Here is a 220,883-nt window from a genome sequence, read left to right on the forward strand (position 1 = left end):
AGTGTTAAACACATTCCCATTTATTAATGAGTTACTACCATTTCTAATAAGGCTTAGCAGTACAGATAAATGTGAGCTCACTATTTGGCAAGCAACCGGTCACAGTTGCCCTGTTTATCTCATGTCTTATAAAAGCTTATTAATGATTTATAAAGTTTTCCCAACTTAATTAATAAATGAATTACAAACTATTCGAAAACCCTTTATAAGGGTAGTCTTATTGTAAAGTGGTACCTTAAAGGACACCTATCATGCTATATTTAAATGATATATTGTAGGGCCATACTTATATAAGGTATATTTATACGTTTCTGTTTTCAAAATACCAAACAGATCATGCATTTTAGCCATGCCTCATTTCGCTCTATTTGCTGTTCTCCAGCACTGTTTTTGCAGGGGGCTGATTCTGTGAGCTGCAGCTGACCATGCCCCCCTGCAGGAGAGGGGAGCCGTGCTCTGATCAAGTCAGAAGAGGGGGAGAAAAATAGATCTCCGTCCTCCGTGTTTTATTATATTATTATAGGCCTATAGAGTTGTTATTCATTTGTTTTAAAGCTCAATAAATAACAAAGAAGACCTTTGACCGGCACTTTTCTAATTTTGTCCGGAAGATTTCAACTTTAACGGACATCTTGACCGGCGAAAGAAAACATAACTGAAACTCTGCCGCACGGTCCCCTCGTTCCTTGGAAGAGGCGGAGAGGTGGGTGTTTGTCATCTGCTGGTGGACTAACCGGAGAGAATTACAGTGCTTGCCTCGACGGGGAGGGATTGCATTGAATTAAAGCAGCGGGAGCAAACGCTTGCCTCGGGGAGGGAGAAAAAAAAGCCACAGCGGAGAATAAACAGAAGGGTAACCATGGCAACCATGCGCGGGAAGTCTTCTTCGCTGCTTTTGTGGCAGACTACAGCGCCACTTACAGGCCTGGCATATGTACTACAGCGTCTCCAGCGCTTTCGAGCGGCAATAGCCGGCCGTGGCCCAACCCCACATTCCCCTGATAGGTGGAGAGTTGGCCCAATAGCCGTAGCGCCACTTTCCTGACGTCAGGACAGTGTTCAAATCTGGATCAGTTTTTATCAGATCCGTTGCAGCCCCTTTTTTAGAGATTTGGGTATGGAGGAAAATAGAGAGGGTTGTGTTTTCTGACACTTGGTGAGTTCCCTGGAACACCGGGGACACATATTCATGTATAAAAGACGTACAAAAGTGCATTTTGCATGATAGGTCCCCTTTAATTAATTCTGGAAATAAAAAGTGCGTTGTCAGCAGGAGTTTAAGATCCATAACTTGTAATGCTTCTCTAAATCTGTTGATCATATGATAAAATATTGAAATTAAGGCGAGACACTACAGGTGAATAGGGTAATTATTTTAACTTATAGACATCAGCTAGACATTTCTCCAGTTAATTACTTACATTAAGACAATTGTTTTTTGTATTACAAGTTTTCTGAAATAGCATGTTTAAATATGCAAATGAGCCATAATCTCATTAAATATGCGCATATTTTAATACATTTCAGGAACACAAATCTGAACATTGGATAAAGCCAGGTTCAAAATTCTTGTTTCATTTTGTAGTCATATTAGAATCTAAAGTTTTTACAGAAGGGGTTTTGGATATCTCTTTTTATCACTCCATAAATCAGAAAATACTGTCAACAGCCCTAAAATATCAATTTTCGCCATGTTTTCAGGTATACAATGTTATAGAATTCAGGCTATGAATGATATATGAACAAACCCTTCTGTAAAAACGTTCAGAATATTGATAGGAATATAAATGGACGAAGGTACGTTTTAACCGTTTGTTTTTTAGTTCTAATTGAAAAAAAACAAAAAACAGAAACAGGTCGTTTTTTTGTTTTTCAATTTTGCCCCAAAACGGAAAAACGGCAATTCAGCTCGTTTTTTTGTTTTTCTGTTCTTACTGTTAAAACAAGTATACCACTCAATGTTTCGTTTCCATAGGTGGGTGGGTCTCCAGTGCCTCCTTCCTTCTGATTGGCTAGTTTGCCCTATGCTTGCACTGTACTCTTCCAAATAAAGGTTCTAACTCTTTGCCTTTACACAGTGCAAAAATGACAAGCTTCTGCTATCTTTGATCTTTATGTGGATTCATTGATCATTGTACGCCTCCTATGTGGATGTCTTATTGTTTTGTCAAGCACTTTGTGACTTTGTCTGTGAAAAGCGCTTTATAAATAAACTTTACTTACTTACTTACTTACTTTGATGAGCGATAACATTATTTTTGGCCATACGTTTTTCATAAGACTGATGAAGTTGCAATCAGTTGTAGTTACAACTATCCCAAATAATATGAAATACTTTTACTGTGTACTTCTTGATACTCTCCTGTCAAAGTCCCCTCCATGGTACAACAATGCCTGTCTTGCTGCTACAGTATATGTGACGAGCAATAAAAAATACTTTTAAGTTCGAAGACTGATCATTTTGGACTCAGTAGTTAGACTACTAGCGCAAAGACTATAAAATACTTTTATTTTGTACTTTCAGAGAAATCCTTGTCCACCCTGAATACCCCATGCAGATGCTCCTGTTGTCTGTCAAACACAAGCAGAAACATTACTTTCCAAAAATGGAAAGTTATCTTGGTCCCGCTCCCCACGTGAAAAACAGGGTACGTTTAGTGCTGTTAATGTAATGAAAATGGCTAGTAGTGTTTTATTAAAATGGGTATTTAGATAGTCAACTAAGAAACATAGTACTTGAAACGTATACTTTTTGGTAACAATTTTGAATATGATCATTTTCTTGAGCTTTAAACTCCTGGGGTCAAAATGACCACCAAGGATAGAGGGTGTAAAGCAAATGTGAAGATAAAGGAGGGTTAAGAATACATTATATAGCAGTTTTTTGTTTTACAATATCCTAAAGTCTATTTTTAACACACTATTGAGTTGGCTTTTTCATTACATTTAAAATATAAATTGTACCTAAAATAATACTGAGTGAGCAGGGTATACATATTCACACCATATGCAATCATAGGATATTTTTAGTTCGAAAGATATTTGTCCAAATTGACTACAAATTAGTACAAATGCAAAACATAAAAAGAAAAAGCCCTACGGGTCCCTTTTAAAATATATATATATATATATTTTGTATAATGTTCTGGGCTGAGAGTGCCTTATTTTCAATTTGAAAGCAAATGGCAATTGTATTAATACAGCAGATGAAAATATTTGCAATTCTTCATGGGTGTCATTGGCTCTCTAGATAAAGGCAGTATCTGTTTGCTAACCTCAGATATTGATTTATTTAAATAAGTGACCTTTGAATACATATTGCAAACATAGCCTTAAAAAGGTGCAGGAAAAGGACTTCAAATATTACTTAAAGACTAGACTTTTTAATTCAGTCAAGAGAAGAGAAAAGAGAAGAAAGGAAAGAAAATTGTTATAAGGGGTGATGTAACATTAATGACAGACATAATATGGCTAGGGAAGCTGTGGCTGATTGTGCGTTGATCTTCGGTTCAGGGGGGACTGGTTCAATCTCCACTGCAGTCAACATGTCGTTGTGTCTCTGGGCTTCACCCCAAATAGCTCCTGTGAGGATTGTCCACAGTATTGAGTGTATGTAAGTCGCTTTAAGGTAAAAGCAACTAACAAGTGACATGTAGAGGTCAGTGGCACATTTTGTGATCATCGGGCATCACCCTTGTGTACAGCATCAGGACAATATCTCTATGGAGTCAGACACTGAAAGTGTGCTGGAGGCTGATGGGTTGACTGGGACTGATGGAAAGATGAGGCTGATGAGACTGAAGAATCTGCCAGGAACGAACTAGGGGCTGAGAAATAATCATATGTTAACCCTTTAATTGCCAGACCAAGAAGACAAATTATTTCTTTGCATTTTTTTATCAAATAGGACAAATAACCACAAACCATTTTTATTTTTTTTACTGACCACACAGTTTTGTTTTTATGAGCCTCTACCAACTGGTCGAGCTGGCCTTGGCAAAAGTGCATTTTCAACAATCATCATATAGTACAGTATTTGTATGCATTAAACTCAAATAAAACACAAACACATTTTTTCTTTTATGGAAGATGAGCAATATATACAACCAGATATATTCATAAAAAATAATAAATTATAATTGTAAAACAAAAAAGAAATGGAAAAAAGTAATGGAAAGTGTTTTTCATTATAAAAAGTTTGGCCTAACAACAAACAACTGGCCTAACAGCAAATGTCTATATCCTGTGTTGGCCTAACTTGCTCATGTGTGTGCAACTTTGGGCTGAATGCCATGCATGAAAGGTGCTATATAAATAATGATCACTCTTTCACTCTGAGACTCATAAGGCAGTACTAGATTTAGTAATATTACCATGAATCTAGCCATTTATTTAGCATATTTTATTGGAAAACATCTCTGAAACTTTGAAAAAGTCGTATTGCTAGTTTACAATATGAAGGCCAATTCGACCGGTTGGTTGAGCATATTTTCCAAAAAATAATTACACCCTTGTTACAAAAATGTTTTGTGCATCAAGTTATCTAATTATGTTCAGTCAGTGCTCTGACACTAAAATATGTCAAAATTGATATGGTTACCTTACAAAAGTTGACCAAAAAGAGTGATTTCTTCAGGAGTGATTTTTTGCATGCCAACTTTCTCAGTGGAAGCTAGCTGAAGGGCATTCTGTTCGAACCACAGTGACATCTAGAGGTTGTTTTGTGCATAACATGTCAACCAAACGGTAGAGCTGGCTGAATCAGATGGAGTTACACTTTTTTATTGTTTTTTCAACAAGATATCAAAACACAAAATGTGCTCTCCCAAATGGTGGCGCTGGCTGTTAACCTGTTTCACGCCTTCCCCCCGGTACCGGGCGGATAAACGCGTCATTTGCAGGAAACAACGTCTAAGGAATCTTAATATTGAATAAAACTATGAATGTGTTATATCCATGTAACGGGAAGAAACTCAGCTAACTGATCTTTTTAATTTTTTTTTTCAAAAAAACCCCACAATGCTAACACTCAGCCTCTGAATTAGCCTCGATCGAAAAAACGGGACCGACAAAGGCACATAAACTCACTCAGAACTCCCTTATTACTTATCCTAGATGCACAACCAAACACTATTTTTTGGTGTCCTGGAGACACTGAATCTAACGGTGCCCACCTCAACACTCAGTGATAAACATTCGCGACGCTATCAACGAAAGCGTACATCATCACATGTGGAGCCAAGAAGCTAAACATGTAAATATGGCTCACCTTGGTCAAAAGTGGTCTTCAATGGCATTAAAACGATAAAAAAACGATGCTGCAGTTAATCCATAGGTTCATCCTATGTGTCTGTGCCTTCTTTGAAATTATTTCTGATAATCCATAAGCAATACAACTGCGTTTTAGTTTCCAAACTCCAGAAGGAGACATTCCTCCAGTTTAGTTTCGCTTTCCACACGCGAAGCGGCAACATTTTTTCTTTATAATGTATGTGTATGTGAGTCTCCTCCTTCGATTCTATTGGCTCTAACGGTCACAAGGGTATGTCAACCAACCAGATCGAGCAAGGGGGGCCAGAGATAGGTCAAATCCACCCAAATGACCCCAGATGGCCCAGTTTTTGGCTAAATCTCTCTAAAAAGGTCAAATTTCACTTGTTTTGCATCAATCTTGATACAGGGTACTTATTATATGTTGTACTTTGGATTCCTAAAGCTTTTAGTCTACTAACCCATCATCCAAGGGTAGTTTTCACTATCTGTAAAAAATAATTTTTGGACGGACACTATAATTTACAGTTTTTTACTATGTAAAATCTGAATTTTCTTTAAAATAAAAAACATTTATATTGATTCTGACACTTCTACATCCAACTCACAGGTTTATCATTACTTTGAGAAAAGATTATTAATTTAACCCTTTTAGAAGGGAAGATATGGTCATTTGTTCTGGGAATGTCATTTTCGAGCCTGAGACCTGAAAAACAGGCTCAGAGTGGAACAGGTTAAAGGATAGCATCATCATAAGAGACCAACAAGAGTGACAGGGTGTGTCACTTTGCTGAAGGATAGACCAGCTATCCAGGATATTCTCTGAAGATTTCCCAAGGGGTAAAAGCTGCTGCTGGAGTACTGACTGGAAGTAGTGCTGATATCATGTCTACCATATCCTCTTAAAATACTCTGTCCAACAATATAAGTCGAATGACACATTTTTATTTAAGATGCATTCTTGTACTAAGGAGGGGAATTTGAAAAAGAATACCTGAAAAAGTACTTGTTGGTGTAGTTAAATTAGTATACTGAGTCAAACAGTATCACTCTCATTAAGAATTTATGGCAGAACATCATTTTATCTCTCATCAAAGATAGCAGAAAACATGCATTATTGTACTCAAGAGGGGAGTTTGACAGAGTACACAGTAAAAGTACTCTAAATAGTATTTATCAATCCTCAACCTCCAAGCTATTTTAATATAGATTTGAAGAAAAAAACCTCGATGCTGACTTGACCACGCAAACGGGAAATACGGCCAAATCAATTCAGCAGTGTCAGTAACATCAAACAGAGAGATACTCATACTTTATAAGATAGGGATTCATGGCTGACAGTGCAAGACAGACAGCCAGATAGACAGATCGCGAGACAGACAGACAGACAGACCGACAGACACGCACACACATACGCACACACACGGACAGACTGTCTTCTGTATGTTTTGCATGTAGCCATATATTCAATGTATATTCGTGCAAACACGCACTGCACTGTCTAGGCAAAGAGTATGAACCTTTATTTTGAAGAGTACAGCGCAAGCATAGGGCAAACTAGCCAATCAGAAGCAAGGAGGCACTGGAGACCCACCCACCTATAGAAACGAAACATTGAGTGGTATACTTGTTTTAACAGTAAAAAACGAAAAAACGAGTTGAATTTCCGGTTTTTCCCTTTTGGGGCAAAATTGAAAAACAAAAAAACGACCCGTTTTTGTTTTTGTTTCAATTGGAACTAAAAAAACAAACGGTTAAAACGTACCTTGGTCCTAAACCCTCCTGTTCTTTGGATGACAGCTTGCGCATCTACGCACTCCGTGAAGGTATTTCATGGTCAGGGTCATTTTGTTTTTTGTCTAACCTTGCTTCGTGCAAGTGACAATTGTTATACAGATACCGTACACTTGAAATGAGTGTAGTGTACCTCTGAAGCTCACTTATTTACATATCATAGTATATCTTCTTTGTTTAATTTGTAAAAACACAAAAGTGGTGTTTTCTGGATATTTATGTGCGGGACCCCACATTTTAAAGCACATTTGTTTTATCTCTACAGATTAAACAAATGGGATGTAACATTATTATTAATGAGCTTTAAGGCCCTGACACACCAAGCAGTCACCAGAGAACTCGCCGACGCCGACTGTTGCATCGCCGTGTTCTCCTGCGTCTTGGCCATGTGTCGCACTGGAACACACCGCAAAGACTTCAGCCGAGCACATACGAACTGCGCATGCGTGAGTGGCAATAACTCTCCTTACCAGCAGGCGGCGGTAGTGTGTATTCGTCATTCAAAAGAGGCAACAACCGGAAGACAGAGAAGAAGAACAGACTGCGTGATCTAAACAAACAACAAATAGCGTGTGCGTTCCATTTTCACTCTCGTCCATCGAAAACATGTTTCGTGCGGTACTGGAGCTATCAGCCATTGGAGTGTTGCTTGTGGAAGACATTCTCAAATAAGGCGTGTCACGGCCGACGGTGCGGGACACACCAAATTGAGTTTGGGCGACAGGGCACGCTTCGTCGTCCGACTAACGAAAACGGCCGATTTCGGCCTGGTGTGTCAGGGCCTTTAGAGGTTGGCAGATTTTGTTACATTCGGACAGAGCCATGCTAGCCGTTTCCCACTGTTCACATTCTTTATACTAAACTTATCTTAGCACCTGCTGATTGTTATATTCAACAGACAGATAGTAGACGAGTATCTATCTTCTTATCTACATATCTAGAAAATAGGTAAACATATTTCCCAAAATAATAAACTATACTTTTAAGGGAACATTGGGCTTTAGGTGAACTCCCCATAGATATGCAACGTTATGGATGGATCTCTTTGCATTAAGAAGGCCACAAGCTGAAAAGGTCTACAAAAACACCCCCTTTATAATTGTTTGGGAAACTCTCAGAAAAGGCCTGAAATAACATAGGCAATGGCACTTTGCACAGACCTGTTGGCGTGAACTTCAAAGAGTGATGATGTTTACATCCCCAATTGCATCCCTGTTGTTTAAGTGCTCACACCATGTCAACAGTCTCCTCATTCCATGGAGCTCCCGTATTTATAGACCACATTCAGCAGGTCCTCCCGTATTGTTGTTACTCTCTTATTTCCCGCCTGAGGATGGGATTAAATCTCTGAACTTCTACTGAACTACATCAATCCATCTTCACACATCAAAGAAATATGATACATGTCGAAGGCCGCCGCAACAAACTCATTTGTTCCGTTAAGTCAACTTCAAACAACACAGCAGCAAACCTGTGAAGCATTTTCAAATGGACTACCTGTTGCAACAAGGGCTTAGAGAAACGACATTAATTACAAGCAAAACTGTCAGCATGTTATGTAATTAAATAACCTGGAAAAAATGATTGATGTGGATTCCAATTTCAAACTGATGTGCAAAAATAAGCAAAAGACACAGATGACTTGAAGAGGTTTTAAAAATATCTTCTTGGATCATAGTGAGCAGCAGCATGTGTTATTGTTTGGGCTGAGGCTGCAGTCGGATCAAACCTCTTTATTGTATGTGTGTTGACAATAGAGGGGAATGTCAAATTCCAGGCCCCGACGTGAACAATCATCTTGGCACCGTGGTAAACAATGAAAGGCTGAGCTAGAGAGGGCGAAGATGGAGAATATAAAAAGACTTGACACAATGAGGCGAACCCAGAAGTTTATCACTTGGCAGCCGTCTTAAAACAACAGCCCTGATGCCAGCAGCTGGATGGCAGAGAGGCTCTGAACACTGGCTCATGCCCCTCCCCTCTAAACACACTGGGTCAGGTGTGTTTAGGGTCAGTGTCAGCCATGAAGATGCACGGGTCAGGATATTTTATGACAACTTGAGAGCCAATCTGCTCATGCATTGTTCAACAACCTGACCCCTTTACCGCCAACGTCATGCATTGTAGTAGCAGAATTGTCAGGAATAATGTCTGAAGAGACTGAGACAATTGAGTTAAAACAATGCGGAGAACAGAACGTTTGTAGATTCCTAATAACTAACTTGAAACCCCTCATATATTCAAGTAAGTTCAACAGTTACATGTAATGTCCTGGGTTGAACTTATTGACTAATTTGAAGATTATTTTGCCATGCAATTTACTGCACAGTTACCTATAGAAGTTTTAAAAACACTTGGCTTTTGTCAGGATTTGTTATGAAGCAGTTTAATTTAATTAATGGATCAGGAAAATTGCCTTATTGACTCAAGCCTTTAACACACAAAATGCTTTGTTGTTTCAAACCCATTTATTCTAAAGACATGTGTATGGCTTTGATATTTTACATGCATTAACAAATGACAAGTGAGTCATTTATCCCTGATGAAATGTATGTTTTTGAAGTCATTTACACACAAAGGGAAGGGCTCCATACACACCATCAATGTCTATCAACGTTGACCTTATGCGTCCTTCAGAAGGAGTGTTGATAGAGGCTGAGCGAGAAAAAAAGAGTGACAGAATGAGAGCTCCATCTCCAATTGCCTAGCAATGTAAGCAAACACAGTGATAAAGGAGAGCAAAACAAACAGGGACAAGTTTGTCTTTGAAATTATCTTTGAAAACCCAAAGCAGATTGATATCTGTATGTTAGCTCAGTGGAGTGTTTTCTCAAAAAGTGTAATGTTTGTTCTCGGCCCAATATATCAGCACTACTGTTGACAATGATAGCAGTCAGAGATGTGGGTCAAAATCCTTAAGCGGAAAGGGACATTCCTATCAGTGGCACATTATCATAGGACAAATATAATCTACACAATTTTATTCTGTATGAAATTGAACCTCAAGGAAATAAAACAAAGAGTCTGGAGTCATGTTAGCTGCTGTATGAGGCTACACTTAGACACAGTAGAGCTAACATGCTAACAATAAAAAATCCAACATTATGTTGAGCAGGTGAGATGTTAAGCATTTTTACACTGGATAGGACACTCTCCTTCAAGAAACACCTGGAGAACACCAAAGCCAGGGTCAACACCCGCAACAACATCCTGCGCAAACTAGTGAACGCCAAGTGGGGCGCCGATCCACCAACAATCCGTGCAACTGCCATGGCCCTGTGTTTCTCTACAGCAGAGTATGCCTGCTCAAGCTGGAGCCGATCACGTCACACCAAACTGGTCGACACAGCCTTGAATGACACCTGCCGCATCATCACGGGATGCGTTAAGACAACACCTGTCCCGTGCCTCTATGCGCTAGCCGGCATCTCTCCCCCGCACATCAGACGACTAGGTATCGCTCAAGATGAACGGAGAACACAGGAGACAGACATCAGACACCCCTTGCATGGCCACGTAGCACCCCCACGCAGGCTCCGATCCAGAGCCAGTTTTGTGCAGACAGTCCTGCCCCTCCAGACAACCAAACAAGCAGCAAGGACCAACATCTGGGAAGATGAATGGCAAAGAAATGACACACGAGCTCTTGAATGGCTGGACAGAGGAATCACACCAACGGAAAGCCTCGCTAGTGGCCACGACCTTGGCTGGACAACCTGGAAGTCACTTAATAGACTGCGTGTGGAACAGGGGAGGTGTAAAGCACTGATGAAAGTGTGGAACTACACCACAGAAGACATGTGCAGCTGTGGATCAGTGCAGACAATGTCCCACCTACTGGAATGTGCCGATGCCCCCCGGTGCAGTCCAGAAGACCTGGCAGAACCTACCCCATCAGCTGTGGCCTGTGCCCGATACTGGCAGAACGACATCTGAGATTGCTACGGACTCGAAGAAGAAGATCTTCGCTCTGCTCTGGTTGTATTTAGAGACAGCGGATATACAATTATTGTGTAACATCTTAGCAGCTGCGCTCATAAAATGAATATAGGGGAATGAATATAAACAACTTCCCTATATTTACAGAAGAGTGATTTTTCTGGAAGAAAGTAAAGATATCTGCCAGCTGTGATTGTTTTTTGCTCGTCACAAGAAATGTGCACTGCTATATTCCAAGGTTTTAACTTTTTTTTAATACTCAATTCATAACTAATGCAGACTGCGGACGATCCGGTTTGTTGCACTCACTTCGGATCGAGGAAGAAAAAAATAACAAACTAAATGGTTGTTTTGAAGAGAGGCTGAGGTAAGGGCTGTTATGGCCGTTAACAGCATGAATGTAACTCTCCTTTAAAGGAATACAAAGATTTCTGGAACTCCTGGCAAACAATATTAAGACCGGATCGGTAAGTGCACATGCAAGGGAATGCGTAGGCCTAACTGTGACCTGTGTCCAGGCCATAATTCAGGGTGCAGCCATAACACTCTGGTTTTGTCTTGAGAAATAACCACTTAAAAACTCATGCGTGTGAAAAAAGAGTTGTGTGTAAAACCCTTACCCTGCTCCACTGCAGGGGGCCTGCAACCCGACCCCACCAAAATTCCCCCTCTTTTTTTACTGTGTCTGACTAATCTATGTCATTCCTGTTTTTAACGATGTCTGCTCTCTTCTGTTCCCCTGGGGGGGGGGGGGGGGTCTTTGCTGCTAATATCCCTGCCTTTGCATTTATTCTCGCGGGAGGACAGGGATGTCCTATAAGATCCATATTACACCAAATGGAAATACAGGTTTTATTTGACTTAAGTAGTCCTGGCTAAAACTTCCACCAGCTTGAGGAAAATTCCGAGGATCACTAAAATCATATACATCGTCATGAATTTCCACTAAAATCAGAGTGCCAACAAAGTCATTATGATTCATACTCTGGGAACCATGAAAATATTGATATGATGATAATAATAATGATAGTCATCAAGATAATTCACTCTGAACAACAAATGTCCAACTCCTGGAGTTGCTAAAAGAGAAGCCATCCACGTAATGAATGTACATAGAAAATATATGTGAAACTCTAATAATAAATACAATAATTAAAAAAGTTGATGAAAAATGGTTGTCCTAAAATAATATTGCATCCCCACTCAAGAAAGTGGTCAAGATATTTCTCTCTGAACAACGACACTTGGAGTTGCTAAAGAGCAGCCATCCTCACTGGACCATGAGCATCTGTGAAAAATGTTGTGTCCATCCATTAGCCAGTCCATTAACATTGCCCCCCTAGAGCAACGCTGGCAGCATGACAAAAAAAACTGAAACTGTGACTCGTTAAAGTTAATTATGCTGTTTAAAGCTTTGAATGAGGTTAAACTGTAGTCCTACATAGCACAGCCTCAGGCCTTCTCCCGTCAGTCGCTGGTGTTCACAGGGTGAATGCTCCATCTGGAATGCTCTGAGACGAACACCTGTTAGCCGCCTCAACAAAAATGCAAATAATTACCTCAAGTGCCAAATAATGCATATTTCAACACACATTTATTATCTGCGTAGATCGAGTGTATATATTTGTTATGTGAAGTGTATATATTTGGCAGAGTTAATTTTGGACTCCAGAGTTCACACTGTGACCTGTTGTTGAAACTTGGTGTATAATTCTTCGCATTCTGAACATTCCCTCCAAATGTGCACATGAGCAATGGCTGACAGGGCCCCCCACTCTCTTTGATTTTGAAATACAGTGAAGATGCATGAAGTCAGGGAAGAGCAGAGATGCCAAGAACTGATTCTGCTTAGTCAGTCCTGATACCTGGACTTTATGAGACAGCATTGGCAAATACCAATCCTTCACCACAGTTTAATTTATAAACTGTATGCCTTACTGTGTGGAATAGACTGGGGTACATTTTTTTTACATTTAAAGCTAAATCAGGCATAACCTTAACATTAAAGGGGCCATATTATGCCTTTTTTCAGGTTCATATTAGTATTTAGTAGGGATGCTCCGATCGATCGTCCAATATTCACTCTCTGCAGATCGATCGGTGCTCTCTATAAATGCCGATCGGGAGAACCGATCACATGACGTAAAATACATGACACTTTTCTCTGTGCGCGGCAAGACAAGCTCGCCAAAATAGCTTCACCAGTCTGGCAGTATTTTAAGGTGTCCGAAAAAGACAATAAAATAGCGGTATGCAGCGTGTGTGAAGCAGAAATCCTGCAGCTCCACCCGCTGTGACGGACTGGTGAGCGGAGCAAAACACACACAGAGGCCCAATCCCAAACCACGCCCACACCCTACCCCTACACACTCCCACTCCGTGACGGAGTGAACTCCGTGGAGCGACACTCGCAGCTCAACGAGGCTCCCTCCTGTCAGATGGAGGGAGTAAATACAGCGGCAAGCTTTGGGAAAAACTCCCCTCTCTCCGGCAGGAACAGGAAATGCCGTAACTGTGTGTAACAACGGTTTCAAATCAGCATCTCTTAGACAAAAAATTAAAATTAATAACTCAAATAAAACTCCAAACATCTTTAATTGTGTTACTTTTTTGTAAAGCTCTTTTAGTTTTAAACCTGATTTTCATAAGCTTCTTAGTTTTTGCAACAGTCTGTAAATATACACAACTTTATAATAAAATGCACACATTTACCTTTTTCTAGACTAAACACAGGTATGATCCCAAGTTAAAAAAACATGAGGTTATCATGAGGTTGTTAACATCGCAATTTATCAGTGGATGTTTGCTGGAACTGTTTGTAAACAGTGTGTTTCCTGATGGACACACACAGGGATAACTGGTCTCAAGTTAGCACTGATGCAGACTCGCTGTTTGAGGGCTTGATAACCCACTCCCCCTCCACACTCGTTGGTTTGGAACAGCACTTAATGTGGCGGACCCTCCGCGCAAACGGAGGAGTAGTGTGTAGTAGGGGGTGGTTTGGAATCAGGGCCGGCCCTAGACTTTTGGGGGCCCTAAGCGAGCTTTGGCTTGGGGGCCCCCCTCACTCTAGCGCGTTCTCACTTCACACAACATGGAACCAACTTTTGTCTTATGATGTTAGCATAAGCACACATATTGTGTAAATAAGCATGTAAACACTGTGGACCTAACATCCTCTAGGGGGGTCCTCACCTCCTCTAGGGGGGTCCGGGGGCATGCTCCCCCGGGAAGATTTTTTTTTAAATATTGAAGTTAAAAGCATCAATCTGGTGCACTTTGAGAGCAAAATTAAGAGATCTATGGATACATCTCTCAACACCCATATCAAACAGAACTGTAAACAGATTTCTCTTTATGGATATTTTACAAATCACTCCCCTTTTAAACTGTATTCTTGTTTTGTCATATAGTATTTCATAACTGTTTTTCATTTATTCTCTCTGGTTGTCCATCTCATAATGTTCACATAGAAACTAGCTGTGAATAGGAATATCATTCAGAAGAATTATAATTTCATGCAAAAATCTGTCACAAAAAGAGGTTGCACATTTACATTCAGGTGTTGTTATGGCAACGTCAGTGGCCAAACAGCCACATTTACTGCTGCAAATACGTTCAAACATGCTGTCGACACGTAAAGCAGTGGCAACTATGCCACCATTTCAGCTGACTTTTTCTCAGAAATACTGTCACATAACATCCATATATTTCAGTGCTAGGTTGATGCTTAGCGAAGCTAACTATGAAACACTTTAACTGACAGGACTCAGGATCAACTGTGTACTGTAAGGTAGCTTCTAGCTTCATGTCGAACAGTAAGTCAACATTTCCCAGAGAGCTTTCTTTGAAATCACCAGGTAATGCTAAAAAACACAACATTTAGATTGTATGACAAAGTGTTTATTTAATAAATCTGGTTAGCTATAGCTACTTGCTAACGGTTTAGCTTACCCCCGCGATTCAAAGTAACGTCAACGTAGCTGTAATTTCTCCTGGCTCAAGTGCTGGCTCTGGGGTTGTTGTGTGAATCACCACTTGAGAATTGTCGTCTTTTTTAAGAACAAATGTTCTTATGTCCATCTTAAAAAACTCTGAGTCTGAGACTGACAGGGTGTTTCTCAATCGCGAGTACGCTTGCTTGGTAGCACATGTCTGCAGAGCATCTTGCTTCAGAAGCGAGTCAAGAAAACAAAGAGTGGAACAGGCTAGAAAGTGTGCAGGTGTGCATCACCACAGATTTTGGAAATTGGTCCGTGCGCAAAGCATTGTGGGGATTTTAAGACCGCGGAGTCTACTCATGTGCAGCCTCGATATTTCTCCAAACGGAGTACGCCGGGCTCGGTAGATTTCCAAGTATGCTGGAGATTGGAACAGTAATTCGGCGGCACTCGATGACGTAGTATGCTTGAAATAGTGGCTCTGCAGCAGCTTTACTCGCGATTGAGAAACACCCACAGTTTATTTTAAACATTGTCACAGCTCACAGGATAGGTACCTGTCAGCCAATAAGACAGATGTTTATTTCCATTCAACTCTCTGGTTGGTCTGGTGTCTTGCCTCTGTTGCATTCACTGAACACGGGAAATTACATTCCTGCCGTCCTCTCTAGTGTCATGATGAGGTTCAGGTAAAGCACGGTTAATGTATTATATGATTGACTCAATAATATAATACATGACTTTGAGAGTAGGCAATCTAGGCATATTAACAAAATTCATTAAACATACTTATCACGGCGACGGTGTACTGAGATAAAAAAAAAAAAAAAAAAATTATTTTTTTTTTGCAAGGGGGCCCTTATGGCGCGTTTCCACTACACGGCCTCGCTCGGCCCCGCTCGGTATGGCTGGGCCTCGTTAGGACTGGCTCACTTTATGGCGCATTTCCATTACAGTTTAGGAACTGGGGCAGTATCTATAGTAACGCAGTGTAGGCGGAGCCGTGACGTGATCTTCAGAGGACCCCAGAAAAACAACACAGCCGTTAGCTGTTAGCACTCAGAGCTCACAGCTCCTCATATATGTTCAGAAACTAGACAAAAGTTAAACAAGTACAAACCACAGACTGCCTGTGTCATGGTGAATACAGTCGCTGCTTTATTTATGTCTGTATAGGCCGTTGTTGTGAGTGTGGACGGTCGGAGCATATACTGCGTTAGCTTAGCCAATCTCCATTTAGAACACACGCATTTTAAAAGGTTTTTTCGCCTGCCGTCTGTCTGCAGACTTGACAAAGCATTAATTCATGGTTTTTACTAACCGGTATCAGTATGTTGTTACTTCGGCATCATTTTGAAACGTGTATTACAATTAAATCACGGTCAAATATGTCCATCTTGTTGTAGTTGTAGCCCCCTTGCCAGCGATGCTCTCTCTAGTTTAGCATACTCAGCCCGACTCAGCCTCGTTGTCTCTGGCCCTAGACCCGCGATTTTATGAGGCCAGAAAAACTGTGAATTAGGACCAGCCGGCCGGTACTAGGCCAAGTGGAAACGCAACCAAAGACGGGCCGCTGACGTCACAGCCCTCTTAAACCGTGCTCCGCGCTGTAGTGGAAACGCGCCATTAGTGGCTGCAGGGCCCTAAGCGGCCGCTTATGTCGCTTAATGGGTCGGGCCGGCTCTGTTTGGAATTGGGCCTAAGAGTTAGACCTAACATACTTAGCTACTTTATCTACCTCTGGAACAAGCTAAACTAGTTATAAATATATTTATTCTTCACTGTCGGGTCACTCATTACTGGATCAGCGAGCTGCATGAGATACTGACGGGCTGTCAGGAGAGAGAGAGATGGGGAGAGAGGAAAAGAGAGAGGGGGAGAGGGGAAAGAGAGCGCTTCCGCTCCTTTCTCCCGTGTTATTATCCAAAGTTAATGTAAACTTGAATAATGTACTTCATTTGAATGTAATAATTATGTTGGTTATTGTTTGTGGAAGCGCCAGTGAATGAGCCCCATTAACTGAGTTGTAAACATCACTTTAAATCGAAGATCCCCATAGGCCCCGCCCACTCAATCGGATCGGCGATCGGTATTGGCCGATACTGATTCCGGCGATCGGCCCCAAAATTGGAGATCGCAGCATCCCTAGTATTTAGTGTCTCTCCTGTGACACGTCTCCATGCTTTAATGTTTAAAAAGCTCTTAATCTTTCTCATACTGCCTGTGCTGCAGCACCTCTTTTCACCCTCTGTCTGAAACCAGAGCCCAGTCTGCTCTGGTTGGTTAGCTGGCCGGCTCTGTGTGATTGGTCAATTGCTTAGAGATGTCACGCCCCTTAGCCTATCAAATACAATGTGTTGGAGCGCTAGCCGATAGAAGTGATAGTGTTAGTGATGTCACTATGTTACAGAAGTTAAAGAAGTGTGGAGTGTGTGGGAGAGAAACTCCCTCTGGAGGGAACACAGGGATTTTACGCTTTGCAGACCATTTACATGCACTAAAACCTATTAAACCTATATATACACACTACAGGAAAGAGAAAACCTCAAAAAGCATAATAGGACCTCTTTAATATCCAATCATGCACCCCTTAGCAGAAGCATATACCTGCTGACTGATCCTGACATTGTTGTACGTCAGCCAAGCATTTTTTAAATATCTCAGGGATATTGGCTGTAATGCTTTTCAGTATTTGTTTTGATCCCGGCAGGTAGGGAGGGAGACACTGTGTTGGGTTGGACTGAGAGCGGGATTACAGCAGACAAAGTGCTGAGAGATACCTGCAGATTAATAAACCCTCTGAATTTGATTTGTCATCACATGTGGGCGTGAGAGGATGACACACTTCTCAACAACAGAGGAGAGTCACTCAAGTTGCCAGTGTTGACTTTCTCTTGCAAAGCTAGACTAACATTTTCCAAAACATCAACCGAGCGTCCCTGACAGGTTTCTCGCAGTGCTCAGTCACGCAGATGACTCCTGGTGACCCTTTCAGACAAATCCTGAGTTTGACTTGACCTGCCTCAGTAATGAATCCCCTCTGGTCGGGCTGCCTTTGCGAGATGCTCGCTCACAGCTGGGATTGTTGCTTGGAAAACAGGGCGTGTTGGAGGTAAAGTCGGGCGTTGGTCAGACGTCAGAACTCGAGGCAGCTCCTCCGCCCAGATGTTCCTGGCACATAGTGCTATTGTTCTGCTGCTGAGCTGGAGGATTCCTGTCGTGTCGAGGAGATTCCTCGCTGTGTAATGGGGTATTATGATAGCGCTCGCTCTATTCAATAGACTAATGACTTATGCCAAAAGCTAATGTCTCAGGGGAGTTCCATGCATAGAGCTGCATAGTTTAGAGGGTAAGTGCCATTGTGTTTGATCCCGGGCCGTCTGCATGCTGTTAACCTCTTCAGTGTGATGGAATATGAAGGCATGTCCTTTAGAGCAATGCCTCTGCAGAACTGGAAGATATATAAAGCCGTGACTGGCTTATGACGTGGATGCTTTTGAAGATATGAGAGAAAAAATCCCAGTCATAGAAGCAAACATGATAAAGGTGATCTGATAAGCTATGGAGTCAGCGTTGTGCATTTTCAATAGAAGTGTGGTAAAATAAAATGTTAGTGGTGGAGAGAATCAAAATACTTAGTACAGTAGCTACTATTTGTAGGTACTTGTCCTTTAATATTTCCATTAAATGCTACTCGACTAAGTTTGAGGGAGATATTGCACGTCTTTGTCCACTACATTTTTATTTATGATTAACCAATAATTTGTACCTGAAATGAATTTTCTGTTGTTTTAAGTCTATATCCTAGGCCATTTAGAGTACCTCAAAGTTTCAATTATTTCAACTTTTATCTCTTTTCCACTGACCTTACTATGGGCTCAGAACAGTCTCATAATACACACATGCACACAGAAGGATTCACACTTGTATTTCATGATCCGCAAAAGGATTCACACTTGTATTTCCGGATCCACACTTGTGTTTTTCAATGCACACACAAATGTGTTCCGTTTCATATACATGTAAATAAAATCCAAATACAGAAAAAAGTTTTACATATGTATTTTTGATCCTCACATATTTGTTTTCCGTTTAAAACCGCTGCACCTGCAAACACAAACCGCTTTCTGTGCATGGATCGCTCTGCATTCGTGTGTGGGTTTTTTGAGACTCCCCTGACGGTGACCCGATTCGTACTTGTAATTTTTTCTATCTATAGCCAATCAGATGTCTCCTCAATTCTAAGCCAATCACATGAGCGCGCCCCCACAAGGGTAGATTTCTTGCGTTCATGACGTAGCGCTTCATGTACGCATTTTGCGCTGTCCGGAGCTGACAGGTCCATGGAGCCTGCCTGCAGGCGCTAATCTCAGGACACCTCCACTCTCAGTACATTACCACTTTCCGATCAGGAAATGCACGCAAATACAAGCCTTTATATTATTAAGGTACAGTGCCACTTTCCGAACCATTAATGAATGCTTGTGTACACAAAAACGGCAGGCAAAACTGTTTTAAATGTGTGTTTCCTGTATGGCGATCAGCTGCTTTATTTATGTCTGTATGAAGTTGTTGTGAGTGTGGAGGGAGCAGCTACAGGTTAGCTTAGCCTAATCGATCAGTGCACTACGAAGCCAGTGCTAGACAGTGAACTGTCAACGGGGGGAGCCCCGCCGGTCATTATCGGCCGATATTCACTCTTAATAGTTTGATCGGTGCTCTCTATAAAGGCCGATCAGGAGAGCTGGATCTGATCGATATGGACATAAACGCGAGTGAAGTTTTAGCGAGCTGCATGAGAAACTGACGGGCTGTCAGGAGAGAGGGAGGGAGAGAGGAAAAGAGATGATCCTTACTCCCGTGTTATTATCCGGTCATAGTCCGGTAATTACCTAACGGAAACGCTGCTACACAATTCTTATTATTATTATTATTGAAACATGACCGGTAAGTTTCAAATTTGTCCGGTAAAATTAAATTCTGTCCGCGGAAACCCTGCTCCGGACTACGCAAAATGCGTATATGAAGTGACATGAACGCAAGAAATCTACCCTCGTGGGGGCGCGCTCATGTGATTGGCTTAGAATTGAGGAGACATCTGATTGGCTATAGATAGAAAAAATTACAAGTACGAATCGGGTGACCGTCAGGGGAGTCTCAAAAAACCCACACACGAATGCAGAGCAATCCATGCACAGAAAGCGGTTTGTGTTTGCAGGTTCAGGGGATTTAAACGGAAAACAAATATGTGAGGATCAAAAATACATATGTAAAACTTTTTTCTGTATTTGGATTTTATTTACATGTATATGAAACGGAACACATTTGTGTGTGCATTGAAAAACACAAGTGTGGATCCGGAAATACAAGTGTGAATCCTTTTGTGGATCATGAAATACAAGTGTGAATCCTTCTGTGTGCATGCGTGTATTATGAGACTGTTCTGAGCCCATACCTTACGACCAATCAGCCGACAGCTGTATGTAGCGGCGCAAGCTAGCAGGGGAACACAGAAACAGAACTAACTAGCTTTTTTCACCGCAAGGCTCTGCGCGCAAACTCATGGTGAGCAAAGAGCAAATTGCGTACTGTGTGAATGCAGCTTCACTCACTAATGGCTTCTGGTCTGAAACATGTTGCATGTCAAATTTTACATCTTGCATTAAATTCATAAGCCTCTGAAAGAGAGATATGTACGAACATATTGTAATTAAGCCACTTTTAAATTCGAAAAACATCACTTTTACTAGTCAGTGTTACTAGTTGTACATTAAGACGAATAACTGAGCTTGTTTCTTATCTCCAACACAGCGTTTCCTCTACGTCCCAGGAGAGTGCAGGTCTGCCTCCATTAACAGGAGGTGGTTCAGCGTGTTGTGCACTGTACCTGTCTCGTTGGATTGAGTCCAACTGAACACATTTCTTGCGTGTCATCCAACCCTTCTGTCTATTGTCATCTGACTGTCTCCTGCCTGTCGCCTGCAGCGGGCAAGTCTTTGGAATTGTTTTGCAAACAAAAGTAGGTCTTGCCTGGAAAATATGACATCAGTAATATTATGATTGCACTCTGCACGCAAGAGGACACAACGGGAGTTTCTTTCAATAAGCCTAAGGCGCAGAATTCACCATGGATTTGTTTGCTAAATGGGCTGGAAAGATAAGACTTTACAACCAATTTGCATTGAATTGTTCTCCGCTGACAGATCAAGCAGCCCATGATGAGTGATGGGAGAGAGTGAGGCGCGCCAATGTTGGAACCGAACCCAAGAACAACTTGTATTACATTTCATCATATTTACATTTGAGATATAGAGGCGACAAATCGGATTTATTGGTGCAACACATTCTTTAATCTGAAAAATGTGTGTGATGGTGGAACAAGTTAAGTCTTATTCTCTAATTCAGCACTTACTGGTTAAGTCTTATTTATGGATTGCATGATCCCTGGGTTTAAAAACTACTCCATCTTGGGCTGCTTAAAAACATATTTTCTTATCTTCAAAAAAGCATGAGCCTTAATTCATGCGATGTTTGGCATTTTTATGACACAGCGTTTTCTTTTTTGACGGCAGCAAAATTAGCTTGATGAGTGATTTACTGGAACGAAAGTAGATTTATGAGCTAAAGTAAAATTAGAAAGGAGGTTTGGTTTCATCTTGGGACCAAACAGATGCAAAGGCCTCTGGAGAGAGTGGTTAAAGGTGTTAAACGTTCAGCGGTTGTAAATGAAGGGCTTTATGTGCAATAATGTCCGAGACCAAGGCAAGACTACCTCATTTTGCTGAGTCACTTGTCAGCAAAACTAAGTAAAGCTGCAGTGTGAAGGTGGGAGATATCTAAAGGGTTGAAAATAAACAACGTTCTGGAAATCTAAGCTACTGAAAGAAGCTTTCCACTCTCAGCTGATTCAGAAATGGCAGTGTACTGTGTGCTCTGGTTTGGCACGGAGATGAAAGGGCAGCGTTAGCCGGGTTTTGTTGCTCTTTGCCTCGTCGTCTTCCATAACACGTTCTGTTTCTCACCCCTGAGTCTGTCTCCCCGTCATCAAAACTTTGTCTCACTCATTTATCTTTCACTTTTCCTTTTTGTGTTTTATTTACCAACTTAAAAACCTCCAACACTGAACACAGACTGCTTTTGTTACACTCTATGTTCACAGAAGATTTTGGCACTCAGTTCCCTGTTTTAGAGTAATTATCTTCTATTTAAGTCAGTGATCTATCATAGCTTCAAAGATCAAATCCATGCCACATAAAACACAAGACAGCATGTAAACAATAATGATGAAGGACTTGATCAAAAGTTTTTTTAAATAAGTATTTATTTTACAAAATTGTGTAAATTTGGCCAATATTTGGCACCTCGATGACAAAACATTTCACAGAAATGACAAACCGGAACATGTGACGTGCCAACATGGCAATCACATTGCAATGTGTAAAAAATAATAAATAAATAGAACATATGTATGTCGTGAAAAATATTTAAATTATGACATGTATAGAAATCCTAGATAACATGAGCATGAAAGACTCCCAGCAGCTACTGCACTTCACAGCTACAAAGACCTGGCAGGCAGGAGACGACCTGTTACGTAAAGGCACTAAATAGTTTCAGTCGGTGAAAAAATGTCAAGTCACATAATCCCTTCTATGTAGGCGTAATAACCTGTTATTGCAACTGTATAATGGCATTGTGGAGTATAATGAGCAGGACTGCTTTGGTCCATACACAGCAGTGATTCTGACTTAGTGTAACAGAGGGATTCATGTTAGATCCTTCCAGTTGAAATGCTATTTGATAAGGTTTTGAAGGAGTGACCGTGACAGCAACACGATCAATGAATATCATTGATTTATCCGTCCGCTTCTCTTCTTTCTCTTGAACTCCCTGTATTGTCTCTGACCTCGTTCGTCTGTCTGACGAAGTGCCACTGAGTAGAGAAATGTTCTCTGCTCTGGCACCACGAAGAGAACTGTCTTCGACCCTCTTTGGGCTCTTCATTGTCTTCCACTGGCTTTAGAGTTGGGAATCCTTTTTCCCCTCTGTAGGACAAGGTGCGGAGGAGGGTCTGTGGTGTTTAGGAGGCCCTGCTCTCTCCCTCCCAGGTTCTCCCCCTGTGGTGCTGTCTCACCCTCCACTTCTCCAGCAGCAGACGTGTTTTGAGGGCAGACCTGATGGCTAGAGGCGACACCCGTTTCTTATTGTTTCTTTTCCTCATCCTGTAAACAAAGACAGATAACAGTCAGACATCTGAACCATCGATCCCTCAGCTTATGGAAAAAGTCAACCTAGCAGGGTGGACTTGAGCTGTCACTCATATTTAAGCTGCTAAGTGTCACAATTTTATGAAGAATTATGAATGTGTCAGGAAGTGCAGACGGATGGCGCCGCAAACTTTGAGAGGTGAGTTTCAGACATGATGGCACATGCTGCTCAGAGTGTATCTCTGTATTACTCTCATGTTGAGATACAGAGCGCGGTGCATTAAATTCCACACAGTCTGAGACGTTAGGTGGAATTTATTGTTGTGCTTGTCAACCTGGGAATTCCTTGCTTGGGGGTTATTCTCAAAATTCCAAGTGATGACATCTCTCATGCAAAACATATGTACACTGCGATCGGTGGTGGAATGTAACCGTGTACATTTACTCAAGTACTGTACTTTATCAAATCACAATTTAGAAGTTTGTACTTTATACATCTAAAAGGCACACCTTTTTTACGCCACTGTATTTGATTTAAAGCTTTTTTTACTAGGTACTTATATACTTATAATTGTTATCAATAATCTAAATGTGCAAAAAGTTAATATGTTATTATATGTGAAGCTTTGCAGCAGTATTATGAAAATCAGTACACATTAACAGGCTGCAACTTTTAAGTTATAAACCGATTAATGCATCACTTGTTATAAGAAAATATGATTCTGAAATGGGGTCTTTTTTAAATTATGTGCTTTTTTGATGCTTGTTTTTTTAACTTTTACTTAAGACAATAAATGCAGTAGGCTACTTGTATTACTTGTAACAGACTTTTATTTAAGTAAAACATCTAAATGCTTCCTCTATTTACTGAGATATTTTTGCCACAATACCTCAGTGTTGCGTGTGGTGGTAGGCTAATTACCACTTGCACTTATTTAGCAAATACACTTTAGGTAGCCTATAGCCCAGGGGTGTCAAACTCAAGGCCCGGGGGCCAAATCCGGCCCGCGACTTCATTTTATGTGGCCCCACAAGAGCTTGTAAAGAATATAATATGTTTATTATACGGTTACATGCTACTTTACAGAAGCACGTTGCCCATAAACGACATGTCCCACAATGCATCTCAAATTTGAATATTTCTCAGAATTTGACTTTTTTTTCTCCAAATATGCCTTTTTTCTTAGAATTAGCCTTTTTCTCATAAATAGATTTTTTTTTCAAAATGTCACTTCTCTTTTTCAAAATGTCACAATCAATGTTTTTCCAGAAAGTGGCTTTTCTTTTAAAATCATATTGTGACATTCTTACTGAAGAGACTTGCAATTATTTGCTCTAGACTTCTGCTTTCAGACGTAGTTAATTATGAAGTTATATTAATTAATGATATAGTCTTAAAGTTACAACCGGCCCTTTGAGTGCAACCATAATGCTGATGTGGCCCGTGATGAAATTGAGTTTGACACCCCTGCTATAGCCTGTTGTCTTACCGTGTAATCCGCCCGGTGTCTGCCGCCAGCCGGGGCTCACACTGCGGCCCGACACAAGCATCGCGCTCTGCGGGGAGACTCTCCGTGAGGGAGGCTTCAGACCTGCAGGAGAGAGACCACATGTCATTTATTCATCCCGGACACTTTCCACACTTTACATTTAAGACACGGAGTGTTCGCAGTATTATTGTTGTTTCGGGAGCTGTGTTGAAAATAGATGACATAGCCTACCTGAGGAGGTTTTCCAGCCCGCAGAAGTTTCTACACGTGTCGTCGTTTTGATTGACGCACCTGCAGCGCAGGGGTCCGCTGCTGGTTGCTATGGATTCCGCGACCGCGCGCCTCTTCCTGGGACCGTTGTTGCCCAGTCCGTATGAAACCACGCGCCTGGAGGAAGAAGAAGGAATGAGAATTAATCAACTGAAATTAAAGTTCAAAACTATTCAGCTTAAAAGCGTTGTGTTTAGGGTTTAAGCTGTCAAAAATAATCCTTTCGCTTTCTAAATAAGTATTTAAAGCTATTAAAATATATAGGCCTATATGCTAACAGGGAAAGGGTGCACTTCATTTTTAGAGTTAGATTAAAACTCTTATAGCCTAATATGTTAATTGCACTCAAAGAAAGCCCGGAATAAACACATGCACAAACAGTATACACATGCATTACCAGTCCGCGCTTTCTAAGTGGTCCGATCGGGACTCGAACCGGCGACCCTTCAGTTTCCAAGCCAAGTTCCAAAAGACTGAAATATTGCTTTCTAAACTCGCCAATTGCTGCTCCTTTTACCGATAATAAAACGTCTGATTCTATGCTAATGCTGCTGGAGAAAGTATGGAATCCGTGAATGTAGACTTACTCAGGAGTGTTGACCCAGATGATGTCCAGGTGGCAGAAGTACACGCACTCGTTGTCCATGAAGGTGTCGCAGGAGCAGCGTTTGGTCCGCACATGGCGCCTCTGCGAGTCGGTGGAGGCGGAGGGTGTCTGTGCAGCTGGAGCTGATAGCACTGTAAGGAAATCAAAGTTATCAAAACACTGCGTACCAGATATTAAACTGACCTTATGTCAGGACGATTCATATAACAGAAACATTGCAGATGCGTTGGCTTTACTGTGCAGATATATAGTTTAACTGACATGATTTGAATCCAAATATTACTACAGTAGCCTATATGTATTAGTGTATATGCACAAATAGTTAAATGGAAAAGCACAAGACAAACAAACAACTAATTACGCAAAAATTACCTGCGCTGAAAGTCCAGGAGTGCATCATTGACAACACGGAAATCAAAATGTATACATCCATTTTTGTAGGCTTTTTTAAAACAAAAGTATTTATCAAAAATGAATAATCCTCCAGAAGGGGAAAAATATCCAGTGTATCTCCTTCGCAAAGTGTTTCTGTGCTCGTCCTCGGAGATTGACGCAGAGTTCTCAGTGTCTCAGTGTCAGTGCTGCTCCACCAGCGCAGCCACCTCACTTTATACTCCCAGTTGCCATACCCCCCTCCTCCCCCCCTGCAGCAGCCAGCAGGGCCGCTGTGTCCTTGACTCCTTTGGCTTGTTCCCAGACAAAGCTGTTTGTTAGCGGCCGGCTGATAAGCAGCAGTGTAGACCAAGCAGCGGGACTTTGAGATGCCTTGGATCCGACTGTGATGGGGGAGACGCCGGGTGATTCACCGCGACCTGTGCCTTCCTCTGGGGGAGTCTGAGTAGCAGTTACACCTCTGAGCAGCAGGGGGCAGGCAAGCAGCACGATCAATGCCACTGTTTGAATGGAGAGCACTGCTGTGGTATGAGCTGTGGAAGTTATATATTATAAAGGATAAGTGGAGGCTTATCCTTAGGCTAAATATTGTGTTACCTTAACCAAAATGTAAAAGTAGAACATATCCTATTACTCAAGTATAAATAATTAATATTTGTCTGAAAACTACTCAAGCAAACATTTGAAATGTAGATGAAGCCCTTTGATGAGCTGGACTGGACAGTTGGAATAAAGAAATCAAAGTTTATTTCGCATCCTTCTCTGTCTATAAGAATATGTTAGGGTAACATTTACATTGGCCTGTGTGACCAAGTGTGTGGAGGGGTGGCAGCAGTTGCTTGAGGTTGTAATATTTCGTACTCAGGTGAGAAAATAAGATGCAGAGTCCAGGTGAAGAGTTAACATCAGTACAATTACCAAGATAAAATGTGCCTATTGGGATATTTACACAGAAAATTGCTTGATTAGAGCTGCAATTATGAATGCTATTGTAATGGAAACACATGGACCCAACACAAACTCACACCATGGATGTGAAATAAGAACTGAACTCTGGACCCAAAGATGGCGCATATTCAGTCAAATGACAATTGCTTGCCTCTCACATACCATGGATGTATTATAGAGAGTTCTGGTTGAAGTGTTCGAGACAGAGGCCGGTTCACATGGAAGTTGGTAATTGGCCAAAAAACGTCAAGTATATAGTGGCAAGGTATAACAATGCACGGATCTTACAGTAATCTACCACATCCATATAGGGTGACCAGATGTCCCGCTTTGCGCGGGACTGCACAGCATTTTCACGACTTTTGGTGCGTCCCGCAAATTGAGACGATGTCCCGCATATTTCATTTTGATTGGCTAAAACGCTTTTCTAAAATCAGATTTATCCAATGGCTGTTGAGAAAGCAGGGAAGGCTATCATCACGGGGCTGTGTTTGCTGTCAATCAAACTGTAAGACAAGGCGGGTGCTGGTCAAGTGTTAACCAATGAGAGTAACTCACTCACACACACCCCCCCGCGGCCCCGCCAAACAACAACAATGAAAGTCAATAACGCAGGCGACGCAGCAGGTTATGGAAAATGGAGGAAACTGAAACTACAGCTAAGAAGAAAAGAAGATGCACATACAACAAAGACTGGGAAGACACTTACCCGTGGGCAGCGGCGGACTGGGACTACAAATCAGCCCGGGACTCCCATCGGGATTCGTCCCGAACGTCCCGATGGCCAGTCCGCCCCTGCCCGTGGGTGAAGCCAGTGCAGGGCGACCCTCAGAGAGTTTTTTTCAATCTTTGCAAGAGTAATTTTTCAATTTCACATGGCGGTGAATACGACGTCAAAAGACACCGAGAATGCGATTCTCACAAGAAACGTGTCGCTCAAAAAGAGACATCCCACTCTATGGAGACATTCCTTCTCAAACCAAAAAATGATGGCCACTCAGACAAGGTAACAGCAGCAGAAATAACCAGTGTTTACCATACAGTGCAACACTCCCAATCATACCGGTCAAATGACTGTGGTAATTTTTCCAGACTCTGAGATAGCAAAGAAAATGTCATGTGGTCGTACAAAAGCAGCGTCCATAATAACAGATGTGCTTGCCCCTGCCTCTGTGGAGAGTTGTTTGACAGAGTTAAAGACACCAGTGGTTCTAGGTGACAAAATAGCCCACACACCATTTTTTTCAGTGGCTTCAGATGCTTCAAATCATGGCACTATAAAACTCTTCCCACTGTCTCTGAGATATTGGACCCCAGAGTTGGGTTTGAAAAGCAAGATCCTTGATTTCTATGAGGATAGTGATGAGTCAGCTGCTACCATACACCGCCAGATTACAAGCAAGCTAGAAGAAAATGGCCTGCAACCTGACATGATTTCAGCATACACTGCCGACAATGCAAGTATAAATTACGGGAGAAACTATTCAGTTTTCCAGAAGCTAAAAGCAGACAACAGTGGCATCATTAAGGCTAACTGTATGGCCCACATAGTGCACAACAGTGCAAAGCATGCTGGAGACAGGTTGAACATTGACATTGAGCTAGTAGTGAACAAAACATTCAGTCACTTTTCCTCATCTGCAAAACGTACAGAAGAATTGAAAGCAGTGTTCACCTTTGTGAAAGAAGAATATCAGGTTGTGCGGAGACACGTACCCACAAGATGGTTGAGTCTGTGGCCTGCTGTCAAGAGGCTACATGACAGCTGGAGAGCTATCAAGAGCTACTTCTTGTCACTGGGAGAGGATAAGTGCCCAAATTCACTGTGGCAGCTGTTCAAAAACGATGAGGATGGTGATGGGAAACCCCTAGAGCTACAGGTGTACCTGTCCTTCCTCAATAATGTGCTGAAAATCTTCCACGATGTTGTGCTGCTATTGGAGAGAGAGGACGGGACCGTATGTGAGCTATATGACATGATGCTCACTCTCAAGACAAAGCTCCAACAACGACAGATTGATTCCTTCTTTGGAATGGAGACCAGTGCTATCCTCCAACAGTTTCCAGACCAAAAGGCAGCAGCAATCAAACATGATCTTTCCAAGTTCTACCCGGCTGCTCTCAACTACCTTGAGAAGTGGTATGACTTCACAGACAACATCTACCAGAAGAATGTTGCAAGCTTGGCACTGAAGAGCAAGTTTACATTCTCCCATCTCTGTGATGCAGTGGAGGTCCTACAGATAAGGGGGAAACTAGACATGGATGGTGTGACTTTGCCAGGCCAGCAGGACGTTGTGGAGAGAAGAGCTGCTGTTGTGGAGAAGTGGTCCACCTTGCTTCAAGGCACAAACACACCAAATCTGACTGCTGTGGCATCCTTTCTCTTAAGCATCCCCATCACTAATGCTTCGGTAGAGAGAGTGTTTTCCCTCATGACGGCAGCGTGGACTGACCGGCGGAACCGGTGCTCTGTGGAGCTTATCAAGTCTGAAATTCGTGTCAAGACCAACTTTGAATACAGTTGTAAGGAATTCTACACCTATGCACTCAAGGAGAAGGCCTTATTGGAAGCTGCACGCTCAAGCAAAAAGTACAAAGTCAAGAAGAGCATCTAAGGTAAGATAACCTTTGTTTAGAATATAGACTAAGAGTAGGATATTTTAGAATATAGTAGGATATTGTGGGCCAATGTGGTGTTAGATTTGAATACAGTGCTGCTATTCTTGTGTTTCTGTTTCACTGCCAGGTGCTTTCCATGGTGCTGGAAGTGCATAGCCATAGCCTGTGTGGGGGGGGCCCACCTGCTGTTGCTGTGACAAAACTGAAAGCTATTTTATTTTATGTATTATTATGTTTTTGTTCCCTCCTGGCCAGTTTTGATTTGTATTTGTGGTTTTATTTGATCTATTAATTTATGTTGTGCCTACTTTTACAGGTAATACACTAGTTGAATTAGGAAGATGCATTTCTAAACACTTGAAGTGAATAATGCCTGCTGCCTTGGTTAGCCTTAGTTTACTTTTCTTTATTAAGATACTAAATTGTTACTGCATTTTGACTTCACTTTCTGCTCTGTTGTTATATATTTGTTAAGTTTTTATCTGCATTGTTTATTGGATGCTGTTGAATAAACCAAATGAAACAGAATAGAAATTCATTTTCCGGGGTGGGGGGGGGGAAACATACTCCTTGTCCCACATTTGGTTTGTTGGGACCTGGTCACCCTACATCCATAGTGCCCATAAATCAAGCGCGCCCGAGACCTTTTGCTGCCCAATCTGACTTCCTGGTTATATATGCTAACATGAACATTCAATCATGCAGCGCTTCTAGACATTACACATGCTGCATCCTAGGAATTACATTTGTATGGCATCACATGACAGATCAGACTTTTGGCCACTGTCTCAAATTGGATATAAAGACTGCTGGTCGATGTGCCAATAACGGAAAAAGGCCGTTCAAGATTATATCCTGCATTCACATCTTAATTAGACATTCAGACTCTGGGAAGGTCGAGCTGTTGTCCTCCACTTGAAAGGTTGATGGTTCAATCCATGGCCCGCTAATGTCTTTGGGCAAAAAGAATGAACCCCCAATTATTAACCCCATGAGTATCAATGGTTATCGCTCCTGAATAACAGGCAACTTCTATCAGTAAATTCAACATTCATTCTTATCTATATCAGGAAGGTTTTTAATAAGAGGCTTGTTCTTTTACTGTTGATAACATTTTCTGATTGATTCCTTCCTTATTTAAGGGTTATGCAACAGTGTTCACTTTAATAAGTCAGCAAAATATAACAAGAATTTGAAACCTGGCTTTATCCAATGTCCAGATTTCTGTTAAGGAAATAAATGCAAAATATTAAAAAAAGCAATTGTTATGTTTTCTTTATACGTTTTATGGTTTTATCTATTAGTTAAAACACTATTTACTTGAAGTATCTCCCCTAATTTTTTTAAGATTATATTATATGTTCATATAACAAGAATAAATCCAGTGATATATTGCTGGCTTTGTTGAAAACAGTTTGCCTCAGGGGCAGGTAAGGATTTCATCATTTCAGTATTAATGGCTTACTATTCTTATAATGACACAAAGTATGAAAACACTCTTATGAAAGAGTCAGAACTAAAACCATTTCTATTTCTTCTCATGTGTGTGTGCAGTTGTAATCCGGTGCTGCCCTCTTGTGGACGTGTTATGCTATTACACACATGTCAAAGTCATGATCGACAAAAGGAAAAGGAAACATCTCTCATGTGTTTTGCTTGCAAATCCCTTTATGTTTTCATGTGATTTACAGTTATTTACATGAATCAATATATAAAACATGTTCCTCTCTTTCTGACCTCTCTCATTCCAGTCCCTGCGGTGAAGTGACTGACAGGCAGAATGACAGCGGGATGAACATTATTTTTCCTTCTGAGAGTAAACATTCAATCATGACAACAATAATAACCATCTAGCAAACTCTCATATGAATCAAACGGATTTAGAAGACACTGACAAACGATGCCTTCTTATTCTCACCCTGTATCTTAGAAATGACGTCACATGTATGTGAAGTCACACACAACGCTTAATGAAAGGGAGGGGGAAATATTTCTCAATCTTTTGGAAAAATTACCTTATTTTAAAAAGAAATCTGTTAACAATTTTTTTTTAAATCACCTAGCTGAGCTTTTGCAGGACTCAGGGTCTCCACCAGATTAATGATCTACAACTAGTGTCAGTCAAATCCCTGTTTAAATATGTTTTAAGCAAACAATATTCCTAGTTGTAGAGTCTCAATTGTGCACATTTACTGCTATTTTCAGTTTTATATAATTGCAAACTGAATATGTTTTGGTCTTGGACCCAATAAGAAATTTGACAAGGTCTATTTAGACTGTGTGACATTTTGTAGACCTAACTATTATCAAGACACAGATGAATTGATATTAAAAAACGTATTGTTGCATTAGTGTCATTTCTAGGAGACAGGGTTGCCTGCTGATAGGGAATCAGAAAAATGGGTCTGTTTGGAAGGCAGTGACAATCAATGTGTGTTTAGTATCCGTCCTCTCTCTACCTCCTCCCTCCCTTTCCTCCCCCCTCACTGCTCCCTCTCCTGCTGTCCATCTTTGTTGATGACGTTTTTGAAGAGTGTGAGCAGGGGCCTCTGGCTGCGCTCGTCCCAGCTCTTCATGAAGCCGCCGTAGCGCTTGACGGCCGGCGGGCCCCCCCAGCGGAAGTGCCTCATCTTGTAGGTGCCGTCTTTCTTCTCGTGGACGTCCCCGGGGACCAGCTCCTCGTCCTCTTCTGCCTCCTCCTGGGTCTTCCCACCCTCCTCTGCTGCCTCCATCATCCTGCTGGCCAGCTCCCTCCTCCTCATCTCCCCAGGGAAGAGCTCCGCTGACTCCTCCTCCACGCCGTTGGAGGTGTACACTTTGACCGGGCGGCGCTTCCGGCCAACAGGCTTCCCCCAGCGGAAGTGCTCCATGGAGTAGGAGCGCTTGGCCTGAGGGGATGAGGGGAAGGAGGTGGAGGATAAGAGGGATAGGGAAGCAAGGGACACAGGGTCTGACGGAGGAGGAGGAGGGTGGAGGAGGGAGTCGACGGGCACCTCGGCGCTGAGGTCGGAGCGACAGAGCTGGATACACTCCTGCAGGTGGAGAGGAGAGGAGAGTTTACTGTATCTTAAGAAAGGGCGATATGGCAACATCTTCCATCCGGATAAAGGTACCAGTGATGGAAAGTAACATTTACTCAAGTATTGTACTTTTTGGTACATATTTGTACTTCAATTGAGTATTTCCATGTAATGCTACTTTATACCTTATCTACTCCACTACTTTTCAGAGGTGAATATTGTACTTTTAAAAAACATTTATTTAACACTCACAGTTACTTTGTTCATAGAAAAAACACATGATATGCTGATTTAGTATAATGCACTACTGTACTACACGGTATCCTAATTTGGTAAACTTTCCAATCTACAATACTAAAATACATGTATAAAAACAGGATGAAATAGTAATATAATACTGTGAAAAATATTCTGCATAACAAGTACTTTTACTTCTTGTACTTAAAGTATATTTTGATGCTTACTTTATACTTTTACTTACATTTGAAATCACAACTTGTACTTGTAATGGAGTATTTTTAGACCATAGTATTTGTACTTTTACTCCAGTAATGGATCTGAGTACTTCTTCCAACACTGGTTATTTAATTATCTAAATAAAGATATATTGCACTACACAGACTGTATTTTGTGTGTGTGTGTGTGTGTGTGTGTGTGTGTGTGTGTGTGTGTGTGTGTGTGTGTGTGTGTGTGTGTGTGTGTGTGTGTGTGTGTGTGTGTGTTACCATGATGCTACTCTCAGAGTTGACCTCCTGACAGCTTGGATGTTCCCAGCACTGGCTGACAGCTCCTCTGGCCACGCCCACCAGCGCCACAGCCGCTAATAACCACGCAGGACACATTTTCCCTGCTAGCCAATCAGAGACAGCCACAAAATTTTGCAAACTCTTATCAATGCAGAAATTACAAAATAAAAACCTCACTTTTACAACGCATACAGTCAAATTAAAATCAACTTAATTTGCTTGGCTTTAGTTTGTAGTTACCAAGATAATGTCAATAAATAAATCATACATACAGTAACTAATATACCTACAAATACTTATATTGGTAATGAAAAAAATATATTTAACAACTTCATTTTAAAGCACTCCTTAAACAAAACATAAGAAAATGCCAGATTATAATAATATAGTAGTATTTTCTATATATACATTAATAAATAATATTTGCCTATGTATGGTAGCTTTCAGTGTCCTCCTTTTGTTCAGATGAGAAAATTAAACACATTTATTTGTCATGAAATATTTGCTTTTTCATAGCCATAAATGTTCTTTTATAATCACAAAAATGTATTTTTTTAAAGATTACAAATGACTTAGTTGTAATCATTTAAATGACAAATTAGAGAGCATTGTATGCATGTTGAGATAATACAATGATGAACATTTTTTTTTTTAAACTGTCAGATCGAAGATTAGATCCTCCAAAATCAAAATGATTTTTCCTGTTGAGTTATTGTTTTAAAAACATTCGATTAAGTTTGTGACTGGATTTGACATGTAAAGTAAATATAATTTGTACCTTTATTTCACATCCTATGCTCTTAATGGTAAGTGTATTTGAATATTATTTCTTCCTAATTGTTAAAATTAAAACCCAGAAAAAGCAGATAAAATGGGGTTAAAATGAATATTATTAGAAAATGAAGATACTCACCACGCTGTCTTCTCTCGCTGCTGATTGTCGTTCGTTGGGCAGAGACTTCTGTTGTTCCTTTACCTTTGTCTCTCCATCTGACCAGGAGACTTTATATCCTGTCAGCCAAGGACGCACGCACACACACACACACACACACACACACACACACACACACACACACACACACACACACACACACACACACACACACACACACACACACACACACACACACACACACACACACACACCACACACACACACACACACACACACACACACACACAAACTCTCACAGATGACGTTGTACTGAAATATTATACCTCCTGTTCCCCCGACCACACAACAACATCCTCATCCTCATCCTCATCATCATCATCAAGTAACTTAAAATGTATCTTTACCGATTTATTTCATTTTCATTTAAGGGTAAACTAATTTATTAAGGCAGACACTAAATATATTTGTGTCAATATTTTGTTTAGAAAATGATATCATGGTTAGCCAATTGATATATAAAAATGAAATCCCATTATTTAAAATAAAGGGTGAATTAATTTCAACATAGTAAAAAGTAAGAGTTCTTTTTCTTTTTGCATCAGGCTGAGTGACAGGTTTTAATGCTCTAAACACACTTTAAGTAAAGGCTTCCTTCCTCACATCTCTTCCCTATTGTTACCACACAGTTTATTTTCTACCTGTGACTCTCTATAGTTGAGGAATACGCTTCCTACGGTTCAACAATAGGAAATGTATACTGTATCTTTACGGATGGAAAGAAAGGCCACAGCAGAGATTTAATGTGCTTTGTGAGTATTTCACTGTCCGGGCACTTTGTTTTCTTTGATTTAGGTGGTATAGGCTGTGCTAACCATACATGTTAACAAAATAATATGACTCAAATGTGTGAACTGGTGTAACAGTTCCGTTAAACAAGAATGTGATTTGACAACAAGTCTGAATTGTATCATATATATATCTTGTTAGCTAATTAGCTAATTCCAGAAGAAGTTCGCATAATTAAATACGATATGCCTCAAACATTCAAAAGTCAACACATACGAGGTTATATCCAGACTGCAAAAAGAGGAACACAAATGGAGACAAGGCGTTCTCATTGCCATTCTCTACCGGTCAAACAGATGCACTCAGTCTTTTCCAGCTTCCCAGCCACCAGACTCCAACATCCAACCATTCCTGCCATTCTTGTCACTTGACATTACCGTTCACCTGCTTCTCCATTTCCCTCATTAGTGTCCCAGTATTTATACCATCCCCTGCTCCTGGACAGAATGTAACATCTGAAACTGTATTGAACTCTGTAAACCTCTGTCAACCCTTTCATCTTCAGCCTGAACCTGTACCTGATAGTCCATTCCCTGCAGCTGGACTCACCCCCATGGCAGATGTTGTACATGGTGAGGATTAAACCAATAAACATCAACATTCAAGCCTTATTATTGTGAGTATGCTAATGTTAGCATTGATCTTACAGCCTGACAGTGCGGCTAGCATAATAGCTTAAACGCATTAGTCTGTTTAAATTAAATCTTTATTTGGCAACGTTAAAAAAGAATCTTAGAAAAGTTTCACATGAGCCTCAAATGCAGAAACGCACAATATTACCAAGTGAATAACGATGTGAGAGAATTGCGTAGGTTTAGGCACCAACATTAATTTGGTAAGGCAAGAAAAACATTTAGGGTACGGTTTTGGTCAAAAAAACTCCTGATGTAACGACACAACGAGTGATGTCTCGTAACGTGACCACTTCGCATTACACAAGACAAGACACATCACACAAGGAAAAACAACTAGCTCACAAATGGGACACGAGCAGGTATCTCCTGGCTGAAAGTCATGTGCAAGTTTGACCCAACCATCAAAATGGACGTAATGGTTTGTTGGATTCCAACAATAAATCAAGTAACTACCAGTATCAATCTCTTGGGATATAGGTCTTTTGCTCTGCGATTTCTTCGTTGTACGTCAATGGCAACAATTTTGACATTTGACGCGTCTGGGATTGGCAGTTAACACATTCCTGATACATCTACACTGATGTTTCATAATGCAAATGTTGTTTATTTGTGTGCCAAACCCATCCTTCAACATGTCTTCAAACACCTAAACACTGTCGAGACTGCAGACTCCAAAGACATAATGGCACACAAAACACACCATGAAAATCTCCATCCAACATTCTACGTGTTAAATGTCAAACTACGCATCAGACAGATTAACACCAAACCGACATGTTGTCAGAGGGTGGAAGTGGGGCTTCAGACATGTGGGTGAGAGTGTACAGTTACACCCAGACTCACCTGCTGCAGCATCTTCCCTTTGTCCAGGGCCTCTGTGTGACGTGTGATCAATCTGAAGGGGATCAACTTGTTTAACGGACCACCGGGGAAAAGGTTGAACATCTTTTTATCAATGCTCTGTGTCCACGAGGAGCCTCTCTTTAAGTTTTTAATAAGGACCCACATTTAAAAAAAACAAAAACACCAGCAGTCTTCATTTGAAACCTTTCATACATTGTCAATAGAAGTGCTTGGCAATAAGTGGTACAGTGTCTAAAAACGACCCGTTCCAACCTTGGATCTGGTATAATAATTGTTGTGTGTGTGGAAACAAACCAACAATGAAAAAAGGTGATTTACCCTTTCCTTCCCCTTAACTAAGGGACACATACTTTTGTGTTCCTTCCACTTAAATGCTGAAATGTGCTTACTCTGCTTAACGTAACCAGCTTTATCCACCTTTACTTGCCAAATAAACTTTATTTTAGCCTTAAAAAACGTCATGGATGATTTGTAATAAATTTGTGAAAAGCTCTAAATAGTTTTTAAGCTAATGTTAGCTGGCGAACATTAGCTGGAGAACGTTAGCTGGAGAACGTTAGCTGGAGAACGCTAGCTGTCGAACGTTAGCTGGAGAACGCTAGCTGGTGAACGTTAGCTGGAGAACGTTAGCTGGAGAACGCTAGCTGTCGAACGTTAGCTGGAGAACGCTAGCTGGTGAACGTTAGCTGGCGAACGTTAGCTAACATATATTTATAAATGTCAACTCTCTGTGCTGACCCTTGCCTACCATTCTGGCAGTGACAGTTGGTTTGTAAGTTATTATGAAACAAAAACACTATTCACTACATCATTTCAGGCTATTGTCACTAATATAAAGGACCGCCTCCAACCATTTTATAACACATGGTTATTCTTTTGTCTGAATGCCCATATTCTAAATCCACTTTTGCCTCCCTGTCTTCAAGGTTCAGCCAGGTCTACTTAATATTACATACTCTTGCAACGAAATAGCATTGTCATTTAAGTTTCATGGTAAACTATTTTTCTGATGTATTCTATACTGTGTTTCTCATCATAGTCCGTAGAAATCTGTGTATAGAGAACATGTGGATGGATGGATGTGTCAAAAAAACATGGCACTTTCACCGAGGACAATTCCGTTCGTGTTCACTGTCAAACCAAAGGTCAGCCATTTTTTTATTTACGACTTTGATAACATAACAAACATACTTATATAAAGCCAAACCATTATCTTTTATCAAAAGAGAACTAAGTAGCTTTGTTATTCTGTTATTTCTTTTAATTAACAACATCAGTTACACAGCAAAATCTGCCAACTTAATCTGAGAGAAAACATGTTTCTTTAAATTGTATTTGAGAATGCAGTTTCATTGTATGGAATATCATTTTGTAAGAGACAGGGTTGGAAGGTTTAATCTCAACTAGCTACTATCTCTCCATTGTATATCCGTCAGGAAACCTTTGGTTAGGGCTAAGTAAGAAAATTAATGTATTTGTCTTTTTTTCAAGGTTATTCTGAAAAAATACTTGGACCATATATAAGTGCTCATACTTCCTTTGTTGTGCTAAATAAATGTGCAAACGTACACTTTTGGTACATAGCTAAAACTTGAGAAGAACTGAAATTTTGTTGGCTTGATATCAAGCCTCTTTTATAATCACGACATAGACTTAACTTTCTGTTGTTTTCTGTTTTTCTAATGGAACAAACAGAGCAGCTTCGAGGGGCAGGATGGTAAATATAAACCCATTAGATGACTTCCACGGCCTTGAACCTCCATTCAGCCCATTATGGACACACACTCTAGTATGTTGTTCAGAGAAGACACTAAGAGGTAATGGCACTATGGAATAAGAGTCAGACTAGCCGACCGATGACATTATCGACGCAGTTTGGGAACTGGAGGCACTTTATTCACCAACTCCTTCAACTCAATTCAGTCTGTCTTTCTGTCCTTTTGTCTACACTGAACAGAAATAATAGATGTTTCATATTAAGTTTATTCACCTTTAAAAATTAAAAACAGATACACAGTTTATTTTTCTCTTTGACCAGGCCAAGAGTTCTATTTCTGCAAACATAAGGTACTTTTTGATATCAATTACTATTTATTTGAAATGACATTTAGCAATATCACCGTTAAGTGGTTTGTTTTGGCCAACATCTTCATATACGAACACGTATGTGCCGAGTACTTCACAACATACAGTAAAATGCTTTACCTTAGTGCAGGGGTCTCAAACTCAAGGCCCGGGGGCCAAATCCGGCCCGCGACTTCATTTCATGTGGCCCCGCAAGAGCTTGCAAAGAATATAATACGTTTATTATACGGTTACATGCCACTTTACAGAAGCAGGTTGCCCATAAACTACCTGTCCCACAATGCATCGTGTTTTGTGACATGCGCACTGAAGAGACTTGCAATTATTTGCCCTGGACTTCTGCTTTCAGACGTAGTGTCGTATTGTCATACTGATATTCTGTACAAACTGTGAAGTCCACTGAGACAAATGTAACATTTGTGATATTGGGCTATATAAATAAACATTGATTGATTGATTGAGTTAATTACTAAGTTATTATCCTATCCGATAATAATCGAATTCAGAGGCAATAATGTAATATAATACATTATTTTATATATATAATATATATTTATATAGTTATACTGCTTCACATACTGCCTACAAGCAGTTTGCACAAGATACTGGGAAGAGTTACATTTGCTTTTATTATTGTTTTTTTGTTGTTCTTTGAGTTCAACCTTTATACGAATGTGGCCCGCGATGAAATTGAGTTTGACACCCCTCCCTTAGTGTCACTGTGACATATGCGCTTGTTTTTTTGGACTAATGTTTTGAAGCCTCAAGTTTGGCATACAATGAACGTTCATGTTACAGTTGTAAGGTGAACAACACCATAACTGGACAAAGGAAAAATTGGCTCATTTTCTCATAGACTTCTATACAATCTAAATGTGTTGTAACCAGTGAAGTCTGCTCCTACTGGCCATTAGAAAGGATGCAGGTGTTAGGCACTTAAGTTTGTTTTCACTTTTCAGTTCACTTTCACCTGGGTGAATATATAAAAAAAAGACTATTATAATACTACTATAAATAAATATATCTACAATGTTACTGTCGAAAAATAAATAGCTTGGCAGAAATGTTCAAAAGTTAAATGTAATTAACACTGCAGAGGATAATGGTTGATTCTTTACATACAGCAAGTAACTGTTAGGTTCATTTCCTGTTAAGCATAAGTGTTATATAACATTGCGTAAACCTTTTAATGATTCCATTTTATATTTTTGATAATAACAATTGGGACTCCTCATATGTAGACACATTTAAAATGTCCTACAGTATATCGTCATTTATATTCAACCCTTATGGTGCCTTCTTATGTTTGCTTATAACTACTATACATTTCTTTTATAAATCGTTTTAACAAATCAAACTTTATAATAATAATAATAATAATAATAATAATACTGCTAAATCTGGGAGGTTAGTTAAGTGCAGAGAGTGAATATTAGACTTCTTCTCATCAGGCCGACACCTAGAGTTGGAATATAATGTTGCTCTTTATCTGCTGGATGTGTAAAAAGGCAGCTATTAAAATATGCCACAGGTTCCGAAGAAGATAATGTGAGGCCCTATCATTTTGAGTTAGACAAGAGAGTGTGGATCTTCCAAAAGTGTGTCACCATGAATTGCCACATGTCCTTAACCTGAAATCCAGTCAGTGTTTCGGCTAAAGACTTGCGTTTTTTGAAACTTTAAAATCACACATTTGATATGTTTATCTGGATAAGCATAAATAAAGTCAAAATGAGTGAACACATGGACCTCAGCTTACTCTACACCAAAACATGTATTGCAATGTTTTGGAAAAAGGATCATAATCCGAGCATTGGTTATGACGGATGTTATCAGGCCTTCCATTAAAGAGAACATCTTACATATTCAGGGTCTTCAGAATATATGGAAGCCCTTTATTATTATTATGTTTAAGATTTGGATTGAACTGACGATCAAATGGATGACTAATCGTCGTATGCAGTTTCCGAGCTGGTATACTTGTTATATCCGTGTTTTGTTATACAGATGTAGCATGTTTTTTTTTGTTATTTTCTTAAAACTAAACATTCCTGATGAAAAATATTGTGAAAAAAAACCCAAACCCTTTTTTATTTGCTGTGTTATGTAAGCTACTGTAACTTGTAGTCACACCACTCTTATCCTGTTATATGCAATCTTTGACCTCCCACCGCCAATGGCTGCCATTCCCGAGGATTTTCAGGATATGATGTCACACCCAGTGAGAGCTAAACACACTGCTTTGCGATTGAGGTCAATTCAGCGCTGGGATCCTGGGACATGCTGAGTGACATAACATTTTTTTAAATTCATGCTATGGATCATATTTCATGTTTTGCCTCATTGGCTTCATTGACAGTTCTTACACTCACAGTCAACATGTCACGTTTAGGGTTACTGGCAAAAGATGCATTGCCATTGTGTTGTTATACAGTTGAAAGCAAGTACTGTTATGAAAACTTTCTTGAATGCGAGTGGCCTAATATTTGACAAGGACATAGATATTGTATGAATCTGCAAAACAAGCAAGATGTTCTATGAGAGTGTTTTCAATGTTGGCAATTAGTAAAATGTCAGAATATAGAAGTGGTGGAAAGTTACTAAGTACATTTACTTAAAGGTGGGGTAGGTAAGTTTGAGAAACCGGCTCGAGATACACTTGTTATATTCCATGGAATGCTCTTAACATCCCGATAGCAATGAATATCTTAAGTGCTTTGACAAAAAATCCATAAAAAATCATGTGTCAATCATTGTCATCTGTGGAAGCCGTGGTACTGTAAAAAGCACGACCAATCATCTGAGCCGGCCCGGCTAAAATAACTGGATGGCCTACCTGCCTGTCAGCTTTCCATCTGTGCACAAACTTATCTCGTGCCCTCATTGGTCATGTGCGCGTTCGTGTGTGTTGGAGGAGGGGCTCTGTAAGGAATTAGCAGATTTTCTCAGGCTGTGTATTTTCAAATTCTAGCGCACTCGAGCTGGTTTCTCCAAAATTACCTACCCCACCTTTAAGTACCATTTTTACTTTTTACTCCACTACTTTCTTTCCCACAAAATGTAGTTACTCGCTACTTTGCAGGTTTTGATTTTATAATACATAATATAAATCTATGAAGTATTATAGGTTAAACTACCCAGCAATATATCAAGTAATTTAAATAACCCCCACCAAGTGCAACATTGATATTAAAGCATTGATAATTATAATACATGTTATATTTTGTAATTCTGATGTGGGCCATACTGGAAAATGTGTACTTTTACTTGAGTACAGTTTTGATTGCAGGACTTATACTTGTAACAGAGTATTCCTACACTCTGGTACTTCTACTTTTATTTAAGTACAGGATCTGAGTACTTTTTCCACCTCTTGAATTCAGTAACAAATGTCAATCCCAAACTCTCGAAGTCCAAGGTAATGTCTCCACAATCCATATATTGAAGAGGCTGGAAACTCTATTTTCTGAAAAGTTGATGACCACAGAGGAAGCCTAGCATAGTTCTTCCCACAAGTTCCTATAGACGAAAAGTAAAAGCACCAGTATATCACTCGTTTTCTGGAGAATACCCAAAAAGCTGTTTCCATGCAGAATAAGATGAGAAAATCTATTAACGTGCATTAAATCGTAGTGGATATTTGGAGATGCAAAGGATATTCTGACCAAATTAAATTCATTTTCTCCTGCTCTACATTTAACTCATTGTAGATGTACAAAGAGAGTACTTTCTTGTGAGTTGTGTGTAATATGTCTTTTTGTGCACAACAAACAAACACAATTTACATTATATATATATATATATTTATTGGAACAGTTACAGGTTTTAATTGATGCATCTACAAGACCAAAATTCACAAACCTCCTTAAACGGACTACTGAAGGATCAGAGTAAATTCAGACAGGTTGTTTCCTCGGCAACCTGAAGGTGAAGACTACAAATCTTTCTTTACAGACGGAGTTCAGATGGCGATCAACCAGGAGTCCGTGCTGATGGTGGAGATGGCTTTCCACCCAGGAGGAGGATTTGGAGGGGGTTTATGAGCCTTGCGCCTTGGGGCGGGTGACGATCTGCCACCACAGAGGGGGGAGGTCTCCATCTATGCGGGCGGGGGGGGAGGGCTTCAGTCTTGGGGCCGCCGACTTCAGCCTCGAGCTGCAACTGGGTGATCTAGAACAGACAGGAGCAAAGAAAAGTTTATAAAGAGGTGAAAACCTTTGAATTATTTCAACGTTGACCTCAATTGTCGGTGACCTTTCGACGCATAACCAATCAGATAACAGCCGTTGGATAAAAGAGACTTGGATGATGCCACACGAGCTGTGTGAGAGTTTGTAAACTAATGTTTTGATATAGTTTTGGTGATTGTCAATCATGGCCCCCATTCATTTGTCTGTGCCAAATGAACAAGTTATCATTTTGGGGGTCACATTTTGGAAAAATAAGTGGGAAGTACTGAAATATTTATTTCACTTGTTGTCTGAAGGTGAGCTGAAATGTGCCTGGGGGATGGTTAACTGTGTGTGAGCAGCCCACCTCTTTGTCCCAGCTCTCCAGCCTCAGTTTCTTCCACTGCTCTCTCTTGGAGAAGTAGTCTGGGTACACAGCCTTCTCTGAGGGGTGCCAGTGTTCCAGAACCCACTCAGGGACCTACAGGGACAAAGCAGAGATCAACACTTTGATCATGTCACATCAGGATTGTCTGTTTTTTCCCCACTATACTTTCAATTTCCAATATTTGATACAACTCTTCCATACTAGCCAACAATTATTTTTGAGAATTCAAAAGATAAAGTTCACTCTCGATAGGTGAAGTCTTTTCAAAATCTGAATTTATAAGAATTGGAGATCTGTTTAAGGTAGATGTAGATACAATCCAGTTGCACTCCCCTTACATCTCCAGCAGAGGGCGGTAACATTGGACAGACACTTTCCCCACATCTTACAATCTTTTTGTTTTTTGTTTTACATTCTCAAATTATTATAAATAAACCTGTCCCAATGTAGGCAATAACTCTAGAGCTATACACACATTTTCTTAGTAATGTAAGAGAAATTATTGAACAAGATGTCCTGGTCGCATGCCTCACCCTGTAGCACTCGTATCTCTCGTAGGACGTCCCTCCGGGGGAGTCGGGGAAGATGTAGGGGCAGGGGTGCTGTTTTGTCCAGAACTCCTCCTCTCCTGTCTTCAGCAGCATGGTGGCCTTCACCATGTCCTTCTCTGCTATGTTGTCATCGAAGCGACCCCGTAGCACGCAGGCATGGAACCGGTAATCGTGTCTAAAACACAAAAACAACACACCAATACCATTTGAATATCGCAGTAAAAGCATCTCTCCCTTACACAAATAAAAACACAATGCATGTTTATTTCTTCCTCTCAAGAAATAACGGTCGAATGTTGTGTGATGGCAAATGCCGCGGCCGCAAGGCATTGTGGGGCAGCATTTTCTCCTCTCCTTTCGGTTAGGGAGGTCCAGTGGTTCCTAAGCTAAAGGAGGTTATAAAGGAAGTTTGAAACCTCCTTTCCTTTTAATTTAGAGAATTCGAACGGAACTTATCATGGCTGCCACTGAGGGACTTCCGGGTCATTTCACTCCATTAGGAAGGTTCCTACGCTAAATGGACTATTCGACCGCAACCGAGGTTTCTCCATAGGATTTTAGAAAATAGCTCGAAATAAGATCTGTGGGAAACGTACCACGTTTTGTTCAGCCGGATAACATCCACATGTCTACCCTACTTTTATAATTTTTTTATCATAAATCTATCGATTAGATTTATGATAGACGTTTGAAACTACAAGAAGATAAGGAGGACTTTTACAAAAAAGTAATAGAAATGTTTGTCCAGAAGGATAGGCAAATGGACTTCATCTTCAAGTCAAGGTAAGACCGCAATTTTATTGAAAATGGGATCTTAATCTTATAAGATCTTAAATCTTTAATCTTCTCTTAAAAGAGAACAATTCAATATTTAAATGATCAAATTACATTTTTTGGGTATCCTTTTGTTGAACTGTCTGTTTAAAATTAATCGACGCATCAGACAAAAAAAGCTTTTGAAAATAATATTATATTTTGGTTTAGGTCAAAATATAATATTTGTAAACCTGAAGAGTCAGTGCCAGTGCCTCACCAGCCATGAACCTCACTGCACGTCACTGCAGAAGCTTATATATAGACATCTAAGTTTTTTGTGCCCCACCACTTTTGTACATAAAAACGCCACTGAGTATGATAAAATAACATAACATTTATCAACAAGAGAACATTTGTAATTATCAAAAGATGTGCTACTACTATAATAAGGTTGCTTAATTAATTACTTTAAAATGATAAGATACAGAAGAGTCATGTATTTAGAACTGTCAAAATTCCTAACCTATAATATATTTGTATTGATATTAGGCCTGTGTATTATGATTTGTAGTTACAGCTATTTGTTTGACTGAGAGTCAAGCTATTAGGTTTCCTTTGCTAGCTCGACCCTTTTCAAAGTACAGATTAACAACTGCTCTTTGATCGGTTTAATGGTTTTAATAAACAGTCAAATGTCAGGGATATATTCTTGTTTTGATGCAGAGTGGGTTAGTTGGTGAATGGTGAATATATTTAGCAGGAGGACGGCCAGACGAGGAATGAGTGACCTGACTAGCAGTTAGCTTAGCTGTTAGCTTAGCAGCACAGCAAACAGACTCCCGGCGTCCTGTTTGTTACATTTTCCCCCACAGAGCTTCAACGAAGACAGCTCATCTTACCTGTTGTCGCTCCACGACTCAAGGTGTCTTAGGGATTTCTTGTAAAGCCGCAACACCTTTTGGGGGTGAGTAAGAAAGGCAGAGGCCATGTTTACCGTCCCCTGTCACCTTCCCAGATAGCGGCGCGGGGCATTGTGGGATTTCTTCTGTGGACTGTATGACCGTAAACTCGTGGGAAATGCGCAACAGTTCTTTTTATCTTGACACTTTCTTGCTCTGGAATAAATACAACTAATACCACAGTGTGGAAATACTCCGCTTCGAGTTAAAGTCCTTCTCTCAAAATCATGTTTATTTGATTTTATAAGCCTAACCCTTTTCCGTAAATTAACTAATATTGGCACCTGGAGTGCAAACTGCAACATTTCCTGTTGTAGAAATACAAAGATAATGTAGCATAAAATGAAAAAAAGGGGAATACCTTGTACTTGTACAGTACTTAAGCAAATCAATTAAATTAGATTGTATCACTGGTATCAAGAATTTGACATAAAGCTTACTATTTCAGAAATGTAACCCCTGTTACACTTATTACGGTATGTAGCATGGTGCTGAGAGAGCTGCTGAGAGCTGCATGTGTGCTTCTTTTCAGGAGGAGAGCTCTTACAACCATGGCTCAGCACAAATTCATTGGTGAGACACTTGTGTTTAATGAAAATATTAATACAACAGTGAGAAGGTCAATAACTGAGTGTCAGTGTGTGTAAGTGAATGGTGTAAGAAGACAAGCCTGCATGTGATAGTTAGCATGAATGCTAGTTTGAGTTAGCCCTGCTGAAAATGACAACACAGCACTCAAAGTTTGCAGCTGTGTGTGGACTTCAGATGGATTGTTTTAACTCCTGGTGACAGCTTATACTGCATTACTGATGCTATTACCTTAAGCAGTTATTATTACGTTGGTATTAAAGTAAAGAATACACCATTATGTCATTTACACCTTTTTATTTCCTTTCCCCTTTAATTCTCAAGTTTATTGTATGTTTCAATGTTGGAGGCTGGGACTTAAGATTTGCATTGCCCACAACTATTCTGTAGCTAATGTGCCTATGACAATAAGGTATTTGAATCTTAAATATTGAATCCAGATAGTGTCATGAAGGTTGATGTGGAACATTTAGATAGATAGATAGATCGTACTTTATTGATCCCAAATTGGGAAATTGTTTTTGTTACAGCAGCATAAAAGGCATTTTACAATAAAACAAAATATACAAGAATAGAAATAAAATAAAATAAAATATAAAATATACATGTCAAAATACAAAATAGAAAATATACATACAGATATTATATATATATATATATATATATATATACAAATATATATATATTCAAAATATATGGAATTATGGAGTATTAAATATGAAACAGATTATGTGTGAGTAAAATGTACAAGGTGGTTTTATTCCAAGAGAAACTATGGAGCAGAGAGTTCTCTTCCAGCCAGAGGTGATTTATTGTACAGTGTTATTGCAGTGGGCAGGAATGTTTTCCAGTATCTGTCCTTGAGACAAGGGAGCTGCAGCAGTCTGTTGGAGAAGGAGCTCCGTTGACTGTCCAGCTGCAGGTGGAGAGGATGGGTGGGGTTATCCATGATGGACAACAGCCTGTTCAGTGTCCTCCTCTCCACCACAGCTTCAAAGGGTTCCAGCTTGATGCCGATGACTGACCCAGCTTTCCTGATCAGTTTATTGATCCTGCTGGTGTCACCGGCTCTGATGCTGCCCCCCCAGCAGACCGCAGCAAAGAAGAGTGCACTAGCCACAACAGACTGATAGAAGATCTCCAGCATCTTGCTGCATACGTTGAAGGATCTCAGCTTCCTCAGAAAATAGAGTCGGCTCATCCCCTTCTTGTACACAGTGTCAGTGTTGATCCTCCAGTTCAGCCCATTGTCTAAGTGCACTCCCAGGTACTTGTAGACCTCCACAACTGCCACATCCTCTCCCAGAATGCACAGGGGCAGAGGAGGAGATGTCCTCTTCCTCCTGAAATCAATGACCATCTCTCTGGTCTTGGCCACATTCAAAAGCAGATGATTTCTTCCAGTCCACTCAACAAAATCACCCACCAGCGCTCTGTACTCCTCCTCCCGTCCATCCCTTATACACCCTACCACTGCAGAGTCATCCGAAGACTTCTGCAGGTGGCATGACTCTGAGTTGTATAGAAAGTCAGAGGTGTATAAGGTGAACAGGAAAGGAGACATTTTTTAGATTTTACCTCTGTTAGATTCAACCGCTTAACCGTGTCTCTCACTGTGGAATTTTAAGTACACTACCAATGACAATGAAGAAATGATAACAACAAAATTGACATTAAGAACCTTCCCTCTCCAGATATTGGTGTGAACCTGACAGATCCCATGTTCAGAGGACTCTACAGAGGGAAGCAGAAACATGACGGTGAGCAACTCATTCACTTTTCACCTGTGTGCTGTTGAGAGCAGAACATCTGAGACATGTTGTGATTTTTTTGACAGATGACTTCAATCAGATCATTGACAGAGCGGTCACAACCGGAGTCAAAAAGGTAAGCCATGTCATCAACACTTTAACATAACTATTACAGTTGTTGCAGCACAAGCAGCATTTCTTCAGGGATTAGAATGCTGGTCATCTTGTCTGTCCTCCTCTTTAGTCAAAACTAAAATATTTTGACAAATATTAAATCGATTGTCATATCTTTCACCAAACCTTGAATGCCTGCACTACATTTTAATAATTGTTGTGGTACACGGACAAGCCATTTTAAAATGATATTTTTGTCTCATCATTTCTGTAAAACCTGGTGCTTTGTTACAGTTTATGATCACAGGAGGAAACCTTGAAGACAGCAAGGAGGCCCTGAAACTAGCGGAGACCAGAGGTGATGATAACAATGATGAATGAGCAAAATCTGACTCTTCTTCTTTATCTCTTTATATTTAGCATTTTTCCTTTTTCATTGTTATTACAGATGAGTTCTGCTGCACGGTGGGCTGCCATCCCACCCGCTGCTCTGAGTTTGAGCAGAACGGAGAGTCGGAATACTTCTCAGGGCTGAGGGATCTGGCCTCACATAGAGGGAAGGTGGTGGCCATCGGAGAGTGTGGACTAGGTGTGAGCTGCTGACAGTGCTGCGTACAACACAGTAATGAAATGATTCACATTTCTATCCTCAATAAATTAGTTACTTATGGCTCCTTACTTTTCTATACTACTATGAGTGTCAACATGTTAATGGAATACATATTTTATATTTAATAATTCAATATTAAAGGTATAATATGTAAAATGAATGCATCAATATATCTAAACGCGACATATATCTTATCCAATATCCACAACCCAGATACATTTGTTAGTTAGTCCATTGTATCTGGTCGTGACGTGGCTGTCTACCAGAAGCTGTCATTAATGTACTTTTTATCCAGTTATAAGCCACATTTTTACATTTGAACTTGAGCAAAAACTATGTGAGCAACTCGGCTAGCAGCCTTTTCAATACGTCTGTGTTCTGCCAAACCGCATCCGAGTAACACTTTTTTTTTTTACGTGAAACTAATTTATTCAGTGTTTTTACCAGTTTTCTTGACTCTGAGAATAACTTCTGGTAAACACTTCCTGAATGATGAATAGTGAAGGATTTCTAAAAGGAGAAGGCTGACGGAAAGGACAAACTATGACGATCCCATGTTACTTCCCAATGCCACCAAATTCTGTCTTTCCATTGTTTTGATTAAGAAACCACTTTTGGCAAAACTTGACATATTATGCCTTACGGACCGTCCACACAGCAGCGTTAAAAAAATCTTGAAACGCTTCTGCCCATTCACTTTGAATGGGGTGACGTCACTTTCCCTCACTTTTCGCCGAACTGCATTGTGGGCAGGCGAGCGGAGATTTTCAGGATTTTCAGGATTCAAAGTTGAACAATGTTCAATTTTTGAGGCTGAGGTGGAAGCGTCAGCCAATCAAATCCCGTGTACGCAAATCTGACAGTTCAAGCTCTAGCCAATCAAACGGCGTGTATGCTGGGAGAGACATACCGCAGGTCATTTCCTCATATTCCAAAAAATGGAGGAGAAATTAGCGGTAGCGAATCAATCACCCGGTGCTTTATGACCAGACCTACCGGGATATAAACCGGAGGAGCCAGGCATGGAGGGAGGTGGCAGAGACAGTGGTAGGTTTTCGCCTGTTTTGGGGAGTTTATATCCAGTTTATTTTTTAAACGCTGCTGTGTAGACGGTCCGTTACGGACCGTCTACACAGCAGCGTTAAAAAAATCTTGGAGGTGGACGTATCTGAAGCTTGAGGATTTTTTGCGAGCAAGGCACGAACAACCAATCACATGAATCTCCCGCCCGCGACATACGAAGCAAAAAAGCCCGAAGTAAACTGGATATAAACTCCCCAAACAGGCGAAAATATACCACTGTCTCTGCCACCTCCCTCCATGCCTGGCTCCTCCGGTTTATATCCCGGTAGGTCTGGTCATAAAGCACCGGGTGATTGATTCGCTACCGCTAATTTCTCCTCCATTTTTTGGAATATGAGGAAATGACCTGCGGTATGTCTCTCCCAGCATACACGCCGTTTGATTGGCTAGAGCTTGAACTGTCAGATTTGCGTACACGGGATTTGATTGGCTGACGCTTCCACCTCAGCCTCAAAAGTTGAACATTGTTCAACTTTGAATCCTGAAAATCCTGAAAATCTCCGCTCGCCTGCCCACAATGCAGTTCGACGAAAAGTGAGGGAAAGTGACGTCACCCCATTCAAAGTGAATGGGCAGAAGCGTTTCAAGATTTTTTTAACGCTGCTGCTGGTCCGTTAGTGTCCCAAGTGTGGGAGTAAGATGTGTGGGTCGTATCAAAAAGTATTTATTTTTGTTTAGTTATATGTTGATACCCGATTGTCTTTTTTCCTTTTTCCAGATTTTGACAGGTTGGAGTTTTGCCCAAAAGAGACTCAACTAAAGTAAGGTTATTTTGTTTTATTTGCATATTAACTTTTACTGTTTGCATGTGCTTTGTAGGCCTTTAAAGTGTACTTTCTGGCAGTTGTGATGCCTCATCAATAGTTTTGGGTTTTGTCACTGAGAAGTTTAATCAGAAACTTGGAAATTAAGATTTCTCCTTCTAACATTTTCAAATTAATTCAAATGATTTTGGAGGTTTAAAATATATCCAGTGCTTCCTACAATTGCAGATGTTCTGATGGCTTCCAAGCATGGACAGAAAGGCTTGTTAAACTTAATGTTAGAAATGCACTTAATGATTATTTTCCTCAACATCTAGTCTATTCATTATTTGTTTCTTAATTGTTTGTCAAAAAAAGTATAAGGAACATGTCCACTGCAAATTCCCAGACCACAGAGACATCTTAACATGTGTTGTTTTGTCCGACCAGCAGAGAAAAACACATATAAAGGTGAAGCAATTAGATTGATATACAACTCAAAAGCAGCAAATCCTCACATCAAGGAAGCTGGGAACTCCATTAGTTGGCCTTTTAGTTTGATACATTATGAATCACTCATCAACATTTGTCTATTCATCTTTTGTTGATAAACTCCTTGATATTTCAACTGTTTTAGCACTAATTGGAAATAAATAAAGCATTGTTACTGTCCATACTCCACAATGATAACAATAAGTACAGCCCTGAAATAAAGCCCTAATGTGTCCCTCTCTTCTTGATGTGTAACAGATACTTTGAGAAGCAGTTTGAGCTGGCAGAGGAGAGCAGGCTGCCCATGTTCCTGCACTGCAGAAACTCCCACCAGGAGTTCATCGGTGGGTTTCTGCTCCAGGAGGTCTGCTGCATGAGAGGGACTCTTTACACAATCACCTTACCGTCCATTTGTCTTTGCTTTGACAGAAATCATGAAGAAGAATCGGGACAGATGTGTTGGAGGAGTGGTGAGGACACTGTTCTTTATTCTTATTAAGCTATCTTTTTGGGCAAGCGGGTCTTTATTGGAAATCTCAGGGGTGAAATGGGGAGACAGAGGGGAGGACGTTACTGGCAAGTCTCAGCCTGCTCGGGATTTGAACCAGCTTACTAGGCAGCAGTGACTGCATATGGGCCGCCAGCTCGAACTGCTGAGCTATCCGGCGGCCCAGAACATTTGTTTTATACTTGTTTATTGCTCTAGTATATACGCCACACTGTTCTCTACAGTTAGCTGTTTAGCTAAAGTACACAAGAAAGTATTGCACTAATAGATTTATAAACATAAAAATAACATTTTATATGTACGTTTTACATTTTTCAAGATGTGGTGGAGGCTGTCTTGAAATAGTTTTGATATGTATCACTCCTCAGTTTCCATTGTGCATTGCATTGTGGGATACTAGAAAAGTTAGAGTTTACAGGAAGAGATTCATTTAATCCACACATTTTAAATTACAGTAAAATGTATACTCCTGTAAAACTGTGTTACTATTTTAGAATGCGCAACGATACTAATTATCTTCATCATAAACCAGTTGCTTTAAAATGTTAAAACAAATGCAATAATCATGATAAATACAAATGCAGTCATCAAAATGAAATGAATAAGTTGTCAATTGGAATATGATGGTCCAGCTACCTGTAATCTCTCCTCTCAGGTCCACTCATTTGACGGGACTGCAGAGGACGCTGCTGCCCTCATTGACCTGGACCTCTACATTGGAATAAATGGATGGTGAGAGGAGTTTGTTTTCCGCTGAATCAGACAACCTTAACCTCATCTGGGCTCAGCTACACAGGTCTAACACACAGAATATCTGATGAGGGCCTATAAAGCAGACTATTGCCTTAAAGCTGGGAAATCTGCAGCTGCTTACATGTTATGGAGGAGAAATATGTAATTCAATCTTTAGTGAAGGGAGATGTTTTAATATGGAAGCATAACGCCTACAATATGCATTTTTGAGAGTTTTTTGTTAAACGTTTGTTAATGTAAAGTTTTAACTCTCATCAATCACATGGACAATACAGAGTTCTGATATTGAATATATGAAATATATAGCAAAACCTCTGTTTTAAACAGATCAAACACCATTTTATTATTTGAAGATACATATTAACAATAGTGCAACTTGAAATCTGTTTATTGTTTATTTTATTTTCAGTTCCTTGAAAACAGAGGCCAATATTGAAGCCATGAAGTCTATCCCCACTGAGAGACTCATGATAGAAACAGGTGAGATAAAGCGGGTTTATTGTGTCAAAGAAGGTATTTGAATCATATTCTTGAATCTTAAAATAAAGCTAAATACAGTAGCATAAAGCCACATGTTACTGTTAAATTCTCAAGTGAAATAGAACCAGTATTATTGTTGTTTTGCAACATCAGTTTTAAACATTTGAAATCCACCATGCTGTGTTTTTACTGCAGCATTATACAAAATAAACTAACATTCTAGATATGTAGTGTATCACATTGGTAATCAAACTATTCCATTCATTTATGCTTTGACACCGTCCTGCTCCCAGATGCTCCATGGTGCGGCGTAAAGAACACTCATGCAGGCTCCAAACACGTAAAAACTACATTTCCCACAAAGAAGAAATGGGAGGCAGGACACTGTCTGAAGGACAGGAATGAGCCCTGTCACATCATGTGAGTAATGTTGTGGTGAAGAAAGATTGACAATTCCTATAAAATAAATTGACCAGTTTGCAAGCGAGCAGAGATCTAACTAGCAATAACTGTAAATTGATGAGGTTTCACTATTTGTATTTTTCAGTCAAGTGCTGGAGGTGATGGCAGCAGCGAGGGAGGAGGACCCTCTGGAGCTGTCCAACACCATCTACAACAACACCATCAGAGTGTTCTTCAGCTCCAGCTGAGGATGGAGCAGGAGACACATTCAGGAGACGGACTACTGTTTGTGTGTGTGTGTGTGTGTGTGTGTGTGTGTGTGTGTGTGTGTGTGTGTGTGTGTGTGTGTGTGTGTGTGTGTGTGTGTGTGTGTGTGTGTGTGTGTGTGTGTGTGTGTGTGTGTGTGTGTGTGTGTGTGTGTGTGTGTGTGTGTGTGTGTGTGTGTGTGTGTGTGTGTGTGTGTGTGTGTGTGTGTGTGTGTGTGTGTGTGTGTGTGTGGTGTGTGTGTGTGTGTGTGTGTGTGGTGTGTGTGTGTGTGTGTGTGTGTGTGTGTGTGTGTGTGTGTGTGTGTGTGTGTGTGTGTGTGTGTGTGTGTGTGTGTGTGTGTGTGTGTGTGTGTGTGTGTGTGTGTGTGTGTGTGTGTGAGAATGGTTGATAAACTCTCCCTTTGCCAATTTTGAATTGTCAAATAGTTTCTGGTCTTATTCTAAAATAAAAAAGTGTTTTCCCTTAATGCGTTTACAATTGGTTATTTTTTCATGTTTCATGTACTTATTTTATTTATTTGTTTCCATTGTTGGCCATAAAGCACACCACGAGTATAAGGTCAGCCTCAATTTTCCTGTAATTAGAAGAACTATGCACAAAATGGGAATTATAAAGGGTTTTATAATTAAATAAATACAACTAAAATAACAGCATTGTAACAGATTAAATTGAACACGTTTTTAAAACAACAAATGCAACATTCATTTGTGTAGGACAAAGTCTTTTTTTGTTTTTATGTTATATTACAGATTTTCAAAAATGTAAACGATTGTTTTTAAAGCTACGTCAGCTGCCACACCCACTGACGCAGGAAGTTACGTCACGTTACGTCGGAACCAACAGCCTGGCAACTTCTGCGGTGTTCCCAAAGCAACCAAATTGTCATTCAAGAATGATCCTAATATTTTAAACGATAACTGACGAGACGGGATTGGGGCAGGAGTCTGAAGTGTAACTGTTGGAGCCATAACTCTCCTGATGAGAGCAGCCACACATTAAACAGAAGAAGAAGAAGCAGCAACAGGAGGTTTAGCTGGGAGGACATGGCGGACGTCAGCAGGTTACAAGCTATCGCCTAAACGCCAGGGAAAGCGAAACCGAAGACTAGAGGCGGCTGCAGGAGGACCTTCATTTAGTTTAATGTTACATGGATAGCCGGAGCTCCTCAGGACTGTTCGCCCTCCACTGAACCTGCATGGCGTCCACTCAAGTCCGGCTAGGCCAGCAGGCCTTAGCGGTACTTGATGTGGCTCTGCGAGTTCCCTGTATCTTTATTATCGACGCCATTTTTAACTCTTACTACGACCCAGGTTCGGGATGGGCCGGGGCGATGGGGAAGGTGTTGGTCAGAGTCATGGGTGAGTATTTGAAAGTCCAGAACAGGAGCCTCCATATAGTGTCAACAACAGCTAAGCTAACTGACAGCTAAGCTAACTCTTAGCCTGTCATCAGTGTGGAGCTATGTCAACTGTCACACCGACTAAAGCCGACTTAACCACCGGCTATAACATCAATAAAAGCCTGCCATTTCCCACAGGGTGCTAAAATAGTTAACCTCAAACGTAATTCAGTCTAAATTGATGCTCAATATTCGCTATAAGGTTAGCTAACCGCTAACTTCAGGTATTTGTAATCTCAGGTGTCGTGTCAAATTCTGTGTCGACGCCGGAATCCAGCGGTGGTCCTTCAAGTAGCCTAACTCTGGGGGACATTAGGAAGCCTAGCACCTGACTATAAAAAAACACTTTTTTATCCCTGTAACCTGAACTCTTATCTTATCAGAACCAGGGTCTGGACTCTGAAGTTGAGGTTCTTAACCTTGTTGGCAGCTGTTCCCCTACAGCCTGTCAGATAAACTACCCTTCCTCACTTATCAACACCGCCTGTCATGTTGCAAATATTATCTAAACTAATTTAAAACTGGGTGTTTTTTACACTCATGATTACACCAACGTGGATATTGCTGCAACTCATACGTTTGCCAATATGGTCAAGTATATGATGTTCTACAACTACTTATTGGAGTGGCAGAAAATTGACAATTATGTATCCATTAGTTTACTATGTACACCCAGTTGCCAATTTATAAGTTACCCTAGCTAAAACTAATCTGATCTTTTTAGGTTAGGTAGTTTTTGTGAACCAATAATCAATCGCTTTTAGTTGAATACTTCTCTGATTATCTGTTTAATTAAGCTTTTATAATAGTTTACCAATTACCTTTAGCTGAGCGTACTATTTCAAGTAGGTTCATGAAATATTTCTGAGCTTCTTAACAATCTTTCATATACCCCTGGTAAGGAATCAGTGCTGTATAGGACTTGGTGTAGGCACCTGGGATAATCAAATCAAATCAAGTTTTATTTATATAGCACATTTATAAACGATTTTTGGTCGACCCTACAGTAATAATAGCAAAATGATATTGCAAAAACCACTAGGGCTGCAACCAAAGATTATCTTTATTCCATTCCTGATTAATTGTTTAGTCCATAAAATAGTCAAAAAGGCCCATGACAGTTTCCAAAAGCCCAAGTTGACTTGCTTAAATGTCTTGTTTTGTCTGACTAACAGTACCAAACTCAAATATATTCAGTTATTTATCAGAGAGAACCAGCCTCTCTCTGTGGAGCAGAAAACACTGTTCCCAGACAAACACCTACCACGTTATATAACTGTCCATTTGTACAGTTAGAAGACCTTTGAACAGCGTAGGCTCCATGGAAGTCCTTTTGGTGTTAGCACTCAGGGTTTAGAGGGGGTAAATAAGGTTAAAGTCAACCAACAAGATCATCTTACCTCAACCCACAATCTTTTGATGTTTGTTACATGCACACAAACAAAGACTATCTAAACTAGACTTTGGGAAATAGCGATGAAATAAAAGAACAGTATTTCAATAAATTCCAATGAAGACATCCACAAATACCTCTGGTACAACAAAGTTCACGGCCCTGAGTCAATTTAGTCATTGAACTCTGAAAGCTGGTCCATGGTTAACTCTGTCTCTGTGCTCCTCAGACAGTTACAGGTTAATGTTGTAAGGGAACTAAGGTCAAAGTGGAACACAAGCAGTGGGATATAAGGACAGTGAAAGCCAGTAAACTGACCTAAAGATGAGAGCAAAGAGTACAAAACCATTGTTGTTCTATTGCTGCTACTCAGTTTTCAGATGACGTTAGTCTAGTTTTGCTGTGTTCAGTTTAATATCTTAGTTTGTATCTGCTGAGACCCCAACTGTTTTGTTACAGCTCAAAACGACTTTATGTAGAGGCCTTGAGGTACACAAGTAAATAGTAAAAGTGTATTCATTAGAAAACCAAAACAAGTTTAAACTCTGTATCTTGCGTCGTGAACAGAAAATAATTGTATCATTTGATATAACTTATTACTGCATTGCCAAGATACAAATAGAAATGCCAAGGACCGTCTGACCGGTTCCTCCCGTCCCCTTCAATAACTGCTGATTTATGTTAGAAAAAAAACATGTCATGACGGTCATGCAGGCAAAACAAACAGTATATAGTTGATGCTACACACTCTTATGTGTATTGTTGAAGGCATTCCTTTCACACTCAGGCTCATTCAATCCATTTATTTTTGTGTGCTTCCTTTTTTCATCTCAGGTCATTTTTCACAAGTGCACCTGGTATCCATGTTAAGGGTTTTGATGAATGTCTATGCCTCTTCAAAGGATGAAATCCCTGTGTTCCCTCCACAGGGACTTCACCTCAATAGTAGTCCTTTGTTTACTTCCGTAACATAGTGACATCACATCGCTGCTATTGGCCAGCGCTCTAACACATTGTAACTGATAGGCTAAGTGGCGGGACATCTCTACGCGGTTGACCAATCACAACAGAGCCGGCCAGCTAACCAATCAGAGCAGACTGGGCTCTGATGTCAGACAGAGGGTGAAAAGAGGTGCTGCAGCACAGGCAGTATGAGAAAAGAGCTTTCTGAACATTAAAGCATGGAGACATGTCACAGTAGAGACACTACATACAAATATGAACCTGAAAGTGAGCAGAATGGGGCAGAAATATCTTATGACTATTTGTCTCTGTGTTTGCTTCACTTTGCCCTGCTGCTTGTTGTATCTTTGACCTGATTATTGCACTGAAAGCCGATTGTTCTCCTGCTAATCTCATTTGTGTTTCTGGCACTCATGCCATTCTCTCTATAAGAACCATGTTTACATCCTTCCCCTGTTTTTGCAGACAGCTTTAGCACGTTTCATATCAAACATTACAAACTACAGTCAGCAGAAGTCTTCTGTTCATTTTCTATGTGTGACAGGAAATAGTTCCATCACGTCAATTTTTGCCTGATACTTCAGTTGGGAAATGTTTTGATATCTTACAGAGAATTATTATGTTTGAAGCATTATTCGCATTATCTTAAAAATAATATAGAATACCATGTGTAGGCTGGGATATATCTGCAGCACCACAATACTTCATTGAGATATTTTCATAAATGTTGCCTTTACCAACATTTGCTGTGATTTGTATGAATTGTGCAGCCCTAATCTTCGCCTCTCTGCTGTGTCTCAGGTATCCTCATCTCCAGCATGGTGCTGCTGCTCTCTCAGAAAGCCTTGTTCAAGTTCTACACCCTCTTCTTTGCTGTGCTCCTCGGCATGGCAGCGGTGCTCATCAACTACTACGCCACCTCTCACATAGACTTCTACAGCGCCTACTACAAAGCGGCTCTGGGCTTCAGACTGGTGCCTAGAAACGGGCCGACGTTGTGGCTGGGCATGGCTGCCATCCAGCTTGTTTTTGGAGTGGGCTACGTGGTCCTTCTCAACCTCCAGTCGGTGTTCGCTGCTCTGGTGGTGCTGGACATCATGATCCCTCTGTGGGGGCTGATGATCGAGCTGCCCGTGGACGTGCGGCAGCTGGTGGCCGTGTTCTCGGGCGTGGCGCTGGCGCTCAACACGGCCGTGTGCCTGGCCATGAGGCTGAAATGGTTTTACTACTCGTGCCGGTACGTCTACCTGCTGGTGCGCCACATGTACCGGATCTACGGGCTGCAGCTGCTGCTGGAGGACACCTGGAAGAGGATCAGATTCCCAGACGTGCTGCGGGTGTTCTGGCTGACCCGGGTCACTGCCCAGGCGCTGATCCTGGTCTACGTGGTGCGGGCCGTGAGGAGGGAGAGCGGAGACGCTACAGGCAGTTTCACAGATGGAGGCTCCGACTCACAGGTGAGACCAGAACCATTCAGTCTGCTTTAAAGCTCATATCTGCCGGTCTTAAAACACTCAATTAATTCTCCTAGAAAAGGTATTGTTGGCTATTTATGTTTTTGCTGTTGAAAATAAAGTAGGTTGTAAATATTTGATGTGTTTGCAAGCTGCTCTGGAAAGCGTTAAATGATCTATAAACTTAAAGTGTGATTTTGGCTACAAGCCCTCAGGATTTATACAATTAACTGAATGGAAATCCTTGTTATAAACAATTGGTAAGAACTGAGTTTGAATAAACCACCCTGGATGCATGTACTTAGACCTAGGGTGTTTAATCGTGGGAAGCTAGAGTATGATAGATTTTAAAATGCTCCAACTAAATCCCCAGTTTTCTATGAGAGTAGCTCGCAGCACTGCTGTAGCTCCAAAAGTGTCTAAGTCAAAAAGTCACTAAGTTGGCGACGCTGACAGACAATTGTTTCAGGTTTACATTCAAAACCACTCCCCCCGAAGTTATCATCTTGAACAGAAACATATCATAATGAATGTAAACAAGAAACTTGTCTATTTTTGAATGTAAACAACAAACGTGGCTATTTGTAGTACTCACAGCTGTCAAGCTAGCAGTTTGTGATAAACTGTGCTTTGGCAGAGTGTGTTCAGGTAGACAGGGGCGACTGGCTGCGAGGGAGTGCGTCGTCTTTCAACCAGAAGGTTGTGGGTTTGATCCCAGCCTGTGCAGTCAACATGTCCATGTGTCCTTGGGATTAATCAGTACTTCATCAGTTGCTCCCGACGGCATGGCCAACGGTGTTTGAATGTGTATGTTAGTTCCTAGAGCAAGGTGCACTGCTGTTTCTGAACGAGGTGTGAAGGGGTGAATGATGACTTGTAGTATGTAAAGCGCTTTGAGGGCTCGTAAAGACTGGATGAAGCGTTATATAAGTACAGTCCATTTACCATTTACACATGGGTCCAATCATTTCATTTGGCCCCAAAATGATAATGAAAATAAAAAAACAATAATAATTAGACAATTAAAAAAACATTTTATTCAACAAACAGGAATACAAACAAAACATACTTTTTGTTTTGTCTGAGAATTGGTTTATTAATTGCTGTCGATATGTAGAGAAATATATACACATTTTCCTTTTTTTGGAAAGACCAACTCTAGATTTAATGCATTACTATAAGCCGAGTGGCCCCTACTGTTTTTAAATCATTCTTTGACAATTATGACCGTAAATAACTTGTATTCATTTTTTATTTAAAAAGGCCATTAAACCCATTTTTTTAATTACACGAACACTGCAGTAACCCTGCTCTTATTGCAGATATGCAACATATGAAGGTCAAAATGTCTGTACTCTGCACCAAAATGTGTAAAGCCAAGCAAATGACTTTCCCCTGGGAGGATTACATCAAGATCATTCAGGGGTACTGCCTTCATGGAACCCCATATGATATCGTCGCCCACAAAAGCTTGCATAATCTGAATACAAAGAGTAAAGGGAGTTCTAGGTGACGCTGACATGCTTCCTTGTGTGACCTCTCTGTTGCCAGGGTTACCTGCTGAGCTGGGATGTGTTCTGGGATCTGACCAGTAACCTGATCATCTCCGGCTGTGACTCCACGCTCACCGTGCTGGGGATGAGCGCCGTCATCTCCTCTGTGGCACACTACCTCGGCCTCAGCATCCTGGCCTTCATAGGTACGGCTGAGTGTGTGTCGTTTACAAACGTTGACCATCTGATGTAACTACTGCTCATAAGAAAGATCCTGGAATGTAAATGTTGTCTCGTGTTGACCCTCAGGCTCGACGGAGGAGGAGGACAAGCGTTTAGGCTTCGTAGCTCCTGTTCTGTTCTTCATCCTCGCCCTGCAGACCGGCCTCAGCAGCCTGGACCCTGAGGAACGCCTGGTAGGGAAAATGAGTCAATCGTTTCAGTTGGTCGACAGTTGGTTTATTACGATTTGACTTTACTGATATTGTGGTTCACACGCAACATTGTATTTGTAGTCTTATTTAAATGTCCTATTGGCAAAACTAGGTTAACCTTTCTGAAGTGGGTGTGTCACAAATATGACACTTCGGTACCAAGTCGATGCCAACATTTTGAAAGTGCAACATTATTGGCTTTGCTACAGCACAGGGAAGCATAAGACAAAAAGAAAAGTAATCAAGCTACCCAAATGTTTCCATTTTCTCTGCCCGTTTGCATGTTTATATATAGTAGGGATGGGAACGATTAATCGAATATTCGAATATTCGAAATTATTCAGGTATTCGAATAATTATTCAGGTATTCGAATATGAGTTATGAATATTTTTATTAATTTTTTTTTTTTTGGGAGGGATGCCTAAGTTGATTACATATTATCAAATTGAATAATTCAATGTATACGACAGTGCCATAGCTAAATGTGTTAGGTGACGTCTAAAGGTGTGTTTTGCTCCACTCACCGGTCCCTCACAGCGGGCAGAGCTGCAGGTGCTGATCTCTCTCTCTCGCGCGTCCGGTACTTCACTCGCGTTTATGTCCAAATCCATCAGATCTAGCTAGTTCTAGCTAATGATATGCCTGCTGCCCCTCCCTACACGCAGATCACACAGACTCAAACCTCATCTTATGCCCAAATGCGGCGCAAATGCGCTACGCAGCCGTTGCGAGGTTCCGGCGCTAACAGTTCATGAGCGTGCTCCCCCGCCCCCTGTCAACACTCGCGACACATAAGTGACCAGCCTAAACAACAATAAGCACTGCTTGGCAACCGTGTGTGGCGGAAAAGTACATAGACATTTTGCCAGGAGAGATTTAGTTTTGCCGGTATTCAACATATTTTACCAGTCATAGTCCGGTAATTATTTACACTCTAAGAAGAGTCCTAACAGACATGGCTCAAAAAGGAGTAATGTGTGGAAATATTTCGACCAGGTTAGTGAGTGCGGTGTAGAGTGCAAACTATGCCAAATTAAACTTATATATATACATACTATACCTTGCTATACCCGCAACCTCCGTTCCAGCTGAGAGGGTCTTCCCTACAGCTGGCCTGATTGTGAATCGCCTCCGCACATGAAAGCTGTAGGCCTATAGCTGTCAAACTGTGATCACCAGTTCAATACATTTGACAAATTCGACTTGGTTTCTATACTTATTTGAACATGTATTTATTTATTTCCAAAAGTTATTGACATTTTTTTTTAGACATTTTCTTTTGACCCAATTTTTTTTTATAGGATATGTACATTTCGGTTAACCGGTTAACCGTTTTTTGGGGGGTCGAATATTCGAATATACATTTGCTTTCAAATTCCCATCCCTAATATATAGTTGGATGTGCACGGACAGGCATAACCCCCTGAACAAAACTCCAGGAACAAGTCTTTCACATCACTTTTGCCTCGGAATCACAGATGCTTCAAGCATAGATCTGGCTTTGCTGTAAAATCCTAAAAGACGCAGTGACCTCACTATGGATACGTCCTGGTACACCCTTTCTGCCCCCTGCTAGATAATAGCAGAGGGTTGGCATCGCACTCCTTGGTTAAATAACAGAGCAGCGCTAGGTTCTATTGACTTTGGTTATGGTGTGTTCAAGCTCTATAGAGTATAGAATGTGTATTGAGGGAGGGTATATACAAATGTTATCATGATATGTTTAAATACAGTGTTGTAAAATGTAGTTTTTGTTTCAGGAGCAGTATTAACAAGTGGGGAATTTCAAAGTGAACTTCCATCTGATTATGTGGAAATCATCCTGTGTGTGAAAGTAGTGAGGAAATCATTTAACATTTTCTATCAATGACGAGACCCTCTGGCTCTGATTTGCAGGTGCGCCTGAGTCGGAACATGTGCCTTCTGCTGACCGCCATCCTGCACTTCATCCACGGCATGACGGACCCCGTCCTGATGTCCCTCAGCGCCTCCCACGTCTCCTCGTTCCGCCGCCATTTCCCCGTCCTGCTGGTGTCCTCTGCGCTCTTCGCGCTCCCGGTGGTGCTCAGCTACGCCCTGTGGCACCACTACGCCCTCAACACCTGGCTGTTCGCCGTCACCGCCTTCTGCGTGGAGCTCTGCCTCAAGGTGAGTGGGAGAATCTGCTGCTACTTTTGTTTAAAAAGTGACACACAGATACCTACTATTAAGTCTCATCAGTCTGTGAGGTTCAGTGTGTGAAATGTAAGGTATCATGTGCAGCCAGCCAGTCATCATAGCGGAAGAAAACGATCAGGATGTGTAATGATTGCTTCACTGCATATCAGACGGCTTTTTGCATGGCTACTTGCTTAAAAAATAAATCTGTCGACAACACATTGATTTTAACATCATTTTATTCATTTAAAAGTCATTGTAGCACTGATTGAGGTTTTCTAAACACTGCCAGAGCCCATAATGTGTTCCAGCACTTTGTGGCTTTAAACCTCTTTCCTTTTCCTCTTATGTTTTTATTTTCTTTAAAGGACAATAGTAAGCTGTCTAACAATCTCAAATGTTATGCACCCTCAATATATAAAGATGAATATTCAAAAAGTATTCCACTGTGTTTGCTGATGGAGTATCAGACAGAAAACAAACATGTTTTGTTGACCACTGCTAAAGTTCAAACCAGCGGCTTCTTTCTGCGGATTGATATGACTGCACATAGTCCCTCAATCAGAGCGTCCTTCTTAGCAGTCTGCTATCAAAGAAAATGCAGACCTCTGAATGTCCAAATGTATCAGAATCCAGTATTCTAATAATAATCTGTGATAAAAGATTGAAGTTCACCCACTTCCTTTTCGTCTTTTCACTTTTGAAACTGAAAATACTCAAATCATTTCTAGCCCTTTTTAACTTGAAGATGGTGATGGTTAATTTGCAGATTACAGCTGAAGGCAGATAATGTATAAGGTTATAAGAGCAGAAAACGTTGTTTCTGTTTGTGTAGTTATCTGAAAGAGGACCTACTAAATGTCAAATGTTTCTATTTTCCCTGCAGGTGGTGGTGTCCCTGACTGTCTACGGCCTCTTCATGGTGGACGGCTTCTCCAACGTCCTGTGGGAGAAGCTGGACGACTACGTGTACTACGTTCGCTCCTCGGGCAACATCATCGAGTTCCTGTTTGGCGTCATCATGTTCGGCAACGGCGCCTACACCATGATGTTCGAGTCGGGCAGCAAGATCCGCGCCTGCATGATGTGCCTGCACGCCTACTTCAACATCTACCTGCAGGCCAAGAACGGCTGGAAGACCTTCATCAACCGCCGCACGGCCGTCAAGAAGATCAACTCGCTGCCGGAGATGCGCGGCGACCAGCTGAGGGACATCGAGGACGTGTGCGCCATCTGCTACCAGGAGTTCGCCACCTCGGCACGCATCACTCCCTGCCACCACTACTTCCACGCGCTGTGCCTGAGGAAGTGGCTCTACATCCAGGACACGTGCCCCATGTGCCACCAGAGGGTGTACGTGGAGGACGAGAGCCGGGACAGAGCGGCGTTCTCCAACAACAACGGGGGCTACGCAGCGCCGCAGGACGTCGCTGCTGAGGCAGAGGGGGGGGACCAGCACGGACAAGAGGACGCAGAGCTGCCGGGGGAGGGAGGGGCAGCGGGGGGGCAGGCTGCGGGGGAGCCGGACAACGAGCTGCTGGAGGACAACGACAGCATAGAGTACGACGAGGACGAGTGGGGGACGCAAAACGGCAACGCACACATAGAAGAAGACTATATCAACGACGACACAGACTCCACCGAGGACTGACAGCAAGAGATCTATAGAGAGAAATATACATATATCTTTATTATATTTAAGTTAAAAAATAATTATAAAACACTATCTTAATTTGTTCTCCAAATATGTCAGGGATATTATTCTCCGTTTCCTCTTTAGTCTCTTTTTGATTTGGGTTTGACTCTATAAGGGCTCATGGAAAGAGTAACTGCTGCTCTCATTCTGTGTGTGTGTGTGTGTGTGTGTGTGTGTGTGTGTGTGAGGACTGCATGATGTACACCAAAAACTCGTAAGGTTATTGTATCCCCAAATGATCGGAGATATATATATCTTGCTATGCGGGCAAAGCTGTCTCGACACGTTTTTCCCCCCCAATGCCTCAAAGCTGATACGCATGACTGAGTCCAGCATCGTATGTTCTGCAGCATGTATGTTCTGCAGCATGTATGTTCTGCAGCATGTATGTTCTGCAGCATGTATGTTCTGCAGCATGTATGTTCTGCAGCATGTATGTTCTGCAGCATGTATGTTCTGCACAGCACAAGTTTGCCTTCTTAAGCACGGTGTGGAAATATATTTTCGTCCAAAGAAAAGAAAAATAATTTAGATCGCAACTTTGTTTTCGATTTTGTGCAGCCCCAATGAGTATTTGTGTGTGTCTGTGAGGAAGTGTGTGTGTGTGTGTGTGTGTGTGCGCGCCGACATGCAATGTGCTTAGACGATGTCTTAAAGATGCAGTTCATGTTCCCTGAGAGTGTAGTGAAGGGGAAACACTGGAGTGTGTTAGCTTAACGACAAACTGTGGAACTGCAAAACGGATTCAGGGTGTATTCATCTGTAAGTCATGTTTTAGGAGTTTGTAGAAAGAGGAATTTCTCTTTCAAACGTGCTGATATTATTTTCTCTAGGTTTTATTTTTTAATCGTGCCAAATAATATCTGTTAGAGTCCCTTTTATGCTTACTGGAGTTGTTCCCTTTCCTTTAATGTGTTATATGGTGTTTGTGTGTGTGTGTGTGTGTGTGTGTGCATTGCAGAGGCTACAATCCCCGTGTTCCCTCCAGATGGAGTTTCCCTCCCACACACTCCGTAACAAACTGACATCACTAAGTAACACTTGCACATCTATAGGCTAGCGCTCCAACATATTGTATGGGATAGGCTAAAGAGCGCAACATCTGTAAGTGATTGACCAATCACAACAGATCGGGCAAATTAACCAATCAGAGCAGACAGGGCTCTGGTTTCAGACGGAGGGTGAAAAGTGCCTCCGCAGCACAGTTGATCCCGAAATATTTGTCTTACTAAACAAGTGCTCTCAAAGCCTGACTTACAGATTGATCACAGCTCAAGCATGTTACACAGCTGTTCCACATGTGTGTCTTTCCTAACTGAAACAGTGTATTCGTGTCCAGAGAGAAAATGAAGGCAGGAGAGTGAAGCAGTTTTCTATCAACCCAGAGACAAACTGAGAGGTGTTTGATTAAAAACAAAAAAAGAAGACGTGACTTGCTACTGTAATCACTGATATACCTCTATCATTACTTACTACTGGTCTATTGTGCGACCTCGCTTACAATTGTGTACGTTATTGTACATATAATAAAACATGTGCACACGTTCTCCCTTAGGAAAAGAGAAGACTTATTTTTCTTTCAATAATGCACATTTCTCTTCACACAAATCAGTATTTCCTTTGGTTAAGTTCTTGTTTCAAACCCAGAAATAGTTTGGAATAAGAATGCAAATGTATTGGGATTATTTATCTTTGCTTATTGTAATTGACACAAATACAGTATGAAAAGATGCCGCTTGGTTTGTCTACCATGAAGTACTTGTTTCACAAGGAACAAAGTACCGTGGTTTGTTTTAGGTGTCAGTTTGTAGCCATGTTGTAACACCAGAAGTCATTTATGTTCCCATGTTATTCAGTAAATCACTGGTACAGATGGACAGGAGCTTTATCCTTCTGTCCAACAGCTACAAGAAGCAACCCCTCACTTGTTTTCCAGCAGCAGATGTCCTACTGAACACTGAATACAAATCTTGAACTACTGGAATGAAAGAAAGAAGCAGAAAATATTTAAGAGCCATGTTTTCACCTTTTTGACAGTACAGCGACGTCAGAGGTCTTCATTGTGAATTTGTGTTGAATCACTTTCAAGCACAACTCCTCCGAGTATTACATTGTTTAGACTTCCACAGCCTGAACGTCTTTAAGAGTTTGACTACAAACTCGTGTTCATTACTGTTGTAATTACTGCTGGCAGAAGATAAGCTGCAAGGAATCCGTGAACTTCTTGTTGACGATGCGAAAGAGATGCGAATTAGAAAGCTGTGCTTTTTGACCGGTTTCAGCTATGAAGGACTTTGATTATTAATTTGATTGTTCTGAAAGCTTTTTCAAAAGGTAAAAGCTGTTTCTTTTTGCCTTTTGTTTTAAAAAGAGTTTTATGTAAATAAAATCATCTTTGATATTGCGTTTGGACTGTATCTCAGATATCACTGACATCACCATAAAGGACTGTCTAGTACTCATGTGACACAAAATATAATGTAGCTTCTGCATCGCAATCATCCACTTTACACGAGAGTACAGCTTTCTGTGTGTAGATGCAGTTGACTGTTTGAACCAGCAGATGGCGTCATTACACAATGTTTTATTTATTAACCCTCCTGTTGTCTTCGGGTCAAACTCAAATCTGACCGATTTACTACTTTCATCAATCATAACTGTTTTGTTTTAGATTCGATTGCATTAAGGCTTTATGATATCCTTCACAGTAGACATTTGAACATATCAAATGGCTGATCACCACTTTCATTGAATTTTGGATGATTTAGTCAACTTTGTAACACCCATGGTGTTCCCGGTCATGTTCAAACATGACCGCCATAAAGAAAAGGAATTAGTAACCATCCGGATCAGATAAAAAAAAAAACACACACACACACACACACACACACACACACACACACTCTAGATGTGTTCCCCCCTTATCCCCCCATGTGAATCACACCTGGCACACACACACACGCAGAACAATTTGATACATTTCCCGCTCTTATGTGCCCATCCCCCCACATGGATCACACCTGGCACACGCAATACATGTTCAGTGTCTATTCTTTGTATATTTACTGCAGTTTTTCATGTATACCAGTAGTCTGATACAATATTTACAGTTTGAAAGGGTGTTAAATGAAATGTGGTGATGATTAATGGTTTTTGTGTTAATGTATAATAGCAGTTAAAACAGGACCGGTCAAATTTGACCGCGAACACCAAAGTAAGGGGGGGAACAGGAAGACAATAGGAGGGTTAAGCCCATTACATACAAATAAGTTACTTTTGCAGTGTTTGGTGATGGCTTTTGTTCATTTTTACCTATCATATATTTGCAAAACAACAAATTTACCAACATTTATAAAAGAGGTAAAATAAAACTATATTATATAATCATACAAATTAAATGTTATATAGTTTTTAAATAAAATAAAAGGTGTAGGCTGAAGCCTGAGCTCATTGGGCCTATTGACCTACCTACAAAGCATTACCTAAATTCTACCAAAAAACACTACACTACAATAAATATATAATAAAGAACCACAACAACATAAATAAGAAGCAGATAAACACAAAAACATATAATGTTTATAACTTCATATTAGAGGTAGGCAACCAGAAATGGCCAATATCCTACATTGAACATCAAACGTTAACTTTTCACATTGTGATTACTGCTGCAGGTCATGCCTCATACAAACCATCTGATGAGAACACATGGCGATAAAGCAACTATAAGCACTCTTACACAGGTTCCCTTTTGGATCCATGCTGAGCGACATTTTTGACTAAAGTTTGTGAAAAAAAGAATCAGTATACCAGCATTTAGTTGATTATGCATTGTTAAAACAGATCAATAACAGCACAGATAGATTTCCTTTTTTTTTCATTAATCCTGTTATTTGCTAGGCATGAATTAATCACAGAATCTGTCAGGCCTCACAATCTGAGACCAATTGCATTTAAGATTTTATCAGACACATCCCTCACAGTTTGACATGCAATTAACTTGTTGTATTTCTGTTATGGGATAGTGTAGAGGGGCCTTAAACAGGGTACCAGTACATTCAACCTGTCTAGCCTATAGCTGTGGATGGATTGAAAGACTATTACCAAACTGATTGAAATTCCTTACCTCATTCTATTGTATTTTTTATCTCATTATATGAAGCTCTGATATGAAGGAAACAAACAATGAACACAATTATTTTGCTGGCAGATACTCCATATTTAAATATTGATAAGGGTCAAGAGTGCTCAATACATCCCAATGGAAACAGGACTGCATTAAACCAAATGTTTATCTAAAAAGAAGAGTAATACAAAATATATATAATATATAGGTAGTACATCACAAATGTATAGAGTGCTATACAAGTGCTTTGTATAGTTTGGCTTATAAATCATTGTCCTGACCGCAAAGGGAAGTTACAGTCTTGTATTATGCCTTTTTTTTAAGCAGGCTCATGTTGCAACATTCTTTCCAGTGTATTTAACGCTGAAGGTTTGACCGGAAGCAACTCGTTTTATTGTGAAAGCTCCTTCCGGAAGTTGTTTTATTCTGCTGACTTGACGCTGCTTAGTTGTGCTTCTGCTTTAGCTTCATCTGCCAAACTCTTGACCGCTGAGTCTAAAGACCATGAGTGAGACGGGTTGGTCGGCTGACAGCACGAAAAGAAGACATGCACGGCTGCTTGGAAGTTACCCCGAGTTTTAGTGAAACGGACTTCAAAAGTCACCGGTTTCTCTCTCTTTAGCAGCTAGCGTTAGTAGGACCGAAGAAACAACTTCTGCCCGAGCGCAGCCCTGCTCGAGCGGGGAGACGACGACGAAGCTCGGCGCACAAAGAGCAGTACATTTAACAGACTTGTAGTATTAGTCATTTATTCATTTCGCCATAATGCTAAAGCTTTGCCTACAGAAAGCCTTCCCACTGGTGGCACAGAAGTTACCGACAGGACTGAGGCAGGCAGTGCCGCGGAGGCTGCCGGGGAGTGGGACACACACACCGAGCTGCTGGATGGGAACACACGGGAGAAACGAGCCGAGGGAGCCACTCAACTCCCCCAAGATAGCCAAAGACTTTATCTACTGCCTCCATCCGACGGAGAGGACCTGTTTACTGAAGGAGCTCCAGAGTTTCGAGTCCATAGCCATTGTACAAGGTAAGAAATAAACAAGTTGACAGCTGCTATAAGTGGGAATGAATCGATATCGATGTACACTACTTTCTGAACATCGTGTGCACGTGCATTCGGGTTGAGTCTTCTCTCACTCGGCAGGTGTTTCAATGATTGGTCCCTCCTCTCTTCTTGAGGAGTGCTAATTAATGGGTGGAGTTTTTGAATGAAAATTGGCAGGCCCATAAAGGCGTATAGTAGGCCACACCTGTACCAAGTAAAGGAGGAGTAACGAGTAAAACATGTGGCTCTTTGGTAACATCAGGTGGCTGCTGTGGTAACTGCATCAACACTGGAAAAGGGGTGTGGTCCTCTACAACTAGCACATTCTGTCGGGAGTTGACTCATAAACTCTAAGATTGTAACTTATTAGGAAGTTAATTTCACATTCAGCACTTGATGATTATATGACCTAACTAATACTGACACCTGTATGTTACAGACTCAGTTGAGGACACTGCTAAAGCTAAGTTGGCCTCCGGTGCACACTATCCAGGTTAGATATTACACTTGTGTGTAGAATGTGTGCATATTTCCTCTTTCGAGTCACCGGCAGAGGGTAATTTATGTTGGTGTTGGTTGATGTTGAGGCATTCCTTCCCCTTGACTAATTTTAGGACTTAAAAAAAATACTAAAGTCAGCAGATGCATCATGGGTACCAACATCTGAGTATTTCCTCTCAGTGTCTTGGGGAATCTCCCAATTCCTGCAAATGGCCTTTCATTTCAGGGTTAACCTTCAAAATATATGCATTATTCTCAAAAGGTTTTCAGATTCCATTAAAAACAAATATGCATCGAAACCACAGATGTGTAGAGATCCAAGATTTCAAAGAGCTCCTTATGTCTTTGTTGTGAAACACACAGTTCTCAACAGGTTTTGGGGGGTATTATGTAAGTGGATTTTTAAGAAAACCCTTTTCTGGCTGCTTATTTATCCGCCTACAATGCAACAGCATTTTGTTCACTTAAGGAATGTATATGTACGTTGCAACATTGCACATGTAGTTCAAGCAAAATGAAGAAAATAAACAAAGACTGCCCGAGACCAGCTCTGGTTCCACACCCAGTAGTCGGCAAACATTTCTTTAGAGACTGTTGTGTAAGAGATTGTATGTAGGAATGTGTCTGCCGTGGTCTCTGCACAGGTATGGCAGGTTTTAAAGAGTAAGCAAACCTTTTTTTTTTATTATTAAAACGTATGTATGGCAACTGGGAGCTCTGAGCTCCTCTTAAGTGTTAGACCCAAATGACTAATAATGATCCCTGCTGTATTTCATAAATGCACCACAGTGTCATTTGTTTGCCTCATATATTTCAGTATCCCTAACATTAGCTATGATAAAAGCTTTAACACGGGAACAAAACAATGTATTTATAAGCATGGCATACATTTTAGAAGTAAAAGGAAACGGGTAATAGCAATATAATTGGTGATGTTTTTGTGACTCGGAGTTGAACCGCTCCTTCTTTGCGTCGAAAGGAGCCAGTTGAGGTGGTTGGGGCACCTAGTAAGGATGCCACCTGGGCGCCTCCCTAGGGAGGTGTTCCAGGCACGTCCAGCTGGGAGGAGACCGAGGGCTAGACCTAGGACCAGGTGGAGGGATTATATATCTTCGCTGGCCTGGGAGCGCCTTGGGATCCCCCAGTCAGAGCTGGTTGATGTGGCCAGGGAAAGGGACGTTTGGGGCTCTCTGCTGGAACTGCTACCTCCGCGACCCGACCACGGATAAGCGGGAGAAGATGGATGGATGGATGTTTTTGTGAAAATTCCTACTGTTGCGGACTGTTTTCTTACTAAAACAATTCTAAAACATTGCTAGAATAATAAATGATTGACCACAATTGGAGTAATTGCTGTAAGACAATATTAAAGTAATTTGATACAAAAAAAGAAAACTTTAATTATTTATTATAAAAATCATTTTGATCCCTTAATCCCTCCCCTCATATTACTGCCCCTTCCTGATGGAGAGTCATGCACTTGTGTAACACAGTAATTGTATTTTGTGTGCAGTCAACTGATTTGTGAAACCTTAAAATAGTCTTAAAACTTAATTTTCTTGATGATGTTAAGGGGAAGTGCACTTTCACAGTTAGTTTTGTCTGAGTCCAGGAGTGCTTTGTCTGAAATGAGGCTTTCTAGATGTTGAGGATGAAACAATACTCTAGTGAACCAGAGTTTTACTTTAAGTTTGATAACAGTTGAAATGAGTTTGGGTTTCATGTAGTCGAGTAGAAACCATGACTAGAGGTCAATGCACATGTGCAAATAACAACATTACCTTTTAGTTTGAAGCCTTACTTGTCCTTCTGTTTTGCTCAAAGACTTCTGCTAGCATGGGTCCAGATCCATAATCAAGTCAAAGTTAACACTAATATGGTTTTGGTAGTGCAACCTGTACACTCAGGGTAACGTGGTTTCTTCTGTGTATGTAAAGTCAGTCAAAAGTCATTAAGTAAAAATATGACTGAGCTCAGAGTACATGGTGTTTTAAAAATACTATGGCACCGTGAAGAGCCATTCACCAAAGCATCCCGCTCTCTTTCTGCAGCACTATCCAGCATATTAATGAGTTTTCCATATTTGGCTCTTATAGTCCTCGCTAATAAGCAGTCAACTTCAAGTCAGAACCCCCAGCCTACCCCCTTCACTCTTATCACCAATTAGCAAAATAAAGAACAGTGAGAGAACGCGTTTGCTGTTAGGCTGTGAAGCGTTTTCAGCCCAGTGAGTTAGTCTCACATTGAGCTCCAGGCTCATTAAAATATTCCATCTACATTTCAGACATTCATGAACACGCTCCTCTCCAGAGCCTATTAGTAGATGTAAATGCAGAGAAAATGGGGGGTCAAATGAAATGGAGATTTTTTGACATTCTGTAAAGGCCCTTTTCACAGGTGTAAGGTAATGCTTCTAATGACAGATTACATTTCGATGTCCCCGTCCAGGCTTGATTGGGCTGTAATGGGGATGTCCAGAGCAGTCCAACAGGCACATTTTAGAATATCTCCAAACAGCACTTTCAATGCAACAGTCTTGCTGCAACATTTCACTCCCATGCTTGTAGGGCTGGGCTATATTTGGATATTATGTTTAATAATAATATTCTCTAAGATGTTCACTATCATAACAGGTAAAGGGATGTACGTTTCTGAACATACCAGACTGTTATTATTCTTTGCCTTTACCCACTTAGCCATTATATCCAGATTGCTATTTAAATTATTTATCAAAGATATTGTTGTGTAAACCATCGTCAACCCTTTACAGTATCATCTCAATATCGAGGTATTTGATCACACATATTGTGCTATTAGATTTTTTACCATATTCCCCAGCCTATGTATTCAAATGAATGTGAATGTATATGCGCGGACTGAAGTGAGGGACTTAAAATGGCAGACATATTGTGCCTTACCTAAATTCTAACTTTTTGTTCGAATCTGATATGGCTGTAATACGCAGATTAGACTCTCCGCCTGTAATGAAAGAAGCGTCACTCTGTGTTTGTAATTCCAACACATCTACCAAACTGAATCGTTGCCTGACGAGCAGATATTGTCACACCAGTTTAAGGAGTAGCATTATCTCCCTTAACTTTCAGGAGTTAAGATGAGAAGGAACAGAATCAGAATACAGCCGAGAAGAAGTTTGTTTAAACAACAACAATGCCCAGTCACATTGACCCCCCCCCATCTGAACTATTGACTGTTTGTTTATTCTCCGAGGATAATGTCAGACTGCTAAATGCTGATACATTGTTGTTTATTTAGCTAATGATGCTTTGGAAATTGATTTGGTTTTCATAAAATGTAATGCGTCATTGATGCTTGGGACAATTAAAAAAAGGGTTAGGTTAAATTTAATTTCTGACTTGCATTTGTTTATCCTCTCTCCTAAAAGAGTGTCTTGTATGTAGCTTATGTAATAATGTGACACATGTAAAGGGGCTTTATCACACGTTTCAACCTGCATTTTTCTAATGCAATTAGACCTTAGCCATTCATTTGAGATAGAAAATAGTTCATTATGAGTTGTATTCACTTTATTTTCTCTCAGTCTAAAAATAAGCTCAGAGGGTTTGTCACTTGGCGGTGCTGTGGAAAACATTTAGGTGTACAGTATTGAGGAACTATTGGCTGGAATTCAACGTGCTTTGAAGCATGGGAAGTGATTTTAAATTAGTTTCATGAGGCCACTTGGCAATGAAAGCCTCCTTGTGCACAAAGAGCCTCACAAGCTTTCCCTGAATCAGCTATCTTTACAGGATTGCTCCCACACCTTAGGAATGAATCCTTAGTGGGAGAATATATATATATATATATATATATATATATATATATATATATATATATATATATATATATATATATATATATATATATATACGAATAAAACGTTTATATACAGCTCACAGACTATATTTTCCCATGAACCCCTCTGCTTCCTTGGTCTGTGCCTCTTCCAGTCTCTTCATATCAAGGCAGGCTGAGTGAAAGTATGCCACAGTCTTTCAGATCAGTGTCCTAGAAGAGGCTATTTATCATGACTTTCTGTAATCATCGGACTGAAAACTCGCCATTGAGTTCTGAAATTGAAACTGTGGCTGTCCAGAAATAAAAGTCTTTAACCCAACAGTCTACTGCTCAAATGATGGTATCCACATAATAATACATTTGGATTTATGTGCAGCAGCAGAATGTGTTTGATGGCTCCAATTCTGTGTTATTGTACATCAGCTCTGATTGTAGCTGAACCCATCTGTGCTGCTTTAAATCCAAATCCAAACTAATTGCAATTATATCGACTGATGTTGCTATTGCAATATGAGGAAATCAATCATTTTTGCATTCATTATCTTTTTTAATTATAATTGAAAAATATATTTAAATGTTTTAAATTGATCATGGTGGACTTTTTTTTTTTAAATAGGAACTGCACCTGTGACGAAGGTAACTTCGTCACAGTGGACTGACGGCTTCGGGCCTTGTAATATTGCACATGTGGGTTTGCACTTTATGAAACAACTTCCCTTTGCAGAGATAAAGTTACTCAGCACTTTAGTGAACAGTTTGCACTTTATTAGCGTGATTGCACAGTACAGTTTGGCATTGCATATTTGCACATTTTATATAATTTATACTAATTATTGAGGTAGTATTTATTAACTGATTAAACCGTATTGATTGGAATGTCGTCTGGCAGGTGCTGGTCGGGTTCTCGGCTCCGCCTGAAAAGATAGGGGAGTTAGCGAGAGCGCCGAAAGTATTTATGCTGGTGTAAGAATGACAGCGGTTGAGAATAATCAGGGTGCAAATAATATGTTGAGGGTGTGAAAATCATGACGTTAAGTTGCATTAATTGTACAAGTTACCACTGTATAAAGTTGACATATCAGTCACCCATGTCTGTTGCTGCTGATTGTGTGCACCTGGTGCCCTGTGTTGTCTCCTCCCCCCTCACCTGTGTCTTGTTGATTGATTAGTCTGTGGGCATTTAGGCTCTGTGTTTCCTGTTTGTAGTGTGGGGTGAGATCCTTGTTGCTGGTGACTGTGTTCACATGAGACAGTAAGATTGAGGCTGTGTCATGTACCACAAGGAGTAATAAATGCCCACACCGGGTTATATTTGAACTCTCTGCCTCTGCCTCCTTGCTTGGTCGGGCCGCTCAATGGTCAGTCTCACAGCACCAAAACTCATTTATAGCCTTTAACCAATATTGTGCCTATTGCATATTGCACTTGTCCATTTTGCGATTTCGATTAACTTTGGATTCATTATACAGCCCAGTGTGGGTATTTACTGCAAATACAGTCAGGTGATCTTATCATTTCATTGAGTGCAAATCCACGTTTAGTTTTCCACATTTAATGTAAAACCAACGTTGCAATTGGCAGACTCAAATCCGTTGACTACCTAAAAATTAGCTGAAAAGCAGAACATGACAACATTTCAATAAATATGTATTTCAAACATTAAGCAGATGTAACTCATTCAAAAGAGACTTACTCCAAATTAGGGATGCTCCGATCGATCGGCCGCTGATCGATATCGGCCGATACTCACTCTCTGCCGATCGATCGGTGCTCTCTAAAAATGCCGATCGTGAGAGCCGATCGCATGACGTAAAATGATGACGTAAAATACATGACACTTTTCTCTGTGCGCGGCAAAACCGGTCTGGCAGTATTTGAAGGTGTCCGAAAATGACAATAAAATAGCGGTATGCAACGTGTGTGAAGCAGAAATCCTGCAGCTCCACCCGCTGTGACGGACCGGTGAGCGGAGCAAAACACACACTAATGGCTCGTCTCAATTGAATATTTCACCTCCTCCTTTCCCTCACTCGCGTCCCTTCCTTGCGTCTTAGCTCCGTCTCCGTAAGATGCGAGGAGGAGACGCGAGGACAGAGGAGTCCTCAGGTATTAATTGGGATGTCCTCGTTCACTCAAACATCACTTTTAAACAACGTCTGTAAATGATGACGTGCACAGCTGTATCCCCTCTCATCGGGCTTAACTGAATAACCTTTAGAACCGGCCCATTTGTTTGTAAATATGTATTTAAATGAATGAATCCTTCTCTTGTTAGTCAAGGAATTCAATGTATGATGGTTGGTCCTGCTTTTGTGTTCCGTTTTGGTGTCAAATGTACATTTCAATAAAATTATCATTATAGTAATGTGAAAGCCTTTACTCTGAACATGTGTGTCCTGTAGATCCCCACATTCACCACAAACCCACATTCAGGACTGTGCATTTTAAATAATTTAACTACTCAATATTTTAACACAAAACTATAAAATAATTGTTATTTATCAAGATCTAGCCATTTATGAAATAGCTTTCTTAATAGCTATGTTTTAGTGACGTTCAAAATCTTTAAACATGACTTAAATTGTTAGTATAACCTTAAGAAATGAATTGCACATAATAATTCCCACGGAGCTGTGAACACTTATACATTTATGTGACGCTTTTCCACTCATCTTCCAGTTGTCGGTTTTCCTCTCTTGAAATCGACCAGCTGTGAAGGTGGGGGCGGGGCTTTTATACGCGAGTAGTGAAAACACTTCCGCGTAGTCTGCTCTCGTGTATCCTCCCTTTCGTCTCCTCCCTCACCCCTCCTCGACTCCCCCGTGTGCATTTCAGCTATTGGGACGTCCTTCAACATGGCGTGTCTTGATCGATTTCCGGGTCAAGTCCCGGAGGAGGGGAAGAGAGGAGTCGAGGAGGGGTATTGAGACGAGCCTTAAGAGTTAGACCTAACACACTTGGCTACTTTATCTACCTCTGGAACAAGCTAAACTAGTTATACATTTATTTATTCTTCACTGTCGGGTCACTCATTACTGGATCAGTGAGCTGCAGGAGATACTGACGGGCTGTCAGGAGAGAGAGAGAGGGGGAGAGAGGAAAAGAGCGCTTCCGCTCCTTTCTCCCGTGTTATTATCCAAAGTTAATGTAAACTTGAATAATGTACTTCATTTGAATGTAATAATTATGTTGGTTGTTGTTTGTGGAAGTGCCAGTGAATGAGCCCCATTAACTGAGTTTTAAACCTCACTTTAAATGGAAGATCCCCATAGGCCCCGCCCACTCGATCGGATCGGCGATCGGCCCCAAAATTGGCAATCGGAGCATACCTACTCCAAATCATGGGGGTCCTAATTCAGATTTATTAATTTAATCATCTAAAAATATTGATGGTATGCACAAAAGTGACATGATGCAATGAGCTGGTTAAGGAGTCACTCCCCTGTCGATGTATTTGGTCAAGAAAAACACTTGTGGTTGCAGAGTGCTGTTTTGAATGATCAGAGACAGCAGTTTAAAAGAGTGCATTAACCAAGAAAACAGCCACAGTCTTTATTTGTTTCCTATTCCTTATGGAATGATCTGTCTGCCTTTTACGTTAACCCGGAAACCCTATCTTTTTCTAAACTGCCCCTTTTAACACGGACCCTTTTGAGAGACAGTTATGATGCGTGTATTGAATCTACTGGGGATAATTAGTGAATGACTTTAAGGGCCAGTTGCTCATTTTAGATCCAATGGCCAGATGGTGCCTTTTTGCAAAGGAAAAGTCATCTATTTCACTTTAAGATGTTATGACTCAACATTTCCATATCCTCAATTATTGTTATTTGATGCACAATCTAAAAATGAACTTATTGGGCAGAATAGAATAGAGGATCCGGGGGGGGGGGGGCAGTTTCATGTTAATCCAGTGATCACATTGAACCCTCTGTTAGTGGTGCAGCTCACTGCCTACTGATGGATTGAAGTCACCTACTGCACTTTAGCTTCTAATGAACCACTTGCTGTGAACTTGTGGCACTCCCAGTGGAGCAGCTTGTAGTTCAGACTGCAGGTGTTTGACTTTGCACTTCGACCTTTTTTTTCTTCCGACCTGTCAGACAAAGTGTCTCTATCTGGCTTTCACTAGTGCTATGGCTTCGGACTCATACAATGATCTTCTAGGTCTAAATACTGCATACAGTACGCCTTTTTGAATTGAAAAACAGATTCATTTGAATATTATGTTAACTTGATTAACTATGCTAATGAGAGATTCACAGACTATTTGTAATAGCAAACTGTATGTACTGTACAAAGTACATATAAGACAGCAGTTGTGTTTTCCTCATGGCCCCTTTGCAGATGTAAACCTCATTCTATGGGCTGCATATTCTGTATAGGGAGGGAAGCATAAAGAGTTAGTTTATTGTTTTCTCCTTTGTATCGAGTGCTGGAGGTTTGCCTTTTCCTTTCTATGTTTGATGTTTGCAAAGTGCCACCAGCGACAATAATAGACGGCAGAAATTAATTCAGGCAAATAGTACAAACCTACTGAGAATTAATTAGTGGGGAAAGGACACTTCACTGTGCTGAAGCAGACACAGCTGCATTTCCTCTTACTTTGTTTACCTATACATTCCTGCCACTCAGTATTATAAATAACCATCTGCTTGCTACCAATAGATACGATACGATACGATATACTTTATTGTCCCCGTAAGGAAATTTGTTCTGGACTCCGTCCTGCAGTTCCGCATACATGTACATATACAAACATAGTGGACATTAAGCGACATACACATATCATCAGTCATACACCGTTTGAACAAACACAATACTGACAATGGCGACCTATTGCACAACCCTCATGGCCAACATTTAAAAAGTACATTTCATTACATTTGACTACATTTCATTTCATGTGAATGTTAAGAAGCTTAATGGACATAGGTAGGAATGAGTGCTTATAGCGGTTCAGCCTGCTCCTGGGAACCCTGAATCTTCTACCAGAAGGTAGGAGCTGGAATTCTGGGTGGAGTATGTGGGTGGGATCAGACACAATTTGTTTTGCCTGTCTGATAATGGACTGCTCGTATATGTTTTGGAGAGATGGGTGTTTTTTAACCCCCATAATTTTCATAGCAGTCTGTACCAGGCGAGCGATCTGTGACTTTGACTGCACTGTCAAGTTACCATACCAGGCGAAAACGGGTGAAAACAATGTCATTTGATATATTCAGAAGGTAACCTAATTACAATCAGTATTGGGTTATTGATTGATAATGAATTCAGATTGTATAAAATGCTGTCAAACTCCGATAGCGTACTTCATATAGCCTCATTAACTTTGTTGTCATTGCATTGTTAGCGTATAGAAGGAGACAGGCTTTTACCCTCGACGTATCTTTAATAACACTGTAAAGCCTGCTGTTGCACACAGCACTGTGATCCACTCCACTCCCTGCTTCGTGCCAACACACCTCAGGAGGAACCTGTCTCATCAACGGTTGTAGAGCTGAGGTTTGGGGGTCGCTGGGAATGAAGCCGTTATTTCCTCTGAGACCTGAGACAGATGAACGATCTGTTTAGGTTCCACGTGCTCAGCAGCACTTTGGAAGTTTGAGCCAGATCAAAAGTGTTGATGTTTGTACTGACACGTAAATTAGGACTACACCTCTAAACTTGAGCTGTCTCCTTAAATTAAAGCCGCAGCCTGCCAGGTCGACAGCAGCATAATGTGGCTTTCAGCTGAGCAGAAAGTGCTGCCTCATGCAGGGAGATTGAGATCGCTCAGCATCTCAGAGCTGACAATGATATATTAACAGGAAAAGAGAAAGGGGGGATGGAGGGTGAAGAAATACAAAAAGAGAGGTCTCCACAGTCTGCTGCAAAACTAAATTATATACTTTTTAAAATTAAACTTTGCTATTAAATAACAAATTCAATGTGGCTAGTTTCTAAGACCATCATATGAAGATGGGACAGACATTTTCAGCGGCCTATTTAAAACATTTTAAGCTTGTGATAACAAGTTTTAAACAAATGCAAAGGAACATAACAATGTTGATTGTTTTACTCCTTCCTTTAAAAAATGTCCTCACTAAATTTGGTTGGTGAAGGATATCATTGGCAGGGTTAGTATTTATTAAGACCCGTACCCGCCCAATCCCTTGATTCATTACTCAACTACCCAAACCTGACCCAACCCTTAAAATGCCATCTTTATGCATTAGCACAGACAGTAGGTCAGGACTAAGGAGACCAACGCAGAGAGGGCAAGAGAAGGTGAAGTCTAGACTACTCTACACAATCCTCTTTGACCTAGAGTTACAGGGGATCACAGTATCATTTCATGTGTACAAATATCTTACATTTATAATGCTGAAGATTTTCATGAAAACATAAAACATGTTGATAGTATTAGTATCATCATTTCTGATATTTTTCTCTGCAAAAACGATTCAATGGTAAGCACAAGGGATTAGCAGAAAACCATGAGTGTTATAGAGCACGATGAAGCACCATTATTTGTGTCTGCTCAGCCCCTGTGAGCTGTCTAACAAGGCCACTCATGCTGTGGGGCAGCATGAAATCCAATTGCAGTTATATCCGAACGACTATTACACCATGCGAGACAATCGATCAACAGTGGTTTCTCCTCTCCATTTTTGCACTTACACCCAACAGTCAGTCTGCTGTATGCTACGTAGGTATGTCGTTTTAAAACACCTTGACGTCTGTAGAGTTGTATGCTGGGCTCTGTTAAGTTTTTGATTCCACTGAGCAAAGTGAAAACCGTTAAAGGCTGTCAGGCAGGAAGTCGTCTGCTTTGTGTTTGAAGCACAGAAAACTGAAATCCCAAAGTCATCTTTTCAACTACAGCTTAAACTCCTGACACTATCTCGACTCCTGCTGTCCTCCTCTAACACAGAAGAGCTCCATATCTTTTGTGTTCTCCCTGTTGCAGTCGGCATTTCCTTAAATCCCCAGGTTAAAAAAGCTCGATTTTAAACCAGCATCCAACCAGAATAAATGACCTTCACTCCAACGTGTTATCTTGAGTTTGCATACAGCAGTTTCTTACATGTGGCAGTTGCATACCTTTCAAGCTATAGTGGGGCAGCAATTAGCTCTGTGTCAATTCAAACGCTGCTACATAATGGGCAAAAGGACGTGGACACCCCAAATACCCTGAACACAGTATATAGTTTGCTTCAACTGAAGGCTACACTTTTTTGAATTTTGGACAATGGCCCGGCTAAACCATTGTTGTTTATATCATATAAGTATAAAACATAAAGAAATATAATACAGTATAAAGACATGTTTCATTCTATTTAATGTGAATGACTAACCAGTTCAATTTTGATGAACTGCTGTCAGTGAGCCACACTCTAGTATCTGATAACTACACTTTAATAGAAAGCTCAACACCCGCTGAGTGGAGGCTGCAGCAGATTCATTGTAATGATTGTGGATTTTTCTGCAACAACTGGGGCTTGGAGACAGTGGGAAAATCAAATATCACTATTTTGAACAAAAACCTCAATCGACATTGCAACAATATTGTTGGCATATAATCACTTTTACATCACTGTTCTTCAATATCTTTAAACCTGAAAAAGACACCATTCATGCCACATTACGATTCAATCATTGAAAACGTATAGGACAGTGCAGCAGGAGTACTGGAATCGGGAAATAAGTTAGCATTTGACCACCTTTTGTTCCCTTGCCTCAAAATCAACGGTTATAAGGAAAAAAGGTCTGTGGTTAACATTAACTCATAATATTTCCACAGTTTGTCTTGCAACATAAAAAAGGGCAGTAAATACCCGACTGGTGAATGTCTGAAGCTTCTATGTGTCTTTTTAAATCAGTGATTACAAGTATATATGAGACTTGCGATGCTATCCTCCTTAGTTTCTCAAGTTCATTATCCTTCACAATAGTATCTTGTATTAGAGCACAGCCCTCATTTTTCAGTGATGGATATAAAAACACTGGGTCAAATGCAGTTTCATCATCTTTCATCACACTTAGGCTGGTGCCCCACGGGAAGGAAAACGGGTTGTATCCGCATATTTCTCTTGCGTATAGCCCTTTTTGCCACACGAGGCCGTAACGAAACGATAGAAACGGACCCCGCAAACGACAACGGGTCCAAAGGTGGATAGATCTGGGAACGGAGCGCTCTGGGGGGTCATACGGCTCTGTGTGATCGCCTCTATACGATCATTTTGTGATAATGATGACGCAATAGCCCTGCCTCCCCCACCTCTGCTGCTCACCCCCGCGTCAAAGTAAACTGCACATTGAATTCAGATTATTTATCTTTATCTCGATATGGACATAAACGCGAGTGAAGTCTAATCTGACAGGACGGAGACACGCAGCTCCTCCGGCTGTGATGCAGCGGGAGCAAGTCACACACTTCAAGTCAGATCATCACCCTTAGCTATTTTAATTACCTCTCAAACTACCTAAACTAGTTATAAATATGTTTATTTTTACTGTCGGCCGGGTCACTCATTACTGGATCAGCTGCTGCATGAGACAGACACTGACGCTGTCAGAAGAGAGGAAAAAGAGAGCACAGGCTCCGTGTATTTTATTATTATATAGAGTCGTTATTCATTTGTTTTAAAGCTCAACAAATAACAAAGAAGACCTTTGACTGGCACTTTTATAATTTTGTCCGGAAGATTGAAACTTTTACACATGTTGACCGGCGAAAAACTCTGCCCGGTTCCCTCGGCCCCCACCACGGTGAATAAACAGAAGCGCAACCATGACGACCATGCTTCTTCGCTGCTATTTCTGGAGGAAGTTACAGCGCTACGTACAGGCTCGGCATATGTACTGCAGCTTTTTCCAGTGGTTGGAGCTAAACGGAGCTGTCTCATGTGAACAGACACTATCCGGTGTATATTGCGTGTGGACGGAAGCTTTTTGGTGATTGCGTTTGCGTTAATCCTATGCGTTTTGCCGTATGCGTTCCCGTGGGGCACCAGCCTAAACTCCTCCAAACTGAAGCATCTGACGCCTGGAGTGTTGAAGTGTAAGGTCTGTGAAAGCTAATTAGAAGACCGCAGAGAGAAAACAGTGATGGGTGTTTTTTTTTTAAACTAGATTGTAGTTGCCAAAATGACACTGCCAATTAGTTTGACTCCACATAGGTTTGGCATGCAGAGTTATTTATATAATGACATATCCAAGTTATAAAGTGGACGAGCTGCATGGTTGGCTGGTAGAGGGGGAAAAGCATTTAGCCGCTGGTCAGTGTTCATTTTATGTGTATGTGTGTGAGGTTGTAGCAGGGTGTAACATGACAGCCTGTGTTGCCTGGTTACTCGATAGGAAAGTCTGTGTATTAACTGATTTGTCTTTAATTAAAGCATAGACAAATGTTTATGTACTACAAAATCATTTGAAAACTTTTCTAAAAAGTTTGAAGCAAAAGGAGATTTATTGAGGTTAAAGAAGAAGTAACAAGTTGCAATATAAGCATGAGGTATTAAACAAAAGTAAAACCGTCCAATAATTCATCAAAAATATCAAATAATAAGAATCAAATATGCACTGCTTCATAAAAAAAAGGGTTTGATTTCTCCAAAGATGGCAAACTAATATAATAAATAATCCATTTGTGTTTACTTTGTAGCCTGTTAATTAGACTGAATTCCCAATTAGTGTTCGCTTCCTTATTCAGTCTGAATGTGTTGACATTTGTCGTTGGCCCTTAGCTCATCATTAGTGGCTGAGGCTCTGCTTCTGCCCCAATTTCAGCTCAAGCAGAAGTGTCTCATAGGAGCAGTTCATCGTGTCATATTGATTGAGTTATTTCAGGACATTGGCGTTTTAGTTTTTCTGTCTATAATTTCACATTATGTTTCAAAACAACAGTGTGGTAATCTCTTGTGTAGATACAGTATAGGAAGCTGTTTCAATCCTCTTTAGTTTGCATTTTCATTGTTTTTGTAGGCTTAATTAATAGGATATTTCTGTTTTTAAATGGGACAGTATGTAGTCCTTTCATCCATTCAAATATCATTATTTTGTTTCCCTTGAAGCTAGTCTGTGGACATTGTTTCATTTCACTCTGAAGTTATTAAGGCCAAGAAATTACCTTGTGTAAAAAAACTCAAAAGATTATCCAAAATGCAAAAGCCAAAAATAAATGTCATGTTTTTTAACGTATGAACAGATGTAATTAGTGCTAAAAAGATTCAGTACTTCAAACAAATGTAGTGTTCAGTAACAAGCACAGATGCTCACATGGCATGTTATTAATATCACAGGGACAGTGTGATGGCTGAATGCATTTTGGCAGCACAATGGGATCTGCAATAGCTCAACTGTAGGAAACATTAACTTAAAGTGGACCTATTATGCTATTTTGGAAAAATATATTGTAGGGCCATACCTATACAAAACATGTCTGTGAAGTTTTTTGCTTAAAATACCAAACAGTTCACCCATTGTAGCCATGCCTCATACTGCTCATACCCCTCTTTTGCAGCCCTGTTAGAGAAACGCGGATTTTGGGTCCTTGGCTTGAAAAAAAAAAAAAAGAGGAGGCGGAGCTAATGCCTGATCAGAATTCTACCGGAGATAAAGTTAAATTCTGCTGTGATAAAACGCCATCCTGTTCTAAACCACATCAAAGATTATTTCTGAAACAGTATGGAGCTCAAATGCTTTTTCTCTTGCGGGTTTATCACAAGGTGAGTTCCTTTTTTTATTTCCTGCTTTTTAAACACATGTGCTCTCCAGTACAGGTTAGCTCTGAGTGTTAGCGAGGCTTGCTAATGTAAACAAAGACGAGATTACGTCCAAAACACGTCAGGCATTGTTTCTGATAGCAATTTTCTGTGGGTCCGCTGCCGATTTGACGTCATATCGGCAGCAAATCTGTATGCGCTCGTCGTACCCCTGTTTTTAAAAGATTTGGGTACGGAGGAAAAGAGAGGGTTTTATTTTCTGACGCTGCGTGAGTTCCCGACACACCGGGGACACATATTTATGTATAAAAGACATCAAAAAGTGCATTTTGCATGATAGGTCCCCTTTAAGTTATGATATATTCCCCTGCAATCGCATCAAAGCCTCAAACTCTGAACTGTTGGTGTGTTTTTTCAGGTGTGCAGTGTGTTGCAAGAAGCAGTTCCACTCTTATAATGAGCAGCGTGAAAGCAGGCAGATGATGGAGCATCTGCTGATGTCTAATTATCCACAAACACATATTCATCTTGTGTTTGCTTTAATCACACTCTGACACATGAGCTGTGTTAGACTCCATCTTCTGTCATTATGTACTCTGAGATATTCTGCATTCACTCATCTGACTCCAAATCTGCTGCTATTGGCACATTGTCAGCAGTGATATTTATTTTTTGCCTACTTCACTCAGACCTATTTCTGGACGTGTTTCCCCAGGAGTCCCAGTGTTTGTAGTCACACTGCAGTCATTAGGAAGCGAAAATCGCAAAAGGTGAAAATGGGTTATTCCCACCGTGTGGCTTCATATTTTCAGCAGTGTTTCTGAAATAGTTGTCTCCTTTCCACAAGACTAAAGTCAACAGCCACTGCAGCAACCCTGTGAGGCTGCAACACTCATGATACATCAGAAAACAAAACTCTTGGATGGATGAAAAATGAGACACAAGATTGCTTTTTAGATCCTAATAATGTGAAGTATAGTTTGAGTGTGGTGCCAGAGGAAATGGGTATCATATGGACTCTAATGCTGGAGCCACACGAGGACGATAACGCAAACGGACCGAAATCGATATCAAAAAGATCTTCCGTCCACACGCAATAGGAACGTGTCCGTTCACACGAGACCGCTCGAAAGCGCTGGTGACGCTGTAGTACATATGCCGGGCCTGTAAGTGGCGCTGTACTCCTGCCACAAAAGCAGCGAAGAAGACTTCCCACGCATGGTTGCCCTTCTGTTTATTCTCCGCTGTGGACGCTCTGGCTCTTTTTCTCTGTAAATCTCTCCGGTAATCCACCAGCAGATGAAAAACACCCACCTCTCCACCTCTTCCAAGGGACGAGGGGACCGTGCAGCAGATTTTAAGTTAGATTTTTTTTCGCCGGTCAACATGTCCGTTAAAGTTTAAATCTTCCGGACAAAATTAGAAAAGTGCCGGTCAAAGGTCTTCTTTGTTATTTATCGAGCTTTAAAACAAATTGATAACGACTCTATATAATAATATAAGAATAAAAAACGGAGCCTCTCTTTTCCTCCCCCTCTTCTGACAGCCCAGCAGCTGATCTCTGAGCAGGAGAGGTGGGGAGAGGCGGGGCTATTGCTTCAACGTTATCAGGAAATGATCGTATAGGCGTAAACATGGAGCCGTTTGCCCCCCCAGAGCGTTTCGTTTGCAGATCTACCCACCTTGGGACCCGTTATCGTTTTCTGCGTTTCCATGTCGGCCTCGTGTGGCCGAAACGTCTATCTGATAGTGAACTGTAGCAGATACGACCGTTATCGTCCTTGTGTGGCCGGGGCCTAAGACCGGGTAGCATTCTTTCTCTAAGGGCTATTTAATTGAACATTCAATAATTGTTGTGCGATTTCATTCTGGACCAATTTGACAAACATATAGTGCCCTCGGGAAATTACCCGAGGTTCACTGTCCAGGCAAACAAGAGTAGACCATTGAGGAGTCTGATTATATTTGATCTATCTGGACTGGTATAATGAACACTTGAATTGCTCTCCTAATAAAGCAATTGAGGAGTTTTTTACCAAAAGATACACATATGATAATAAGGGAACATGTGAAAAGTCCTTGCCCCAGCATTTACAGAGATAGTGGCTTAATTAAGATGATTGTATTGTCATTGATCCATGGATTATTATAATTTGACTGTCAAATATTTAAGATAAGTTTGGATGAGCGGTTCACAAGAAAGGCAGCAGAATAGGAGGAAAAACAATCGGCCGAGCTGGCACTGCAACAGTCAATCTAACTAAGGGGTGTATTCCTTCAAAACATCAGTCAGCTAGTCGATTAGCATGCTTTACGTTTTTATTCACTTTTAAACTTTATTTATCCAAGCAAGTCATTAAGCATAGATATTGCTGCAACACAATACATAGCAATAACCCTGTAACCTCTCCAAATTCTGTTGAAAATCATGCAAAATGCACTTTTTGATGTCTTTTAAACATAAACATGTGTCCACAGTGTGTAAGGGAACTCACAAAGTGTCAGAAACCAAACCCTCTCTTTTCCTCCGTACCCAAATCTCTAAAAACGGGGGAACACTGGAGCTGATCCAGATTTGAGTCCGATATGACGTAATATATGAAATGTGGGCTGGCTTTACACCCACGGCCCTATCAGAAACGTCGCTATCAGAAACAATGCCCGACGTGTTTTGGAAGTAATATGGTCTGTGTTTACATTAGCAAGCATCGCTAACACGCTAACCTGTACTGGAGAGAGTATGTGTAAAAAAAGCAGGAAATAAAAAAAGAACTCACCTTGTGGTAAACCCACAAGAGAAAAAGCGTTTGAGCTCCATACTGTTTCAGAAACAATCCTTGATGTGGTTTTGAACATGGCGTTTCATCACGGCAGCATTTAGCTGTATCTGGGTAGAATTGAGTAGGCACAAGCTCCCCTCCTCTTTTTTTTTTTTAAAGCTAAGGACCCAGAATCAGCACTTCTCTAACAGGCCTGAAATAGAGGGTATGAGACACGGCTAGAATGGGTGATCTGTTTGGTATTTTGAGCAAAACACATCATCATAGACATGATTTTTATATATATCTGAGACTCATAATATATGCCTACAAATAGCATGATAGGAGATCTTTAATGTTTGCTCAAAAATTGTGATCATGTTTCAGCAATATCACAAAACCAAATATCAATTGAGGCATCTCCAAATGTTTGTTTAACCTGTTAAGCCCGAGAGACGCCGGTACTGGGGCACTCCCGCAACATCTTGCAGGAAACAGTGTCTGAGGGCATGTTCATTTAATAAACTGAATGTTTTATATCCATGTAACGGGAAGAAACTCATCTAACTGATCATTTTTATTTATTTTTCAAAATAAAACCCACAATGCTAACGCTGAGCCTCTGAATTAGCAACGAGCGAAAAATGCTAACAGATTACTGCACCGAAATTCACTCGCAAAACCTTATTATTTATCTTTTCTGCACATCCAACACATCGTTTCACATCGTGAGGTGACACAGAATCGATGGGTGCATACATTAACACTCCATGATACGAACTCGCGACTTTATAAACAAAAACAGACATCAAAACATGTGGCGCTAGGTAGCTAAAAACGCTAACATGGCTTACCTGTGTCGTAGTTTGGTCAAAAGTGGTCTTCAATGGCATTAAAACGATAAAAACGCTTAATCCATAGGTTAATCCAATGTGTCTGTGTCCCTTTGAAATGATTTCTGATAATCCATAAGCAATAAAACGGCTTTTCTGTTTCCAGATGTCAGAGCTAGAGTATAGGTTCGCTCTGATGCAAAACTGCATGCGCGAAGCCCCCACCTTTTTTTTTTACTGTGTGTGTGTGTGGGGGAATCCCCCTTCGATTCTATTGGCTCTAACGGTCAGAAAGAGGTGTCAACCATCAAAATCGACAAAGGGGAGCCAGAGATATGGAAAATCCACCCAAATGACCCCAGAAGTGTTTTTTTTTGTGCTAAATCTTTCTAAAAAGGTCAAATGTCACTTGTTTTGCATCAATCTTGATACAGGGTACTTATATGTTGTACTTTGGATTCCTAAAGCCTTTAGTCTACTAACCCATCATCCAAGGGTAGTTTTCACTATAAGTAAAAAAGAATTTTTGGACGGACACTATAATTTACAGTTTTTTACTATGTTCAATCTGAATTTTCTTTAAAATAAAAAACATCTATATTGATTCTGACTTTTCTACATCCAACTCACAGGTTTATCATTACTTTGAGAAAAAAGATTATTAATGTAACCCTTTTAGAAGGGAAGATATGGTCATTTGTTCTGGGAATGTCATTTTCGAGCCTGAGACCTGAAAAACAGGCTCAGGGCTAAACAGGTTAAGGCCGCTACACAACCACCTGAGACCAAAGAACGCGTACCGAAGGCGTCCCGTCTTTTACGTCAGCTACGTCGCCTGCGTCGGCTACATAAAAAGAAGATGAGCCAATATATTGAGGACTTTGTTCTATTATTAAACAATAAGGTGGGTGAAGTAATAAAAGTAACAGGTGCGATTTTATGTAGCACGAGGCGCTGTGTTCAATGGAGAGCAGGAGGTGAAACCTTGCACTCCTGTGTCCTGAAATAGAGCCTAACCTTTCCACACACACACACACACACACAAGTTATTTCTGTGCTCTTTGCTTCTCTCAGCAGACAAACACAGCAGGCACACAGGGAGGTCTGAAAGCAAAGGACTCTGCCCCAGTCACCTACTTGTCTAGAGACAGCTCAGTGTCTCCCCAGAGTGCTCAACTAATCCAATCCAGTACACGGCTCCTCTCCTTCTAATTAAAGTCTATTTTTCCAATTTAATCAGCTTTAGATCTTTAGCGCTTTTATTTTTTTCATATTTTCCTTTGTATACATGCTTATATTTTTACCCTGCAAAATCGTTTTTTTTGCCACTTGTTGGCTGTTGAAACATATTGTAAAAATAGGAATGGCAGACCATACACTTTTAAGCCACAGAAGACATATACTGTAATGCTTGTTATCAGGTTCATATCAGTATGTAGTGTCTCTACTGTGACATGTCTCCAGGCTTTAATGTTCACAAAGCTCTTTTCTCATACTGCCTGTGCTGCAGCACCTCTTTTCACCCTCTGTCTGAAACCAGAGCCCAGTCTGCTCTGGTTGGTTAGCTGGCCGGCTCGGTTGTGATTGATTAAAACAGAGCGCTACGAGCACTAGCCAATAGAAGTGTGAGTGTAACATAGTGATATCATTCATTATAAAGTGATGCAGTAGGGGAGAGAAACACAGGGATTGTAGCTTTTGCAGACCATTTGCATGCAGAAACAACTTAGATAACAAACTACAGGAAAGGGAAAACACAAAAAGCATAATAGGGCTCCTTTTAATAAAAAAATGATGCTTCCAAACACATCCAGCAGTTATGGAGCAAGATAATCATAATGACTTTTGTTTGTGTCCAGCTGATGAATGCAAAGTCCGATATTGTCTCTCTTTGAGCTCCTTTGAAAAGTGAAACGTCTGTCTCTTTAGCTGCTAAATTCTCCACTTTTCCCCCCAGCTAGTCTCTAACTCTGTCTGTCTGCTTGTTCCTGCTAAGGAAGTAGAGCACAGGGGCTTTTTACTGCGCTTCCTGAGAACAGCGTAGTGCTGCAGACGGTAATGTCACTATGAGCCCACTGAGAGTCAGCCAGAATAAACAATGAATAACAATAAAGCTCTGTATATCCAAAGGGATTCATTACTATTTGCAAACTCTTTCAAATGTCTTTTTATGCATTTATTCTAAAGAATATTGATTAAAGCTGCTTTAATATTTGATCCTCTGATAATGCTAATGCACTTTACATTGATTCCTGCCCCCTGCTAGTTTAATGCCTGATTGCAATCCAAAAAGTTATTATATCAAATCATCTTTTAAAAACAAAAATAGTGTTTTCTCTTCTTCCTTGATGTCTGTCTCAGGCTCCAACAGGAGAACACTTTTGTAAACCCTGCAGCATTGTGGGCCTCTGATAGCAGATGGAGTGAGTTATTGAGACTTCCATGTGACTGTAAATACTGTGACCGGGGTCAGGCAGCCATGTTGGAAGAGCTCTGCTCTAAGGTCACTTTCAGACAGAGCAGGTTAAATAAGAAAGCAGCCTCATCTGTTGGCAGTGAGGCCGCGCTGCAGCACACACGGGGCTACAGTCTCAGGTGGTCCAGTGAAAGACTTCCTCTTCAGCTCTATTTCTATCTTTATGAGAATGGTTTTGAGGAATTAAAAAAACATTTAAGTAAAGAATCTGCACTATTATATTATTTTTGTGATGTTAAAACTAACAAACACAAAACAAACTACAAAAAGTAATAAAAACAGTAGAAGAATCTTTTCATTTCTGCAGATTCATTTTATATTTATTTGCAGGATTTTTTTCATAAACTGCTGATATGACTTGTAAAGGTTTTATTGCATTTGTGACCATGAGCGTTATCAACATCTACTCACACTTTGGACCGTACTACAAAAAGTAATAATATCAGTAGAAGAATATTTGCATTTCTGCAGATTCATTTTACATTTATTCGCAGGATGTTAATAAATTGCTGATATCACTTGTAAGGGTTTTATTGCATTTGTGACCATGAGCGTTATCAACCTCTACTCACAGTTTGGATCGTTTTGTTCTCTGCAGTGATGAGTGTCTCACACTGTTGTGAGTGTGTGTGAGTGTGTGTAAGAGAACAAATGTGCCCCTGGCACACAGACGGGAACACAGAGAAAGATTCAATACGCTGCAGTAGAAGCAGTCAGAGCAGAGGAGCAAGGGCTTACTTCTCTGATCCAACTCCTTACAGTGCTCTACAATCCAGCCTAAGAAAGCAGGATATTAGAGGATCATTTCCTTTCAAGAAATGCCTTCAAATTCATGGTTTGCTCGGCTTTTAAAATATTTTTGGTCAGAGAAATTAAGATATCTTTGCTTGCTGGGAAACATATTTTTTATTTGAATGAAATATGATCTTAATCCCTCTTCTGGCATTTAAATAAACACTCATTGGCATAATGGGGGCGCCATAACTAAAGGTCAAATCCTGAACTGTAACAACACATCTGGTGTGGTTTTGAAGAAGCTTGGTATTTACTGTAGAGCGTCCACTGGAAGTGTGAATTGTTGAACTTTAGAGAAGAGGTGAGCCAACTGTCTCCATGTTGCTGCTGCAGCTTAAGGCCCCTACACACCAAGCTGACACCAAAGAACACGTCCCGACGGAACATGACTTGTGTTGCTTCACGTCTCCTGCGTCTTGGCCAACAGTCGCACTGGAACACACCGCAAAGACTTCAGCCGACGGCCAAGTAGTACGTACGCACGTGAGTGCCAATAACTCTCCTTACCAGCAGGCGGCGGTAGTGTGTATTCGTCATTCAAAAGAGGCAACAACCGGAAGACAGACTGCGTGATACAAACTTCAGCTCTCTGAAGCAGAAAGAAACTATTTAAGCATTGTGGCTGGCAAGTACTGCTGCTACCACATTCCATGCATCAGTCATTATAATCCAAGATTATTTTAATATACAACATCATAACACTGACATAATCCAAGATTATATTAATATACAACATCATAACACTGACAGGCAAATTATGTATCATCATGTACATCTGTATCCTCTGACTTTTATTGTCGTATAGCTAATTGTATCCTCATTCTAATGTTGTGTTATCTAATGGCTGTAGTATGTAGGTACGAAATAAAGTTTTTTATTTTGCAGTAGCGGTAAAAAGTGGTTTATTGTCAAATGTAGAACTGTACAATGTAAACAATCGACTAAAATACAATAAGATAAAAATAGTAAGTAATAGGCCTACAATAATAAAAAAAAATAGCCACATCGTCCAGGGTCCTGTCCGTTAAATACTTGAAGAAGCCACCTCATGCAGGAAGTGTGGCAGCAAATTACGTGGCAACTGAGTTGGTCTTCGGTTTATTCATTCCAGATCGCCATGATGTAAAATAAATTCTTGCGTCCAGGTGAGATGAAAATGAAAAATAATAGCCGTCTGTGTGTACCTTCTTCACTTCCGTTTCGCTTCTCATGCACTGATTCGCTAAGCTGAACAGCCAATCAGAGTGATTTATTTTGCCGACAGCCTTTTGCCAACAGCTCCCCGATTCGACATGTTGAATCGGGAGCGGAAGGTATCGTCACGGCCGAAAAGACACAACGGTGCGGGACACACCAATCTGAGTAGGGCGACATGACGCTCATCGACGGCCCGACATCTATCGACATCTATCGACGGCTTGGTGTGTAGGGGCCTTTAAAGTGAAACCTCAGCAGTTAATGAGCAAACGTCTGATGTGTTTTTATGTTTTTTCCTTTCAGAGAACCAGGAGCCCTCGCCGCCGACTAGGGCCCAGATCAAATATGGTGAGATTAAATGTGACGCACAACTCACAATCATCTATGTTTTGGAAATAAACCGCAACCTGAAACTCCTCCATGAGTATTTCTATGTCAGCAGTTCTGTTTTCCTTAATAAACACTTTTTTAAGTTTATGTTGGAAATCAAGCTGACCAGACATTAATTAGCTTTGCTGATTTGATATATAAGATATCATTCTATCATATACCAGTTTATACTGTAAAGTCTGAACTTCGGTGATAACCTCTGCTAGGGCTGTGCAATTAATCGTATTTTAATCGCAATTACGATTTTGGCCTGCCACAATTACGAAAACAACATAATCGAAAAAAACAATAATTTTGCTTTGCTAGGTTGTGACAGTGCACTGCAACATATTTGATCTAATTTATTTTAGTCTAATTTATTTGTATTTATCATATTTATATATGTTTAGTAGCTTGTTGGAGTGCGCTCCAAAATATTTGTTGATCTTGTTTATTGGTATTTATTATTTTTGATATTATTTATTTAAATGTAAATATAAATGTATCATTTAATTTAGTTTTGTATTGGTTTTTCAGTTGAATTATACGTTCAGGGTAATCAACAGTTAAAAAGATACTGTTCAAATTATTATTTGTATTTGTTTTAAAGTTCAATAAATGGATGTTTTCAAAGTCAATGAATAATCGTATTTAATAATCGTGATATCAATTATTGACCAAAAATAATCGTGATTATGATTTTTGCCATAATCGCACAGCCCTAACCTCGGTTCAATAACTAACCTCAACATCAGACTTATCATTTTAAGGCAGAGCTTGCAAGAAAAAAGCTATTTTCAAACCATATTTATCCACAGGGGGAAACTATTGAGACCACCAGGGGTCATGTGGAGTAGGTAATTATTAAAAAGGGTGAAATCCTCGTGCCCTAGAGATTACTAAACAAAGAGAACAGAAACAAAAAGAGTTGGATTTGTTGTGTAAACGGATTAAATCTTATAATCCATTATTGGATATTCATATGGCTTTCAAAATAAAAGTATTGATTTATAAGTATTATTTGTGTAGTGTTTATGTAATATAATGCTGCATGTAATAAACATGCTATATCAGGAACCGTAAATATAAACATAGACTAATAAGTGATAGAATAAAGAAAATGCTATATTATCCTGTATGCTCTATTAGAAACCATAGAGCCACAGCATTGTACAAACTCTTTTCCACAATAGAAGCATGCAGACATTCGTCATATCATCAGCCTCAGCTGTACTTTGTGTTAAGTGCTTATTATCTGATGTTAAAGCTAATATGCTTAGATGGTGAACATGATATGAACCTGCTAGACATCTCAATGTAAGCATTGTGAGCATGTTTGCACGCTGACAATAAGTCCAAGCTCACAGAGCAGCTGGCTTTGATTCTTAGGCTGGTGCCCCACGGGAACGAAAACGGGTTGTATCCGCATATTTCTCTTGCGTATAGCCCTTTTTGCCACACGACGCCGTAACGAAACGATAGAAACGGACCCCGCAAACGACAACGGGTCCAAAGGTGGATAGATCTGGGAACGGAGCGCTCTGGGGGGTCATACGGCTCTGTGTGATCGCCTCTATACGATCATTTTGTGATAATGATGACGCAATAGCCCTGCCTCCCCCACCTCTCCTGCTCACCCCCGCAAAAGTACACTGCACACTGAATTCAGATTATTTATCTTTATCTCGATATGGACATAAACGCGAGTGAGATCTAATCTGACAGGACGGAGACACGCAGCTCCTCCCGCTGTGATGCAGCGGGAGCAAGTCACACACTTCAAGTCAGATCATCACCCTTAGCTATTTTAATTACCTCTCAAACTACCTAAACTAGTTATAAATATGTTTATTTTTTACTGTCGGCCGGGTCACTCATTACTGGATCAGCTGCTGCATGAGACAGACACTGACGCTGTCAGAAGAGAGGAAAAAGAGAGGACAGGCTCCGTGTATTTTATTATTATATATAGTCGTTATTCATTTGTTTTAAAGCTCAACAAATAACAAAGAAGACCTTTGACCGGCACTTTTATAATTTTGTCCGGAAGATTTAAACTTTTACACATGTTGACCGGCGAAAAACTCTGCCCGGTTCCCTCGGCCCCCACCACGGTGAATAAACAGAAGGGCAACCATGACGACCATGCTTCTTCGCTGCTATTTCTGGAGGAAGTTACAGCGCCACGTACAGGCTCGGCATATGTACTGCAGCTTTTTCCAGCGGTTGGATCTAAACGGAGCTGTCTCATGTGAACAGACACTATCCGGTGTATATTGCGTGTGGACGGAAGCTTTTTGGCGATTGCGTTTGCGTTAATCCTATGCGTTTTGCCGTATGCGTTCCCGTGGGGCACCAGCCTAAGTCCAAGCAATATCTCAAAACTCTACTACTTCCTCTCATTAAGTATGCAATACTGTTCAGGCCGGTCTGTTCTGTTTATTCATATACTTTGCATGTATTGAGCTCATACAATTCAACACTTCAATAATCTAAAATGCTTTACGACTTTCACCTCTTCAAAACTTATTTAAAAGTGATCAAAACTGTCATCCTCTTCCTGATTTTAAAAATAGTTAAACACAATTTCTTTCACCTATGTAAATATGTAACAAATATGTTTGAAGTGAACTCATGTGTTAGTGTTAGAAACAGCACATTAAGCTGAAGGATGAACATGATTTCTGCAGTTCCCTGATGGCAAAGTTCAAGAATGAAATGTCAGATTCTGTGTTAATCCTCCTTCCTGTTTGTCTGCAGTTTTGTTCCACAACTGCATCCCCTTTATTGGATTTGGTTTCCTTGATAATGCCATCATGATCGCAGCAGTAAGTGCCTTTTATTTACACAATGATTAAGCTTATTTTTGACTGTAATGAATTGCCTTTATGATGGACAAATGCAAGTCTTCGTCAATGATGTATCTTCTTCTGTCTACCTGTATTCTTTCTAAAACTCTGACTCTGATGAGACCTCCCCTCACTCTCTCCTCTCCTCCAGGGAACACAGATTGAACTCTCTATCGGAGTCACTCTCGGGATCTCCACCATGGCTGGTAAGAACATGTAGAGAATCTGTAGTCAGGTCACCGTGAAATTAAAATTGAGTTTATTATCTTGTCCCAAATTCCATTTATACATATGTTGGTCAAAAGATTTATTATAAATAAAAAAGCCAAACATTCTTTAGTTCCATCTTCTCAAATATATTTGTTTTCTCTTCAAAACATTGAAAAGTGACCTTTTATAAAAACATGTTGTTCACCATAAACCCCTGCTATTGCTTTCATTCAGTATGGAGGTAGATCTGCCTCAGTATTATTTGTGTGAACAGATCAAAAATCTGTCTTTAAATGTGTCATCGGTGATTACTTTCCACAAATGCAAAAAATTATTTGTAAACAAAAAATATTTGGCTTTAATGAATTGTATTAATATAGTTTGCATATATATATAGTCTAGCCTTACCCCTAGATTCCACCGTCTGCGTCGCGTTACGGCCGCGTTATGGCTGCGCTGCGGCGTTCGCAAAGATCGCGGCCACTCTAGTCAATGGGTGCTATTCCACCAGACGCGCCGCGTTACGGCCAGAAGCGTCCCAGAAGCGTCTCGGCGCTCGGCTCCGCTCAAAATAGGATGCAAGTCTATTTTCGACGCGACGCGAGGCGTTGCAGAGGCGCCGGGCAGGAAGTGGACCGGTCAGAGCATCCAGTCAATTCCCAAAATAAACTAATTTTGCAGACCCTATCCCTCCGTAGTCTTTCAAGTAGAAGGAGAAATGCCAGCGTTCTCCTCCGGTTTACAGCCACTGTGTAAATTATATATATAGAATAATTATGATGATGAATGCATTTTTTTACCACTAAAATACAGCAACACATCTTTGATTCATGTCGTTTATAACTGGAATATTACAATTATTATTAACTTTGTCTGTACAAAGTAGCCTGTCCAAATGCCCAAATCAACAAAAACTGCGAGCCGGCAGGCAAGACGCTCCGCTTCTGAAATGCTCCTGAAACGCGCCCGGTAGGGTATGACGCTGGAGGAGGCCGGACCAAAACCGCGGCGCAGACGGACCCGGTGGAATCAAGGGGTTAGGGTACAGCAAACTCATCCTTTAGACTACCCGTCATGTATTGGTTTAGGTGGGTAAAGTTACAAAGCATCAGTTGTCATTTATTAACTAATATTCAGATCTGTGTCAAACTGAGCCCAATTCAGTTAAGTTTACATTTACAGATGACACATTTAGACACAGAATGTCTATCTATCACACAAGATGCACTGTAGCTCCATAATTCAGGCTGTAAGTCACAGTATATTCTAGAAGCGATGCCTCCTCTTCCATCAGCCATCACTAAAGCCATGTTTCTACTTCTAAAGCCTGGCTGATGCCACCAGTTGTATAAAGTTGCACTGAAGAATCTTCTTCAAACTCCTCAGCTGTCCTGGGCACCGCAGCAGTTTCTTGCACACCGCCTGCTGCCATCATGGCTGCTGTTCTGGGTCTCAGGTCAGGTCTTTATTAGGCTGTGAAAACCATAAAGGCACTGGTGCTCGTCTTCTCCCTTTTGCTCAACACTAGATTATTCTGTTTCCATGGATACTTGGCTCCAATTTCCTCTGCAAAGTGCAAATGGGGAAAAAAGGCTCTAGATCAATAGCCCGTCTTTATCCATCCCGGCGCTGCTTCATATTTGTGTCATCACCATCCAGCCTGCAGTGATGCTCAACGACTGATTTGAGAGCAGACCTTTTCTAGCTTTTAACTCTTGACTGCTGTGTCATCATCAGCACTTTACTGCCATATGCAATCAGTCAGAGGTGCTGGTGAAAGGAGGTTGTGAGATTGTATCGCTCTTTCACTTTTCCATCTCACTTCATTGAGGGAAACTTGGACTGAAAACTTCCATCTGGAGCTTTAGTTCCTGCTGGAAACTCTGCTAGCATCCAGCGCTAAGCACCGTTGCTTCTGGTGCCTCCAGAGATCCACTCAAAACAAACACATACGTAACACCTTAAGTTGAACTAACCGTGAACAAATGTAATTTCTTCCGCATTGTCAGCCATCCCCTGTGAAAATCCAAGCCGCAGCGTGAATTATTCACAGCTGCCAAGCGTTGTCGATGTTATACATGAACTGGAATTGTTCTGAAGCTCGTTCTGTTGACAGTCTTAACGTGAAGGCAGATGGAAAAGAAGCTGACTGGTGTCTTGGAGGGTTTCCAAAGGTGCTCTTTTATCTGTGAACATGTAAACACCTTCTCTCACTCCTACTGCTCTCCTCTTGCATTGTGCTGCCACAGTCTATTGTTTGAACTTCTCTCTCTGCTTTTCATCTTCTTGCATATACGCATTCATGTGGGCCCCTTGGCACAGCACATTTTTAGGTACATGCACTTCTTTGTGTGGGTGAGTTTCTTAAATGTTGCTGAAACGTGGGCATTGTATGGACAACACAGGCTCTAGAGGTGGGTAATAGCCTAAATATCAGCCACTTATTTATAGATTAAACTTCAATTACTCCTTGAATCTTTTTTCAGGCACCTGCACAATGGCAACAGACTAATGCAAGTAGGCCAGACATCTTTTTCTCTTTAGACGTCCCCTCTTCCTGGGGGACCCTGATGCTTTTCTAGGCCTGATGGGATATTTCCCAGCTCCCCTCCCGGTTTGACTTTCTTTGGAAACCATCTCAAGACAGTTACCCAGGATGCATCCTGATCAGATGTCTGAACCATCATAGCTGGCTCCTTTCATTGTAACCCGAGCTAATAGAGTGGTGCAGCTAGCATAGCAAGGGCTCCCTTTACAAAAAAACTCAATAGTATTTTTTCATTCGATTTCTAAGTATCGTATAAAATAAGATCTGTGGCAAACACACGTTTATGATACTTGCATGTTTTGTTGACATCACCACTTTTAGGATTTTTGAAGGGTAAATGCAATCGGCAGTAATAAAAAGCTAAAGTTATAAATGAATTGCACCACATTAGTAATGATTTACCAATTTCTGCCAAAAAGTGAAGACATTTTTCTTATTTCAGGCATCCAACCAAAACACGTTCAAAAAACTCGAGACCCTCATGAGGGAGCCCAGAAGTGCTTACATGCTAACTCATATCCAGGCTTTAGGACTCATTCCTGCACCACTCTATTGGGATGTTTGTGCTCTTAGAAATATTTCCTAAAGCACCATTATACTAGTTTCTGTATTTTTGCGATTTAGCGCCCCAACAGTTTCAGAGTGGATTCATTGATGCACCACTTCAGAATATGTGGACAGATCTAACATTACACATGCATTTTTGATGAATCCATTAGAATAGCTAATGAGTGCTTATCTTTGCTAACACAGCCAAACATCAAGCAATTGCCACAACACAAGACAAAGCCAGTCAATATTACGAAGCCAATATCCATTCAACCTAGACCTCAAAAAGGTGCTTTCAATCCCTTTTTAAAAATCAGTAAATTCTATATTTATCATTTGATTGTTATGTGCATTATTTATCTGTCACTATGTGTGTGTTCATCAGAGAACAGCAGACATCAGAGTGTTCCCTCTTTGTGTTTGTGCAGCTGCTGCGTGGGGAACCTGATTTCAGATCTGGCCGGTCTCGGGTGAGCAGCATTATGAACGCTCTGATGTGTGTTTTGTTAAGGTAGATGTGTGAAGTCTTTTGAAGGAAGGTGCTTCAAGGTACACTCTGTGTTTGCTGCATTTGAATTAAAATAATGAACTGAGGTTTCTTTGTGTTCTTGTTAAATCAGGTGGGATTTGAGTTGTTACTACTTATAGTTTTTCATTTTCATCTCATCTGCTGCTCTATCTTTACACATATTAATGCTTGAGTTTATTTTATTTTTATACTTTGTTGTTTTGTCTCCAGGAGAACGACTTTGTTTTCCACCTTAAACCCGAGGACTTTTTTTTAGCTACATTTTAACGGTAGTTTTAGTTTCTGCAAATGGTTTCAAATGAGGGAAATGATTGGGATGGTTAATGATTTTTGTCAATAACTCTCTACACAAATATGTTAACCCAAATATGTGTGCATGCAGTCTTGCAGGTTATGTGGAGGTTCTGGCGACCAAATTTGGGATGCAGGGTCCAGAACTGACGCCCAAACAGGCGGACATGTGGCAGACCAGGGTCAGCTCACACATGGTGAGAAACTCATTCATTTATAGCAGCTAAATAACATCTAACACATGTATTGTAACTGAATTAAAAATGTTCCATGAGAAATAGTTATACAAATATTACAAGGAAAGAAAAATCAAAATTTGAGAAGGTCAGACAATTGCAATATGTGCATCTCTAATTTGATGACTTCAACACAAAGCCAACAATTAGGAGATGACTACAAGGAACAAGTAAGTAGTGTTAAATGGGATAACATGGAACAAAGGTCCCGTGCTGGAGTTGAAGGGCTGATCTTACAGTTTAACCTCAAAGGCAGTGTGCTCGGATTAGTTTCTTCTGTGAGGCACATCAAAGGAAATGTTTTAAAAGGAGAATCCACAGACGAGAGGTACGAAAAGAGAGGATTTGAAAAGCGGAGTAAGATCAAAGCTATCAAAAACTCATGTGGAGATAACTTCAAAGTTAGCAGCCCTGAAAAGGACTCTATTCTGCACACTGAAACCTGTCTCTGGAGCTGATGCTGTGCTTCTCCTCTGTAGCACAGCTATCTAATGGCGCATTTCCACTACACGGCCTCGCTCGGCCTTGCTCGGTATGGCTAGGCCTCGTTAGGACTGGCTCACTTTATGGCGCATTTCCATTACAGTTTAGGAACTGGGGTAGTATCTATAGCGGGGGTCGGCAACCTTTTTGATATGAAGTGCCATTTAAAAAAAAAAAAAAAAAAAAATGTATCAGCGTGCCAACGATCGAGAATTATCAAGGGTGGGGTGGGGTGTTGAGGATGTTGAGGAGCTTGACGCTCGTGATCTATCAACAGGAGGGCGGGGGGGGCTCGCTGCGGGGAAGCAGTGTGTGGACCTGTCAGCGCAACTTACAACTTACATGATACCGAATTTAACAAACACATTTAAATAATTGGTTTAAAAGGCATAATAATCTGTGATTCTCCAGAACACACATGTTATGATATTAGGGTCATGCAGAGTGAGATGAGATCGCTGTCCCTTTAAGAGAGAGAGAGAGAGGGGTGTGGCGTGTGCATGTGTGTGTGTGGATGGTAGAGCGCTGAGCGAGAGTGAGCGAGAGTGTGTATGTTTCTGGAAGTGAAACGAGGCAGCAGAAAAACAGAGGTCTGTGATGTATTTTGTGAAACAGAAGAACAGCTAAATAAATGCAACGGCCTCCCAAGAAGAGCTCGCCTCTCTCCAGTCATTCTGTTCCACTCTGAGCCTGTTTTTCAGGTCTCAGGCTCGAAAATGACATTCCCAGAACAAATGACCATATCTTCCCTTCTAAAAGGGTTAAATTAATAATCTTTTCTCAAAGTAATGATAAACCTGTGAGTTGGATGTAGAAGTGTCAGAATCAATATAAATGTTTTTTATTTTAAAGAAAATTCAGATTTTACATAGTAAAAAACTGTAAATTATAGTGTCCGTCCAAAAATTATTTTTTACAGATAGTGAAAACTACCCTTGGATGATGGGTTAGTAGACTAAAAGCTTTAGGAATCCAAAGTACAACATATAATAAGTACCCTGTATCAAGATTGATGCAAAACAAGTGAAATTTGACCTTTTTAGAGAGATTTAGCCAAAAACTGGGCCATCTGGGGTCATTTGGGTGGATTTGACCTATCTCTGGCCCCCCTTGCTCGATCTGGTTGGTTGACATACCCTTGTGACCGTTAGAGCCAATAGAATCGAAGGAGGAGACTCACATACACATACATTATAAAGAAAAAATGTTGCCGCTTCGCGTGTGGAAAGCGAAACTAAACTGGAGGAATGTCTCCTTCTGGAGTTTGGAAACTAAAACGCAGTTGTATTGCTTATGGATTATCAGAAATAATTTCAAAGAAGGCACAGACACATAGGATGAACCTATGGATTAACTGCAGCATCGTTTTTTTATCGTTTTAATGCCATTGAAGACCACTTTTGACCAAGGTGAGCCATATTTACATGTTTAGCTTCTTGGCTCCACATGTGATGATGTACGCTTTCGTTGATAGCGTCGCGAATGTTTATCACTGAGTGTTGAGGTGGGCACCGTTAGATTCAGTGTCTCCAGGACACCAAAAAATAGTGTTTGGTTGTGCATCTAGGATAAGTAATAAGGGAGTTCTGAGTGAGTTTATGTGCCTTTGTCGGTCCCGTTTTTTCGATCGAGGCTAATTCAGAGGCTGAGTGCTAGCATTGTGGGTTTTTTTTGAAAAAAAAAATTAAAAAGATCAGTTAGCTGAGTTTCTTCCCGTTACATGGATATAACACATTCATAGTTTTATTCAATATTAAGATTCCTTAGACGTTGTTTCCTGCAAATGACGCGTTTATCCGCCCGGTACCGGGGGGAAGGCGTGAAACAGGTTGTTAAGCTAAAGTGGGTTATTGAACCTGAAGCTTGTTGCTTCTGCCCTCCTCGACTACGGTCTGGGAGCCGACAGGAAAGTTCAACACACAGATGGCCAGTCCGCCCCTTTGTAGCATATTATTTCAATGAGAGATGAGCAGATCGCCACTGGGCTTTCAACTAAAGACACAGCCACGCAAAAACTGCGACATTTGTAAAGCTCCTTATGGGTACTGCAATTTGTGAAGTGCTTTCCTCTGTGGTGAAACGATCAGCCCTGCACCACGGAGGAAAGCGGCAGAAAGTCACCTGGAGTTAAACAGAGCGGGGCTGCGCTGCGTGCATGGCTTCCTTCTGCAGGTAACGGGGAGACGCGCTCTGGCGGCGGTCTCGTTCAGGATCCGAAAAATACAATTTAAATATTTTGCACACTTATTCCACTTATTCCTAGTGTGCCACTGGTTACGGTGCCGCGTGCCAATGCTGGCACGCGTGCCAGGGGTTGCCGACCCCTGATCTATAGTAACGCAGTGTAGGCGGAGCCGTGACGTCATCTTCAATGAGAACCCCAGAAACACAACACAGCCGTTAGCTGTTAGCACTCAGAGCTCACAGCTCCTTATATCTGTTCAGAAACTAGACAAAAGTTAAACAAGTACAAACCACAGACTGTCTGTGTCATGGTGAATACAGTCGCTGGTTTATTTATGTCTGTATAGGCCGTTGTTGTGAGTGTGGACGGTCGGAGCATATACTGCGTTAGCTTAGCCAATCTCCATTTAGAAAACACGCATTTTAAAAGGTTTTTCGCCTGCCGTCTGTCTGCAGACTTTTCAAAGCATTAATTCATGGTTTTTACTAACCGGTATCAGTATGTTGTTACTTCGGCATCATTTTGAAACGTGTATTACAATTAAATCACGGTCAAATATGTCCATCTTGTTGTAGTTGTAGCCCCCTTGCCAGCGATGCTCTCTCTAGTTTAGCATACTCAGCCCGACTCAGCCTCGTTGTCTCTGGCCCTAGACCCACGATTTTATGAGGCCAGAAAAACTGTGAATTAGGACCCGCCGGCCGGTACTAGGCCAAGTGGAAACGCAACCAAAGACGGGCCGCTGACGTCACAGCCCTCTTAAACCGTGCTCCGCGCTGTAATGGAAACGCGCCATAAGATGCTAACAGGCTGCTCTGTCTGAAGACATGTAATACATCGATTTGACTCTAGGTCTGTGGGTGAAGGTTATTTTGACTCAACATGATGATATCATTTCCTCCTCTCCTCCTGCAGGGTAAAGCCATCGGAGTGTCCATCGGCTGTATCTTGGGGATGTTCCCGCTGTTCTTCCTGGATGATGAGGACAAAGAGAAAGCACAGCCCCGCATAGACACAGTGTCACCGTCTTCATAAGCAGCCACTACACTGCACACTTACAGACTGGATACTGCTGATGTCAACTTTAAAAAAAGAACAAGTATTTACAGCTGGATGTTTCTCTGTCTTCCTGCTCAGGCGGCGTTCACCCCTCTTCAGTCTGTAAACCAGTTCAAGCTGTTTGTGTTAGCTGATGAGATTCAGTTCACAAGCCCTTGTAGCTTCTTCCTAACAACAAGCTGTGTTCACTGTCTGCTCAATCAACACATGCCATCTGTTAACTCAACATGTCAATACAATGGGTATTCTCTCATTTCAATTCACACATTTGACATGTTGAGGGACAGAGGCTCCAGGGACCCATCATCCATTCTTCTTTTTCACCGTGAGAAAACAAGCTTTTATTTCAAAGGAACAACCTTTTATTTATTTATTTACATAATTGTAGTAGACACTTTCAATAATAATATTGAATGAGCCTGTCTCAAGCACTTTTCAAATCTTACATTTTCTTAAACAATTATATTATTTACATATCTGATTCAGGTCTGTTTGATCTGTACAGCATAGCACACTCTGTCCTCAGACCCCTCAGCAAGTAAGGAAAGCCCATCCCCAGTACTAACAAATACATCACTTTTGGTGGACGCTGCGAAACAGCTTAAACTACATTCAGCCTGTTTCTGTTCTTATCCAATCATTAAAAAGTCAAACATTTTCCCCATTAGTTACTTAAACACAAAGAAATGGTGGAAATGAATCTGATGAGTCTCAGCGTGGATTCATGCTCTCTCGTCAGCAAATACTTTAATTACACGCGTGCCAACAAACTCACTTAAATACAGTTTCCTCGTCAATAACAGGGCCACCAGCTAACTTGTTAGTACCGCAGCAATTTCATGTAAACTTAGATTCTTGCATTCAGTGTAGTACTGTGTGTACACATTCTAATTGGTGAAAACGGCACCACTTACCGGATCAGTGCTCTGCATTGGCAGATTCCTCAGTATATGAATCCATATCAAGGGGGAGGAGTTACCGATGCAGAACGCTTCAGCCTTCTTAGTCCCAGCCTGAGATCCACTAACTGGAACCTTTGTCCCCTGTTGTTAAGAGCAATCGATAGTGTAGATTAGAAGCTCATTTATTCTTAGAAATGAAAAGATTTGGTTGTCATTGGAAACCAATGTGTATTAAGTCCCAGTTTTTGACACAGATCAAATAGCCTTTGTGAACGCTGCCTGTGCGGCTCTCAGGATGGGAAGTGCTCACAACACCTGCACACTACAGCTGGTTCAAATATCAGCCACAGCAGGTTCATAATAATATTCTTTATTAGATCCCCTCCTCTTGTCCATAGAGGGGTGTGAGTTGCCATCACACAGACACATCCAGGTGTGAGGGGTCCCATCCTGACGGTAGAAACATACAGCTCATGTTCAGGAACACTACTTCACGCTCAACAGACAACCTGAGGCTCGTGTCCTTTTTATTTTGAACTAACTTGTAAAGCAGTACATGGAATATGTTGGGACACTTTATACACAAACCATTTTGGGTCCAAAAAAGGAAAGCGTTTCTCAACGTTCGACAGTGCCCACTGCTACCTCCATGGGAATATGTGTCTGTGTTTTGCATGAAGAACTGATGGAGCTCTATAATCAAATGTTTCCTCGTCAGATGGTTTTTAATATCTTCAAATGTCTTGTACAGGTTGAAGGAGGATCAGTGGCGAGGCTCTGAAACTGAAGTTGCTCATTTCAGTTTTGGGCTTTACTCTTTGTATTCCAAGGTCTTCTTTGTATCTCTGCTTTTCTTTCCGCTCCATCTTTTCTCTTATTTCTCTTAAGGACGCTTGATTTGGATCCAGCCATCTGTGTAACGCTTCTCCTCTTAGGTTTCTGCTCCATCAGACTCGTAGCTGCAGATGGTTGGATTTGCCTCAAACAATAAGAGCGTGCAGTCTAAAACGGTCTAGCATATACCACGAGTCACTTCAGTAGGTTTTATTGATTTCTACACCTCAGACCTTGTCTTTTTAAAATGTGTAATCTGTCTCTCTGTTTGCTTCTCTCTCACTCCAGCTTTCTGCTCTTATTCAAGGTGCTTTTTGTAAATACAGTGAATCCAATTGATCCTTTTGCTGGCTGCATCTGAAACCAATCCCTATTCACTCCTTATTTCAATTTCCATTGTGTAATGGTGCAACAGAATATTATTTTCACTTTTGATTTTTATGGATCAACAATTATTCATTCTTTGAATCAGAAAAGAAGAAAAATAAATGTTGGGGATCCTAGACAAATTCTAAAAAATATCTTGCCTTAAAAAAAGTCTTAAATTCTAAATCCTCACATTTTAGAATGGCACTCCTTTATGTAATATGTATGCACTATCATTTGCTCTAAAAATATCCCACAATGCATCAAAACAAAGTAGAGTCCACGGCAATTATTATTATTATTTTTTTTCCTAAATAGCAAAGCCTAACATTTGATAGATGCTTAAATAACATGTCTACCACACTACTGCTGATGCATGATGTTTTATTGTCCCATAAATGAATGTTGAAATGGAATTTCATGCGTAGCTTTCCCCCAGTATTCCTGATTACTACATATTCAAAAGGAGAGAAATACTGCTTATTAGTCTACATAAACGCATCAACTATAGTTATATTGTTGCACACAATTGTATAATCATTTAAGAGCGGTAACATTCTGGTGTTGCTAATGGGAAAATATGTATTTATTTGTTGCCTTATTTCCTCTTTGCGGTAACATGAAGGGTTAACCCATCAGTGCATGAGTGACTGAGGGAGGGGTTTCAGACTCGCACCACACTTTGTTTCTATGAACCCTCAACTGGCTTTGACACTAGCAGAGCACACCGGTCAGGAGGAAGGACAGCAGGAGTTATGCTAATGCCTTGAAAGGTTTGAGAAAGGCCTAAACTCTAAAATGTTGTGATATTGATTGTGATGCAGGGAGGAGACGTGTTCATCTTCAGAGGGATGAGGACACGCATCCTCAAATGAAAAAGGAATTAAGTGCAGGAGATAAGGAATATTGGGAAATAATCGAACCTCTGAGTTCAGACTGACTGGAGACAGAAATGTTTAACAAATATTGTAATGAGTGTTTGGATTCCGCTGCAAAACATATTTAACTAGTTTGAAGAGATTTATCGTGCAGAACAAGAAGCAATATCTGTTTGAATCATGTGCTAAATAAGGAGTAACTAATTAATAATCAATGTTCTCAGACACATGAACTTGAATGTTTTTGTATCATCTCATGTTTATATCACGTTGTGTAATGTTTTCTAACAGGATGTTCAGGCCTGTGGTGAACACATTTGATTGTTTTGTATTCCTCTAGAGATTTTGAAGCACATGAACAAAGTATAACCTCTTAATGAATGCTGTGTTGTGCTGCCATCTTGTGGACCAGCAGCTGTGCACTGATACGTGTATGTACTCAAGCCAGTCATGTGGAAGGACTGATTATACAGTATGCATTGTGGAACATAATGTGCAATTTAAACTCACGTAATAAATTTGGGAGTGTTACCTCTGACTCTGCAGGTTGTGCTGAAGCTCTGTTTGTCTTCTCATTCGTCGCTGAAGTGCTCTCCAGCAAGGCATCGGAACTCACTAAGGAAGGCTGAGGGCAGCAGATCTGAGGTCAGATTGTGTACGACTGTCACATAACACACATCCACAGTACTGCATATTAAAGTGGACCTATCAGGCTATTTTTAGGCAATAGCATAGGTCTCAGATATATAAATATATATATAAAAGACATGTCTATGAAGTGTTTTGCTCAAAATACCAAACAGATCACCCATTCTAGCCATGCCTCATATCCCTCTATTTCACTTCCTGTTTCAAAAGTGCTGATTTTGGGTATAAAGCTTTAAAAAAAAAAAAGGGGAAGGGGCTGAGCTCATGCGGGACCCGGCAGCTACTGTCTAAACTAAATACTGCCGTGATGAAACTCCATATCATGGATTATCAAGGATTATTTCTGAAACAGTATGGAGCTCAAAGGCTTTCTCTCTTGCCGGTTATACCACAAGGTGAGTTCCTTTTTATTTCCTGCTTCTTCACACACATGCTCTGTGCAGTACAGGTTAGCTCTGAGTGTTAGCAATGCTAATGTAAACACCGACCATATTACGTCCAAAACAGTCGGGCATTGTTTCTGATTGGGAACAATGCCCGACTGTTTTGTAAACAGGGTGTAAAGCCAGCCTACATTTCCGATATTACGTCATATCGGATGCAAATCTGGATCAGCTCCGTTGTAGCCCCGTTTTTAGAGATTTGGGTACAGAGGAAAAGAGAGAGGGTTTTATTTTCTGACGCTGCGTGAGTTCCCTGACACACCGGGGACACATATTTATGTATAAAAGACATCAAAAAGTGCATTTTGCATGATAGGTCCCCTTTAAAGACTCTAAAAGGTTTTCTTGATCAGCTCCTTACTTGAAATGATGGGATCAGAACCAGGTTTAAACATATTAGGTATTAGCTTCGGTGTTTGGTGGTGCCAACATAAACACATTAAAAGGAAATACATTTTAAGAGAAAAAATAGAACAATTACAAAAACGATTTAATATGAACAAATAAAGAGAAATATTTACAAAGAATATAAATTAAAAAGTGAGATTATGACAAAATACAGTTTGTGCATTTATTATTTGAAATGTCATATTAATCTAAATAAATCATATACTAATTACTGCTATTGTTTTTTTTATTTGCTTACTATTAATCTAATCTTTTCAAATTGTGCCCATACAGTGCTGATGAAGTGTTTTAGATTTGCGTGTCAAAAACAGCATTTAATACTAACTTCAGGTTTTCTTCCCACTAAAAGGGAAACATCACAACATCACAAATAGATGTTGCTCTTTCTTACCTGTAGTTCTATGAATGTAAATACAGTGTTTAATGTGAGTAACAGAGTGTTGGAGATATTGGTCTGCTCACTCTAATCAAATATGTCATTTGGCTTGTGGTGCACAAATAGCCCAGAAAATGATTATGAAAAGCCAAATCACTTATCAGAACTTCATTTAGGAGCTGTTTACGTATAAGTACATCTAGCATCCTCATCACTGCGCAGAAGGATGTGCTCCAACACCAAAACAATCCAAAGAAAAGCACTAAAGCTACTGTAAGAGGAAACATCCCTTTAAAGTTTAGTTTTTGTTTATTCAGTCATGAGTTTCTTAGTGACCTTTGCTAAAATATACTTTCTGATAGTATTGCTGATGTGATAGCCACGGTTTGGGTACTGTTTCCAACATCATTCTGCTTATTGAGGCTCAACAGAAGTTACAACAAAATAATCAGTATTGTGTAGACACTCCTGTTTTTCTGTAAAGCGACCTTGGGTCCCCTGAAAGTTATTATTATTATTATTAGACTTTAAACTTTCCAGTAAAAGCATATCAAACATATTTTTATTTAAATTATTATTCCAAGAATGTTAGACAACAAATCAATAAATGACTTTCTCCACTACCTCTAAATACAACACATGACTAAGTTCAATGTAAGATTATATCTGTCTGTCTTTTTAATGAAGGCTCTCTAATTCAAATATTCCCACTTCCCCCCCCCCCCCTACATTAACCCGGAGCCTAATCTCAGGTCCTGCCCTAAACAGCCTCCTCAAAGTGTTCTCACTTCATGAACTCTACTCTAACTATACAAAAGTATTGCCAGTCCCAAAACATCTCTTTGTTGACACATTACATTTGTATTAGGATAAAAAAAAAAACACACTTTCCGTTACTTCTACAACCATCTTACATAATGTTCTTACTAAATCAATCGTCAGGCTGAGCTCTTTCTGCTTACACTAATGTACAGATTAGAGTGAATGGCAGGAGAGAATCATGTTAACCCTTTACATATGTTTTTGGCTTTTTTGTTCAACAGGTCTTTATTTAAGAATTGAATAACAACTGACTCTAAAAGTATTTTCTAAGTTTATAAATTGACACACACAATACTGTATATCTCACTACAATTCATATCTGTTGGACAGAAGTTAAACGGTAATCTATTAATATAACAATCCATAAGCTCATATTTAAACTAAATGTTGCCTTCTCCAGCCTTGGGATATATCATTTAATTGAAAAAGTAAACTACAATACAGATCAGTGGCATGTTGGAGAGTAAGGAAAAAACAAAACGCGTTCCAAGTCATAAGATGCACATCGTATGCTACGATTTTATTATTTAGCCAAAACAGCGAGTATACATAGAAAACAGGAGACAGTTAGGATCCAGGAAGTGAGCATCAAACACAAACACAGGGTCCTCAGAGCCAGAGGGAAAGGAACAGGTCGCCCAGTAAGAAAATAAAAAACATGACTTTAGAGACAGGTCTGTGTGTGGCAGTAACAGAGAAGTCTGATGCCTTCTGGGTAATGCAGTCATTTGTTGTTTGGGGCTTTAATACTTTACTTCCTATTAGTCTCAAATGATGTCCCTTGATCTCCTCCTCCAAACTCTGTGGCCCTCAGGTTTTAATAACAAATGTCTTGGCTCAGCCGTTGGAAAGGTGGTAATGACATCCCCCAAAACTGTGATCATGTAACATAACGCCCCACCCAACACCATGATACTGTATGTTGGAACAGGATCTACTTTTCATTTCAAAACTGCTCATTCCCACTTACACTCCCAAACGTTATAACATCATTTTAGAGTTTACGTGAAAAGAAGGAAGCTGCATCAAGTCACAACTTCTCCCACATGTTTAATATTTTACCTGTGAAACAAGTAGTTCAAATGAAACGGTGAAAATACAAACCCAGGGCATCATTTAGCATATACTGTAGGAAATTTGGCAAATTGACACACGCACACACACACACACACACACGACTGGAAGTGTTTCTGATCTAACTTTATCTGGCCAGATATTCTCAAGTGGCTCAATTTTGTCAAATAATTTGACATTGAGAATAACTTATTTTACTAATGGGTTTGATGGTGAATCACTTCTGTACTCCTCGGTGTGTGTTAGCATCACACACAGTTACTGAGTCCTGACAGGCTGGAACATTCAGCTTCATACGCTTTTCATCGCGTCAGCTACACGATTGTATTGGTTAACCTGCGTTGGAAAATGAAAATGGATATAAAACAGACAGGCTTCAGTCTTCATCCAGGGAGTCAAACTGCTGTCACACTACATCTGAAACATTTCTGACCCCTGTGGGGAAATGCAGCATCAAAAGACGGCCTCTAAAATGCATCTAGTAGAAGAAAAAGTAAAGGAAAAAATGTTTCCAGTAGAAAAAAGCAGACCATTAAATCCTTTGTTCAACTAAAAAAGACATGCATATTAAATACACTTGGTAATATGTTTTATATGCTCAACGGGACAGGTTTTGAGTTTTAAAAACGTGTAAAGCCACAGAAACATGAGTGAAAACAAATGAATAAATAATTGGACTTGTGATGGCACTCTATCAACAGTAACTATTCATTAGCAACAGGGAAGGTTCATCTACTCCAGCTTGGTACGATAATCACCCACTGACACAAGTTGGTTCAACTCATCGGGCTATTTGACATCTAGTAATACAAGCCGTTACAGGGTTATATATTTGTCGCAGTTGTACATGAATATCAGTGAACAGCAGTAGTTGTAACCGTCTGTTTGAACAGAGGATTCTCAGTGGGGTCAGAGGTTGAACCATCTGGAGCCATGATGGAGATCTGGAGGAGAGAGGTGTATGGATCTGATAGCTAACAGACTTTGTTGTACTGCATCTGGACTATGTTCAGTATTTGTTTGAACGTGTGTAGGGGCGGCTGTGGCTCAGTGGATAGAGTGCTGGACTTTGAATCAGGGGGTAGCAAGTTCGAGTCCCACTGCAGTCAGCATGTCGTTGTGTCCCTGAGACACTTCACCCCAAAATGCTCCTGTGGGGATTGTCCACAGTACTGAGTATGTAAGTTGCTTTGGATAAAAGCGTCTAACAAATGACATGTAATGTAATGAACGTTACAGTGCTGAATAATACTACATTGGCTAGTGTCGAAATTGGTTTATTTAAACAAAATAAATATTTAAATACCAAAATTATAAATAATAGAAATTCAGTGTCTTTGTCAACATTATAATTACTTACTTATTAAAAAGGTACAATTCTAAATATTATTAATTAAAAGCACTCACTATGTAGAATGGTTCATTTCAGCATCAATGATTGTGGGTAGCTAGAAGGGAAATTCTCAAGTACAATTTTGTACAGAACTTGAGTACATATACCAAGTTTGATTCCCCCACTGTGTACAATGCTAGCAGCAGGACACATGTAAGATGTCCTTTCAACTAAAGACCTCCATCGTGGCTGCCAGTCTCAAACCCTTGATGAACTCACTTCAGGACTAAAGCAGGCTGAATTGAATACTAGTTTATATGTCCTACCTGTTTCCTTTCCAAGCAAATGCACACTTTATAGTGGTGCCTGTATCGGGAAAGTGAACTAACAGTTACTGAATTTCATATTTTAGTATCGCTTGTAGTACAAAATATACTTTTTATGATTGATGATCCTGTCATTTGTTCTCCCAACCATCAACACATGTCAGTACATCCATGTTGCTTGTGCCAGCCTGAGACTGTTGGCAACCCCTCATTAAAGGTGTCATACTTATAACATGCTGTAATCCAGATAACTGCAGCACACTCTCCCAATGCTAACCTCATCCACAACTGTTAGCATCTGAGCAAGCTGAATACTCCTCAGCACACTGGCTTCTCTACAGACCAATACACTGATCCACATTACTCTGATTACTATAGTAGTATGCTAACACAACGTTGCTACGTAGCTGGTAGATTAGCAACATGTTAAAGGTTGAACAGGCACAGAGGGGTTAGAGAACCTGGAGGCCAACAACGTGTCACATCCTGTCTGTCTGCAGGAGTTCTTTCAAATAGTTGTTATAGCTTTCATCTATTTATTTAATTGAAATGTATACATCTTTTTGCACAGCTAACAGCAGACTTCATCTAGCACGTTGCAGGCTCCACAGTTCCTGATGTGCTACTATCGACACTGAGTATATCCACTGCTGGTACTACACATCATTTAGAAGCTGATTGTGTATACTGGGGCACACTTTAAGAACATGCAGGTTCATCTACTGACGGTGGCTTTAATAACTGTACCACATTAGCTGTGAGGGGTACACACCACTTTAATATGGTACCCTAACATATACAAATACTTTCAGTTTGTGTCAATGCTCAATTCTTCTGTCAGTCACTCTTTATTCTCTATGTTTATACAGACAAACAGAATCCAGCATCATTTCATTTAAATAGAGAATATTTAAGTTAAATTCAGCCCACAGGCTTTTTGGCACCTTCAAGTGAAATGGGAGACTATGGGGATGTAAAAGGAGCGAATGACGAACAAAAAGGTACAAACACACGGAAATATTAATATGTACATACAAATAATGATTTGATCTTTTGAAAATACTCCATCACACCTTCCAGCTCGCTGTTACCACTTCCACTTCTTTTCCTTCATAACCTCTTGTCCTTCCTTCCCAATACTACACACATTAACATTTACGTGATGTTTCATTAATTCATTTTTGCTACAAGAATCTTCTTGTACAACTCCTTACACAAGGATGTCCTTTCACATCTTTCCTCTTATGTACTGAAGTTGCCCAGGGGAACTGATCTCGGATCAGCACCAGTATTCCTCAGTCAAGGGCAATACTGACAGTTTTAAACCTTGTAGGGGAGAAGTGCTTCAGTCAGGTAAATGTGGCAATATGGTGGAATTCTTGGCCTGAACAACACCATTGATACATTGTTGTTGGATCAATTCTAAATCTGGAAGAGAAACTTGAATATTTTACCCAAATGAGTTTGATAGATTCCCTTTGCATCAGTTAGCAGAGAGATATCAAACCATCTACATAGGAGCTCTGATACCTAAAACCCTGTTTGGCAAAAGGTGATGGTGGCAATTTTTCAGCTCATTTCAGCATGATCAAATATCCCTCAGAAGATGTTTTGAGTCATTTCAAATCTGATCCTTGATCAGTGTCGCGAGGCAACTTCCTCCTATCCTCTGCGTCCATTGATGTCAAAGTTGTTGATGTTTACTTTAATTAATAACCATTTAAGAGTCCCTCTAAGAGCATCTTTGCTAAACGCAGCCAGGTCATTGGCTGAGTCCCCCTCAGAGTCTCAGTAAATGCTCGGAGCTGACCGGTCATTGGTGGACGTCCTCTTCAGCCTGACGCCTCGTCGGATAGCCACCAGAAAATCCTCCACCTCGCTGCTCTCCGTCTCCTCCAGGAGCTCCGGGAGAGGCCGGCGCTCCCACTCACACATCCGCCCCCCGGGCTGTGGTGGGGGGTCGGGGGGGTCCGAGCCCTCACTCAGGTGCTGGGCCTCCCAGGAGCCGGACCTCGGGGACAGGGGTCCGCTGCAGCCTGGGGACAATGGTGTGGTGGGGGGGCTGAGCGGGGTTCGTGGAGTGTTTCCCTCCTCTGACGCCGCTCTGCTGGGGAAGCCGGGGTGGTCCGGCACCGTGGGGGTCTTCACTGGGATCATGGGAGGCTTGATGGGGATGGGGCCCAGGTTGAGGCCTCCGGAGGGCCGTCTCAGGTTTGGTTTGGAGGAGGGCGTCCGGCGGATGGTGGCGACCCCTGGGGTGATGATGGAGGAGGGGTTGCAGGGCAGCCCAGCGGTGGAGGCGGGCCGTTTGGACTGGAACATGCGGCGGTAGGACTGAGTGATGTCACTGTTCCTGGGGACGGTGCAGGATTTATCAAAGTCCTGGTGCTCCCCCTCCTGGTCCACCCCCACTGAGTAGTAGTCACAGTCTGACACTGGGGGGGGGGGGCACAGAGCTCTGTTAGTCACCTCACTTTTAATTGACTGACTACTTTCTTATGACATATTATGACTTTCTTATGACATACAACAATATCATATTTATAATAAAATATCTTCTGGATGTACCATACCATTTTTTGAGTACTGTTTTGGACATGCTTTACTGTGTTTGTTTTTATTTATATATTTTCGACATACTACTACATAGTTTTACATACTATATTTGTAATTATCCCCTTCATTTCTGACACACTATACCACAGCTGTGTGTGTGTGTGTGTGTGTGTGTGTGTGTGTGTGTGTGTGTGTGTGTGTGTGTGTGTGTGTGTGTGTGTGTGTGTGTGTGTGTGTGTGTGTGTGTGTGTGTGTGTGTGTGTGTGTGTGTGTGTGTGTGTGTGTGTGTGTGTGTGTGTGTGTGTGTGTGTGTGTGTGTGTGTGTGTGTGTGTGTGTGTGTGTGTGTGTGTGTGTGTGTGTGTACACACCTTGAGAGGGGATGGTGTCCTCTGAGCAGCAGGGGGTGTGTGTCTGGCTGCTGTACCCACTGGAGCCCTGCAGGGAGTCTCTGCTGGAGCCGCTGATGTCCAGCTGGAGGCCCCGGGCCAGGGCGCGGGCCAGCTCCTCGTGGGCCTCCCGGTCCTCCTGCAACATCACACACACACATTTGTAATGTCTCCCACTGCTCCTCTGGATTTGTTTTGCGTCTCTTCCCGTCAGATCACTTCAGTTACCAAGTTTCTATCTAATCAGACCTGTGTTGACCCTTTTTATTGAAATGAACAAAGTCTGACCTTGGCCGAGATCCCAGAGGGGCTCCCTTTAACCTCTCCTGGGGTGAGGTCAGCGCTGTGGTGGCTGCTGGGATCTGTAGTCTCCTTCCTGTCCTTGGTCCTCTTCAGGGTGTTCACCATGGACTGTTCATAAGGGCCCGGTTTGGCCCAGTCCTACACAGAGACCAGAGACAGTGCAGTGTTAGTTAACAAGCCACTGCAAACGGAACCATTGTCAGTCAAATAGCACATCTGTATCTGCTGGAATAAAACAAGATTAAGAGAGAATACAAGGCAATATAATTAACCTTTCTGGTTCAATTATTACAAAAATTAAGACAAACCAAAATTAGGATTCAATAAATGTGTATTTACAGACCACAGATCAGTAAAACCCTCATTTAGAAATGAGGAGAATTAGGAGAAATGATATTTGAGTGAAGAGAGAGGCTTTCTGTAATGTGTAATAGTTGTTTTAAGGTCTGCTTGTAAATCATGGAGCTGACAGACTAATAAGGGAATCATATAACACACAAAAGCAGAACTAAAGTACTATTGAAGAGAAGAAGAGAAGAAGACACTGTAATGATGAGATGAAACACATCTGAAGAAAGAAGGGAAAACAATGAAGGAGGAGGCCGGGGGGGCAGAACGAGGGTCAAACCTTCCAGGTGGGGACTCTGGATGAGTTGTACACTCCGGGCCCCGAGGGGCCGAGAGGCAGGCACTCTCCTGATTGGCCGGAGCCTGAGCGAGACCAGGGCCACGTGGGGGAAATGGACGAATAGGAGGGCGAGGAGATGGGGGAGGTGGTGGTGGAGTAGGTGAAGTATGGAGGGTGGAGGTGGGGGGGGTCCTGGGCCTGCAGTACCAGTCCGTGCAGACAGAGGGCAGCGTGATGGTCAAAACCATTTGACAACTGAAGGGGGGGGATGAGGAAGAGGAAGAGACACAATGCACAAATTAAAAAGGTGAGGGTGAGGACTGTTGAGGATGTGAAAACATGAAGAGGAGGTGCTGCATGGAGCAGGAGCAGGTCAGGGACTGTTCAGAGATCTGTTGGAGGTGCATGTCAGCCTCTGCTAAGGCTCACAGGCAGACATGATCAGCTCTCAGGACCAATCTTCTGAACTGACTGTTCCCACAATCCAAACTGAACATGGGGACTCTCTGTTACTCTTTGCTTTAAATGACTTTAAAGTCTGTTTCCCCTGTTTTCATTTTGTGTTCTTCTGATTGTTTATTCTTTCATTTTTATTTTAGGTTATTCTATTTACCAAACAGCATTATGTCAAATGTTGAATGATGTGTCAGGAGACTACTAAATCTGACACGCCTCGTTTTCAAGAACTTCTTCATCCAAATCCATAATAATAAGTGGATCTGATCAAACGTGTGATATACTGAATGGAGGTTTCTGCTGTTATACAAACATCAGTGTAATAACCCTGATGCTCCAAAGCTCCATGTGACACCTTCACACACAACAACAACAACAGCAGACCTAACACACCTTAGCAAAGTGTGTGTGTGTGTGTGTGTGTGTGTGTGTGTGTGTGTGTGTGTGTGTGTGTGTGTGTGTGTGTGTGTGTGTGTGTGTGTGTGTGTGTGTGTGTGTGTGTGTGTGTGTGTGTGTGTGTGTGTGTGTTTTCAGATGTTCACCTCTTGGTTGTGTGAGGGTGAGGAAGAGGAGGAAGAGGAAGGCTCCTCAGATAAAGCAGAGACACAGGACTGCAGCAGAGCCATGCAAAGCACACACACACAAACACACACACAAATACACACACATACACACACAGAGAAAGGCCAAAAAAAACGAATAGACAGAAACAGAGAGAAACAGAAACATGATGCAGGTTAGTCATAAAAAGAGAATCTCAATGTAAGTCAGCAGAATAATCAGCAAGTAAAATGAAACAAACAACACAGCAGAGTTCCCGTTAGCCGGTAATTACCGGACTATGACCGGTAAAATATGCTGAAGACCGGCAAATCTAAATCTCTCCGGTCAAAATGTCCGGTCAAAATAATTTCCCTTTAGCGCAATACTGCATCAGTTGCGCCACTTATGTGACAGACAAGCATAGTAGCCTATGTGACAGACAAAAGAGTATGTGACAGACAAGAATAGTCAATTCTAATGTCTAACACTTAATGTGGAGAAAGAGATGTCCTGTATGGGTTGATTGTGCGTTGATCTGTTGGTAATGCCTCGGGGTTCCGGTGGGCATGTAAACAAATGCATAATGCTACGCTATACTTTGTGGCTTCACCCGTTTGCATAGCGACGCTTATTGTTTAGGTGTCTTTTAATAAGTAGGTAGTCGTATCATTAGCTAGAACTAGCTAGATCTGATCGATATGGACATAAACGCGAGTAAAGTCTAATCTGACGGGAGAGAGAGATCAGCTGCTGCTGACGAGTCGACACGCAGCTCTGCATGATCACCTGCAGCGGTGAGCAGAGCAAAACACACTTCAGGTTAGAACATCACACGTAGCTATTTTAATTACCTCTCAAACTACCTAAACTAGTTATAGATACGTTTAGTTTGACTGTCGGGTCACTCATTACTGGATCCGCGAGCTGCATGATACTGGCGGGCTGTCAGGAGAGGGAGAGAGCACTCAGTTTATTATTCCCGTGTTATTGTAAATTACTGTACACTTTTGAATAGTTAATTAATCTACTATAATTAGTTTGTTTAATATCGAATCATATCAATTTGTTTTAAAGCTCAATAAATAACAAAGAAGACCTTTGACCGGCACTTTTCTAATTTTGTTCGGAAGATTTAAACTTTAACGGACATTTTGACCGGCAAATAATTATTCTAACGGGAACTCTGACACACAGGAAGAAGAAGACTTTCGGAAAACACTTTACTCACATATTGTAATAAAGTGCTCCAGTGTGAATGTATTCCAAAAGATCATGAAGTAAAATCTATCCATTAAAAACGTGTGCAACAGAACAACGTGTCTCCTTAGTGTCAGAGAGGTTTGACAAATGCATACAAAATGCATTACATATATATAATCCAACAACATGTTGCTGCATCCAAAAAGAAAACATACATTGATGTATAAGAACAACCAGAAACATATAGTCCACTGGAGTAACTGTTCCTTTTCTAAAAATGTATTTTGTTTAATTATTAGGGATAAAGCTACTTTTACTCCTAATAAATGTGCATGGTTGATGGAACAGGTAAAACAAGACAAAACTAAGGTGGTAGTATCCAGGTGGGAAAGTGTTTGGAGACAGCTGTATACCAGTTCAAGTGTAACAATTAAATATATTTTATTTTGTTAACATTGGGTGAACTTAGTTTGTCTCTTATTGGATTGTTTTACAATTAAAAGCGCATACTGCCACATTGAAGGCTTACATGGAATATTCTTAGTATTCATTTGGAATCCAAACATAAGCCTAACCTGCAATAAAAAAACTGTTTGAGATTTGATTTGGTTTATTAAATTCAAAATTCCGAATAAGATTTCAACTTAACCTTGATTCAGACTACATCCCTGTTAGTTAAATACAAATACACAAGTCCATCTGATTGTGAGATCACGCTACTATGACAACAGAGAAACAAAGGAGAGGAAGAAGGGGGAGTCGGCTCAGACTGGGTCACACACACACACACACACACACACACACACACACACACACACACACACACACACACACACACACACACACACACACACACACACACACACACACACACACACACACACACACACACACACACACACACACACACACACACACACACACACACACACACACACACACACACACACACACACACACACACACACACACACACACACACACACACACACACACACACACACACACAGTGTGTTTCAGTAAGATGGTGAACTCTGTCCTCACCTGGGAGCCGTCCGGGGGCATGGGTGAGGGGGACTTGGACTGGAAGGCGTCCTGGGAGATGAAGCCGGAGTCGTGGGAGGAGACCGAGGAGAGGCGGGCGGGGGCCTGCTGGGGGAGCACCGAGGAAGAGGAGGAGGAGGAGGCACGGTAACGGAAGTGGGAGGTGGGGGAGTGGCAGTGGGAGCCGCTGGAGCGAGAGTCGCTGCTGTTCACACTGTTCAGGCTGCTGCAGGGGGAGAGGGGGGTTACTGAGAAGCTGTTTGTTAACAAAACCACTATCTTCATTTGAAATGGTGCCATCATTTAGTGCACAAATGTTTGCATGTCACTATCACCATCATTTGAACATTTGCGCTCGGAAATGCACAGGTTATTTTTTTATATACTGATTTATCTTATTTATGTTCATATTTGATTCATTTTGTTCTTATTCTATGTTTCTTGTAAGTACTTCTTGTAAATATGTTTATTTTTATATATACTACATTTTCCTCATTTATTTCCTGATTTTCAACACAACTGCCTTTCTTTTTTGTAAATCAATTTATTTCAAGCACACATTTTCACATCCAATTCATGGGTAAAATGCAGAGGTCAAATGTCACTGTGTGCCGTGTGCCGTGTGCTCTGCATGTGTGACCATTAAAGAGGGGTTCATCCCTCCCATTCTATCTATCTATCTTCTTTGAAATGTAAGTATTTAATGAACCAGAGAAATAACAGATTTCATGAGGTCCTAGTGAAGCTGCAGCTCCCCCTAGTGGCCACAGGGAGGCAGCAGAGAACAGATCAGATAATAAATCAGCTGGTTGAGATGATGGGCAGTTTCTGTGGCCATGGTTACCAACCTGCACATGCTGGACTTCCTGGATACAGTGGTGCTGGGTGAAGAGGGGGGGGTCTGGTAGGACCAGGTGCACTCAGAGCCCTTCAGGTCTAAGATCACCTGGAGGGACAGAGGGGAGGGTCAGGAAAACTTCAATCATTTGTTTTGCCATTTATTTGTGTAGTTAACTAATACAACTGGGACCGTTTTAGGCCATCAAAGACAATTATTATTTTACTATTGTAATGCATTGCCACCACCATACACACTTCATCTTCATGTAGTGTCAGCTGCCAGATGTTAAGATTGTACAAGTCATAAATTACAAAACTGATCCAGTGTTCAAATTGCTCCAACTGGCTAAAAAGGTGCAAGTTCAATGCTTTTTTTGTGGATATATTTAGTTGTTTGGGGTTTATTGATGGCCTGTAAACACATGGACTTAAAAAAAACAAACTCAATTGAGTATCTATTCCTGCATTTGACTTGCACCATTGTGTCACATGTACTATTTATCAATTGTTTCCTTGTATATCTTAAGTTTATTGTATGTTGCACTGTTTGATAAGCCTACTGTACAACAAACAACTTTGCTGCAGTATGCACATGTCAGTACAACCTTTGAGTCCCATCTACAGTAGCTTTAGTTCTTCTCCCTGGTGTAGGTTAGCTGTACTGTACTTTCTCCCATTTGTTCTACTTAGCTCCCCAACACTGACTACTATATACGTACATTATTTATACTATTGTAAAATATTGCACTGCTATTTTAGTGTCTTTTTGTTGTTCATTTTATTGCTATTATTACTACAATGTTGAGGATTCACAACCAAAGATTTGACTCTCTTATACTTGAATAATTGAGATGAAACACTAAAGGAATCTTGGATGGATCCTGGGTCAGCAGATATGTAGGTTCTCAGGTGAGGAGGTGTACCTGCTCGCTGGAGGGGGGCAGCTTGTGGGGGTCCATGGTCAGAGCCTTCAGGTCGTCTGTGAGGGTCTGGAGGTGAGTGATCTCCCCCAGCATGGACATCTCCTCCTCCTGACCACACACACAGCAACACGCTCAAACATGTACAACAAAACCTCCTCACTGCACTTTGTAAACAACCACCACCTGGGTCTGTAGCATGCAGGCTTTTGATAGAAGTACATTTCTGTTGATCAGTTTCTACAGTCAGAGTCTATTGTGTGTGTGTGTGTGTGTGTGTGTGTGTGTGTGTGTGTGTGTGTGTGAGAGACTGACCACCACGGGCTTCAGCATGGTGACGAAGCAGCAGAAGCGGCTCCTCTCCTCCACCAGCGCCTTCCTCACCGCCTGCTTCTCCGTCTCCTCCAGCAGCAGGTACTTATCATTCACTTCCTGCATGGCGCTGTCCAGCTGAGGCTGGAGGTCCCCGCGACCTGCACACACACACAGTTATAATTGTTATAAATAAATAACATAACTACGCTAAATAAGTGAAAAGCTGTTGCTGAAAAAAGGAGCAGAACATTTGGAAGTGTGGGAAGAGCTTTGAAGTGTCTGAGACAATTAGTGATAGGATCAATCTCTCTATTAACCAAAAGAGTGAAGAATATCCACCACAGTTTCTCAGAGCCAAAGTCAAAATGAAATTCAGGTTTTCTCGAAACATTATTCAATTAAAAACCATGTTACTTATTCATTTACTGTCGATCAACTAATCGGATCAATTTCAGCTTTACTGACATGATAATAATAAATAATAATTCATTTATTTGATATAGGCGCCTTTCAAGGCTCTCAAGGTCGCCGTACAAACACATAAAAAACAAGATACACAATACATAACACCAGCATAAGAAACATAAACAAGACAATGCAGTATATTTTGATGATGTCAGATATTTTCAAGTCAAAGGAAAGTGGACGTTTGAAAGGTGATGAATGCATAACAGCAGTCAGTGAAAGGTCCAGGGAGAGGTCTTCTTCACTGACAAGGTTTTGGCATTAATGGCTGAACATACTCTATGTATAATGGTAAAGAAATGTAGTGCACTACATCATTATCCAGGTAGTAGAGGTGAGTGAGAAAGACAGAACAAGAAATAGAGAGCATGACATCATATCTTCACTTTACTTCCATTAAACAGGACTTTAGTTTCAAAAGGAGCAGCAAACCCTGAACCTCTTCAATAGTTAGAGCCTCCCTCAAAGCTCCATTACATTCAGGGTAACAACCAGCCGCTGACATCCAGCTAACACTCCACATTATTCATGTGGTGAGCTTTCAGAGATGTTAAGAAAGAGGATCTTATTTCTTTCTTTATTAAATGATCACCTCCACTGGAACTGCATGGACATCTTTTCCACATTTGTCCAACAAATCCCACAAATGTTTTCATAAAAGAGTGAACAGTTTTCCACAGAGCCAACGCGCCACTTTTATTGCCGTTTCTCCAACCATGTCACATTTGAGAAGCTATAAATAAATCAACTAATCATTTAACAACTGTCGACGTCTTTATTGTTCTTACGAGGGTTTGGGGGAAGACTTTTCCTCTCTAAGACGATCATTTGGTAATCCCATCGTCTGTTCTTTACAGACATAAACATGTTATTAAAGATCTTTATTTCTCCAGTAAGAGCCGAGACTTCTGAGGTCGGCCTGAGCGCAGCGGCTCAGCCGAGGCTTCTGAGGTCGGCCTGAGCGCAGCGGCTCAGCCGAGGCTTCTGAGATACAGAGAGGGAAGAGATGGCTGAGAGATCCTTCAATAGACGGGAATGTCATTACTGGTTTCCCACGGAATTTAAGCAACCAATCCCGAGGGCAGAAGATCCAACGCACGCATTTATCTCTCCACCTCTATCTTCTTTCATTTTGTAAGCGTAGATACTAAACACTGACAATTTGTATACATATTTTACATTCTGTTAATTCACACTACATGTTTAAATCTGCCGTTATGCATGGCCAAAACAGCTGACTTGAATGCTCACTGTACATATTGAATGAAGGGTTACAACATGCTGCTGACACTGAGCATTACCTCATCTGATGTTGACAAAGAAAGACAAAGGCAGCGTTGCCATTGTGAGAAATACAATAATAAAAATGAGGAATGTGGAAGTGCAGATGGCTGGAAGATGCAGACATCATGGTCTGAAGTTCAGTTTGACTTCCATCACAGCAAAGTGTGAGTCACACAGAGGCCACAACAACTATTAAAGAGGCCCTGTTATGCTTTATGGGGTGTCTCTTCCCTGTAGTGTCTTGTATAGGTTTTTCTGCATGTACGTAAATGGTCTGCAGAGGCTACAATCCCTGTGTTCCCTCCAGAGGGAGTTTCTCTCCCACACTCATCCACTGTCTGAAACGCCTCCATTGGACTCCTTTGTTTACCTCAATAACATTATGACATCACTATGTAACGCTAGGCTTCTATTGACTAGCGCTCCAACACATTGTACTTGATAGGCTAATGGGCGGGACATCTCTAAGCGGTTGACCAATCACAACAGAGCCGGCCAGCTAGCCAATCAGAGCAGACTGGTTTCAGACAGAGGGTGAAAAGAGGTGCTGCAGCACAGGCAGTATGAGAAGGAGAAAGAGCTTTTTGAACATTAAAGCATGGAGACATGTCACAGTAGAGACACTACATACTGATATGTACCTGAAAATGTGCAGAATATGTCCTCTTTAACAAAAATGCTAAAACAAATGGTTCGCCATATGGCTCAAACTGCAGACAGCCAACCAAAATATCCGACCAGCCAGAAATCCATCAGTCAGATTGTTAATTGTTCAGGAAACTAATCAGGCATCATGACCCACTAAATGTCCTGTGGCACTCAATCTGGGTTAACATCTAATCCATACTGTGTGTGTACTCTGTAGCTTCATTTTTTTAGACCAACTTAGTTAATTGAATTGTAATATTGTGTCCCTCGCTCCACGCTGATTATTGAACATGAATGCAACAGAGATATTTTTCCTGTTTAAGGTCTTTGTCAAGGACACATGTGCATGTAAAGAAATGATCAGACTCAATGATATGTTTATTTACTGTCAGTACAAGGCCAACAAATCGACAGTCAATGGGAACATTGTAGCATGGAACATTAGACTTCTCTAGTTTGTACTGCAATTACAGAAAAGCAGTTTCTTGTTTACATGTTTTTAATGAATACGATCACTGCAGAAAGCCAACTGGGGTACTTAATAATGAATACGAGGAGATTATCTATTTTAATTTCCTTTCTTTTAACTCTCCCTTTATCTTTGACATCATTCAGACAGATGGCAAAGGGAACTCCTCCCTCCATCACTCTCCATCTCATTCATTCCCTTCATTTTAACTTCACCCCTCTCTCATTATATTGATTTCATTCCAACATTCCCCTCTTTGAATCTCTTTTTCCTTCGTAACATTCATTCCACTGCAGAGGGAGTTTCCTATGGTGCAGTAATAACAGTCTGGAAAGGCCCGACGACCAAAGCAGACTTGACCACATCTGAGGTTCCTCTGGGGTCAATCCTGGGCCCTGTTTGTTTTGTCTTAAAGGCTCAATTCAAAGCTGGAAGCCATCAAGTCCTTTGTCGGCTGGAACAACAGGCTCTTGTTTCCACTCATAATACGACTGGTTTTAGTTCGATGAATCAGACTGGAACTACTTGTTCTAGAAGCAGAGGACTCATTGGGTGTTTATTTGTGGTTCTGTGCAGCTCAGTGTGTAGAGCAAAGTAATAACACTGTCATAGAGGGCCTGATCCCATCGAGCTGTCAGACACTCTTAATGTGATGCATAAACGTGACAGATTGCAGGCTAATTTCACACATTTCTTCTGTGTGGGAACATGATAACTACCCTACTGTGTGTGATCCAACCAAGGGGCCCCATCTGGAGTGAAAAGTCAAGTGCCTTTAAACTGCATTCTCTTTAATAGCAAGCAGGGGGCGCCTTCACTGCACACACTCTTCCCACTCTCTGGTCCAAAAACCATCACTTCTGGCTCCAAAAAAGCCAAGATGGCAAACATCCAAAAGCCAAAATGCCAAACAAGGATGTTAGCATGATAAGCTAATTAGCAGTAAACCCAAATCACAGTTGAGGAATAGAAACGTTGACGTGATGATTGTCCTGGATTTAACAATTCAGAGAATCAACAAAGCCACTGCAATTCACCCTGTTGGGGACATGTGTGTGTGTAATGTATTCAATTTTACCGCAATCCATCCAATAGTTGTTGAGATATTTCCCTCTGAATCACATTTCTGGACAGACCAACACTGACATTCCTAGAACAGCTAGCATAGCTAGAAATAAGCAAGAGGCTGTACAGGAACATCGCTAACCACATACTGTATACAGTGTGAACTGGCATAATGCTTTCAAAATTAACAATTAAATGTGCCCTAACCAGCAGACTGTTCACACTGAAGTAAACACGACCAACACGTCTTCTCGCATATCTATCCCAATGCTAGCAATCTTAGCTACCATTGAATGAGAATTGTTTATCACAAATGTAAATCAATAATTCCTTTTGAACTCAATGCAATATGTTTCAGTATTATTTTAGGCAAATTCAATGTATTAAATATTGAAGTGTTCAATAGGTTTTCCACAGAACATTATGTGAGCTCCCGTGCTTTTCCTCTTATCTGCACCTTAACATCACTGGCTGTCTTCTGTTGAAACTATCAGTCAGCCACTGGACAGCCTGCGATGTACTTTGGGCTGGTTCATGATGTCCGTTTAACTAGAAATTCATGCTCATCTAGTTTACTGTACGTTGGGACATTTCTCACATGTCACAGTCTGAATTCACATACTATGTATTGGAACCGATACTTACATACATCAGCAGTATGTATAGTCTTTGATTACGAACACAGACTGAGGTTTTCAGTGTTTTCCTGTATTATCTCATTGCAGTCACATTTGTATTGATGTTATAGAAGCATTGTTTCTAAATGACCTGAAAAACCTCTTAAGCATTTCTGTATGACATTCCTCGTTACTTATTGTCCAACATGTATAAAATAATACCATTATATCTGTGACAAAGATATTAATAACCAGGCTGTATCATGCTTTAATATTCCATATTGTTGTATAGTTTGTGAGTTACCCAGCTGTGTTTTGTTGTGGTGGGATTGTGCCACAATATATCATGTTTTACAAAACGAGCTGGGGAAATCCTTCTCTTTGAGCCTCAAGCTCTTTGTTGTGTTCAGACTTCGGTTATGTGAGTCACACAAACATCTAAACAACGTGGGAACATTTTTCAGCCGACCAAAGCAGGCTGGATAGGATGATGGTTTGTTAGATGTTATCAGAAAGTCACTTTCCGTCTTGTATTCACCATGATAATACATTCAATATCTGCTTACCTCCACCGGCCACATTTAAGCCAAAACCATCATAGTTTTATACTAGTGCTATATTAAAACCAAACTAGACTGAAAGCTCAGGGGATTTTTAAAAAGGACAAATACAAGAAGATACCATTATTAACACTGAACAGCTGAGTATTTCCAAATAAAATCTGTAATGAAGGGTCATAGGTCACAGGGTCTTGACAAGAGACAATATTGTACCTGTGTCTTTACAATAATCATGCATAAAAGTAAAAAGCAAGGGAGTAGAAAAGCAGCTTACCAAATACATCAGCTGGACGGAGCAGTGCATGATGGGACACCACAGGAAGGGAAGGAGGCACATTGTTGGAACAGGAAAAAAATCATTAACTTTAAAATTATCACATATCTAGAGTCGGAAGAAGTACTAGATTGTATCTCTTTACTTAAATAAAAGTACTCATACAACAGTGTAAATGTACTCTTTTCCACCTAACTTATTAGGTATTTAAATGAAAGTACTTATGTGTCAGAATCTAAATATGCTTTAAAGGTCACCTAACATGCTATTTTTAGGCAATAGCATAGCTCTCAGATATATAAAAAGATATAAAAAAACATGTCTATGAAGTGTTTTGGTCAAAATACCAAACAGATCACCCATTCTAGCCATGCTTCATATCCCTCAATTTCACTTCCTGTTACAAAAGTGCTGATTCTGGGTATAAAGCTTCTTTTTTTTTTACTGAAAAAGATAAAAATAAGAGGGGGCGGAGCTTATGCCGGCTCATGCGGGACCTGGCAGATACTGTCTAAAATACTGCGGTGATGAAACGCAAGGATTATTAGATCAAGGATTATCTCTGAAACAGTATGGAGCTCAAAGGCTTTCTCTCTTGCCGGTTATACCACAAGGTGAGTTCCTTTTTATATCCTGCTTCTTCACACACATGCTCTCTCCAGTACAGCTTAGTTCTGAGTGTTAGCGATGCTGGCTAATGTAAACAAAGACTATTACGTCCAAAACAATTCAGGAATTGTTTCTGATACAGCGACGTTTCTGATGGCATATCGGATGGCAAATCTGGATCAGCTCCGTTGTACCCCCGTTTTTAGAGATTTGCGCACGGAGGAAAAGAGAGAGGGTTTTATTTTCTGACACTTTTGGCGCGTTTCCACTACAGCGCGGAGCACGGTTTAAGAGGGCTGTGACGTCAGCGGCCCGTCTTTGGTTGCGTTTCCACTTGGCCTAGTACCGGCCGGCGGGTCCTAATTCACAGTTTTTCTGGCCTCATAAAATCGTGGGTCCAGGGCCAGAGACAACGAGGCTGAGTCGGGCTGAGTATGCTAAACTAGAGAGAGCATCGCTGGCAAGGGGGCTACAACTACAACAAGATGGACATATTTGACCGTGATTTAATTGTAATACACGTTTCAAAATGATGCCGAAGTAACAACATACTGATACCGGTTAGTAAAAACCATGAATTAATGCTTTGTCAAGTCTGCAGACAGACGGCAGGCGAAAAACCTTTTAAAATGCGTGTTTTCTAAATGGAGATTGGCTAAGCTAACGCAGTATATGCTCCGACCGTCCACACTCACAACAACGGCCTATACAGACATAAATAAAGCAGCGACTGTATTCACCATGACACAGGCAGTCTGTGGTTTGTACTTGTTTAACTTTTGTCTAGTTTCTGAACAGATATGAGGAGCTGTGAGCTCTGAGTGCTAACAGCTAACGGCTGTGTTGTTTTTCTGGGGTCCTCTGAAGATCACGTCACGGCTCCGCCTACACTGCGTTACTATAGATACTACCCCAGTTCCTAAACTGTAATGGAAATGCGCTATAAAGTGAGCCAGTCCTAACGAGGCCTAGCCATACCGAGCGAGGCCGTGCGAGGCCGTGTAGCGGAAATGCGCCATTTGTGAGTTCCCTGACACACTGGGGACACGTATTTATGTATAAAAGACATCAAAAAGTGCATTTTGCATGATAGGTCCCCTTTAAATACTAAATGTTACAGATGTACTATGCACAATTGCCTGATTTAGAATCTTATTTATTTTAACGCAACTTTCTTTAAGAATCAATTCTGATTGGTCAATTATGACATTCTTCGGTCTATTTATATTAGCATCAAGTAAAGTAACCTCAAAATTATACTTAATTACATTTCAACACTGCTTCTCTTCATAACAATTTCAATACCACAAATGATTAAATTATTCCACTGTAATACTTCCACATGAATTCCACTAATAATGTAACTATGACACACTCATAAAATCATTCCAATCCTTCCAACTCTTTCAAAAGAGTGTTATTACGAATTGAAATATGTTTTTAGGCCAAATGACACTTGATATATAATGATAATAATTGCTCATAAGTGACCACACACTAAAGGGATTGCAAACCTTTCTTAGCTTTCTTCTGCAGCTTCAGAGTGTCAGATGATCTCTTCTTGATCTCCTGACGGGCCTTCTTGTACTCTGTGGAGAAACACACAAATAACAAAAGATATGTCTCAGATATTCACATAAATAGTGAGATTCAGAAACAACACCCAGACGTTTGACACACATAACAAGGTGCATGTCTGTGTTTTTCTACCTTTGGCGTGGTCTTTGTCCAGAGTGTTGGAAACTCTCTTCCACTCCTCCATCTGCTCCTGTAGAGGGTTGATCAGACAGTCCAGAAACACCCTGCGGACACACACACACACATTTTATGTCATAAAAACTGATTTGTTGGTCATTATGAATGTGCATCGCTGCTGAACACTCAAACTGGAGAAACATATTCTCATGTATCTTGATTTCAGCGCATTGTAGCATGTGGAATTATATGTTTGACCAATGTAATCCTTTTCATCCAACTGATGTCATTAAAAACAGAGATATGCACTTGCCAATGGTATATGTTAGTGATGGAAAAGGCTAGCCATATCATTTAGGGTTTAACTTTCAATGATATACGATACTTAGAAGACGCCAAGAGTAAACTAATTGGATAAGTCAGAATAGCACAGTGCCCTTTTTTAGTAAATATGAAACTACGACTTCATCAGAAAGTATCAAGTATTTATTAAAGGAATTTGAAAAGGATTTAAGTAAGGTCAGAGGAAATAGCAGCAATTAATTCACCAAAAAAACTAAACAGTTCCACTTCTGAATACAAACCTACGCCCTTGTATCCTAAGAAGGCTTAGCTCTAGAATAATTCATGAACCAAGTCTCACTACAAAAAGATGATGATACTTTAAAACTAGGATCAGACAAAACATGCCATATGTATGATGAAACTTTGCTATTAAATAATGCAGCAACTAAAGATTCTTTTAATATTTATTATTGATGAATGTGCCGAAAATGCCAATCAAAGTTTCAGGAGGCAGCTAACAGGGCCAAAGTGTAAAGAGAAGGGTAAAGGGGCGCTAAGTAATTCTGAGCTAACTCCTATCTTTTAGTAAATACATATGTCGATATATTCACACACTAGGCTTGTGTAGTTATTGAAATGTCCTTTTTAATGGCAGGAATCATTGAAGTAGGTTTTAGGCTACTAAAATACGAACAGTTTTGTCAATCCTAATCTTTAGTGGACACCTTTGTTTTTGGAGACTAGACATGAATACTTGTATTTGTTGCATTGTCCATGTTCTGCTTTTATTTGCCAAGCCTTTCAATAAACCTACAGTGTTGTTAGACATCAGTTCCAGATTACAGCAGCCTTTTTGAGTTTTCCTGTATTTTTGAGGCAAAATAATGTAATTCTTCAAATAATTGAGGCAACCAATTAAATACATAATATTGCAATAGATCAGAATACTACATTTTAACTATAATGATGAGGTAAGATAGATTTAGAAATTGCACAGGAAGAGAGTGTGATGGTGAATGGAAAGCTAGAGCAGGAGGAAGAGGAGGAGCAGGTTGCCATGGAGAGGGGGGAGGAGATGCTACACCTGTTCACCACACTCACATTTCTCTGCCAGCATGTCAGCCCTCAGGACTCAAGTGTTAATTATGCAAATGTCTTAAATAGAAAGTGTTTCTATTTTTGTATCTCTTTTATTTTAAAGCAGTGTCTCCGTATCACAGCATGATAACAGTACCCAGCCCTCAGATGAACTCACATGGAGAACTGGCGCAGTTTGGTCTCGATGCTGCGGTGCCTCATGCACATCCTGGTGAGGGCGGAGCCAATGTCCCGGGTTCCCCCTGGAAACAAGAGGGAGACAATCTGTCAGACAAATGTGTCAAACTGTGCCTGCTGCCTTCTGGAAGCTCTTTTTTAATGGGTTAAAACGCTTAAAAATGAAACTGAGATTGATAAAATTGCACAATTAAAAACATATCTTTGCTTATATTCTGAAGTCTGAAATCCATGAAACAAGTTCACTCATTGAGATGAACACGGATAAAGAAGTCATACGGGAAACAGCAAGAACAAGTACATATGTAGCCTCGATATGAGTTTTGACTACACCAATTCAATCACAACTGAAAGCCTCTCTTAGACATGCACATGACTGTACTCACAATTTTACATTTTCATTTTGTAAAAAAGCAAAAAAGGTTAACTTTTCCCTTGAAGTCACAACTCAATCAGAACACTTGCACCAGAATCACATTAACGTAAAGGCTACAGCAATAAAAGGTAAAAGTTGCCTCCCTAAGAAGTTGTAATAAATGTTTCAGCTAATTACGCCTTAAAATGATCTGTGAATCTGTTGGACAATACACAAAGTACGGTAAAATGTGTTTTAATGTTCCTAAAGAGGCCCTATTATGCTTTTATTGTGTCCCCTTCCCTGTAGTGTGTTATATAGGTTTCTGGGCATGTAAATGGTCTGCAAAGTCTAAAATCCCTGTGTTCCCTCCAGAGGAAGTTTCTCTCACACACTCCCCCCCCCCCCCCCCCCCCCCCCCCCCCCCCCCTGCCTGAAACACCTCCATTGGACTCCTTTGTTTACTCCTGTAACATAGTGACATCACTATGTAACACTCCATCTCCTATTGGCTAGTGCTCCAACACATTGTACTTCTTAGGCTAAGGTTCGGGACATTTCTAGGCGGTTAACCAATCCCAATAGAGCTGGCCAGCTAACCAATCAGAGCAGACTGGGCTCTGGTTTCAGACAGAGGGTGAAAAGAGGTGCTGCAGCACAGGCAGTATGAGAAAAAATAAAGAGCTTTCTGAACATTAAAGCATGGAGACATGTCACAGTAGAGACACTACATACTGATATGAACCTGAGCATGAGCAGAATAGGGCCCCTTTAAATATTACTCCCTCTAAAATGCTATAACAGAGTGGAGAGAGACTTGTACACAAACTTGATAAACATTATAGTCATTAGTTACAGGAGGAAAGAGGGACAACAAATAAGAGGTTTGATAACTTTAAGTAGAGGTTACAAATTAGGAGGTTAGATTTAGTTTCCAGAACAGCAGCCCTGAAGCTGACAGGGACTTCTAAATGTGTCCCTTGCTAAAGGACACTCCAGCAGGGTGGAGGCAGTTTGAGAGCTCCCGGAGGGGCCAGATGGTCGTCCTCTCTCTCCCCCAGACAGAGCACTCCCTCCTGGGGGAAAGTTCACCGGACCTCAGCCTGTCATCCTGGAGGATTAACAACACCTCCAACACACTCCACTCCAACACACGCTAATGTTTGTGTTAGCATACTTCTGAAGACCTTCTTAACTGCATGCAAGGTTCATACAATCCAACCTCTATACATCCTTATATTGTATATATTTTGGATTTTGTACCTTTCTTTAACAGTATTTGACGATAAGACTTTTGGATAAAAGTAGATTTTTTTGTTTCCGTTTTTCCATGCAAAATTGTCAGAGAATGCTATTTTCAATCACTCAAATATTATATTGTCCTGCTATTCCCTATTTTATATGATATTCAAGTAAATATCTTTGGATTTTGGACTGACACAAAAAGACATCTATAGATTTATCCTTGGACTTTGAGAAACTTGAATTGACATTTTTCACTAATGTGAATAATCTGCAGATTAATAGATTAGGGGAATAATCTTTAGTTACAACCCTATCGGATAGTATTTGTATTTGTATATCAGTGTTTCATATGAATAAATGTATACTGAATTACTCTTTAGGGTGTTTTTTGACCTAAGGCATGTATGAAGTGTCCCCATAAGTATAGTATACATGTGAGTATGTGTCTGGGTGGGGTGGTGAGCACTGCATTGCACCACTGACACCTCTTCCTCTCCTCTGCTCTTCCCTCTCTCCACATGTCCTCTCTCTCTCCTGCAAATCCTCTTCTCACACTTTCCCCATTTTCTCTCCTCTCTCTTCAGCCTCCCAATAACCTCAAACATGTGCAGCAACTAAGAGCAACCCTTCCTCAGCACAAGAAGACCATCAGTAAAGGGAGATACAATAACACTGTGAATGTGGCCAGGATGGTTTGTTTATTGTTGATGAAGATAGACAAGCTGCTGAGAATGTTTAAATCTTAATCTGACGGACACTGAAGAGTAAAGACGTACAGAAAGTCTCTTGAACACTGTCTGGAAACATTTCAGGCATAAATGCTCAAGTCAGACATCAAAATCTGTTTGATTACTGTCTCCAAGGAGATTATGGTTTCTTTTCGGTTTGTTTATCTCTTTACATCTTGATTACGGAAAACTAGTAATGTGATTTCCATTGGTGGAAGGGTGTAGCATGGGCCAAGTAAGAAGCCATCGTGGGCCGGATCCAAAAATATGTTTTCACTCTCTTTAGCTTAGCAGAAAAGGTCTTTTGGTAGATCTGTGCTGTGCTATTGCCCTTGTAGTTTTTCTAGGCATCAATGTAGCAATATATTATGTCCTTGTTAGACGTAATATATATATGGGTTATTGATGGGTGGACCTGGTTTACCCATTTGCTTGTGTTCACCATCAATTTAGGTAATTATCGATGGGGGACACATAAAAAAAGTTTTGGACAGTTTTTGTTATTGTTCTAGTAAAGTTGTAGACCTGCAGATTTAGACTCCGTTTACACGGAAACTAAACGGAGAACGAACCGAATTCAATATCAAAAAAGTCTTCCGTTCACATGGTATCGGCTCAAGAAACTTGTCCGTTCACACGAGACCGCTCGACCTGCTGGAGACGCTGTAGTACATATGCCGGTAAGTGGCACAAAAAGCAGCGAAGAAGACCCCCCGAACATGGTTGCCATGGATGCCCATCTGTTTATGCTCCGCGGTGGATTTAGCAACATGTAGTTCATGTAGTTCTCCATGTCCACTTGTTGCTGATGGTTGTGGTAGAGGAGCTGTAGATTTTGCACTAACATCTGTAGCATGGTCAGTAGCAGTAGCAGTAGCTACTGAAAGTAGCTACTGACCATGCTACAGCAGTGAGCAGCAGAGGTGGGGAGAGGTTGGGCTATGGCTTCATCGTTATCAGGAAATTATCGTATAGGGCGTACACACGGAGCCATTTGGCCCCCCAGAGCGTTCCGTCCGCAGATCTACCCACCTTGGGACCCGTTATCGTTTGAGGGGTCCGTTTCCGCGGTTCCGTTACAGCCTGGTGTGAACGAACGGGCTATACGAAAGAGAAAAGTAGCAGATACAACACGAACCGTCTCCATGTAAACAGGGTCTTAAAGGTCAGTGGTATCAATCCAAGCAGAAACAGCATGTCCTCTTATACTGAAATCAGTTCTGTTATAGGTCCCTATTGTTGTTATTGGTTCTCAGTTAGTTCAATTTGTGCTGCAGTACACGAAACACGAAAAGCTGGTTCGCAATCGGCCAATGGCTCCGAACCTGCCCTGCAAACACTTCAGTGGAAGGGGGGTAAAAGAAAAGCCAATGCAGGAGTGCCTTAAACCTGCATTCATTTGAATGGCCAGTAGAGGGTGATCCAATGGTTGCAGAAAGAAGTCTGTATAGATCTATGAGAAAATGATTGTACTTTTCATCCTATTTATCACCTCAGTGAGTTTTGGGTCTTGCTTGTTTATGGTCTTCTTCAATACAGCATGATGTTCGTTACGTAAGTTATGATCCCATTTAGATGATAAAGCAGGGTATTCTTTAGGGAAAGGCTGTGATTGACATGTCACTAACAGGATGATATATGGTGTGGGTGTTATCTGCGTTGTCATATTAGAACTATTACCTTTTGAAGTGCAATTTCTGTTCATGAAAGAAAACTGCAACATTTTAGTCTCTTAAAAAAGTGTTGTTCAGCATTCCATTGTTCTTAGCTCCACCCTCTTGTGTCACTTCCGTTTCCAAAAACACAAGATGGTGGCGGAAACCGCAAAGCTTCTGGCTTCAGAACCGTAGTCCACAAACCAATGGTGACATCACTGTGACTACGTCATCTTCCAATATAAAGTCTATGCTCCACGTCCTCTGCATCATGGTGGCTTCATCGTTTGTAGAATCCACAAGACATGTTAAAGTGTTCCTTTAGGGTTTCACAAGAACATTTGGGGGCTGATATACTGACTTTTCTCACCACTGATGTCTCTTGCTCCAAACACACTCTCCTTTCCTCTACTCCTCCTTCACGCCATCTATCTCCACCATCCTCACTTCACTCTTTTCACACATCATCCTCCTCTTCTCTCTTCTCCTTCCCTTACACTGCTGACCCTTCTCTCTCAGTTCCTCATCTTTTCCCTCCATCTTCCTCCTCTCTTCTCACTTTAGGAGGTGTTACATCCCATCTTCTCCCTCCTCCTCTCTGCTGTGCTCCTTTGAGAAATAAGATGTTGTTCTTCTGCATCAGTCCAGGCTGATTTCACAAACGGCAGACGATCACCCGCAGAGCTCCATTGCGCTTTTAAAGGCTAATATTATTCAGAATTGCTATGTTTTTGTTGCTAGTGCCAAGAAACGCTATCTGGAGAACATGTTTCAACAAAAATACATCACATGGTTTCTTACCTTTGTATCAGTACAACATTTGTCCAACAAAGCCTACCGTGACATCATTTGTACATCATCAATGCAGAACATCAACAAAAGACTAAAGACTGACACATTGTTGAACAAATTAGCACATTTCGCCCTGGTGCTGCATGGGCAGCTGGAAGCCCGGTTTCTCGACTTTACATGACCCTTTGTGACTGACATTTGTTTTCCTCCAGGAAGTATAAACACATGGTTAACAATGTGAGATGAAGCAGACAAATTGACTTTGTTAGGTTTAGTAAAACATCATGGTTTGGCTAAAATAAGGATGTTTATTCCGTTTTATTCTGCCTTTTGGTTTCACACCAACCAACAGCAGTCTCCCAGGTCACTGTGTGCTCAGACTGTATTCAGTTCCTTCCTATATTAACATATAGCTGTACTGCAGTGGCCTCATAGGCCACACATTAGCCATTATTACAGTATTGGCCATTCCCAGTTTCAAAGGTGCAGTCCTGCCTGCAGCAACATCACGGCAAAAGTAGGTGTGGTCAGTAGCAAGATGCATGGAAAGCTAAAATGAACACTAGATATATGTGCAATGGTGTATTTCTGCAACTTAAACATAGGCAGTAGGCAGAATATGAAAAGCAATTTGAGACAATATTTGTGTTAACCAACATTGTTTGGGTAGGATCCAAAAGGATTTGAGATGTTTTTCAGATATGGATATCTAGACAATTGAAACAATTAAAATGACTTTATTGTAATAGCATTGTTAGGTTAGACTTGGATAAACAGACTGTGATGTGTTTTGGCATCAAGACTTCTTCAGGCAATCAAATCTTATTTTGTATCATTATATGTATCATGTACTATTATTATGTATTGTGTTTAGATTCTAAAGAGCCTGGATTTTCAAATGAGTTCAACAGAAATGATATTTAAAGATGGTAGTAACCTAACAATGGTCCTTTCTGTCTGTGGTGACTTCGTGTCGGGACCCAGCCTCAGGCTTAGAAACCAGAGCTTTAAAATGAGGCGAGATGCAGCGGGGAACAAAGGGAAGATGATCATTTCAACCAAAAGTGCTGAGTAATGGGATCTGATTTAACATGATGGTATTCCTCCCTGTGCCAACACGCTGCCTGGACAAGTCTTCACTGACACATGAAGCTGGAGTTTCCAGTCGGAATCACAAAATAGGGCCCAATCAGATAAGAGTGTCCTTAACTGCAGCATATTAAAGCCATGATTGATTTAAATCATGTTTATTTTAGTGAAAAGAGCAAATGCAAAAGACAAAAACAGTTAATCATTTTTTATGAGATTACATGTATATGCAGGTATTTAATTATGAAGTGCGGATGCCTTGCCTTGGTTCGTATGGACGTTTTAAATCAACATTATCTTCAATCTCCATCCAACAGGAACGGAACATTAAACAAAACATTTGATCACAAAAAAATGTAAAAGCTGAACTCAACACTTCTCTGGCTGCATTTCCTCCTCACATCTGTGTGGATTAGGTGAAGCTGGTCTGGTTACCAAACTAAAGTAACAAACAAGCTAACTGCCATGCCGCGGAACACGTCAGGGCTAGTTCTCTCGGCAAGCTAGCATGTTCAATTAAAAGTACAAGTTCATACAATTTAATCAATTAAATTCCTGTCCAATCAAGTAGCTTCCAAATGAATGAATGAATAAATGCTAATGTTTCTGGGCCATTACTTTTACCTGCACAGGCAAATAACACATTTTATTTAAATCACCCTATTTAATAACCTTTTGCATCGCTTTTTAATAAAGCAGCTTCAATGTGTTTTAAAGAAATCAACCAAAGGAAAACTATGTGGGAAACAAAGAATGACTATAAAGTAAAACAATCAAAACATGAAGATGGACCAAATTAATGAAATATGATATTGATCAAAATGCTGAAATAGAGAGATAACACTTTTTGTTTAAAGAAAACTGACTAGCTGTGTATTAATAAACACTAAATATTGTGATAAGTTTCCAACAGACAGCATAGTTATTGTTCAAGCTAATAAATCAGTCCAGAAAGTTAAAAAGTGTTGTACAATTACTCCCCATCCTGGTGTCAGCAGAGTTCTGTTCCTGCAGGGTCAGTCGGTCAATTATATCCTGCTCAATTCAGCTGATTGACTGAGTGTGCGTGTGCGTGTGTGTGTGTGTGTGTGTGTGTGTGTGTGTGTGTGTGTGTGTGTGTGTGTGTGTGTATATATATATATATTTGTGTGTGTGTGCGTGTGACCCACTTCAGGGGACAGAGCAGCGTCTCCGTCCCCTGCAGCTGCAGACTGAAGGCCTGAGGCTCCACAGCAGCTCATCTGCATGCAGCACTGACCTGTTCAAACCCTGACAGGAAGTCCGGATCAGCACCATGCAGAACGGTGTTTGAATGCATTCGTGATTTGTATATCTCTGCGTAAAAACTTTTAGTGATGGCTGTTGTGTCTCTATGTTCATTTAACTTTTGGTAACACATACATTTTCCCTTAAAGTGGACCTATCATGCTATATTTGAAAAATATATTGTCGGGCCATACCTATCCAAAACATGTCTGTGAAGTTTTTTTTTCAAAATACCAAACAGATCACCCATTGTAGCCATGCCTCATACTGCTCAAACCCCTCTTTTGAAGCCCTGTTAGAGAAACGCGGATCTTGGGTCCTTAGCTTGAAAAAAAGAAAAGAAAAGAGGAGGCGGAGCTAATGCCTGATCAGAATTCTACCGGAGATAAAGTTAAATTCTGCTGTGATAAAACGCCATCCTGTTCTAAACCACGTCAAAGATTATTTCTGAAACAGTATGGAGCTCAAATGCTTTTTCTCTTGCAGGTTTATCACAAGGTGAGTTCTTTTTTTATTTCCTGCTTTTTAAACACATGTGCTCTCCAGTACAGGTTAGCTCTGAGTGTTAGCGAGGCTTGCTAATGTAAACAAAGACGAGATTACGTCAAAAACATGTCAGGCATTGTTTCTGATAGCAACATTCTGTGGGTCCGCTGCCGATTTGACGTCAGTTCGGATGAAATCTGTATCCGCTCGTTGTACCCGTTTTTAAAAGATTTGGGTACGGAGGAAAAGAGAGGGTTTTATTTTCTGACGCTGCGTGAGTTCCCCGACGCACCGGGGACACATATTTATGTATAAAAGACATCACAAAGTGCATTTTGCATTATAGGTCCCCTTTAAGCTAATTTGTTCTAAATCACATCAACAATTATTTGTCTAAAATGTGTGAGTGCTTATATGTTTGCATTGAGCTCAGTCTCAAAGGAGTAAGAATTATACAATATGCTATATAGCATTAGCAAGGACGTATTCATATAGACAGACTTTGAAGGTAGATTCTCAAAGGTGTCCCTTGATAAGGAATGGGAATTATTTAATTGGCTTTTGAAATATTGCAGAAAATAAGATCTTTATTGCAAACATATGATACTTACACCTTTTGTTCAGCAGAATAATCTCCACATATTAAAACCACTTTTAGTTGGGAGAAGAATGCAATCCCCAAAAGTAAAAATGTAACGTTAGGCTACACACAAACTATACCACCGCTAAGCTAAAGGTGGCTAATGTTGGGCGTGATTACTTTGTAGTCTGCTTTAGCAACATGTAGCACCCGCTGTTGTTATGACACATAGAAAGTTCAGGTATTCACCAGTTGGGTATTTACTGACATATTTATGTCATACAAATCGTAATCATCTCATGAGCTTGTGTTAACTGCTGACATTTCAGGCATCTATAGAGGTCTGGTAAAATGACTTCAGTCTCACTCCACTCCTTCAGATTTATTTTTACTTTTCAAACTTTGACATCCACTGTCCTTAAGGATAACATTTATCAGATTTATGTGAGAGTCTAAGTATTGAAGAATGTCTTTAATTCTCAGCATACTATTCTGCTGCTGCATTACTAGATTAAAGGTTGAACTACAGTTCAGAAAATTTGTAAAAGCTTTGAGCAGGACAGCAAATATGATCCAGACAGAGACTGAATGTAACCTTAATTTAAAGGCCGCGCAGTGTGTCCTGACCGATTTGTCTGAGACGATACACTCACTGTGGAGTGGATCTACAGATATCGACAGTGTAACCAGCGCAGGGTGTTGAACTTTACAGAGAACACTCGTGACCTGGAATCTAAAGCGTCACCCTCCATAGGACCCACCGAGACATGAACTCAGCCGTCACATCCCCACAGGAGCTGCTCCAATCAAACACCGCTGGAACTGGGCTGAGAAACCGGAGCAGCTGAAGACACACACTCACACACACACTGTGGCCCAGCAGGGCAGGCAGTGAATCACTGTCCTGTAGTATCAGACTAGATTTCTTGCCATGTTGCTGCAGGAATGTTACGACTGGAGAGCTATTTTTGAGAACTGGAGCATGAGGAAAGAGAGGAAGAAGCTGAAGGAGGAGCAGAGGACGGAGGAAGGGATGGAAACAGGCAGAAGAAGACAAGAGGCCAGACGATGAAGAAAACAGGGAAACATTAGTCAAAAACTTTATTTTGTCTACATTTTACATTACATGTTACTTGTTAGACACTTTTAGCCAAAGCGACTTACATACTCAATACTGTGGGCAATCCCCACAGGAGCAATTTGGGGTGAAGTGTCTCAGGGATACAACGACATGCTGACTGCAGTGGGGTTTGAACCTGTGCTCCCCTGATCCCAACACCAACGCACTAGTCCACTGCGCCACACGCCTCCTACATTCTTGCTTTTACAGAGGTTACTGCATGTACTGTCGCTCAAACAGTGATGGGGGGATTTGGTCCTGTCATGTGTAATATTGCGCAATTTAAGCCTTATTAAGTTTGTAGAAAAGTTATACAAATATTTTTATGCCATAAATTAGCAGACGTAGTCAGTTATGGCAGATACGGCTTTTAGAAAACACTTGATTTAGCATTTATCTTATTAATATTGAATAAGAAAACAGAAAAGTAGCTGCTGCCGTTACACCACAGAGGTTAGGAAAGAAAGATAGATGGATTTTGATTGGCTGTCGTTTATTTATTCCGTCTTTAATTTAGGTGACACTTATATCCAAAGTGACTTACAATAAATACAATCTCAGAACAACAAGGACAACGCAGATATATTTGCTTCAAACAAGCACAACCATTGTAAGAGCAAAAATTGATCCAACAACAACAATGGACTCTGCCTTCCACTTGATCGAAACAACTTTTAAACACATTTTTAGTTATCGAGTGTGGACGACTCATTATTATTATTATTATATTTCCCTTTCTGAGCTCTAATGTTGTGATTACTGTACATCTCACTGTGACACCTTCATCACTGTGACCTCATTGAAAATCAGTTCACAAAAACATGTTAAACTTCCACAAAAAGTAGAGTCATGATGTCACAGCTTGCCTGTAGTCTGATTGGCTGAACAGCCTTCACAGGTAACCAATCAGGTAACGGTCAAACAGCTGCATAGTGTTGCCTGGTGGTTGCATCAGCATCTCTCTTTCTCTCATGTAGCACAAGGTCACTTTACCACTTCAATACGTTTTGCATGTCAACAAGCAGAAGAAGTGTCGCTGCATCTCTTAATGCCGAGGCTCCAAATACCAAGTTACAGCTCATTAGCCACACGTCACAGAGGTCACATTGAGCTGCGCTGGAGAGACTGCACGCCAACTTCTCTTTCACATGAACTACTTCACACAGAAAGACTTTCTCAGGCATCTTTACCACCCTATATTCATCAGATTCAGTTTACAGCTTGTTTATGTACTAAAACCTGCAGGGGGAAAGTACCACTGCTAAACCAACCAACCAGATTTTTCAACAATTTTCGAATATTGCTGAAAATAGGATCTTTGGCAAACTCTAGTTATGATACTTGCACCATTTGTTTAGCAGGAGAGTCTCCACATATTAACACTTTGATTTGGTGGCCGGCAAACCTGTTACAACGGCCTAAAACATTTCCAAAGAAACGCCCTGCAGTTTAAAAAAATATGCAAATAAAAAAACACACATGTGCCAAAACACATGAAAATGAATAAACATATTAACCAACTTGACAACACGTGCACAGCCTTTAGAAAACATTCACCAACATGAGCAGCGCTTACTTGAAGCACTGCACAAACAAAAGGCTGCAAATACAAAACACACCTGTAGTCCACCGTATTATGCATTAAGTACAAATGTAACACTAGGCTAAAACCTATACACCACTGTTGCATGGCTGTGCTTCAACACCGCTAAGCTAAAGGCGGCTAATCTTCACCTAGCCGCCTTTAGTCACTGGTTAGTAACTGCTGTTTTTATGACATAGAAGCTTCAGCCATTCACGAGGGGGGTATTTACTGACGTATTTTATGTCGCAGAACAAAACATGAAAATCTTGTCCTCATTCAGCTAGCTAACCAAAATCACAATAAAAAATGTCTTTAAAACGAGTGAATCGCATGTAGTAAAATGCTATCTCATTTCCTGGTTTTAGGACTCATTCTCTTGACATCCTAATCCGCTTCTTGTGTTTTTTTTCTGATATCCCATCAGTTCACCCTTGAGAATGTCCCCTTACTATATTATGGCCCTCACTCACATGACGGCTAATATTTTTCATCATTTACAAAGCCCTTTGACACTGATAGGAGTCAGCTTCAGTTCATACTGTACACTCTCAGCAGTGAGATTTATGAGACGCAGCAGGAGGACCCTGTTTGCCCTGGGTTTCACCTCTCAGGCTACATAACCACTTTCAAAGATAGATTCAAAGATTTACAGTGTTTACAGGGCGTGGCATACTCCAGAATATGTGATAAAAGGGAAGTTTACTACAAAAATAATAAGAAAGGGTAAAAAACAATTAAGAAAAATATAATAACATATGGGTCAAAAAGTAAAAGCGCAACTTTAAAAATGTATCAAAGCAGACTATATCACAGAAAATGAACACAGACTTCCATTTCCTATTAATGATAGTTGTAGACGTCTGAAAAGCACAACTGAGGTGCAAAATACTATATTTATCATTACTAAGATTTGTGGGTATACTGGTTATTTCTGTAGAGGACGAGAACCAATTTGATCCTATATTTCACTAATATAATATAAATACAGGAAATAACATTCACTTTTTCCATGTTTGTTGGATATTAAAGGTCCAGCCTCTCTAAAAAAATTCAAAATCTTGTTGGCATTCTCCTTTATGTGGGTACGGTGTAAGGTGGGAGTTTTTAGCAAGGAGTAAACAGAATTCCTCACAGGTCCTCGGGGGGTGGCGGGGTCTTACGGTCCTGGAATACCACACACAGAACAGGGAGGGGGGGGGTGCAGTCCAGAGATGCCAGGCAGTGCAGCCTGCAGTCTTAGGATGCCTTCTGCACGGGTGTGTGTGTGTGTGTGTGGTGTGTGTGTGTGTGTGTGTGTGTGTGTGTGTGTGTGTGTGTGTGTGTGTGTGTGTGTGTGTGTGTGTGTTGTGTGTGTGAGGGGGGTGTTTACAGTACAGTCTTAGGATTCTTTTAAAAGGCATTCTGGGAATATCTCCCCTCTCTCATTACGTCCTGAAGTTAGACCCATGTATCAGTTTGCTGCTGCTTGGATTTTACTATCATGTATCAGATAGTCGCATCATTTATAATTTAGTGGAATGAACTTAAACAATTTAGGACACTGCAATGTGTGAATTAAAGTTTGAGTTCAGGGCCTATGCTTCTGTTTCACACTGTAGACACATGGTCTTTAACCAGTGTGGGTCCAGTGGTGGTTTGGTGCTTTTTGTTGACCTGTAACGGTTATAGCTGGTGTCCCGCTGGGAGTGTAGTCATGGACAGTGATAACTGTCAATCATCAGCAGGGAAACAGCTGCTCTGCTGTCAGCTGCTTTGACCTCCACTCAGTAAGCTGCTGCAGATTCAAACACAGTTGCAACTTGCAAGTATACATTATTTTTGGGAATATTACATATATTTTCACTGTGTAACCTTCAACAAGAGAAATTAAGAATGGCTGCTAAATGGTAAATTGACTGCATTTATATATCCCTGTATGTCTTTACAACTCCTATAGCGCTTAACATATACAAGTCATCATTCATCCATTAACTTCTACCATGAAGGGTGCCGCATGCTGAAAGAACCTCACATTCACACATCGTTAGCCATGCCATCAGGAGCAATTTGGGTTTACGATAGACATGTTGGCTGCAGTGCTGGTACAAAACCAAAAACTTTACGATTATTAGATACAGCCGCCTTTTAAAAAAATCATCCTGAACAGGTGGAGGTTACCTGAGGTTACATTTGCAATTCATTTTAATTGGTGTCCATACCTTTGTTACTACTCATCCCATTGTAAAAAGGATGAGTAGAAAAGGTTGACTGCAAACAACTATTATTTACCAACAACAAACTAAACTACAGTTTATTTTATAAATAGTCATTATTCAGCTGATTTAAACATTTAAAAAAATCAGATAAGATGATGACACATACACAAGGTAAGGTCTAAAATGTACTTATTTTGCAAGTGGGTCCCATAACATGCTTTTCTGGTTATTACCCGTCCCGTTGTGTGTTATGTAGCTTTTTTTGCATGTAAACGGTCTGCAGAGTAAAAAACCCTGTAGCGAGTAAAACTCTAACACAGAAAAGACCTGTCTATGCTGCCCCAGAACGCCTCGTTGGAGATTTCTCTTTTTCAATGTTTTTCTTCCCGAGTATGGTGACGTAACCATGCCCAGGTCCAAATGGACCAATCCGTGGAGCTCCTCACACACACACACTCACTCAGCCTTATCTTTTCTCAGCTGCGGCTCCGCGGATTTCTCAGCCTGAACTCAGCCTGAGCACACACACTCACAGCCTGGCTGTTACGGACCGTCCACACAGCAGCGTTAAAAAAATCTTGAAACGCTTCTGCCCATTCACTTTGAATGGGGTGACGTCACTGTCCCTCACTTTTCGCCGAACTGCATTGTGGGCAGGAGAGCGGAGATTTTCAGGATTTTCAGGATTCAAAGTTGAGCAATGTTCAACTTTTGAGGCTGAGGTGGAAGTGTCAGCCAATCAAATCCCGTGTACGCAAATCTGACAGTTCAAGCTCTAGCCAATCAAACGGCGTGTATGCTGGGGAGAGACATACCGCAGGTCATTTCCTCATATTCCCAAAAATGGAGGAGAAATTAGCGGTAGGGAATTACCCGGTGCTTTATGACCAGTCCCTATTTACCGGATATAAACCGGAGGAGCCAGGCATGGAGGGAGGTGGCAGAGACAGTGGTATATTTTCGCCTGTTTGGGGAGTTTATATCCAGTTTACTTCAAACTTTTTTGCTTCGTATGTCGGGGGCGGGAGATTCATGTGATTGGTTGTTGGTGCCTTGCTCGCAAAAAATCCCCAAGCTTCAGATACGCCCACCTCCAAGATTTTTTTAACGCTGCTGTGTGGACGGTCCGTTAAGGTCCTTACACACCAAACTGACACCAAAGAACACGTCCCGACGGAACGTCGCCTCACGTCTCCTGCGTCTTGGCCATGTTTCACACTGGAACACACCGCAAAGACTTCAGCCAACGGCCAAGTTGCACGTACGAACTGCGCATGCGTGAGTGGCAATAACTCTCCTTACCAGCAGGCATCGGTAGTGTGTATTCGTCATTCAAAAGAGGCAACAACCGGAAGACAGACTGCCTGATACACCGAGAGAAGAAGAACAGACTGCGTGATATAAACAAACAACAAATAGTGTGTGCGTTCCATTTTCACTCTACAACGAGAAGCTCATGGGGCTTTCCCGAACCTGTGTCGAGAGCTGGAGTTAAATTAAAATCTCAGATTTGCCTTCTTAATAGTTTGTTTGGGTCCCTCACTTCTGTTTCGCTTCTCATGCACTGATTCGCTAAGCTGAACAGCCAATCAGAGTGATTTATTTAGCCGACTTCCTTTAGCCGACAGCCTCCCGATTCAACATGTCGAATCGGCGGCGGCCTAAAAGACACGACGGGGCGGGACACACCAAGACACACCAATCTGAGTAGGGCGACACGACGCTCATCGACAGCCCGACATCTATCGACGGCCGAAATCGGCTTGGTGTGTAAAGGACTTTAGTTCAGGTGAGTTTCGCGGTGTCTCGCTGTCTCGCAGACCCCATGCAGCAATCAGGAAACGACCCCAGTAATCCAGCTCACACTGTCCGCAGCAGCGAGCCCCGCAACGTCCCGCCAACATGGCACCCAGACCCCACGCAGCATTCTCATCTGTTTGTCATTACTGGTGTCATTTTCTGGTTGCTAACGCCATTGTAACACATAATCACTGATGTTCCGCTGTAACGGTGGTGGACTCATCAGAACAGAGTGGGCGAGCTGACCAATCAGAGCACAGTGGGCTCATAGGGAGGGGGGGGGGGCAAAAGCTCCTACAAGCCATTTAGGACAGAGAGTGAATACACATACTATACAGAGATGCTGTATGAGAAACCAATGTGAGTTTGGAACATTGCACAATATAAATCTATTGTAGTAGACCTCAACAATGGAATTATGATCAGAAGAAATGGCCATGACATGGGACCTTTAACGTGTTGTAAACTCTATTTGAACTGTAGTTACACATATTACAGTTCAGTAGCACTTGTCTACTAATCCCCCCTGTAATTCGTTAAGGTTTAACAAACACATGTTGGCAGATTTATCAGCCTCTGTGGAGCTCTGGAGGAATATCTGGGGAAAATGTTCATGGATCGAGTGGAACAGTTGAGTTATATCTTCTACTGTGGCAGCTGAGAAAACAGAACAGCTTTGAGGAGGACACACACACCAGCAGCGCATCACACACACACACACACACAGCACACACACACACACACACACACACACACACACACACACACACACACACACACACACAACACACACCACACACACACACACACACACACACACACACACACACACACACACACACCACACACACACACACACACACACACACACACACACACACCACACACACACACCACACACACACACACACACACACACACCACACACACACACACACACACACACACACACACACACACACACACACACACACACACACACACACACCACACACACACACACACACACACACACACACACACACACACACACACACACACACACACACACACACACATTCCTGCAACACACACACACACACTTTAATCTCGATATTTAAAACAAAGTGTCCGTCGGTACCGTCCGCAGCCTTGACGAGTTTCAGCCAACACACACACGCTTTGAACTGAGACTAAAACAAAGCGAGCGCTTGATTTGTTTGACCCGAGCTGCTGCCAGGCCCCCGAGCAAAACCACAGCTCTTATTTCACTGCTAATCTGTAGTCTGAAAACGTTGGCAAGCTGACTGTGTACACCCCCTGCCCTCGGTGTGTGTGTGTGTGTGTGTGTGTGTGTGTGGGCTGTATCTGAATGCTAAAAGCTTGTCTCACTTCAGAGTTCAAGCTCGTCTGCACAGAGATGCTGCTCAGATTGCTGCAATCTTAATGTCTTTCTGTCTGAGAGGAAGGCACACTCTGCACTAGAATCAAAAGAGTATAACAACCCACACTTTGGTTGTTACCTAAAGTACACACAGCCACACTGGGGTTGCTATTCTACTTTTCCACTATAGGTGTCACACTCACCTAATGTTTTAAACGTGTTCTTTTATGATCTCTAAAGAGTACAGTCAGGTAGGGGAAGGATTTGATGATTTGTTTGAAATCATCACTATCATGATATTTATCAGTGTACTTATACACAGGCAATACTTGGTCAGAACAACCGGGTACATTGGTTATTGGTAAAATATTACCAATAGAATAGAAATAGATAGAATAGAAAAAAAGAAACAAAATCAGAAATACAGCTTCATGAATACACCACCTAAATGCAGTACAAACTGTGTCAAAAGTCATTCTTTCCATAGTTTGCTTTCCAACCTAAAAAACCTGGCTTAAAATGAGGCGGAGCTTTGTTCAGGTGTTGTTTCATGTATTTCTGAGACATATGGTACAGGAAGCTCAGTTTGAAAAAAAACAAACACGAGTTTTATGCAATGTTTACTGACTGTTCGATGCGTGTGTGTTCGAAGCTTTTTTTAGCCCAAGACATTTCATCGCATATATCTAAAAAATTGATCTTTTGCGTCAGGCTTTGGACGGACCGTAAACACTGTCCAACAGGAAGTCTGCATTTGATGCTAGCTATGCCGTGAAAATTAGTTAAGATATTTTTTCCTTCAATTCAGCTTCTGGACTAAGTGGATATTAGTGTAATTGAATATCGAAAAAGAAACTAGGACAGCTATTTGTACACATATTGAATTTGAGCATTGTTACGTTGCTGACGTATATGGTTAGCATACAAAACCTAAATCGAAAGTTGAATAAAATGGGGGGTTCATTTTTTTATATTCAATCATTTGAATTAATCTGTAATCAAATGTTTTGTTCTGTCATTGAACACGGGTGTACTCTTATATAATACGGGTTGAAAAGGAGGCGATATAGAAGCCAAAACACAGCACAGCAAGTTACAATAATTTAAGACAAGATTGTACAAAGTGGAAATGAGGATAAAACATTTCCACTTTGCCTAATCAGCTAAATATACTGGTTATGTCAGGAAAGCGATCTACCAGGAAGATAAACTTGCATTTGTATTTGCCTCTCGAGCACCTTTCTGCATGGTGCAATACTCTTTTTTTACAGGAACAGAAAAAGGATGGGATGTGAAAGTATTAAAAGAACAAATCTTTGTTTTATCAGAACCAAGAAAGAACTCATAAGTTATGGAAAAACCTTCATATTCAGTGTTTAATACTTCCAATCTTCCATCTCCTTTAAATTATGAGCTGTGTGTTCTTACCCACAGTTTTCATAATTTAACCATGTTGCAGTACTTCATACAGTACACAGAGCAGGTAACTGTTATAAAGTCTCAACTGTAATTATCAACAGCAGCGGTGGAACCACGTCAACATGTTGACAGTAAACAGCAGATACTAGAGCGCAGAGAAAAAGCTCTCAGTGTGGAAATAAAAAGGAAGACATTCAAACAGACGGAGATAATAACAGTGTGATTTAAGAGGAGGTGAATGTCTCTTTGTAGATTTACCTTATCTCCATATACACAAGGCAGAGCACTTACCGCTAATTACACACACGCACACACACACACACCCTATTAAAGCTTACCTAGAGAAATGCAACAGTCTGCTGTCTCTCCTCTTCGACTGGCTTTAAGCTCCTCAGTGCAAACTGATCATGAGGTAAACATTGAACAAATATAATTCTAATTGTTATTATCAAACAATAGTTTTGTCCAATTTCCTAACCCAAACACATATTTTAACTTCTTCTGTCACACCAAAAGATATTTGGGGAAACTGGGGAAACAGATCTATAATACTCAGCTTGAAATGTGACCAAACAATAATGTCCAACACTAGAGAGGCTTCTCAATACTCTAATTTCCCCTCCTCGGTCCTCCGGTAGTGACCCGGAAATGGATTTCAGCGCGCCATGTTGAAGGACATCTAATTTCTCTAAATGCACATCGAGGACCGAGCATCGAGCATCGAGGAGGCTCTCTGGAGGAGCTATAACCGAGGATACACTGATGGGTCCTCCACGGTCCTCCACGGCTCCTCCGTGGATGCATTTCCGGGAACGGTGGAGTCGTGACGCACGGCCGGACTGATCTCAGCCAATCACAGCTCTGCATGCATCCCCTGGATATTATTTTAGTAACTGCTTTCATCGCGACGCGATGTTTCCAGTGAGAACAGCTGTGAGGTCCGTACAGAAAGCAGAGCAGTGTGTAAAATATATATCACTCAGTATAACAGGCCTACATTACTCTCTGTATTTGTATGCTGTAGTTTAGTAGATATCTACAAACAAAGAGTCGATATTTTGAACATCAAGTGATCATACTGTAGCTCTGTGTGTGTGTTTTGTTAGTGATAAACTGTGTGGGAGGTCTATGTTGACAGTGTTTTCAGGTGTGTGTGTGTGTGTTCACTAGCAAAGGCCTGTTGAGGCAGCTCTCTCTCATCTGTGATTGGCTTTCGTCTGTTAAAGCAGACACTTTGATCCTCCCATTTTACACACACACACACACACACACACACACACACACACACACACACACACACACACACACACACACACACACACACACACACACACACACACACACACACACACACACACACACACACACACACACACACACACACACACACACACACACACACACACACACACACACACACACACACACACACACACACACACACACACACACACACACACACACACACACACACACACACACACACACACACACACACACACACACACACACACACACACACACACACACACACACACACACACACACACACACACACACTAAAGTTGTCAGTTCATCTCTGCAATGCTCTCACCAACAGATATTGGGCTTGAAATTGCACTGCAGTGCTTTTAAAAAGATACATATTAAAGATCTATGATGTGGTTCTTATTGATATTTCAACAAAGTGATTACTGAAATAAATCATAAAGTGGAATAATGCATGGATGTGTGTGAGAATACAATTGTCCAAAAGATGGCGCCTTCTCTGGCTGCCTCAAACATGGATTCATGTATGATCTCATGATTGTCTTCATGTACCAAAATATAAGCTTTTTTAACCTGTGTATTAACTAAATAAACTTGAATATAACGCCAGGCTTAAAATCAATTGTACAACTGTACAAAGAGGTTTAAAGAGGCAATTATAAAGTTGGTAAAGATCGCTTGTTAGACGCTTTTATCAAAAGCGACTTACATACATTCCATACTGTGGACAATCCCTACAGGAGCAATTTTGGGGGAAGTGTCTTGTCCAAGGACACAACAACGTGCAGACTGCAGTGGGGATTGAATTTGTGCTCCCCTGATCCGAAGATCTACGCACTAGCCTACTGAGCCACAGCCTCCTAACATATGTATTATGTAAAATATTAGCTCTGTCTTAGCTCTGTTTTGGTCTCCACAAACTCCAACTTCTGTAGGCTGGCTGCTATATCTGTCTTCAACATGACAGGCACTGTAGTCATTTCATTCAAAATAACAAGAAGAAACTTAGTGGAACTGTAGTGTCAGATAATAGTGGTTAATAAACCTAAAAAACAGCTGTAGGAGAGTGAAGTCCTATTAAAGTGAGTAAAGGGAGAGCTCATCTCTGCAGTGCGATGGTGTAGTGGTGAATTATTAAACAGCCGCTCAACCTTTACAAATGGCTGTGACCTCCTGCTGGTAACCTCCAGCCCCACAACAAACACCTCCACTCTCAGGAGGGACAGCCACAGTGAGTCTCATAACAGGCTGCTCTCTTTTCACTTCACCTCGGAGTTACATGTTCTCTTTAACATTTGTTTTCAATTTCTTCTCTCCATTGCAGTTCATTTTTAGGATTTACTCTTAATTCTCGACCAGTTTCCTCAAAAGAAGTGTGAAAATGAAGTCTTTGTACACAATCAGCAGCTGGAGTCCCCTGCTTCCTCGTGTTTCTCCTCAGAGACGGACACACAGCCCCAGTCCAGGCAGAGGGAGCTTAATTATTCTTTCTCATGCTCCCTCAGACAGGTGGGGGCTCACAACTAATTAGAAGCAGTTTGTGCAAGGGATGAAAAGAACACACACAGCCTCACCTGCTGGGCGCCCCTGCTTAATAATTCAAACACACCCTCTGGCTGGCTGGCTGGCTGGCACACACACACTGGCTGGCACACACACACACACACGCACACGCACAGTACTGCAGGTACCCTGTAAGGGTGCTACTGTATGTGGAGAGGACAGGGAGGAAAAACAACATTATTATATAGATAGTGCTTTAATAATTGGCGATTAGGAAGATTTTCCTTAGTTTCTGGCAGGTAGTTTTTCTGTGCAAGTTTTATACTTCAGTTAGTTATCTATTAGTATTTCTGTTTGTTTGTGTCCTTAGTTTGCCTAATTAATAAGTAAAACTTGGATTTGAAAGGATTGCTATTGGAACTGGCAGTAATCTACTTTTAGGAAATATTAGATTTGTATTCAACATCAGGCCAATCTGTTCTGTTTTACTTTGTTTCTTACAAGATGCTTTAAAGGAAAAACTCCCAAAGCATTTTTTACAAGGTCTCTTTAAATAAAGATAAACACTTGTTTACTTAAGAAAAAACATACTTTTTTAATTTAAACTTTAGGTAACACTTTATATTAAAGTGGACCTATCATGCTATTTTTAGGCAATAGCATAGGTCTCAGATATATAAAAATATATTAAAAACATGTCTATGAAGTGTTTTGCTCAAAATACCAAACAGATCGCCCATTCTAGCCATGCCTCATATCCCTCTATTTCACTTCCTGTTTCAAAAGTGCTGATTTGGGGTATAAAGCTTACGGGGGCTGAGCTCATGCGGGAGATTCTACCAGCAGATTCTGCGGTGATGAAACGCCATATCATGGATTATCTCTGAAACAGTATGGAGCTCAAAGGCTTTCTCTCTTGCCGGTTATACCACAAGGTGAGTTCCTTTTTATTTCCTGCTTCTTCACACACATGCTCTCCAGTACAGGTTAGCTCTGGGTGTTAGCGATGCTAATGTAAACATGCACCGACCATATTACGTCCAAAACAGTCGGGCGTGGTTTCTGATAGCAACGTTTCTGATAGGGCCGTGGGTGTAAAGCCAGCCTACATTTCCGATATTACGTCATATCGGACGCAAATCTGGATCAGCTCCGTTGTAGCCCCGTTTTTAGAGATTTGGGTAAGGAGGAAAAAAGAGAGGGTTTTATTTTCTGACGCTGCGTGAGTTCCCTGACACACCGGGGACAAATATTTATGTATAAAATACATCAAAAAGTGCATTTTGCATGATAGGTCCCCTTTAAGGTACACAAATTAACTAGTTGTTAATTAACATGCATATTAGCAGTATATTGGCTCTTTATTAGTCATTATAAAACACTTATTAATGCCTTATTCTACATGACCATCTTCTACAAGTAATACGCCATTAGTTGAGAGTTTTTCCTCAATAACCCTCTAATTAGTGCTTATTTATTGCAAGTAAGGAAGTTGTTAGTACCACAAGAATAGTAATTCTCCCATAATAACACTTCACAAATATGATCTATTCTTATGTAACAAGACATTAAACTAGAAGTGTTAATTGTGTCTAAATAACTCAAAATTAGGTATTTCTATCTAAGAACATGTTCCCTATTTTAAAGTGAAGTCTTGTTCATAACCAATAAGCTAGTAGTTTGACTCTAATTAGGTATTTCTATCTAAGAATATGTTCCCTATTTTAAAGTGAAGTCTTGTTCATAGGGCTGTGCGATTATGGCAAAAATCACAATCACGATTATTTTGGTCAATAATTGACATCACGATTATTAAATACGATTATTCATTGACTTTGAAAACATCAATTTATTGAACTTTAAAAAAAATACAAATAATCATTTGAACAGTATCTGTTTAACTGTTGATTACCCTGAACGTATAATTCAACTGAAAAACCAATAAATAAAATAAATGATACATTTATATTTACATTTAAATAAATAATATCAAAATAATAAATACCAATAAACAAGATCAACAAATATTTTGGAGCGCACTTCAACAAGCTAATAAACATATATAAATATGATAAATACAAATAAATGAGATCAAATATGTTGCAGTGCACTGTCACAACCTAGCAAAGCAAAATAATCTTTTTTTCCGATTATGTTGTTTTCGTAATTGTGGCAGGCCAAAATCGTAATTGCGATTAAAATACGATTAATTGCACAGCCCTACTTGTTCATAACCAATAAGCTAGTAGTTTGACTCAAATTAGGTATTTCTATCTAAGAATATGTTCCCTATTTTAAAGTGAAGTCTTGTTCATAACCAATAAGCTAGTAGTTTGACTCTAATTAGGTATTTCTATCTAAGAATATGTTCCCTATTTTAAAGTGAAGTCTTGTTCATAACCAATAAGCTAGTAGTTTGACTCCAATAGGTTCCCTATTCTAAAGTTGCCTCCTCTTCACACTTTGTAAATACATTATAGCACACAACTACTGAAATTAACCTCAACAGTACATGAACAAAGTAGGCACACATTCAAATATCTGTTTTATTAATGAACCACTAAAGAGAGGTTCAGACACATACCAAAACATGTCAAGTTTCTCCAAGGCTGAGAAGTATGGAAGCCTGTTTGCGCCACAGGAAGAAAAAAAAAGAATCCTGTAAGTCAATATATTGACTTAGCTATCTCAATATATTGACTTAGCTATCTCAATATATTGACTTACTATCTCAATATATTGACTTAGCTATCTCAATATATTGACTTACTATCTCAATATATTGACTTAGCTATCTCAATATATTGACTTAGCTATCTCATTATATTGAGTTATATATATATTTTTTTATTGAAACAATTATGTCAAATACAGAATAAGGCACATAGACATTAATGTTCATCGTATAAGCGGTACACATTTATATTAAGGTACACAAATTAACCATCAACTAGTTGTTAATTAACATGCATATTAGCAGTGTATTTGCTCTTTATTAGTCATTATAAAACACTTATTAATGCCTTATTCTACATGACCATATTCTACAATTAATAAGCCATTAGTTGAGAGTTTTTCCTCAATAACCCTCTAATTAGTCCTTATTTATTGCAAGTAAGGAAGTTGTTGTACATGAGCTTTGGTCTTAATATGCTCTCCTCAATATGTCTAAATAACTCAAAAGGTATTTCTATCTAATAATATGTTCCCTATTTTAAAGTGAAGTCTTGTTCATAACCAATAAGCTAGTAATTTGACTCCAATTGACCTGAACAGGTTCCCTATTCTAAAGTTGCCTCCTCTTCACACTTTGTAAATACATTATAGCACACAACTACTGAAATTAACCTCAACAGTACATGAACAAAGTAGGCTCACGTTGAAATATCGGTTTTATTAATGAACCACTAAAGAGAGGTTCAGACACATACCAAAACATGTCAAGTTTCTCCAAGGCTGAGAACATATATGCAGCCTGTACTTTTTAATAAAACTGATTTTTAACAGAGTTTATGTATTTGTGATCATACTGTGTGACCTGCTTGTATGTACTTACACAATAGGTGTACTGTTCTCTCTATTTGTTGTACTGTCTCAGTGTGCACAGATTAAACAGCCAGCCAAACTCTTTTGAGAGCCAGGGAATGAGCAGCCATGCTCCTTTATTGACTTATTTGCAGTCCACTGACATTCAAACAGAGTGACACTAAAAAAAGAAGTTACAAGGCACTTAATAATCTCATACATGCAAGTGTACAGTAACATACACAGATTACTTGTAGAATATAGTCATGTAGAATAAGGCATTAATAAGTGTTTTATAATGACTAATAAAGAGCCAATATACTGCTAATATGCAGCCAATATTGACTTACAGGATTTTGTATTTGTTTTTCCTGTGGCACAAACAGGCTTCCATAAAGAACACATATGCAGCCTGTACTTTTTAATAAAAACATATTTTTAACAGATATTATGTATTTGTGATCATACTGTGTGACCTGCTTGTATGTACTTACACAATAGGTGTACTGTTCTCTCTATGTGTTGTACTGTCTCAGTGTGAACATAGATTAAACAGTCAGCCAAACTCTTTTGAGAGCCAGGGAATGAGCAGCCATGCTCCTTTATTGACTTATTTGCAGTCCACTGACATTCAAATGGATTGAAACTATAAAAAAAGAAGTTACAAGGCACTTAATGATCTCATACGCAAGTGTAACATACACAGATTAACACATAGGACCGCTAAGTGTAAACAAGGTAAATATAGCTAATACTAGCTGGGCAATAAGCATGTATACAGGCTAGTATGGCTAACGCTAGCATGTATGCTAACGCTACCATGTATGCTAACACTAGCGTGAATGCTAGCGCAAATGCTAGCGCGAATGCTAACGCAAATGCTAGCGCAAATGCTAGCGCAAATGCTAGCGCGAATGCTAACGCAAATCCTAGGGCGAATGCTAACGCATTTTCTCATTGTGTTTAAACATCTCCAAATGTCATCAGATAAACACAATACATGTTACTAATCCTTACAGTGTAAGTGTAAGGCTTAAACTTACACTTACAGTCATTGCTTTCTGACGGAATTTACCCTTTTACTCTTCAGGTTGCATAGGGAAAAATAGTAGCAGTCTACTCATGGATGTCTACTGCCATGCTATTCAGTTCACTTTCTCCTACTTCCTGTACCCGGTTTCCTGTCTAACCTTCAGTACACATTTTACAAAAATATAAATGTGCAAATATGAAACATACAGGTCAATATCACCTTGCTATTGGTAGCTGAACTGTCAATACCCCAAAACATATTCTTAGATATAAATATCTAATTTTGAGTTATTTAGACACAATTAACACTTATAGTTTCATGCACGGGCGTCACAGCCATTATATGAGGGTGGGACAAGTCCCCCCCACCTTTTTAAATGATTAGTTTAGACCCCCCCACTTTCACTATGCGGAAAGTCCGTGAATCGGTCTATCCACTCGCAACTCGTTGTAGAGCGCTGTGTCAGTGCTTCATTATCAAATCCATTCCACTTGCTTATTGTGAGAATGCCCAAATCAATGAAATTCCGTACCATGTTTTCACTGCTACTTTGTACCAAGGCAGATTCTCAGAGCCGTACACATGAGCCGTACACATGCTGCGTTTTTTGTGTAGCTGTGTCTTTAGTTGTAAAATTATGCGCGCCACAGTTTCCCCGCTGCGAGGTTCCGGCGCTAACAGTTCACGAACGTGCTCCACTAGCACCCGGATATAAGGCGCTGTTATTAAAGAGGTGGAGGGAGAGTCCTCTCCTGTCAGACTGAGAGGCTGATAACTACAGCTCAGTGAGGTAAAGGACTCGCTGAGTGTTTAGATAGTTCACTTTAGTCTAAGTAGTGGGTCTCAAACGGTTTGGTAATCATTCATGTAAACAAGTATTTCCAAGGCACACTTTTATATGATCATTATAGTTATAAAAAACAAGAGAATAACAGGTATGAAATAATTCCAACTCATACTATATGACAGTAACACAAAAATACAGTTTAAAAGGAGAGTGATTTGTAAAATATGCATACATAAAAAGTAAATCTGCTTACAGTTCTGTTTCATATGGGTATTGTTGAGAGTTGTATCCATAGATTTAGTCCCTAATTTTGCTCTCAAAGTGCAGCAGATTGATGCATTTAACTTCAATATTTAAAAAATCATCTTCCCGGGGGAGCATGCCCCCGGACCCCCCCTAGAGGAGATGAGGTCCACCACCTGCCCACACCCCCTGTCAAATTGTCCCACCCACATTGAGGATGCTTCCTACGCCCATGGTTTCATGTCTTGTTACTAGGGCTGTCAGTCGATTAAAATATTTAATCGCATGATTGTCCATAGTTAATCGCAAATTAATCGCACATTTTTTTATCTGTTCTAAATGTACCTTAGAGGGATATTTTTAATATTCTCATGAATATTAAACACAACAACCTCTGAACATTACAAATATTCGCCTCAATTCAACCTGGAACCTCTCTCATACAATAATATAAGACTGTGTGTGTGTGTGTGTGTGTGTGTGTGTGTGTGTGTGTGTGTGTGTGTGTGTGTGTGTGTGTGTGTGTGTGTGTGTGTGTGTGTGTGTGTGCGCTGCTGTAACAGTTTCTGTTCTGCTTGTTTCAAGAACAATAAACAGACTAAATCAGACAGGAACTTAGGAGAACACCCTTGTCCTAAATATCCTTTTATGCTTTAACATTGTGACATATTTTCACTCGAGTTAAGTGCCCTAGACCAGGGGTTTTCAAAGTGTGGGAAGGTGAGCCTCCCCTCAGAGAATATAAGAACAGCCGCGCCCCCCCTCCCAATTATTATTGCTATTATTATTATTATTATTATTGTTGTTGCTATAATGCAGGGGTATTATTATCCAGTGGAATGCCCTTACCTACTGGCCTAGTTAAATCAAAGTGGTTACTTATTTTTGTCTGGGCAGTGTAGTTTTACACACCATCTTATTTGACTTTCTCAGGGCAGACCCCCACAAAGAAAAAAATATATGTACACACGTAAGGTCATCATCTTAACAGTTTTTAATGCTCGAGTCATCCGTGAGCAGAGCATCAAGTTGGCATGCCTATTACAGCTGAATGCGGCGATTACCATCTTGTTCAGCAAAACGCCTCACAAACGTATTAACATCCAAAGCTTTAGTGCGTTTTGATTCAATGCTGAGCACAGCCAAACTTGACAGTCTCTTCTCTGTCATTGTAGACCGCAAATACCTTATTCCTTCCGTGTACTTGGGTCCGAATGCTTCTCGTTTTCTGCCGCCCGTTCAAATGAAATCGCCGCCAATCACATTTCCTCGCTCGCGCCAGGGTTACAAGGCTCGCGTCTTGTGCTGCATTCACTTGCACTCGGACATCAGGGATTTTCTCTGATAAATGTCCGATGAGCCACAACTTTTATTTCAAAACAAAGCTTCCAACTGGGCTGGCCAGACGCTGTCTCCTCTCTCACTTTAGGTAACTTCACTAAAAATCGATCCATGTTGCCGCTCGCATAAAGTTAGCTGAAGTTAACGAGCTAGATTTCATTGTTTCTCTTTATTTTTTTCTCACGCTGCGCCTCCCCTGAAGCTCTCTGGCGCCCCCCAGGGGAGGCGCGCCTCACACTTTGAAAACCGCTGCCCTAGACCAAACCAAAGAAATGCAGCCAGAATGTAGCATATTCCACATGCAGTGTTCCCTGGGACATGTTGTTTTTTTCCAGAGTTGTGTTTTACTTTTTTAAGTGAGCGAGAACTTTCTCAGCAAGGTTGCTCATCATTTGTGCAGATTTCCTAACTTTATTTTGTCTACTTTATGTCGGGGAAATATAAACAAGGATGATTGCAAATATTCTCATCCTGTGTGGGAGAGGAAGTGATTTTGATAATTGTAAACATGACTCAGCGTTTACCAGGTGTTGTTTACAATGCAAGGTAAAAAACAGACTGTAGTGGAGTGAATCCCTGTGGATGCTGCTGCAGTCAGGATCCTGTGTGTGTGTGTGTGTATGTGTATGTGTATGTGTATGTGTATGTGTGTGTGTGTGTGTGTGTGTGTGTGTGTGTGTGTGTGTGTGTGTGTGTGTGTGAGAGAGAATGTGGAGACACTGTGATGGATCGTTGGAGCTATGTGCAGCTCAAGGCATATATGCTCGAACGGGAGCTGCCTGGACGCTGCAATCATGTTGCGCGCACTATCCGTGCTGAGTGTGCTGACTTTTCGTACAATGTCCCACTGTCTGGCTACCTGCATAAAGTCAAGTGCTCGGCGCAGTTGTCGGCGAAATGTCGCTCCTCTGTTTTCATTGAAACAGCTCCTTATATCCGTTAGCGCAGCTAGCTAGCACCAGATGCTAACAACAACAACAACAACAACACGTAAGGTGTGCCTCGCTCGCGCCACACATACACACACCCTCCCGGTCCTCCCGATGGCCAGTCCGGGCCTGCCGGTGAGCGTGGAAGTGTGGTCTGCCACAAGCGGGCGGCAGGAGTGGGGCTGTCAGCATCAGCTTGTAGATGGTATTTTAAACTCGATGCGCTCTGAAATTACAGGGCGGCCGAGGACAAAAAATATACATGCGTTAATCGCGTTAAAATAATTAGTGGCGTTAATTTTGTTTTGCCTTAACGCGTTATTAACGCGTTAACTTGACAGCCCTACTAGTTACATAAGAATAGATCATATTTGTTAAGTGTTAACTGCCTTATTAGGCCCATATTGAGCAGAGCATATTAAGACCAAAACTCATGTACAACAACTTCCTTACTTGCAATAAATAAGCACTAATTAGAGGGTTATTGACGAAAAACTCTCAACTAATGGCTTACTTGTAGAATATGGTCATGTAGAATAAGGCATTAATAAGTGTTTTATAATGAATAATAAAGAGCCAATATACTGCTAATATGCATGTTAATTAACAACTAGAGAATGCAATTCCTGAAGAAATTGCTAGTGGGAATGCTTTATGCTGAAAAGCTGACGCTAAACTGCTATGCTGAAATGTAATGTGTAAGAAGAAAGTGAAGAATTTAGATTGAAATGATACATGAACACTGGGGGCTTGAATGTGTGATGAGAGAAGAAAAGAAAGTAAAAAGGCTTGGAAAAGCAGCAGAATATTTGAACTGCAAACTTGATGGTGAATGATCTGTCGCCATGCCAACGGCATTTGATGACATCCCATAATACGCTTAGATGCGTTGATGGCTGCATCGTTACCAAACCTGTGAAGTTTTGGGCCATTTGGAGCATTTTCACTGAAGTTATGGGAAAACCGTGTTTCATGGCGAGCATTGTGTTGCCATGGCAACGGCATTTGAAGAAATCTTAAAACTGTCCCGTAGATGTCTTCACGGCTGGACTGTTAGCACACGTGAGAAGTTTGAGCACTTTTTGAACATTTTCATAGGAGTTATAGCGACATCGTCTTTTATGGCGAGGGATGCGTTTCCATGGAAACGGCATATGGTGAGATCTCAGATTTGGCGTAGAGCTGTTGAGGCATGGACCGGTGATATACAAGTGAAGATTGGGGGACGATTGGACCGTGTCCATGGGACTTACAGCGACATCGTGTTTCATGGCGAGTGGTCTGTCGCCATGGCAACGGCATTTGATGACACCCCATAATACGCTTAGATGCGTTGATGGCTGCATCGTTACCAAACCTGTGAAGTTTTGGGCCGTTTGGAGCATTTTCACTGAAGTTATGAGAAAACCTCGTTTCATGGCGAGCATTGTGTTGCCATGGCAACGGCATTTGAAGAAATCTCAAAACTGTCCCGTAGATGTCTTCACGGCTGGACTGTTAGCACACATGTGAAGTTTGAGCACTGAAATTTCAAAGCGTGAAGCATCTCAAGGACCTTGAGTATCTGAAGTGTGCTTTTTGTGTACTTTCGGGTCAAGAATGTGGCCTTTTTGGCAGATTAACTAAAGGTGTGCGGCTGCTGCTGTGAGGAAATATCAGCCTGAAATTACAATGGGCTTTAATGGAGACATGTTGAAAGTTGTTGTCACTTCATGCCCTCAAGAGGCATTTTGTTTAATTATTTTTGCTTAATTATTTGTCATTTTTCAAGCTACGAGATATTTTCCTACGTTTGTCATGAAACATTATGTCTCAGGAATGTAGGGTTTGGGAATTATGGCAGTTTTAAAAAGAAATATGAAGGCAAATTTAAAGATTTCCTCCACTCTAGCTGTGACATCACGCACTCTAGTTAATGTTAAAATCTGAAGAAGGCCTCTGTACCAAGGTCTGAACAATGTATAATATCTCTAAAAGTAAGAATCAGATTTAAAAGTTGTGTTACACAGATAATGTCAGAAAGATGTGTAACATTTTAAAGTTGGAATGAGGTTTCTGAGTGAAAGTATGAAGGAACAGTTAGCAGTTGAAGTCGCATGATGATTTGTTGAAGTCTGAAGAATTTCTCCATTGACTTCAATGGTTAAAAATGTGATGAATTATGGGATGTATCTCTGGAATTATGAAAGTTATGAATGATAAAAGTAAGAGCCATCGATTCCCGACCGAGCTGAACGTTTTGATGTTTGAACGGAGTTTCTGCGATGTTCAATGCGGGAGGAGAAGGCCGGCAAAATAACGGGCGGAATAATAAGAATAAAGAATTTCGTGCGTAGAAGAACAGATAGTGGGAATGCTGTTAACAGCATCCCACTAAATAACATATAGTTGGAATGTTGTATAAGCATTCCCACTAAACTAGTTGATGGTTAATTTGTGTACCTTAATATAAAGTGTTACCAAACTTTATAACATTTTGATAGGACATTATATGTTATAGGAGAGTTTTGTATGCCTAAAATAAAGACACATCTTATCGACACCTACTAAAAAAAAAGGAATCCTTAAATGTATTTTATTGAAAATACAACATTTCAAATAACTTATCCTATATAGATTACTAATAATACTTAATGTGCACAAAATATATAGTTATTCTACTCCCCGTACTTGCATGGCGTTGTAAAAATTATTCATGGAGTGGATGTTTTTTTCCCCTGCAATCTTGCTGCTTTTAAATCGTCAGCACGCAAAAGTTACAGTTCTTAAAGGGATGGATATGTAACACCCTCTAGCAGCTGACTAAAGAGTGTTTAACTGGATGATGAAAATGAAAGTGTTTGTCCCAGCTGAGCAGGTGTAGCTCTGGTGGATTAACTGTCCCAGTACATGTTGTTATCCTCCGCTAGCTCTGGCTCTATTCATTTACATTAATTGGATGTAGAGTAAGCCTACATGGTTGTCTGCATTCACTCCATATGCTACATGTGTTTCTAACACAGGATCACATTCTCTGTGACGTCAAACCAGGCAGCTGTTGCTGTTGCCGTGGCGATGCCATACCAAAATGAGGCCCTTAAAGACCACACACTGCTGCTGGCAGCGAGTTCAGCCTTGCTCTCACATAAAACACAATGTGAGAGAAACACCAGGTGTCTGATTCATAAACTACCTGAGGATCAGTTTTATTTGTGATTTCAGCAGAGACCAATGATTAGGTAGTTGCTTACTTTGACGGGGAAATGATTTTCATCTCTGCCAACAGTTTACAGTTCTTTCAAGATCCGGAGAAAATGTTGAGGTCTTTAGTTCAACGTGGACCTGCAGGACCAGGAGGTTCTATTGTTTGCCAGGTATCCCTAATAAAGACATGTAGTTTTATGCACAGATATAAGGTTTCTATTACTTGTGTTTTTTGTTTTCTGGGTTAGGGTTAGTCTGTTAGGCAGGGTTTGTCTGTCTGTCAGCAAGATTAGGGCCACACTTTCATAAAACTTTGTGGAAGGGTGTGGCATTTACCAAGAAAGAATCTATTACCTTTTGGAGTGGATCTGAATCATGTGGAGGATATACAGGTTATATTTCACTGTCATATTTTAAGACACTTTTGCATTACGACTTAAAGCTCGAAGTTGGCAGACGACTTCCCAATTTAGGAAATGGAATCATCCAAGTAGAATTTAAATGCATCATTGGCCTTCACAGAGGTCTGCGCTCTACAAGTGCCATTCCAGTTGAGTAATAGTGTTTCATGTCCAACATAATTCTAAGTTTAGCATTTAGCTCGATTTAGTTTGCTGTTTGTAAAGCCAAAGGGCTGTCAAGGCTGAGTATCACGGTTCACTATCACTCCAAACTACAATCACTCCAAATGAAGCATATTGATCCTTTGTGTTTCTTTGCATTGGTCTTAGTCAAGTTTCATGCTCTCTTGAACACTTGGTTACCAGTCTCTTTGGACTCGGTCTAGCAGAGATGTTAGACTATCTACAAATGGGCACTTATTCACAAAAGAATGCCTTGAATCTCAAAAGGACTTCAAAAATTCAAAGGTATTATCTGAGCCTTCTGAATCCCATTTACATAACCCCACAGTCAGCAGACAAGCTAGCAGCAAGTGTAGTATTTAAAAATAGTAATCCCTGTTATAAGTGGATACATGTCATGACCTGTGTTTGTGAATGTTTGACCTCGGCGCTGCAGAAACCTCAGAGCGCAGGATATATGAGATGTGTGCTCAGCTGGTGGGACGAGGAGCAGAAGATCACAGAGTTTAGTTGTACAGAAACTCCAGGCCAGCACAAGCCTCTGACATCAGCACATGTTTATGTCTGCTGATTCAAGTCTGATCCAGGTACAACATCATCCTGTTCTCTGAAAGCATTCTGCCCCCTTTGATCTGCTGTGTAACCACTGAACTGTGAAATGAATCATATGGATTGAATGCAAATAGATATTCACTTTCCACCACAGATTTGCCTCACACAGCTGGAAACGGTTGGCATGTCACACAGAGTATGAGAGAGAAACATTGGGTTTTATTTGTGTTAAAATATATGTATTTCTCAAAAAGATTTTGTAAAATTGTGAATTCATATTTTAGAAATTATGTTTTGTAATGTAGAGGGAATTGAGAAGGATCTGCATCTACATGCTTAACGTTTCGATCGTTTTTTTCTCCAAAAAATCACAAATATCAAGTATCAAGTTTTTCTGAGCATCTGCTATTCTTCACTTCTTTCCAGCTGTTGTTTGTGACACATATAAGATACTAATTTCCTTATCTAATCTTTTTTTCTCTTTGTGTCTATAAAAACATTTGCTATTTATGATATGAAGATGAGCTCCATGCAAAAACATGTAAAACATCCTCACAGCTTCTGATGTTCAGGAAAGAGTTCAGTGTGAATCTCAGAGGAAATATGAGATGGTTTTAAGTAAAGCAGCAACTGACAGAGAGCTAAAGTTTCCCACTGGACCCTGAAGTATGCGGGCACATAGCGACTGTGTGAATGGTATGCAGGGAGGTGAGGGCAGGAACATTTCTAACATGAGACAATATAGCAAAGATGAAAAGCATCATGAAAATGAAGGAGGTAAAAAAAAAAGAGGTGATGATGGTGTGACATCTATTTTCAGATGTACAAAGACTCTGAGAGGACAGAGTGATCTTCTCTTCATCTCATATGTATCAACCATTTTGTTTACATAAGACCCTGTAAGAGTTAAGCTATGTCACAAATCTCCCAGAACCCTCGGCTGGCGCCATCGTGGAATCGGCGGAAGAATTATACTTGGCCAATAAATCTTAATATCAACCGACCAGTGGAGGCAGAAACTTGGCGTTGCCTCAACCATTGACACAATATCAGCCTGATAATGTCCTGACAAGACTACTAGCTCCTATGACATGTTGTGTAAATGTATCCAATAAAACCACAAAGCACTCCTCCACAGAAAACTACAAACTCAGCCAAACCGAACAGGGTCGTCATCTCCAAAGCCAAAAACATTGTAGTGTGATTCCAACCTAAAAGTGCCTTGACCTTGAAAGCAGTACCAGGGAAATTCCACAATGTCAATACCAATTCGATACCACGGTAAAAACAACAATAAATCCATTGTTCTTCAACATACACTCCTTCTCTAATGTTTGCATATTGTTTTATGTTAGGAAGTTATACAGGTCCTATTCTTCTTGCAAATATCCGTTTTATATAGTTAACACCTTTAGACAACAATGTATTAAAATGTCTCACCCAACAAAAAGAAAAATCACATTTTCCAAGATTGCATTTGAACACACCATGATAAAGGTATAATTAACTGTGCTAAATTCAAATGATAATTTAATGAATAGAGCATGGACGCATGCAAATGTACTCAAAAGAGACTGCTTCTTTGGCTGTTATCTGTTAGCTATGTTATTTAGCCAAGCAGGACACTGTGGGTGTTTCTCAATCTCGAGTACGCTTGCTTGGTAGCACATGTCTGCCGAGCATCTTGCTTCAGAAGCGAGGCAAGAATACTTCCTGGCATTCGGAAAACAAAGAGTGGAACAGGCTAGCAAGTGTGCAGGTGTGCGTCATGAGAGGCCCCGCCTTACATTTTCTGTCACAGATTTGGGGAAATTGGTCCGTGCGCAAAGCATTGTGGGGATTTTAAGACCGCGGAGTCTACTCATGTGCAGCCTCGATATTTCTCCAAACGGAGTACGCCGGGCTCGGTAGATTTCCAAGAAATTCGGAGATTGGAACAGTACGTCGGCGGCACTCGATGACGTAGTATGCTTGAAATAGTGGCTCTGGAGCAGCTTTACTCGCGATTGAGAAACACCCTGTGCCTCACGGCTGCTAACAGCTAACAGCTAACAGCTAACGTTAACTAGGTCTCCTTCTGCCAATTTCAACACAGCCTGATATCAGGGTTAAAAAAAGTACCATGGAAGATCTGTTTAGTAAACATTTCATATTGCCTCCTTAAAGGTCCCATGTCATGCTTTTCTGGTTATTACCCGTCCCCTTGTGTGTTATGTAGCTTTTTCTGCATGTAAACGGTCTGCAGAGTCACAAACCCTCAAAGTACACCCTGTAGCGAGTAAAACTCTAACACAGAAAAGACCCGTCTATGCTGCCCCAGAACGCCTCGTTGGGGATTTCTCTTTTTCCATTGTTTACTTCTTGGGTATAGTGACGTATTTCGGGTATAGTGACGTAACGTAACGTCCGCGGAGCCGTTACATTTGGACCAATCCGCGGACTTCCTCACACACATGCCCCTTTCACACCAACGCGTTTTCAGGGCCGGCTCGGAGCTAGAGCCTGAAAAGTACCGGTTTTTCCTCTTCACACCGCAGCGGCGCCGCCTCTTAGCTCCGGAATACGGTTAGTTTCCAGCTCCAAAAAATTGTCGGTCTAGAAGCAAGACTCCAGAGCTAAGAGGCGGCGTCGCTTACGTCTCTCTTACGTCGAGGCGTGCAGGAAACTAAACCCACCTCCCCTGAACATGGGTCGACTGAAGAGTCTCGTCATGCCTGCCTACAAGCAGTAGCGCTGAGCAAAGTGACTAGAAGGCAACCACACACTTTATAAAGTCAGGCAACACTAACCAGGCTTCGTGTGATTCTGTTTATTTGTACCTTACTTTGACCATCCGTTCGCTGTTATTGATCATTGTGGAGAGCAGGCAGACGTTTTGTTTGTTATTATAGCAGCTATCGGATGGAAACAATACATGGGCTGCACAGGTTGTCATGTCCGACTATCACAAGTGGAATCATAATGAAAAATACGCCGGTAAAATGTGCCTGTAGAAAACGGCTTATGCCACAATAGGATAGCAATAGCAAGTAGTCAGTTTAGCTTCGGTTGCTATGCTAACATCACCCATTTTATACCAGAGAAACTTTCATAACAGCGTTGTGATGCCAAACAGCGTCAATTCAGACTGACACACATTCACTTAAGGGGAACTGGGGATATGTATCATCTGCTTGTGTGACAGTCAGACAGTGAATACTTTAGAGCGGCCGCTGCCATGTGAGCTAACCCGGAGCTAACGGGAGAAGAGCAGCCAGCACTGCAGCGGTCGGTAAATGCCGCTGAAACACATTAATAAACAATGAACCACGGCACTCTGGAGAAAAGTATAAGGTTGGAGAAGTCGTTATTTAATTTAATCTGGCTTTGTATGATTAAAAGCAACACGATCATCGACCCGACGCAGTTGTTGTTGTTGTTGTGAGCGCCGTTGGGGAGCAAATCAGCGATGTAAACGGTGACGTCATGACGCAGCAGCGGCAGCACCAGTCGGGCTCTGGGCGGTGTGAACAAAGCGGGAGCAGAAAAGGGAAACCGGAGCTGAACCAGAAAAGCTCTAGCTCGGAGCTAGAAAGGGAAAAGCGCTGGTGTGAAAGTCGCAACACACACACTCAGCGGGACGTTGCGAGGCTCGCTGCTGCGAGGAGCGGGACACTGTGAGCTGGCTCACTGGTGTGGGGTCGGCGAGACAGCGAGACACCGCGGAACTCAGCCTGGGCGCACACACAAACTCCCAGCCAGGCTGCAGGTGTGTGTGTTTCGGGCTGGGTTTTGCTGTGTCTCGCAGACGGCCACTGGGCTCACAGGGAGGGGGGGGGGGGGTCAGGAGCTCCAACAAGCCGTTTAGGACAGAGAGTGAATACACATACTATACAGAGATGCTGTATGAGAAACCAATGTGAGTTTGGAAAATTGCACAATATAAATGTATTTTAGTAGACCTCAACAATGGAATTATGATCAGTAGAAATGGCCATGACATGGGACCTTTAACAATTGGATGCCATTACCTCAAGCCCTGACAGTACCTGGGACATAAACAAGTACAGTCATGTTCACATTTTCGCATTGATTTGGTAACTTTGTATGTATCCGATATCATGCCAGCCTTTGTGGTTAACACAGACATTGTGATGTTAACATGCATTGACCTGAAACAGGTGGTTTCCTGTTAGTCCTCAGCATTTTAGGAATATATTTGGAAAAGCACCGTAAACATTTGCCGTCTGTCTGCATCAATTATTCAAAATTACCAAACATGGTTCATCAGATTTTAAGCAGAAACAATGATTCAAGGTTCAAGGTTTTTATTTTGTCATACGAACATAGCTACAGTGTAGTTATGACGATGAAAATCTTATGTCACAGGCTCCAATGAGAGAGTATTTATGAGAGGAATCCGCATGATTCAGCTTAAAACAACCTGGTTTGCAGGAAGTAAAGTTAACGTTAATAGTACCATTCAAATAAAAAGTCGTAAATAAAGCAAGTGAAGTAGGCTACATTTAATAAAGCCATGGAGGGAGTTTATAAACCTGGTTAAAGAGTCCCTTACGGGACGCTCATAAGTAAAGCGAACGCGCCAGCAAGACGACACTTCACCTGGCCTCCTATTGGTTGAGGGATTTTGAAATGGTTTTTGCACAGAAAAAATCCAAGCGCAGAGCAGAAATCTGAGAGCAGAAATTTGACGAGTGCAGTCAGCGCACAGAAGCAGCCTGAGTGCAAGGAGAAGGTTTTAAACTGGAAAACAGGAAATCTGTGCAAGCAGCAATATATCTGAATGCAAGCGTACAGTTTGAGCAGAAGCAGAGCAAATCTAAGCGCAAGGACAGGAAAGAAATACAAAATCTGAACGTGAAATCAATAAATTATGCTCTCAAATTGAAAGAACATGCTCTTGAATAAAGATAGGGAATAACCTCCATAATAAAGTAGATTTTAAAAACGTTTTATAGAGTAGAAAACAACATTAAGCTCACTGCGGGACGTTGCAGAAATGTGTGTGTCCACCACGAAAAAGGATCCTCATTCACTTTACATTGGGGTTGTTTCCGTGGTGCCGACACGTAATTTCCATAGATTTCGTGTCTCCACCACGTAATGCAGTGTTAAGGAGTCGTGTTCATTTCACGTATTTTGGTGAGACCAGAGGCCTGTACTACGAAGCTGGTTCAACCTAACCTGGATATGTTTGAGTTAGCCGGTTGGCCCAATCCAAAACATACGCGCTCTCGCTAAACTGTACTACGACGCTGGTTATCAAGTGGATCGCTCAAGCCAGCCGTGTCCTATCTAGTTAGGTGCGCGTTCACATGAAAGGGGTGGTATTTGGAGCATTCGACCAATCTCAAACATGGACAAGCGTACTGACAGCGCAGCGTCATACTTCCTGAATGAAAAGTGAACTTTAATATTAGTCAAATATGAAGAAGTTAAACTTTAAACATCCATGACTTAAACACTTTATCCAGGATAAAAGCCACATAGCTGCACCTGCAAGGTGAATACAGCTGGTAACAGAAAAAGTGTTTGAATGCGTACATTAACAGGTTTATGAAATCACTGCCCCGTCCAAGACACGAGTGGATCTGACTTTAATTAGGAGAATTTGACTCGAGTGTTTCGTCAACTTAATGTGTTGCTTAAAATAATACTTCTGCATACAGCATGTGACACTGTGAGTGTTGCACGGCCAGATACGGCTCAAGAAGCTGACTCAAATAAGGAAATATATGATACATTATGATGTGATATGATATGAATGATAATGGGACACATCGACGTCTGAACTCACAGTGCCGCGGACTGTACTTAATGTTACTCTGATCCGGTTACTTATGTTGTGGCAGATATTTAAGTAAGCTTTCTTAACGCTAATGTTATAATAGTCAGATTGATCTGAAGATGGGAGGGGATATTCTATTAATTTTCACGTTCACACAGTCAGTTGATTTTTGCCGGCCGTCTTTCCTGCAACGGCAGTTTTTCTGTATTTCCTCTATCCTGTAATATGAATTGATCGCTTTAAACTCCGCACACGGAGCTCTGATTGGTCAGCAGGCGGTGCTTTCACTGAGTTGATCTCTTAGCCTGCAACCTAACCTGCTCCGGAGCAGGTTTGCCGCTCAGCATAAGTTACCATGGAAATCTAGCCTGCTAAAAAGAGAACCAGCGTCGTAGGACCGGAAAGCCCGAGATTTCCCTGAAGTTAGCCGGCTAAGTGAAAATCCAGCTTCGTAGTACAGGCCTCAGGTTGGCTTAAAATGTCAGTGTGTTTATTTTTGAGGGGAAAGTTTATGTGTGGAGCCTCTATCTGACCTTGATTTTTTTATCCTGAAAATGCTGCCATGTGTGGACACTGCAGATATGACATCACTCACCTGCGACTGAGATGATATCACTAAACGACAAGCTGCCAAAGGAGGCCATCTGTGAGCTGCTGAGGACCATGACATGACCACACACACACACACACACACACACACACACACACACACACACACACACACACACACACACACACACACACACACACACACACACACACACACACACACACACACACACACACACACACACACACACACACACACACACACACACACACACACACACACACACACACACACACACACACACACACACACACACACACACACACACACACACACACACACACACACACACACACACACACACACACACACACACACACACACACACACACACACACACACACACACACACACACACACACACACACACACACACACACACACACACACACACACACACACACACACACACACACACACACACACACACACACAACACACAGCACACACACGCACACACGTCTGTTTTTTACCTTGCATTGTAAACAACACCTGGTAAACGCTGAGTCATGTTTACAATTATCAAAATCACTTCCTCTCCCACACAGGATGAGAATATTTGCAATCATCCTTGTTTATATTTCCCCGACATACAGTAGACAAAATAAAGTTAGGAAATCTGCACAAACGATGAGCAACCTTGCTGAGAAAGTTCTCGCTCACTTAAAAAAGTAAAACACAACTCTGGAAAAAAAACAACATGTCCCAGGGAACACTGCATGTGGAATATGCTACATTCTGGCTGCATTTCTTTGGTTTGGTCTAGGGCACTTAACTCGAGTGAAAATGAGTCACAATGTTAAAGCATAAAAGGATATTTAGGACAAGGGTGTTCTCCTAAGTTCCTGTCTGATTTAGTCTGTTTATTGTTCCTGAAACAAGCAGAACAGAAACTGTTACAGCAGCACACACATTCTAATGATGTTGGAGAGAGATTTTTTAATTTTAAATTAGTTATGGTTGTAAATAATACAGCATGATGCTGTTGCTTTGGATGCTTAAATGCTAGACGTCAGTTCAGGTGCTTCAGTTTGCAACTGAAGAGGACCAGCAGGGGGGTTTATCCTGCAGCTACATCTCAGCTCCATATGCTGCAGCTCAGCTTCATGGTGGGAATGTTTTACCCTGAAAACAACATCTGGCCTTTACAGCCTTTGGTGGCTGAGAAGCTACTACAGTTTTTACTGCCGGTTGTTAGGCTGCCAATGGGATACGGAAGCTCTGATAGTGTTTCACTAACCCGGGGATATTAAGGGTCTGCTTTATTATCTGCGGTTAAATGAGCAGATGGATTAAGGTGTAGAAAACAGTTTCCACTCCCATCTGGAAGTCATGGTCTCCACAAGCTTTACAAACGTTTTTTGGGGTTCAGTCATTTGGAATGCTTCAACGTGTGGACAGAAGGACCTAGGAATTAAACCTTGCATTTATAACACAAAGCACTCCTATTTGAGAGGTATCATTTATTAATTTTTGCTTGAAATATGACTGAAGGTTTTATTAGAAATATACATTTAGTTAGAGATTAAGTTTGATAAAATAAATCTGATACAAATCATTTGTCTAACCTCCTTGTACATCTTCCATTCTGTCCTGTTCCTCTCCTCCCTTCTCCTCTCCCTTCTCCTCACCCTCACCTCTCCTCCCCCCCCCTCCCCCCTCTGTCCGACCCAGTTACCAGGTGTTGTCATGTTGACGTGGCCTCTGCTAAAGGGACGGTGTTCATCGGCCCTTTACAGACGTTATCCTCCTCGGCAGCAGGTTGCTATAGTAACCATGGACCCACCGACCGACACACACTAACAGGTAGAGAGAGGAGGATCTCTGCATCTCATCTCCATAGTGTTTGTGCTGCTTCTCTCCGTGTGTTGGATTTGATAAGGTAGGAATCCTCTATTTAAGAAACAATGTTTGATTCTTCCAAATACATCTCAACAAGAATATTCCGGTAGTATGTCAAAAATCGATTTGTGTTTAAAGTACGCTTGGCAATATATTTACAGCACATATTTTTACAGTGACAATTTTTATAAATGTAAATTTGACTAAGTGAATAAAGGTAAATAATAGCTATAAGCTATAACAGGCCGGTAAGTTCAGTAAATGTCATCAATAAAAATATAAATCAGCATTTAGAACCAGAAAAATATCCTTTTTGCAAAATGACGATATCCAAAATGTAACCGGATATCTAGTCTCATATCAGGATATCCACATATTATCAATATATTGCCATCCCAAGTGAAACAAATGCCTTCTTTGGTTTTCTGAACATGGATGTTGTTTGTTGGACAAAATGAGAAAATGACTGGAGTTTGTGGTCTAACTTATCTTCTAACTGACTATTATAAGAGTGGAAATTCAGGATTAGTATAAAACCCAGTACAAAGACAACTGGTTGCTCTGTTTACTGGACTGTAAATGAAGGATTGTGACAGTTGCTCTTGGAAAAAGAAAAAAACCATGAGGAAGGATAAAAAAAAAAAAACGTTGTTATTGTGTCTAAATCATTCAAAAGACAAAATGTTTTCACCAATGCAGGTCTTTGTTAGGGATGCCTGCATCACCATTCCAATCGATTATTTCTCTGCCCGGCTGATGAATGGTTTAATCCCAGACAGATAAAATGAATGACAAAGTGTCCATCATTAGTATCAGGGCTCCGGCCACCATTGGAGAATTTAGAGGAGATGAAATAAGCGATAAGATAAGGTATCGCTTCTGTTGCTCTGACTCAATCCTGCAGTGATTTCCATCTTGTTGCCATGAGCACCAGCAGCAGCCGGCTGGACATGACAGCCAACAGCCTCCCTCCCCCCTTCCCCTCTCCATCCATCTCTTTCCATCCTCTCCTCTCCCCATCGCCATCTGCCCTCTCTCTTTCCCCTCTACCTTATCTCTTCCTCCTCTCCCATTCCTCTATCGCACATCATCTCTTTGGGTTGGATTCAAACTCCTTCTAATCTGCCATTTTATCGGTTTTGGCCTCTCCAACACCAGGTCCATCCGTTTCTCACTTTCCATCCCCCCTCCACCACCCCTCTATCATCTGATGTCTCACCATCCCATAAGAAATGCAGTGTATTAGATATGAGAAATTGAGCAGACTGGGTTAGTATACTGCTAGGAATGACCTACTACTCAATAATTCAACACATCTGTCACAATTGACTGCTCGTCTGCAGGCCAAACAAGATAAAAGCTGAAGACACCATTTTTACAATGTTGTTTTATGTGCTATATATGATGTTCCCAATGATGAGAAATCTGTTGACAGACTACGTGCTAATTCCTAGGAGAATGATGTTAATATTTACCAAAAGAATGTTGGGTTCTATTCTCACTTTGTAGGCCTGTGACTCTAAGCCCGGTGCCCGCAACATCTTGCAAGAAACAGCGACTGAGGGCTTCTTAACATTTAACAAACTATGAATGTGTCATACCCACTTAACGGGAAGAAACTCAGCTACCTGACGATATGAAAAATGTTTACCGAAACAAAACACAAGTCTAACGCCGAGCCTCTGAATTAGCACTAAACGAAAGAATGCTAACGCACTTTAGCACATAACTCACGGTTGAAATATTGTATACTTCATCGGATCTGCACAAACAAGATATCATATGAAAGCGGATTCCACAGATTCCAATGGTATAAGTATCATCACTGAGCGACCAAAACTCACGGCAGCGAAAGCCAGCAAAGACAACACACAACTTCACTTTACGTAGCCAAAGCGGCAAATACGTCTTACCTTTGCTGTTTTCTAATCAAAAGTTGTGTTCAATGGCAATAAACGCATAAAAACGCTGCTGAAGGTTAATACAATGTCTCTGTATCCCTTTTAAATTATTACTGATAATCCATCATCATATTTATGGCAATAAGCCTAGTTTTCAGAGCGTAACATAGCTTTCGGTTTGGGCAAACTGCGTGCGCATCACTCTCACTCCTCAATGGTAACGTGTAGGTGGATTTAGGAACTTCCCCTCGATTCTATTGGCTCTAACGGTTCAAAAGAGGTGTCAATCACCAAAATCGACCAATGGGTTCCAGAGAAACGGCAAATACACCCAAATACACACCAAATGACCCCAGAGGTGTTTTTCTTTTGCTAAATCTCTCTAAAAAGGTCAAATGTCACTTGTTTTGCATCAATCTTGATACAGGGTACTTATATGTTATAGTTTGGATTCCTAAAGCTTTTAGTCTACTATCCCATCATTCAAGGGTGGTTTTCACTATAAGTAATTTTTTTTTCTATGTTCAATCTGAATTTACTTTAAAATAAAAACATCTATATTGATTCTGACTTTTCTACATTCAACTCATAGCTGTATCATTGCTTTGAGAAAAATACATTATTAATTTACCCCTTTTAGAAGTGAAGATATAGTCATTTGTTCTGGGAATGTCATTTTCGAGCTTGAGACCTGAAAAACAGGCTCAGGGCTTAACAGGTTAAGTTTAGAAATGTCTACACAGAAACTCTCTGCATGTCATTATTAAACTAGGGTAACGGCCTCAAGGCTGTATACCTCTGCCAGTGAAGTTGTAGTTTGCATGCATGTCTTTCCAAAATGTCTTCACCTCATCGTGTACCCTATTTCTTGTTTTACATTTGTGTAAATAGTCATAACTAGTGGTAAACACAGATAAAGTGTTTTGTGAAGTCACAGGGACCTTTAACCACCAAAATATAATCAGTTGATCCTTGAGTCCATCTGGACCTTTCAAGGCATTCCTGTTATTGTGTTTACATGAATCGGACTGACGTACAAACAATCGACTCAAAAAACCTGAAGTGTGTCACCTGCGGGGAGCTACAGTATGAGGAGTAAAATTGTAGAGAAAAGTCTGAATTGTAAAGTAATTTTTCTTTCTGATCTCTTAAGCCTTAAGACTTATCTTAGGACCCCTTGGGAGAGTCTTGGCCCCCAGGTAAGGGAACACTTACTGTATATATCTCCCATATCTTCAAGTGCCTACTAATTCATGAGCAAGAGTTTGTGAAACTTGGTTAAAAAAAAAAGGGGTGAAGGGTATGAATAAACAACCACAAGGTATTTAATATATTAATGTAAAAATCCCATCAATACAAAAGGGAGTGTTACATGCAGTGTAATACAGCTAAAGAAAATGTCAAAATCTACGATGGTGGGAATCAGCAAAAAGGGTCACCTATAAATTGTTTGTTTTCTGCAAATACTGTAAGCAACCTTGCAACACCACATCTGCTCATAAGGACTACAGCATAATGACACTTTTTATACTCATGTTTAGGATAGGCAAGACGTACTGTAGGTGGTCTGGTTTAATACAGTAGAAGTCTGCAGTATACCTGATATGATACAGTAAGACACACATCAGGTAAAGCAGGTAGGTGAGGAGCTCAGTGGAGGAGGGTGTAGGGACAGTGGGGGGGGTGGTTCCAAAAACTGTAATTGTCCCAACCGTGGCAGAAAGGAACCAATAATTCTACAGAATTTGCTGCTGTTATTGTACACACCAATAATGTGTACGCCATACACACAAAGTCAATTACAGAGCGACTGTGACCCAGAATCACAGCGGCTTTGACTGATTGTTACCTCGGCTGCTGTTGTCATTTGACTGCGAGCTGCCTCGACAGGAAGCTGGCCTGGCCTGGCCTGGCCTACCACACACACACACACACACACACACACACACACACACACACACACACACACACACACACACACACACACCACACACACACACACACACACACACACACACACACACACACACACACACACACACACACACCACACACACACACACACACCACACACACACACACACACACACACACACCCACACACACACACACACACACACACACACACACACACACACACACACACACACACACACACACACACACCACACACACACACACACACACACACAACACACACACACACACACACACACACACACACACACACACACACACACACACACACACACACACACACACACACACACATCACACACACACACACACACACACACACACACACACACACACACACACACACACACACACACACACACACACACACACACACACACACACACACACACACACACACACACACACACTAAACTCACACACACACACTAAACTGTCCATCAAGTCTTCCTGCCTCCTCTAATCAATCCAGGAAGCGACCTCTATTGATGTTCCAGTCCAGCGCTGGGGAAGACAGCCACCTCTGATCATTTGTCAATAATGGAAAAGTACAAATCAATGGAAAACGTGCAAACTGCGTCTCCACAACAACAGGACTGATCACTGAGTCCTCCTGTGGCTGACGACCACAAAGCAGTCGTCATAAATGAATGTGACATTTTTCTTTTCGCTTCACGGAAATATCGTTTGGTCTATTAAATGTCAGAGAATATATAGAAATGTCCCTCTCAGCTGCTCAAAGACTTTAAATGTCCAACCAAAACCCAAAGAAAGTCAGAGAAACAGCCTTTTTCTGTCAAGTCCTTGTCACGTTGACAGCTGGTTCCCCAAAAAAATTGTCTTAAAAAAATGATATTGTTTCATTGTATCGAATAGTTTCCTTATCATCTCTAGACATCAAAAAACATAGTGATCAAATAGGTCAAAATGGTATTGTTTCTTCTCTTCTTTACTCAATAAATATATAAAAGTACTCGACATGGTCTTTTGGATATTATGCAACATTAGTAGGACTTTTTGGATTTAGATCATTAGGTGATATTACTCAAATCTTTTGAATTTGAGTGCAATATAATGACTTTCAGTCTGCATGCCAGTGCCACATGAGCGCAGGTGAGAATTCAAATGAATTATTTTTAAACTGCCAGAAAAATGTAGATTTATGAAACTCTGCACACATAATGAAATGTAGTCTCAGATTTGTACGAGTCCTAGTATTAAGAGCAGTGTTAGGTGTTGCTTTTATCTTCAATCTTCTTTAATGTTTGTTATAACTTCACAAATTGCATTATATTTGTTATACCCTTAAGTCAGTATGGTTCAATTCCATCACTAAAACCAGGCATGAGAAAATGACATACAAAAGTATATAAAAAAATCCAATGTAAAATCCTTTGATTGAGACATCCAGCAGCCAATCAATAAAGTACAACTACCATCAATTATTGAGATTCATCCCCAACAGTTTCCATTTCTGATGGTAAGAAACTCAAAGAGCTTTCAGAAAACACAAAAGAAGAATGCTCCCAATAAGAGACTTCCACACAAACACAGACAGACGGAGATGTTTCTTCCTTACCTCGGCTGTTGGTGGCCAGGTCGGCCACCTTCTGAAAGGCATCCAGGAAGGCTGCTACCGCGACAACCGTCGTCCTGGGAAACACAGCAAAGGAAGGTTAGGATAAGGAGATATCCTTTGATATATCATTTTAAATTCAGGTTCTCTGTTATAGAACATTTGATAAAATTCTAGTTTGGGTTCATCTAGTGTGTAAAATTCAGGGAGAGCACAATATTAAAGTTACATCTTTTTTTACACAACAGCTCTTGGTACTCAGTTAGCCCAAAGTGCTACACTGACTTGTGATAGGGAGAATAGAACTGTATCTCTGTACAGTCTCACTTTGCTAACGCCGGTTCCTTCACTATTTAACCTTGGTGGCATGTACAGTCTCCCGCAAGTAGTGGTGGAATGTCACAAGTACATTTAATAAAGTACTGTATTTAAATACATTTTTAGGTACTTTACTAGAGTATTTTCCCATTATGCTACTTTATACTTTACTACATATTTTCGCCACTACATGTCTTTTACAAATGTAGTTAATACTGTAGCTACTTTGCAGGTATAAATTCATAATATAGAAAATTAATCAACTAATAAATCATTATGTATTACTATAGGTTAAGCTACACAGCAGTATATCAAGTAATACAAATAATCTCCACCTTTATCATGTGCAACATTGACGTTAATGCATTAATAATTATAATACAAAAATGTTATATTTTTAAATCTGATATGGGACATACTGGAAAATGAGTAGTATATTGTGATGCCACTGGACTTTTACTTAGGTGTTAATTCTACTTTTCCTTAAGTAAAGAATCTGAGTAATTCTGCCACCTTTACCGGAGAGAAGTATGTAAAGGTTAACGGCACTTTAACATTTCAGCAGTTCATTTTGGTGAAACTGAATGACACTTTTCAGAGAAAATGAATGGGTTTCCCGCTGATGTCAGCAGCAGAGTGTCCTGATGGATAGAAAGCGTGTTGCTAACCACTAACTGTTGCTAACAGTAGCTGCAATCAACTAGTTAGTTAGTTCTTGCACTTGCCTGATGGGCAAAATCATGAAAATACAGATGACTAAAGTATGTTACTTTAAACATTTAACTGCAGGTAATCCCCATGTTTAATATCATTTGCATGTAGTTTATTTTTTTTCATCTGTTAAACCAAATGTTTTTTTTTGCATCACGTCCTCTTTTATAAGGGACATATGAGAAGACCATTAGTCCCATTGCATAAAATGTCTACTTTGATATGCATAAGGACATACTTCAACACGTAACTATATCTTGCGGTTTACCTTGATCTTGCTATAAAAGGGAAATGGAAAGTCAATCTAAATGTGTGTTCTATGTAATGGCAGATGATGTGTAGTATTTGACAGGACTCTGATGAGGAAGAGGAGGAGTGATGCAGTCAGTGTTGGTAATCAGCTGTGACCTCTGCTGACCTCTGGCCCAGTGCAGAATCTCTGGAGGCTGCTGCTGATCCCTCTCACTGATAATGACTTTATAGTGGCATCATTCATCTCTGCCAGCCACGGAAGGTTAATTGAGTTGTGCTAGTGTGTGTGTGTGTGTGTGTGTGTGTGTGTGTGTGTGTGTGTGTGTGTGTGTGTGTGTGTGTGTGTGAGCAGTTGGATGTTAATGGATGGTTAATGGCTGGAAGGTTCATGTGGGTTTCTGTAGTATTGTTCATTACAAATTAATGTGTTTGTTTGCAGTTTCTATGTGTACGTTTCTCTCTGTGTTTGTGTGCGTGTACCTGACTCTCACGTACGTACGTACGTACGTACGTACGTACGTACGTACGTACGTACGTACGTACGTACGTGTGTGTGTGTGTACCAGATGAGGGCAAGGTGACAGAGCAGGAGAGGTGAGCATGACATTTAAACACTTAATGAAGAAGACCGATTGGATTTTCATGAGCTTACGTTAAACAGACTCTTGACATGTGTGTGCTTGTGTGTACTATCTGTGCACACATTTGCATTTTGACATTTTGCAATGGCATAAATGAGTCCCAAACCTATAAATTAGTTAGCATTTACTGGCTCCCTCGTCTCAAAGTCAATGGCTTTAGAATGGGTTTTAGTTTGATAACCAAAATAAGGTTTGTGGTTTATTGAAGCTTACAAGATTTTCACGTTTTGTTCTAAGAAGTAAAAACCCCATAGTGAACGTCTGAAGCTTTATAGGTCGTCAAAACGGTGGCTGCTAACAAGTGGCTAAATAAGACTCCTTAACGTCATCACGCCCAACATTAGCTGCCCTGATAAATATGTACAAAATAAGATTAATTTACATTAACTTTTTTTATTTTCAACATTGCAATCATATAATTTCAGAATATTTCATTAGATAAAATGATTTTATTAGATTATATTTTAGATAATGATTAGATTATCATTCAATTGAAAGATATTGCCTTTACCAGCGTTGCAAACCCAATTAAATAAGCTCGAAGAGTTGCTAGAAGTTTGCAGATGAGGCCATAAACTCGCTCAAGCCGGTCACTGGGATTACTTTGAACTGCATGGATGGCAATGGATTAAAAAAATAATTATTTTAAATATATTCCTAGATAGTTGCAAAATGTGCCACTTTTTAATTTTTTTAAGTTAGGAGTGTCTGAAAATGTATAATTTAGATGGAGAAAGTTGGCAACACTGGCACAGCTAGCATTAGCTTTCTAATAAAACCTCTGTTTGCATGGGCTATGAAATGTCTTGTTTTCTGAATTTGTTGTTGACATGTGTGTCTTTTGAGTGTTGTGTACTAAAATGTGCCGCATGATTTGTCAAAGTGATGGAAATGATGCCTTCATTTGCTCTGTGTGACGTCCACCAGTACCTGAGCTGGGACTGGAGCTTGCTGGCCTTGCTGATGAAGTCGTCCCACACAGGGTAACTGCCCTGAAAGGAAAAGAGGAAAAAAATATCAGAATATTGAACTTTCCATGATATCAAACTTTTTCTTAGCAGATTGTATCACACACACACAGCTGCACAGCAGTGAACTAACAAGTTGATGCTTTTTCAAAGAAGGTTTAAAATAGTGTCACTGTAGTTTTAAATTGTTGCTTTGACCAAATATCTTTTCAATGTGGATTGATTATGTCTGGCAAATATCCTTGAATGAGGTCAGTTTGTGTCCTGAAAGAAACGTATCAGGTCAGTGTGTTTGGAGCTGGGTTGGGGGCGATATGGTTCTGTAAATGTAAATGTAATATACTGTAATGTTCTGTGCATTTAATTAATTAATTAATTGTTTAAAATAGCCGTACCTTACTTAATCACGAGACAATAACAAGTCCACAGGTAAAAAAAAAAAAAACACCAGCCTGACTTTATTCATCACAATAAGCAATGTAAGAAACACAAATATGTATTTCAAAGTAAAAAAAAAGAAAGACTTCCTGAAGGTTTTGATAATCTTTACATTTCAAAAAGGTGACTGTGCAAATGGCTGGTTATCACAATGGCCTAGACCCCTCATCCTATATTCAACTAATGTACCTACATGGCTGCCCAAATCAGAGAAGCTGGATATGCGAAATCTTCCAAGATCATGGAGAGTAGCAACACCCGGTATAATAAGACTACCAATACCCTCCATCATGCTCTCTTTGGTTTGCAGTTCTCAAACACACAGTTTGTGTTTTCTTTCATATTCATTTACATTGAAGATAAACATTCTCAACTACAAAATAGCCAAAGCAATTCTTCTTCATAGAAAGTTTGCTAATAAAAAAAGATCCTGAGGCTGAAACACATAAATCAGATGCAGCAGTGAGCCAACACACAACAAGGAGACGATCAATACTCCAATCCATACACCCCACCCACCCCAGCATGTCCAAAGGAAGCAAAACAAGCGCCCCCAGGCATGCACATAGTTTGGGTCCCGTGTCTGGGTTGGCTGCAGTGCGGTAGTGCCTGATGTGTGTTCAGAAAGCATGCTGCATGAGGGAGACACACAGCTACTGCAGCCCAACACACGGGCAGAGAAACGGGGTACGCTTCAATGTCAGCGGGGAGCCTCTCGTGTTTTTGGGGTGGGGCTTTCTTTTTACTGCAGTGAAACATCTGAGGCATCTTCACTCAGAATTCACAAAATCCAAGAATTCAAACAACTTTAAACTCTTTTTGTCTGCCTGCTGTGTATCGATTTAAGATACGCAGGGTAAGGACAGGATTGCTCCACAGAAAGCTACGGCCTGAAACTAAGGTTATGGACATGAATGAACATTTCTTTGCCACTGCCAAAAATGAGCAATACACATTTTGTTCAGGGTTTTATTGTTTTTTAGTTCCATTTGTACTTTATAAGCATTTTGCTACTGTGAATAGCTAAAAAAGGAACAACTTACTTACATTATGGTTGCTGCAAAAGTAGTTCTCTATATCTCTAGAAGTGGACATCTGGTTAACTACCTTTGTTCTGGAGCTGTTTTTCAACATTGAATTGATTAGTCAACGATGTAGTTTACATACAAAAATGGCGAATTTAATGTCCTGTTTTCTTTGTTTATATCATATTAAAAAAGGGAATATCTTTGGATGTTGGACAGACAAAATAAGACATTTAAAGTCATCACCCTGGACTTGGAGAAACTGGGATTAGTGGATTTCTTCACAACCAGTAAAGAAAAGAGGTAGCTAGGTCTGTCTCAAAGATAATTTACTTTTTGTGTAAAAACTGTGGAAGTTGTCAGTTTTTCTTTTACATTGTACTATGAGTGGATTTCATCATGGCCAGTGTGGAAAAGATTAATAGTTACAGCTGTGCTGCTCCTGATAACTACACTATCGTGCAAGATTTTCTTACCTTTAGGAATGTATTAACAGTGCTCAAGTTGCATTTTCTGTTTAAGCACTATGTTTTGTTTTGTATTTAAGGATTTTTTTTTCCATATTCCAATTAATATGTCTGATTATTTTTAAGAACTAGAAGGTCATTGCTCCTTGTGTGGGTGAAGTGGCATTATAATGACATTATAGTGCATTCAATAGAGAGCATTTAATAGTCTTCAAATTACAGTAATATCCTTTTTCTGGGACAATATGTTTTATAACAAAAGTAATTATTACAATGGGCCAGATTACAGTGATTAATATCTGGATCAACATTCACACAGTATCATTTTAAGATAGATGTAATAATCCTCCTGCCCTCTGTGGGCGGTGCCTCCAGTCGGCGTCCCCCTCCTCTCTCTCACTGAGCTGGGTGTGTTCAGCCTTCCTTCTGTTTGTGGGAGTGATGCCCGGCGTCATCGCCTGGTTACCGTTGCTATAGTAACGGTGCTGCTGCTGCAGAGGGGCTTCAGACGGAGAAGGATATTGTGGGGAGGGGAGGGTCACACGTGCATGCATCCTCAGCCAAACACACACACCATTTTTTTCCATGTCACACATTTTTTTTTCTTTGTTTATTTCAGTCTCCCTTTCTCATACTTCTATTTCCATCTTTTTGTCTTGCTTTCATACGCTGCACATTTTTCATTCACTTCCTTTTATCCTTGTCTTTTTATGACCCATTCATCATCTCATGGCTATTACACTGTATATATATACCCACATCTCATTACATCCTCTCTCGCTCACACACCCAGGCGAGGGCAGGGCCGCTGCATCAATCAGTCACTGAGGACATAAATTGTCACCGTGGCAACAACCGGAGGCAGCAGGCTGCAGGTCCTTCAGGAATCCTCTGCTCTGTTTGTTTGGCTATTTGAGCGCCTGCACAGGCTTTAAAGCAAGAAATCTGTTTGTTTTTTCTTTATCACTGATCCTCTGAGATAATAAACACAAATCTATTTCCTCCAGCTGGGAAATGATCTGTAAGCTAAAGTCAAAAGCCTGAGGAAATGACTGAATATTTGCAACAGTGCAGACCTCATTTTCTTTTGTGAGGCTTTTCAAGTGTCTACCTTGTCTAAAAGGTCCCCAGGTGGATCAAACTGGGGATGTAAAGTCTTAAACCCTTAGGTCCCCACTACATAAAGGTGTACATCATTGCAGGAAAGTCAGGCAGGAACAGCAGGTGAACAGAACAGTTGCCTTGTTTTGCTATGAATAGGCATAGAACATATACAGATGTTCGTACCCTGGAATAGAAACACCATTTGGTACCAGAGAAATGTAACAAAAACATACATTGGACAACACATTGTACGTGGCTAAGGGGCGGGACCATCTCTAAGTGGTTAACCAATCACCACAGAGCTTGCCAGCTAACCAATCAGAGCAGACTGGGCTCTGGTTTCAGACAGAGGGTGAAAAGAGGTGCTGCAGCACAGGCAGTATGAGAAAAATAAAGAGCTTTTTGAACATTAAAGCAAGGAGACATGTCACAGTAGAGGAGCAAAATACTGATATGAACTGGAAAATGAGCACAATATGTCCTTTTTATAACCTTACATGAGCATGTGAAGAAGTAATCATCAAGTTGTGATAGAGTGAGCTAATTGTAATAGTAATTCCCTGGAACATTTGCCCAAAAAAATCCCAGCATTGGATTTCACCGCTTAAAGAAATCAGACACACTTCCACTGACATCACACAGTAAACAGAGAGGAAGTGTGATGTCGGAGAGAGAGTCAAAGTCAATAATCAGGCCAACAAAAAAAACGAAAATCAAAGTGACCCATTTGGCCGAGGCACCGGAGCTAACTCTGTCTGTGATGTTTCCATGACCATCCCTATACTGACACACAGCAGCCACCCAAAAAAAAGAGCAGGATTATTTTAGCTCAGAGGTGATTAAGACGACGGCTCCTTGCAAGATAAATGGTGATTAGCATTCAGCTAATATGCTCAGAGGCATTACATTAAACCACACACACACGAACAAACAAGTCAGGAAATCTGGTTGTTTTAGCAAGGTTAAAAAGTGTTTTCTTTTAAGTTAGCATCACAGTGGTGTTCACACAATAAAATACAATGAAATGTGCTTCCTGTCAATAGTCTGACTCTCACAGGAAGTACAGGAAGTCTCTTTCTGTCCCATGCTGCCTCACATGCTGCCTCACATCCATTACAGGACATTGCCGGCCAGCTAACCAATCAGAGCAGACTCTGCCTTTTTGAACATTTAAGCATGTAAACATGTCAGCAGAAGCACAAAACACAAATTTGAACCTTAAAATGAGCATTATAGGGCCCCTTTAACCCTAAAGGAAATTAATACATACAAAATACATCTTATTTTTTGACTGTCCTTACATCATTGTGCTTATTAAAATGCCGTATGGTCCACCTTGTGTCGCCAATGCCGTGTATCCTGAACATTTCTGATTGTAAAAGGAGATGGCGACAAAGGAAAGGGTTTAAGTTCCTTCAGTGGAAAAGGGATACTTTACTGTTTCACATATAATCTCTCAACTTTGTGAGAAATAAAATAAAAACACCCTTATTATAAGTGACAGACGTGCAGGTAGGGTGACCAGGTCCCAACAAACCAAATGTGGGACAAGGAGTATGTTTGTGTGGGACAATGTGGGACACCCTCTCAACACCCCCCCCCCCCCGTTGAAAATGTACTAGCGGTGATTATTTGCGGTACCGAGGTGGGCCGGTCGAGAGTCCCGGGCTGATTTGTAGTCCCAGTCCGCCGCTGCCCAGGGGTAAATGTCTTCCCAGTCTTTGTTGTATGTGCATCTTCTTCTTTTCTTAGCTGTAGTTTCAGTTTCCTCCATTTTCCATAACCTGCTGCGTCGCCTGCGTTATTGACTTTCATTGTTGTTGTTTGGCGGGGCCGCGGCGGTGTGTGTGTGAGTGAGTTACTCTCATTGGTTAACACTTGACCAGCACCCGCCGTGTCTTACAGTTTGATTGACAGCAAACACAGCTCCGTGATGATAGCCTTCCCTGCTTTCTCAACAGCCATTGGATAAATCTGATTTTAGAAAAGCGTTTTAGCCAATCAAAATGAAATATGCGGGACATCGTCTCAATTTGCGGGACGCACCAAAAGTCGTGAAAATGCTGTGCAGTCCCGCGCAAAGCGGGACATCTGGTCACCCTACGTGCAGGAATAGTGACATTAAGCTAGTGATTATAATATGTTCTCATGGGTTATCTTTAGTTTAAGGATCGGGGGCTGTTACCTGACTCTCAGTTTAAACACACAGACACAACCTGCCCTACCTGGAGCAGCAGGAGTCTCTCCACAGTGACTGAGGCCCCGCTCACACAAGGCCGTTTGCGTTTTATGCACAGTATTCGTATTCAAAAAAGTCTTCCGTTCACATGCATTTGTTTCATTTAACGTGTCTGTTCAAACGAGGCCGCTGGAAACTCTGTAGTACATATGCTGGGACTGTAAGTGGCGCTGTACTTCCACACGAGACCGCTCGAAAGCTGTAGTACATATGGCGGGACTGTAAGTGGCGCTGTAACTTCCGCCACAAAATACACCAAAAGCAGCGAGTATAAGATCCCCCCCGGATGTGTGTGAGGCACAAACAAAACAAACAAACGAAGATGGCTGTTATTCGCGCAAGAAAGGAGCTATTTTCGTGGTCCGACGACGAGGTGGAACTTCTTTTAAGTGTAACACTTGAGTATAAGACGACAAAATACAGGATAATGTAGACTGGGAGTCCTGCAAGCCTAAATATACGGAGATAGCCGACTTATTTCAGGCGCAATATCCGAGGACCCCGACTGAAAAAGATTTCCCTCACGAGAAGAACACAATTTCACAGGGCCAGCTTACAGCGAAACTAAAACAGGTACAAGGGGACTTGTTCGACATGGAAGAGTCGTCGCCCGGACCAAGTTCATCCCCGAGTTTGGAGCATTCCACGGATTTGCCAGAGTCGAGTAGATCCAACGGAACTCTGCCAACTGCTGCGGTTGTGAGTCATCGCAGGGATCTGCTCCAGGTATGTTCATGATTTCAATCTTAAAGGGCTTGCTATATACTATGATGCAGTACCTTCCACTGAAAAACTGAACCGGTTTAAGCTTGGTAAAATTAGAAAGTATTTAGAGCTGTTTTATTTGTAAAATGTATTGAGAGCTATTTCACAACATGCCTTTTGTGTTCTGTTATCTGGTGGCTATGGTCCTATTGTGTATTAATTCAAACTTTCTCTGGTTTATTATAGGCACGGCTGGACGGCCACAGAAGTGACCGCATGAAGAGGAAGCTTCCAGCTGAACATGCGGTGCAGGAAGAGCTGCGATTAAAAAGCCGGATGTTGGACTTAATGGAGGAAGCAACCAGCCGCAGCGCAGCCAGCATGGATCGTATGAACAACACCATGGACAACATTAATGTGACTGTACAGAATGGCCTTTCCCTGATGAGCCAGTTCATGCAAGTTCATACTAACAACAGTGGATATGGACACTTCCAGGTGCCCTCATACCCACCCCGAAGGCCACACACGGCCACACCAAGATTAAACCCCTCTGTACCACACACCCCACAGCAACAATCTCCTCCATATTCATTCAGGCGGTCACTGGATGAGGAGGAGCAGTAAAGCAGTGAGCTTCTTTTTTTTTCACAGCACTTTTTGGTCAAAGGAAGTCTGTAAACATTTTATTTTTAACTCCACCAGACTTTGTACAAATGGAGAATCACTTTTTTTTTAAGCCTTTTTTTTTTAGCTAGCAAAGGTATTTTTTTCCCTTTTACTGTGTACACATTTATAAATAATGTTATTAATAAAAAACCTTATTAAAATAAAAGAACAGTCTTGTCTTTCATGTAAGGGTCAATGTACTCCGCAAGCACTCTCCTCACTCTCTTTCCTTCTCCCTCATTACAGTCAGTGAGATATCTATATCAGTGTGTGGGAGGCTGTAAGTCCTTTTCACCTTGTAAACCTAATTTTGACTAAATACACCACATTTATGAAAAGTAACCCCCCCCTAGTGTCAAATATCTGAACTGTGATATGTCACATTGGGCCTTAATGGTAAAGCCCAAACTATTGTTAGGCATATATTATAGTCTCAGATATATAAAAAACATGTCTATGAAGTGTTTTGCTCAAAATACCAAAAAAATTACCCATTATAGCCTCATTCCCTTCTATTTCATCTCTGGAATCAATATGATCAGTATTATGCATTTCACAAAGAAAGTTTGCATTATGATTTTTATGAATTGTATAAATTCAACTTTGATTCAACATTTGCTTATATTACTTTTACTGAAAATCCTCAAATATTGGTTAAAATACTATTTAGAGAAGGGAAGGTAACACAATCTTAACAGGTTAATATAATAGTTTTTTACTACAGTGTATGTACTATGTTTCGCTAGTGGCCAATACAGTCTGAAAATACCATATCAAAATGTACGGTTCTTTTACTATATGTGTAAATAAATACGGTACAAAATATATATGGACAACCTGACTCGGTAGAATGGGCCATATAACTTCATTCATGAGGATGATGACATTTGTTGCACATTAAGTTCAAAGAAAGTCTGGAAGTGGTTGCAGCCAATTTTATTTTTAGTTTCACACTTTTGACATTGGAGAATCACATAGTTATTTGCTTAGTTTCACACATGTGACATGCATTAAAAAGTACTAAAAACAGTTAGGATATAATACAAAAAATCCTGTAACAGTCCTCAGATTTAGCAGCCAGGTACATATACCTAGCCAGGTATATGAATATTGTACAGCAGCCTGTCGCTGAAGGAGCTGCACAGTGAGGACAGGGAATGTAACAAAGAATGTTTATCACATCTTAATAAACACCTTTAAAAAAAAATGTACAGTCTATGTACATACATGGTATGGCCTCCTCTTCGTCCACAATCTGTTTTTTCAGAGCAGGGATCTTTCCAGTTTTTAAGTACATGTTTAGCTTGGAATTAGCAAAGACCCGTGCATCATGCACACTCCCAGGCCACTTTACCACGACATCCATGAATCGGTACCTGTAATCACAGACAGCCTGTACATTAAAGGAATATTTTCCTTTCCTGTTGATGTAACTAGTGGAGTCGTTAGATGGCTGCTTGATTTCGATGTGGGTTCCGTCCACTGCTCCTAAACATTGTGGCATGCCATGTGTACAATGGAACCCCTCAACCAGATCCGCGGTCTCGGGCTCAGTAAAAGGCAGCTTGATGTATTTTGGACCCAGGTGGATGGTGATCGCTCTGCATGTCTCCCTAATAATGAGGGACAAAGACGGGCGGGAAACTCCGAAGGCGTTAGCAGTCTTCCGTAGCCTTCCCTCGTCGCTCAGGTAATAAAGAACCGCAGCAACCCTTTTCAGTGGATCAATTGGCGCCCTCATGTTTTGTAGTTTTCTTCTCGATATATGGGCGCAGTTCTTCAGTCAGGGGCAACGACAGAGGCTTTGGACATGCGGAAGTTCTCCCTCCATTCATCGTCCACGACAACGCCATTGACAAAATTGTCCCACCAACTGCTAGTTCTGCCCGGTCTTACCCAAAACTTTCTCCTGGTCGCCCTTCTGGTTGTTCTCCGCGGTGGATTTAGCCACATGTCGTGTATGTGGTTCTTCATGTCCACTAGTTGCTTGTGGTTGTCGTAGAAGCACCGTAGTTGTAGCACTAACATATTAATCATGGTCAGTAGCGTCTGGAGCACAACAGCAACCCTGTGATCCGCCATTCTTGTTGTTGTTGTTGTAGAAACAAATCAGCAATGAGGCGGGGGAGAGGTGGGAAGAGGTGCGAAGAGGCGGGGCTGTCGTTATTTTTTCAGGCAATATTCGTATAGAGGCGATTAAACGGACTCGGTTGACCCCCCAGAGCGTTTCATTTGCAAATCGATCCACCTTGGGACCCGTTATCGTTTGTGTGGTCAGTTTCTATCGGCCTCGTCTAAATAATAGGGCTATACGCACGCGAAACTATGCAGATACAAGCCGTTTTCTCCTCGTGTAAACGGCGCCTGAGTGAAGTCTCTCCACCCACACGTTTATGCTAACAAGGGAAAACCTGCATCTGGCTGTCTGCGAGTCACATGTATGAATGAAACATCACGCTGTATACAGGTAGCTGCATTTGATTGAATAAAATGTAGTATTCAGACAGCAATCAAAGATATTATAAGAATAACTTTTAAGTTGTATCATAGTCTAATGTATCTGCCTTCCTTAAGCCACATTGTTAAAAAATCATATATTCAAATCACGGCAATAAGCAGCACTGTTACACTGGGCGCATCTCCCTTACCATGAGCACACTTACTGTCTTTTATTTTGACTCAATCCTACACATACCGTTCATCCACCGCTGAAAATATGCGCCTTAACGTGCTTATTCCTGCAGAATGTATGTTAAAAACTACAGTAACCAGCTTTTTTTTATTATCTGTATGTTTTGTTAAAAAATATTTATCTTAAGAATCAATAGGTTTGGAGTTGAGGGCCAAAGACAGGAAGTCTGAAAGTATTGAGAGAAGCTCTAACACATTGTAGGTTTTTGTGTTTAATGGATTTTTTGGTAACACTTTATATTAAGGTACACAAATTAACCATCAACTAGTTGTTAATTAACATGCATATTAGCAGTGTATTGGCTCTTTATTAGTCATTATAAAACACTTATTAATGCCTTATTCTACATGACCATATTCTACAAGTAATAAGCCATTAGTTGAGAGTTTTTCCTCAATAACCCTCTAATTAGTGCTTATTTATTGCAAGTAAGGAAGTTGTTGTACATGAGTTTTGGTCTTAATATTCTCTGCTCAATATGGGCCTAATAAGGCAGTAGATGCAAGAAAATTCTCTCATAATAACACAAGACATGTAACAAGACATGAAACTATAAGTGTTAATTGTGTCTAAATAACTCAAAATTAGGTATTTATATCTAAGAATATGTTTTGGGGTATTGACAATTCAGCTACCAATAGCAAGGTGATATTGACCTGTATGTTTCATATTTGCACATTTATATTTTTGTGAAATTTGTACTGAAGGTTAGACAGGAAACCGGGTACAGGAAGTAGGAGAAAGTGAACTGAATAGCATGGCAGTAGACCATGGATGTATAATAAGAACCTGCTACTAATTTTCCCTATGCCACCTGAAGAGTAAAAGGGTCAAGTCCGTCATAAAGCAATGACTGTAAGTGTAAGTCTCACTGTAAGGATTAGTAACATGTATTGTGTTTATGTGATGACATTCGGAGATGTTTAAACACAATGAGAAAATGCGTTAGCATTCGCGCTAGCGTTAGCATACATGCTAGCGTTAGCCATGCTTATTGCACAGCTAGCATTAGCTATATTTACCTTGTTTACACTTAGCGGTCCTATGTGTTAATCTGTGTATGTTACACTTGCATGTATGAGATTATTAAGTGCCTTGTAACTTCTTTTTTTATAGTTTCACTCCGTTTGAATGTCAGTGGACTGCAAATAAGTCAATAAAGGAGCATGGCTGCTCATTCCCTGGCTCTCAAAAGAGTTTGGCTGGCTGTTTAATCTATGTTCACACTGAGACAGTACAACACATAGAGAGAACAGTACACCTATTGTGTAAGTACATACAAGCAGGTCACACAGTATGATCACAAATACATCAAATCAGTTTTATTAAAAAGTACAGGCTGCATATGTGTTCTCAGCCTTGGAGAAACTTGACATGTTTTGGTATGTGTCTGAACCTCTCTTTAGTGGTTCATTAATAAAACAGATATTTGAACATGGGCCTACTTTGTTCATGTACTGTTGAGGTTCATTTCAGTAGTTGTGTGCTATAATGTATTTACAAAGTGTGAAGAGGAGGCAACTTTAGAATAGGGAACCTGTTCAGGTCAATTAGAGTCAAATTACTAGCTTATTGGTTATGAACAAGACTTCACTTTAAAATAGGGAACATGTTCTTAGATATAAATACCTCATTTTGAGTTATTTAGACACAATTAACACTTATAGTTTCATGTCTTGTTACATAAGAATAGATCATATTTGTTAAGTGTTATTATGGGAGAATTACTATTCTTGTGGTACTACTGCCTTATTAGGCCCATATTGAGCAGAGCATATTAAGACCAAAACTCATGTACAACAACTTCCTTACTTGCAACAAATAAGCACTAATTAGAGGGTTATTGAGGAAAAACTCTCAACTAATGGCTTATTACTTGTAGAATAAGGCATTAATAAGTGTTTTATAATGACTAATAAAGAGCCAATACACTGCTAATATGCATGTTAATTAACAACTAGTTGATGGTTAATTTGTGTACCTTAATATAAAGTGTTACCGATTTTTTTTAGAGTAAAACTGAATAACAAAAACTTTATTCTTAAGTAGACGCCTTCATTATGCTACTTTATCATTTTCTTCCACTATAAATACGCTACAGTTTCAGTTCTTTGTTACCTTGTAGATTCAAATTCAACCTGTTGATAATATATTTCATTAACTTGTGAAATATAATACATGAAACCACCTAACTGTATTCAAAGTAGTTAACATAAGCTTGCTTTGGACCAGCCATAACTGACTACTCTGTTCAGATACACGATGCAGAATCTCTCACAGCTCACATCTGCAGCATCCATGTTTGTGAATACAACAAACAACAGAACGCAGGTGTGAATCTTTACACACATTAAGAACACGTGTGGTCGCAAGAAAAGCAGAGGAAGATTGCAAGAGAAAAACAAGAATGCAAGAAGACACAAATGAGGAGGAATAGGAAGAAGAAGATACATAGAAATAGAAAATGACAGGAGAGCAAAGTGAGGAGTAAGAACATTGATAGAATAGTTAAATGGAAGGGTGCTTGAAAATGGAGTGGGAAAATGAAGAAGAAGGTGAAGAAGCAGGGGAACACCAAAAAGAGAAAGAGGAGCAGGAGGAAGAGGAAGGGAGGTGGGGCTTTATGTAGCAAAACATGACAACAACAAGAAGATGAAGGAAAAGAGGAAAGAGAAGAGAGGGGAAAAGGTACACGTCAGAAAAAGACGAAGAGGAGTAGCAAAAAGAAAGGGAGTGGAAGAGGAGGAAGAATTAAAGAAGAAGAGGAAAAGAAGAGGGAAGGTAGAGAAAGAGGGTGTGGCAGATTTCCCATACCTTCCTTTGTGAACCAACCACCACACCTGTTAGAAAACACCTGTCTGTTATTATGTCACTAGGGAAACAGCTGTGTGTGTTACTTTGTGAGGCTGCTGCAGACCCTTACCTGCTATGCATCCAGTACACCCAAACCTTCACTTATCCAGAGGTTAGTTTAACACAACCTCAAACACTCCTATATAAACTCAAACCTCCCTGACACACACATGGACACACTGAATTGTGTTTCAATCACTTTACAGGATATTATATTGACTCGCTTTTTAACCAAAATGTGACCCTTTTCTGATTTGGGTGAGGGTAATAAGTCACCACAATGTGAGTGTGTAAGGAAGATTGATATCCCCATATGAGTAATATACGCCCACCCACACACACTTAGTAAACAGTAGGCTACAGTACAACAAGGCAGACAGTGAAACAACAAACTGAGCCAAACCAAATATGTATGCATACAAACGAGAGCCAACGTTATCATATAAGAAAACAAATTTATATTTTCCCATTTGATAGACTAAAATATCATCTAATAGTTATTTTTCTTCTTAATATCTAACGTCCATTACAATTAACCGAAGCGCCCCCAAAAATGCGTATTTTTTCCGATCAACAACAATATTCAGTAATAAAACAGAGGAAAGCAGCAAATCCTCACATTTAAAGGGGCCCCATTCTGCTCATTTTCAGGTGTATATCAGTAGTGTCTCTACTGTGGCATGTCTCCATGCTCTAATGTTCAAAAAGCTCTTTATGTTTCTCATACTGCCTGTGCTGCAGCACCTCTTTTCACCCTCTGTCTGAAACCAGAGCCCAGTCTGCTCTGATTGGTTAGCTGGCCGGCTCTGTTATGATTGGTCAACTGCCTACAGTAGAGATGACCCACCCCTTAGCCTATCACGTACAATGTGGCCGAGCGCTAGCCAATTGAAGTGCAAGTGTTACATAGTGATGTCACTTTGTTATTGAAGTAAACAAAGGAGTCCAATCGAGGCGTTTCAGGCAGGGGGAGAAAAACTCCAATATAAACACCCGATAGGAAAGGGCACACCCCAAGAAGCATAATAGGGTCCCTTTAAGAAGCTGGAACAAGGTCATGTTTGATTGTTGATTCATAAATCAACCAATCATGACAACTGACTACTGTATCTGACCAACTTCCTTCTATGGTGCTGCACAACATAATGTGGGGATAAGAAAGTTTAACTAAGCAGATTTATATTAGATTATATGCAAGACTCTATCGGATCATCCAAACCAGTCCATCCTCAGTCACTAACAGCCCTGTCGTAATAAAAAAAACCTTGGAAAACATTCCTGAAAATACTCATAGTTTTCGTATGGAGCTAAGGTAAGACATTGCTCTGTGATAGCACTGCAACAGTCTGTCACTGTCATTCATCCTGTTAGCTGTGTGTGGATCTGGGTTTACATGCAGTGGGCTCTTTATTTTGTTAGAGTAAACTGCAGAAATGAAGGCACCAGGCCCTGAACACACCCACTTCACTCCCCCTTTCTCCCGTCCTGGATAATTAGCAAATTAACGATGACGCCTTGAAATTTCACATGGGATAAAATGTCTGCTTTTCCTGCTTTCATGCAACAGGAGATTTTACAGGCGCTGGAGGTATCAACAGTTTTAATGACAAGTCAGAGGAAATGATAATAATGTTACCTTCATGTCTCCTATGACAGTCTGGAAAAGCCCCCCCAGCGCGCTGCACTCCCTCTCCATCACCGACTCCATCTTCAGCTGTGTGAACGAAAATTACAAACACTCTACTCGGAGCTTCTGTGGTCCATAAATGAAGCGGCAGGCAACAAATAAATTAAAGAGGAAAAGCGGCGCGGTGCGGATGAAAACGCTCAGAGTAGCGCGGCAGGGTTTCCCCGGCTGAAGGAGAGCAGAGAGAGGACGCAGCAGCAGAGCCCTGGGTTAGTGTCTTCTCAGAGCGGGTACATCCCATAGTGTCTTCGGGAGGAGACGCATGGTGCAGCAGGGAGGACTGACAGCAGGAAACAGCACGATAACTTTACACAGAGAGCGCGAGCTGCTTCACTGGCGCTGGTGCACGAGACGCGGCGGTGGCTGCAAGGGCGCGAGCCTGAAGGGACGTGAACGCGCCGCCAATTGGCCCCGCCCTCAGCTGAGGAGGCTTTCTAATGAAAAAAGAGGGTCAAATTAGATTAAATAAAATTAAGATGGACATAGAAATATAATGAATTTAAAAGATAAGTAGGCTATTTATAATTCATATTTAGGAAAGGAAACATGTAAAAACAGTATGCCTCGTTCATACACACTTATCAATAATCAATAGGATCATTTATAAAAACATAAATAATACCACTTAAACCATCAATACGGCCACTTAAAACAAAGAACACAACGTTTAAAATAGAAATCTAAAATAGGAAAAAATGAAATTACAATATAGAATCTAAAAGAAAATTCAAAAAGATTGAACAATGAATTCTAATAATTATTTAATCAATTATGTTTTAATTAATGTAAAAAAATTAAATTAAATTATGAACCAACATTATATTGTAAAATACAATGTAAAAAAATTATAAAACAAATACATTACAATGAAATACATTTGAAATATTGATCTGTAAATAGTATCTGTAGAAGACCCAATGTTAACTTTTTTTATTTAAAAAAGAAAACGTAATGCTTAACTGACCGGTTGAAAATGTAACAATATTTCTAAAAGTGTTCCATTACAAACAGAGTACATTAAAAAATCCATTGATGTTGTGTTGAAGCTGTCGTTTGGAAATGTTAAGGATCATTTATATTTGTATATTGTCACAAGATAGTAGAAGCAGAGTAATGATTACCAGAACAACTCACCTACTTCCAAGGTGCACAGAGCAGTGACAAACTCAAAGCAGGAATTGTAATATTAATATTTATTTTGAATTCTACCTGTAGATATTATCTAAGTAATTCCTGAAAAACGTTGTACTTCAGTCATTTAACCACAGTTGGAAATCAAATGTCTTGTATTGACCCAGTACAGTAAACAGTGAACCTGATAGGCTCAGCTCTGATCTCTCTAATATTTAAAACGACATCGCCACCTACTGAGTATTCCATTGAACTGTTACAGTAACTGTAAAAGATTTAGGGTGAGGAGGAAACAAGAAGGACAGCAAGAAGACAACACATAATAAAACAGAGAATGTTACTTTGACTTTGCAGAATAACATTTGTTAACGCTAAAACCTGCCTCAATGTAGTTTGCATTCCGATGCAGCACATGCAGATGTGTCCACATTCAACACGCCCAAAAAACCTAGAAAAAAAACAGCAGGATCACTTATATTTCCTCTTCTTTTTAAGAAATGTAAAATCTTTGAAACTAAATAACTACATTGTTTCACTAAAATCATGTTGGTTGCATTTATCATGAAGGGTTTTTAATTTATTAATACAAACATTTTCATGACTTCGGAGGATTCCTATGGGTTTTATTTACTGTACGATTTGATGGAGTTCAAAGATATTTGCATCAGCTTGTATTCTTTCCTTTCTCATTGTGATTCTCTCATCAGATTCTGAATACATATCAGAGAGCTTCATGTCAGATCGAGGACATCTAGTGGTAATAGGTATTAATTTAACCTCTATAGGGATACTTTCTCCAAACTAAATGTAATGCATTTATTAAGCCAATTCATCTTTAGCATCTTTGTAGTGTGCCTCTCATTTACCTCCAGTCCTTTATTTTTAGGATAATCTTTGTTGCGTCTTAACTTGTTGTCATCAGAAATATCCGAACATACAGCCAATATGTAATTCCAAGCCATAGCAGAGGCAGATATAACTTCTGTGATGTTGTATTTTGTATTTACTTTATAGGTGTAAAGGGTAAGAATCCGAGCAGAGAAGAAGACTAAGGAGAATAATCTCACTATAACTATATAAAATACAACCATTAACACCATTCAAAGTTGAGTTTGAATGATCTCTACTGAACATTCTGTCTAAAGAAAATACATAAATCTACAGTATAGACAACAAAATGCTTTTTAAATCGTATTCTATTCATACAGTGGTGATATGTTTGGTTATTTGTGTTAGCTAGTAAGTACAATACTGTAGGTCAAATATCTGTGAAGATCTTTGAACATTTCAAATATTAATGGAAAGATGGAAGATGCTCTTAAAATGCTGTTTATGTAGGACTCTGTTCTGCCATGCAGACAGAGATGTAGAATATGTGCATAACAGCATTTGAGAGGGAAAACCTGCCGACTCTGGGCCCTACACTGGAGCTTTGGTGGCTGAACTGAGGCATGTGGGGCCGACCTGTTTGCTGGAGGAAGATCTGGGATCAGATGGTAAAGCTGGCACAGCTTCAAACAGTCGAAGCTGTGTCATTTTAACCACACAGACTGGCTGCTTAATGACAGGGAGCAACAACAACCACACGCAAACTGATAGACACAAAAAGCTTTGCTGTGTCATTATCTCCCCCAAACAGGAGAAGACTAAACTAATAACTGCTATCAGCGAGAGGGGGGAGAGGGAGAAAGGGGGAGAAAGGAGAAAGAAGAGAGAAGAAGTGGGAGGAAAGTGAAAAGACGAGGAGCTGGAGACTATGATCCACAGCATTTTACACTGAATTCAGAAGTTTTTTTTTAGTCTTAACAAGATTACAAATCCCTTACCCAAGTTGTGCTTCTTATCAGTGCACCTTTGAAACATGCATTTTTTTTTGCATTAATTGTGTTTGCGTTGAATAGCAAGCTCTTGTACAGATACATTTGTCAGGATATTATGCTGCTTGAACCTCTATAAAAAAAAAAGGTATGTCAGGCTGCAAAATTGTATTCCAATCAAAAGATGAATGCACGCCAGACACGCCCACCGGCAAGCTTCAACGCACGCTGCCATGTGGACGTACCGTCGTTAGGCTCCTTTCCTTACAATACTGGTCTCACGTTACAGTGAGCCACCAGGGTAATCAATACCCCCAAGCATGGTACCCAACGCCAATCGTACACTTAACATAGTGAGGAATGCCCTTAGAAAGTTAATCTGTAAACAGCATAAACAAGCAGCTGTTTGAAACATGCAGCAGCCCATGGAGGCTTGAGTTGAACACTAATGCCCATGCATTATAATTTCCGTGAAATAAACCACCTGCTTAGCAAAATGCTGCCTCCCAATTTGGATTTAGTTCCAAGACAATCATTTCGGCAGCATAAACTGCAATGTTTCTGAAGATGTTGTTTTAAGGCAAGGCAATTTATTTGTATAGCACAATTCATACAGTGATGCAATTCAAAGTGCTTTACAGGATCAAACAGATAAAAACACAATACATTTTAATATGGTCAAAGTGAGAAGAAATACAAAATCACACAAAACAATTAAAAGAAAGAAAACCATGTTTAACAGTTCAAAAAATAGAAAATTAAAAAGCCATGTTAAAAAGAAATGTTTTTAGACCTAATTTAAATTATTCCAAAGTGCTAGCCATTCTCAGATGTTCTGGGAGTCTGTTCCATGCATTAGGAGCATGAATGCAGAAAGCTGCTTCCCCACGCTTTGATCTCACTGTCAGGGACCAGTAAGGCAACAGGGCACAGGAGTGGTTTAAATAAACTAGGGTTTTTATTTACCCAAAAGTCCACAAAAAACATCATGCAATAACTAGGCCTATAAAAGAGGTCAACAGAAAATACCTCAAAGAAACATAACAGGTGTTAACTCAACAAAACTGACCTCCCACAATGAAAAACCAAGGAACCTATATAGTGGCTTGGCCAAACCAAGTTGAACCCAAGGGATAATTAATAGTCCCATCATACACAAAGGACACTGACAAAACCCAAATCCCCCCTTTAACATGGAAGCAGGTGGTTTGTCCCAATCTGTCCCAATTGGCTCCTTGCAGTATTTATGAGTCCTCAGCGCTCAGCCACGCCCTTTGATGAACCAGGAAGTAACCTCCCCCAATGGACATGGTAACTCAAGAGACAAAGAAAGTAATTAATACAAACAAATACTTGTATTAGCTGTGCTAAACTGTTTGAAGTAATGTCAGATTACAATCAAATAAAGAGTTTACCATTCAAAGCAAATGTGTGGTGTTAATTGGCATGTTTTATTGTAGCTGCACTGAAGATGAGGATGCAGTGTAGTTGGTTTACCCTGTGTGGCTGGGGCCATCACACACTCCCCCCCTTCAAGACTCTCGCTGAAACAGCGCTGTGACGTTGTCCTTGCCTGGGATGTGCTGAATGTTGAAGCGGAATGGTTGCAGTGCCAGGTACCACCGGGTAATCCTTCCATTGGTATACTTCATCCTTCCCATCCACTGAAGCGCTTTATGATCAGTCTCCAGGGTGAATTCTCTACCCAGGAGGTAATACCGGAGAGAGTCGAGGGCCCATTTGATAGCCAGTGCCTCCTTTTCCACGGTTGAATACCTGACCTCCCTGGGGAACAGTTTCCGGCTGATGTAGCCCACTGGATGGCGGTTGTCTGATGACCCCTGGAGAAGCACAGCGCCCAGACCCCTATCAGAAGCATCCGTTTGCAAGATAAAATGTTCATCAAAGTTTGGACTGTAAAGAACAGGTTTCTTACTCAATGATCCCTGGATGTCGTGAAAAGCTGCCATGGACTCCTCTGTCCACTGTATCTGATTTGAAGACCGGGATCCAGTCTGGTCTGTGAGTAGAGCTGCCCTGGCAGAGAATTGTGGTACAAAGCGGTGGTAGAAGCCTGTCATGCCCAGAAAAGATCGGAGCTGCTTCCTTGTTTGTGGCACAGGACATGACTCGATGGCCTGAATCTTGCTGACCCGCGGCCGTATCACACCGCGTCCAATGATATGGCCCAGGTACTCCGTCTCTGCAGCGGCAAAGACGCACTTCGATGGATTGATAGTCAGCCCCGCAGAGTAGAGGCGATCCAAGGCAGTGTGCAGATGTTCCATGTGCTCCTCCCAGGTGGAGCTGTAAATGACAATGTCATCCAGATATGCTGCAGCAAAACCAGATAAATCACAAAGTACCTGATCCATAAGCCTCTGGAAAGTCGCTGGAGCACCATGCAGCCCAAATGGCATGACCTTGAACTGGAAAAGACCCAATTTTGTCCTAAAGGCTGTCAGCTCCCTGGACCGCTCAGTCAGTGGAACCTGCCAGTAACCCTTGGAAAGATCTAATGTGGTTAAGTATTTGGCTTTTCCAAGCCGTTCAAGCAGTTCATCGATTCTTGGTGTTGGATAAGAATCAAACAGAGAAATTTAGTTCAGGTACCTAAAATCAATACAAAACCTAAGGCTGCCATCCTTCTTTGGCACAAGGATCACTGGGTTGCACCACTCGCTTTTCGAAATCTCAATGATCCCCATGGACAGCATCAGATCGACCTCCTTTTTCAATGACGCCAGCAGGCTTTCCGGAATCCTGTAACTCAGCCGTCTCACAGAAGCACCTTCTCTAACCACAATGTCATGCTCAACAATATCTGTTCTCCCAGGATTCTCTTGAAATAATTCTGACCTACAGATTGTTCTCACCTGAAGCTGTTTGTCTTCTGAGAGGTGGCTGAGGTCATGGCTCACCGTAGCCCCCCCTAGAGATAGGTATTGCTCCTCCACTTCCTCTTCCTCTCGCACATCCCTGATGAGCATCACTCTTGCTTCTTGTTCAGGTCGCGGCACCCACTCCTTCAAGAGATTTATATGTAGTACTCTACTGGAGCGTGGCTTCCCAGGGGTCGATACCTCATATGTTGTGGGCCCAAGTTGCTTCTTGATCTCAAATGGTCCCTGCCACTTTGCCAACAGCTTGCTGTTATCGCTTGGGAGGAGAACTAGTACCTTTTGTCCTGGGTTGAAGGATCTTTGCCGAGCTGACCGATCATACCAGGACTTCTGCTGTTGCTGGGCCACTGCCATGTGAGATTGGGCGAGCTGACTCATTTTCTCCAATCGATCTCTCATCTGAACAACATAGGATACAATGTTAACAGAACCCTCCCTCGCCTTGTTTCCCTCCCAAATCTCCCTCAACAGTGAGAGAGGTCCTCGTACTTCATGTCCATACAAAAGTTAAAATGGAGAGAAACCAGTGGAGGCTTAGGGTACTTCTTTATAAGCAAAGAGGAGGTATGGCAGCCACTGGTCCCAGTCTGTGCCACTGTTGTTGACAAACTTCCGTAGCATCTGCTTCAGGGTTTGGTTGAAACGCTCCGTCAATCCATCAGTTTGGGGATGGTATGGTGTGGTCCTCAGGCTCCGAATACCCAGCAAGTGATACACCTGTTTCAGCAGAGTGGACATGAAGTTAGTTCCCTGATCAGTTAATATTTCATGAGGGAAACCTACTCTTGAAAAGAACTGAACCAAACAGAAAGCAACTGATTTTGCTTTTATGGATGTCAATGGAAAAACTTCTGGGTACTTTGTGGCGTAATCTGTTATGACCAGCATGTACCGGTTTCCCCCCTTGCTCCTCTCAACAGGACCAACAATGTCCATCCCAAGGCGCTCAAATGGGGTGCCAATGATGGGTAAAGGCTGGAGGGGAGCTCTGGAGGGGGTTCTAGCAGATGTTATTTGGCACTGAGGACAACTTCTGCAGAATTGAGTGGCCTCTCTTCGCAGGCCAGGCCAGTGAAAATACTGTTGGATGCGAGCTATGGTTTTATGCTTACCTAGGTGGCCAGCCCAGGGGATAGAGTGCCCCAAAGAGAGAATGCGGTATCTAACTGCTTGGGGAACCACTAGCTGCAACACCGACCCCTGCTGACGGTAGAGAATGCCATTTTGCAGAACATACTCGTCTTCGTTGAAGTCCAGCTCAGCTCCTGTCTCTTTTTCCTTTGTCGTCTGAAAAAGAGAAACTAGGGATAGATCAGCTTTCTTCATTTCCATGATATTGGCTGGCATTTGAAACTGTAAGGTTAAATCTGGCTCAGTGCTGGATGGTGGGTTCACAACTGTGTGTTGGAACTTTTCCTGCCTCTTCTGTCTGCGAGTTTTCCGAGGTCTCCCGGATGTTGTGTCAAGCTCCTGATTGAAAAAAGGTAAAGCACTAAGAGTCTCAGAGTGCTCATTTGGTGATTTTGCCTGTGCTCTAGTAACTACAACATTACATTTTGCTTCCCTCCAACAAATCAAAAAGCACTGGAAGATCTCGCCCCAGCACCGCTGGATAAGGCAAGTTATCAACAACCCCAATGTTCAAGAGGTAAGTTTGACCCTCTACTTTTATGTACATGTCAGCTGTTGAATAGCTTTTCTCATCTCCATGCACACAACAGATTGGGATCGTGTCTCTTGTGCTAATAATGTTGGGTGGTACAAACTTCCGGTGTACAAGAGTCTGACTACTCCCAGAATCCAGCAAGGCCTTGATAATCCGTCCATTAACTTCTATGAGTGTCATCTTAATAGACTGGTCATCCTTACGCACATGCTCAATATGAGGGCGAGGCACAAAGCACATTTGTGTCATTTTGGCTGCATTTTGGGGGCACATAGGTTTTATATGGCCTTCTATTCCACAGAGATAACAAATTGGCTTTTTACCAAGAGGTTTAAATGGGCCGCTAGCTGACTGCTTTTCCCACATGGGAGGCTTACCCACACCGGAGGGTGCCTCCTGATCGTACTGTCGAGCTGGTTTGTGTCGATCCTTTGAACTCCATGAGTTATAGCTCCATTGTTGTCCTTTATTACGGGCAGCAACAAAGACATCAGCCAGTCCAGCAGCCTCCATCGCCGATCCTGGGTCACGCTCTCGGATCCAGACTTGAAGCTCAGGGGACAACATTCTCAAATATTGCTCAAGTATGATTATTTCACCAATTTCATGTATGGCTTTACATTTTGGTTGGATCCATTTCCCATAAAGTTCCTTGAGTCTTACATACAACTCCTTGGGGCTCTCGTCAGGGTTAAACTCCAAGGAACGAAATCTTTGCCTGTAGGTCTCAGGATTTATGTCATACTTAGAAAGAATAGCAGATTTTACTTGGTCATAGTCAAGAGAATCATCAATGTCCATATGCACATAAGCACCTCTAGCTTTGCCAGTAAGCAATGGTAACAAGTGAAAAACCCAATCTGCTTTCTGCCACCGGCATGCTATAGCAATCCGTTCAAATGTAATCAGAAAGTGTTCAATGTCATCATTGTCCGTTAATCTTTCCATTCTGGGCTCATGGTGTGTGCGAGACTGACCTGCAAGGTTTGGATGGGCAGCCATGGTAAAAGGCTCAGCTTGCACCTGAGGATGGTTGCTGGTGGCTGGTAAGACTTGCACCTCTGATGGATCAGGGTCTGCGGACAGAGAATCTGGTACTGGAGATGTTCTGGCCTGAACTTCTAACTGCAAAAGCTGAAACTGCTGTTGCATTGTTTCAAAACGCTGTTCCTGTCTTGTAGTTATCTCGCTCTGCTTTGCCGCTTGAGCCTCCGTCTGCCCCATATGAGCCTGAAGCAGGGCCACCAGGTCCGACCTGGATGGCTCCTTACCTTCACCCTCAGTGCTTTCTACCGCTCCAGAGGCGTCATTGTCCTCCTCTTCACTATCGGCTTGCTTCTCCTGGACATTTGAAAGGCTTGTCGGTCCTCCCGGTTTCCTTGTAATTCTCCCTCCACGCTGCATCTTTTTTTTGTCCTCCACTGAATGATCCCACCACTGCCACCAATTGTCAGGGACCAAGCAGTAAGGCAACAGGACACAGGAGTGGTTTAAATAAACTAGGGTTTTTATTTAACCAAAAGTCCACAAAAAACATCATACAATAACTAGGCCTACAAAAGAGGTCAACAGAAAATACCTCAAAGAAACATAACAGGTGTTAACTCAACAAAACTGACCTCCCACAATGAAAAACCAAGGAACCTATATAGTGGCTTGGCCAAACCAAGTTGAACCCAAGGGATAATTAATAGTCACATCATAGACAAAGGATACAGACAAAACCCACCCCCTTTGACATGGAAGCAGGTGGTTTGTCCCAATCTGTCCCAATTGGCTCCTTGCAGTATGTATGAGTCCTCAGCGCTCGGCCACGCCCTTTGCTGAACCCGGAAGTAACCTCCCCCAATGGACATGGTAACTCAAGAGACAAAGAAAGTAATTAATACAAACAAATACTTGTGTTAGCTGTGCTAAACTGTTTGAAGTAATGTCAGATTACAATCAAATAAAGAGTTTACCATTCAAAGCAAATGTGTGGTGTTAATTGGCATGTTTTATTGTAGCTGCACTGAAGCAAAACTACTGAAGATGAGGATGCAGTGTAGTTGGTTTACCCTGTGTGGCTGGGGCCATCACACTCACAAATGGAACAGTGAGACCTGAGGGGTCTGCTGGGTTCGTACAGCTGAAGGAGGTCCTTGATATATTTGGGTCCTAGCCCGTTTAGTGCTTTATATGTGTGCAATAAAATCTTAAAATCAATTCTATCACTCACTGGAAGCCGAGTGATGTGATCTGTTTTCTTTGTCCGGGTTAACACTCTGGCAGCAGCATTTTGAATTAGTTGGAGTTGACGGAGTGATTTTTTTGTGAGGCTTGTGAAGATGCTGTTGCAGTAGTCAAATGCATGGACAATTTTTCAAGGTCCTGCTTGGACATAAGGTCTTTTTTAGTCGGTAGTAGGCTGATTTGTTGATTGCTTTGATGTGGCTGTTAAAATTGAGGTCAGAGTCTAAAATGATACTTAGGTTTCTTGCTTGACTTTTGGGTTCGAGTGATAGTGATTCCAGGTGTGCAGTGACTTTATTTACAGTAACTCTCTCTTCTTTGGTTCCAAAAACAAGTTTTTTTCTGTATTGAGCTGTAAGACATTACGGCATATCCAGTCATGTATTTGTTTTAAGCATGTGATCAATAAATCAGTAGGACCGTATTCATCTATAGAAAGTAATATGTAGATTTGGGTGTCATCCACGTAATTATGATATGAAATGTTATTTTAAATTATTTGAGCAAGTGGCAGCATGTACAAGTTGAATAGAAGAGGCCCGAGGATCGACCCCTGGGGACAGCTACCAATGGAAAGAAAATACTCTCGGTCTTCAACATAGGATTTAAACCATTTTAGGACAGTGCCAGACAGACCCACACTTTTCTCTAGTCTTTCTATTAAAATATTGTGATCTACGGTGTCAAACGCCACACTGAGGTCCAATAAAACTAAAACTGTGGATTTCCCAGTCGGTATTAAAATGAATGTCATTTAAAATCCTTAATAAAACCGTCTCTGTGCTGTGACGAGACCTAAAACCAGATTGAAAGGTGTCTAAAATATTATTGGAAGTCAAAAAACTGTTAAGTTGTAGGTAGACAACCTTTTCAATTATTTTGCTTAAAAATGGTACATTTGAAATTGGCCTGTAATTACTGATCGTCAGTGTATCGAGGGTGTTCTTTTTTTTTGTTGCAGTGGCTTAATAACTGCAGTTTTCAATCCTTTGGGGAAGTCACCTGAATGGAGTGACATGTTCACAATCTGGAGTACATCTGAGACAATATAACAATAGACACTTTTAAAAAAGTTTGTCGGAAGACTATCAAGGCTACATGTAGTTGTTTTTAGATTAGTATAACTTCTTCTAGTGTTTTATGGCTGACTGGAACAAACTTTTACATGTTTGCTTGGCTAATTGTGTGTCCTTGCAACGGGGAACATAGTCAAGACTCGGAATTGAGGAACTTATTTCTTGCCTGATCTTTTCTGTGAAGAACAAAGCAAAATCATTACATTTCTGAGTGGAGATTAGTTCAGGGGCTATTTCCATTCTGGGGTTAGTTAACTTATCAACAGTGGAAAATAATAAACAAGTTATTGATAAGAGCAGAGAAAAAGGATTGTCTAGCTTTCTTCAGTTCAAGAACGTAGGTGAATAGTTTTTCTTTGTAAATATCATGATGCATCTTGAGTTTTGTTTTCCGCCACCTGCGTTCAGCTTTCCGGCATTCTGTTTTTTGACATTTCAATGATGGCGAATTTCTCCATGGTGCTTTTGTTTTACCAAAGATTTTCTTTACTTTCACGGGCGCAATGGCGTCAATGATACTGGTCAGTTTTGCATTAAATTTATCCACCAGATTACTAACAGGGTTCGGTGTGAGAGCAGGCGCGGCTAAAAAGGCATGGATAAATGATGTACAGGTATTGTCATTTATATACCTTCTCAAAATTACATCTGACCTAGTGTGGATCACATCAGTGACAGACATCTCAAAGGAGATACAGTAATGGTCAGAAAGAGCAACATCAGAAACAAAAACCTTACAAATATCAAGACCTTTTGACAATTAAATCCAGTGTATGGCCCTTTAAGTGACACAAGTTTGTCATGTGTAGTCCAATAAACCTCATTAGGAGTCTGACACTTTGAAAGAATGTTGGCTACTCATCCTTGAAAGCTCTCATAGCCTTTAAGTCATCACACTTTCAAATGTTTAGTGAAGAACATTCTTAGTCAAGTCTTTTAAACTTGCTGGTCAATACATATTTGCATACACATTACTGTGAGCTGCTGTTCACAATGTTATTGTACCTTGCCAGGAAAACAAACCCCTGAAGTTCAAAGGAAGTGGTTGTGGACATGTTCAGGAAGTAAGGGTGCAGCACTGTCTACAGTACAAAACACAAGTAAAGTTTCAAATAACATCCAAAGAGAGTGTGTTCCAAGGATTTTATTAAATTCAAAGTTGATGCCAGTTCAGACTGCTTCCAGGCAAGTCCAGGAACCTGAGGACAGAAAATACAATTTAGAACATTTGCAAAGCATTTCCCTTACTTCATTGTAGCAATCTTTAAGTTAAACCAATTTACAGTTAGTAAGGTCAATAGCCGCGTTCACACCGCAGTACTTTTCCCACTTTAGTTCCGATATAGTTCCGAAATGTCGCGTTCACACCAAAAAGAGCCGGAACAAAAATTAGTTAATCAGAACCTTTTTTACCCCCTTTTCCGTCCCTGCTAGAGAGCAGGGACTTTCGTGGGAGAAAAAGGTTCCTATGTCTGATTGGCTGGGCGGAATGCAAACCACGCCCCGTAAAACTCCAAAAAAGTTTTGTGAAGCCGCCATTTTATTATCCTCGCATTAGCATTATTAGCATTAGCATTAGCCCAGCGCAGAAACGCAGAGACACTAATTTATGGCAACACAAAAGAAAACATGGGAGCGGTGGAGATGAGGAGGCGATTTACTCGGAAGGCTTCAGTAGAAGCTGCTGGGAGTCCCAGCAGCTTCTACTGAAGCCAGTCCCCAACTCCGGGGACTTCCGGCCGGGGACTCCGGGTGGCAGTATACGCCGTGAAGTTGTTTGCGGCCTGCCAGTAAACCCAAAGCAGAAGAAGAAGTGACGTCATCGGCTTCATTTGCCTAATCCTTCCCCAGGAACTTAACGCGATCTGTACTTAGTTCATGAGAACTAAAGAGTTCTCATTAACTAATAGTCTAGCACAGGGGTGGGCATTTTACATTTCACATCCGGCCCGTTGGCCGGCCTTGGCCGGCCCGTGTGAGGTTGATCATAAATTATAACATAATGAAAAAAAACAGCAACCTTTTCAAAATAAAAGCAACACAGCTGTATTGCTTGCATGGCGTAAATACTTTTCTAACTGTGTTGCTTTTATTTTGAAAAGGGCGCTGCTGTTTTTTTAATTTATTTACGTAAACGCGCATGCCGTGAACAGCTACGAGTGATGCTGGCCGGCTAGTCCTCGAAATGTCCGCTAAGGGCAAAAAAAGAAAGATCGATACTGAATGCCGCATTTTCAACAAGACATGGACCGCTAAGTATTTATTTACAGAAGTGAAAGGTAAAGCTGTGTGTTTAGTTTGTGGTGCGCAGGTCGCTGTGTTCAAGGAGTACAATTTGAGTCGCCACTATGCTACCAAACACGCAGATAAATACAAGAACCTGTCTGAGGAAGAGCGGGCAAAGGGGTCGGATGCTTTGCTAGCTAAGCTGCAAAGCCAACAACACATTTTCACAAAACATTCCACATCCAGAGATGCAGCTGTCAAGACTAGTTATGTCTTAAAAGTAAACCGTTTTCGGACAGAGAGTTCATTAAGGAGTGTTTGTTGGACTTTGCCGCACTAATATGCCCGGAGAAAAAGGAGGCATTTGAGAAAGTGCCGCTCTCCCGACGCACTGTTACGAGGAGAATTGAGGACATCGCGGGAAATCTGGAGCTTCAGCTGCAGAACAGAGCGGTCAACTTTGACTTTTTTTCCTTGGCTTTGGATGAGAGCTGCGATGTACGTGACACTGCCCAGCTACTCATCTTCCTACGTGGGATAACTACAGACTTCAAAATCACGGAGGAGCTGGCAGCCATGCAGTCAATGAAAGGGACAACAACAGGGAGTGATTTGTTCACGGAGGTAAATGCATGTGTGGAAAAGTTGGGACTGAAATGGGACAAGCTGGCAGGCGTGACAACGGATGGTTGTCCAAATCTGACAGGGAAAAATGTTGGACTATTGAAGAGAATGCAGGATAAAGTGACAGAAATTGGTATTTTTGCATTGTATTATACATCAGGAAGTGTTGTGTAAGTCAGTGTTAAAAATTAACCATGTTGTTGATGTTGTAACTAAAATAGTTAACTTCATCAGGGCAAGAGCATTGAATCACAGACAGTTTGTTGCACTTTTGGAGGAAAGTGAGACTGAACATCGTGACATACCCTACCATGCAGCTGTCAGGTGGCTCAGCCTGGGCAAAGTGCTGAAAAGAGTATGGGACCTGAGAGAAGAGATTCAAGACTTCTGTGTGAAGAAAGGAAACGACATCCCACAGCTTTCAGATGCAGACTGGATGGCAGACCTTGGTTTTGCTGTAGATGTGACTGCACTAATGAGTGAACTAAATGTCAAACTGCAAGGCAAGGGCCTTTTTGTGCATGACATGTACAGTGCAGTGAAGGCTTTCATGAGAAAGCTGCAGCTTCTCTCAAGCCAAATGGAGGACAACATTCTCACGCACTTGCCAACACTGAAGGAAGCCACACCATCAGCTGATCACCTCCAGAGGTACTCATCCATGTTAGAAGCACTGCATGGTGAGTTTTCAAGGCGATTTAAAGACTTCAAAACAGTTGAGAATAAAATGAACATGATCTTTTCCCCATTTACATGCCATGTGGATGATGCACCCAGTGATGTTCAGCTTGAACTCATTGACCTGCAGTCTGACACACTTCTGTCAGAGCACTTTAGGTCAGTCTCACTGCCTGAGTTTTACGCTTCCCTGAAAGAGGAGAACTTTCCACACATCAGGAGACGTGCTCAGAAGATGATGGTCCTCTTTGGATCTACCTACATATGTGAACAGACATTCTCAGTGATGAAGTTCAAGAAATCCAGATACAGATCCTCTATCACTGATGATCACCTCTCAGCTGTCCTTCGCATATCCACCTCAGACATTGAACCAGATTTCCGTGCACTTGTTCAAGCCCAAGACAGACTGGATTTTTCTCACTGAACAAGTAAAATGAACTGAAAAACAAAAATCAAAAGCACTCATTTCTTTTTGTATAAAGCTGATTGATTTCTTATCTTTAACATACTGTAAAACACCTTTTCAGTATTGGTATATTGAGCAGAATTAAGTTCAACTTATTTTTGATTCGGCCCCCCAACACAGCTCGAGTTTCTGAAGTGGCCCCTTGTAAAAAATAATTGCCCACCCCTGGTCTAGCAGGAAGGGCCCTCAGATTTTGAGATACCCCTACCCGAGGTAGAACAAATGACAACAATGATTTTTCTGATCTTTAGGGTCTCCCATTAATGAAATTGATTGTTGTCAAATTGTATTTTGGGGGAAAAAATGTTTTTTTGGTTGTTCTTTAGAACTACCCCAATCCCTGAAAAAGAACCAAATTAGACCAGGCCGAATATGGGAAAGGTGACAAAAAAGCCCATAACTTGAGAATGACCACTATTTTCCTCTTCAGATTTGCTGAGGTATGAACCAGGTGGCTGTCCTACATCACCAAATAGTCAGACAATTATTTAACTAAAGAAATACTGAATTATAGTCCTGTAAACCTAGCTTTAGTTTAGGCGGAAATTGTACTTTTTGGTGATAGGAACATAGGACTCAATCACTTTTCTCTCATTTATCAGAAAAACAGAAATCCCTAAAAAATATACCATTACTGAATTGTCTAGGGTGCTATTGAACACTAACCAGTAGTTGTATGGAAATATCTGGTACAGTTCTATTGCAAAATGAGATTTCTTCATACCTAAAATAACTACTCACATCACAAACCTCCACACGCAACCTCCGTTCCACAACAAACCATCTGCTTCGCCCCCCCAGGACCAAACTCCGCACAATGGGAGATCGGGATTTCTGTGCAGCTGCTCCTCACCGACTCCACAGACCACATGAGGACTCCACAGACCACTGAAGCCTGTTAAGCCCCAAAAGACCCCGTCGACGGAATGATGGAATGAATACCTATGGTGATAATTCAATGTAATACACCATTTTTATAGTCTGGTACCTGAAAAAGGTCAAATGGCACTGATGGAACCAGATGTACCCAAATGTGCCGAAAGCTTATTCCGCCTGGAACTTTTTTTTGCTAAACCTCTCTAAAAAGGTCAAATTTAACTTGTTTTGCCTCAATCTTGATACAGGGTACTTATTATATGTTATAGTTTGGATTCCTAAAGCTTTTAGTCTACCATCCCATCATTCAAGGGTGGTTTTCACTATAAGTAATGTTTTTTCTTTAGGCGGAGGTAAGAATTTACCTTTTTTTGCTATGTTCCATCTGAATTTATCTGAAAATCTATATTGATTCTGACACTTCTACATCCAACTCACAGATGTAACCTTGCTTTGATAAAAGAAATTATTCATATAACCCTTTTAGAAGTGAAGTTGTAGTCATTTGTTTTGGGCATGTCATTTTCGAGCCTGAAACCTGAAAAACAGGCTCGGGGCTTAACAGGTTAACCTGTTACGCACGGCCCCCCCCAGTACCGGGCGGATAAACGCGTCATTTGCAGGAAACAACGTCTAAGGAATCTTAATATTTAATAAAACTATGAATGTTTTATATCCATGTAACGGGAAGAAACTCAGCTAACTGATCTTTTTAATTTTTTTTCTCCAAAAAAACCCCACAATGCTAGCACTCAGCCTCTGAATTAGCCACGAGCGAAAAAATGTAACCTAAAACGGCACTTAAACTCACAATAACTCCCTTATTACTTATCCTAGATGCACAGCCAACCACTCGTTTTTGGTGTCCTGGAGACACTGAATCTAGTGGTGCCCACCTCAACACTCAGTGATAAACATTTGCGACGCTATAAATGAAAGCGTACATCATAACATGTGTAGCTAAGTAGCTAGAAACGCTAACATGGCTTACCTTGGTCAAAACTGGTCTTCAATGGCATTAAAACGATAAAAAAACGATGCTGCAGTTAATCAATAGGTTCATCCAATGTATCTGTGCCCTCTTTGAAATTATTTCTGATAATCCATAAGCAATAAAACTGCTTTTTTGTTTCCAAATGCCAGAGCTAGAATGTAGCTCCACTCTGCTTTACATTTACATGCGCCCAGCCCCCACCTTTTCTCTTCACAATGAGTGTGTGTGTGGCCCCCCTCCCTTCGATTCTATTGGCTCTAACGGTCAGAAAGAGGTGTCAACCATCAAAATCGACCAAGGGGGGCCAGAGATATAGAAAAAAAAACATTTTCACCCAAATCACCTCAGAGGTGGGGTGGTTTTGGCTAAACCTCTCTAAAAAGGTCAAATGTCACTTGTTTTGCATCAATCTTGATACAGGGTACTTATTATATGTTGTACTTTGGATTCCTAAAGCTTTTAGTCTACTAACCCATCATCCAAGGGTAGTTTTCACTATCTGTAAAACATAATTTTTGGACGGACACTATAATTTACAGTTTTTTACTATGTAAAATCTGAATTTTCTTTAAAATAAAAAACATTTATATTGATTCTGACACTTCTACATCCAACTCACAGATGTAACCTTGCTTTGATAAAAGACATTATTCATATAACCCTTTTAGAAGTTAAGTTATAGTCATTTGTTTTGGGCATGTCATTTTCGAGCCTGAAACATGAAAAACAGGCTTGGTGCTTAACAGGTTAAGAAAGGCCTAAAAACCTTTCTTTTAAAAAAAGCTTTCAAGAGAGGAAAACGGAGAACTGGAAGAATGAGTGGAAAAGCGTCACATAAATGTATAAGTGTTCACAGCTCCGTGGGAATTATTATGTGCAATTCATTTCTTAAGGTTATACTAACAATTTAAGTCATGTTTAATGATCTTGAACGTCACTAAAACATAGCTATTAAGAAAGCTATTTCATAAATGGCTAGATCTTGATAAATAACAATTATTTGTTTTGTTTTGTGTTAAAATATTGAGTAGTTAAATTATTTAAAATGCACAGTCCTGAATGTGGGTTTGTGGTGAATGTGGGGATCTACAGGACACACATGTTCAGAGTAAAGGCTTTCACATTATTATAATTATAATTTTATTGAAATGTACATTTTACACCAAAACGGAACACAAAAGCAGGACCAACCATCATACATTGAATTCCTTGACTAACAAGAGAAAGATTCATCATTTAAATACATATTTAACAACAAATGGGCCGGTTCTAAGGGGTTATTCAGTTAAGCCCGATGAGAGGGGAAACAGCTGTGCACATGTCATCATTAACAGACGTCGTTTAAGAGTGACGTTTGAGTGAACGAGGACATCCCAATTAATACCTGAGGACTCCTCTGTCCTCGCGTCACCTCCTCGTGTCTCTCGCTCGCATCTTACGGAGGCGGAGCTAAGACGCAAGGAAGGGACGCGAGTGAGGGAAAGGAGGAGTCGAGGAGGGGTATTGAGACGAGGCTCCTGTCTCATGTTTTCCTCCTTGTGTCTTGTCTGGTCCTACTTCCTGTGTTTGCCTTCCTGTCTTTAGTTTCCCTGGTGTGTCTGATTGTCTCATTGTGTTCACCTGTTGCCCTTGTGTTTCTGCCTCCCTTACCCAGCTGTTTCTTGTCCCGTGATTACCCCTCTCTGTATTTAGTCTCGGCTTTCCCTGTGTTCCCCTCTCGGTTCATTGTTTGTCTTTCCTGTCTCTGGTCATGGTCAGTTTTGTTTGTTAATGCTACCTTGTGCTACTTATGTTTTTTCGTGCCATGGACATCCCATGCCTTTAAATAAAGCTCGCTTTTGTTTCTAGACCTTTTACCTTTTTTATAGTCTGCATTTGGGTCCTACCTTTTTCGCGATCTTAACAGAGATCTTAACAGAATGAACCGACCAATTATGGACCGAACGGATTTTGATGATTTTGACATTGATCTGTTCGATCTAGAGTACACTCTTCGGTGTCTTCATGCTGAGTGGAGTAGAACCTCGGCTAGAAGGGACAAAGAGGTTATCTTCAAGAAGGCACAAATGGAGGTGGCCAACATGCCTTGGTTGAGGAGCTCGTTGCCTGAATGGCTCAGAGTTTTTTCTCGTAGCCCTGAGTGCCAGTCTCCATTTTCTGACCCTTTCTTGGGATCCCGCCTGGCGTTTGAAGGTCCACGGAGCCTCCAAAAGACCTCTAAAAAACGCAAGGTCAGGAAGCCAGCTCGTACTCTAGTACCGCCCCACACAGCCATGGATCCGTGCTCCAGTACCGGCCCACACAGCCATGTTTCCGTGCTCCATTACCTGGCCCACACAGCCATGGTCGCGGCTTCAATTCCGGTCCCAGCAACTATGGTCCCAGCTCCAGTTCCGGTCCCAGCAACTATGGTCCCAGCTCCAGTTCTGGTCCCAGCAGCCATGTTTCCGTGCTCCAGTACCGGCCCACACAGCCATGGATCCGTTTTCAGTACCGGCCCACACAGCCATGGTTCCGTGCTCCAGTACCGGCCCACACAGCCATGGTTCCGGTTCCAGTACCGGCCCACACAGCCATGGTCGCGGCTTCAGTTCCGGTCCCAGCAGTCATGGTCCCGACTCCAGTTTCAGCTCCAGTACTGGCTCTCCGGTCGATGCCAGTTCCCCGTGTCCTGTCGGCGTACCGGCCGACTCCAGCACCTTGTCTCCTGTCGGCGTACGGGCCGACGCCAGCTCCCAGTGTCCTGTCGGCGTACGGACCAACGCCAGCTCCCCGTGTCCTGTCGGCGTACCGGCCGACGCCAGCCCCCCGTGTCCTGTCGGCGTACCGGCCGATTCCAGCTCCCCGTCTCCGGTTGGCTCTCCGGCCGACGCCAACCCCACGTGTCCTGTCGGCGTACCGACCGCTTCAAGTCCACTCTCAAATCCTCTCTCAAGTCCCTTCTCGATTCCCCTCTCGAGTCTCTTCTCGAGTCCCTTCTCGAGTCCCTTCTCGAGTCCCCTCTCGAGTTCCTTTCCAAGTCCCTCCTCAAGTCCCCTCTCGAGTCTCTTCTCGAGTCTCTTCTCGAGTCCCTTCTCGAGTCCCTTCTCGAGTTCCCTCTCAAGTCCCATCTCAAATCCCCTTTCCAGTCCCCACTCAAGTCCCTTCTCAAGTCCTTACTCAAGTCCCTTTCCAAGTCCCTTCTCAAATCCCTTCTCAAATCCCTTCTCATTTCCCTTCTCAAGTCCCAACCCCATGTCCTGTCCTGTTGGGGGTCCCGCCGACACCTGTCTCGCCGGGGGTCCTGCCAACTCTATGTCCTGTCCCGTTGGGGGTCCCGCCGACTGCTGTTCTGCCGGGGGTCCTGCCAACCCAATATCCTGGTCCGTTGGGGGTCCTGCCAACTCCATGTCCAGTGTCGTTGGGGGTTCCGCTGAGGGTCCTGCCAACTCCATGTCCTGTTTCGTTGGGGGTTCCACCGGATTTCCTGCCAACACCTGATCCTGTCCTGTTGGGGGTCCCGCCGACACCTGCTCCGCCGGGTTTCCTGCCAACTCCTTGTCCTGTTTCATTGGGGGTCCAGCCGACACCTGTTTCGTCGGGAGTCCTGCCAACTCCATGTCCTGTACCGTTGGAGGTCCAGCCGACACCTGCTCCGCCGGGTTTCCTACCAACTCCATGTCCTGTGCCGTTGGGTGCCAGCCGACACCTGTTTCGTCGGGGGTCCTGCCAACTCCATGTCCTGTACCGTTGGAGGTCCAGCCGACACCTGTTTCATCGGGGGTCCTGCCAACTCCACGTCCTGTTCAGTTGGAGGTCCAGCCGACACCTGTTTCATCGGGGGTCCTGCCAACTCCACGTCCTGTTCCGTTGGGGGTCCAGCCGACATCTGCTCCGCCGGATTTCCTGCCAACTCCATGTCCTGTACCGTTGGAGGTCCAGCCGACACCTGCTCCGCCGGATTTCCTGCCAACACCAGATCCTGTCCTGTTGGGGGTTCCGCCGACACCTGCTCCGCCGGATTCCCCGCCAACACCTTGTCCTGTCCTGTTTGGGGTCCCGTCGACACCAGCACTTGCTCCGTCGGGGGTTCCACTGACACCAGCCCATGTTCCGTCCAGGGTCCCGTCTACGCCTGTCCCGCCAGGGGTCCCACCAGCTCCTGCTCTCAATCCCAGTGCTCCGGCGATCCTGCGGACACTGGAGGGGTCCCATTGCGGCATACGTCGTCCTCCGGAGCTATCCCGTCGCCGCCTTCTTGCCCGACCTTGTGCCCGGCCTCCTGAGTTCCCCAGCGGCTTTCGCCCTCGAGCCTTGTCCCCTGAGTTCGGCCGCTGTGGCCTTCGCCCCTTTTTGAACTCTGCCTTGCCCCCGGGCCGTCCGCCCGAGACCCCCTCCTCGAACTCTGCCTTGCCCCCGGGCCGTCCACCCGAGACCCCCTCCTCGAACTCTGCCTTGCCCCCGGGCCGTCCGCCCGATATTCCCACCATGAACTCTGCCTTGCCCCCGGGCCGTCCACCCGAGACCCCCTCTATGAACTCTGCCTTGCCCCCGGGCCATCCGCCCGAGACCATCTCCTGTTCCTCTGCCTTGCCTCTGGGCTGTCGATCCAGACCCGTCCACCGGACCCCCTCCACCCACCCTTTTGGAAATGTTGGATTTGTGTAGGGACGTCTTGAATCTGTCCCTTGAGGGGGGGGTTATGTCATGATTTGAGTTTTGTGTGTTAACCTCTTAAGCACGGCGGTCCCCCCATTGGACCCCTCCCACCGTTTTTTTTTCGAGACAATTTCTCAGGGCTTCTTAACATTTATGAAACTATTAATGTGTAGCACCAGATTAACGGGAAGAATCTCAGCTAACTGAAGATATGAACCATTTTTCCCAAAACAAAACACAAGTCTCATAAAAAAATTAAGATTAAAACTGAGACTCCACAGATTATTTAGGTTTAGTATCATCACTGAACGATCCGAACTTGCGACAGGGGAAGCAAACACAGACATCACAACACGTACCTTTACGGAGCTTTTACGGCAGATCGTCTCACCGTAGCTGTCAATTAGGTCAAAAGACGTGTTCAATGGCATTAAAACGAAAAAAAAAAATGCTACAACTGTTGATCCATAGGTTAATAATGTACCTGCGCCTTTGAAAAAATTATTTATAATCCATAATTCCATTTTTATGTAAAAATCGGAGCGGAAAAGTTAGCTGCTAATGGTAGCCACCAGAGTGTATGCAGCTTCCGGTTTTGGTTACGCGTCACTCTCACTCCTTATTTGTAAACGTTTTGGTGTGCATAGAACTTTCCCTCGATTCCATTGGCTCTAGCGGTTATAAAGAGATTTCATTCATCAAATTCGACCAAGGGGGGCCAGAGATAGGTCAAATCCACCCAAATGACCCCAGAAGTGGGTTTTTGTTGGCTAAATCTCTCTAAAAAGGTCAAATATCACTTGTTTTGCATCAATCTTGATACAGGGTACTTATTATATGTTGTACTTTGGATTCCTAAAGCTTTTAGTCTACTAACCCATCATCCAAGGGTAGTTTTCACTATAAGTAAAAAAGAACTTTTGGACGGACACTATAATTTACAGTTTTTTACTATGTAAAATCTGAATTTTCTTTAAAATAAAAAACATCTATATTGATTCTGACTTTTCTACATCCAACTCACAGGTTTATCATTACTTTGAGAATTAAGATTATTAATTTAACCCTTTTAGAAGGGAAGATATGGTCATTTGTTCTGGGAATGTCATTTTAGAGCCTGAGACCTGAAAAACAGGCTCAGGGCTTAAGAGGTTAAGTTTTGTGTTTATTTTGCTGTTCTGTTCTCCCTGCTTGTGGTCAAATAGTCCATTTAGCTTAGGAACCTTCCTAACGGAGTGAAATGACCCGTAAGTCCCTCAGTGGCAGCCATGATAAGTGCCGTTCGAATTCTCTAAATTAAAAGGAAAGGAGGTTTCAAACTTCCTTTATAACCTCCTTTAGCTTAGGAACCACTGGACCTGCCTAACCGAAAGGAGAGGAGAAAATGCTGCCCCACAATGCCTTGCGGCCGCGGCATTTGCCGTCACACAACAGTCGGCCGTTCACGGAAACAATCGATTATGAACGAGAAATGATATCATGAAAGTTACGGTTCAAAACGTATGTGGTAAGTTGCCAAAGTGCTTTGTTTTGAACGTTCATCAGTATTATAATCAAAAAGAGAAATATGAACGTTAGTTTTTACTGAAATGATCAAATAAAGTCAACATTTCACAGTCTTTACTAAGCTGTGTGGGGTTTGTTCAACTTTTAAAAAGATGTTTGTATGGTGATATACACAGTGGTAGATGTTAAGGACTAACGTTTATAATAAATACATTTGTATTGCTTTTAAGATCTTTTCATAGTTCATACAATCATACGTATTGGGATCATTTGTATTAATGTGGACCGGAGGGAGAGGGTGACGAGCATAAGTTTCACTTTCCTTTTTTATTTCAATTCCAACTTTGTTCATGAAGAATATGTTTCTCTGTTGTCCCCGTTCATAAAGCATAAAACAACAGCATCAGAGCACGGTGCAGAGTTTACAGTAGTCCCTTGTTCTTATTAAACATCCCTGTTGTAGTCCGCTGTATAGAAAACTGTAGTTTCCATAGTTTCCCCCACCGCAGCAGGCGCACATTTATGACCTCCGCTGGCGCATCATAAACACGTCGGATAGTGAAAGTGCAGTCGGATTCTCTAAAGTACCGCAGTCTCTTCTCCTAAATCCTTTTGAATTCTCCTATCCACTATCCCTTAACCCCATGACGTTTCACTCCGAGGTCAAGGAATAGACGATAGGGTTAGAACTTAGGAGCTGTTTTTTTGGAGTATTCGACCGCAACCCCTGTCTCATGTTTTCCTCCTTGTGTCTTGTCTGGTCCTACTTCCTGTGTTTGCCTTCCTGTCTTTAGTTTCCCTGGTGTGTCTGATTGTCTCATTGTGTTCACCTGTTGCCCTTGTGTTTCTGCCTCCCTTACCCAGCTGTTTCTTGTCCCGTGATTACCCCTCTCTGTATTTAGTCTTGTCTTTCCCTGTGTTCCCCTGTCGGTTCATTGTTTGTCTTTCCTGTCTCCCTCCATGTTGGTCACGGTCAGTTTTGTTTGTTAATGCTACCTTGTGCTACTTGTGTTTTTTCGTGCCATGTTCATCAGCTTTTAAATAAAGCTCGCTTTTGTTTCTAGACCTTTTACCTTTTTTATAGTCTGCATTTGGGTCCTACCTTTTCCGCAATCTTAACAGAGATCTTAACAGAGATGAACCAAACATGTATTTGCTTGCATAACATATGAGCAGTACTTCCATACCTGTGTCATCAGACAAGATGTATGGAATGGAGCTCCATCCTTGTGTCTGTCTCCTCCAGTGATGTCAAACTGCTGACTCCTGCTGTGCAGATGCTCTTCACCTCCTCCCCTTCGTCAAATCCTGAGTGTAGTCTCTGTGGGGCAGCAGTGACAATGTAGTTGCTCACAAACATGCACAGTGCAGTCATGTTTCCACTACTCCTCAAGTACTTCCTGTAGTTTGGGACATTTGTTTTGCTTTAGGTTATAACACTTGTGTTATTCTTCAGAGCTGGGTCCTCATTACAGATCTGCACTTTTTTAAATGCACCTGCATTGACACACCCGTTCACAAAATCATACTGAGTGTTTGGCACATATTAGAAAACAAGAAATGCAATGTGTAGACATGGTATTTGACAGGTATGACGGCCCACAGTCAATCAAAGACCTGGAGAGGCAAAGGAGAGGTGCAAGTGATGGAAGGCCTACACATGTTATCACTGGCAAAACAAATGTCCCAAACTACAGGAAGTACTTGAGGAGTAGTGGAAACAAGACTGCACTGTGCATGTTTGTGAGCAACTACATTGTGCTGCCCCACAGAGACTACACTCAGGATTTGACGAAGGGGACGAGGTGAAGAGCATCTGCACAGCAGGAGTAAGCAGTTTGACATCACTGTACAGTGATCAGGAGGAGACAGACACACGGATGGTGCTCCATGCCATACATCTTGCAGAGTCATATTCCCGCATCATTGTGAGGTCTGATGACACAGATGTGGAAGTACTGCTCATATATTATGCAAGCAAATACATGTTTGGTTCATCTCTAGTGTACATGCAGGCCATGGAATGAGAGAGAGATAAGTCCCCATCAACACCATATGTGAGAAAATTGGAAAAGACATTTCTAACTGTCTACCAGCATGTCGTGCACTCACTGGCTGTGGCACAAGAAGTAGTTTGTACAGAATAGGAAAGACAATCAGCATCAGCAAGTCGTTTGTGACCCTGACCAGAGCTGTTTCAGTGCTGTGGGCGGAACGGAAACCGAACTGGAATTTCTCAAAGAGGCCGTTTAGTTGGAGATGGTCCTGAAGCTGGGCGGAAACCACATGTCTAACTGTCTACCAGCATGTCATGCACTCACTGGCTGTGGCACAACAAGTAGTTTGTACAGAATAGGAAAGACAACAGCATTCACCAAACTCAAGACCCATCTCAGCGAGCTCAAAGATCTGGCCCATTTTGGACTCTCTTCCAGCTTGGAAGAGTCTTTGCCAGTTGCAAGAGAATTTGCGCTTCTGCTATATGGAAAAAAGGAAATTGGACTGATGTGCACAAACTTGGATGAACTGAGGTTCATAATTGCATCAACAACAGATGCAGCCTCGGAAAATCTGCCGCCAACAGAGGATGCATTTCAACAACATGTAAAGAGCAATGTTTCAGACAGTGATATAACCCTTGTTATGGAGTCCTGTTGGCAGGGGGTGGATTGTCAGAGATGGGGCCATTCAACCAGTGCTATTTACAAAACCCCCAGCACCTACAGAAGTGAGAGACATTACTCACTTGTATTGCAAAGATGCAATCCAGCAAGTGTGGAGAGAGTGGAAAGTGCCTTCCCTGTACGGAGTTCTGCAACTGCTGTGCAGAATGTCAAAATGTGTCCCCTAACGTTTCTGAGGAACCTGACATTTAACATTATATTCTAGCATCTATATACTTGACCTCTCACAGAATTATTTGATGAATTGTATACTGTACTTTGAATTAAGGTTCCAGTTTCAATAACACCTGTACTATTTAAACCTATGTTTTAGAGGCTTGCAATTTAGAACTAATACACTTTATTGTATTGGGTTACTCTTATTCTGACTATTTGGTGATGTAGTTCAGCCACCTGGTATTTCCCTCTCCAAATATAATGACCATCAGAGTGAGCATTCTTAACTTATAGGCTATTATGCCACTTATCCCCCATTCGGAATTTGACTGTGTCAGAGAAGAGGTAGGCCTATGTCTAAAGAAATCTCATTTTGCAATAGAACTGTATCAGATATTTCCATGCAACTACTGGTTAGTGTTCAATAGCACCCTAGACAATTCAGTAATGGTATATTTTTTAGGGATTTCTGTTTTTCTGATAAATGAGAGAAAAGTGATTGAGTCCTATGTTCCTTTCACCAAAAAGTACAATTTCCATCTAAACTAAAGCTAAGTTGACAGGACTATAATTGAGTATTTTTTTAGTTAAATAATTGTCTGACTATTTGGTGATGTAGGACAGCCACCTGGTTCATACCTCAGCAAATCTGAAGAGGAAAAGAGTGCCCATTCTCAAGTTATGGGCTTTTTTGTCACCTTTCCCCTATTCGGCCTGGTCTAATTTGGCTCTTTTTCAGGGATTGGGGTAGTTCTAAAGAACAACCAAACAAAAATGTTTTCCCCCAAAATAAAATTTGACAACAAAAGTCCCACATGCCAGCTTTACTTTGGAGCACCCCTTGCAGGGGTTCAGCCTGCTGAGGCTTGGCCTGTTGGGGATTTGAAGGGTAGGAACGCTGGTCGGGCTTGGCCTGCTGAGGATTTGAAGGGTAGGAATGCTGGTCGGGCTTAGCCTGCTGAGGATTTGAAGGGTAGGAACGCTGGTAGGGCTTGGCCTGCTGAGGATTTGAAGTGTAGGAAGGCTGGTTGGGCTTGTTCTGCTGGGGTTTGGGCCGGTACCTAGACTGCAGGGGATTTGAAGGGTTTGCGGCCTGCTGGAGTTTCAAAGGGTAGGAGGGCTGGTAGGGCTTGGCCTGCTGAGGAATTGAAGGATTTGCAGCCTGCTGAGGTTTGGTTCGGTACCAAGACTGCAGGGGATTTGAAGGGTTGGCGGCCTGCTGAGGTTTGGGCTGGTGGGGCTTAGGCTTGTAGCGGGCCTGCTGGGGCTTTGGAAGGTTTTTGGGCTGCTGGGGCTTGGATGGCACTGCAGAGTAGGGACCAGAGTGCATCATAATTGCAGAACTTGAAGCAATACCAGACTGAAAAGAGTTTGGATTATGGGGCAAAGGGAAAGCCCACGGCGCAGCTTTGGTTGGAAGGACACCATTTGCACTAGGGTTAGCTTGAGGTAGTTGGTTTGGTTTACGAATTATTGGTTGGCTTGGCCCGTAACTAGAAACACTTCCCTCAGGACTGTAACCAT

At 41.1% G+C, this 220,883-nt stretch overlaps 7 protein-coding genes across 12 annotated transcripts; 3 read left to right on the top strand and 4 right to left on the bottom strand.

The window, feature by feature from the left end:
- Window positions 1-22,263: 22,263 nt before the first annotated feature.
- On the bottom strand, window positions 22,264-26,099 carry edn1 (endothelin 1). Its single transcript, XM_034124279.1, has 5 exons — window positions 25,892-26,099; window positions 25,500-25,650; window positions 24,874-25,029; window positions 24,643-24,744; window positions 22,264-23,167 (listed from the first exon to the last, which is right to left on the bottom strand). Exons 1-5 carry the CDS (start codon window positions 25,950-25,952, stop codon window positions 23,026-23,028), a joined length of 612 nt encoding a protein of 203 aa, XP_033980170.1. The 5' UTR covers window positions 25,953-26,099; the 3' UTR covers window positions 22,264-23,025.
- A 5,031-nt stretch (window positions 26,100-31,130) lies between these two features.
- pomca (proopiomelanocortin a) lies at window positions 31,131-34,261 on the bottom strand. 2 transcript variants are annotated; one of them, XM_034125098.1, is made up of 3 exons: window positions 34,162-34,261; window positions 33,228-33,352; window positions 31,131-32,514 (listed from the first exon to the last, which is right to left on the bottom strand). In XM_034125098.1, exons 2-3 carry the CDS (start codon window positions 33,342-33,344, stop codon window positions 31,966-31,968), a joined length of 666 nt encoding a protein of 221 aa, XP_033980989.1. In that variant the 5' UTR covers window positions 33,345-33,352; window positions 34,162-34,261; the 3' UTR covers window positions 31,131-31,965. The 2 variants fall into 2 exon arrangements, with proteins under 2 accessions (XP_033980989.1, XP_033980990.1); XM_034125099.1 differs by having other exon boundaries at window positions 33,228-33,349; window positions 34,162-34,248.
- Window positions 34,262-42,353: 8,092 nt separating this feature from the next.
- On the bottom strand, window positions 42,354-45,490 carry ndufb9 (NADH:ubiquinone oxidoreductase subunit B9). The gene is given in 5 exon segments (XM_034124177.1): window positions 42,354-42,688; window positions 42,690-42,743; window positions 43,110-43,223; window positions 43,664-43,856; window positions 45,337-45,490. Coding segments are annotated over 5 exon segments (528 nt in total). The 5' UTR covers window positions 45,426-45,490; the 3' UTR covers window positions 42,354-42,610.
- Window positions 45,491-45,882: 392 nt separating this feature from the next.
- tatdn1 (TatD DNase domain containing 1) lies at window positions 45,883-53,277 on the top strand. Of its 3 annotated transcripts, XM_034125087.1 has the most exons (12): window positions 45,883-45,969; window positions 47,679-47,744; window positions 47,822-47,871; window positions 48,144-48,207; window positions 48,298-48,438; window positions 50,261-50,303; window positions 51,036-51,121; window positions 51,207-51,247; window positions 51,941-52,017; window positions 52,448-52,518; window positions 52,812-52,938; window positions 53,066-53,277. In XM_034125087.1, exons 1-12 carry the CDS (start codon window positions 45,948-45,950, stop codon window positions 53,166-53,168), a joined length of 891 nt encoding a protein of 296 aa, XP_033980978.1. In that variant the 5' UTR covers window positions 45,883-45,947; the 3' UTR covers window positions 53,169-53,277. The 3 variants fall into 3 exon arrangements, with proteins under 3 accessions (XP_033980978.1, XP_033980981.1, XP_033980980.1); XM_034125090.1 differs by lacking the exons at window positions 45,883-45,969; window positions 47,679-47,744; window positions 47,822-47,871; window positions 48,144-48,207; window positions 48,298-48,438 and adding an exon at window positions 48,455-48,471; XM_034125089.1 differs by lacking the exons at window positions 45,883-45,969; window positions 47,679-47,744; window positions 47,822-47,871; window positions 48,144-48,207; window positions 48,298-48,438 and adding an exon at window positions 49,483-49,506.
- Window positions 53,278-54,022: 745 nt separating this feature from the next.
- rnf139 (ring finger protein 139) lies at window positions 54,023-66,250 on the top strand. The gene is made up of 6 exons (XM_034124854.1): window positions 54,023-54,545; window positions 57,744-58,399; window positions 59,948-60,095; window positions 60,199-60,305; window positions 62,221-62,472; window positions 63,368-66,250. Exons 1-6 carry the CDS (start codon window positions 54,383-54,385, stop codon window positions 64,130-64,132), a joined length of 2,091 nt encoding a protein of 696 aa, XP_033980745.1. The 5' UTR covers window positions 54,023-54,382; the 3' UTR covers window positions 64,133-66,250.
- A 2,487-nt stretch (window positions 66,251-68,737) lies between these two features.
- tmem65 (transmembrane protein 65) lies at window positions 68,738-107,268 on the top strand. The gene is made up of 7 exons (XM_034124756.1): window positions 68,738-69,333; window positions 92,741-92,785; window positions 95,567-95,634; window positions 95,807-95,871; window positions 99,391-99,432; window positions 99,874-99,979; window positions 103,602-107,268. Exons 1-7 carry the CDS (start codon window positions 69,069-69,071, stop codon window positions 103,719-103,721), a joined length of 711 nt encoding a protein of 236 aa, XP_033980647.1. The 5' UTR covers window positions 68,738-69,068; the 3' UTR covers window positions 103,722-107,268.
- Window positions 107,269-109,913: 2,645 nt separating this feature from the next.
- Window positions 109,914-194,000, bottom strand: LOC117477939 (protein MTSS 1-like). Of its 3 annotated transcripts, XM_034124757.1 has the most exons (16): window positions 193,633-194,000; window positions 179,767-179,828; window positions 176,918-176,991; window positions 130,574-130,658; window positions 129,049-129,140; window positions 128,853-128,927; window positions 126,730-126,741; window positions 121,348-121,505; window positions 121,036-121,143; window positions 120,121-120,218; window positions 119,273-119,498; window positions 117,028-117,096; window positions 116,030-116,284; window positions 115,387-115,539; window positions 115,081-115,237; window positions 109,914-114,590 (listed from the first exon to the last, which is right to left on the bottom strand). In XM_034124757.1, the coding sequence occupies exons 1-16, from the start codon at window positions 193,702-193,704 to the stop codon at window positions 113,944-113,946; spliced, it is 2,343 nt and encodes a 780-aa protein (XP_033980648.1). In that variant the 5' UTR covers window positions 193,705-194,000; the 3' UTR covers window positions 109,914-113,943. The 3 variants fall into 3 exon arrangements, with proteins under 3 accessions (XP_033980648.1, XP_033980649.1, XP_033980650.1); XM_034124758.1 differs by lacking the exon at window positions 117,028-117,096; XM_034124759.1 differs by lacking the exons at window positions 116,030-116,284; window positions 117,028-117,096.
- Window positions 194,001-220,883: the final 26,883 nt, after the last annotated feature.

The sequence above is a fragment of the Trematomus bernacchii genome, unplaced genomic scaffold (assembly GCF_902827165.1).
Source record: "Trematomus bernacchii unplaced genomic scaffold, fTreBer1.1, whole genome shotgun sequence".
NCBI classification, from domain to species: domain Eukaryota; kingdom Metazoa; phylum Chordata; class Actinopteri; order Perciformes; family Nototheniidae; genus Trematomus; species Trematomus bernacchii.

Coding starts and splice junctions, on each gene's coding strand:
- edn1 (XM_034124279.1), bottom strand. CDS start 25,952: ATGGATGTATACATTTTGATTTCCGTGTTGTCAATGATGCACTCCTGG. Junction 25,651..25,891: donor CTCCTGGACTTTCAGCGCAG/GTAATTTTTGCG, acceptor ATTTCCTTACAG/TGCTATCAGCTCCAGCTGCA. Junction 24,745..24,873: donor GGGCTGGAAAACCTCCTCAG/GTAGGCTATGTC, acceptor TCTCTCCTGCAG/GTCTGAAGCCTCCCTCACGG.
- pomca (XM_034125098.1), bottom strand. CDS start 33,344: ATGTGTCCTGCGTGGTTATTAGCGGCTGTGGCGCTGGTGGGCGTGGCC. Junction 32,515..33,227: donor ACTCTGAGAGTAGCATCATG/GTAACACACACA, acceptor CTCCACCTGCAG/GAGTGTATCCAGCTCTGTCG.
- tatdn1 (XM_034125087.1), top strand. CDS start 45,948: ATGGCTCAGCACAAATTCATTG. Junction 47,872..48,143: donor TCACAACCGGAGTCAAAAAG/GTAAGCCATGTC, acceptor GCTTTGTTACAG/TTTATGATCACAGGAGGAAA. Junction 48,208..48,297: donor GAAACTAGCGGAGACCAGAG/GTGATGATAACA, acceptor TTGTTATTACAG/ATGAGTTCTGCTGCACGGTG.
- rnf139 (XM_034124854.1), top strand. CDS start 54,383: ATGGCGTCCACTCAAGTCCGGCTAGGCCAGCAGGCCTTAGCGGTACTT. Junction 58,400..59,947: donor ATGGAGGCTCCGACTCACAG/GTGAGACCAGAA, acceptor CTCTGTTGCCAG/GGTTACCTGCTGAGCTGGGA. Junction 62,473..63,367: donor GCGTGGAGCTCTGCCTCAAG/GTGAGTGGGAGA, acceptor TTTTCCCTGCAG/GTGGTGGTGTCCCTGACTGT.
- tmem65 (XM_034124756.1), top strand. CDS start 69,069: ATGCTAAAGCTTTGCCTACAGAAAGCCTTCCCACTGGTGGCACAGAAG. Junction 69,334..92,740: donor GTCCATAGCCATTGTACAAG/GTAAGAAATAAA, acceptor TTTTCCTTTCAG/AGAACCAGGAGCCCTCGCCG. Junction 92,786..95,566: donor TAGGGCCCAGATCAAATATG/GTGAGATTAAAT, acceptor GTTTGTCTGCAG/TTTTGTTCCACAACTGCATC.
- LOC117477939 (XM_034124757.1), bottom strand. CDS start 193,704: ATGGAGTCGGTGATGGAGAGGGAGTGCAGCGCGCTGGGGGGGCTTTTC. Junction 176,992..179,766: donor AAGCTCCAGTCCCAGCTCAG/GTACTGGTGGAC, acceptor TGTGTTTCCCAG/GACGACGGTTGTCGCGGTAG. Junction 129,141..130,573: donor AAACTGCGCCAGTTCTCCAT/GTGAGTTCATCT, acceptor GTGTGTCCGCAG/GGTGTTTCTGGACTGTCTGA.